The sequence below is a fragment of the Acomys minous genome (assembly GCF_964271855.1).
Source record: "Acomys minous genome assembly, chromosome: 8".
NCBI classification, from domain to species: Eukaryota; Metazoa; Chordata; class Mammalia; order Rodentia; family Muridae; genus Acomys; species Acomys minous.
In genome coordinates this window covers 102,361,101-102,617,587 of record NC_140489.1, presented here as the reverse complement: position 1 = coordinate 102,617,587, position 256,487 = coordinate 102,361,101, and the positions used below count along the sequence as shown (strand labels likewise).

Below are 256,487 nucleotides of genomic sequence, written 5' to 3'. Positions count from 1 at the left end.
TACACACACTCACAGTACACATGCACACACACACTCACATGCACGCACATGCACACACATGAGCACAGACGCACGCACGAGTGCAGGACTCTGACTCCTCTGCTTCTGACTTTGGAGCTAATCCTGGAGTTGAGTCACTTGCATGCTGGAAATTTACATTACATCTGCACAAACTAGGAGACTCACAGCCCCGTGTCTTCCAGCTACATAGAGGACTCGTGGGTGGGACGGTGATGGTACTGGTCTCTTTGATCCCCCTCTAGTTAGCGACACACGCACCCAGAGAGTCCGTATGGGCAGTGTATGGCCACAAGGACAACACTGTAAATTAAACAAGAATTCATACCCTGAAGAGAAAGATCAAGGTCTTGCCTTGTGACCAAGGTCACAGAAGTTGGTATCAGAGACACTGAGCACGGCCTGGAGAGTCTCCTTAGTGGCTGCTGTGCTGGGCCAGGACAGCAGGCAGGTCCTGAGAGATCTGAGACAGCCAGCACCCTGTTGGTTACAGCTTCTCAGTGGGCTGGACTGCTCCCATCCTTAGGGAGGATCCAGGCAGACACAGTCCCAGAAGTCATTGGCCAACAGGGACAGAGAGTAAGGGACTCTTCACCCACTTCACCCTGTGCTCTGGACTTTGGACCAAGGTCAGTGGAATGTCCAGCCAACGATCCCTGCCCTAAGCAGGAGGGGGGGAAAAAGATCATGCCTTTGATCCAGGCCACCTCTACACATCTTCACCAGGCACAGTTCTTGCTGCCAGGAATAGGGCACCTGTGGCAGGCCATCCACAGCCAAGGAACGCTGTCGTCTCCCTCCAGAGTCAGACTCAAGTCCTAGAAGGCCTGAGATTTGCGCTCTCCAACACCACGGCTGGAAAGATACTGTGCCCACAGACCGTGAGGGTCAACCGCTGAAAAACAGACCAGCCCGCAGGCCAGGGAGTCGGCCAGGCCCTCTGGCCTCTAGGCTTCACCCCTTCTTTAAGTGAAGAATCTTGTTCTGCCTTAATAAGAGGAACAACCGAGCTCTAGACATTTGCCTGCCACCCCCCTCTGTCCCCTGCTCCCCCCACCCCCCACCCCCGTATAAAGATGTCCTTCTGGCCCTTCCCAAAGACGGTCCCAGAGGTTGGAGGGTGTGTCCTCTAGGACCTGGTGAAAAGCTCACCCTTCCCATTGCATCACAGCCAGCTTTGCTGCTCAGCCCCTCCCCAAGCCTAAATCTGGTGACCAGCCCCGCCCACAGGACCCTGTGCTCTGAGTGGCCCCCTCCTCCACTACATGGCAACTCTGAGGACCACCCCATCTTCCTTCCACTGAGACAAAGAGCTCTGTTTTGAGGCTGTCGCTGGAGGGCAGATGATGTCATCCAAACAGGTCAAGATGGCCCGCCACATGAACAGGAACCTCCGGGCCTCCTTGGGTCCAACTCCCCCGCTGTCCTGTTTCCTTTCCTATAAATGCACATCTGGATGTGCCACCAGCCTGACCCCTTTCTCAAGGACAGCTTCCGCTTTTCTCTGGCCCAGAGGCTTGGTGTGCCACGTAGACCCAGCCAACACAGAGGTGGCACTCATCTCCTCCTCCTCACTGAATGCCATTTCCCTAGGAAGGCAAGCCAAACAAGCACGCAATTGACTTTCAGACAGCTGCCTCCACTGAGTTCACAGCCCACCAAGGCCTCACCGGAGTTTGTCATGAGAATCCTTGTGACGGACCCTGTGGCCTGCCAAAGCAAGAGCCGTTCCTGCAGTCTTCTGCCTGATGACAGTGCCAACATCACCTCCCCCAAACCCAAGCCCAGGGACTCAGCTGATCCCAGTGACCTGAACATTAGGTCCTGTCTCAGTGTGGGGCTCCTCAGGGGTGGCTTCAGGGGGTCGGCTTGGAAAGGCCTTCTTCCTATAAGAAGGCATAAGAGGAGTGGAAATGCCCCTATACTTCGACTAGATGGGCCTGTGTGCCCTTCAGAACTGTGTCAGCCATCTTGTAATCTTTAGAGAAACACTATAGGCCCAGCGAAGATAGTAGAGGGAGAAAGGCAGAGGCCTTTTTGCTGGGCTACTGAGAAAACCCAGGAGCCCCAAACTGGAGGAGCTCTTGTCATGGGAAATGGAAGGTGAGGGACCCCAGTGCATTTTCTGCTGCTGGCTGCTGAAAACCCCGTGGTCCTTCTGGACTAGGATACTGTACAGTCTAACCCTGGAGCACCTCAAAGATGAAGACACATGGGTTGTCCATCGTCCCTTCAGGGCCTAGCACTACCCTGGCTCTTTCCTCTTATTCTTATCTTTTAAAGGACATTGAGAGGCAGCCAGTCACCAAGATCTGTGGCCATTCTTGGGTGTAAAGAGGCCCCCAGTGCAACCTAGTTCAGTTGGAAACTTCCATCAAATCCACTGAACACTGGTATTTTTTCCCCTGCTCCCAGGACAGACCAAGCCTCGGGCTCGGGTAAGGAACTTAGACATGGAAGGGATGTGTTCTCCTCCGCCCCCTCCTTCTATTTCTGGCTGTTCCACAGCCAGCTGGGAAGAATGACAAAAGAGACAGTGGAACCCTCTCTGAGGCCAGGATGCAGGTGCCGGCACCCACTGGGGTCCAGAGTCCTTTCAGGAGCCTCTCCCAGCCCTTTCCATGGAAAAGCAAACTGATTTCTCCACCGTGCTGCTCCTGGAGAGCCCCATAGCCTCCTCGGGTCCCTGAACCAGCCCTCTGCCATCTTCCATCATCCAGTCAGCACATGGGACACTCATGCATTCTGACCGTGCCAGAGTGTCCATGAGACCCTATCGGCTCGCCCCTGCTCTGTCCCTCCATCAGGCCCTCATCAAGGACAACCTCCAGGGAAGGAATGCCCTCTCCTTCTTTCAGGGTCTTTGAGGGAGTCCCATTGCCCCGAATGACTGCGTTTCATCCCCAGGCTCCACCCCACAACCATGCCCCCTGTTCATCTTCCGCCCTCCTGCCAGTAGTCTGGACTAGGGAAAATGGAGGACGCCTCTTTGTCCTTGGCTGAGTGTTCTAGTGGAAGATTTGAGGGTAATAGAAAATGTTGGGATGTGTTACACATCCTTTGGGGCCAGACATCTCCTGTGCTGAGAATGAGCGTGGCCCCATTTCATGTCAGTACGACATGACTACTCTACTGGCATCCCAGGCTTTCTGTGGTGTTCCGGGGTCAAAGCCTGGTCCCATAACACATCGATTCCTCCCCTCTCCCAGCTGCACATCTCCCCCCTGATTTGATAATCTAGCCTTCTGGGCCATTATTCAAGCCTTTGATGAAAATATCAAAGAGGACAGGACCAGATAGGAGGCTCTTAACTCCCGATGACATTTATTCCGGCGTGTTCCTTGTGAACCGTTGCTGGCCCAGCCCTCACCTCTTCCTTTTATGTACACTCTGAAACAGTCTGTTTAATCAAAGCTGGCAGGTGGCTGGGTTCCAGTCACGTTCACCACTCCCTAGATTCTGGGATGTCACAACCTGGGTCAGGGACTTGAACTTTTTGAAAATAGCAGGCTGTGGCTGTAGCTCAGTTGGTGAAGTGTTCACCGAGCATAAACAAAACACCAAGTTTAATCCCAAGCAGGGCATTAACCAGGTGTGGTGGGCATGTACCTGTAACCCTGGCACTTGGAGGGTAGAGACAGGCTGGTGGGGAGTTTAAAGTCACAAAGGTATCAGGTACCTAACAAATTTGAGGCCAGCCTAGGCCACATAAGAGCCTGTCTCAAAAAAGAAGAGAGACAAAGAAAGAAGAGAAGGAGGGAGAGAAAGAGCTTCCTCGCCCAGCTCAGCCCTCTCAACCTCTGTGCCAGCCACCATTTTATCTGGGTGGCTTCATCAATAAGCTGGGCTCAGTCCCACCTCCCCCCGCCCCACCACCCATCCTCAGTCCTGAGCTGTCTATGCTCAACCTTTCCCAGCTCAGACTCAGCTCCTTGCCCAGGCTACTTATCTATCCTTGAGCAGAGGGCTCGGAGAACCCTTCTTGGAGCACTCAGGGTTGAAACTTCCCCAGGGAAACTTGATGTCAGTGGGTCTAGGAAGTGTGGAACGCTGTATTCAGGCAATGCTGGGCTAGGAGTGAGATGGACGCCTCCTCCCTCTCCTGCAGGAGGACATGTGATTGGCTGCATCCAAAGGTGATGATGGAACTCAACAAGGTCAACTCACTTGCCCAAAGTCACCTAACTGCATCAGGTCTCAAACCCAAGTCTGTAATGCTCTAAAGCAGGATGGAAAGGCAGGAGAAGCTGGGCACGGGAAGGGAAGGAGCCCTTCACCTCCCAGTCAGGTTGAAGACGCTCCTCTAGCTTTGAGTGGAGAGTTCCAGCACAGGGCTGGTGAGAAAGCTTAGCGGGGCACTGTCACACAGTCCTGATGACCTGAGTTTGATTCTGGCATCCCACAAGGTGACCGGAGAGAGATCCCACTCCCATGAGCCATCCCCTGACCTCTGTGTGTGTGTGTGTGTGTGTGTGTGTGTGTGTGTGTGTGTGTTGCGTAGCATTCACGCCCCTGCACTTACATACACATACAAAACAAATTAATCAGCGTTTAAAAAAGGACCCCAACTGAGAAGGTTGCCTACATGGAAACCATATTCTTTTTATAGGGGGCTGTTTCAAATGGGAATGATTTAAGAACGCGGCAAGGAGCCCTGCTTAATTCCTAAGTATATAGAACCTTTGAATATGGCCTCTCTCCCTTCCCAGCAGCAAGCCTGCAATTCTCTGGAAATTTCACCAAGACTCCTTATGTAGCTCTTGTGACCCCATAGTTTTACTTTATCAGATTGTAATATGATTCTAGGCACCTGAGGGACCACAGCTTGATCTCACTCACCAGAAAAGGGAGGAGGGCATTTAACAACCCTTTCAGGGGCAACTCCCAAAACCATGCATATGGCTACCGTTAAGACCTTTCGGCATGACTCGTTTGAAAAGCCCACGCCCATGTGAGTGTCAACCCTTCTTCTGAGTGATTCTGAGTGACTCTCCTAGTAACCGCTGTGCTTAAATCCCTCTTAAAAATCTTTTTTATTAATAAACTCTAGCTCCGCTGCACACTGGCTCATCCTGATGTTCTTTTCTGAGGCAAAGTCAAGAATCCTGTTTTCGCCGCACAGTAGTGGCACGCACCTTTAATCCCGGTACTTGGGAGACAGAGGCAGGCAGAACTCTTGAGTTTGAGGCCAGCCAACCTGGTTTCACCTAAGTAGTGGGTGAACTCCGCAGGGGCCCAGAGGTTCGGATGGCTCATAGGCTAGGAGCTTCTGCCACTAAGCCGGAAGACCTGAATTCCATTCCAGTACCCACACGGAGGAGGGAGAGAACCATCTATGAAGACTGCCTTTTGACACAGCGGTTGTAACACAAACACTCATGCGCGCGCATGCGCACACGCCATAAATAAGTTATATGATTTAAGAAATCCTGAGGCATCTTTGGGACGATATAGAGCTAGAGCTCCTGCCTAAGTTCCGATGACACTGGCATACCTTCCACATAAGCTGCCCCCTGGTTTTCTTGCTTGTTCCACCCAGGCACTAGTGGCCCTAAGCAAGACAACAACCTCAAAGAGAGGTTGACCCCAAGATGGAGTAACAGGCCGAAGTGCTGACATCAGGCCAAGAGGAAACCACACCAGTGTCCCCAAGACCTGTGTGACTTGGGACTGATCTCTGATCTGGCATCAGAGACAATGGGAACCTGCTGTCGACTGCCTCTGTCAAAGTGAGCAGATGGGCTGCCCCTCTCCAGGGTCTAAGTAGGGCATGCTGAGGTTGCTTAGTGGCTGAAGGAAGGCAAGCCAGCTGTAAAGTGAGGGCTCATGGGAGGGAGCAGGGATGGGCATACCCAGCTCCACACACGCTCCTGCCAAGAGGGTAAGGCTGCCGCCCGAGGCAGCGACACCTGCTCCCAGGAGTGTGCAAGCACAGCCTAGACAAGCTTTCTAATGCCAAACCCTCAGGGGTCCGAAACTCCTGAGCTACTGAAGTGTTGCCCTTTGGGCCTCAGAAGCTAGACCGGAAGAGCTTTGAACACCCAAGTCCTGATCTGGTCAGTGTGTAAGATCAGCCCAATGACATAGAGCCTGATGCACTGGGTTGGGGCTGGGGGTCAGGGTGCATGGGGTACAGTACCAAGAAAGAGTTATAATGGCCGTCAGAGGGACCCTTAGGACCAGGATGGGTGTCCATGGTTTCATGTTTCAGAAAGGAAAGAAAGTTCAGAGAAGAGAGGGGTAGGTACGTAGCTAGGATGAGAGTCAGGGCCTTGGGGCTCCCTGGATGCTGCTGCAGAGCATCATCTGAAACAACCCACAGTTCCGTCAGCAGGGAGATGGTTAAGCAAACCGTGTCAATGAATGCCACTCAGCCATGCACAGGATGGCGCTACCAAGACACAGATAGACTGCGCCAGTGTCAAAGCTGCCATCCTGAGTGAAAGACAAACAGCAAAGAGCACAGGGCCTGGGGGTGAAGCTCAGTGGTAAAACACGTGAGACCTGCTCAGTCGTCAGCAGCAGAAGCTTTAAGAGGACATAACACTGGCGCCAGAGAGGTGACGTACCAGGTAAAGGCGTCTGATACCAAATCTGATGACCCGAGTTTGACTCGAAGAAGCTACATGCTAGGAGATCTCTCTATGTTCACGCACCACCATCTCACCTACACACATACAGAATACGTTTCTCAAAAGATCATATACCATATGATTGTGTTTGTATAATGGTTTAGAAAGAAAAAAACCCTAAGGGGACAGAAAGTAGATCAGTGTCTGTCCATGGCCTCCAGAACAGGGAGAGCAAGTGGACTCCTGGAGCCTGGGGAGGGGTAGGTACTTAGTTATATTCTGGGCTCCTTCCTCCACCCCCTGCAAGCTCAGAAGACCCAAGTCTCTCTCCACACGAGGCCCTCTTCTCTGGTGTGAGCCCTGTGGTCGGAGTGGTAGCAGGCATGTGAAGATGGTCCCAGGACACCCATTGCCAGGCTGTTTCCACTGCACATATAAAAAAAAAAAAAGAAAAGAAAAGAAATAGCAGCGTCTGGGGTCTAGAGTGTAGCTTAATACTTCTCTGGCAATGGTAAGGCCCTGGATTTGATCCCTAGCAATAGACAGACAGACAGACCGATAATGGATATAGGTATGGATAGATAGGTAGATGATTATATAGATGAAAGACAGACAGACACATAAATATAAACTGTTTAGCAGAGGGGTTAAGGGCAATAGTTCAGTTAGTAAACTGGTTGCCATGAGACCCCAAGTTGCATCCACAGAACCCACCTAAAAAAAAAAAGCCCAGCATGCATCACAAGCTTGTAACCACAAAGTTGCAGGGGTAGAGACAGGAGCCAGAACAGTCACTCGGCAACAGTGAAGCCCATGAGAGATCCCATCTCAAGGTGGAGAGCTCCTGAGGAATGACACCCGAGGTCAGCCCCCTGGTTTGTTCTCTCTCTCCCTCTCTTTCTCTCTCTCTCTCTCTCTCTCTCTCTCCCTCTCTCTCTCTCTCTCTCTCTCTCTCCACTTTCCCAATCCATCCTGATCTGAGGAAAGACAGGCCATGTAATTTACCACACCCGTTACCTGGCTCAGCACTCTACGGGTCGATCCTTTCATTTCTCCCTAAACCCATAAAGCCCGCAGGGAAGCAAAATTGTGCCCACTGTGGGAGAGGAGGTTCCACACACAGGTGGGCGGGGCTGTCTAAAGCGCCACAGCTGAAATGCTTAGAATGAAGGAGCTTGACTTCCCAGCCAGCATCAAAGGGGTCTAAGAAGCAGTGAGGAAATCCCCAGAAGAATTTACAGAAGCCTTGCACAAGAGCTGTCAGTGCCTCCCTGGATCTGCCATTGCTGAAAAAGGAAGATAGGGACCATCTTGTCTTAACCTGTTATCACGAATGAGGGTCCATCTTCAGTATGGAAAGCTAAAGCAACGTGTCCCAAAGCCTTACAGAGAGAGAGGAGGGAGGGAGGGAGAGGGGAAAGAGAGAGAGAGAGAGAGAGAGAGAGAGAGAGAGAGAGAGAGAGAGAGAGAGCGCACCAGCCAGGCTGGAGCCAGAAAACCACATTGATTTCAATTATGGAGAAAAGGAGAGAACTTCTCTCTTTCTAGCCTATCAGTTTATGGTCAGAACCTGACCCCTGCATCCACAGGAAGCTGGGCATGCCCACAGCTGTCCAGAAGTCAGACAAGGCCCAGGTGACTTCACAGCAGGGTGTGAAGATAGGATAGCTCTCATCCTTCATGTCTTTGGCAACATCAACAAAAGGCCGGGCCTTGATGGAGCACACCTTTTATCCCAGCACTTGGGAGGCAGAGGCAGGCAGATCACTGTGAGTTTGAGGCTGGCCTGGTCTAGAAAGCGAGTCCAGGACAGCCAAGACTACACAGAGAAACCTTGTCTCAGGGGGAAAAAAATCACAATGTTTGGCCATAATGAGGAAGCCTCTCCACCTACCTGTCTCACTTCCCCTCAGAAAGTAGAGCCTGAAGAGGACCAAGGTCACAGGTTCATTTCCTGTGCTCTGAACATGGGCAAGAGAGGGACTCTTTAGCAGGAGAAGAGCCTGTGGGCACTGTCATGGGAGATTCAGGCTTAGCACCCTATCGTTCTGCTCTCAAAACACTGGAGACTTCCTGAAGCCTGTGCCCCAGGGTCTACGGAGCTCAAGTGCAGGTGACATAACACAGACAGGACAACTGCTTTGACTCATCCTGGTGCCCATCTTACAGGTGAGAGAGCTCAGGGTAGCTCAGTGACTCTGCTAGGTCACCCAGGGGATACAGAGCAACGCCTGGAATGCAGTAGGGGTTTGTTGTTGTTGTTGTTTGTTGTTTGTTTTGCTTTGTTTTGTTTTGTTTTGGTCCTGCCATCTGCTAGCCAGGGCTATCTGCTGCTGTTGACTTCAACATGGGATGGCCCAACCTCACCAACTCAGCCAGCAATGAACCCTGGGAAGCTCTATTTGCACAAGCGTGTTTTGGAAGCACTGGTTTGGGGAAATTAATACTTCATTCAGGTCCCCCCTCAAGAAAGGAAAGCTGATTTCCACTGATTTCCACACTTACCATGACCAAAGCCAGCTGACACAGCACCTTGCGGAAAGGAATCTGTTCTGGGAGGTTCGACCTCCATGGGAAGGAAAGGGGTGCTTGGCGTTGAAAAACGAGCACCCCTTCTCCAGGCACACAGTCTGTAAGGAAGCTGTGCTCAGCTGGGAGGAAGGAGAGAAACTGAGCAGAGGCTCCACCAACACGGTTGGTAGCAACCTCACTCAGGCAACAGCATCCTTCTGTGGCATTCTGCCCATTTGTCATCTTCCCTCCCCAACATCTGCTGTGAGGAAGAGGTCATTCCCCCCCCCCCCCGAGTCACTAAACATCAAAAACGTTACCAGCCCTAGTAGTTTCCAAGGATTTTAAAGGAGGCTTTGACCAAAGACTCCTTTAAAAGGCCATCCTCTTTCCTTGGGCCATAGTGTTTACATTTGATGGCCCTTAAACAGAACTGCTTTTAAGCAAAGACATTCACTACTTTCCTCACATGTCCCCATAAAAAGAAAAATCCGGAGAACGTCTATATCTGCCAGCCAGGAACTCGCTTGAGAACCCAGCAGCCAGACTACAGTGTGGGAAGACACTACCCCGGCCATGCTCCATTCTCCCAGAAGACCATCTGCCCCCCAGAGGTCTGCAGACATCAACCTGTCTGCAAGGGGGCCCGTCCTGTGATTTATAAGGATGAAAGCTACATATACTAGTTCCTTAATGTGTCCAGGGCACAAGCTACCTGAGGATCCACACACACCTTTTTGACAATAACCCCTTATGGGAGTTATGACTATCACACCCATTTTACAGATAGGAATCTAAGTCTCGGTGAGGCCGACAGACTGGCTCAATCCGGTTTTACACATTCAAGGCTCTCTGAGGGCACTGCCTCAGCCATGAAAGACATAGAAAGGAGCCTCCTATCAAATCCTAGCACTCTCAACCCATTGGCTGTGCCACCTTGCTATCCTAGTGAAGGAGGCTTGGCTGTCTTCTCTCCTCTCTGACCCTTGAAGAAACTGAACCCTTGGGACTTCTTTCTGTTTTTCTGAGCCTCTCTGAACTAGCTAATCGCCCCATCATGTCCAAGATAATGCCTCTGTTGGGGGTTTGCTTCTGGTGCCAAAATTGCCTTAGGTGACCCACAATGGGTCTTTAAAGGCTGGCTAGCCAGCAGCATCTAGCCTCCAGAGGCAGGGTCAGCCCGCCACCTAGTGGCTCCTAGCAGCCCTCGTCGTGGCCAGACTGTACAGTCTGTGATATGGGAGAAGCCCTTTCAGATCTGGTGGCCTGGCCACCAGGGTTCAGAGGGGAAGTGACCAGCCTTATGTTGGCCGGCAAATTGGAACCCAGACTCCTGAGGCATCGTGCAGCTCTTGGGCATCGAGCCACGCTTTCCTGATCTGCTCCAAGCTGTGTCTGGGAGCAGAGTGCAGCCTTCAGTTCTGGTAGAACTGAACTAAAGGAAAGATGTGAATTAAAGGAAGTGTCCCTTTCGCAGGATACCCACGCTTTCTGTTCCTGTAATTCATTTTTACTCTGTTACCTTTCTGAATAGGTAAGTTTATGCATGGTATAAAATTCAAAAGGCACAAAAATGTGTGCCACAAAGAGCGAGTCTCTCACCCCATTGTCAGTTTCCACATGTCCAGCCAGACTTTCCATACAGTTGCAAGAACATACAGATCCTTGCATTTTTTGCATGCGGCACCAAACATACACAGTGTCCTCAACACTGTTGTACACACAAGGAACATCTTGATCCTTACAAAGTGACACTGTGACCATCTCCTGTGGCAGTACGTGGAGTTGCATCACTTATTTAACCCTTTCCTAATAAATATTAGGTGATCCCTGAGGGGTGTGGGGTGGGGGGTGGGGGGTGGGTGGGTGTGTGTACATCACATGGCTCCCAACATCCATTTCAATAACAAATATTTTTTGTGGTGAAGGGAGAAGCAGATTCTTGGACATGGATCTGCTGAAGTTACCCATTAAGTTTCATTTTTGGCTCATAAACTAGAAAACTTAAGCATCGCAAAAGCACAAACATCTTCATTATCCTGTGCAACAACAACAGAGTGTCTAACAACATACATCCCAGGGGCACAAGCAGCTCCGTGCTAGGACAGAGGGTGTACACTTGTAATTTTTGTAGACATTATCAAATTGGCCTCTTGTGAAGTTATATGCTGTCTTAATATTATCAGTGTGTCGTTTCCTGCCATCTTCTTGTCCATTCAGGCCAGTGGAACATCTTAGTAGGTAAGGTGCTTGCTGCCCAGCTTGGTGACCTGAGTTCAACTCCCAGGGCACAATGGTAGGAGAGAACCAACTCCTGCAGGTTGTCCTCTGACCTACACAAGCAGGTCACACAACATAAAAAGAGTCTTATTAAAAATCACTGAAATTGCTCTGTCAGACAGGTGAAGATGGTGTCTGCTGTGTTTTTAGCAATCCTCTTAGGACAGGTGGTGACAGGTGCTTTCTCATGGCGCTTTTGCCTGATGGTACGATTGCACCCGCGGGCTCTTTTTCCTTTATGTTTTGACCCTATTTGTATTAGATTTTTGTTAACTTTACTAAGATAGAAGCTGCCCTCTGACCTCCACACACGCACTGAAGTGCATTGCCCACACATATTCAAAAAGTAAGATGTTTTAGGTGGGGGAAGGGAGTTTTGTGTGGAATACTGACTTCCAAGCATGCTAAAGTCATTGCACTCTTGAAGTCACAGCAGCTGTGGTTGGGCCTCCTGGCATCCTGTCATGGAGCAGGAAGGAGCTCGTGAGGCCACACCCTGTCTGAGAGTTTATGCACAGTCAGTGGTGGCTGGTGGGGAAAAAAGGCATTTTCTTTAGGAATAGCCTCCAGTAAGGTGCCTGAGTGCCTATGGACAACCCTAATGAAACTCACTGGGTGACGCATAGAGAGACATACAGACAGGAAAAGAGAAACGGCATCAGTAGGGATGGGAAGGAATAACAGACACCATATATATATATGAAAACGTCATAATAAAACCCATTATGTGTGATTTCTATGCACTAATAAAAAATAAAAGGCAAAACACAAAACCTGGCTTCTCTGCCTCCTTCCTGTGCCTGACTCCTTTGCTCCTGAAATCACCTTGGACTCCAGAAATGGCAGGTCTGCTACATAATCATCTTATGACAAGAATCACCCTTGCCAGGCATGCACCACCACACCTTTAATCCCAGCACACAGGAGGCAGAGGCAGGCGGATCACTGTGAGCTCATTCGAGGCCAGCCTGGTCTACAAAGCGAGTCTAGGACAGCCAAGGCTACACAGAGAAACCCTGTCTCCAAAAACCAAAAAGGAAAAAAATAAAAGTAAAAAGAATCACCCTCAGCCTGGCAGCAGCAACTTTCCTACAGAGGACAAGGCACTGCCTGACCAGTCCCAACATAATGACCAGCCAGACCAGTTTGCCTGAGACTGATTAACAAGGTGTGTTCCTTGCCTTTTTACAAAACACCAGTTTCCTCCATTTTGAGTTCAGATGCTGAAGTAATATGACCCTGGGTTTGTTTATGTAAGTGAACAACCACCGTCCACCCAGCACAGGCCATGGGGTGCAAGCTAATAAATGACTTAAGTATGCAAACAAAATACTTACACAAAACAATATCGCAGAAAACCCAGGCTAGTGAACTCATCAAACTTACCAAATCAAAGGGGAAAAAAGCAACCTCTTTCCTGACCACATAAAAAGAGCTATGGGATGCCCACCAGCCCATGGTCAAACTGTCTAATGTGCCTCACGAGTTCTCAGCACAGACTCTCAACTCTGCTCAGCCCATTTCAATGACAATTCCTCCACACCAGCTCTGCATCTCAAGCCAGCCCTAAGCAGTTCCGAACCTGGGCTGTTACACTAGGTACTTGCAGTGATCATCTGTGCGCGCTGTGTCAGCTCTGGGCCCTCACCTTCAGGGAGCCCTGTTTGAGCCCTCTGTCCTCTTTAACACTTTCATAACTATTCTGTCATATGCATATAAATCTATTATATGACTAGATATCACATGTATTTATACTTGAAGTGTAAAGTGTGATCAAAAGTTAATATTAGTAATCAACACTGGAATTTAAAAAAAAAAACAAAAAACTATGGATGCCAATGGCCATGCCTGTCAAGTAAGATTAGTAGTACTTGGGTATTAAAGTCAATGAAATTGGGGCTGGTGAGATGGCTCAGTAGTTAAGAGTTTATACAGTTCTTTCAGAGAACCCAAGTTTGGGCTCCAGCACACACACTGGGTGACTCACAACTGCCCACAACTGCAGATCCAGAGGGTTCAACGCCCTCTTCTGGACTCTGTGGGCACTGTATTCATGAGCATACACCCACACAGAGACACACATATACACATAATTAAAAATAAAAATAAAGTCAACAAAAATTGACACAGCTTGTTCATTTATCATTACCCAATATATCCAGATGGCCAAATGTGGTGTCACATACCTTTAATCCCAGCACTTGGTAGGAAGAGGCAGACAGATCTCTGTGAGTTCAAGGCCAGTATGGTCTACTTGGTGAGTTGTAGGTTAGCCAAGGCTATAGAGAGAGACCATGTCTCAAAATTAATGAACTAATTCTGATGTTGTACAAATGTGTCCATCTATGTTTCTGACATGGCTCTCTTATGAGCACCATTACGCTGTTTGGGTTTGTTGCGGTAAGTAGCATCACCTGGTAGGCTAGGGCCCCATATCTGAGTCTCTTGCTCAGGATTCTGATAACAGAGAGTGGATACTGTTCGCAGAGAATCACTGCAAGTGGCTGGATAAGACGCTAGTGTCACAGCTCAGCTACAGAGCTGATTCTAGGCTTAGAGCTGGTTGTGAGATGTAGAGCAGGTGTGGAAAACTGTGATTCAAATGGAGTGGGCAAAAGTCTGAGGACAGAATCCATTGGGCAGTTTGGTGACTGGCTGATGGGTGTGTTGGGCAGTTTGGTGTCGGCCTGGTAGTTGTGTTGGGTTGTTTGGTGATGGGCTGGTAGGTGTGTTGGACAGTTTGGTGACAGGCTGGTGGGTATGTTGGGTGGTTTGGTGATGGGCTGATGGGTGTGTTGGGTTGTTTGGTGACGGACTGGTGGGTGTGTTGGGTTGTTTGGTGACGGACTGGTGGGTGTGTTGGGTTGTTTGGTAATGGGCTGGTGGGTGTATTGGGTGGTTTGGTGAAGGGCTGGTGGCCGCATTGGGTGGTTTGGTGATGGTGCCTCTATAGACCAGCATTAGATGTTTCTTCCTTTATATGGCCAGGAAAGAGGACAGCTTCACTCCTTGGCATGGTGAGTTTGGGTTTCTTTGCTGTGGCGTCAGTTCCCAACTCTGATATGTGAGGGGGTAGAGCCAGATGAGAGGATTTCCAGAAAGACTTCACACCTGTGTTTTCTCAGATCTGAGAATGTTCTGTGTACTAAAGTGGGGAAAGCTCCTGCCTGTTTGGGTCACACCCCAGACTACTAATGTGGGTTCTCTCCTTTATCCCAATAAGAAAAGTGTTTAATGCTGAAGTCTCAGACTCTCAGGATGAAGTTGACCTCCAGTGTTGCTGGTGTCTGACACTGCTGGTGTCAGAGACAGGAAAGGAAAAAACCATCAGGAATTTTGTTAATAACATTTTAAAAATATTTTTAAAATCAAATTAAATTAAAAGGCCAGGCTTGTTTGTGAGCTCTAATGCCAGCACTGGGGAGGTAAAGAAAGACGCATCTCTCTGGCTCATTGACCAGCCAGGCTCGCTTTACCTGGTAATTTCCAGGTGAGTGGAAGAAAGAAGAAACTGAGAGTTAAGATGTGACCCTAGGCTGGGCGAGGTGGTGCAAGCCTTTAATCACAGCACTCAGGAGAGAGAGACTATGAATGAGGAAAAAAAGGTAAAAAGAGCCTGGGGCACATACTTGACATTGTCCCCTAGCCTCCACACATGCACAACTAGCACAGACACAAAAAAATAATAATTACAATTAATCCTGTTTAGTATTTACCCCAGGTAGCATTAGAGGCATGCTTATTACAGTCAGGGGCCAAAAATAACTTTTGTCAACGATGAACCCCAGATCACATTACCTAGTGACACTGTAACCATGTCTGCATTTGATAGCAGCCTGTGGTGTTCACTCATTCGCACCTAATGACACAGATCTCAGAATGTGTGACACATACCTCAGAATGCCTCCATGCCTGTAAGTGACAAGGACTGCAAGATCTATGAGTCACTCCTCTGAAATCAGATGTAACAGAGACTGCACTTCAGCTGAATCTGCCTTGATTCTGCTCCAAGAAGAGAATCAAACACTAAGTTCTGGAATCCAATGATTCACCCCGAAACAAGTGACCAGCGTTGGCTAGGAAGAGAGGGGGTGGTAAAGGAATAGAGGTAAGAAAGAAAAAGACACTTGAGGACGGCCGTATGTGGGCCTGAAGCTGGAAGAAGCAAGTGGCCTTTCCCCCCTCCCCCTGCCTAATCATCTCTGGTCACCATAGAAACCAGCTGTAAAGTCAGCCAAACTGGGACAGTGTCCGTACTCTTCTGCTAGTGTAGACAGTCCAAACTCATCTCCCTGCTGCTGTAGGCAAATCACACATTCTCCTTGTCAGACCTGACCTCAACTTCTCCCCCAAGACAGAGACGGGCCTTCTCTCTTAGTCTCTTGCTCTCCTGTTCAACCTCAGATGGCTGCCTTTCCATACTACCGTGAAGGGAGGGACCGGCTGCACACCCAGCCTGTCCAGAGGGGAAATCATGGTCCAGCCAGGGAACAGGATGCAGGAAGGGAAATGGCCCGACGATAGACGGCAAAAATGGTTTTTGAAAAATCAAGTCTGACTTGTCCTGTCTATACATCTATTATGTCCTTCCTAAGATAAAATAATTCTTTTCTAATTCAGAATGTGACTAAATTGGTCAGGAAAATATTCAGGCTTTCAGACAAGCCACAGGCAGACTGGCAGCCAGCTCTGAATACAAAAACAGGGTCTGTGGTGAGCCTTTACTTGGCTCTGGAAGTTAGAGGCCCTTTGAAGGTAATATGTAAATTTGTTGAAAGCATTTTGGGTTTTGTTGTTGTTGTTTGTTTGTTTGTTTGTTTTTGGTTTTTCCGAGACAGAGTCTCTCTGTGTTAGCCTTGGCTGTCCTGGACTCACTTTGTAGACCAGGCTGGCCTCGAACTCACAGCGATCTGCCCACCTCTGCCTCCCGAGTGCTGGGATTAAAGGCGTGTGCCACCACGCCCAGCTGAAAGTGGTTTTTTTTTTTAACTGAAGACTGGCTTAAGTTTATGCAAAGCATGAGAGGTTCTTTTTGAAAGCCCAGCCTGAAGTTTCTCACTGCCCTCTAGGTGGGTCCAGATCTTACAAACTGAACCTCTCAGGATGCTTTGTGCTCTGAGTGTGTCTTCCTCACTACACAAGCTGTGAGTACCATTTCCATTTCACGGAAAGGAAAGCAGTGTGGATTTTGTAAAGCTCACGTGGACGCACACCAGCCTACTTGCAATTTGCCTCCCCAGGCCCTGGTGCCTTTGCTAATCCCAGTTTTCAACTCCAAGGTCCCAGCTGATGGCAGAGACCCGGGAACCTCCCTGTAAGGCGCTCCCTGGAATGAGGGCTGGCCAGCCACTCCAGGATACGCACATGGTTTTTCTACAGTGAGTGACACCTCCTCTCCACCTGGAGCTATCCTTTTCTCCTTTCAAGTCCCTGGTTAAAACCTCCCAGAGTCCCAGTGTCCCAGGACTAAAGGCCCTTTCTCCATCTGTTAAGCGTTACTAATGACAAGAGCTGACCCCTAGGAGCTCAGAAGCCCCTCCCAAGGGCCAAGAACCATAAGAAGAATAAGATCAAAAATCCACTCTTGGTGGCACACACTTGTAATCCCAGCACTACGTAGCAAATTCAAGGCCAGCCTGGGCTACATGACACCCCCATGTCTTAAGGAAGGAGGAGGAAAAGGAAGGAGGGGGGTGGAGGAAGAAGAGGAGGAGGAAGTCATTCCCATTTCCGCATTTGGCATCTTTGCCAAGAAACTTTCTCTACTACAAAACTCATTGTTTTTTTGGTGTTTGGTATTTCAGATGAAATGGGCTAGCTCAGTTACAGGCTGCTGTGAAAACTGAGCAGGGGTCCAGCTCTGGATACAGGCCTAACCACTAGATGTAGCATAGTTCTGGTTGTCACTGGCGTCACCCGGCTCCTGCCGCCTTTCTTCAGCATCCGTTGCACCTTACAGGTTCTCACACAGAGTACAGCCAATGCCCATCCATCTCCCGACTGCATCTCTTGAAGGCAGTGACCTTGTCTGGCTACTCTGGGCCTTATTCTTAGTGGGCTGTATGTGCCTTTGCCAATGAATCCTCCTATGTACCAGACACCAGGGACAGCTGTTTGAAAAACACTTACAGCATGGCATAATAAGTTAAGATTCACTTTATAATGGGGCTCTAGAGTCAGAGACTGTTCTCCTAGTGACATCATGTCGGGCTAGTGACACCAATGTCATTAGTAATGTTTATGTCAGGACAGAATCCTTGGCCTAAACCGATGGGAAAATGGTACAGAATCCCACTACCTGTGACCAATGAGAATTGCCTCCCATTGGGAGGGGGCTGACAGATGGTGTCCCTTTAAGACAAAGTTGTGTTTTATTTATGACTCCAATGTCTCAGTAAACAGTTTGGAATAAATTATGACTTCTTTTGAAATGACACAAAGCTAAAAGTGTTGTGGGGGACATAAATCTCAGAAGGAGTCCCCTCTTGGATCTCTTATCCCTGACTTAACTGAAAAAAAAAGGCAAGCTCTAGTGAAGGAAAATTCTGGAATTTCCTGTAGGTCTAAGACATGTTCTACACTCACTCTTGTTTCTGGGCAACCCAACACACAACCCTTCTGGCACGAAAGATGTTTCTATCTCTTTCCAGTAACCTCCAAATTCTGTTCAAGACCCCACTTATAGTACATTCTTTATCTCAGCTTGCAAAACAGGGATGTTACAGTCCCTTGAAGATTTTTCGGAATCTACACAACCCATGTTCACAAGTTCAGGGCAGACTAAGGCAAACAGGAAGAAATGGTCAAGAGAAACTTATCTGTGTGCCTGCGGTAACAGGATCTTTGGGAGTGGAGGAAACATGTATGCTAGGTCAAAGTGATCATCAAGGGTGTTTTGATTTTTTTTTTTTTAACCTATGGCAGGGCATGGGCTGCAGATTACATTGACCAGGAACTGGAAGGTGGGCAGCCGGCAGCGGAGAACTCTCTCCCCTAAGTTGTCCTCTGACCAACTCAATGTTTTTTGGGTTTTTTGTTTTTTGGTTGTTTTGCTTGTTTGTTTGTTTTAATGAAAGCAGGTCCTGAACTGGAGCCCATTCTGGAGTGCATAGTGAGCTGGAGGCGAGTTTGGGTTACATAACAAGACCCTGTCTCAAAAATGAATTAATTAAATGCTAGAAATCCTCTACACACAACCCTAGAGCTGGTCTTCCAATATGGATGCGTCTGAACAGTATTTACAGGGGTCCTGAAGTACCCTGGGGAAGCTGAGTGCAGGTACTATTGAAGCCACAGTGTTTGGGAAGCCAAAAGAACCTGAGTACACACACACACACACACACACACACACACACACACACACGCCACTCATAAGCATGACCTTAAATCTTTGGGCTTCCCTGGGTTTAGGTTCTCATTTTGTTTTAATTATTTATTTACTTAGTAACCCAGGCTGGTCGCAGACTGGCCCTGAGCTCCTGATCATCCTGCCTTCGACTTTCAAGTGCTGGGATTGCACACCCAATTTGCTGTTTTGAGTTTCAGCTGTAAAACACCCTACTGGAAGCTGGAACTCTATTCTACTGCCCCTTAACTGAAGATGTGAGCAAATCAATCGGCTGGGATCCTTAGGGACATCTCCCGGGACTCCAGTTCTCTGGAGAGAGGAGATTCCCACGCTGTGACTTTTACCAGGTCGCTAGGCTCAAAAATGCTCTAAGAAGGCCTAAGCATCTCTGTATGATCCCAAGTGCCCACTTTACAAACCCAAAAGCCAAGGGCCTGGGCGTGTGCGCTCAGAAGTACAGAGCTCGTTTAGCACGCATGAGAAACTAGCAGTGCAAAAAGAAAAAGAAAAAGAGCAAGGAAAAAAAAGAAAATATGATGGCCCACGCCCGGGACCTGGCAGATACGTGGGCTTCTTCACCGGCTTGCCTGCTGCAGACCCGCCGCAGCTATGGGGCGGAGCTAGCGGGAGCGGGGCGGGGACCAGCGGGGTCACGTGACTCCCGGCCCGGAAGCTCTTGAGTCGAAGTTCCCACCTCCCGGTGACCCGGGTTGGAGCTTCTGCTTCAAGTGGTCTCTCCTGTCCACCACTATGGCCTGGACCAAGTACCAGCTGTGCCTGGCCGTGCTCATGCTGGTCACCGGCTCCATCAACACGCTTTCAGCAAAGTGAGTCTGGGTCGGGCGGGAGGGGCCTGCTGGGCCCGTGGGTGCGGACACCCTGCTCCATGCTCTGTCCCGCGCCTCTCCACTCCGCTGCTCTCCTCAGCCCCACCAGCGCCCCTGGTGTGGACGAAGGGATGAGAGGCCGGGAGAATGCGGGCATCTGAAGGCCGCTTTGATTCACGGTCACTTCTGTCTCCCAGCCTCAGTTTCTTCATCTTTGAGGTTGGATCAGTTCCTCCCGGCGGCGGCGGCGGCGGCGCTCTGATAGCTGTGGTCAGAGACTGAGCGCCTCCCTGCTGGGGCTGGCTGCCTGCAGAGAAAGCACCGGTGCTCCTGCAGTGGCCCAGCTGAAGGGATGATGAAGGTGGCCATGGGGTCGTTCGTTAGATTAATCTTGATGCTTACTTGGGACTCTTATGTGGCAGAGATTTGGAGGCAGGAAAGAGGAAGGCCAGCTCAAGAGTGGCTTGTTCACAGCATCAGAGGCCCAGCTGGACTTTTTCAAACCTTCATAGTAAGAGAGAGAGAGCACCCCGACCTGAGGAGTGACTTGTTGAACGTGGTACTCTGCTTGCACGTGAGAACACCTGGCAGGTGCTGGCGAGGCAGGAAACACAAAGGAAGGTGGTAGAAACCGGTCCCAGGGTGAAGCCACTAGGATCAAAGAAAGTGTCTGTCAGGGACAAGGGCCCTTAACCCAAACCGGAAAGGTAGCTAGGAACTTCAGCTCTGGTGTGTGGGAGTAACAGTCTTCAGAGGTTAGGAGCTGAGGACCGTGCATCACAAAGCTGAGAAGCCCAGCTTGGCCCTCTCAACATGGCCCTCTCCACGATAGGCAGAAAGGTCTGTCCTTTATCTTGGCAGTTCTTTGTCACTCCATCTCCGAGACTGGGCAAGGTCTTTCTTATCTACTCAACCATCTAAAAGCCTCAGTGAGCAAGCAGCACCCATCCTGGGTCCGGTGTGCCCAGGGACAACAGTGGACCCTGGCCCTCTCCAAGTCGGGCCTCGACTTCTTACTGGACCCTGCTAGGCAAGAAGAGTTGGTGTGTTGACTCCCAGTAAAAGGTTCCCTGACCTCCGGGGCTGGACTCTGGGTTTCCTTGAGCTTTCTGTTGGTCTCCCTGCCTTGAGAAGCTGGCTGTGAGCCTTGGGTGGCCATTTCTTACTTACTTCTCAGGTTTCTTTTATCTCACAAAGTCTGTCAGAGCTGAGAAGTGCCCAGGAGAGAAGTAGCCACTTCATCAGGTGACTGTAAGGTACCTACAGTGTGGGAGAGAGGAAGGAAGAGTTGACCGAGAGAAAGTCCCTGGCTCAGAGATGTTTAATATCTGAAGTGGAAGAGGTGTGTGATCGCATGCCAGTCACAGTGGGGCCTGTGCATTGCTTGAGTTTATCTCTGGGTGTCTTGTGATGGACCGCAGCAGCCAAGGACCGCCCTGAGTGGCTTTCAGCCTGTCAAGGCTGCTGTCTCCAGGACGAATCCAAATGGTCATTTGCTGGTTAGATAAACGAAGCTGACTCAGTCCTTCCTTTAAAAAAACCTCCAAACCGGTCAGGTAGGAAGCCAAGGTATCCTCAGGCCCAGGAAGCCCCACCCCTTGAGGCTGCTGGAGAGTCAGGAGGAAGGCTCCCAGGTGAGAGTCTTTAACCTTTGATCCTGTCCTTTGCCCCACCACCTTGTGTGGGGCCTCTTGGGAGTCCCCCCACCCCCCACCCACCCATCCTGAGATGGGGCCCAGGACTGAACTGCTAACATTGTTTCAAAGTAAACAGCGAGGCCGAAGGTGGGGGGAGCAGCAAGCTCTCCAGGTGTGAGCTGCGGGAGGGCCTGCGTCTGGCACAACACCCAGGTCTACCAAGTGACCTTAGCATCCTTCCTCATGATCTCAGGGAGCGAGGTCGATGGGCTCATCATCCCTCGATGGGAAACTGAGGCACAGAAAGACTCAGTTACATGAAACTTCGACTCGTTTCTCAAGTGAGGGTTTCAATCTGAGTCCCGCGGTCCGACTCCTGAATCCATGCACTTCGCCGCTGGGCCAGTCAGGATCCAGAGTTTATTATGGTCTGAAGCACGGTCTCACTGTACGTCCCCTAGCTGGCCTCGAACCCAGGGCCCTCCTGCCTTCACCTCCCAAGTACTGGGTTTAAAGCCACACACCACCGAGCCCATAGGCATCTCATGATTGTTCCTAGCAGAAATTAGCCAGTCCGATCCCCACAATTTACAAAAGAAGTTGCTTTTTGTGACTTGGCTTACTGATGTCAGGGAGGGGGTTGGTACCCAGGCCTCAGGACTTTAATCTCATCACCATCCTGGGCCTTAGAACTGGACTGCCCCAAAGTCCTGGCTCTGTGGGCGTTCCTCTCTCCTCTCCCACTGTGTCTAGAAGAGGCACGCCAATAAGTAGTAGCACCTCCTGCTTCCACCCCACCATCAGGGTACCCCTCTTATGGGACTAGATAGTGAGCTTCTACCCAGTTCCGGGAATCCTGTAGCCTTCCCACTTGCTCATCTTAAGAGCCTCTGGCAGACCATCCCTCAGATGAGCAAGCACCTGAGAGCCTGTGCCGCCTACCCTGCAGGCACCACGGGTCAGCTCGTTCCTGCCCTCCCAGCAGTTTTTAGAAGACCACAGAGAGCTATCATGTGCCTGTAGCCTTGACTAATCCTTACCCATGCCTGGGTGTTGGCTAAGGTCCCCTCCCTGGGAAGTTTTGCTTCTCCTTTCCATGGCTGTTTCCTCGTCTCCTCACCAGCTGCTTCTGTAACCGTACCCTTGAGCCATTATGTCTGCCTGCTTCAGGGCCCATGGCTGGTACCCATTTCAGAGCTTCGTTGCCTAGATACAGCTGAGTGAGGCTCTCCATGAGAAGAACCAAGGTCGAACAGACCCTCGAGGCTCCCTCCTAAGCTCCCGAGGCAGCCCTGTCCCCAGCTTCTGCGGGTTGAAGAGCCCACACAGCCAAGGAGGGCTTAAGAGCATGACTTGCCTCCACCTGTGGGCAGGAGACCCTGCGTGGCATCCCCAGGCTTCTGTTAGAGAGGACGTTCCCTCCCATTGTCCCTTCAACTTTTGACCTCAGGACTTGGCACCTGCCCTTTTGGTTCTATGAGTGGCTGGGCATCGTTGCTTCAGTGTGCCCACAGGATCAGCTCGAGAGAGCCTGCCAAGAGGCAAGTGCAGTGGAACGGAGAGATGGTGGGATTTGGAGGCCGGGTGCTGAGAAGAGGTGCTGGGCCTCTGTGAGCCTTAAGTCTCCTCAGCTGTAAAATGGGTATGATGGCTGCGCTGTTCCCCCACAGAGCTGTGGGAAGGTCTTCTCACCAGCAGCAATGGGAGGGCTCACCGCCACGTGTCCTCTCCTGTGGGCCACCTGCTCATGGGGAAGTCATGGCCCTTCTGAAGACCGCTGGAGGAAACAAAGAATCTCTCTCAGTGGCTTGACAACCTGTGGATTCAGGGGGAAATGGCAGCAATTCTATAGGATTCACCTGATGACATTTCAGACATTTCTTCAGTCTCTGCCTGTTATCCCTGAGTGCGTAACTCCCAGAATGCTGAGCTGTTGGGTGTGGGCAAGGAAGTCCTGCTGCAAGGGACACACCACCACCCAGCAGTTAACCCACCACACAGCCAGCCTGCTGACCTGCAGGGCAACCCTGAGGCAGGCTGGCCCTCTCCTCACCTCAGGAGGAACCGTCTGGAATAAGAAGGTTGGGAAGAGTTGAGAGGGTGAAGGCACCGAACTAGGTAGATGTTAGCATTCCTAGCATCAGCCCTGTTATCCATGGGCGAGTACGATGGCCCATCTTGGATTCTAGGTACCTCCCTGTGTCAAATAAGGGGTTTTGCAGGATGATGGTCAAGTTTCTTTTAGTTCCACATGTCATGGCTGTGGAACTTCGGAGACACCACTCAGAACCCCTCTGGCCTCCTCTGCCTCAAGCAGCAGAGGGTGTCCAGAGACTGAATGCTCCCCTAGGAACTTGTAAGCCAAAGCCCAGTGAGGGCACACGGACCCCACCAGGGAGGGGAAAGGAAATAAAAGGGGTGTCTGCTGAACACCTGCAGGAGGCCTGGTTTACAGGGCTTGTGTTACCTACTACTTTCAAGACCTGCCAGCGTTGGCCTAGGAGTCTCTGGAACCCAAGGAGAAAAGAAAAATATTTGTGGGGGCTGGAAAGATGTTGGGGAAGTACTGCCAGGCAGCAAAGTGCCATCTGACTTTAAGGGTCACAGCTGTTTTCCGCAGACCCTTCAAGACTGGATTTTGGCTCTTGTCTGTTAAATGTGCATTGTGACCCAGGACCCCCTCCACCTGTCTCCTCCCAGGCCTGAAGAGATGCGCTGGGCTGGTTGCTGACACCTAGCCCCTTGGTTGGATAGGTTCTTGGATACAAAGAGATTCCATTTCTCCAGTGGGAAGCCAGCCAAGCAGTGCCTGTCCAGACAAACCAGACCTACCTTGTGGAGAAAAGCTTAGACAAGTCTTAAGAAGAAAGGCTCAACTGGGCAGCCAGCCAGCTAACTCCCTACGAGACAGGCCCACACTGTTCATGTAGCATCATCGGAGGCCACCTCAGTCTTGTCCTGTGGGAAGTCAATCTCATGGACGCTGGGTCCAGGGCCAAAGCGCCTATCAAAATTCATGAATGAGGGTCTGGAAAGCTGGGTCGCTCAACAGAACCTCTTGGGCTGTGCAGTGGTGTGCAGGGAGCAGCAGGTGGGGAGCATGGAAGGACCCAGGCTCAACTCACTCAGACCTCAGTGAGTGGAGGACCAGAGTGAGTGTTAGATATGAGCAGCACAAGCAGTAGCCCAGGGTGTTGGAGGGTAACAGCCGCACGGATGGATCTAGATCTTCCTGAGGGTCAGTCTATGCTCTAAAGTATAGCACCTGGGTAAAAAGAATTGTCTTCTGTTTTAAGCTCAGATGGCAACAATTCAGAGTGGTGAGTGGCGCTTCCTGAAGTGTGCCAGAAAGCCCAGAGCTGGATGTTTCTTAGGGTTTCCTGGTCTGTGTCTGTGGTGGTGCTCACCGGTGTAGCATTCCATGGCAGATGCCACATGCTTTAGTAAGCGTTAAAAGGGCCTTCCTGCCTGTGAGGGACCCAGTGGTCATCTCCCGGGCCCCAGTGCCCCTCTAGACCAGAGGCTTGGTTAGTGACCTGCAGCCCAGAAGTAAAGACAGTGAAGCCTTTTAATATTTTGAAGCAAAGGCCACAGTTGGACAGACTCTCAACTAGCTCATTTAAGTCAGCCCAGCCACCTAGCCCCGGCTCAGCCACTTCTTACACCACGCCTCTTGGTGAAAAGACCCTCCTCTTTCTTCTCCCCAGAGCCCTTTACTCTGCCCAGAAGTCCGCCTTCAACTTCCCACCCTACCTATTCCTGCCTTGGATTATACAGTGAGATCTTGTCTTGGGAAAAAGAAAAAGGGAGAAAAATGACCTTTTTTTTTTTTTTTTTTTTTTTTTTTTTTTTTTTTTTTGCCATGTGTATGTTTAATACACTAAGTTTCAAACAGTGGCTTTAATTGTATTTTGAAGAGCAGTGGGTACAACATGCTTCATATAATGTAGTAATGCAGCACTAATGTAGTAATAATATCCGATTTCTACAAGTTGCAGGCGCACAGGTGCTGTGATTCTACATGCATAAGTTGATGAAATATATCTTAAAACCCCTCCCTGTGGAGACAGGCTCCTCTGAAAAGGACGGGCATCAGAGGCTGACCATGAGTCGGGCTGCCAGTCTGACCTTCTGTCTCTCTGCTGCAGGTGGGCAGACAACTTCGTAGCTGAGGGCTGTGGAGGAAGCAAGGAGCACAGCTTCAGGCATCCCTTCCTCCAGGTACCAACATTACATCCCCCCCCCCCCCCGCAAGACCCCAGGCTTCATCCAGGCACGGTGGAGCTGGTCTCTCTCCTGGCCTAGGAGAGAAGCTACCCTGGCTCCCCAAAAGCCATCTGCCTCTCTCCTTTCCCAGAATAGGGCCAGAGTCCATGGGAGGGGCACAGTCCTCTGTGGGAGGTCTGCGTGAGTCCTGGTGAGTGAACGCGTGTGCTCTCACACATGGAACACTCCAGCTCCAGTGACAAAGGTGTATCGTATATCTCCATGAGGCCCAGAACTTCACAAGGATGGGGACAATAAAAGACACCCTATTTCTGGGCTGAGAGTTGGAAGACTCAGGTTTATACCCCCCAGTGTGTTAGCTTACCCACACTATCGGGCCTCTGTGAGTCTTTGAACCTGTCTGACTATATCTGGATTGTAAAAGGTAGGCCTGATGGACTGATTTTACTCCATGCCACACCCCACAAGGTATCCAGTGAGATGTCCTGGGGCCCCTGTGACAGGCCTAGGGGCCTGGATGGCCATTCACAGCTGTTCTGCTTTTGTCTGTTTGACGTTTGGGGCTTCTAGGTAAGCTCTGACATGCAGTTATATTAAAACAAACAAAAAGCAATACAGCTAAAGGTGGCCCCAAAGACCATTCTGTGCTGAGTCCTCGAATCTTGTCTCTTCAGGCAGTGGGCATGTTCCTGGGGGAGTTCTCGTGCCTCGCTGCCTTCTACCTGCTCCAGTGCCGAGCCACAAGACAGCCAGACTCCAGTGTGGAGCCCCAGCAACCCTTCAGCGCCCTACTTTTCCTGCCCCCAGCCCTGTGTGACATGACTGGGACCAGCCTCATGTACGTGGGTAAGTAAATAACCTGGCCAGCGAGGCCAAGCTTGAGGGACCACCAGTGACTAAGCATCCCCACCCTCCCCACCCACCCTACAGTCCCCCCCCACCCCCCCTGCCACCCCCCACAGACTTCACTTGTGTACATCTATGGTTTAATGGGGGCAAGCTCATCTTGTCCCTTCCTCCCTGGGGACATCTTCATGGCAACATCCAGTAATCGTGCCTTTCCTTTGCCAGCCCTGAACATGACCAGCGCTTCAAGCTTCCAGATGCTGCGTGGCGCAGTGATCATCTTCACAGGCCTCTTCTCAGTGGCCTTCCTGAACCGGAGGCTGGCACCAAGCCAGTGGCTGGGCATCCTGACCACCATTGCAGGACTGGTGGTGGTTGGCCTGGCTGACCTCCTTAGCAAACATGACAGTCAGCACAAGCTCAGCGACGTAATCACAGGTGAGGCCGCTTCTCCCCGTCCCGTCCCCTCTGGAACCCTGGGTAAAGCCATCTCACAGATCCCTCCAGGCTCTGGTGTGTGTGTGTGTGTGTGTGTGTGTGTGTGTGTGTGTGTGTGTGTGTGTGTGTGTGTGTCTGTCTGTCTGTCTGTCCTTGGGTGAGTCATGGACCTACTCTTGGTGGGTAGAAGTGTGAGGGCTGAGGGAGGTCAGAAGAGTGTGACTGTACCGAGGAAGAGAGACAGACAAGCAGCACGAAGGGCCTGTCTGGTCCTGCAGCTCACGTTCAGAAATACAAACTGCGGGTTTGGAGAAGGACAGAAGGACCAGTTACTGACACATGCCCCGCCCCAAGCATTTCTCATTACAGTAACCCAGACCCTAGGCTGAGCCACAGCGGCAGCGCGCTTTACAATAAAGCGACACCTGAGCTCTGCTCCTGTATCCTCCTGTCGCCACCCCGCACCCTGGTTCCGGGGTGCCCTGCTTTGCTCACTGAGCCTCTTCTCCTCAGGTGACCTGTTGATCATCATGGCCCAGATCATCGTGGCCGTTCAGATGGTACTAGAAGAGAAGTTTGTGTACAAGCACAACATCCACCCGCTCAGGGCAGTGGGCATCGAGGGTGCGTGCGGGCACAGGCCTGGGAGCAAGTGGGAGGGGCATGCTGGGGAGACACGTGCTGTGGGACGCCTGAAAGTGGAGCCCAGGACAGGGGCTGGTGACCACTTGATAGAGTGAGCCTCCATTCCGGAGAGAGATGTGAGCCAGGTGAGAGGAGAGGGGGGGGATGAGCAAGATGTGCACCCCTCCTCTAGAGGAGGCGACAGCAAGGGAGGGGCCAGTTATACTCAGGTACCTCATTTGCCGAGCAGTTCTGAGCCTCTTGGCGCAGGAGAGGTGACCTTGGAGCCACAGCCGCCCAGAGGCAGGCGGAGGGAAGAGACCGCCTGACAGGGCAGTGGCTGGAGTTGCTACTTGGGAGTTTGGGAGCCAGTGAGTTGTCATTTGAGTCAACAGAGGCTTGACATCGAGGCAGAGGGGCATATCCCAGGCGTGGACCACAGGAACCTAACAAAAACCGGTGGTTCGGTGACAAGAGGCTGCCTCCCTGTGGGCCCTGGGAGGCCCCAGGTGGGGTGAGAATGTGACACACTGCTTCTGTGCTTCCCCCAGGCTTCTTCGGCTTTGTGATCCTCTCCCTGCTCCTTGTGCCCATGTACTACATCCCAGCTGGCTCCCTCAGTGGAAACCCTCGCGGGATGCTGGAAGACGCACTGGATGCCTTCTGCCAGGTGGGCCGGCAGCCCCTCATCGCCCTGGCCCTGCTGGGCAACATCAGCAGCATTGCCTTCTTCAACTTCTCGGGGATCAGTGTCACCAAGGAACTGAGCGCCACCACCCGTATGGTGCTAGACAGCTTGCGCACCGTGGTCATCTGGGCCTTCACCCTCGCACTGGGCTGGGAGGTCTTCCACCCACTGCAGATCCTTGGTTTCCTCATCCTGCTTATGGGCACTGCCCTCTACAATGGGCTGCACCGTCCGCTGCTAGCCTGCTTGTGCAGTGGCTGGCGCCTCCCTACCCAGGAGGGAGAGCAAGAGAGACTGCTGCCTGACAGCCGGACTCCCATCAATGAAGGCAGCTGAGCCCGCTGTGGGGGTCTCTGCTGCTACCTGATGCCTGAGGCCATGCAGACTGGTGGGCTGTGAGTGCCCTGTCCCCAAGGCCTTCTTGACCCACCCCTCCTTACTGGCCCCTCTGAGCAGCTGCTTCCAGAGAGGATGACAGGACGCCTGTAACGTTGGGACGCAGCCCCCCATAGGCCTGGATGTGGCAGTCACTCTCCGCCTCCAGTTCTGCACTAGAACAAAGTTGTGGACTTGAATGGCAGGAATTTACAACCCTACTATTTCTGTGTTACACACTAACTCGTCATGGCAGATTATCCAGCTTATGAGTTGTAAGCTACAAAGATGTCAGTGAACAGGTTCAAATCAGAACTAAGACGTGTTCTCAAACTTGAAAGTCATATTCTCCAAACTCCTTAAGCCTGTCTGAAGACCTAGGTTCCTGCTCAAGCTTGACTGCAGACTCAGTGTGTGCACCACGTCTGTCTGCTCTGCAGCACAGGTATACATGATGTGGCCTCAATATCCTGTGGTCCTCTGATTGTCACTAACCTGAGAAAAGAGGAGTGGTACAAAAATACCTTTACCCTCCCCATGGTGGCTCCCCACCCCCACCCCCCACCCACTATGCAGCCATGGCTGTCCTGGAACTTATGATGTAGACCAGGGTAGCCTCAAACTCACAGAGATTCAACTGTCTCTACGTCCTCAGTGCTGAAATTAAAGTGTACGTCATCATGCCCAACACTTCCTTGCTGTTTTGATGTTCTGTTTTTCATACCTCCAAGGCCCGTCTGTCTGGGAAAGACTACAAGGGGATTCCAGGCAGCCCTTGGAGATCACTTCACAAATCCATTTTGTAGTGTGTGTTATGTTGTGTCTGAAGCAAGGTCTTACTGTGTAGCACCAGCATTCAACTTCCTGTGTAACCCATCCTCCTGCCTCAGCCTCCCAAGTACTGAGAGGACGAGAATGTGCCACCATGCCCAGCAGAGCTTCCACTTTAAGGTAAGAGGACTGAAGGCCAGGGTTGTAACTTGTTTGGCAAGAGGGATCTGTGTCTAGCTGTCAGCTTGGACCAGAGACCCAGGAGAGCCCTGATCTAGGCAGCTGTGTGATTGCCAGTGCGACCTAGAGCAGCTGTGGCTCACAGCCCCGCTCCAGTAGTGCAGACCCATAGTGCCCACCAGGATGACAGACGTACAGGGATCTTCTCTATGGGGTGATGTGGCGTCCCCAGCCTTGGGTTAAACGCTTAATTCCTACTCCCTCTATGATATGTGCAGAGGTGGGTACAGAGGGTCAGTGATAGACACATAGAGCCAGTATCCCAGCCAGCCCAGGGTGTCTGATTCCAACCCTGTGGCCCACTACTGTGTGGATCTCTGCAGGTCTTTGGGGTGGATTTCTATGGCTGGGCTGAATACCTGGCAGACTGTTGTGACCCTGCAGGTACTCACTCCCTGAGGAGAAGAAATGCCACAGGAGCCATGAGGTCCTGGCAGCTCAATAGTAAACAGAACACTAACGGCTTTTCTTTAAAGAGGTTGTGAGGGGAAGGGGCCTTTGGTGAGCAAGTTCCTCAGTTTACATTTGATCGCAATAGATTCTAGCGATGTGTCCAGGAAGGAACTCTTCCATTCCATTAGCCCTGAGTCCCAGGGACCTAAAGCTGCTCTGGACTGTGTCACAGGGAGAATGTGGCAGAGTCTGGCAGCTGTCTTGTGCAAAAACAAAAACTGGGGCCCTACAATGTTATTTTGTACTTTATTTTTTAAAAAGAGATGGAAATTTGTCAATGTTGGATTTTTCTTTTTTTAATGAAAAAGGCTTAAGAGTAGCATCTAGAATGAACACTGAGTGTCAAATGCACAAATGTTGTTACTCCTTCCGATGAAGGTTCTAGAGCCCAGCAGCTAAAGGCAGTTGCCTCGCAGGCCTGATGGCCTGAGATCAGTCCCCAAAACCCTCAGTGGGAGGAGCAAACTGACCCCTGAGTTTGTCCTCTGACCTCCAATGTATGCTGAGCACACATATACCCATATCATACACACATAATGATAACAGTTCAAAAAAATCCTGAAAGGTACAGATGCCCAGAATGGAAAGGACTTTCCCACATCACAGCCTGCTGCAAGCAATGCTGGATGCCCTGGTCCCTTGCCCATTCCATTCTGCCACAGATGGAGAGCCCAGAGTTAGTAGACAGAATCTCACCTGCCGTGGGCTGCCATACTTGTGCTAAGTCGGCGTGTGTGGGAAGGATTGTAAGCATTGTCCCAGGTGAAAGCAATCTCGGTGGGCTTTGTCCCTTGGAAACACCACGGATAGACTGAATGGAGCCATCCTGGGTCTGAAATTCAGGAAGTGGACCAGGAGACTCCAGCTGGGCTATTGTGTGAGATCCTGACCCAGACCGGCCATTGCACACCCGAGGGAGATGCAGGCGGAAGAGAGAGGAGAAGGCTGCATCTTTTGGAGCAGGATCGCACATGGATTTGAGGAGAGACCAGCTTACAAGCCAGACCAGAGTGCAGGCCAGAGACACCTGGGGATCTGTCCCATGGAACAGATACCGGAAGGTTTAATCTTGTTTCCCTTTAACCCTTTTTCCTTGTATAGGATTGTTGGATTGTTTAATAAAATCTAATTGTTAAGAAACAGCCTACAGGCATTTGCCACCATGCCCACCTGCCAATATCCCCCCAAAACCCCAGACTAGCAGGAGACTGAAATCTTAGAAGTTTGAGTTACCTTTCTTTTTTTTTTTTAATTAATTTATTTATTATTATGTACACAGTGCTCTGCCTGCATATACACCCACAGGCCAGAAGAGGGCATCAGATCACATTATAGATGGCTGTGAGCCACCATGTGGTTGCTGGGAATGGAACTCAGGACCTTTGGAAGTGCTCTTAACCAATGAGCCATCTCTCCAGCCTCTGGGTTACCTTTCTTGAACTCTTTTGCTGGGAAGGAGTTGTGCCAGTGTTTCTCTGTTTAACAGTCTTGACTGTCCTGGAACCCACTCTATAGACCATGCTTGCCTCGAGCTCAGAGGTCCACCTGCCTCTGCCTCCTGAGTGCTAGGATTAAAGATGTGTGCCACCACCACCACCCGGCTTGAACATTGAACACTTTTTTAAATATGGGAAAATGTGGGGCCAGGGTACTGTGGAACCAGTAGGAGACAGTCCGGAGCAGGAGTGGGGTTAAAGCGTGGTCAGCCAGACCTCTCGAGTAATGTAGGATATACAGAAAGAGGAGGACGGGGAAGAGGGGGAGGAGGAGGAGGAGAAGAAAAAAGAAAGAAAAGAAGAAAGCCAAGTGTGGTGGGGACTCCATCATTGCTCCATCGTTGCAGACTAACGCTGCTCTCTTCTCCCTCCCTCTCCCCCCATAACTTCCCGCTGCACAGAGTGTATCTCTTCTGATCAGCATGAACAACCTGGTGGTCCCCAGCTCCCACACCACCATGTCGATACCAAATCAGCCAAGCACAGTATAAGTCAGAGCTCCTAGACCTAAGTGATCTTGTCTCAGACTCCAGACCAGCCAGGACTTCAGATACGTGCATTTGCACCCACTTCTCTCTGCAGTAAAGACAAAGTGAAAGCACCACCAGAAGCGATGGTGTGCTGACAGAAGGTGGACTCCATTGCTAGGTGCCTGGTTCAAATCCCAGCTCACCTGCTCATGCCTGTGTGAGGTCAGTGGAGGTGGCGGAGTCTGTCTCAGTCTTGATGGCACAGCCAACTAATGTCTTCCCCTTTCTTTCTTCCCTATTAGTTGAGTTCTGAGGGTTTCTACGAGCCACAGTTTACTACTCTTGTTCCATTCAGCTAGAGCTCGGAGACGTCTAGTGTTCACATGACTTCTTCAGCCCACTTTGTTTTCATTCGGTTTATTAAAAAAAAAAAAAAGCCGTAGTTCAACTTGTGCAAAAGCCAAAATCTGTAAGTTAATAAGCACCACTCTGTCTTCTCCCATAATCCACCCACCACCGCTGTGGCATAGGCAGTCCATCCTACCAGCTTCTTATGAATCCTAGATTCTGTCTCTGTCTCGCTTTCTACTTCTGGTTTAATAAAGGACTGCCTGTCTAATGCAGAGTTCATAATTGAAGATTGCCTCTGTCTAATTAAGTTGCTGAGGATCTAGCTTTCTTCAGTCCACGTTGACTTGGATAGCTGAGGTGTGGAGGGATGACATCATCTTTCTGTGGTTTGACTGTACATTAAAGGACTTGATGAAAACCTTCCTTTCTTTCCTCTCTCTTTTTTATATTAAATATAAGATTTTGATGGGTTAAGAACATACATAGAGCCGGGTGTGGTGGCTCACGCCTTTAATCCCAGCACTCAGAGAGGCAGAGGCAGGTGGATCTCTGTGAGTTTGAGGCCAGCCTGGTCTACGAAGTGAGTCCTAGGGCAGTCAGGACTACACAGAGAAACCCTGTCTCAAAAAACCAAATAAAACCATAGTATACAACCACCACCAGTCCCTAGAATTGCTTTCACTTCCCAATCAGAAACTGCCGTTAAACAACAGCTCCATTATCCATCCTCCCAGCTCCTAGCAACTATTATATGTCTATCTCAATGAATTCGGCCACTCTTGGTATCTTCCTCCTGTCAGTGGAATCATAGACTAGTGATCTTTTTGTGACTAGCTCATGTCAGTCAGCATAATAGTCTCAAGGTTCATCCATGTAACGTATGTCAGAGATTCTTTCCCCTTTGAAGGTGAATAATAACGCCGTTGTATATTCAGGTCCTTTATTCATCTGCTGATGGACAGTCAGGTGCTTTTCACTCTTTGGTTATTGTTAGTAAAACTGCTCTGCGCATGAACATACATATCTGTTGAAATTCCTGCTTCTTGTTCTCTTGGATGTATAACATGGACCCCAGGATCCTATGTTAATTCTATGTTTAAATTTTGTGTTTGTAATAGCATACCGGGGATTGAACACAGAAACTTGTGTATGAAGCAAGTGCTTTACCAATTGAGCTGTCATCCTTAGTTTGCTTGCTTGCTTGCTTGCTTGGTTTGAGACCAAAACAAAAGCAAACAAACAAAACCCTCACAACATAACCCTGACTGTCCTAGAACTCACTAGGCTGCCCTGAGCTTGTGACAAACCTGCTTCTGCCTCCCAAGTGCTGGGATTAAAGGAATCCTCAGAGCGCCAAAGTCCCTACGCCCCCAGTACTGCTGCCCTGGGAACACCAAGCTTTCGGAGGCCCGTTTCAGATTTGAACCATGACACATTTCCATAGCAGCTGCACCATTTTACACCACCCACCCCAATGTTGCACAAGGCTTCTTGAAACCACTGATTATATAAGTATTTTCCTGATGAGACTACACGTTCATGGTAGAAAATTCAAAAAAGCAAAATGACGAAATTGAAATTCTCTTTATTCTAATTACGGAGACATGACCTGAATTCATATTACTCCCAGGAGAAAAGGAAAAGCCGATTTTTTTTCCTCAGACAATTCCGTCATCATGTCCGATAGCACGGTCCAAAAATAGTGCTGGCGCCTGCCCTGCCTGGACCTTGTCCTCAGATCCCATCGTCCTGGCTGTCCCCACTATAATATCTTCTGAAAAGTTCATGCAGTTAACCCGGCTTTCAGAATCGTATTTGCTGGTTGCTCTCAGGAGGGTCACGGGTGCTATGTGGGGTTGTCACATACTTGGGCATGCTGTTTCCACATTTTTAAAGCTACCCCAACGTTGCTAGAGAAGCATAAAACGTTTGAGGACAAACCCACCACCCGCATCAATACTGAGCTGTCCTTTTCCCATCTGAGAAAGTGAGTCTCAGCCAAGATCAACAAGCAGAAGGGTAGGAAAGCCCCGCCTTCCCTCACTTCTCCAAGTACCCATTGGCTGACTGTGAGGCCAGACCTTTATTTTCATTGGCAGTTACGGGTGTCGATCCTCGCCGGCGTTCCAGAGCCAACCACTGAGAGTCACGGAGTTAGGGATTTTAAAGATGCAGTGGGCTGGGCGGAGAGGGGCGGGCGGTTTTTGAACTGGTGGCGGTGGAGTTCCGGCGTCCCTGAAGCTCAAGGTCGCTTCGCTCTCGCGTCCGTTGTTTTCCTACAGGACCCGCAAGGCTCAGCGGAGGCGGCGGAGCCCGGACCCTCGCGGCCAGCCATGGGCCCGCGCCGCAAGCCGAGGACCCCGACGAGGCGGCCCTCCAGCCCGGACCGCGCGCCCGCGCCGCCAGCCACGAGCCCGCGCCGCCAGCCTCGGACCCCGACGAGGCGGCCCTCGAGCCCGGCGCCCGGTCCCTCGCGACCCTCGCGGTCCACCTCCCGCGTAGGTAGGTAAGCGGGTCTGTCGTGAACCTCCGAGGCTATGGCCTTACGCCCGCCCTGCGGGGCAGCAGAAGGGACGCCTGGCTGCGGAGGACATGGCGTCCGAATCCCTGGAGCCGGAGTTACAGGCAGTGGTGACCTGAACTGTAAGGGTGCTGGGAACAGAACTCAGGTCCCCTGGAAGGGCAGCAAGCTCCATCAACAGCTGAGCCAGCTTTCCAGTCCCAACTTTTTAATATCTTATTTACAGCTCTAGAGACCAAACCCAGGACTCGGTGCTTGCTAGGCAAGGGCTCTACAATGTAACTACAGTCCCAACCCCCTGTGCCTCTCCACCATTTATTTGTTTGTTTGTTTGCTTGCTTGCTTGCTTATAGACAGGATCTCAGTTTGTATCACTGTATAGCGTTGGCTTGCTGGCCTGAAAGAGCAGCAAGACAGGGTTAGCCTCGAGCTCACAGAGATCTGCCTGCTTCTGCCTCCCCAGTGCTTGGAGTAAAGGCTAAAAGGGGTGCACCATTGCATCCTATTTCTTACTGAGGTATAGAGAGGCCCTAAGGGAATAATAGGTGGCCATGTTTGTCGTGCCGTATTCTGCGTGATGTCTGTTGGTTTCCATTGTGGCAGCAGCCTTCCATTACTCTTAGGGAAAAGTTTTGCCTCAGATGTGCTCACACACTGCTTGGCTAGCCTTGCCTAGGTGTCCCTTCCCAAGTCGGCCCTTCCTCTATGTGGGCTCTTGGACATATCCTCCTTTTACACTGAGAGGACTCTGTGTTGTCCTTGCTACCTGAACTTAGAACTGTGCTCTAGGAAAATTACAGATGTTTCTTGGACACCACCACCGCTTTCTCTGTATTCCTCACTTCTCGGTACTTCTACAGTCTGTCGAAAGGCTTGGGGTAGCCTAGCATGTCCTTGATCTCACACTCACCTGCTTCAGCCTCCCGGGATTACAGGCGGGTGCCACCACGCTTGGTAAGGCCCCACCCAGCGTGCCCGTTTCCTCACGTCTCAGCCACCCTGCTTTCAGCCCAGTCCCCTCCTAGTCCCCACAGTCACTGCTCCTTCTTCTGGTCTACGTGAGCAACCATCAGGGCCACCAGCACCTTTGATATCGTGGCCCCTATAACATGACAGTGTGCACTTTCCCATCTGTCTCATTTCCCGTGGTCCCATCTATGCCTGCGTCTTTTAAGCACTAGTAATAATACATTGGCAACTCAGATCTGTATATCTATTTGAGCGTGGTGGTGGTTGCCTGGAATCCCAGTGCTCGGGAGGCTAAGGCAAGAATAGAATAAGCTGAAAGACAGCCTGGACTATACAGAGGCTCTGTCCCCTCACACACACACAGACCCCCCAAAATATATATATGTGTGTGTGTGTATATGTGTGTGTGTGTGTGTATGTGTGTGTGTGTGTGTGTATATGTGTGTGTGTGTGTGTGTATATGTGTGTGTGTATGTGTGTGTGTGTGTATGTGTGTGTGTATGACTATTACTCCTTCCAGCCTCTTCATCTTATCTTCCCCCATTTTAATAAATAGTACAACTACCCAACTGTTCAACCTGTCAGGTGTTCTTTTCTCTTAACCCCACACACAACCAAATGCAAGTCCAAGCAATTCTGCCTTTGCATACCTGGTCTCCCTCAGCCTAGTTCAAGCCACTGGCTTTTCTTCTGCCTTCCTCCCCTCCCTGACACACATAGTAGGAACCTCCTCAGCAGCTACTCCTCAACTTTCAGTTCTTGTCTTACACAGCAACAACAGTATGTTACTTTTCAAATAAAAAACAATTTGAGGAAGATGGGACTGGAGAGCTGGCTCAGAGGCTGAGTGCACTGGTTGCTCTTCCAGAGGACCCGAATTCAACTCCCAGGACCCACGTAGCAGCTCACAGCCATCTGTAACTCCAGCTCCAGCGGATCTTTCTGCCCTCTGCTGCAGGCACTGCACAGACATACATGTAGGCAAAACACCTATACACATAGACTAAAATAAGACAATTTTCGGTGTGGCAGCGCCTTCCATGTATCCCAGGCTCACCTCGAGCTCAAGACACGCCTGTCTCTGCCTCCCAGGTGCTGGGTTTGTAGGTGAGTGAGGGCCTGGCTGGAAAGATCTTTAGTGTGTTAGTCCTGCCTGAAGTTCTCTGGCTCCCAACCTCCTATGCTGACGTTTGGAGACCCAGTTTCAGTGAGTTTGGTTCCAGCTCTTTACCGTGTTATCTGATGACTTCCGTTTCATAAACACTTGTTCTTGAATCATGAATCTTACAGCACTCTTCCTCCTCTTACTATATTTCCTCAAAATCTTTTTCTTTTTCTTTTTTTTTCTTTCTTTTTTTTTTTTGAGAGAGAGAGAGAGAGAATAAAGCCTCACTATGTAGCCCAGGCTAGCCTCCTACCTCTGCCTCTCAAGGGATAGATAGCAGGCATGCAGCAGCACACCCGCTCTCTCCTCTACAGACTGCTTCCGTATGGTTTATTTTGGTTCTTGAGTTTGGTTCCTTTCTTTCCTGGTGTTAGTCACGTTCTTTGGTGGTCTCTAGTTGCATTGTCTTTTTCTGTGACTGTTGTGCCTGTTTTAGGACAGACTCCAGAGCCCGGATCCGGCAGGCAGTGGGGAGAAAGCAGCTATTGGTAGCTTATCTCCTAGCTGTGGTCCATCATAGTTAGCTTCAGCTCTCAGCCCCGATATGCAGTCCAGTCACCCAAGAAGAGGGAACTGCAACTAAGGAATAACGTCTTCAGATTGGCTAGCCTGTGGCAGTTTCTGAGAAGCATTTTTTTTAATTTTATTAATTTATTCAGATTACAACTCAATTGCCGTTCCATCACTTGTATCCTCCCATTCCTCCCTCCCTCCCACTTTCACCTTATTCCCCTCCCCTAGGTCTATGACCGAGGGGGGCCGCCTCCCCCACTATATGGTCATAGGCTATCAGATCTCTTCTTGGTAACCTGCTTATTCTTTCTTTGAGAGCCACCAGGCCTCCCCACCAAAGGGAGGTGGTCAAATACCGGGCACCAGAGTTCATGTCAGAGTCAGTCCCCGCTCTCCACATAACTGTGCAGGATGTCCATACTGAGTGAGTTAACCCAGAAGCGGAAAGACTCACATGGTATATACTCACTTATAATTGGGCACTAGCCCAAAAGGCATGTCCCACGAAAGTCTTCACTTACCAGGAGATTGGGATAGATGTGAGGACATCCTACTGGGACTCTAGGTAAGAGAAATATAGGAGATGGGGAAATAGAAGGACTTAGAGAGACCTAGAAACCTACAAGAAGAACATCATGATGGATGGATGGATCAGGGCCCAGGGGGTCTGCTCAAACTATTGCACTAACCAAGAAGTGTTTTCTTAATTGCTCATCTGTGTAGGAGGGCCCAGTCCACTGTGGGCGGTGCCGCCGTCTCCCTCACCCTCGCACCCTTGGCAGGTGGAGAGCAGGTCAGTAAGCAGCGCTCCTCTATGGTTCCCGCCTCCGGACTCCTGCCTTGAGCTCCTGCCCTGAGCTCCTGCCCTGGCTTCTCTTGATGGTGCACTGTAATGTGTAAACCAAATAAGCCCATTCCTCCCCAAGTTGGTTTTGGCCATGATGTTTATCACAGCAACAGGACCAAAGCATAACAGGCTCCTCCCTCTTTGTCTTCAGCATCCTCAGTCCCCAGGACTACTCTGTGTCTTTGGTCCACTATTCTAACCTCACCTGTGATTAAGTTTCCACTGCCACCTGCCTGGCACAGGCTATCTCTGCGTTGCCTTCCCTCTCCCATTGCCCTTATAGCAATCCTCACTGCTTGGGATAGAATCTTTCTTGGCTGGACCTTGAATAACCTCCTCCAGCCACTGCCCATGTGTGTGCTTTTGTTTTGCTAATGGTCTTAGCCAAGCTGTTCAAGTAATCAGGCATATTCATTTTAATCAGTCACTGTTTACATTTACTGACAATTATACTATTATTTAATTTTATTTTTAAGATTTATTTTTATTTAGGGGCCTAGAGATTAGCTTAGTAGTTAAGAGCACTGGCTGCTCTTTCAGAGGACTAGGGTTTGATTCCCAACACCCACATAGTGGCTAACAACCACCTATAACTACAGTGCCAGAAGATCTGACTCCCTCTTCTGGCTTCTGCAGGTACCAGGCACATGGGGCACAGACATACATGCAGGCAAAACACCTACCACCCACAAAGATTGTTGTGGTTTTTATTACTTTTATGTTGAGTGTTTTGCCTGTGTGTGTGTGTGTGTGTGTGTGTGTGTGTGTGTGTGTGTGAACACATGTACATATGTATGCATACCCACAGAGGTCTGATACAGGTGTCAGAGTGTTGGATTCCCTGGAATTGGAGTTAGATGGTTGTAAGCCACCATATGGATGCTGGGTATCTCTGCAAGAACAAATGCTCTTAACCAACAAGCCATCTCTCCAGCCCCTGTCTTTATTCCTAATCATTGGTACATTAATATAGGTGCTCAAGGAGACCTTGAGTTCCCCCTGGACCTACAGTTACAGGCAGTGTGAGCCACCTGACAGGGGTGCTGGGGACCAAATTTGGATCCTGTGTAAGAATGGCACACAGTGACCACTGGGCCAACTCCACACTTTCATGTATTTTCACTTTAAGTAGCCTAATACCAGTCTCTTCTTCATCATTAGAGTTAGAAGTATTATTTTCTTTGTGTTGTGGGGGATTGAACCCATGGCTTCATGTGTGCTAACCAAGCACTTTATCACAGAGCCACAGCTCTGGAACAGAAGGGTTGTTTTTTGTTCTTGTTGTTGGGTTTTTTGTTTGTTTGTTTTGTTTTTTTGTTTTTGTATTTTTATTTTCTAATGAGAATTTGATTTTTACCAAAAGCTGTGGCTTCTTCACAGCCCACATTCCTGGCATTGAATGATGCCACTTCCAAGATCCCAATTTAGCTTCTAATGAGCACTGGTCAACTATCTTTACTTCCCAGGATTCCAGAATAATCAAGGCAAGGAATTTGTACTAGATAATATCTAAATTCTTTCATCTATTAAGAAGAAAGAAGAGTGCTGGGCGTGGTGGCACACACCTTTAATCCCAGCACTCAAGAAACAGAGGCAGACGGATCTCTGAGTTCAAGGCCAGCCTGGTCTACAAAGTGAGTCCAGGACAGCAAAGGCTACACAGAGAAACTCTGTCTCGAAAAACTTAAAAAAAAGAAGAAGAAGAAGAAGAAGGCCTGGAGAGATGGTTCAGAGCTTAAGGGCACTGGCTGCTCTTCCAAAGGTCCTGAGTTTAATTCCCAGCAACCACATGGTGGTTCACAGCCATTTATAATGAGATCTGGTGCCCTCTTCTGGCAGGCAGGTGTACATGCAGGCAAAACACTATATACATAATAAAAATTTTTAAAAAGGAGGGGATCTAAAAAATGAAATAATTAGCTTTCAATCCAGTGGGAAGGATATGAGAGAATGCATGAGCCCTGTGGGGCCGGACAGGAAGGATCTATTGGGAAGGGACTGCGGTTTGAGAAAGGCTTTATGGAAGTTAACACACAAGCCCAAGGCGCAAGCCAAATTCATTAGCAAGCATTTCTTTCTTTCTTTCTTTTTTTTCTTTCTTTTTTCTTTTTTGGTTTTTCAAGACAGGGTTTCTCTGTGTAGCCTTGGCTGTCCTGGACTAACTTTGTAGACCAGGCTGGCCTCAAACTCACAGCGATCCGCCTGCCTCTGCCTCCCAAGTGCTGGGATTAAAGGGGTGCCCCACCACCGCCCCTAGCAAGCATTTCTTAAGCACCCATCTGCAGATGCTGACCCAGCAGCTGGGAAGGAGAGAAGTCCGGCCTTCTCAGTGGAGCCGCTGTGTTGAAGTCTGTTGGTATGAAGGCTTGCCTCGGCTGTGCTGCCTCGGCTGTGCTGCAGCGTACCACTTACTCCCACTGCACTTTGCTTCATGACCTCTTTCCCTCAGGCTCTGCCGGTCTGCGCAGGAGGCGGAGATATCTGTGGCTTAAGGAGATACAGAAACTGCAGAAGAGCACAGACCTCTTGCTGAGGAAGAAGCCTTTCAGCCTCGTTGTGAGTTCTGAGCACCTTTACTTTGCCCTGGGCCACCTTTCCTTTAAGTCTCCCGAGTATGAGGGACCCTTCTGCTTCTCCAATGTGGTGGAAGGGCATCTCTAACCCTTTGGGGCACTGTACGTCCTGGTTTTATGTTACTGGTTTGTCTGGTTTTCTCCCTACCGTGAGACTGCCTTTTCTCCTCACCACCCATGAGCTACGCCAGGTCCTGAGCTCCCGGGAGTCGGCACTTACCCTGAGCCAGGCCCTAAGATCAAGGGCCAAAACATGGCGGCAGAAGTGAGGGCACATTAGCTGCTCAGAATCTTCCACCCTTTTCTGTTACTTTCTACTCATCCCCATGCCACCCCTCCACAGGTAAGAGAAATCTATGGGAAATTCAGTCGTGGTGTGGATTTATTTTGGCAAGCCCAGGCCTTGTTGGCTCTTCAAGAGGTAAGAAGGGGCAGGTGTGGGTGAAGGCAGAGAGGAGGAAGAGTGTCCCAGAATTCCACAGGACTGCTCACCGAGTACCACAGGCTGTTTCTGGCCTTCTAAAGAGAGCAGCAGCATGTAACACATGCAGGGCTGGAGAGGGTCTGAGGGGTGGCCACTGGGTTCACCCCATTCTTTATTTGGTCTTTTGAGTCAATATGTCTCCAAGAAAAGGCAGTCAGGCCCTTCACCCACGGCAGCCTTCTCTTTCTGCCCTAGGCAGCAGAAGCGTTTCTAGTTCACCTCTTTGAGGACGCCTATCTCCTCTCCTTACATGCTGGCCGAGTCACTCTTTTCCCCAAGGATATACAGCTGACCAGAAGGATCCGAGGCATCGAGGGAGGACTGGGCTGAGCCGGCGGTGTCCGTAAGTCTTTCCTTCTCCTCAGAGGGTGCTGCTTGTTGCTGGGAGGAAAGATAGCTCTGAAGTGGGGTGTCACCCATCCGTCGTTCCTTGCTATCTCACCTCTGTTCCCTAGAAAAGGTCTGGCCTTTGCCAGCTGCTTGGGGGGCATGTGCTCTGTCTTTCTGTACGTGTTAAATAAAAGCTGAACGTGGTGGCTCATGCTTGTGGCCCCAGCTCTCGGGAAGCCCAAGCAGGAGGATAAGGAGCGCAAGACCAGTATATGACAAAAGCGTCTCTCTTGAGTGCCAGCTGGGATGCCAGCCAGGGCTACATAGTGACATCCTTCTTTAAAAGTGGAGATATAAGCCGGGCGTGGTGGCGCACGCCTTTAATCCCAGCACTTGGGAGGCAGAGGCAGGTGGATCGCTGTGAGTTCGAGGCCAACCTGGACTACAAAATCGAGTCTAGGTCAGCCAAGGCTACACAGAGAAACTCTGTCTCGAAAAACCAAAAAAAAAAAAAAAGTGGAGATATGAGTTATGCTCTATATTTCTGACAGTAAGTCTTGCCATTTTACAAGGAACCGATTCCCCCCTCCTTTTTTTTCTTTTAATTTTGCCATTGTTTTGCTCTGTTTTGTTTTAAGAAAGGGTCTCACTATGTAATTTTTGCTGTCCTGGAACTATATAGAGCAGGCTGGCCTCAAGCTCACAGCCATCCACCTGTCTCTGCCTCCCAAGTGCTGGGATTAAAGGCATGCACCACTATGCCTAGCTTTAGATCTCCTAATTAAAAAAAAAGAAAAAGAAAAAGAAAAAAAAAGGTTTGGTTTTGTTTTGATTTTTGTTTTTAAATACCTTGTTAGTAAATGCAGTTCCTAAATTTCAGAGACGATACCTGGGACCTTCTGGAGGCTCAGCTAGTCCAGTGGTGTCTGAGGAGCTGCCTGGTTTTGGCTGGTTTTGAGCAGCATGTACACATTAACCTTTAAACTTTCTAGAAGACAAGGCTGTGTGGCTTTCCTCTCTGACAGGAAGAAGAGACCATTCGCACATTTGCAGACCAAAGGTCAACTTTGATTTGTGAACTGCTGTTTGAGGGTTTCAGACACATGAGCTCTGCCTTGTATGAGGGGATATTGTTATTTCAGTCTTTCTGTACTAGGTGCGGCTTTTACCATATTTTGTACTTGTACAAAATGTATTTGTACTTTTATTTAAAATATAAGGGAGAAAAATCTGGGTAAAACCCTTGAATCTGCTATATAGAAAGCCTTGGATGTCCTGTCATACAAATGTCTGCCTTCCAGATCCTTCTGTGTCATCATTGGTGCCTATTGGAAAGCACACAACTTTTCGAAACTTAAGTAGAGTTGGATACAGAGTCTGTTCTTCCTTCGCCTCTATGCTGGGGCTTGAATCCAAAGTTTTGCGCATGCCGAGTATGGACTGTAATGTTGAGCTACATCCACAGCCTGAAATACACAGTCTTTCTGGTTCCTATCGAAAGCATTCCAAAAGCTTCTCATAGAACTGAACATTTGTTCTTAGCTGTAAATAATATAAAGTGTGTCATGTCAGTCTGATATTTTAAAATATGTTTTTGGTATTTTTACAGGTTATTTTTAGCTTATTTGGGGATAAAGAATAAAAAATAATTCCTTAATGAAAAAACTGAAATAAGTTACTGTTGTAGCTATCGATGTTATAAGCTTTTTAAGTAAATATTAAGCTCATGATTTTACACCATTTGAAACAGTTACAGTGTAAAGAAGAGGAATGAGTAATGGAGCATCGCCACTGATGAAACGAACACCCCAAAACTTGCCCTTTTGTTGTCAATAAAATCGATGTTAAGAGGTTTCCAGAAAAATGGGGCACCCCACCTTCATACTTAAGATGCTGGGGTGGGGACAGCGGTGAGCACAGACTACTGATGAACACGCATCAGCTGGCTGAACTCAGACCACAGCAAAGTTCCAGGTCTTGCCAGTCAGTGACCTTTAACCTTTGCAAAAGTTTGCCAACTGATAAGATACATGCAGACGTTCAAATAAAGCTCCTCTGTGGTAGTTTGAATATTGTTTTCTCAAGTGCTGAGCAGGATGAGTGTTCTCAGCACTGCAGTGTTTAGTATGTCCTGGTAGCTAGCCGTATATAATGTTGTAGTTTATTAAGAGTTTATGTGAGCTTTCTTTTGTTTTGTGTTGGTTTTTGGTTTTTCAAGGCAGGCTTTCTCTGTATAACAGTCCTGGCTATCCTGGGCTTTTGTAGACCAGGCTGGCCTCAAACTTACAGCAATCCACCTGCCTCTGCCTCCCGAGTGCTGGGATTAAAGGCATGCGCCACCACACCTGGCTACATGTCTTATTTGCATGTGTGCATGTGGAAGCCAGAAATTCCCTGATATTCCTCTGGTGCCAGCTGCAAGCCCCAGGGGTCTACCTGTCTCCATCTTCCCAGTGTGCAGCTATAACTGTGTGCTGCCATCCCTGGCTTTTTATGTGGATCCCAGAGATGAAACTCAGGTCCTTATGGCTGCAAGGCGCACTGCTTACCAACTGAGGCATTCCCCCAGCCCAATGCCCTTGAGCTTTTGTATTTTACCTTTGTTATGATTTGGTCTGAGATGTGCCCCCACTGCACGTGTGTTGGGGTACGGATGTTTGTGTAGATGCCTGGGTGGCATGGTTGAGGAAGTAGCAGCAGGCCTTGTGGGCTGTAGTCTGGCCTTGCTTCCTGGTTGGTAACTGTACCACAGTCATGAGCCGCTCCTGTCCGTGTGCCTTCCTCTCGTGGGGGTGGTTGTCCCCTGAGAACCCACACGCGCCCCTCCGCCCTTGAGGTGCTTCTGTCAGGTAGCAGGTCAGTGTAAAGTTAGCTCTATTACCCCACTCCTCATTCCTTAGCTTGCTGTTTGAGTCAGGGTCCCGACGTGTAACCAGATTGTTCTTGAACTTGGGATATTTCTGCCTTCCAGGTCCCAGAATTACAGGAGTGCCACCCACCTGTCTGACTCCTGCCTTTCTCTGCCAGGTGATCTCATTCTTTCCTAAGCTTTCCATTGGATTTACTTCTGCTTTCACACTTTTAATATCCAAGATCTTTTTCTTTCTTTCTTTCTTTCTTTTTTTTTTTTTGATTGTTTCTTTTTTATATATATAAGGTCAGTCAGCACTCAGTCAATAAAACAGCATAAAAACCATAGCTATTTAAATCAAAGTGGTACTGATGGAGGAGACAAAGGGGAGATCAGGAAGCTGCTGGTGTCCCAAACCCACCCTCACTGTGACTCTGTAGGAATCATGGTCCCCACTGCCAGTGTGCTGAGCTGTGTGGCTGCTGCCAAAATTACCACCTCACACTGAGCAGGGCACACGCTTGGTGGCGGCTGTTGATGCTGCTGCCGCCGCTGCTGCTGTCTACTCCTCCAAAAGCACTACTAAAATAGGAAAGGAAAATGCCTACTTTGTTCCTACTTTCCAGGCCCCACAGGCATCTCCCATTGGCAGAACTATCCAGAAACATCTAGAAGGGAGTCTGGGAATGTACCTGGCCAGCTTCTAGCCTCCTTTGTTAGAACTTCAGAGTTAGGATAGGGACTAAAGCCAATAGACTCAGCAAATAGCCTTTGTTTCATGAGTGCAATGCCATTTTAACTTTGTTGTAGTTTTCTGTGACTGGTTTTTGTTGCACTGGGTGGTGACTGTCTGCTCCAAGGTCTCCTCTCCCTCTGGTTGCTCTGGCCTCTCTAAAGTTCTTCGGTAGCTAACAATATTTGCTTGAGGATGGAGACAAAAGCTAATTGAGAATTCTGAGCTGTGTCTGCGACTTGCTGAGTTTGAGCTTTCCAGCAGAATGCTCAGGTGGACATTTTAGGAAGCCCTCATGGAGGCCTGAGGCCTAGATAGTTTTAAGAACTGATGCTCGTATGCAAAATCTATGCACAAACCTTCAACATGTCCCTGGCTTTGGCCTCCTTGCACCCAGAGGCCCTCTACTAAACTGTCTGAGGGGACCCTGGGGAAAAGCAGCTGTGTAGTTAAGTGGTAGAAGACACACTTCTGGGGGTTGATTATTTGCTAGTCACCCTGCACCTTACCAACTCTCATGGCTTCGACTGCGGGAAGACTTGGTGGTATCAGGTTGGGGGCAGTGTAGGCTGCTGTGGAATGTGCTGCCTCAGCTTTGCCTCTGCCATCTTTGGAGCTCCTGAAATCAGTGTCTACTTGTCCATCTGCTTTTTAGCTTCCAAAACTGCTGCTTCTGCCTCTGGTCCCCCTAGCTCTGTGTTTGTGAGGGTTTTAACTCTGTACAGAATCCTGTTTTGGCAATTTTCTTTCTTGACATGGTAAAGCTGACTTCACAGTTTTCTGGGTTCTGTTTTTGTCGTTAAGATGTTACTCCAACCATTACTCTTTGAAGCTAATACTATTTCCTTGATTTATCTTTTCTTCAAAGAGTTGTGTCCCTTGTTTTTGGTGTTCTGCAGCGTCATTATGTTGTTTCTAAATGCAGATTTCTCTTTCTTATTTTGCTTAGCATTCATTGCACTTCGTGAATATGGACTGATGTCTTTTCATCACTTCTCCCCCATTCAAATATTGCCTCTCCCCGTCTCTCCCCTCTCCCTGTCTCTCCCCTCTCCCCGTCTCTCCCCTCTCCCCGTCTCTCCCCTCTCCCTCGGAATCTCCAGTCACCAGCCCTTCAGGCCATCCCCCTGCGTCCTCTATCGGTGCTCTCGGGCTCTCTCTAACACCCTACTTCCTAATCAGTTGAGTTTTTTCTTCAACTATTCCCAATCTTTTTAAACTTTTCCATTTTTCTTTCATTTGTTTTGTCCTATTTTGAGGCAGGGTCTCATATAGCCCTGGTTGGCCTGGAACCCACAGAGATTCTCCTGTCTCTGCCCCCAGGGCTGGGATTAAATGTGTGTCTTCTGGCCTTTATCCATTTTCTTTATTTTTATTTTTATTTGTTAAGATTTATTTACTTATTATGTGTACAATGTTCTGCCTGCGTGTACACCTGCCCACCAGAAGAGAGCACCAGATCTCACCGTAGATGCTTATGAGCCACCATGTGGTAGCTAGGAACTGAACTCAGGACCTTTGGAAGAGTAGCCAGTGCTCTTAACCTCTGAGTCATTTCTCCAGCCCCCATTTTCTTAGTTTTAATTGTTGTTAGGTTTGTTTGTTTTTTCTGAGACAGGGTTTCTCTGTGTAGCCTTGGCTGTCCTGGACTCACTTTATAGACCAGGCTGGCCTCGAACTCACAGTGATCCGCCTCCTGAAAGCTGGGATTACAGGTGTACATCACTGCACCCAGCTGTTTTTTTTGTTTTGTTTTGTTTTGTTTTTAGTTTATTCTACAATTATTATTTGGTTCTTTTGTTTATTATCGTATTTTTATTTTTGAGACAGGGTCTCCCATAGCTCAGGCTAGACTCAAATGTACTTTGTGGCCAAGCATACCTTGAACTTACCCTCCTGCCTCTTTTTCATGCTGAGGGTGTAGGTGCTCACTGCCATGCCTGACACCACCACACCTGATTTCCTTCTAATTTTTTAGGTTACTTTTTATAGTTTCTTGCTCTCTGCTGAAAACTCTTAAGTCTGGCCCTTTTTCTCCTTTAATAATGTAAACGTAGTTTTTTGGCTTTTTTCCAGGCTGTGGCTGATGATTCTAATGTTTTGGTCCCTATGGATCTGTTTCTATCTATGGTTTCAGTTGGTTCTTCCTCGCAGCCTCCTGTCTCTTCAATGCCTGTCACATCTCTATGACGAGAGAGAATGCAAGGTCGCAGGTGCTGTCTTCCAGAGAAGCTCCTGTCTCTCCCGTCAGCTACCTTGAGGCACTGAACCTCCAGAACTATTCCAGTGACTCATTCACTTTACAGGAGCAGCCGGCTTTTGCCAGGTGCCACCCTGTGCTCCAGCTCCACCTCCTTGTTGAATTTATGAATGTGTGAATGTGTGAGTGTATATGTTTGTATGTGTGTTGTATAGATTCTGTGTGTGTGTGTGTGTGTGTGTGTGTGTGTTGGCTCTGTTTCTTAACAATTAAACTTTATTATACAACCCAACTAGCTTACACAAGAAGGAAAAAAGGTTAAAGGGACAAAAGAGTGAACCTTCCGGTATCCGTTCCACGGGATGGGTCCTTAGGTGTCTCTCTGGCCCGAGTGCTGGTCTGGCCTGATCGATGTTCTCCACGCACTCTCCAGTGGGCTGAACTTGTTGTTCTCTCCTCCCCACCTGCCTGAGTCACGTGTGAAGGGCGGTCTCCTTCTCCTGTTGAGGGTCAATTAGGAAAACAATAGCCCAGGTGGGGTTCCCAGGTCTGCTTCCTGAATTCCAGGCCCAGGATGGCTCCACTCAGTCTGTCACAAGGTATTCATGGGGTGCCCCAAGGGTAAAGCCTGCCAAGACTGCTCCCACCTGTGACAAAGCTTAATCTTTCCCACACATCCCCCTTCTCTTTTAGAAAAATTAAGAATTATATACACACATATACATATATACATAATCATCAGGTATCAAGTACATAACAAAGTCCTTTTATACTTGTTAACCTGAGAGAAAGTATTTCACTATCCTACCAAAGAGAGTCCTTTTCTTTCATGAGAAATTACAATTATCAATCTATAAATGTGTTTTTAATTTTTAAACTAAAGCTTCTAGTAACACTGTGGCTATCTAGTCTTCAATCCCATCAGAGACTCAAGAAGGAAAATCTATCTAATAAAGGAAGTGCTGGCGGGCAACTTCCAAGTTGCATAGGACAGAGAGAGCAGACTGCCTGGGTAGTCACCGGATTCTCTCCTTCATTGGGGCAATCAGTCTTCAGCCTTATCGGCCCAAAACATCCAACAAACTGCTTTTTGAAGCAGGAATTCCAACAGTCTTGTCCATCCAGTCTCTTCAAAGCTGGACAGTCAACTTTCCAGCATCACTGTTGATCATTGCAGACAGTCAGCCTGTCATCAGCAGTAGAGATAAGAGCAGTTTTCTCAGTCCAGTGACCATTCTGTCACCTGCGTCTCTTGAAGCCCCCATCTTCAATGATGAAAATGGAGAAGCGGCCAGGAGCAGATGCCTCTCTTTGTCAGGAAAGCCATATTCTGTGGATCTCTGAAGAGTTTGAAGACCAACTCTATCTATTCTTACAGTTATCAATCTATTCCTTTGAAGACATATACAAGGAATTAAACAAACCTGCTCTATGACAAAGTATATTAGTATCTAGTAGGATTTCTATGTAACTAAATACCAACTTTTATCCCCGATCTTCCTGAACAGTTTTTCATAAGACATTAGTGGTACATGAATAATACATTAAATAAACATTGAACAAAATGAACTTAAGTTTCTAACATATAATATATATTTTGTCAACATATAACATACAATACATAAGGCAAAAATGAATGACAGTGTACAATTTAAGTTCATATCAATGTGAAGCAAAAGTTGAAGTCTTAAATTTCCATCAATCAAAAGTCTTAAATTTTCATCAATCTACAATACCAACGTAGGATTTTTGAAGTTAGTAGATTCAATAATCTACCTTTTATTCTACAAACCTGTATCCTCCCTTCCTTCCCCCCCTTTCCTTAATATTAAAAGGGATAGAAAGTAAGAGAGAAAGAAGGATAGAAGAAAGAAATCTCCAATTGAACTTTTATTTGTAACTAATCCCGTTAGGCAAAGATGAGCATTGGTAACCCACCAAAAACACACATCCCACCTACTGGGAATGGGGGCGTTGTGTTTTCAAAATTACTTTATGCTGTTTAGGAGAGAAATCTTTTTCAGGTACCCTAGAAAAATAATATATTGGCCAAGCGCTGGAAAAGCTAGTTGTTTTTGTCCAGTCCTTTTGGGATTGATCTTTTCGGCTAGCTGATTTATTGTTAATATGTATGCAATTTCTGGAAGAAGCAGTAGTGTCAGAGGCAGAAGTTCGATCTTTATAATTGTTTTGTTTTTTGCTCTGAAAGTAAGCAGACTTTTGAAATCATTAGTACAGGTATATTAGTACATATATAATTTTTCAAGGAAACATCAGTTGAGGCATCTTGTTCGAGGTGCCAGAGGCATGCTTTTGGGGTTAAATCACTCAGGTTGTCTGTTTCGTCTTTAGCATTATCCTGCTTTTTGTAAATAATACAGGGCTCTACCTGCATATACACCAATAGGACAGAAGAGCGCATTAGTTCTCCAAGCTGTAAGAAACAATGTCAAGTTGTTAAGAACCAGGTAGCTCTTAAGATTCACTTGCTATATGGTTAGATCTAATTTTTATAAGTTTAGTTGGTAGCCATATTTTTTTACTCCCTGTGGAAACATATGCATACCCACGACCCCATCTCAAAACTACTGTAGGTTTCCATTTTATATTTGACAAGTCCTTGTAGAATATTGGTTGTCCCAACTCTTTAGTTTTTTTTTATCACCTAATGTCTCTCCACAGCTGACGTCCCTTTATCATTCACATTAAGAAAATTTAGAGTCAACAAAGCATTATTTAATCGGTCCCTGGGTGTCTTTACCCTTCCCTTTTGTTTAATAAGCATTTCTTTTAAGGTACGATTAGGTGTGTGTGTGTGTGTGTGTGTGTGTGTGTGTGCGCGCGCACGCGCGCATGCGTGTGTGCAGAACGAGAGAATACTAGTTGCCCTTCTCTGCCACTTTTCACCTTATTCCCTCGAGGTAGGGCCTCTTACTGAACCTGGAAGCTGGCTCCCCCCCCAGCACCTGCAAGGCTATAGACAGCAACCCCAGCAATCCTCCTGTCCCTAGCGTCCACCCTAGCACTGGGGTTACAGGTGTACAAGGCCACACCCAGCTTTACTTGAATGTTAGGGACCTAAGCTTGGGTCCTCATGTCTGGCGGGCACTGAGCTCTCTGCCTAACACCTCATTGATTTTTTTTATTAAAATATTTTCATACCTTTGAAAAACTTATAATTTCACAGCCTGGAACACCAATATAGCAGTGCTCAGATGGAGAACTGACCTTCCTGGCCTCCCAGGAGCCTGCTCCAGGCTCCATTCTAATAGGTGTTTGCTTTGCCAAGAGTTGCAATCCAGCTTCTAGATTAGTGCAGGCTGCTATTAGAAATGATGGGGGACATGTTCTCCTGCATCTCCTAGTCTACATTTGTGAGATTTTCTTTTTTCATGCAGCTGTGTTAACTCCCATGGCTGTGTAGTCAACCCTCTACATTAATTTGGCTTCCTTGGTTTCAAATAATAAAAATAAAAATAAATAATACTAAATAAAAATACTACTACTATTACTACTATTTACTCATATTACATCCAGATTGTTATCCCCTAGCTCTTATCAGGGTAACCTGCCTCCCCTTCCTCTGTATGCCCACAAGGCTGCCCTGCCAAGGGACAGTAATCACATTGCAGGCACCAGAGTTCATGTCAGAGACAGTCCCCTCTGTCCCCCTCTCCACACACATGGAGAATGAGCTGTCCATCAGCTGCATCCGAACAGGGGTCTAGATCCTCTGCGTGCTTGTCCTTGTTGATGCATCAGTTTGCGTCTGCCCTTTGGGTCCTTCCATTCCCCCCACCTCCACCCCCACTCTTCCATACAATTCTCATCTCTCTGCCCAAGGTCCAGCTGTAAGTCCCAGTGTCTGTCCCGAACCCCCACTGAGTGGAGTTTCTCAGAGGACTTCCATGTTGAGCTTATAGCCACTGATAAGAGAGTGCATGCCATGCATGACTTTCTTGGCCTGGGTTACCTCACTTGGGATGATCTTTTCTAGTTCCATCCATTTGCCTCAAATTTTATGATTTCCTTGTTTTTAATAGCTGAGTAGTATTCCATTGTGTAGATGTACCACGGTTTCTTTATCCATTCTTCAGTTGAGGGACATCTAGGTTGTTTCCAGATTCTTGCTATTATGAATAAGGCTGCTATGAACATAATTGAGCAAATGTACTTGTGTGGTGGAGCATCTTTCAGGTATATGCCCAGGAGTGGTATAGTTAGGTTCAGAAGTAACACTATTCCCAATTTTCTGAGAAAGTGCCAGATTGATTTCTGGAGAGATGGCTCAGAGGTTAAGAGCACTGTCTGTTCTTTCAAAGGTCCTGAGTTCAATTCCCAGCAACCACATGGTGGTTCATAACCATCTATAATGAGCTCTGTATAAATAATAAATGAATCTTTTTGTAAATCAAAATGAGATTCTACCTTACACGTATCAGAATGGCAGAGGTCAAAAACTCAAGTGACAGCACATGCTGGTGAGGATGTGGAGAGAGTGGAACACTCCATTCCTGGTGGGAGTGCAAATTTGTGCAACCACTTTGGAAATCAAATAATACTGATGGAGAAAATTTGGGGAGAAATGACATCTGTGCTAAACATCTACAGATTTTATTCTTGTAACTTATTCTCCCAAACAAGTGTAGCAACCATTTACATTGTGTTGTGCATTAAAGTGACGGCGAGATGAGGTTGTGTACCTAAGGGTGTATGTGGGTTACTTGGAGATATTTTGCTTTAAAACAGCAATGCACACACAGGCACAAAACAGTTCGTTTTCCTGTTGATCAGGCTAGCCTCCTGCCTCAGCTTTCTGAGTGCTAGGATTACAGCAGGCATGCACCTCCATTTCATATAAGGGACTTGAGTATCCATCCACATTAGGTCTTGAAACCAATCCCTGTAGGCACCAAGAAACAAATACAAAATATCCCATTGTGTACATATAACCAAATGTATATATGTTCATTGTGTTGAATGCTTGGGTAAATTCATGCTTAAAGCTGTTATAAATATTGGACATTCATTATGCTCATAAGTATATGAGATGCAATTAATTATTTGTAAATGCTTTATAAATAATATAAAGAAACCAATTTCAACTCAAAAATAAAGTTTGAATTTCCACATAATTCTGTGAATACATACTTTATGTACTTTCCAGAGAAGAGGCATGGCTAAAATTACATCTTCAGCCCCCTGGCAATGAGCCTTTGACCTTGGTAGTGGTGGTATTCTTATATCAGTCAGGGGCAGAGCAGATGGCAGTGAGCCTGCACCAAGGGCACTTGTCTACCGTGGGGAGGCACGAGTGCCGAGGAGATACTGCAGCAGCACCACCACCGCTGCCCCTCCACCTCCAGCATTCTGAAAAGCTGCCACAAGGTATGTTGGGAGTGGCAGCACTCGGGAAGTGGGTCCCTACACCTCTCCTGAACAGAGCAGAGCTGACCCTGGTGGTAAGGGCACAAGTGAGCCAGCCCGAAGGATCTGCCACAAGGGTTGGGGCTGGGGGTGATGCTCCCCCCACCCCCTACACACATTTCTTCCAAACCACCATAGCATTTGGGAGGGCTGGCTCTGTCCCTCACCAGCTGCAGCACTAGGGAAAGTGAGCCCTGCACCTCACCTGGGCATCAAGGTAGAGTTGGCCCTGATGGCAAAGGCACGGGTTAGCCAGCCCCAAGGGTGTGAGAGCAGGAGAGCCCCTCACATACTGGAGCACTTGGGAGAGTGGACCCCAACATCTTGACTGGGCAGCACAGTGGAGCTGGCTCTGGAGGCATGGGTGCAGGTGAGCCATCCCTGAGAGCAGGAGAGCTGGCCCTGCCACCTGCCTATGGTGGCATTAGGTGGCCTAGCTGGAGCAGTGATGGAGAGCTTACCCTGGTAGTGTTGATAAGGGAGAGCCAGTGGACTAACCAGCTCAGGTCCAGATTCAGGGCTCTAAATTGGCCTACCCCAAAATCTATATCATCTAAAAACTGTTGGGACATGTGAAAGGGACAGTCCTGCTGATCCAAAGTCCTGCAGGATCTCCATGACACAGGGCAACAACAGGATAACCAGGAGTAGTCCTGATGAGGATTCAATATTGATGGTGTCACAGAAATTTTGAATCAGACCAGTGACTTGTTGCAATGAACATTTGCATTAAGATGCCTGGACAAGGGGATATACTGTGGGACACACTGTGATACACTACAGCTTCCACAATGTTAGTGTGCAGGCCATTCTGCTAGCCTTCCCTCAGGGACCTGGCAATGTCTTATGTCATCACTTGCTGCCACCAGGTGTCTGCCAGATAAAAGGACAGCACAACCCCAGCTCTCTGTTCCAGCTTTTCTCTGTTTGCTGTGTTCCATGCTCCCCTCTCTCCCTCTCTCCCTTCCTCCCTCCCTGTCCTCCCTCTCTCTCTGCCCTCATGGCTCATTCACTGCTTCCATCCGTTCTCCAGGCCCTCACTCCTCTCCTTTCCACTAATAAACTTCCTTATACCAGATCTGTCGTGTGGTGTAATTTCTCAGGGGCACACCTTGGCATGGGCCCACCATGGCACCCCCTCACCACAGGAGCATTATATATCAATGAGCTGTTTTCCATGCTTTGTTTTGGTCTTGTTGGTGTGTGTGTGTGTGTGTGTGTGTGTGTGTGTGTGTGTGTGTGTGATTTAGCCAGGGCGGGGGCAGATTCCAAGGGTAAAGAGCAGATATGAGGGGGATTGGGGAGATGAGCAGGACTGAGATGCATGATGGGAAACTCACAAAGAAGCAATAAAAAGTTTTTAAAAATTAGACCTTCAGGCCCACCATCTATGGACAGTTATAAACCCTCCACTTTAGGATTAGGTGACCTATTTTGTCTTCAACCTCATATTAGTATTCTGGATAAATGTTGCAATTCTTTTATATAGACATTTTGATGTTCAAAGCTCATATGTCATGTATTTGTGGAATATCTACCTCAATTCTCCATCCCATAGGACATCCCCCTGCTCAAGAGAGAGCAGCTATGGGTCCATCTCCCCAGTGACGACATGCCTGGGCCCCCACGTGTGCTCATGGTGGCAGACGGCATGTAATTTACAGGAGACAGCACTGGAGCCCAGCCAGGCTGCTCTGGAAAGCAGCCGCACTTTGGAGAGCAATTGAGTGTTTTTTGGGGGTCCCCCCCCCAACACTCGGTCAATATTGCCATCCCATATGATGCCAAAGGGAAGAAGTTGATTCCTACTTGTTTCCAGGATCAAGTTATTTCTGCAACCTCAGCTATTGCAAACCTTTAAATCCATGTCCCTGGGATCTGGCTCGAGACATGATCTTGACTACCATGGCATCTACCAGCTCCCCTCCTAAGTCCATTCTGCTTGGCTTAACTCGCCCAATCCAGTAGCCCCTCAGCCACTGTTTCCCAACTGCCTGTCTTCCCAGCCATCACCTTTCAAATACTCTTGGCCTTTTTAGCACATCTTTAATCTCAGCACTTGAAAGGCAAAGGCAGGCAACCTGGTCCACAAAGAGAGTTCTGGGATGGTTAGGGCTATTACACAGAGAAAAAACCCTGTCTCGAAAAAACAAAAATGAAATAAAACACTCCTAGTTTTTTCCATTTGCACTGTGGACTCCTTGCCTAGTTTTGAGCTCAGAGTGTCTGCAGCTCTGGGCTTTTGCACAGGCTGTGGGAGAAGGCTTTAGTTATACACAGGGAAAGGTTGCAGGCAGGCCACCACATTTACCAGGCATTTGTGTGGGTTCTAAAGATTCAAGCTCTGGTCCTCAGGCTTGCATGCCAAATGCTTAACCATTTAGCCACATCCTCAGCCCTGGGTTTTGTTTCTTTGTTTTGTTTACCCAACTGTCCATCAGGGACAGACATGTCTGACAACAGTGCTTGGTCAGGAACCTTACTGTGTTGAGTGGCTACCTGGGGTCGGCTCTGAGAACTCTCTAAGGTGACCAGAAGCCATGGGACAAGTAGTAGAGATGAACCTCAGGGGCCCAGAACTGTGTTCCCAACCCAGATCCTCACAGCTTCTCCTCTCTCTCCCTATTCAAGTCCTACCCAACCCCTCAAGCCTTCCTCCATCAGAGACCGTGTACCCTGGGTAAGGACATTCTGGCATGGGGAAGGCAGGACAGATGAGATGCTTCAAAGCACCTGTCCTCCATGGAACAGGATCGACTGCAGCAGTTGGAAGGTACTGCTCTGACCATGGCTGTTAACATATAAGTGGCTGCCTCCAGGTTGCTTGGCAACCTCTGACATCATCTCTTATGGTTGCTAGGTGTGTGCCAGACTATAAAAGAGCCAACTTGCCACCTTCTCTCTCTCTCTCTCTCTCTCTCTCTCTCTCTCTCTCTCTCTCTCTCTCTCTCTCTCTCTGTGTGTGTGTGTGTGTGTGTGTGTGTCTGTCTGTCTGTCTGTCTGTCTGTCTGTCTGTCTTTCTGTCCCCCCTGGGCCACCCTTCCCCTTCTTTCTCTCCTCACACACTTCTATAATAAATCTCTCCCTATCAGATGTTGCGTCTCTGTATTTCTTTTTAATGGTAACAATGGCAACACCTCTGGTGCCCGTGCGTCATGGATGAAGAACTAGGGAGCTAGGCCAGAGGCAAAGCCACTGGATAGGATACGGGATCACCAGAGAACTTCTCTTTTCTTTAGTTATGAGGATGTGTTCATGTACATTCTTGCTTGCTACTATGTTAGCTGAGGCTGATTTTAAATTTTGAAATTCCAAGTGTGACCATGCTACCATGCCATTTGATAAGCATCCTGGAGCAATGCAAGCAGCAGGGATTTTCCATGATGCATCTCTTGGTACAGGTTACAGAGACATGCCGTACTGATTCAGAGGAGTTGAGGAGCGCAGCTCCAGGAATCTGGAGACAGACACCCCATGCTTCCTTCTCATCCCATGACAAGGAGGCCAGGCAGGGGGAGCAGCAGGAGATGCCAGGAGACAGCAGAGAACATCCTGGGCCAAAGTCTTTGTCAAAGCCACGGCAACATATCTGGAGGTTCCATTTCTTCTCTCCTTGCCTGGGCAGGCCCTCACAGGAGATGTCCCAGGGCTGGGGGCTCTTTGTACCTTTACAAAGGTACCAGACATTGCTGGGAAATTAAGAAGCTTGGCTTGAAGTCTGACAATATTGCTGACAGGCCTACCTGGCATCTCCATTTCTAGAGGTAAACTCAAAAGGCAGGAATTTCTCAGGTGACACTGTTGTCCCTGAAGGCCTGAGCCCTTGGGTGACAGAGTTTCCTTCATGACAGCAGCCATGGCTGTAATCGGCACCTTTCTGTGGTGGACCAGGATGTTCAGTAGATGTCCCAGGAATAAACTGATGTGTTGAGCTTTTTTTTTTCCCTTTAGAATTGAGTTTTCAGGCCATCCTCTCTACTTTGCCTCAGTTTAGTCATTGAGGGCATTTCCTGACCTTTGGATTCTGCAGCATTCTGCAGCAGATTCACCACTAGGGAAGTCTCCACATAAGGCTGGTAACGCCCCACAGGCATAAAGCATACGGATCTTTTACCAACAGTGTCTGGTGTCACTGCTGCACATCTGGTACACCAGGTAACCATACTGAGCCCTGGGGTGCGGGTTTGCACAGTCCAAAGACACACATTGTGCCCTTTGACAGCTTCAGCCAAGTAGAGGAAGTCACACAGGGACAAGAGCCCCTTCCATCCAGCGGGATGAGGCAGAGGCAGAGGCATGTCTGTGATGCTCATGAGAGACAGATGGGTTCCTCTTCCCAAAGCTGGCTTAACTCCACAACCTACAAAGACCTCCCTGCCAGGGACTGCATGTTGGCTTCTTTTCCTGTTGCTATAGTAAAACACCTTAACAAAAGCAACTTAAGAGAAGGACCAGTTGTTTTAGTTCATGGTTCAAGTCAAGGCAGCAGGGCCTGGCAGCAGCTGGCCACGTTCTATCCACGGTCAGAAGGCAGCACTGAGTGGATACTGTTTCTCAGTTCCCTTCTTCATTTATACAGCCCAAGCTCCCAGCTAGGGAATGGTGCCACCCACAGTGGGCGGATCTTCGCGCCTCAAGCAATGCAGTCAAGACCGTTCCCTGCAGACATTCTCTGTCGGTGTGTGGCATTTAACCCCGAATCACCACAGCCTGTTCTAACCATCTCGGCTTCTGTGACAGGCTGCAGCCTCATGAATCCCCCCCATGACTAGGAAATAGAGCATAGCTGCATCCTACAGAATTGCCTCAGAAAGCTGGTTACCTCAGGGAGTTCAGGCCAGTAAGAATAGCCAGTTCGCCAGCCGCGGTGGCGCACGCCTTTAATCCTAGCACTCAGGAGGCAGAGGCAGGGGGATCGCTGTGAGTTCGAGGCCAGCCTGGTCTGCAAAGCGAGTCCAGGACACCCAACGCTGACACAGAGAGACCCTGTCTCAAAAAGCAAAAACAAAAACCAAAAAAAAAAAAGAATAGCAGGTTATGACAGGGCATTTGCCCCCCAAAGATGACCACAGGTGTTAGATTCTCTACCATGTAACAGTTTTTCTTGAGAAAAGTCAACCAGGAGCCAAACCCTATGGCGCATTAGGGCAGAAGGGGTGTGTTGGGGGAGGGGGAAGGCCTGCAAACTAAAAGCATGACTCCCGAGCCCGCAGCCAGCAGAGGGCGCCCATGCACCTCAAGATCGTGGGAGCGGTGTGTAGGGCTGAGGACCCAGGCAGCTGCAGCGGACATGGGATGTGCTTGTGGCTTCACAGTAGGCAGCTAACTCCTAAGTGAAGCCAGTCACGGTTACACGACACGGGAGCCACATGTGCCTTCTTCTCAGAAGAGCTAGGCAGCCCTGCGCTAGAGTCTAAATTCAGTAATGTAAGGTTTTAGAATTACAGTAGATGGACCTTCGCAGCTATCCTGCACAGACTTTTTATTAAGAATGAAGACATCCCCAAAGAAAGGAAAAGTCTTTTAACTACACGTGTTTGTCTTCCCAGTTCCTAGCCCAGGCCTCTTAGAATGAACACAGAATGGACAAATGAGCGAATGGATGGATTAATGGATGATTTGTAGCTGGAATGTGTGTTATCCTATAGACATTCAGTGACTAGAGGTTTTGAGTTTCATCCGCCGGTCATTTAGAACTCCTTAGTCCCAGAGGACTGATCCATGCAGGTTCACTTCACACTCAGATTATCTAGAACTCACGTAACCTGACTGCAGATGGAGTCGGCACCGAAAATACTGTACGCCTCTCTCTCTCTCTCTCTCTCTCTCTCTCTCTCTCTCTCTCTCTCTCTCTCTCTCTCGTGTGTGTGTGTGTGTGTGTGTGTGTGTGTGTGTGTGTGTGTGTGTTGTGCTTGCCAGCATAGGCCAGTGGAATCCAGTGGTTGACGCTGAGGTACTTTGCTCTACTGCTCTTTACCTGTTTTCCCCCAGCGGGCTGTATTTATTTGTCTATCTTATCCATCTATTACTCAGAGGCACTGAACCTGGAGCTCTCCGTTTCTGTTAGACTGGCTGGTCAGTGAGCCTGTCTCTGCTCGCCCCGCCCTCCCCCCACACCTCCTCGCCGCCCGTCTGCTCCCCCACCACCCCATGCTGGGGTTACACATGTGCACCACCATGCCTGCCTTTTAAGTGGGAGCTGGGGACCTGAACTTAGGTCCTCATGCTTTTATGGCAGGCATTCTGCGGACTGAGCTGGCTTCCCAGCCCCACAGCATTTAACTCCTCCTTTCCATGGCTAAAGGAGCCAGTCAATGATGATATGAGTCAGTTATGTTGTGGGAAGGGGGGGGCAGTGGGAGGGGTGTTTGTTTATTTTTTGTTTTTGGTTTTTCTCCTCCCAACCTCCGCCTCAGTTTCCCTCTTTACACCAGCACAGGGATGGCATCTGCTCTGACCCCAGCAATGTAGAATGTGACCAACACAGTGCCGGGAAAGGCAAAGCATTTGACCCTGGTTCCCCGGGAAGTCACAATTTAAGGGAAATGCTGTAGACGCTCCAGAAGGGTCTGTGGCAGCTGAGGCCATTTGGTTTTTCACCGACCAGCACGGCAACGAGCTCCAGGGGAAGGAATGCTAGCGAAGGCGTGGTTGCCAGCATACAGACAACTGTTGGTGACCCAAGATGTGCCATGCTACAAATGTGGATAGAAGAATTGAAAACTGTCATTGAAGAAGATGGCATTGACAGAGGGGCATAGACTTATTCTAGCACAGGAGTTGCGGGAGCAACTGAACCTGTTGAAGACCATACACTGAGGAGCAAGGACAGTATAAAACTCCAAGGCTACTCAGTACTACATAGAGAAGAAGATGAAAGAAGCCGGAGATGACAGAGACAACACCGACAGAGACAGGGAACAGACGGCCCTGTTACAAGAAAATAGTAGACACGTGGAAAGCCAAACTGATGCTGGAGGCCATGGGCAAGAGGCAATTTTGCACATGGGTATTTATGCTAGACGGCATGACCATGGTTGTCTGGCTACAATGAGCAACAGCAACCTTTGACCTCTAGCGGAGCAGATGCATGAGAGCTCAGTCAAGGTCATGAGAGCAAAATAATGACTATTGAAAATTAACCCCATGCCTCAGCTCCCTCTGTATGTTTCATTCACGGACACTCTGAGAGTTTCAAGAGGGAGAGAACGTGGAGTCTGTACGTATGTTCTACTTTTGCTTTAATTTTAATAAGCTATTATTCCAGCATAAAACACATAGGTGCAGAAATTATTCTTATTCTTCTTCTTATTATTATTATTATTAATTTCTGATCTTTTTGTGTTTGTTTGTTTGTTTGTTTGTTTGTTTGTTTTTGAGACAGGGTCTCTTTCTGTGTTAGTCTTGGCCATCCTGGACTCGCATTGTAGACTAGGCGGGCTTTGAACTCACAGTGATCCACCTGCCTCTGCCTCCCGAGTGCTGGGATTAAAGGCGTGTGCCACCACGCCTGGCTTCTGATCTTTTTTGGAGACAGAGTCTCACTCTAGCCCTAGATGACCTAGAACTTGCCACGTGCCTCAGACGTGATTCTGAATTTTAAAGAATTAACCTGTAGATGTGACCATTGACCATAGTCACCAATTTGTAAAATTTCTCTAATAAAGAGGCTTCCATGTTTATGAATTACTAAGTAGAAAAACAAGCCATCAGGTACAGAGAACCATCCACACAGGGTCCCAGATATCTCAGCACAGAAGGAAGAGTTGCTCCTTGTGGCAAGGAGTATCAGCAGGGAAAGGCAGAGAGAGTGGGTCAGGGGAGAGAGACAGAGACAGACACACACAGACACACAGAGGGGGGGAGGGAGAAGAGAGAGGGGGAGAAGAGAGAGAATGAGAGAGGGACAGAGACAGACACACACAGACACACAAAGATATATATATATATATATATATAGAGAGAGAGAGAGAGAGAGAGAGAGAGAGAGAGAGAGAGAGACAGACAGACAGACAGACAGACAGACAGACAGACAGAGACAGACACACACAGACACACAAAGATATATATATATATATATATATATATATATATATATATAGAGAGAGAGAGAGAGAGAGAGAGAGAGAGAGAGAGACAGACAGACAGACAGACAGACAGACAGAGACAGACACACACAGACACACAAAGATATATATATATATATATATATATATATATATATATAGAGAGAGAGAGAGAGAGAGAGAGAGAGAGAGAGAGAGACAGACAGACAGACAGACAGACAGACAGACAGACAGAGACAGACACAAAGAGAGAGACAGAGAGACAAAGAGAATGAGAGACAGAGACACACAGACACACATATATACACACACAGACACAGAGAGAGAGAGAGAGCAGACAGACAGACATACACACACATACACAGAGAGAGAGAGACAGACACACACAGAGAAAGAGAGAGAGGGGGGGACGAAGGGAGTGGGAGGGAGGGAGGGAGGGAGGGGGGAGGGAGAGAGAGAGAGAAGGAGGGAGAGAGAGCACTCAATCTCTGTTTTACTGGATATCACACTTTCATACCCCAGAGAATTTAAAACACAGCTCTGCTTTTGATGACATCCCAACGCTTATTTGCTACTTTTCCATGGAAACTACAGCCAGGAACAAGAAGCAGCTAACATCAAATTGGAGCCAGATTCTACCACAGAACGCAAGAGACATTATAGTCCGGTACTTTGAATTAAAATCTGTTCTCTTCAGGCATTTTCACGGGAACCAAAGACCCTTAGCCTGAGGGCAAGCAACATGGCTCCGAGGGCAAAGGCTCTTTCTTTGCAAGCCTGATGATCTCTATTCGTCTCCCCAAAATTGTCTTTTGACCTCAACATGCAGGACTCTGGCATGCGCACCTACCCTCCCTCACCTACCCTGTCTACATGATACTAATAAATAAAATTTAAAGTTGAAATAACTAAATACCCCAGCATGGGAACGCTGTCAGTGTCATCCAGTTGAGGTGCACGCTGATGCCCTAGCCTTCTCTCCAGTAGCTTGTCATGCCTCTGCCTGGATCTCTACAGCAGTGGCTCTCAACCTTCCTAAAGCTGTGACCCCCTTTAATACAGTTCCCAAACCATAAAATTATTTTGTTGCTCCTTCATAACTGCATTTTTGCTGCTGTTATGAATCATTTATGTAAATGTCTGATATGCAAGAGACCTGATATGTAATCCCAGTGAAAGGCCATTCAATCCCCAAAGGGTTGTGACCCACAGGTTGAGAATCGCTGCTCTACTGGGTAAGTGCTGCCTCATTGCTTCCCAGGACAGTCTATCCATCAACTGTTTCTAACCCTCTCCATCGAGATGCTACAGAGCAAACCCCATTCCTCTCCCGGCATGAGGCATCCCTAGAAAAACAAAACAACCCCTCACCCCCCGTGACAGCTTCAATGTCGCACTACTCAAAGTGGCTGGAAAGAGGAGGCACAGTGCCAAGTCCCTCCCCGCTTTAATTCCAGTTGCCGTTGCTAGGATGAAACACCATGCCCAAAAGCAAGTTGGAGAGGAAAAAGTTTGTTTGGTTTGTGCTCCCACATCCACAGTCTATCACCGAAAGACATCAGGACCAGAACTCAAGCAGAGCAGGAGCCTGGAGGCTGATGCGAAGGCCATGGAGGGGGCTGCTTCCTGCCTGGTTCCCCTGGCTTCCTCAGGCAGCTTTCTTTTCTTAGTCTTCTTCTCCTTGTTTTTAAATTTTTATTTATTTTTATTTTATGTGCATTGGTGTTTTGCCTGCATGTATGTCTGTATGAGAGTGTCAGATCTTGGAATTAGAGATAGTTGTGAGCTGCCATGTGGGTACTGGGAATTGAACCCGGGGCCTTTGGAAGAGCAGTCAGTGCTCTCAGCCACTGAGGCATCTCTCCAGCCCTTCTTCTTTAAAAAAAAAACAAAACTTCTTATTGATTCTTTGTGACTTTCGCATCATGTACCCTGATCCCGCTCACTTCCCTACCCCCCCCCCCCGTATCCACCGTCCACCCTTGCAGCCACCACCCCTCCTCCAAAGAAAACAAAAAAACAACAAACATAACTCTCACTGGAAGCTGTGGTGCGCCACAGTGTCTCACACAGCATACCCTTTTGCCCAAACAGTTTTCCTTGCAAATGTTCATTGCAATAAGTTCGCATGGGTCTTGTTCGAGGCCTCTGGCTTCGGCTGCACTATCAGTACTGGGACTCTTCTCAAATATCCTGCTGTTGCCCTGTGTCATGGAGACCCTGCAGCTTTGGTTCTGCAGGACGGGTCCTTTCACCCACTCCAGCAGTTCACAGATGGCGTAGATGTTGGGGTGGACCAACCCAAAGCCCTGGATCTGGGCTTGGGTGGTAGCTGAGTTGGTCAGCCCGCCACCCCTCCTGCACTGCACCACCAGGGCCCGCTCCCCCACAGCCTCCCACTTTCCCCACAGCCTGCTTTCTTACAGAACCCAGGACCACATGCCTAGGGCTGGGCCCTCCCACGTCAGTCACTAATTAAGAAAATGCCTTCCAGGCTTGCCTACAGCCCCATATTATTGGGGGCATTTTGTCAACTGAGCCCCTCTCCTCTCCAGTGACTCTAGCTGTGTCAAGCTAACGTAAAACTAGCCAGCACACTTCCTCTGACCCCTGCCATGAAGCCTCCTGCCATCAAGTCTTGGGCACTTAAGAATTTGGGCATTGGTGTACAATTCTGGATGATGGTGAGGAGAAGGGCCAACGCCCTCATGACCACTAGAGGTTAGTGCTGGAAGACAGAGGGTGCTGGGGACCTTTCCTGTGCCTCTCCTCTGCCACTGTCCTGACCTAGAGGACTGACTTTAAGAATACTCTAAAATAGCCTCTTGGCCCTTGTTATGGGTCAAATTGTCCCCTAAAAATCCATTATGTTGAAGACCTAATCCCCAGTACCTTCAGAATGTGTCTGTATTTGGTCATATTAAATTAGGTAAAATTAGGTCATTAGAGCAGATCCCAATCCCATGGGACTGATGTCAGTACAATGAGTGGACTAATTTATGCAGATTATTCATTAATGCATTATTACTTTATAAATACATATAACATTTTATTATGATATTTTCACAATGTGTATAATGTAATTTGATTGTATTTGTTCTATTACTGACTCTTGCCCCCCACTCTGCTCTTTTCAAATAGTCCCCTTGAACTTTTATGGGTTTTTGTTTTTGTTTTTGTCTGTTTGGTTGGTTGGTTTTGGTTTTTCGAGACAGAGTTTCTCTGTGTAGCCTTGGCTGTCCCGGACTCCCTTTGTAGACCAGGCTGGCCTCGAACTCACAGAGAGCTGCCTGCTTATGCCTCCCTGCATGCTGGGATTAAAGGCATGTGCCACCACATTGGCTAAAACATACATACATGCATGCATGCATACATACATACATACATATATACACACATATGTATTTGCCTAAAATATGCAATACTTGCCTTTCAGAGTCTGGCTTCTTTTGCTTAACATGATAATCTCCAGTTCTATGTATCTTCTTGAAAATTACATCATTTTATTTTCCTTTATGGTTGAGTAAAAATCCTTTTGTATGTTACTGCATTTTCTGTATCCATTCGTCTGCTGATAGGCTTACAGGCAGATTCTAGAATGTGGCTATGTGAATGGTGCAGCAACAAACACGGATGTGCAAGTGCTTCTGTGGCTGCTGACTTATGGTCTTTTGAGTATATACTCAGGAGAAGTATAGTTGGACCATATGGTAGTTCTATTTTTAGTGTATTTTTGGAGGACCCTCCAGACTGATTTCCATAGTGACTGCATTCATTTACATCTTGACTAAGAGAATATAAGGATTCATCTTTACCAGCCCCTGCTTCCTCACCAGCATTTGTGCGTGTCTATGTGTGACTGTCTGTCTGTCTGTCTATATGTATGTATGTATGTGTGTGTGTGTATCCATGTCTATTTGTCTCAGTGTGTGGGTTTCTGTTGTGTTTGTCTGTCTGTGTCTGTCTCTCCATGTATATGCCTGTTTGTCTGTCCATCTGCCTGTATGTACATGTCTTGATGTGTTTGTGTCTGTCTGTGCCTATTTGTCTCTTTGTATTTCTGTCTGTGGCTGTCTTTCCATGTGTGTCTGTGTGTCTGTCTGTCTATCTGTGTGTGCATTTGTCTGTGTGTGCATGTAGCTGTGTGTGATATGTATGTATGCATATGAATGTATGTATGTATGTATGTGTGTGTGTCTGTGTCTGTCTGTGTATATATGTATGTGTGCATGTGTGTATGTGTCTTCCTGTGTCCATGTATATATGTATGTATGTCTATCTGTGTGTATGTATGTATGTATGTATGTATGTATCTGTCTGTGTGTGTGTCTATCTGTGTGTATGTATGTATCTGTTTGTCTGCGTCTATCTGTGTATGTTTGTTTATCTGTCTGTGTGTTTCTATGAAAAAGCCATTCTAACTGAGATGAAAACTCCATATAGTTTTGCTTTGCAATCCCTCATGGCCACGGATAGTAACATGTTTTCAAAGAGAGGAAGGGTATCCAGAAACAGAGGGAAACCATGTGACAACATGGGGTGAAGATGGCCATCTGCAAACCAATGAAGCGCCTGCGGAGAAATCAACTCCGATTACACTCGATCTCAGGCTTGCAGCCTCCAGCCCTGGACTTCTGCACTATGTCAGCACTCCAGCAGCCTCAACAGGCGATGACACAGCTCTCTCCTGAGCCTGCATAGTGTAGAGGCAGCACAGAAACCGCCTGAAGTGTGCCCACAGAAACAGACCCCGGGCCATCCCAGAGACCCTGTATGGAGGAAGGAAGAGGAGGAGAAGTGCTGCCCTAGCAGCCATGAGGCAGCAGCCTGGTCCATGCAAGTGAAGACCCGGGAGGGCTGGACCCTGAGCCCTGATCAGGAGGGAGCCTGGACCCTGAGCCCTGATCAGGAGGGAGCCTGGACCCTGAGCCCTGATCAGGAGGGAGCCCAGACTTTCGGGATCTGCTGGAATCTGCAGAGAAAGCATTCTGTGTCCCATAAGGGAATTGCAGAAACGTGATGGGACAAGAGACATGAAATGCCACTGCCTGACCCTTATTCCAAGGTGACAAAAACAACAGTGGGGAGAAGAGGAACAGAAGACTGGGGAGGCAAATACGAGCAAAACACTGTGAAAACGTCACCTGGAAGAAACTCAATTTTCAAACTTTAATTTTTTTTATTCTGATCTAAAAAAAGGGGGGCGGGCAGCATTAGCCCTTCACACTGGCAGCAGGCATTGGATAACAAGGACTGTGAGAAGGCCCAGAGGCCGAGCACACTGACTGAGAACCTTCTGATTCCAGGATGTTCATGTGAGCTGACAGCCCTGCCTTCCCAAGGACTCCTGGGAGAGGATGTCAAGAGGCTCGCTTTCCCCAGGAAATAGTGAAGCATTTGGGGGGAAAGATGGAACCCTGACTTCCACCCTCTAGCTCCATGACCCAAGCAAGGCCACCCCTTTCCTTGATGATGACAGACCCTCCCCCACTGGAGCTGTGTCTTCGTGAGGATGAGAAAGTGCCCGGAGAGCTGAGTGCAGGGGACCCACTTTCATCATCACCGCTCTGTAGTTCTAGAAGGCCCAGAGTTGGCGTTAGTTACCGTAGGTCAACTCAAGAGGATCCAAGCTGCAGTGGTAATTACCAGGAAAAGCAGTGAGACGGCTCAGGAGGTAAGGCGCTTGCCCCTAAACCTGACAGCCTGAGTTCAATCCCCTGACTTTTCCACACACCATAGTGTTTATATCCCTGCACATGCATACATGTACATATGAATGAATAAATAATAAACAATGCCATAAAATATAGTAATTACCAGGAGAGGACAGCCTGGGACAGCACAAGTAGCATGGTGACATAAGCTGGGTGTCTGCCTCAAACTGCTTTCACAAGGAACACTGCTCCAGGGTCAAACATGAGAGGTCACACAGGGAAGCGGGGACAATAAGGAGGCCAGGCTCATGGCCGGGAGCTCAAGGGGTTTAAGCAATTCCGAAAGGTTGTCGCTAGCTACTGAACAGGATTGGTCACCCTCAACTGCAAGGCAGGGAGACTAATTAATGTGCTGTGACATCCCGGATTTACTTGGTGCCTTCCTGCTGAGCGCATCAAAACGGTTCAAAATAAGTCTCCCTAAACTTCTTGAGAAGAGGCCACCGAGGAAAACTCCATCTACAAACTAACTTCTTTCATCTACTAACATCTTCGATGGATGTCAGAGCCAGGTCCCCGAGGGCCAGAACAAGGTGGCCTCCCAGCATCACCCACGTGCCTGTGCCTGTTTCCTCCTTACCAAGATAGCCAGCATTTCTCCTGTGTTCCCAGCACCTTCCCCTTATCTGCTCCTTCAGGACTCTCCTACACACACACACACACACACACACACACACACACACACACACACACACGGCCCTGACCCTTCCTAGCCCAACACGCTTACCTGCATTTTCCTTCACCCGTCACCCTTTTACTCTACTCCCCAGCTACTACCTGCTCTACATGAAAATAACCCCACACGTGCAGCGGGTACAGCGCTCCTGCCCTGTAATGCCTGTGAGACTGGCTCTATTAGCCCAGCTCCCTTGGCAGCGCTTTTCCTGCTCAGGACACCAGGCATTTCCCAGGTTTCCTTTGTCCCTACACACTCACCCGTATGTTCTCCTGAGGTGTCTGTCACCTCAGACATGTAAATGTAAAGAAACGTCTGTTCACTGCAGGTGGAGAGGGCAATGGTAGACCAAGGTCCCGCTTGGGGAACCAACCTGGGCGTTGGAGTTACTTGCAGGAGGCTCCTGGGCAGCCACATGGCTGTAAAGGCAATTGTTTCCCTTTTGTGTTGTTGCTATCGGAATCTCCGGAAGTGAGTGGACTTGAGAAATGCAGTGAGAATTGTGTTTGTTTGTTTGTTTGTTTTAAAACACAGAGATATGAGCTCACAGAGACTGAACCACCAACCAAAGAGCACGCTTTGCCTGGACCTAGACCCCCTACACATATGTAGCCCATGTGCAGGCTGGTCAACATGTGGGTCCCCAAAAAACTGGAATAGGGGCTGGCTCTGGCTCTCTTTCCTGTCACTGGATCCATTTTCCCAACCAAGCTGCCTTGTCAGGCCCCAGTGGGAGGGGACACACTTAGTCCTGCTGTGGCATGAGGTGCCAGGGTGGGTTGATACCCCTTGGGGGCCTCCCCACAAGGAGGAGAGGGGGACTTGAGAGGAGGGGGCATGAAGGAGGGACTGGGAGGAAAGGAAGGAAGAGGGCTGCGATCAGGCTGTAAAGTAGTTAAATAAAAAATAAAAATCAACAACATCAAAACAAAAATCAGAAATATCATGAAAATATGTTTTTGTTTGGGTTTGGTTTGGTTTTGGTTTTGGTTTTTTAAGATAGGGTTTCTCTGTGTAGCCTTGGCTTCCTGGACTTCCTTTGTAGACCAGGCTGGCCTCGAACTCATAGAGATCCTCCTGCCTCTGCCTCCTGAGTGCTGGGATTAAAGGCGTGTGCCATCATGCCTGGCATGTTTTTGTTTTAATCCCAGGTGTGGAGCTATGACGTTGCTTTGAAGCAGCTGACTATGATTTTCCTTGTGCTCTGCGGGGGCGGGGGCGGGGGTGGGGGTGGGGGGGCGGCGGGGGTGGTTTTGCCAGCTTCAGATAGCTTCTACACGTGTGTGACGTTCAGAACTGTGGGAACTTTTCAGAAGCTATAGAAATGCTAGAGGCCCGATAGGTGGGCTGGTGGCTGGCTGGTGGGATGCTGTCGGTTGCTGTTTGTTAAGTAGTTATGTGCCAAGAAGAAACAGCAAGAAGAAATTAGGTATCCTGCCAGCAAAGATCGAACTTGCTCCAGGGAACTTGACACCCCTAACCAGCAGGGTAGCAGAACCCTCCCCCCCCCCCCCCCCGCCCACTTCCCCTCTATCCTTTTTTCTCTCCTGTTTAGGATTTGGGGAGGGGGGGTTGAAAGTGTGGAAGAAAAGGGGTGGAGAGGGTGGAAGAAAACCCCGGAAGTAGCAAACACCGGCTACAGAGAAGGTCCCATAAAGACCTCCAGAGCCTCCCTGAAGGGTCTCTGCACCGGCAAATGGCCCTGGGGGTCGCCTTCTGGGTCATAACATTGTTTCAAGATGGTGGTGACCATGTACAACCTGGAGGGGACAGCTGTGGTGCACGAGGGGCCTCAGCGGATGGGCCCCCAAACCACCCCTCTGGTTCTTGGACCCTCCCAGATTTGGATTTCGGGTTTTCTGTCGCATCATCTCACAGCCCCACGACTTCCTCAACCTCCCAGGTCCTTTTGATGCAGTGTTTCCACACTGGGACTCTGTCTTCTCCTCAGCCAGTTTCCGTCTTCTTTGCCTTCCTCCAAGAGTGCTGACATCCTCAGGCAGCTCGTCCTCACCTACAGGTGGGTCACTGAGCTTAATCCTTCCTTGCCCTTCAAGCCATTACCTTTTTCCCCCCTCACTTCACAGGACCGAGCCACTCCCTGTATACTTGAACACTCCAGCTCTGGGTCCCCAAGATTTTTTGCACACACTGCAGCATTGATCCCGTTTAAGGAGAACGAAGAGCCCAAGGGACAAGCGGTTAGGTAGATCCATAACTGACAGCAAGCTTCCTGCTTTCTCTCTCTTTTCTTGTACCCGCAGGGCCACTGGCTACTTTCTGGTTAACCAGTCCAGGCTAGTCAGACAAGCCAGGGCAGAAGTTGGATGTATTTTCCCTAAGATGTGGGGATGTGGGCCCTACCATCTACCCTTTGCCTAAACTGACCAGTCCTGAGTTAGGATGATAGGACCCATACCCAGCCATCAAAGGCCCTTAAGACCTGGTCTTCCAGGAGAGACGGGACCCTGGCTCTGCCTTGTGCTTTCTGTGTGCCCCGGAGGGTTCCTCTGCTTCTCCACCTTAAAGAACCGTTTCCACCTGTTCCTTGTCTGAGGCTTTCCCTGCTGCCTGCAGCGCTTTGGTTCTTCAATTAGTAGTGAAAGTGAACCTGACCCAGGCCCACTTCTCAATTCTGCCGTCCTGTTAAAACCCCATCTTCCCAACCTGAATACCACAGTCAGCCGCGTCCCAGTACAGGGAGTACCACGCGAGAAGCCACCTTTCCTGATGGGCTCCCTCTAGCCGGCTGAACTTGCTTGTGACACCAGGGTCCTCCCTCTCTGACTGACCAAGACTTTGGGGCTGCCAGCCTCATCAGGAAGAGCTGGGATTCACTGCTGGGCAGGAGCAACGGCAGTCATGGGGCTCTCTCTGGTACGCACGAGAGCAGGTCATCTCTGCCACACCCGAGAACCTTTGTCACGTCCAAGCGTGAAGACTGTTCACATTCGTGGTCTCCCCACTCACCCACTGACCACGCCCCAGTTCCTTCTCTCCAGGGAGCTGGGCTTCGAAACCCCAGGCGCACAGTCACCTCCTTTCTCTCTGCTTCTGGCAAGTGTCTGCCTTTTTTGCCGAGGAAATATTCACGCGGCGTCTTCTCAGGCACAGCTGCCCACGATTAAAGCTGATAAAAACCACTCCTTAATCTTGCCCTTCATTATGGTCATTTATGTTCTTCAGCAAACTGACGCTTGAGAATGCCTGTCATCCACAGGACCGCAAAGGAATCCTCAAGACCCTCCCAGGGGGGTGGGGGGGGGGGAGGGCCAAAACTATCTTCACAATTATACTAAAACATCGATTCTTCCCTCTTGTTTTCTCTTGAGCGTTGAACAAGATTATACGATGTTTGGGAAATGAGACCGCTTGCCAAGGCAGATACGCCGACCCAGCAGCCTTCTCCTCAGCTAGGGAGAACGTTTGAAATGATGACGCTTCTGATTTTTGTGGAAAAACATAGTATTTTTCATAAAATATGTGTGATTTCATCATTCCCAACAAGCAGTTTTTTAAAATTCTGAATTAATTTTCTGTGTTGATGATTAATAAATGTAGCCCACATGAGCAAAAGCTCTTTGGGATCCTCAGTAATTTTTAATGTATCCAAAGGTTCCTAAGACCAAAAATGCCTGGAAACTGTTGAATCATGAAAAACTACTCTTTTTTTTAAAGGCTGCACACACAGTCTTATTATTATTATTTTCACCATTGTCTGTAGAATGTTCTCAACTATAGGTATCAGTGACAGCTGATAGCCAACCTTCTATTTCACAGAGAAACTTAATGGTTGGATAAGAGATGCCTGCCACATGCATATTCTCTGAAGAACACATATAATGCTTTGCATAGCTGAACACACTCCTTTTATATCTCTTGACAGTGACCAAAAATACTATCTTCAGCCAAGTGTGGTGGAATCCCAGCACTCAGAAGATGGGAACAAGAGGACCAGACGGTCTCAGTTATCCTTAGCCACACAGTAAGTGCTAGACCAGCCTGGGATCCAGGGAGACCTTGTTGCAGAAAGAAAGAAAAAAAGAAAGAAAGAAAGAGAGAGAGAGAGAAACCCTCTGTTGCTGTGTTATTTTTCTCCTCATTATGACAAAATACCCGCAGGAAGCAACTTAAGGAAGGAAGGAAGGGGTCACTCTGGCTGTGTCTGAAGGGGAAGGCACAGCACTGGGACATTGCCTGTGTCATGGCGGCCACCATCTGGGAGCAGAGAAAGAGGGGGAACCCTGTTGCCTTTTCCCCTGTTAGTCAGCCCATAGGATGGCACCACACAGATTGAGGATGGGTCTTTCCCAAGTTAAATTTCTCTGGGAATTCCCTCACAGACACAGCCAGAGGTGTGTCTCCCACGTGACTCCAAATCTAGCTGACAACGGAGACTAGTCATCTCACATACCTCAAAGCTAGAGCTACTCTATAATGTACAAAGCACCAACCCCTATATAACACATAAGAACGAGCACAGTATCTGACTGTAAAATTGCCTTAATAATTTTGTGCCAGTATTCTACAGCATCTGGAATTAAGTAATTCATGGCTATTAACTAACTCTATTAGAGTTTGGCCTAAGGTTTTTAACTACCCAAATATCATAGTAAAACTATTTAAGATAACATCTACAGAATTCTATTGCAGTCAGTGTAAAAGCTTATGTCACACACAGACACACAGTATTTGCAATAGCTTTTGAGGTATGTGTACACTTAGGGGCTGACATGCAGCTCAGTGGTTAGAACACTTACTTCGAATGCACCAGTCTCTGGTACCACCTGATTGGTTGATTAACTGATGGATTGCATGTTGGACAAGAGATTGAATGCAGAACCTTGTATGTACTAGGCAGGTGCTCTACCACTGATTTCTAACTCTAGCTTAAGTCTCTGGGTTCTAGCCCTCACATTAAAAAAAAATGCTTGCACTTTAACAATGAGCAATCACAAAAATGACTAGTTCTGAGGTCAAAGAGATGCTTTTCTTACCAAAGGGCATGATGGTCTCAATGGACTTGTACCTAAAATAGCTGCATAAACAAAAGAAATTAAGTTCTCTCATCCATCTATGGGGATTCCTAAATGATCAGGCTAGAAACGCACATTTGTAGCTATTGTTGCCACCAAGGGACTAGCATTGGCCTGGTGGGCATGAGAAGCAAGGCACGACCTGTAAAGAGGGTGGTAAAGGGGAGGCCACTCAAACTCAGCTCAGGGTGTTGTTGAATATTTCTCAAATTCTACAGGACTATTCTGTGACCCCCAGTAATTGAAATAGAAACCTATTTGTTTATTTAAACAGCTTTAAGCACAACAACTGGGCAGGTATGATTTAAACTAATTTTCTAAGCTAGTCTGGCCACCTCCCAGCTGCTCTCCTAAAGTTACTTGTCAATATGCCATCCTGTCTGGGCTGGATCTGCTCCATCAGGCCATGTGTTCTCTCTCTCTCTCTCTCTCTCTCTCTCTCTCTCTCTCTCTCTCTCTCTCTCTCTCTCTCTCTCTCTCTCTCCCTGTCTTTCTCTGTCTTGCTTCTCCCGACTCCTGGTCCCTTACTTGACCTCTGCCAGGGGACTGAAGCTCTGCCTACCTCTACTCTGTCCAGTAACTGGCTGTCAGCAACTTTATTAACCAACCAGAGATAATTGGGAAGCAAAGTTTATACAACATCACTTGGTGTACATGGGAATGCACTTGTCTGGATTGCAACCAAATCTGTAGGGGCGGGGCTAGTATTTAACATTTGAATACACAGCAGCAGCAGCAGACCAACCTCAGACATTTGGGGGGGGGGGTGTTATGATTTCAATTAGACATGCTTGCACAGGCTCATGCATTGGACAAGATGTAAAACACCACTGCCTCTATGGAGAGAGCTGCCCTTGCCACAGTACCTTCCTTACCATGATGGCTGTGCTCTTTAAAACCATCGGCCCCAGTAAATCTCCCACAAGTTGCTTCTGTGAGATATTTTGTCAGCAATGAGGAAAGTAACTGAATATAGGGGATCACTCTGAAGGCCAAGGAGAGACAGGCAGCATCGGTAGGTAGCCTTCAGGTGAGCTTTGCAGGCTCTGTCAGGAGACTTTATCAGGCACCTTGGCAAGACTCCGACAACCATTAAACGACAATGGCTAAAATATACTTTCAAATGGCAAAATTATGACTCACGATTAGTTAAGAATATAACAGGAACACATATCAAATACTTATTTAACTCATTCATTGAGATGGGAACCCATAAGTTACACAAATTGGGTCAGAGAAAATCCAAAAGACAGAAAACTGGAAATACTGAAAAGGATTTGCTATCAGAGGCAAGACTGGCTTCCTCCATGAGGTCAGAGTCAGTTTCATCTTTCCAGGTAAAACCCATTTCCTGTCCTGTAGACAAGCATCTTTTGCATTACAGTGGGCACCCCACAAGTGGATTTCTTCTATTGCTGAGCCACAAAGTGTCCAAAGATAAAGAATAGTGCAGGTTCCTATGAACTACAGAGCCTAGGAAGGATCTTCTAAGAAATCTGAGTCAAGTTTTTAAAAGTCAAAAGCCACTAATCAATTTTAAGAGCATAGAGTAATGAACCCAATGGGTCCTCATAGAAACACCTCAACGCAGAATCTCTAATAATTTGCTTTGTATTAGGGGGCCCTTCTGAGCAGTCTTTGTAATTCTGTGTGTACAGACTCATCATATTTCAAGTGGCATTGTGGGTAGCGGCCTGACAACAAGGACCACGAGACAGTAGCATTGTGGGTAGCGGCCTGACGACAAGGACCATGAGACAGTGCCTCATTCCAATAAAAGAATGCCCACTCATTATTTTGCATATTTAAGGTCCATTCTGTTTTTTTTTTCTGACAAAAACAATAAGTTAAAACAGAAAGTTGGGGTTTGTTGTTGTTGTTGTTTTGTTTTGTTTTTCAAGACAGGGTCTCTCTGTGTAGCCTTGGCTGTCCTGGACTTGCTTTGTAGACCAGGCTGGCCTCAAACTCACAGCAATCTGCCTGCCTCTGCCTCCAGAGTGCTAGTATTAAAGGCGTGCACTACTGCTCCCAGATTGTTTTTGTTTTTTGAAGCAAAACAAATGTCATTTAAAATATCTTTTTTTTTAATGAGAAAAAAATTATGCTAAGAGAGTGGAGAAATAAATTAGACAACATGGCTCACAAGTGTAATGCCAGCACTTGGAAGGTGGACACAGATGGATCGAGGTCAACCTCCGTAGGGCATTTGAGGCCAGCCTGGGCTACATGGGATCCTGTTTATAAAAAATAAAAGAGCATAGGAGAAATATGATGGCAAAATGTTTGCTGTGATTTGCTCTGAAAAGAGGAAATGTAGGTGTGGATTTTTCCTTTCCTTTTTTTTTTTCTAAACTTACTCTCTATAACTTTCCCACAGCAAATAAACCTGCTTCTACAATAAAGAGAAATCAATAAAGTGCCATTTAGAAAAGATCACGTTTTATGCTGCCAAGTTGGGTTTTTTTTTTAGCATGAGCAAATTTTAATGCAATATCAGATCATATGCTCCCAGGCCATTTATGTTTCCGGGACATTCTTTGGAGTTATTCTTAAACCCATAGCCTTATGAGAAGAAAGGCTCCAAGAATGATGAAACAAGGCTCACTGCATGAAAACAAAATGTTTTCAGAAAGACCTACAGTGACATAGGCACATGTCACTTTCCTTCCTTTTCTTCCTGCCTTTGACCACAAACAGGTAAAGTAGCCTTTGAAGGTCAGTGTGCCGTCCTTGCTCTCCATTCTCCATGGGTAGCCACTCTGGTCTAGAGTCTGACCTCTAACCTCACCTCGATCATTTCAAGTGCTAAGCATCCACTCCGGAATTTAGTTTATGCCCCCCAGCATCCTTCCTGTGTGCTTAAGGTATAAGGGACACACCCCAAATCCCCCACAGAATCCTGGGCCCACAGCAATTCACAGAGAATCAGCCCTTGGGGTATAGATCAAGGACACTGTGCACTTTGGCGCAGCGAGCCCGTCACAGACGAGAACACTGTGGCGGGCCTCAGGCAGGAGGAGGACCACACATTCAAGACCGGCCCGGGCTAAGGAGTGAGATCACATCTGAAAACAAACAGCTTAGTGGCAAGTCCTAGTGTCAGTCCCTCCTCTCTCAGAAGAGGAGTGGATCCGGGGGAGAGTGGATCTGGGGGAGCTGGGAGAGGCGGAGGGAGAGGAAGTTATGGTCATGATGTATTGTATGAAAGGAGAATCTATTTTTCAATAAGAAAAAGAATGGCACCTGTGGTTGCGTCATATGATTTTGAATATTTCTTGACAAAGCAAGGTCAGTGACATCCTTGACAGCAGGGTCCCCTTTGGCATCAGCCCCTGCCGGAAGGGCAGCTTCTGAATCAGGGGAGATGTGTTCTTTCCCCCTCCCCCCACCCCCAGGATGCCAGATACAAAGTCCAATCTGAGCAAACTGACGTTGCACTGCATGCTTTTCGTAGCAGAAGACGGAGTATGCTAGATTTTTAGCGGGTTCTCAAATGTTCATGTGCCCATATCTTGACCCCTCCAATTGAGATAGTAATGGCACTAGCGGTATTGTGTGGTGAGGCCTTCTGGACTGGATGAGACCATGGGCGTGGGACCCTGGTGGCTCTATAGGAGAGACTTGGGTTAGCGCACTTGCTCTGTCTTGCCATGTGATGCTTTCCACCACATCATTAAGCCCCTTATCAGGAAACCAGTAGGTGTTAATGCCATATTCTGGAACTTTCCAGCCTCCATAACCATGAACCAAACTTTGTTAACAAATTTTGCCTTAAGTATCTTATTATGGTTATAGAAAATGTACTGTGTGAGGGTGTATGTCATAATCAGAAAACAACAAATGTTTGCATTTAGAGTAGCTCTGCATGGCCCACTGGGGGTCACCTCCACACACTTTAGATGTAGTCAGATCTGAGTTCCTGTTCTGTTTGGAGAGTGAATTGTACGGAGAGGGGAAAAAACGGGACATAAGTCATGGCTGCGGGCTGAGCGTACTGGCCTGCTGTTGGGATAAGTGTCTAGGAGGGAGTGCCTCAGTCATGAGCAGTCAGCACAGTGCCTGATATTCAGCCGGTTCAGGGTCCGTGTCACAGGCATTCCCCTGCTGTTGGAAAAGGAACACTCGTACACGGTTGCCACTTCAAAGAGTTAGGGCCAGAGAACGAAGGAGTGTGGCCAGCACCTGCGTTTTCTAAGATCCATCTTCCAGGCGGCATAGTTAGCGTGCGAGGCCCTGATGTGAACCGTGACTTCTGGTGCCTCTCTCCTGTTCCGCTTCCTATTTAGACCCCTTTCCTACACCTTATTGCTAACCAACTGCCAGACCCAGGCTAGAGGTCCCCTTTCCTGGGGTGGGTTCTACAGTGACAATGAAGTGCTTGCTAGAGATGCTCAGCAGGGTAAGCGACCCTGCCACCAAGCCTAAGAAACTGAATTTGATCCACGTGACCCACACTGCGGATGGAGAAAACCAACTCCTGCAACTATCGTCTGGCGCCCTCATTGCACTCACGGCACATCTCCTCACACACAAATAAATAGAGAGTATGTATGATTAAGACACATTGTATACACATGAAAAATTATAAAGAATGCATTTTTAAAAAATAACAAATGATCCTGTGTTAGTTAACCCTGTGTTGGCTAGTTAGTTTGTTTGTTTTTTAAATTAATTTTCCACAACCTTGAGTCATCTGAGAAGAAGGAACTTCAATTGAGAAAAATGCATCTAACATATTGGCCTGTAGGCAAGCCGGCGGGGCATTTTCTTGAAATATATATGTCAATGGAATAGAAATAGATCCCCAAAACAAAGTCATACAAGTTTAAGGAACTAGGCTCTAGCAAGAAACAAGGGCAACTCAATAGAAAATGGACAGTTTTTTCAACAAATGGCACTGGAGCAAATGGGCATACTCATGCAAGCAAAATATAAGATAGAGACACAGACATTATACCTTTAACAAACAATGATTCAAAAATGGACCAGAAACTGGGCGGTAATGGCATACACCTTTAATCCCAGCACTCAGGAGGCAAAGGCAGGCCGAGCTCTGTAAGTTCAAGGCCAGCCTGGTCTACATCATGAGTTCTAGGACAGCCAGGGCTATATAGAAAGACTCTGTCTAAAACAAACAAAAATAATAACAAAAATAAATTAAAACAGATAGACAAAACAAAAAGGACCAGAGATGTAACTGGACAGAGTAAAGATGCAGAACTACAGAGCCATGTAGAATATTTGGGTGAGTGAGTGAAGTTATGCTACAAAACACCCAACAGAAGCTAATGAAAGAAAGTTATTTTGCCTCTTAGCTTGAGAATTCAGTAAGTTGCACAAGAGAAGTAGTTAGTGACATTGCTGGGCTGGCATCATAAGAGTGCATCTTCATTTACTGATTTCACTGTTCTATCAAAATACCTGACGGCCACAATGGAAGGAAGGGACAGTTTATTTGGGCTCTCCATTTGAGGTGATGCAGTTCACCATGAGGGAAGGCATCACATAAAGAATAGAGTTTGGGACAAGTAGTCACACTGCATCCACACTACATCCACCCAGCATCTGCACTGCATCTACACTACATCCACAATGTCCACACTGCATCCACACTACATCCACCTAGCATCTGCACGGCATCCACACTACATCCACAATGTCCACACTGCATCCACACTATATCTACCCAGCATCTGCACTGCGTCCACACTACATCCACAATGTCCACACTGCATCCACCCGCCACACTGCATTCACACTGTATCCATCCTGCATCTACACTGCATTCATCCTGCATCTACACTGTGTCCACACTGCATCTACACTGCATATACCCTGCGTCCAATGTCCACATTGCATTCACCCTGCATCCACACTGCATCCACGGTGTCCACATTGCATTCACCCTGCATCCACACTGCATCCACCCTGCATCTACACTGTGTCCACACTGGGTCTACACTGTGTCTGCACTGTGTCCATGCTGCATCCACCCTGCATTTACACTGCATCCACCCTGTGTCCACACTGCATTCACACTGCATCCGTCCTGCATTTACCCTGTGTCTACACTGTATTCACACTGCATCCATCCTGAATTCACCCTATGTCTACACTGTATTCACACTGCATCCATCCTGCATTCACCCTGTGTCTACACTGTATTCACACAGCATCCGTCCTGCATTTACCCTGCGTCTACACTGCATTCACACTGCATCCATCCTGCATTCGCCCTGCGTCTACACTGCATTCACACTGCATCCATCCTGCATTCACCCTGTGTCTACACTGTATTCACACTGCATCCGTCCTGCATTCACCCTGTATCTACACTGCATTCACACTGCATCCGTCCTGCATTCACCCTATGTCTACACTGTATTCACACTGCATCCATCCTGCATTCACCTTGTGTCTACACTGCATTCACACTGCATCCATCCTGCATTTACCCTGTGTCCACACTATTATATCCTCAATCAGGAAAGAGAGAAACAATACTAAAAAGTTTTTGTCCTTTTTCCAGCCCATGGAATGGCACAATCCACATCACGACCAGTCTTCCTTCCTCAATTAAACCTTTCTTTTTTTTTTTTTAAAGATTTATTTATTATGTATACAGTATGCATCAGATCACACTATAGATGGTTGTGAGCCACCATGTGGTTGCTGGGAATTGAACTTAACCACTGAGCCATCTCTCCAGCCCCAGTTAAACCTTTCTTGAAACTCTCCCAAGGACATTCCAGATGTGTTTCCTGTGACTCTGAACTCATTCAAATTAACAGTGAAGATTAACCATTGCAGGGCATTAAACCAATCAAGTAGTAATAGATTCTTTACTGCTTAAAAAATACAATAAAAATTTTATAAATAACCTGACTAAGGAGAGGAGGGCCAGGCCTTTTTTCCAATGTCCTCAGCTCCTGGCGGGGGGGGGGGGGGTGTTTAGTGAGACAGTGTGCAGTGGGATGTGACAAGTGCAGGACAAAAAGATGATTAAAGATCTCTGATGCCCCTTGTTTTCTGAGGTGATCCTAAGAGTTGCTTTCTTGCCCTCATTATTATTCTTGCTAGTACACAAGTGAATTTTGTTGAAGGAGAAAAGACCGTAAAACAAAGCTTCATTATCCTCATCTGTATAGTGTGGCCATTGTAAGACTCAGCAATTTCTAGTCTCTTTCTAACGTGAAGAATCTCTGTGTGCGTGAAATAAATGCAAGTTTCAAGTTGTACATTCCACATCCAGGACTGGGGCAGCCAGACTCATCCCGTGGCTCTCCCACGACAGGAGCTGCAGACATTCTGATTGGAAAGGATGACACACTTTCATCTAAAATTTGAAATAAAAAAATAAATGCAATGAATAAGATCACGCCATAGGCTAGGAGGAATGGCTTTCATCTCTGAAGTGTCCCTTAGCATTTAGACAGTGATGTCAGGCTGGGTGGCCCAAGTCTGTTTCCCACCGCCCGGTTTTTTATCTGATCGTCTCTTTGTTTGCTGCGTGCTTGTTTATACTGTCGGCTGAACGCAGGACCTCACACATACTGGGCAAGAGCTCAGCCCTTGACACTCCTGCAATCCCATCTCTACAGATTTTTAGATTCCCTCTCGACATACCCATTTTTCTGTTTTCTTGTCCCTGTTTTGGCTCCTGCTCCATGACACTGACCTAGATGGCAGAGGTTTGGCTTTTAGCTCACAGTTATTTTAATGGCTAAACAGAGTTTAAAGTTCTCCGTATAGGGTTGTTGCTGAGAAGTGTGAGGGAGCAGACGGTGAAAAAGGGGGGCTGATGAACATTTTCCAGGGGTGAGGACTGAGTGTCTTTCTGTGTAGCCCTGGTTGTCCTGAAGCTACAAACCAGGCTGGCCTCAAACTCACAGAGATCCCCTTACTTCTGATCCCCAAGTGTTGGGATTAAAGGTGTGTGTCACCATGCTTGGCTCAGGTGAAGAAGACTCTTACCTCAGAGCCTCTAGTGTCCTGAGAACCCCTTTCGCAGAAGGAACCAGAAGAGAAACAGCTGAAAGGGGAGTGGGTAGATGGTCTGAGGCCAGTGGGATGTCAATAAGCAGGCCAGGAGTCGTTTCCTATTTACTCTGGAGAGTCAGTCAGACTCCTGGGATGGGAGGAGGAGCAAGGGGCAGCAGGAGAGGTTGGCTTCCCATCAGGAAGATGGCCTTTGGGATTCTGTTTCTGCGCCTCAGAACAGTGAGTGTGACTTTCTGGGCACCTCGAGGGGGGTGCGGGGGGAGTGCTTGCTAAGAAATGAATATTACTGCCTGTCGCGCCTCGCTTGACCGGCAAGAAAGATGCGACCACCGGTTCTTCTCCTAAGCAGCTTTATTCAGGCCTTTCTTCTTCGCTTCGGTGAAAATCCCCCCAAGCCACTCCCCTCACATTCATTTATAGCACTCAAACAGCCAATCACACCAAGACACGTCTCACACTCTGATAGGCTCGCGAGCAGCGGGCCTTTTTCAAATAAGGGGTTGTTTAAATCGAAACGGCTCCGGCTGCATGCCGGGCGCCCTGTGGAGGCGGGGGTCCACAAAGGGCTCCGTGGCTCTCCACAGTTCCTCCTTTTTGTTTTATTAGCGCTGACGCAACAGGTGAGAGTAGAGGTCTGATCTCCAGGAGGACACTGATGTATAACAGCCCACAATCTAAGCCCTCCACCAGATTGAGTGCTGAACCCGTCCTGTTGAATGGACACTGATGTACAACAGTACTCAGCCAAAGCCGTTCACTTGGCTCAGCACTGGACCCGTCCAGTACCTTTTTTTCTGGAGGTGGGGTCTGGGGTACCAACCCACATGCAATCAGACTTGCTCCCCAGGAGGCCATTAACTGCAAACAATGTACCTCCTGTGCAGTGCTCTGCCTCGCACCCTGAGCTTGACGAGGTGATCAATTCTTCAGGACCGCCAACCACACTTGTGGAGATTGCCCCGCCTCAACTGCTGCAAATGCCTGAGCCATCATAACTTGAGTACGCATCTGAGACACACACAAACGACAAATACACCAAAAGCATACCACACATACTGCAAACATCAAGAACTCCAAGGCTCCTATCCCCGCCCACTCTTCCAGGTGGTTCATCGCTGCCGCCATCCATGAAGAGAAGCTCGTGGCAAGGGACAGGTCCTCGCGCATGGAATTAACAGCTGCAATCACGACACGCAAGTGGTTGAGTGCCTGCTCGAGAATGGCTGACCAATTTCCCTGGAGTTGATCTGATAAAAACTTAGACAGATTAGCGGCTTGGGTATAATTTTCATGAACCATCATAACTACCATTATATAGGATGAACAAAAAGGGGGCGCCAATTTGCTCTTCCAAGGGTACAAAGGGCAATTCTAATCTAGCATTTGAGGTAAATAAACAGGGAAAAGCTTGCGCATCATGTCGAATCGGCATCAGCTTCGGGAAAACTGTCAGTATCCCCCATTGGGGTTCCCGACTATGAATGCGCGGGAGGAGGGATATCATCCACAGGATCCACAGGAAGATCATCTCGATGGCACCTACGGATGAGACGTTCTGGAACCCACACCGGGTCGGTTGCTGTCCGGGGGAAAAACACAAACAGATCCTCTCGCCCATGCCAGGACTGGATCGGGGCCGTGCCATACACCAGTCAAGACATCCTTCCATTTCACCAAACCTTGTCCACAAGGCACAGTGGAGGAATGGCGATCAGCAGAGGATCGTCCGTCTATATCCAGATTTAAAAAATTTAAAGTAAATAGGGCTAAAGCTATTCTTTCTTTCGGGGTGCGGCCATTGCCTATTTCTCCTTTTTGTTTTATTAAGCATTCCTTTAAGGTCCTGTGAGTGCGTTCAATTATTCCCTGTCCTTGAGGATTGTATGGCAATCCATGTTTTAATGTCACTTCCATATGTTCACAAAAGGAAGCAAAAGATGCTGCTGTGTAAGCAGGACCATTGTCTGTTTTTAGTTGTTGTGGTTTCCCCCATGCAGCCCATGCCTCAAGGCAGTGGGTCATCACATGGGAAGCCTTTTCTCCTGTCAAGGGAGAAGCAAAAATGATACCTGAGCAAGTATCCACTGATACATGCACATATTTTAATTTTCCAAATTCTGCAAAATGAGTTACATCCATTTGCCAAACTTGTAACAGCCGAAGCCCACGAGGATTCACCCCGTAGGACGGAGGATGGTGATGGATAACACATTGTGGGCACCGAAGCACCACTTCTCGAGCATCCGCTCAGGTTATGTGAAATTTAGCCTGTAAGGTCCGGGCATTAACATGAGACTTAGAATGAAATTCTTTTGCTAACTCCAAGCTAGAGGCCATGAAGGCAAATTGCATGCGGGTGCATTGATCAACTACATCATTACCAGTAGACAAAGGACCAGGAAGACCTGTATGAGCTCGAATGTGCTGTACAAAAAAGGGTTTATGTCTCTCCTTGATTATTGTCTGCAATTCTTTGACTATTTCAAAAATGGGACTCCTATCACTGATATTCCCCGCTACTTCCAGGGTCTTTACTAGATTCACAACATAATTAGAGTCAGAGATTAAATTAAAGGGTTCCGGATGTCTTTTGAAAACTTCTAAAACAATTTGCAACTCAATTCGTTGAGGTGATGTAGGATGGAATTGTATGAGGATTGGTGTTTGACCTTCAACTAAGAAAACCCCACAACCGGTCTTTGATCCATCTGTAAAGATATTAACAGCTCCACTAATGGGCTGGGATCGAGTAATTTTTGGAAACACTACTGGATGTACCTTAAAGAAGGTCATCAATGGATGTTTAGGATAATGATTGTCAAAATACCCATCATAACTAGTTTTTAAAATAGCCCATTCATCAACTGTTGCAAACAAAACTTGAAGTTGGTGACTATCATAAGGGACAATAATTCTTTCAGGGACCATACCAAAGAATTGTAAACTCTGTTTTAGGCCTTTCATGGCTAATTTTGCAATGGCTGTGGGATAATGATCTATAGTTTTTGCAGGAGAACATTTTGGGTGGATCCATAATAAAGGTCCATCTTGCCATAGAATTCCTGTAGGTTGGTCTGATGTTTGTAAAATGCAAATTTGAATGAGAATTCCTTCTTTTATTCTATTTAGGCAAGCTTTCTGCAATTCCTGATTAACTTTATTTAAAGCCTTTCATGCTTCTTCATTTAATTGTTGAGGGGAATTCAAATCACTGTCCCCCACTAAAATTGCAAATAATGGCTTTAAGATATAATTTGGAATCTTTAAATAAGGTCTAATCCAATTAATATCACCTAACAATTTCTGAAAATCATTTAAAGTGTGTAGGCAATCCAGGCGTAACTGCAATTTTTGGGGGCAAACTTGTCTTGGTAGAATCTTTGCTCCTAAATAACTCACTATGGTGTCTTGTTGTACCTTCTCAGGGGCTATAGACAATCCCCTTCGTCGCAGCAATTGGTCTAGTTCGGAGAAAGCTGTATGCAAAAGGGTTTCATCATTGTGTGCCAGAAGGATGTCATCCATATAATGGATACATCTTAATTTGGGGTATTTTTTCCTCAATGGCTCAATAGCTTGTCCTACATAAAGCTGACACATCGTAGGGCTATTAGCCATACCTTGTGGCAACACTACCCATTCATATCTCTGGTCTGGCTTTTCATGATTACAAGAAGGAACTGTGAAAGCAAAACGTTCCCAATCCCTTTCATTTAAAGGAATGGAAAAAAAGCAGTCTTCTATATCAATAACAATTATGGGCCAATTCTGAGGCAGGGTAGAAAGTAGCGGGAGTCCACGCTGAATTGGTCCCATCACTTGCATTTGCTCATTAATAATTCTTAAATCATGCAACAGCCTCCATTTTCCAGACTTCTTTTTAATAACGAAAATGGGGGTATTCCAGGGTGACACAGAAGGTTGAATATGTCCTAAGCTAAGCTGTTCCTGAACAAGGGTTGTGGCTGCCTATAATTTCTCTGAGGAAAGTGGCCACTGGGGAACCCATACAGGGTCCTCAGTCTTCCATGTAATGGGAGTCCCCTCCCCAGCGGCCCCTAAGAAAAACCCAAACCCTCTTTCCCTTGTTTTTGTTTTGGCTCTATAGGAGAATGCCGTCCCTGGAGATATTTTCCTAGGCCAAAACTGGGATGATAACCCATATGGTTCATTATTCCCTGTGATTCTTTCGAGTATTCATTAGTTAGTCTAAAGCCCAAGTCTTGTAATAAATCTCTTCCCCATAAGGTGACCGGCAGGTCAAGGACATAGGGTTGAATTTCTCCAACATGACCCTCCTGATCCTGCCATTTTAGCAATCTGGAACTCATGTCAGGGGCTTTGGCATATCCCAGTCCTTGCAAGATCTGTGAAGAAATTTGAACAGGCCAAGCAGTAGGCCAGTCCTTTTTGGCAATAATACTGCGGTCAGCTCCAGTATCTAGCAACCCTGAAATTCTTTTACCCTCCACTAACAGGTCCAAAATCGGTCTCTTATCCAATTGCAAAGAGAGGAAAGTTAAATCAACTCCACTGGACCCAAAACCTTTCTTTCCTCTCTCTTGTTTAGCTGATGGAAAATTAGTATGTAGACTAGGGAGAATCACCAATTGTGCTATGCGATCGCCTGGTGATATGGCCACAATACCGCGAGGCGAGGAAACCATAATCTTAACAGTACCATAATAATCGGGGTCAATGATGCCTGGATGTACTATTAACCCTCGGAGAGCAGTGGAGGATCTCCCAATCAAGAGCCCCACTGTTTGAGGCTTCAGGGGTCCTTTGAAGTCAGTCTCTATTAATTGGACACCCATTTGGGGAGTTAACACCAGTCTGGTGGTGGAACGGAGGTCCAACCCTGCGGAACCTGAAGTGGCTCTCCGTGGTTCTTGGGACGACGGAGAGATGGCCATCTCTCCTCCTCCCAGCTTTCCTGGTTCCCATTGTCCATGGCCCCATATATTTGCGGGCCCTGGGGACGTGGGCCCCGCTGTCCGTTTTTTGAACGAGCTCCACCATAGCCAGGTGTCAAATGCTGACCGTTAATATCTTTCACCGATCTACACTCATTTGCCCAGTGGTTCCCCTTTTTGCATTTGGGGCACAAACTTGGTTGTCTCGGTTGAATGTTTCCTCCCCCTCCCTGTCCACTTCCTCTCTCAGGACATTGTCTTTTTAAATGTCCATGTTTGCCACACTTGAAACAAGTGCCAGGGGGAGCAGACTTCCTTCCTCTTGAGAGCTGTACTACTGCAGCGGCCAGTCCAGTATTAGTCAAAGGCCCGCCCAGTTCTCGACAAACTTTCATCCAGACTTCTATCCCTTTGCCCTTATAAGGAGTGATGGCAGCACGGCATTCCTTCGTGCATTGCTCATACACTAGCTGCTTAACCAGGGGCATGGCGACATCTGGGTCCCCGAAGATTCTCCCTGCTGCCTCAACCATGCGGGCGACGAAATCAGAAAACGGTTCTGTGGTACCTTGCATGATCTTAGTCAGGTTCCCACTTACCTCCCTTTTATTGGGTAAGGCCTTCCATGCCCTAATGGCAATTTGGTTAATCTGCTCATACACTTGCATTGGATACCCTGTCTGTTGATTTGCAAATCGGCCCTGTCCTAGAAGCATGTCCCTGTCCCAGGCTGGATTTCCTGCCGCAGCGTTAGCAGCGGCCTGTTCAGCGGCAAATTCTATTACAAAGGCCTTAAAATCAAGGTATTGACCAGGAGTGAGGCAGGCCTTGGCAAGGCTACCCCAATCCGTGGGCATCATGCAGTGTCTGCTCAGTGCTTCAACCTGCACCACTGTGAAGGAAGCCGAAACGCCATAGGCACGTACCGACTCGGCAAGGGACTTCACAATTTTGAACTCTAGGGGCTCGTGGTAGCGCTGTCCCTGAGCATCCTGGAACACTGGAAAACCCAAGGCACCAGCTCTAACGTCCCTCCAAACTTGCGGGCAGAGAGACCGAGCGCTTGCGGTTGCCTCTGGCCCAGGATTAGGAATGTTCACTTCCTCCTTTGGCAACTTCCCCTTTTTAAATGGAGTCAGGTCTGGATACAAGGTGGACCTCTCCATTTTTTCTGCTAATTCCTCAATATCTTCTTCCAAGTCTGAACTGTCGCTTGATGTGTCCCCTTTCTCTGACCTCAAAGACCTTTCTTCTTTGAGCTGCTCTAAGGCCCGTTTCCCTACTTCCAGAGCCTGTGAGCATCTGGTATCCTCCAAGCAACTGCGTACCAGCCTCCATATAGGTCTTATACCTCTTTTCAGATTGCCTTGTTCCCAGGCGAAGTCTAGATCTCTACCTAACTTGTCCCAGCTCGAGGAGGCTAGTTTACCCGATACAGCAAACCACAGGGCTACGGTATCACATTCTGATAAAAAGGTTTCCAAAGTTTTACTCTTTAATTTGATTCCCTTTGATTTTAACAGCTCTTGAAGAGCGGCGAAAACTGGATGAGACTGTGACGCACCCATATTTTCACTTATTGGCTCCCTCCCGGAGACCTAAGAATTAGCTCCCTCCTGGAGACCCAAGAATTAGCTCCCTTCCGGAGACCTAAGGATAGCCTCCCTCCCGAGGACTTTCCCCTTCCCCAGGGGTTGTAAGCTCCACTTACCAGGAACTTACCTGCCGGCAATCCCTGACCACTTGGAGTTCTGAACTTGACGGTGGGGGAGTCGGTTCCCCGTACGGGCCACCACTTGTCGCGCCTCGCTTGACCAGCAAGAAAGACGTGACCACCGGTTCTTCTCCTAAGCAGCTTTATTCAGGCCTTTCTTCTTCGCTTCGGTGAAAATCCCCCCAAGCCACTCCCCTCACACTCATTTATAGCACTCAAACAGCCAATCACACCAAGACACGTCTCACACTCTGATAGGCTCGCGAGCAGCGGGCCTTTTTCAAATAAGGGGTTGTTTAAATCGAAACGGCTCCAGCTGCGTGCCGGGCGCCCTGTGGAGGCGGGGGTCCACAAAGGGCTCCGTGGCTCTCCACAACTGCCTGCTTGGTGGTGCCGTAAGGACTGAAAGGCATGCAGTAGACTGACTATCTAACCAACCACGTGGAGGGCTGGAGTTTAGGAGTCTCCTTCCTCCTCTTTTTATGACAGCCCCCTTGTGTTCCTTACTCTCGTTTGCTGTTAAGGGACTTGTTATGCCCAGTAACCTCAGGGTTTGTGGGGTCGGCACCAGCCTCTCCTACTCTCCTTCCTACCACCCTACTCAAAGCTTTGGGAGGGGCCTCCAGTTGTCTCCGCCCTTGTGTTCCCCCATTCACAGCCTGTACTCCTTCGTCCTGGACTCTCAGAGGCCTGTTCAGAAGCACCATCAAGTCAGCAGCTGCGTGAACCTCAAGTCTGGCTCCTTCATTCCATGGTGATGAGTTCAGAATCTGTTTCTCCCTTGTCTGGTTTCATCTACTGCCTCTGACCTTATGAAGGGGCTTTGTAGTAAGTCACACCTATTCTTATGCTAAGTGTCATATATTTTTTACATCCCTCACATTGTTCTACAATTTTGAATAAATTAATAAATTAATAGTTACACTTGTGAGTTTACACTATGCATGCCAGGCAGAGGACTCTGCCCTTTGTACGAATTTCTTCATGAAATGCATGGTGACGCTGGGACTTATCTGAAGCACTGGTGACATTGGGACCTATACATAGCACTGGTGACACTGGGACCTATACGTAGCACTGGTGACACTGAGGTGTATACGTAGCACTGGTGACACTGAGGTGTATACAGAGCACTGGTGACACTGGGAGCTAGGGATGAGAACTGGTTCCTTTGCCAAAGTCTGGTAGCAATAAAGTGATGGGAACAGAGACTCCAATCCAGATATAGGAGTCTCAAAGTTCTAAATCAAATAAAAAACAACGTGCTAAAAATCAAGGACTGAGGATACCTGAAACCTCAGGTTCAGGTAGGATTTTAAAAAACTTTTTATAATTTTTTTTTATGTACACTGGTGGTTTTGCCTTCATGTATGTCAGTATGAAGGTATCAGATCCCCTGGAACAGGACTTACAGGCAGTTGTGAGCTGCCACGTGGTTGCTGTGAATTGAACCCAGGTCCTCTGGAAGAGCAGCCTGTGCTTTTAACCACTCAGTCACCTCTCCAGCCCCATAGGTGGGATTTTTATCAGTGTTGTAGGCCAACTAGCAAGCAGTCCAAAGTAGACAGGCTGGATAAAGGAAAAAAAAAAACTTCAAATATGAGCATAACTAAATACTGCAGAGAGCTCTTGCTGCCACTAGGGGGCTCCCTCCACCTTAGGCAAAAGGTGATCAGAGGCCCTTGCTGCTCTGAGCTTCTCCATACCTTCCAAAGCACTTACCCCCCCCTCTCTCTCTCTCTCTCTCTCTCTCTCTCTCTCTCTCTCTCTCTCTCTCTCTCTCTCTCTCTCTCTCTCTCTCTCTCTCTCTCTCTCTCTCTCTCTCTCTCTCTCTCTCTCTCTCTCTCTCTCTCTCTCTCTCTCTCTCTCTCTCTCTCTCTCTCTCTCTCTCTCTCTCTCTCTCTCTCTCTCTCTAGGGTGAGGGGTGTTTTGAGGATGGCCATAAGCTTACGTTTGTCTGGAGGTTCCTTGCACAAGCTCACTACCAGGAGAAGACAAGCCTGAGAGAGAGCAGAAAAAACCCGATTTCCTCTCAAAATTAGAGACCAAATAGAATAACTCCTCATCCCTAGATGCAAGCCGGTGTGACCCTAAATCGATCCAGAATGGATCACAGAGTACAATGGCCCAGTGAGACCCTACACTTAAAAGGACTGAAGGTTTAAGCTCTGGTGTACATTTGGTTAAAACTCAGAGGATCCCGCTCCCTCTGCTCCAAGTTATAAATTACGATTTTCTTTTAAAATACCCTGTAAAGAAAAGCACCTCAGGAAGGCAGCCAAAGGATTCACGCCCCTACTCCCGACTCCCGCCCCCGGAACCGAGGGAAGCCCTGGTAAGAACCGGCTTCTTCAACAGTAGCAGGAGATCGCCAGGAATCCAGGGTAGCGGTGAGGGGCAGGAGTAAAGTTGCATTTCAGAACGGTTCTGCAACACCTTTGCGATAACCGCAAGGCAAAAGAGGTAAGTTCTGGAGCTGTATTTACGCTGTCATCACAGCCACAGACTAACACGGAGCCCAGGGAAAGGTTTGAGCCGTAAATTAGATAGGAAGAAGGACTATCCTCTGGCTCCTTTTGCGGCATTGTTTTTGGTTAAATCAAGTGTGTACTGAAAAGGTAAAACTGAGCCAGGTGCGGTGGTGTACATCTGTAATTCCACCACTCAGGAGGCAGAGGCACAAGTTCTAGGCTAGCGGGGTGTCTCCATGACAAGACCATCAAAACGGCAGCGGCAAATAAGGATAGATTATACTGATGTGAACTGAGGAGAGAGAGAGAGAGAGAGAGAGAGAGAGAGAGAGAGAGAGAGAGAGAGAGAGAGAGAGAGAGAGAGAGAGAGAGAGAGAGAGAGAGAGAGTTAGTTCACCATCTTTAAAGGAGATGTCAAAAGTAGCATAGGCATTTTGGATCAGGGCACTGTATACAGACACCCAAGCGCTGCACTGGGCAAAACGGTAGTCATCTAGAGAACGAGCTGTGGAGCCCAGACCTCAAGAGAGGGCACATACGAACTGTGGCGACCCAGAGTAGCGGATCCCTTGATCTATAACAACAGTTTTTCCTGTACCGACCACCCTCGCCCTCTCCAGCCTGCAATGCCGCCCGCGCCAGACTCGGTAGAACGTTAACCCAACGGAAGCCAGAGGGGACCAGCCGGCCTCGGAGTGCCGCTGCAGCCTCATTGTTTAAGACCCTCGGGTGGGGTCTTGCAGGGGGAGGGGAGGCGGTGTGTCCTCGGGAGCCGCCCCATACCCTCCCAGGAGACCCAAGCAGCCGCGCGCCCCTGCACTCGGGCTTTGTGAAGTGTCGCTAGTTGCCATGGGACCAGAAAGGAACGCGGAGAATGGCGATTAGAGGGCCAGGGGCAGTCGAGGTTCTGGGGCCGTACCCTCTGTCCCCTTTCGGACCCCGGCCCTGCAACAGGGACTGTCGGGATTTGTAGTCCCAAAGGCGGCGGCCGCGCGGAGGATGCGGGGCGCTGCTGGTCCCGCCTTCCCCTAACCTGCCAGTGCGAGGTGGCGAGCGCTGGGGCGGAGCCCTAGGATCCGTGATTGGCCCAGGCGGCTCGTCCCCACCCCCGCTCACCACTCGGGAGTCCAGCTCCAGGCGCGCAAGGCGGCCACCGAGCGAGCGCGCTTGCAGCCGCTCCCGCCCCGTGCATCCGCAGCTACCGCGCCGCGGCGACACTCAGAGACCCAGAGACCGACCGACGGACCCGCACAGTCGCAGCATCCTGGAGGAGTGGGTGATGGCGAGGGGAGGGTGGAGGGCTTAATCTTCCCAGGATGGAGCATCCATCCCTCTCTCTCTGTTTTTCCCCCGAGGCGCACAAAAGAGAGGAAATTGGGATGCGCCTAGGTTCTCCCTGGCCGCAGAGAGAGATGTTTAAGATTCAGGAAGCCATCCGGACTGAGGTGGGGCGCCAGTAAGGTTCTTTGTACGCCCACAGAGCTGGACTTGGTCCCTTGCGGTGTCTTAGGCGTTTAATGTTTGCTGGAGAGATTTACCAGTAGCTAGAGTAAGGGGGCTGCCGAATTGAAGGGTGCTCACGCTTATCACCCAGTAGTCGCGCTGCCGTAGCTTGTTGACGAGCTAGTAAATGGCTAGAAGGTGGGAGTGCCGGGGAGTGTTTGTCTAGAGGCCGACCTGCCCTCCTGTACGTCCCTGGTTTGCCGCTGTCCCTGGTTCCCACCTACCGCCTACATAAACGTCCTTGGTACCTTTTGCCTCAGGGTTGAGATCTGCCCAACCTGGACCAAACCCCGACTGTCTATATTCTCAGTCCCTAAGAAGAGCGGAGGCCCTCGAGGCACCTGCGGGAGCCACAAAGGCCTTTTTCTTCTGCCCAGCCCCTAGCGGCGCGGCGCTAGGTCCCTCCGCTGGAGCTCTGTCGCCTAGTCTGCCCTTGCAGCATCGATCTTGGTGGGCGAGGGACATCGACGCCCCGGGCCTGGGGAGCTGGCTGGAGAATAAATAACTACGAATGGGACAAACGGGGTTGGAGGCCTGGATTTGAGCAAAACTGGGAACTGGGTGGGGACAGGTGATCGAATCTGGGGGAGGAGGCCATGGCTTAGAAAGGACTGAGAAGTGTAGGGTGGGGGGCGGGTCTGAAGCTTCGCGCGCAGGTGGCGCGAGGCGAGGCTGGTCTGAAGAATAAGGGGAGGAGAGATGAGGGAGGGTGGAGACCTCCGGGGGTTGAGGAGAGTAGACGGGCTTGGGGAAGGATCTGGGGCTGTGCGGGGGAGGGGTCCTCCTCTTGAGTGGGAGAGTTCTCCATTGGGGGGAAGGGCAGGCCGCTGAGGAGGGGCAAATCTTCGTCTGAGGACCCTCAGCTCTAGGCCAGTCGTCGCCGTTCTGCCTAAGACTCTGGCTGGGCGTGGTCCTTGGACTCGGTTTGGGAGCTCGGGTGGCGGGTCCCCGACGGGGCAGGCCTGGCTCGGCTAGGAGCTTTGTTTCTAAGCTTGGAACAACCCATGGGGACTGGTTTAGGATTTGATGATAATCCGCAGCGCCCCCCGGCACGCCCTGTTAGCACGGAGCTGAAAGGCTTTGCCCAGTGGCAGATGCTGCCCGGGAGCCGGATGGGGGGGGGGGGGCGTCTCCCGCCCAGGAGACCCTGAGAACAATAGGCTGCATAGTGTCCGCCCGTCGTCGAAGCAGGGCCCCCTCGCCCCAGAATTCAAGTGTGAGGTGTACTGGTGCAGAAAACGCTCGCGGAGACACCTCGGAGCACGTGCTGTCTTTGGGATTTGCCTTAGGGGCACCTGGCACTGCTGGGAATTCCAAGTGGGAGTCTTGTGTTTTCCCCAGGCTGTGGAACCCGGGGACCGCCCCCACCCCACCCCCACCCCACCCCACCACCGGCTTCTACTGTCGCTGGCTGCAGCGCTTCTGTCCGCCGCTTTACGCTGTTGACTAGTTTAGGTAGTGGCGCGGAGCCGCCTGGCAGCAGTGCAAGTCCCAGAGGCCGAAGGTCGCCACGGTGCAAAGCAGGCTTTGTCTGCCCAGACCTCCCAAGCCCGAGTATAGGAGCTGCTATGCTTCCTAAATGAGCCCTCGGGGTGGTGAGGTTTGGGGTAAATTGGGGAGAAGCTTTAGTGGTGGTGGTGGGGGAATTACATGGCAAAGGGTGCGGCTCTTGGCTTTATAACTTGCAACAAGAGACTCAAAGCTTCCGATGACCACACCCAAGCGAGGGCATCCTTTGCAGATTTCACCCATGTTGTCTGCTGACCTAAGGTGGGATGACTAAGAAATAGGGTGGCGGCTGGGGAAATGCACAGAGGGCTTCAGTCTAAATGCCCTCTCTATTGCTGGCTGTCTAAGCACCTTGCGTTTCAGCTGCATCGCCCTCACAAGCAAACTAACAGCCAAAAGCGGTAATTCTGGTGTGTGTGTGTGTGTGTGTGTGTGTGTGTGTGTGTGTGTTTGCAAAAAATTTTTTGTAATTGTGTGACTGATAAGTTAAAGGTGACTCTTTGGCAGAAAATTCAATTATCGGTGGTTTGCAAAAGACAAAAAGCAAATCAGACATGTCTTTACAACAGGAATGAAAGACTAAATGTCAAAACACCATAGACCTGATGTTATTTAGGTTTGCCATCAAGCTAACTGATGACGTGACTGCTGGTTACTTCAGTGGAGGTGGATGGTCACCTACCCGAGGATCACTTCTCCAAGGACCTAACTGTGTAGCAAATCAGTAATTCAGAGATCATTGGTTTTAAAAGGTGATGATTTTAAAAGGTGCTTCTTAGGATTTACGAAACTTGTCTCCAAAGGCTAGCTGGACTGCCGTTCTTTGTATGTTTAAACTCCAGTTTTACTAAATCTTTAACAAACACACAAACATGCATATATCCACATCTGTTTATATCTGAATATGTTCATCCTGGTATGTGAAAACCAGAATTCCAATATTGCAAAAACCAGAAACCTGGCAATACAGAGCTTTTCTTGTGAAAGCAAATTTTTTCCTTTCATTTTACCAAAAGGAAAAAATTTTGAGGACTATTTTGTTGATTTGCTCTTTTTGTAATAAACCTATGAATTTTGGATTTGTTTATATTTGGGTTTTTGTTTGTTTGTTTTCATTTTTGAGACAGGGTTTCTCTGTGTATCTCTCTCTGTCCTGAACTCACTCACTCTGTAGACCAGGTTGGCCTGTCTCTGCCTCTTGAGTGCTGGGAATAAAGTCGTGTGTCACCACTACCCAGCTGGGGTGTTTGAGGTTGGTTGGTTGGTTGGTTGGTTGGTTTTTGTTTTTGTTTTTGTTTTTGTTTGGTTTGGTTTGGTTTTTTGGTTTTGTCTTTTTTTTTTTTTTTTGAGGCAGTTTAGCTCAAACTGTCCTCACACTTGCATCAGCTCTTCCTCAGACTCCCTAGTGTCGAATTATAAGCATGAGTTGCCATATTGGCCAATCCGATGGATTCTCAAGAAGGTTTGATCCTATGAAAGTACTCTGTGACCAGCAACACAATCCTCAGGCAGCAGAGGCTGTGGGTCAGGGTTGCTAGTGTGCACAGCTGGCTTCTACACAAAAGAGGGAAGGGAAGCAGCATGCCCAGCCCCTAGCCGCTCTCACAAAACCCCTAAAACAGAGAACCCAGCAAGAACAGACACAGCGGCCCCAGAAAAGGATGCCTAGGCTACCAATGTTGTACCTGGCCTAGGAACCCTACGCATTTTCAGCATGGCCTCGAGGCAGCCCTGGCATTGGTCTGTGTGCTTGCTTGCTCCCCACACAATGCATGCTTCTGCCTCTGGAAAGAGTGACGCAGATCTACACAGCTGACCAAAATTAGCTTTGGAAACCTGTCACAGCCTTTACTTGTGGTACCTTCGCTGCTCTCCACCCTCCTCCTGCCTCCTCCTCTGTCTTAGCTTCTCTGATCAGGATCCTGAGCCTCGAAGCCACAGACGAATCTCGGGGGCAAAGGCTCACAGGTGTCCTTCCTTTCACGTAGTACTTAGAACAGCAGCGTGAACGGTAAGACGAGGGTATTTGAGACCCAGTCTGTCTTTCTCATATTAAAATAGCTCCCAAGGTTCCCTCCCTGCTCTGTCTGTCAGCCACTGTTTCAGAAAAGAGTGAGTTTGTGCGGTTCTATAGAGCAGTCACGCAGAATGCCTTGTCAGTGTGAAATAGTGTAGAAAGAAAGGAATCCATGCCATGTGAGAGCAAATAAGAGTGAGTGTGTGTGTGTGAGAGTGTGTGTGTGTGAGTGTGTGTGTGTGTGAGTGTGTGTGTGTAAAGAAAATGGATATTTGATTCATTGCTGGTGAGTAAATAACTCATTTAAGATTGCTTCAGAATTTTTACAGGAAGACAAAAGGTTGAAATGCTAAGGTATGGATCTTATGAACTCTGATATGTATGTATGAAAGTTGCTGTCTACTTAGTGAAGTAAAATCAGGAAGATATGTTGGTTATGACTCGTTCCATTTCAGTCTTTGAAGCTTGTTTTATTTATAATAAACTGCCTAACCCTTAGTATAGTGAGAGCCTATAGAGAACTGCCAGTCACTTGTTCCTTTAATTTCTTCCATATAGGCCTGTTCTTAACACCCAGGCTCAGAGATAGTGTCACGGTGGGGAGAACAGACTCCTAGCTGCCACTGCTATTTCTTGTCTGCCTAACCTTAGGTGAGTTGTCTTTCAGGTACTGTAGGTATAGTTGATGGGACCAGTGTGTACCACAGAGTGAGAGGATTCACTGAGTGTGGAGACCTGAGAGCTGTGTCTGGCACCAAATAAATGGCCCATAAAAATGATGTCACTACCATCGCCCTCCCCCCTCATAATTCGTGCCCACGAAGCAACATTTTGAGTCCACATTTGGTCTTTGATTCCCCAAGGCTGCTGCCTTGTGATGGCACTACTGGGAACACGGTGGTTAAAGCTCCACCCTTGCAAATAGTAGGAATAGCATGTCTTTAGCACACAGCTGTTTTTGGCAGCTGAGCACTTGGAGAGTTTAGGAACGTTCCAGAAGTGCACTGATCACAGGTTTGGTGGATCGCCCCGTATGTATGGGGTTAGCCTGCCGCCTCACCCTCCCATGCTATCCAAAGGCGCAATCAAGTGCCTGAATTCTGTTTTTGGTGAGGGGTGTTGTCCATAGGCTCTTCTGTTCTGGAAGGCGGGATGATTGACAGTGCTTAATCAACGGTACAATGTTGGGAATAAAATAGCTCGAATTCTCCAGCTAAGAAATAGAGACCCTATGGCTAGGGAGACAGCTCCGTCAGTAAAGTGCATGCTGGGCAGGCATGACGGCCTTAATTTTGGATCCCTGTAGAAGCCAGATGTAGTTTGTGATCTGGGGAGCCAGAGACAGGTTGACTTCAGCCAGTCTGGCTGAATTGGTGAGTTCTAGGTTCAATGGGACTCTGTCTCAGAAAATAAGGTAGAAAACCATTGAGGAAGAGACTCAGCGTTGACCTCTGTCCCTCCCTACCATGTATATTCACCCAAAGTATATGTGCTCACATCCACACAAACATGTACACACACACACACACACACACACACACACACACACACACACACACACACAATAGATTTTTAAAGAAAACAAAAAATAAACTTAATAAATTGAGTGGTCGGCCCTGAAATGACACTTCACCATGTTTAAAATGAATTCCCCTCTCCCTCTTTTCTCATCTGTTTTCAACACAAAATACCACTCAAAGTTAAACACTTAATGGGCGGTACTGAAAGAGCAACTGGCTGCCGGTTTAGATAATATTTCATGGACTTTTTCCAGGCATTGAGACCTCTGGCTCCTCATTTAAATTTGCAATCATTTGAGCTAAATGGAGTCAGGGTTTTGTGAATGGCCAGTTTCTCTCGGGGAGGAAAAAAAGAGCATTTCTGCATTCTGAATTGAGCATTGTCACTTCCCGCCCCCTGACATCTGTCCGTTTTCATCCGTTTGGCACAGTGTTTTGGGTCTGTCACTGCCTCAACTGTGTGTGAATGTGTGTGTCCCACATGTTAGCCGTGCCCAGCACTCAATCACACCACCTTGTGTCACACCAGGGCCCATTTCCAGGCTGTCCCTTTGTTGATTTCAAATCCGCTGTTGCCTTGCAGGGATTTCTCAGGCCTGGGGTCCTTTTGTCTGGTCCTGTCTGTCCCTTTGTCCTTCTGCAGAGCAAGGCCCTCTGTTGATTCAGAGGCCACTTCCTTTCTCGTTTTTTACTAACGTAGATTTTCATCCTCTCAGATTGAGGAGCTCATTCTGCTGTCCAACCCAAACGCCACCTCGGATTTTAAAATCAAATTAACGTATCTGGAGCACATGCCGAATCTTGCTTATCTTAGTGAACTTACTTGGGCTGGCTTAAGTTTGCCAAGTTCCCAAGTGGCAAAGTATACATATATGTAAAATGATGACTTTGAGAGACGTATGTACAGTGGCTGAGGACGTATTTAAAATACGTATGTGGGGGCTGGGATTTCAGCTCAATGGCAGAGTGCTTATCAAGGATGCACAAGGCTCTGGTTCAAGTCCTCGTACTCCCTCCCCCACAAAGTTTTCAAATGGTTTGTGGTCCATTGAGATGGCCTGGCAGGTAAAGGCGCTTGCTGCCAAGCTGTACAATCTAATTTCAATCTCTGGAACCCATGCGATCATGCCCTGTCATGCATATGCCCCCCAGTAAATGAATGTCAAAGAATACACACACACACACACACACACACACACACACACACACACACACAACTTTTTAGTGAAACCTAATACTCAGAAAAGCACCTAAATGCATAGCTTGATTTTTTTGCAAGCTAAATATATCAACATATAATAATCATTTTCAAAGGCTCAGACGACCAAATATTCAAAACCTCCTGTGCTTCTATCCAGTCACATTTCTTCCAAGGTAACCAGACAGTGTGTGTGTGTGTGTGTGTGTGTGTGTGCCTCTGTGTGTGCCTCTGTGTGTGCCTCTGTGTGTGTGTGCCTGTGTGTGTGTGTGTGCCTCTGTGTGTATGTGTGCCTCTGTGTGTATGTGTGCTTGTGTGTGTGTGTGTGTGTGTGTGTGTGTGTATGTGTATGTGTGTGTATGTGTGTGTAGGCACATGTGCCGTGGCAGGTGTAGACAGCTTTGGTCTGTGTGTCTGTGTACACTGTACCACATGCACAGATCCACAGGAATTGGCCCTCTCCTTCCACTTTATGGGTCCCTGGGATGGAACTTGTGTGATCAGCCTTAGTGCCAGGGACCTTTACCTCATTAGTCACCCTGCTGGCCCCACACTCTATCTCTGAGCAAAAAGTAACACCTTAAGCCATGTGTCTGAGTCCGTAGTAGCCTGTCTTGGATAGGGGTACAATTTCAGCCACAGTAACCAATTGAGAGGGGTTTTCTTTCTGTTTTTGTTTAAAGATAGGGCATCACTGTGTAGTCCTGTCTAGTCTGGAACTCTCTGTGTACTCCAGGCTGTCCTTGAACTAGAGATCTGTCTGCCACTGCCTCCGAAGTGCTGGGATTAAAGGTGTGAGCCACTGAGTCTTGGCGATCAGTCTTAAACAAAGGGAAGCTATAAGCTCATGCTAGTTTCTTGACTTGATCAGCATCACAGTCTGTCTGATTAGAGATTCGTCTTTTCAGCGCTAGAGATGGAGCCCCAATGCCTTGTGTGTTCAGCCAGTGCTCTACCCTGAGCTAACACCGCAGAGAATGCGCCCTAGACAGCCTAGTCCGCAAGTTGGTCATCAAAGAATTTGTGAGAAAGTTGGCATAAAATTGTCTGAGGTGGAGCTGGAGAGATGGCTCAGCAGTTAAAAGCACTGGCTATTCTTCCAGAGGACCCAGGTTCAATTCCCAGCACCCACATGGCAGCTCACAACTGTCTGTAACTCCTGTGCTAGGAGATTCTATGTTCTCTCCTGGTCTCCACAGGCACTTTATGCATGTGGTACACAGACATACAACACTGAGGTAAAACAGCCATACACATAAAAATAAGTAATAAAACTCTTTTTTAAAAAGTGCAAGGTCATCAGCCAGGACCTACAGTAAGAAGTTGGAAGGCAAAAGGGACCCAGAGAAAAAGCTGATTTTCATCAATAAGTTCTATCTAATGATGCGATCTCTTACTGTCAGGCAGTGCCTCGAATTAGCCACTGTGAGAGAAATGAAGTGATCTCCCTGTTGTGAGGAGATGAGACAGTTCTGGGCTTTCGGTGCATTCACAGTGTCTGAGAACACGGTGCCCATAGTCAGGAGCAGGAAGGAGAGCTGATGCATGTTAAGCTTAGTGACCAGGCGGTTGGCTGAGAACTTGACTCTGCTCCGAGCTAATGTTTAAGATGGACTTGCACTTCCTCTCTCAGGACTGCCTGTATTTGCTGGGTGCCTACAACAGGCACTGATCCCCAGGAAGGAGCTAGCAAGTGGGGAAGAGAGATGCAGCCTGCTGTTTCATCCCCCTGTGCCTGTGTCTTTGTGACTAAGTGCTTGTTAGTATTGTCTTCACAGGTTCTTTGGTGGGGGTGGGGGTGGGGGGCTAATGGGAAGAGGTGTTCAGAGCCAGAGGGGGTCCTAAGTGGTCAGCAAATGGAGCTAATGGTACTGTCTAGGGGGTAAGGTGGGGCTCTGAGATGTGTAAAGATTCAGGCGCTTGATGACAGAGGGTTGGGGTAGAGATAGGGAAAGGAAGTTACTAGAAGCATGGCGGTGTGGCCAACACTCCACGAAATGGCCGTTTTCACTGTGCACAACCCTTCCCAGGAGTTGTTTCTGTCAGTCCCATCTTGCTCTTGCTGTTTCGAGTGACCTTAGGGCACCCTAAGGCATCCCTTTGGAAAGGCCCCTGTGGCATCTGTCCCACGGCCTTTGAGGTTTCTCTTCATCCAGGGAGGAGATGTCTTTTTCCCCCTATCCTCTGCCACCTTGGGTATCTTCCAGAGAACATATCTGGGAAGCCTAGCCCCTCCCACATGCTACACGGAGGAAGAAGGCCCTTTATGTTCACTCCAAGCCCGTCACCTGAGTCAGTCCATTGCATGCTTCGGTGTCAACTCCGCTTGGTCCCATCCATATGCCTCGTGCGTTTGCCACCACTGAGGTCTCTGGGTTAACCCCATGATGCAGCTGTAGGTTCTTGGCACTGTGCCCACTTCACACTGGTTCACACTTGTTCTGGTTCAGTGTCGACAGTCTTGATACTCATGGACCCCAGTCTTCTGTCTCGATGTCCTCCTGATCCGTCTGCCCCCCACCTCTTTTACTCTCAACCTTGCCACTGAGGTACAGCCCAGCCCGAGGATCCGTTTTCTGGACTTGCCTTGACCAGCCTGGAACTCTCATCCTTTGCTATTCCTGCTTAAACTTTTCCCTGAGCATCAAGAAAAAGCCACAAACCCTAGGAGGCAGGGCCTGGCCTGGAACAGCAGTTTATTGAAAGCTTTTTTAAAAATTGTCTTGATTGAGACACGCTATGACTACCGTAAGGTTGTCCTATGTGCAGTCCCGTGGCCTTTAGTATGTTCACAGAGCAGCACAAACACCACCGTATTCTAATATTAGAACACTTCAGTTGCGCGGGAAGAAACCCCAGGCCCAACAGTAGTCACTCCACATTTCCCTCATGCATCTCCTCCCTGCCTCTGCACCCCCCTCGCTACCCCCACCCCCACCCCACCCCACCCCCACCCCTGGCAACCATTCAGACACTTCTGTCTGCGATTTGCCCGTTCTTGGCACTTCATACAAATGGAGCCATAGAGTACTTGGCCTTTTGTGACCACTAAAACCCCAAGTTTTAGTCACTTAAATAGTAATTCAATGTCTGTACTCTTAATTCACAATTTACCTTTTTTACCCCTTTAATATAAAGATTAAAGGCGTTTGGAAAGTTGCTGTTAAATAGCTAAATAGTTGCCCGTCAAGCTTGCTAACGCTGGAATGTAGCTCAGCTGTAGAGGGCTTGTCTGCCACATGGGAGGCCCGAGGCTCAATCCAAAGAAAAGAGGGAGAGGAAGAAGCCGGGTGACCTGGTGCCACACTCTGAAAAGGACAGCTCACAAGGCATCTAGACCTCTGTCCATTCGGAGCAGGAGCAAATCCCACAGGAGAATTCTTACGTAGATAATGGGGACGATGAGTGACATCTAAGTAGCTCAGAATGGAAAGGGTGATGGTGACATTTCCGTCCCTGTGGCAAAAACCCGAGAAAACAGTTTTAAGGAGGAAGGGTTTGTCTCCAGCTCAGGGGTTCATTGGGTTCATGGTGGGCTGGCTCCATTTGCTTTAGGCCTGCGCTGAGACAGTATCATGGCAGCAGGAGCAAGGCAGGGCAAAGCGGCTCACCTCAGCAGAGCAATGGAGAATGTAGGGAGGGCAGGGACAAGAGCATCCATCCAAGGCATGCTCTCAGAGACCCCCCAACAAAGCCCACCTTCTAATCTCCACTCCCTCCCAGCAATGCCGTCGGATTATGAACCCATACATTGATGGAGCCATTGATGTACAATTCATTGCTGGGGGCCCAAGCCCGCAACAAGTAAGCCTCATAGGCAAACCACCAGACGGCGGGTGTGGAGGTGCCATCTGGAGGATGCTCAGCTGTCTTCTGTGTGGAGACTGCAGTTGGCAGTGTGTGGCAGCACGTAACTAACCCATAATATGGCCACCAAGAGAACCTTCTTGGCTGCAGGAATCCAACCTATGGCTTCACTGACCTTGTTGAGGGAAAAGGCTCCAGGCAGAGGGATGGTATGAGGTGGGCACAGACCTGAGAAGATGGTGGGATCAGCTTGGGCAGCAGAGAGAGGCAGACGGGCAACCAGAATGGTTAGAGGCATTTAAGGCCACGGCCATTACACCATTACCATTTCCGCCCCTGCCTCTTCCGTATTGGCATCTGTCCGTCCGCTTTCCAGAGTCCAAAGCTACTAGACATAAGGCGTGGGCCCGAGCGGTGGGCCCGGAGCGGCCCTGGCCTTCATCTCCTGTAGCTCACACAAGCCCAGCCGTTGCCCTGGGTCTCTAGACTACCCTCAGTGCCTTCCTTTTCCTGTGAGTTTAACTTAATGACAACGCATGCACAAGTTTGAAAATTATCTTTATTTTAGTGTGTGCGTGTTTAAGAAAAGCCTGTGCATACATGCAGTGTGTTTATTTCCCATGGAGTTGTATTAAGACAATGCTACACTTTCCTCTTCCCCTTGGGAACCTTTGTTAGGTCTTTTGTGCTCCAAATAGCTAACAAATGCATGAAACAGGTGGCCCCTCCCTGACTATAGAATCTTGTTCCAAGGTGAGATGTAGTGATTTTGTCTTGTTTTACATTTAAATGATTTTTTTTTTTGAGACAGGGTCTCTCTGTGTAGCCTTGGCTGTCCTGGACTTGTTTTGTAGACCAGGCTGGCCTCACAGTGATCCGCCTGCCTCTGTCTCCCAAGTGCTGGGATTAAAGGCATGCGCCACCATGTCCCGCTAGATGATCTTTTGTGGCATACAAATTATATCATAATCATATATATTATAATGGACCATAAGAATGACTCTGTGTGAAAGAGTCCAGTGCCTGGAAAATATAGTTCATGGTGTGTGTGTGTGTGTGTGTGTGTGTGTGTGTGTGTGTGTGTGAAGCTAAGTAGTAATGAATGGCTGAGTGTTTACAAAGACCCAGAGCCAGGTATTGCCACCCACGTTATCACTGAGATGCGTAAACAGTCCTCTGCCCCTCCAGTCACCATAGAGTCTCAAAGGCGGGACCCCGTGGTACCCATTGGAAGCCGTGAGAGCTAGAACTTAAGCATGGTTAGCTGTTCATGGCTGTAGGCGCTACATCCTGAGAGTCAGCCCAGTGCGGACTGGAAAATATCTGAGGGAAAAATTGTGTCTATATTCAATGTATACACACTTCACTATCTTTTCTACAACCTAACAACTACTTGGGTGGTGTAAAATTATGTTAGAGGAGTCGGGCGTGGTGACATATGTCTTTAATTCTAGCACCTTGGAAGGGGGTGAGACAGAGGCAGGCGGATCGCTAAGTTCAAGGCTTGCTTGGTCTACATAGTAAATTCCCGGACAACCAGAGAAACCCTGTCTCAAAACAAACAAACAAACAAACAAACAAAAAAGCCCAAGCAAACAAAGGATTATAAGTAATCTAGAGAATCTTTTTGTTTGTTTTTCGAGACAGGGTTTCTCTGTGTAGCCTTGTCTGTCCTAGACTCACTTTGTAGACCAGGCTGGCCTAGAACTCACAGTGATCCCCCTGCCTTTGCCTCCCGTTGCTGGGATTAAAGGTGTGCGCCACCTTACCTGGCAAGGACCTTATATTTATGTATTTATTTAGTGTGTGAGGGTAAGGGTGTTACAGGACCACTTGCAGCAGTTGGTTCTCTTCTTCCTCCATGCGGACCTGAGGGGCTGCACTCGGGTCACCAGCTTTGACAGCAAGCACCTTTCCCCCCTGAGTTATCTTGCCAGCCTGAGACTGTTTAAAGCGTACAAGAGAATGTGCAAGCATCTTATAGAAATCTTATGCCATACTTGAGCATCCTCAGATTTTAGCATCTCGGAAAGTGGGGATCCTGGAACCAGCCCTTTTCAGAGAGGACCAGATGACTGCATATAAAACACATGATCTGTGCTCAGCACATAATAGTGCTGAGAAAATCAAAAGACTTTAAAAGGCGAGGAGTTCACATATCCCTCATGTAACAATCAAACGTGCTGTAAGAAAATACCATGAGAAAGGAAGAAAAGAAACGTGAACTGTCACTGCCCAAGGATAGCGACCGTCAGCTCTGCTCACCATCTTCCATTCACTCATTATAAAAATGCACACATACAAGGTCCATTCTAGTTTTGGAGGGGTTTATTTTTCCAAGTTACTTTTATTTTTAAATGATGTGTATATACCTGTGTTTGTGCACATGACCGCAGGCACCGTTGGAGGTCAGAAGAGGGTGTTAAGTCCCCTGGAGCTGGAATTACAGGTAGTTGTGAGCCACCTAGCGTGGTTGCTGGGAACTAAACTCAGGTTCTCTGCGAGCTCAGCACATGCTCTTAACCACTGAGCCATCTCTCCAGCCCCAGGTTTATTGTTTTAATGGTTAATGTTCTTTTTTTTTTTTAATTGAGTCTTCTCATTATGACCCACTAAACATTACCACCCCACCCTGACATAACCAGTGGGGTGTCTCACGTTCCTATTTACTCCGTGCACGTGCCAACATACGTACATATTGGTATGGAGGCAAATAATTTTTGTCATTGTTCATTTGTGAAAGTGAGCAGTTTGCATCTGCATGCAGGTGCCTGCATTGGATTTCTGTTTTAGTGACGTTCATGTCTGCAACCTTTGTGGTCTGGTAGAGATCTGGTTTACATCTATAACATTCAAAGGGATGGAGACCACCGCAGTTTATCCAACCACAGCTTACTGATGGCGTCGTCACACCTGCTTCCAGCTGGTTGCACTGGACTGCCAGCAGCGCTGCTGCGGCCATCCCTGTAGCTGCCTCCTAGGGTTCCAGCGTCTTTATTTCTGTGCTTAAAGTCCTATCGGTAGAGCCATGGGTCTTTTAGAAAAAAACAATTTTTTTTTCAAGAAAGGGTTTCTATGTGTACTCGTGGCTGTCCTGGAACTACTCTTTGTAGACCAGGCTGGCTTTGAACTCACAGAGATCTGCCTGCCTCTGCCTCCCAAGTGCTGGGATTAAAGGTGTGCTCCACCATGCCCTGCCTTCCAAAAATCTTGTTTTTGTTTTTGTTTTGTTTTTTTTAAGATTTATTTAATTATTAAGTATACAATGTTTTGCCTGAATGTACGTCTGCACGCCAGAAGAGGGCGCTAGATCTCACTATAGATGGTTGTGAGATACCAAGAAGTTGCTGGGAAATTGAACTCAAGATCTTTGAAAGAGCAGCCAGTGCTCTTAACCTCTGAGCCATCTCTCCAGCGCCCAAAAATCTTAATAGAGATCTTTCCTGACTTCTCAAGAAAGGTGCAACACTTTGCCTCCATCTGTTGTCATCCCAAATCCACACTCTCAACTCCCGCCAGCATCAGCAGTCACTGCCTTATTACTTCCACTCGCATGCCCTTGACTGCTGCAGATGTCAGACATCTGGATTCGCTTTGCTGTGCTCTGCACGTTTTCTCTTGTTTGCATGTGCTATTCCAAGCCGATCAGTATTTTAAGAGCCCAGAGATGTCACATGGACAACACATGTCTTCCCAGGCCACTTAAGCTGTTTAGTGACTTTATTTCTATGGTACTGTCTCTTTTTTTTTTTCCTGTGGCTGTGATAAAGTAGGGACGGAGGATGCTTCATTTTAGCTCAAAGCTCAAGGTACGGAAGTCAAGGTGGCTAGAACTGGAAGCAGCTGGTCGCATCCCAGCTGCAGTCACAAGCGAGCAGTAAATGCACGTGTGCTGTTTAGTTTCTTTTCTCTATTTCTACTGCCCAGGGTCCCTACTCAGGAAAGTGGAGCCACCTGCAGAGAGTCAGTTCCTCCACCTCGATCAGTACAGTCAGGGGAATGCCCCGCAGCCCCATCTCCCAGGTGACTCTAGACCTGTGGTTCTTAATCTGTAAGTCACATATCAGATACCCTGCATATCAGATATTTACATTACAGTCCATAACAGTCACAAAATTATAATTATGAAGTAGCAACAAAATAATTTTATGGTGGAGGGTCACCACAACATGAGGGCTGTATTAAAGGGTCGCAGCATTAGGAAGGTAGGGAAGCATTGAGCCAGACTGTCAAGTTGACAGGAACATAAACAGCCACAGGCATCTTTTACTTTATCAAGTTAAAAAGAAAAATGTACAGTATGAGAAAACTGTCCTGTTCTTGATGGGTTAGGTTTCCAGACTCAGTTTTTTAAAAAGGCTCCTCAGCTCCTTGGTTGGGCGTGTTGTTTCATGGATCACCTAGTATTTTTATTGTTTTATATTTTACATTTAATAAATTCGAGGTGGATTACAGACTTAGTGTGTACTGTGGGGTGGGATGCAAATTTACTATCCTTCCTGAAGAATAACCAGTTATGCCGTTGTTGGTTGCATAGGTCATTTTCCTTACTGATGTGAGCTGCCATTCCCGTCAGAAAGCATAGGAATCCATTGCCAAGCAAGCTCGTGTTTTTGTCTAGTCAAAGCTGATGCCTGCAGTTCTGCCTACAGTGACTTGAGGCAGCATACTTTAATATTTACTATGATAGTAGTGTAATGGAAGCTTTGGTTTCTTTGTAAGCTCGGCTGTGTTATTTAAATATGTTTTTACTTTAATCCCAAGTGTGGGATTTTAGTTTGGGCTTTAGTTTGTCCACAGCCGATAATTGTTTTGTGTGGGATGTGGTCTTTGCCAGCTGGTAACTGCCTGCCTGTGCAGCATGGAGAGGGGCGTAGTCTAGTGCTCTAAGGGAGATAAATAGGAGAGCCTGGAGAGAGAAGTGATGGTGTGTGTCATGTAGCAGTTTGGAGAAACCAGAGATGGCTTGGAGGAGACTGCTTGCTGCCTTTGCTGTTGACAGAGATTGGTGTTGCCCCCAAAGAACCCAACTGACCCTAAACATCCAGGAGAAGTAAAGAGGTCTGTGCACCCTCTCCCCACTAACATTCTTTCTTATACCCAGGGTTAAGGGGTTGGTGGAAGGGAGGCAGAGGCTTCAATATTCCAAATAAAATAGAGTTTAAAAATGAGCATCAACATAATAGTCTTTAGCAATGGCCCATCTTAAATATGCATCCCCTTGATGATTGGAAGCACGTAGCCATCATGCAATCTGTGAGGACACCTATGATTGTAAGAATCCTTTATCCGTTTGCCGCCACTTGTTCCTATCCCAGCCCTAAGGAAACCAGCAGTCAAAGCAGAGAAGTAGAGAAGGTACTGTCGGTAGAGGCGTGTCCTTGCTGCACCAGACCTAGTGCTTTTCTAACACTTAAGTGTTTTTAATGTGCTTCCCTATTGCAAATAAAACATTTTCCCATTTTTCTTTTACCTATTTGCCAGGAAAAGAAATACCTATTTTACTAATGAAATATTAGGCCTTTCTGTTGTTGCTGTTGTTTAGATTCATTTATTTATTATGTGTATGAGTATTTGCCTGCATGTGTATGTGTATGTATGTATGTGTATGTATGTATATATGAACTGTTTGTATACCCAGTTCCTGAGGAGGCCAAAAGAGGGCATTGGATTCCCTGCCACTTGAGTTACAGAAGGTTCTGAGCCACCAAGTAGGTCCTGGGAATCAAACCTGGGTCCCCTAGAAGAACAGCCAGTGCTCTTAGCCACTGAGCCATCTTTCCAGACTCCTATTTACTGTTTTTGAAATATGTAATTGTAATTCTTTTGTTTGTTTGCTTCATGTTTATCCTGAGAATTTTTCTTGTTGCAATTCTAGTAGCTCTAAAGTATCAATAATAGTAGTCAGGGAAGTCCTACTCTGTCTCCTATTATAAAGACTGCAGCTTCTGTGTTTCATCCGTTAAAGTGTGTGTGTGTGTGTGTGTGTGTGTGTGTGTGTGTGTGTGTGTGTGTGTGTGTGTGTGTTGTGTGTGTGTGTTAGGGTCTCACATATCCTCAAACTTGCTACCTAGCCAAAGATAGCCTTGACCTCCTGCTGCCATCTCTAAGTGCTGGGACTGTAAGTGCACTGCTACAGAAGGCTCTATGTGCTGCTGCAATGGAACCCAGGTGTAGCAGTCTGAATAAGAGTGCTCCCCCCCCCCATAGACTTATATATTTGAATGTTTAGTCATCAGGGACTGGCACTATTTGAGAAGGATTAGGAGGTGTGGCCTTGTTGGAGGAAGTGTGTCACTGGAGATGGGCGTTAAGGTTTCAAAAGCCCAAGCCAGACCCAGTGTCTGTCTCTCTATGTGTGTCTCTCTCCTCTCTCTCTGTCTCTCTGTCTGTCTCTCTCATCTCTGTCACTTCTCTCTGTCTGTCTGTCTCTCTGCCTACAGATCATGACGTAGCTTGCAGCTACCGCTTCCACACCTGCCTGCATGCCACCATGCTGTGTGCCACAGTGACAATGGACTAAACCCCAAACTCTGGTTAAATGCTTTCTTTCCTAAGCGGTACCTTGGTCGTGGTGTCTCTTCACAGCAACAGAGCAGTGACTAAGCTAGACGTACTCTACCCACTGAGCTACATCCCGGCTCTAGAGTCTTTCCCTCGAATATTTCTTTCTCATGTTTTGTGTCCGGGGGGGTGGGGGGAAGTTATGCTTGTCCACCTTACACTTGAATAATTCTGTCCCACAGTCAGACTTTTTACTTGGGGCGGCTTTTTACAAACTCTTCAGAATTTATTATTTTAACACCTTGTCTTTTTTGGGTGGATTTGTTGATGTAAAGAATGGTCTGCCACGGTCGTGAACTGCCCTTGTTTTGTGGAACAGAGCCCAGGAGGCCAAAGGGCATAATTTTTGGACACACTGATGCACCCTGTTTCCTAGAGCCTTTGTTACCTCCGCATCTTTGGGAAAGCAATCAACACTCCATAGGTGGCGCTGTTCCTAGATTTTCTGCTGGAACCCATCATCTCGTCTGCTCTCCCACAGGCACCACGCTGCTGGCCCTGTAAGTCTTGAAACCAGCTTGCCTTCTTAATTTATCCTTTTTCAAAATGCCCTTGTTTTTTTCTAAGTCCTATGATTCCTACCGGAATCCATTTATCGCCGTCTGCACAGGCCTATCAGGACTCTGCGTGCACTAGAGTGGCTCTGTGACCCACCTGGGGAGAACTGACTCCTTAATGGGAATATTTGCAACCCACAAATGCACTGTGCTCCATTCCATTTTTCTTGAATCTCAAATTCAAACACTATGACTTTCCATTATCTAGATTTTGCATAGATCCTGTTAAATGTGTGTCTTCTTTAAATGTTATGTAAACGAGATGGACACGTTTTAATGTTGAAACTGATCTCGTCCTGTCAGCCTTCAGAATGGCAATAGATCAGTCGATTACCTCAACACAACAAGGCCAACTGGGACAAGCTGGGCAGGGAATAGCTGGCGTGGGGTAAAGGGATGACAGGTGACAAACACTGGGCCAGCTTCCCTCTCCTGGGAAGAGCACCTGTGATGGGGGTGGGGGTGGGGGGACAGCTGATAGATCACCCAGGCAGGCATGTGGTATGAGAACAGGTGACATGGCTCATGTCATGGTGATGAGAGCATAGATGTTGGGAGGGAGGGAGGGAGGCAGCTGATGTCAGGAAAGACAGCCAACAGGAGGAGTCCCCACACACAGACAGGATGGAGTGGCACCAACCACGCAGTGCATGCCACCTCACAGGAAACAAGACCCTTTACAGCCAGGGCCCAGGGGATCAGCACACGACTCGAGGTCTGAGGTCTGACTGTCATGACAAGAGTTGTGAGAGGCTGTTAGGGCACCAGGCATCCCAGGCTGGAGTCTCATGTGTTGGGTTCTAAACGTGTCCCCAGCCTCAGTCCAAGATGGCCTGGGGGGGGGGGGTCAGTAAGTAGCTGCCAGAGACCAGGCACAAGACTGAGAGGTCAAGGGGGATAACAAGCATTGAGGAAAGTGTCAGCTCTGCATCTCTCCGGCAGGAAGAGTGAACAGGGAGACGTACTGGGGTTCAGTGTGGATGCACTTGCAGACAGCCACACCTCTGTCCCCACTTTGTGCCCGCTTTCCAGGTCCAGCGCATCCATCTCTTTTGACATGGCACGTTGATGCTCAACACACGCTTCGTAACCCTGCCCTTGTCTAGAAGGGTAGGCTCTAGAACATTGTCAGGTGGCTCCCCCTTTTCATACTTAACCCCCCAAGGAAAAGCCTTGGAACCCCATTCTGTCACTTCTCTCTTCCCCCATTTTCTCAAGGAAGGCAGCACCCGGGTAGGCTGGCTCCCTGGGCAGCTTCGGTGCCTGCTTAGCAGCCATGCTGAAAGAGGCCACTCACCCATGATTTCAAAAGGCACGGCGGAGGAGGGGGTCATTCGCTACTGCTTGCTGAGACGACCTCGTCCTTTACTCCCTTCGTGGAAGATGATGTCTTGCTGTTAGCTGGGTCCCAGGGCCAGGCTGGGTGAGGGTGACTCTCCCTGAGCTGGGGACACTGGGACCAGAGCCAGGTGGAAACAGAGCATGAGGAATTTTGTGAGGACCAGCAAGATGCCAAAGTAGACATTCCAATAGGTGAGGGGCTCTCAACCTTCCTAATGCTGTGATCGGTTAGCACAGCTCCCCATGTTATGGTGACCACCCCTCCCCCAACCATAAAAGCAGTTTGGCTGCTACTTCATAACGGTAATTTTGCTACTGAGGGCTCTCTCAGTTCCTAAGACCATCAGAAATATGTTTTCTAATGTCACAACCCAGAGGTTGAGAACCAGTGCAATAGGCCATTTGCTATACAAGTTTATTGTTAAATAAGTATATAAGAGGAAATAGGTAGCTTTTGGGGAACTTGCTTGCCCTGGCACAAACTTCTTCCATCTGTGTTTTTGTGCTACCGACCCCTAGCCAGGGTTATTGCTGATTCTACAACCACATTACTGAAAGAGTGCCTTCAAAACCAAGTAGTGACACGAGGCTGTGTCCACTACAACCATATATATGTATATGTGTGTATATATATATGTATGTATATGTATAATTTTATAAAGTTTGCTATATAGTATATAATTTAAAATTTTTTTGAGGGTCTGGAGTGATGGCTCAGCAGTCAAGGGCACTGACTGCTCTTCCAGAGGACCCGTGTTCAAATCCCAGCATCCACATGGCAGCTCACAAGTGTAACCCTAAAGATCTGACACTCCCACAGAGATATACATGCAGGCAGAACACCAAGGAACATAAAATAAAGGTAGATAAAGAATCATTTTGACAGTGTCCCTTGCTACCTTCAAACTGCCCTCAAACTCAACGTGCAGCCTAGGATGACTTTGAGCTTTTGATCCTCTTGCCCCCCAGCGGACTACATCTCGGTTCTCAGTCATTTTTTAGATTAAGATGTTTTAGTTAGCATTCACAATAATGTTTTCATTATGACATTTCCATCCTTATGTACCATTTTACTTTGTTCATATTCGCCCATTATTCTCCTTTGTCCCCTTGCCCCTCCTTTTCATGTTATACGTGTTTGTATATTGTGTGTGTGTGTGTGTGTGTGTGTGTGTGTGTGTGTGTGTGTGTGTGTAACTCAGACAGTCTTGAACTTGCTGTGTAACCCTGACTGATCTCAAACTCCTGATCCACTTGTGTCTGCCACCGAAGTGCCAGGATCACGGACATGTGTCACCACGCCTGTTGTAGCCCCTGCTTTCTCACTCATTCTGGGCGTTGTTCCTTTTCCTCTGTGCCATTATGACAGGTGTAAAATGTAAGCTCATCCTGATTTGCATTTCTTTGAGTATTAATGGAGGTGAACATCTTTTCATTATTTGCCATATATGTTCTGGTCTCCCAGTAGCTTAGCCGTTTGCGTTCTTCTCCCGCTTTCCCTTTGGAGTATTTCTGTCTCTCTGAGGATTTACAAGCAGTCCTATAAATTGCAAATGTTAGTCCTTGGTTAGATGTTGGAGACATGTCAGGGCTGGTTTTGATTTATTTTTATGGAAAGTAATTTCTAGTTATCTTTTGCAGTCTTAGAGTTTCCCAGTATCACATAGGCTTACGTAAATCAATCTTAATTTTTCTGGTTTGGGTTACACAGTGAAAAATCTCAAGTTTATAAATACACTCTATGCTTGCTTCTGGTCCACTTTATTTTTTTGTTTTAATGTAAATATAATGATGCACTTCTTTGCTCAAGACATTGGCAAACCTTCCAGCTGTCTCAGAGTCTTGACCACACTCTCAGGCCTTGTCTCAAGCCTTGGAGGACATGGGCCGAGCCCTTTACATTCCTGTACAGGACATGCACCAGCTGGGGAATGCACAGAGCCAAATGGCCCCAGGGACTCCTGTCTGGAATCCCCATGTCCTGGGGAGATAAACAACCACCAAGTTTCAGCCCCGAAGCAATTTTGAGAAGGGGTCCTCCACTCCAGTCAGAGCTAAGTGTGCGCCCACCTTTCTCCCTTCTCACTGGAAATGTCTGGCTGTGCATTTCTTCCTCCTGTTAACTTCTGACTCTCTCATTGTTAGCGCTGCCACCCTGTACAGTGCCATCATATGGTATACAGTAACCTTGGGTGTTGCTTTTTTCTCCCTTACTATGATAAAAAAAAAAATATCCGAAAGAAACAACTTAAATACAAATTGTTTTGGCTTACAGTTTGAGAGGGTACAGTCCAGCAGGAGAGGAAGAGCATGGTGGAGTTCGTGGCCGTGGGGCACAAGGCGACAATGCTCTCTCATCTCACACATCAGGAAGCAGCGAGCTCAAGAGGGGTGCAGGTGGCTGTCACCTGCAACACCCACCTCACAGGGACTCAGTCCTCTAGCTAAGTCCCACCTCCGAAAGGTTCCACGGCCTCCCAAAACAGTGCCACCAGCCAGGGACCAAGTGTTCAAACACATGGGGCAGCAGATGATGGGGGAGGGGATGGAGGGGGGGCTGTTTCCTGTCAAACTGTGACACCCCGCCTCTGTAATCTGTATTGCAGTTTAGCAGGCTCACTATTAGAGTAGTGTAGACATCCATACGACAATTAATGTTTGTGTAACAGCAGTGTGCTAGTCAGGTACGCGTTAAGGGTCTGGCCTGAATACAATGAGACAGATGAAAACACTTGTTTGGTAGACAGAAATGAGTTAGAAGTGCTTGCGTGGCCCTAAACATTCCACACGAGAGAGGATTCATGTGTTAGCCCATTAGCACCATCCAGACCTTTGATTCTTATGTAACTGTTTAGAATTTCTCCTCTTCTTAGCCCTTCCCACAAAGCGTGTGGCCTTGCCTGGTCCTTACCACCCACATTATCTGTCAGGTGAAATTAACATACATCCAAGGCCTGTGAGGCAGGTTCCCTGAAGCACCATATACTAAGAGAGCACTCAGGGCCACCTCTTTACCATTATAGGCTACTTGCTGTCCCCTGACTGGTCTAAGGGATTAAAAAAAAAAAAAGCAGGTAAAATGCAGTCTTTTAAATTTGTATTTTATTTTAATTGTGTGTGTTTAATTTTTGAGACAGACCCTGTCTGTGTGGAGTTGAGATGTCCCTCCCTAAGAATATTTAATCCGTTCCTAGTTCTGTCCCTTCATTTTCTATTCTGTGGGACAGTTAATTAACTCAGATCTCCCTCAGGCCCAACTGCCATAAATGAGGCTTCTCAGCCCCCCGAGCAGCTGGAGCCATCTGAGGAGCCATACCAGCCCCCCCCCATGTTCATCCATGGCCTACACGGCTGTCATTCTAGCTGCTGCTGACATCCTGTGAGCTGTGTGTCGCTCCGAGCCTCTGCTGATGGCTCTGTGCTCCTACACTTCCTACACTTTACACAACTCCCCCACCCCAGCCCCACCTCTTAGCCCCGAGACATACCTGCCACCCCAGCCTGTACTTGCTTCAAAAGAAATGACAGGATGCCTGCTGCGGTCCTCTCCCAAGTCCTTGGCTCACCACTGGCCCACAGAACTCTCAGTGAGAAGCCTTCTTGCCCATTTCTGTCGGCTGTTCTTTTTTTTTTTAATTAATTTATTTATTTATTTTATTATATATCAGTGTTCTGCCTACATGCCGGAAGACGGCACCAGATCTCATTATAGATGGTTGTGAGCCACGATGTGGTTGCCGGGAATTGAACTCAGGACCTTTGGAAAAGGAGGCAGTGCTCTTAACCTCTGAGCCATGTTCTTATGGCCAACCCTTGACACATGTGAATCGCCATCACGCCAGCGTTTAGTGAGCCCCTTCGTTTCTCTCAGAATGATAAAGTGAACTCAGCAAGGCTCCACCGTCAGGGGACCGCAGCCCGATGCCTAGGAAGTCACTCACTTCTCCTCATATATTGAGAGTCAGGTTGGTAGGAAGTCACTCACTTCTCCTCACATAGCGAGAGTCAGGTTGGTCACCTCAGAGGGCTCCTGTAAGAGTGATAATTGAGGCTGATGGGCAAAGAAGCTCAAAAGTTAGGATGCGCTGACAGTGCTGATGGCACTTGACAGCCACAGCTGCACGCTCAGAGGGATGAAATCGAAGCCGATGCTCCTGGCTCTGCCTCGTGCTGGAACTCCATTTCCTCCTCGCACACCCTGGGAAGCCTTGGCATCTTCGCCTACCCCCTGTTTATGACTCTCTATGATGGGGCCTCATCCTGATTTTGTTTTTTAAATTTTAAGTGTCTAATGAGTTATATATGAGACTTCAGAAAATACACATGCGATTTAAAGACTAATTCGAAGCTGGTGTCTGTGTCATTCACACCCAGCTATGTTACAGGAGGTCTTGAGACTGTCACCCCAGTCCCCTCCCCCCACATGACAGAGAGGACTACTGTCCTGACCTCGCTGGTCATTGTGCCGTTATTTTTCTTCACATTTCACCACACCGTGCCTAACTCCTCATTCCCATCCGCTTGGTTCAATCGTTGTATTAATGAAAGCATACCGTATGCATGCACTTATGCCTACCTTGTCTCCTCTGGTATTGTTTGCAAGTATTGCATATAGCTGTGCTTAGTTCATATTAATTTTCAGTCTAAATGAGAAAAAAAATGCAATTCCTTTTCATGTTCTGTTTTTTTTTATAAAGTAGCCCAGGTTTATAGGAAAACTTGGGGGAATTAGGTTTGTTTGTTTGTTTGTTTTTATGTGCATTGGTGTTTTGCCTGCATGTATGTCTATTTGCGGGTGTTTGATCCCCTGGGACTGAAGTTACAGGCAATTGTGAGCTGCTATGTGGGTGCTGGGATTTGAACCTTGGTCCTCTGAAAGAATAGCCAATGCTCTTAACCGCTGAGCCATCTCTCCAGCCTTTTATTGTTGTTCATTTGCTTGCTTGCCTGCTTCCTTGGTTGGTTGGTTTGGTTTGGTTTGGTTTGCTGTTGGGGTTTTTCCCCCGTTTATGACTTCCTGCCGTCATTCAGAACTTTGGTGTCAACTTGATTTATTTGCCTGTTCCCTCCACGCTTGGGACATCTGTCCCTCCGCTTCCTCGCTGACATTGTGGGAAGCAGCAGCCACTCTGGAGGTCTTTGAGCAGCAGCTGCTCCCTTCAAAGGGCACTGCTGAAATTCTTTCTGGGGTCTGGAGACAGCTGCCTGGGGTCTTGGAGAGCTCAGCAGAGCTGAAGAATCTGCCGTGGAGTGGGAAGGCGACCATGGAACAATGGTGACTGCTGGTCCCCTGTTTTAGGTGAAAGTCTCAGGCAGGAGTCTAGTGTCCTTGTCCCCCATGTTTACACACCTCTGTCAGCCCTTCTCTGGGGCCTGGGGGGCCAAGCTTGTAAACATGGGGTTCATCATACTTAACATTTCTTCAGAATGCTTGACCGCTAGACACTTAGAACCACTGTCTGCCTGCATGTTCAAGGTGGTACCCAAGGATGTACAAGATGCCCATGGCATTGACACACAGTGAGGTTGACCAGTCCCAATCTATCCCATCCCAACCCCTCAATACACACACACACACACACACACACACACACACACACACACACACACACACACGCCTTGAACTCTGGCTTCTGACAGCTGCCAGTTTCTCTCTCGTGCCTTACAGCTAGCCTTGCTGAACAAGTGCTCTGGGATCCACTTCTCCCCACCCTCTCACAGCTAATCCCTGGGAAGGCAGCCCTGTCCTCAGCGACATCGCTGCAGCTGCCTCATTAGGCTGGCCACACTGAGCCAGGCCAATCCAGATGGGATTAAAACCTCTTACTTGATTTTAGCCTGTTAAGGACTCAGTGCCCTTGGTTTCACACTTGTCTTCCTGAAGTGACATGTTTCTTCATCTCCCTGGCCTGTGTGCAGGAGGCAGCTGCTATTGGGTGTGGTTTGTAGCTGACCCTTTGCCCTGACTTAGTTTCTAACTTTTTCAAAAACAAAACACCTGGTCCAGACATCACATGGGCATCCTTGGAGCAGGGTTCTCTTCCTACAGAGCCTCTTGGGGTGCTGGCTCTAATTCCAGTCACCTTGCGTCTCTCCCACCTTCTGACACCAGAGGGGCAGTACTGTCGATACAGATGATTTGGGGTCCCCACTTTCAAATGCCCTGCGCCAGTCTTTCCCCTAAGTGATTCATAGCATCTATAGGCCTGATGCTGCCCAGCCTCCAGGGTCATGAAAGAGGCCCAGGGGACATTAAGAGGGTTCTTTATTATTCAGGCTGGACTATAAATAAGTTTGTGCCTGTAAAGGATTCAAGATGACACATGTTAAATGTAACACTGGTCACATCTTCTTTCTAGTTGCTGTGTCCAGGCGCCCCTCGTCTGCCTATTTGGTCTTTCTTCATGAGCAGCTCTCCGGTGTCCAGGTCTCTAACCCGCTAGTCTTTGGAGGTCACAGAGTCCCAGACTGATCCTCTTCCCAGGGTGACGTTCTACTTGCAGAGTCCCTCAAAACATCTTGCATGAACCTCGATACCAACCCAAATCAGGCCTGTCACTCAAGCCAGCTCTCCTGGACAGTCACCCAGGCCTGGGGCTCCTGGAAAAGTCCAGCTATCTGAGAAAAGTGACAGGGAAAATAAGCATTTGTTTGGACAAGCTGTCCCTAGTGCCTGTGGGATATTCCAGAATGATCTTTAGTGGGTACCTGGATTAAGGAAAATGAGTTCTCGTTGACGTAGAATGGGTTTTGTAGATTCCTGCTTATTCAAAAATGAATGAATGAATGAATGAATGAATGAATGAATGAGTAAATGGCCAGGGTTGGTGAAGAGCTCGGTCCCAGGCCAGGTGGAGTTTGTTAGGAGAGCAGCAGGGAAAATGGGTCACAGGAGTCGAGACAGCTATGGCTGTTCTTGCTGCAGTGATCACCGGGTTGTCCTTGGTGGTGACACTAACATGCTTGCCCCTGAAGAGGAAATGCCAGGATTTGGTTGATGACAGGGTTGAGCCTACAGGTCCTCCTGTCATCGCCTGTATGCCTTGCTTGGGTGTCACAAGCAGAACTCTACGTCATTTTAGTTTAGTGCTGGAGATTGATCCCAGGGCCTCCCATGTGCTAAACACGTGTTTTCTCTGCCACTGAGCTACACCTTCAACCCCACAAATACCAATTTAAATCTACTCAATAGTAAAAGTACTAAGAGTTAATTATACAACTTTACTGTGGTTTGTATTAGTTAAGTACTATTTTGTACTTTCTAAATTTAGAAATCAATTTGCTTTTTTTTTTTTTTAAATGGGACTGGAGAGGTTAAGAGCACTTGCTGCTCTTCCTGAGGACCCAGGTTTGACGCCCAGCACCCACACGGCAGCTCCCAACTCCAGTTCCAGGCAGTGGCCATACACACGATACCCAGACATACAAGCAAGCAAAACACACCCATACATGTAAAATAACTCAACGTTAATTTATTAACTCAAACTTGGCATTTCGCAGATGCCTCACACTTCCCCTGAGGGCCTGTTGACGAGCTTTCATTTGTTGTTCCGGTTTAAACTCAAAAGAAAATCCTGTCCCTGAGTGGCTCCAGGTGGCTCTGTCAACTCTCCCAGCATTCCCTTCTTTGTGTGGTTTCCAGTGGCTCACATATTACCATGCTACTAAGCCCTACAGTGAGCCTCCCCTGCCATATCCTCACACGCCTCCCCCCTTCCCCCCCATATCCTCACACGCCTCCCCCCTTCCCCCCATATCCTCACACGCCTCCCCCTTCCCCCCATATCCTCACACGCCTCCCCCCTTCCCCCCATATCCTCACACGCCTCCCCCTTCCCCCCATATCCTCACACGCCTCCCCCCTTCCCCCCATATCCTCACACGCCTCCCCCCTTCCCCCCATATCCTCACACGCCTCCCCCCTTCCCCCCATATCCTCACACGCCTCCCCCCTTCCCCCCATATCCTCACACGCCTCCCCCCTTCCCCCCATATCCTCACACGCCTCCCCCCTTCCCCCTTCCCCCCCATATCCTCACACGCCTCCCCCCTTCCCCCTTCCCCCCCATATCCTCACACGCCTCCCCCCTTCCCCCTTCCCCCCCATATCCTCACACGCCTCCCCCCTTCCCCCCCATATCCTCACACGCCTCCCCCCTTCCCCCTTCCCCCCCATATCCTCACACGCCTCCCCCCTTCCCCCTTCCCCCCCATATCCTCACACGCCTCCCCCTTCCCCCCCATATCCTCACACGCCTCCCCCCTTCCCCCCCATATCCTCACACGCCTCCCCCCTTCCCCCTTCCCCCCCATATCCTCACACGCCTCCCCCCTTCCCCCTTCCCCCCCATATCCTCACACGCCTCCCCCCTTCCCCCCCATATCCTCACACGCCTCCCCCCTTCCCCCTTCCCCCCCATATCCTCACACGCCTCCCCCCTTCCCCCTTCCCCCCCATATCCTCACACGCCTCCCCCCTTCCCCCTTCCCCCCCATATCCTCACACGCCTCCCCCTTCCCCCCCATATCCTCACACACCTCCCCCCTTCCCCCTTCCCCCCCATATCCTCACACGCCTCCCCCTTCCCCCTTCCCCCCCATATCCTCACACGCCTCCCCCCTTCCCCCCCATATCCTCACACGCCTCCCCCCTTCCCCCTTCCCCCCCATATCCTCACACGCCTCCCCCTTCCCCCTTCCCCCCCATATCCTCACACGCCTCCCCCTTCCCCCTTCCCCCCCATATCCTCACACGCCTCCCCCTTCCCCCCCATATCCTCACACGCCTCCCCCCTTCCCCCTTCCCCCCCATATCCTCACACGCCTCCCCCCTTCCCCCCCATATCCTCACACGCCTCCCCCCTTCCCCCTTCCCCCCCATATCCTCACACGCCTCCCCCCTTCCCCCCCATATCCTCACACGCCTCCCCCCTTCCCCCTTCCCCCCCATATCCTCACACGCCTCCCCCTTCCCCCTTCCCCCCCATATCCTCACACGCCTCCCCCTTCCCCCTTCCCCCCCATATCCTCACACGCCTCCCCCTTCCCCCTTCCCCCCCATATCCTCACACGCCTCCCCCCTTCCCCCTTCCCCCCCATATCCTCACACGCCTCCCCCCTTCCCCCTTCCCCCCCATATCCTCACACGCCTCCCCCCTTCCCCCCCATATCCTCACACGCCTCCCCCTTCCCCCCCATATCCTCACACGCCTCCCCCTTCCCCCTTCCCCCCCATATCCTCACACGCCTCCCCCCTTCCCCCCCATATCCTCACACGCCTCCCCCCTTCCCCCTTCCCCCCCATATCCTCACACGCCTCCCCCTTCCCCCTTCCCCCCCATATCCTCACACGCCTCCCCCCTTCCCCCCCATATCCTCACACGCCTCCCCCCTTCCCCCTTCCCCCCCATATCCTCACACGCCTCCCCCCTTCCCCCCCATATCCTCACACGCCTCCCCCCTTCCCCCTTCCCCCCCATATCCTCACACGCCTCCCCCCTTCCCCCCCATATCCTCACACGCCTCCCCCCTTCCCCCTTCCCCCCCATATCCTCACACGCCTCCCCCCTTCCCCCTTCCCCCCCATATCCTCACACGCCTCCCCCCTTCCCCCCCATATCCTCACACGCCTCCCCCCTTCCCCCTTCCCCCCCATATCCTCACACGCCTCCCCCCTTCCCCCCCATATCCTCACACGCCTCCCCCCTTCCCCCTTCCCCCCCATATCCTCACACGCCTCCCCCTTCCCCCTTCCCCCCCATATCCTCACACGCCTCCCCCTTCCCCCTTCCCCCCCATATCCTCACACGCCTCCCCCCTTCCCCCCCATATCCTCACACGCCTCCCCCTTCCCCCTTCCCCCCATATCCTCACACGCCTCCCCCCTTCCCCCCCATATCCTCACACGCCTCCCCCTCCCCCCTTCCCCCCCATATCCTCACACGCCTCCCCCCTTCCCCCCCATATCCTCACACGCCTCCCCCCTTCCCCCCTCCCCCCCATCCTCACACGCCTCCCCCTCCGTTGAAGATGGCTTTCCCACTGGGAAAGCTGCTAAATGCCATCTCACTACTACTTTCTTTTGTGCCAGTCAGAAGAAAAAGAGCTGCAGGTTGTCATTCGTTTTATTCTGAAACAATTGCTGGCGTTGCCTTTTTACCCCGTGACAAGTGGTAACTACTTAGCACCACAGCAGCCAGCCTGTGTTGGCTTCGAATTGCACCAGCTTCACCCACTCTTTTAATTACCACCCAGCTAGCAGCTGGATTGGCTTAAACGCCATGGGAATTTCTTGCCTCTTTTTTTTTTTTCTTTTTTCTTTTTGTGATGTCCCAGGGGCAAGTTATATGACAAGCCACGTTATCTCTTCCTCCCTCTCCCTTCTTTTTGCAAAGCAGAAGCAGGCTTTATGAGGAGTTGTCACAGAAAAATGGAAAAATCGAGAAAAAGTGAGAAATCCAGGAAAAGTCAGAGAAACATCCCAGAGTGGGCGATGTTTACCGGGGAGGGAAAACGTCACTGGACGCTTCGGTGGGGAACCAGCCAGTGCCTGTTAGAAGTAGGAACCTGCACCTTAAAAACCAATGCCAAGTTCACGTGGAGGCCCTTGTGCAGGACGGAGCCCTGCCCCCCCCCCCCCATTGCACCCATGTGCCTGTGCAGCCTCCAGCTGAGCTGCTGCTGGGGAGGGAGGAGGGGAGGGGGAGGAGGCAGCTGTGTGGGACAGACTGTGCAGGCTCCCCTTGTCTGACGCCTCCCCACAGGCACGGGGAGCTGGGGAAGGTGATGACAGAAGCAGACAATTCCAAAATGCAGGCTTGGGGCTGGCATTTCCTTGGCAGAGCACCGACGCCTTCAAGGAGTCCAGGGGTGTGCATTTTGTGGATGCTGCCTGAATCTCGACTGTGTCTCTCTGTGTTCAGCAAGATGCTGGCTGGGCAGGTTCTGTGTTGGGAACCTCTGCCGGCAGTTTCCAGGAGGCGTGGTTTCTGTTATTCAGCAAGACTGCTTCTGGATAGCGGTGATTGCGGCTATTTCAAACCTGAAGAGGCTTCTCTCTGAAAGACCTAGCTTCCTGCTCACTGTGTTGCCTCCCACCCAGAAGGCCCTGATCCCAGAGTGGCATGTCTCCTTAGCACTCACCCACCCGGGACTGGCTGAGAAAAAAAAAAAAAGAAAAAGGACTCCAGGCCACAGAATCAGGAGATCTGGGGGAGCAAGCTGTGTGCTGTTAGATAAATCTTGGCACATCAAGATACGCACCATCTTGCTGTTGCAGGCCTCTCTGCTCTGAATGAATGTTAGACTTCGTCAGAGGCCCTCAGTTTGCAGGAGAACTACCCTGCCCATCCTGGAGAGTCCTTTGTTGATCACAGTCCAGGGGCTGGAGGGGAAGTCACGGCAAATGGGACACCTGCAGTTCCAGAGTGCCATGCTCTACTCTCCCTAACAGCTTTCACTATCCAGCATTTTTATCATTCCCGAGACAGACATTCTGAATTCTTTTGCCTGCATAGACAAATAGCTGTCTGATTAAAGTTTTTGTTGTTGTTAAATATGTAGGCCAGAAGCCTCTAAAGGAGGTGACCTTTATCTCAAGGCCCAGTTGTCCTTTAATAGTGATTTAATTATAATGCTCATGTCTGTCTAGTGTGATGCTAATGTCTTCAGCCTGACAGGAAAAAAAAAAAAAAAGCACGCATCTGGTGAAGCCTGGGACTGCTGAGATCAAGGTACCCACTGATGAGGGATCTATTCCCGGCTTTGGGGGGACCAGTGCCTGTGTTGTATCCTCATGTGGAGAAGAAGGGCGAGACCTCACTCTCCTGTCTCCTCAAGTACAGATACTAATCCCATTTGTAAGGGTTTCACCTTGTAGCCTAATTACCTCCCAGAGGGTCCACAGCTATGGACCATCCATCCCTTGGGAGGGAAGCACACAGCATGCACGTGACAGAGTACAATGGGCTCTTATCTTTACATTGCAAGTGACTGAGGAGAAAACTGGGCTGCCTGGCAAAATCAATGCTAACATCCTGTATAGTTTCTCCTTTCTTTCTTTTTTGTTTTTTGAGACAGCATTTCTCTATGTTACCTTGGCTGTCCTGGACTCGCTTTGTAGACCAGGCTGGCCACGAACTCACAGCGTCCCGCCTGCCTCTGCGTCCCGAGTGCCACCACCGCCCGGCTTTCTTTTGGTTGGAACCTTCTGACAAGAATGATGCCAGGATCAGCTGGCTCCACCAGAGCAGACCAGGGACAGACTAGCCAGGGCCATTGATGGTGCTAATGAGTATATAACAGTCACCTTCAAATCTTTCCCTTTCGGGGACTCTGCACAAAGGACCAGCGTACCCACATCTTCTCCATTCAGTCCCAAACCCTTGCACATGCAGAAGGCTGGCAAGGCTGCGGACAGTTGCCAGGAGCACACCTCTTTTGTTTAGTTTATCAGAGAGGAGCCCGGGTGAGCTGTAGGAACAGGTGCTAATGAGGTTACGAGGGAGGTGCGAAGCGTAATGAATGTCAACAGCCAACAGCAGGGGGAAAGAGAAGGCATCTTGGGTGACACAGACTTGGAAGTGTAGAAACCTGTAGGAGGACACCGATGTCACAAGACTTCCCTAGGGGCCCTGAGCAGCTGGTTTCACCCATGCCAGCTATGGTCTGGTACACAGGGAAAGGCACCCAGTTTAAACCAGTGTCTGTCGATGTTTCTTCACTTTACCTTTCAGTTCCTCTGTGATGTGGGTTACTTGTGTCTCCCCCACACAGTAGGCAGAGTTTCTTCAGAGCGGGGCCTGGGTCTTTCCCACAATTGTGTCCAGTAAAAAGGGGACGAAGTTGCAAGCTATTACAGTGTCGGGTTTTTTTGTTGTTGTTGTTGTTTTTAAAGAAATAGTCTCCAAATGTGGGAGCAGAGAGCAGGTTCAGCCACCTTGCCTTAATATTATCCCAGCAAGGCAAGGCAGGTTGAGGGTGTTCCAAAGCTTTGGTCCATCCCCAAAGGCTAAGCCCCATAGATGGTTCTGGTGACAAGTCCACTGTGCCTCCTGTAGCTAGAACCAGAAGGCAGGATGGTGCTCACCGCACTGGGTCCAACCCTGCCTGGAGGCTAGACTGTGGCTTAACCTAAAGAGGCTCTGCTGGGCAGCTGCAGATGGGGGCTAGGTCACCCACTTCCATATTGGCAGCACAGTTTAAGGCTAAGAGTGTGTGCATTCGCAGCTGTATGCCAAGGACGCTGTAACAAAATGGCACGCGCTGGGTGTAGTAAACACTGCGAACTTAATTTGCCTCTGGTTCGGAGGCTGGAAGACTGTAGTTCAGGGAGGGCCTGACCCAGCTGGTAGATGGCTACCATCTCATTGTCTTCTCATATGGTTTCCCATTTTTATTTTTTAACATTCTTAGGAAAAGCGAGGTTGGGGAGTTGGGGGGGGGGGAGGCCATCTGGTCTCTCCTTCTAACAAGGGCACCAGTCGCACCAGGTCAGGGTTCCACCCTATTTACAGGCTTACTTAACTAGATAGCGCCATCCGCTCCTGGGGGTGGGGGGGCGTTAAGGCTTCCGCATATACAGTTGAGGGTGAGGAGACCTGGGGAGATGAAATCCTGAGTTAAATGTGTCATTGGCACCAGGATGGTGAAGGACCCCAGAGACACAGGCTCAGGGAAACGGCAAGGCCTTGCTGTGCTCTGTGAGAAGACCTCAACAGTGTGTGCGTAGAAATGTCAACCACAGCTCCCTCCTTCCCTGGATAAGGTAGTTCCCTCTTGAAGGAATTCCCTCTTGAGTGGTTCTAAGTGCACAGCCCAGCCTGACTATCCAAGACAGGACTATCCAAGTCCTGTAGGAATGGGGTCTCCAGACCAGGGAAAGTGTAGGGCTGCCTGCTATTCTGCAGAGAAGCTGTCAGGGCGACATTTGCCCTCAGGGATATTCCCAACTGCGAAGTAGGAAAAAAACGAATGCTTTTAGGGGAGATTCTAGACAGGGCCTCTCTGCGTAGCCCTGCCTACTCTGGAATTCGCTCTGTAGAAAGGGGGAAAAGGCTTTCAAGCATCAACTGGGCACATTGGCACAAGCCTTTAGTCTTAGCTCCCTGGAGGCAGAGACAAATAGATCTCTGAGAGTTCAAGGCCAGCCTGATCCACATAGGAAGTTCCAGTTTAGCCAGAGCTACACAGAGAGACCCTGTCTCAAAACAACAACAAAAGCCCAACAATAAAACTCTAGCAAACATATGAATATTCCTATTGTAAAAGCAATCCAAGTTTACTGAATAACATTCGGAAAAGACTATTAAGAATATAGCTGAGTTCCCACTACTAACTTCCCTCAGCCCGCCCATCCTGAGTGTATGACCTTTAACCTCCACTGCCTGTGCTTTCGATTGAGACTAACACTTCCTGCCGTCTTCGCTCTTTGCAGGGTTGCACATAAAGTGCTGGACTCATGACGTTAATGCCTTGGCAGTCACTGCTACTGTTTGCACTAAAGACAGTTAGCCTTGGCTTTTGATTCTGGTGGCACAGCTCAGAGCAGAACCCCCTGTAAGTTAAAGCTGCCTCATCTTCCAGGTTTCCCACCCTGCACATGCGCACTCTGGGCACTGAGGCAAACCAGCTTTTTCCTTTAAAACATGAGTACGAGTATGTGGTGGTGTCACTGTGTGTGAGCCTTAAAGCCATCTGGAAAGCCACCTCCTCCCCTCTGCCCTGCCACCACTACCCTCATGTCACAAAAACTGGACCTGTCCCTTCCTCATCACACCAATTAAGAAAATGGCCCATAGACACGCCCACGTGCCAATCCAATGGAGGCAGTTTCCCTCTTCCCGAGTGACTAAAACTCATTAGGACAATACACAAAGCCAGCCAGTAAATGATGGAAGATGTCAGCTACTATCAGCACTCTGATAAGAGACGCTGCTTAAAGCATGCGTGGAAGAGCAGTTCCAGACAAAACTTGGGTGGTTTTGGTTTTGCATGTTTGTTTTTTCATGACAGGGTTTCTCTGTGTAGTCTTGGCTGTCCTGGATTTGCTCTGTAGACCAGGCTGGCCTCAAACTCACAGAGATCCTCCTGCTTCTGCCTCCCCTAGTGCTGGGATTACAGGTGTGTGCCACTCGGCCCACTTGGACTTGGGTTTGTAATGAGAAGGAAAGAAGGCAAAAGAAAGGATTTGGCCAGAATAGTTTTCCCATCACTGAGAACGAGACCCATTTTCAGATTATTACTTATTATAAGGTCAAGAGTCCAGTTTTCAGTGTGTGGGGCAAAAGATCCCATGAAATGTGTCTGGACGCAGACAACAGGCGTGTCCCCATCTTCCCTAGTCTCTCTATTTCAGCCTCCTCCCATGACCTGTTTGCCAATGCCCCCACCCTGGGGAGCAAGGCCCTTCTCCCCAGGGGTGAGGGTGATACCTTGCTGGGAGCAGATGTTCAAGGGCGCAGCTGCCACTCCCAGACACCTGTCTCATGTCCCCGCACTCCCTAGGGCAACATCTCTTGAACGCCAGTTTTCCCACAACAGTTCAGGAGCGCCTGCTGGGTAGGCTTAGAGGGCACTGGATGCTCTCTTGGGGCTGTCTCCACACATGACAAAAACATGAGACCCCTGCTCTAACTAGCTGTGCAGGAGAGCAAGCCAAACGCTGCAGCTTGCTGATGAGTCTTCTTGCAAGAGACCGCCTTCTTCCACAGACCCCCCAAGAAACTCTAGACCGTGGAGGTCTAGAGAGATATCGGTCACATAAACCACCCTGGGTGACCTGACTATCTGGTCATCACAAATTCCTTAGCCAGTTCAGCTTTCTCACCTGTCAACTGTGGATCTCAGTGGAATTTTGGAAATAACATTAGATAGTAGATATAAAAATCTTTTAAATACAAATAGCAAGCTGGCATAGGGTTACATACTTGTAATCCCAGTACTTAGGAGGGTGATTGGAAGGGACAAAAGTTCAAGGCCAGCCAGGACTACAGAGGGCTATATACTTTGAGCTAGCATTTTAGGAAGGTAAAAAGTAATGTCTCAGGAGCTGGGAAGATGGCTGGGTCAGAGCAAGCATGCTGCAGAAGCATGAAGACCTGAGCTCTGTCTCTGACACCCACGTGAGAGGCTGGCTGTGGTGGTACTCCCCGGTAAGCCCAGGGGCAGGAGGCAGAGCCAGGAGAATCCTGGGTCCTGCTGACCAGCCAGCCTAGCCTAGTTGGAAAGCCCTAGTGAAAGATCCTCTCTCAGCCGACGGTGGTGGCGCACGCCTTTAATCCCAGCACTCGGGAAGCAGAGGCAGGTGGATCTCTGTGAGTTCGAGGCCAGCCTGGTCTACAAAGTGAGTCCAGGACAGCCAAGGCTACAAGAGAAACCCTGTCTCAAAAATCAAAAAACCAAAAACCAAAACCTGGTCCTCTGGGACAGCACCCAGTGCTTCTAACCACTGAACCATCTCTCTGGCCCCATGTACCATTTCATGAGATCCTACAACCCTCTCTGATCTTGTTGGACACCAGGCACACACATGTACACATACATATATGTAGACAAAACATTCATACACGTAAAATAACATAAAATCCTAAAAAGTGTTGTTGGTTTTTTGTTTTGGTTTGGTTTGGTTTTGGTTTTTGGTTTTTTGAGACAGGGTTTCTCTGTGTAGCCTAGGCTGTCCTGGACTCCCTTTGTAGATTAGGCTGGCCTCGAACTCCGCCTGCCTCTGCCTCCCAAGTGCTGGGATTAAAGGTGTGCACTACCACCTGGCCTAAAAAGATTGGAAAAAAAAAAAAAAAAAAAAAGGAAAGACACACAGTGAACAATGCCTGAGGAGTAACAACACCCAAGGTTGACCTCTGACCTCCACATGTGTTTCCACACCTGCGTGTGTACTTGTACACATATAAAAGTGATGATTCTGTGGGTCCCAGTTCCCCCTGCCCAGCTTCGTGTCATGGTTCCGGATGAAACCCACTGTGGGGTCAGGGAAAGACTTCCTGTGGGACCAGGTTTCTCAGGCCACCCCCTTCCCTAGTCCCACTGGCTGTGGGGCTCGAACTCTGAGAGGAAGGGGCGGGCTTTGGTGACTAGGAAAATGGCGCCTTAACCCGGTTCCCACTTCCCCGCCACAGGAACATGCTTGCCAATTCAGCCAGTGTGCGGATCCTCATCAAGGGAGGCAAGGTGGTGAACGATGACTGCACCCACGAGGCGGACGTCTACATCGAGAACGGCATCATCCAGCAGGTGGGCCGCGAGCTCATGATCCCCGGCGGGGCCAAGGTGATTGATGCCACCGGGAAACTGGTGATCCCTGGAGGTATTGACACCAGCACCCACTTCCACCAGACCTTCATGAACGCCACCTGCGTGGACGACTTCTACCATGGGACCAAGGTAATGCTCCTTTGTCCTCAGAGTGCCTCCCTCTTTGCTGCTTTGGCCTGCTTCTGGGACTGCTCCAGACGAGGCTCACGCGAATCAAGGCTTCTCTGAACTGCCACAGGAAGGGTTTCTCTTTCTAGGGGTCGGTGTGACAATTAAACTAGGGGTTTCGGCTACACATCCTGGATCATTTCAAAGGAAGCACTTGGCTCTGTTCCACCCATGTACCAAGCGGTGGCTGACTTGACTTTTATTTTTATGTCACGTACCACATAGAGGAAGATGAGAGTCAGCTGGTGTTTATTGGTGTGTGTGTGTATGTGTGTGTGTGTGTGTGTGTGTGTGTGTGTAAATCTGGTAGACTTGTTTGTGCATGGCAAGCTAAATTAAGGCTTCCATGTCTGTGACAGGTTGTAAAGTCACCTCTCGATGGTTTCTAAATGCCACAAAGTATAAATGAGGCGCGGCTATCTTCTGTTATTCTCTCCTGGTTTGTTTGTGTTTTGAGACAGGGTCTTACTATGTAGACCTGGTCTAGGTGAAAGGGGTCCGTCGGTTTCCAGCCCTGTGCCTGCAAGTTGTATGTCCCACTTGGGCCTGCATGGTCTTGCACCCTAAGTTCCCCAAGCTCAGGAGGACTACCCCTGTGCGATTCAGTTTCCTGGGCTCAGGTGTTCCTGCTGCTCCCCAGCGACTAACGGGTCCCCTAAACCCACCCTGAGGATTCAGCAGGGCTTTCACACACAGGAGAGGCTGGGCTCTGGTAGACTGCCCTGTAGGCTTGTCTATCCAAGACAGATGGCCTAGAGGTCTCCCTGGGGTGAAGACCAACTCACTTCCGGACCCAGAGGCTGCAGAATAGATGTTTGGAGGGCCACGTTGTAACAGGTCCCAAGAGCCACACCCTGGCCTCTGAGCAGTGGTTCCCTGGTTGTGAGGACTGTCTCAGCCTGGGGAAGAGAAAGGAGTAGACGCTCTGCCTTCCACTCTGAAAATTTCCCTGCATTCCACAGGTGATGGTTCACTACTGAAATAGGGAGCCCCATCCTCATAAAGTGGGGTCCTTTTGCAGGATGCTGTGGTGGCACTTGGGACTTTTCTTAAAGTCAGTAAGAATACCCAGTCACCACCTTGAGCACTAAGGCCAGGCCTGTTTTGTTGTTGTTTTTTGGTTTTTTGAGACAGGGTTTCTCTGCTCTAGCCCGGCCGTCCTGGACTTGCTTTGTCGACAGGTTGACCTTGAACTCACAGAAATCCACCTGCCTCTGCCTCCCAAGTACTGGTACTAAAGGCGTGCACCACCATGCCTGGCATCAGGGTCTGTTTTGCTTGGGTTATTTTCTTTCCTTCTTTTCAGTGTTTCAAGGCAGGGTTTCTCTATGTAACCCTGACTGTCGTGGAGCTTACTCTGTAGCCCAGGCTGGCCTCGAACTCACAGAGATCCACCTGCCTCTGCCTCCCAACTGCTGAGATTAAAGGCAAGGGCCGCCACCACCTGGCCCAGCACTGCTTTTGAACTCTATTTTATTTGGAATCCCTTAATGCCTCTACCTCCCTTCCAACCCCCTGACCCTAGGTAGGAGAGAAAGAAGGTTAGAAGGGACAGGGGACGGAGACCTCTTTAGACTTAGTTCTAGCTGGTTAGGGTTATCAGATTATTTGGGAAAATCCTGAGTCATCAGGATATCTAGCTGTCCAGTGACAACAAATGGTGAGCGCAGCAGGACAAGCAAGCAGCCTTCTTCCTCCTCCATCCATTTCCTCAAAGCCTTGCTCTGGGCTCTGGTATTTATACCCTCTAAGAGTCCACAGATGTAAACATCTGCAGGTGGCAAAGACTGGGCCCCTCTCCGAGCTGCCCACGGCTGTTATCAGCTTTGGACAAACTAAAAGCAGCTCCGTATCCCACACTTGGGATTAAAACAAAAACCTGGTTATATAACATAGTTGAGTTCTTAAAGAAACCAAAACTTCTACTATCACCATGTCTCCAAGTGAATATAAATAAATAAAGCCAAAGCAGTTCAGTCAATGGTTTTTTAGTGTATTTGTTGTAGATTGGTTGTGAGTGTTTGCCTGCGTTAATTTAATGTAAATGAAATCTAGCAGTTCTTTCACTTGAAATTCATGACGTCAGCTGCTGAGTGTGTCCTGACTTTGCGGCATTCTGCATAGAGTGCATCCACCCTACTGTCCGTGAGCATCTGGTCCTTCAGGTGGGAGGCCACTACAAAGACTGTTTCTGTGGATGTGTCCGTGACTGTCTTGTAGTAAGCACGCAGGCTCACAGTGCTGTGCACATCTGCAGATGGAACTGCCAGGTCATGGTATGGCTCACAGATGTGTTCAGCGCAGTGTCACAGTGTCATAGTATTACCGTATCACAGACATGATGCTGCCCAACAGCGTCCAAACTGGTTCGGATGACTTAACCCCCGGGGAGGCAGTGTCAAGGTTTACAGTGGTTAAGCTTGACGTGACTGATCACCACTCTAGTCGGCCTCGGGGGGCCGTTCTGTAATATGCTCAGGCCTTGAAACAAAAAAAAAGTATCGCTTGCTGGTTGCTGCCTCTGCTTTCCTTTAGTCCTGAGCTGGATGCCACCTGTCACTGTGCTCTCTACCGGCTTCGCAGAAGTCAATCAGGCTGACCTTCTCTGCCCTCGTTTCCACACTGTCCTACGGCAGGGGCCTCATTAGCCAGGGACGACAGTTTATCTCCCTGAGAGCCTTCAGCTCTTTCTAGTTGACAAGAGTTCTGTGCAAGGCGGAAGGAAGGGAACCCTTGATCGTTTCCAAGCTGCGCAGCCATTAGGACAGAAAATACCAGAGAACATCCAAAGACCCCTGTGGGGATTAAAGGCTCCGGTTCTGCAGATTTGGGCTGCTGTGTAATACATTGTTGAGAATTTAAATCATAGGCACCTTTCCCCAAGCCATGTGACAGTGACACCTAAGTGTGTGTGTGTGTGTGTGTGTGTGTGTGTGTGTGTGTGTGTTCTGTGCATGTAGAGGTAAGAGGACAACTTGGTGTAATTGGTTCTTTCCTTCCACATGGACATGGGTTCCAGGCATCGAATTTAACATTACCAGGATTGCATGGCAAATACCTCCACGTGATGGCTCCTCTCACTGACCTCTAAATGAACTTTTTTATTTCCACCTGCTAAGCGAGCCTCTGTGCCCAGCCTTCCTGTTGTCTACCAGTCAGGTACCAAAGCCCCTGACCTCCTTAGAAGTTCTGCCTCAGGCCTCCCAAGAAGGAAGTGCTTCCAGCCTTCTTCCCTCTCGCCCCACCTCTCCCCTCCAGTTGCCATGCCTACAGCAAGCATTCTCACCCGTGGTGGAAGGAATGCTCATCGGTTGACACTGACTGATGTGGACCTGTGGGTCTGGTCATGCCCTTTGACCTTCATGCAGAGGCTGCACACTCTGGATATATCCCGGATCTGCTTAGCTCCCAGCAGGAAATGCTGATTGGCTCTGAGGTTCTGGGTTTATAACAGACTCACAGGTCGGGTTGGGGCGAGGGGGCGGGGAGCTCCTGAGTGATTGGCCAACAGACCCCACTTGGGTCGTGAATCCTGCACCCCCAGTGAATGCTTGGTGTTTGGAGGCCAGCCTAGGGGAAAAAAATAGTTGAAAGCCTGGCTTTGCCAGGAGCATCTGGGACTCCATTGTGCTGAGTCTGAAGCCAGCGGCAGGCTCTGCCTTGCGCCCCCACTCACAGCCCATCACTTGACCACTGTTATCCTGTCTGCCCCAGGCACCACTTCCCCCACCCCCCTCCACACCACAGGCTTCCCCTCCAGTCCCAACTACTTGCAAGAATACAGATCCCATTCCTGAGGGCTGGCTGTCTCCCACTGTGGGGAGGCAGGTGTAAGGAAAGTGACCCGATGGTGTTAGTGAAAGGTTAGGATTATTGCCGGGTGCAATGGTGCACACCTGTAATCCCAGCACTCTGAGAGGCAGAGGCAGGTGGATCGCTGTGAGTTCGAGGACCGCCTGGTCTACAAAGTGAGTCCAGAACAGCCAAGGCTACACAGAGAAACCCTGTCTCGAAAAAAACAAGACAAAACCAAAAAAAAAAAAAAAAAAGGTTAGGATTATCCTTTTGTCCTTTATATTGTGCCACGGAGAACACTCACATGGGTGTTTGATGGCTGTCAATCAGTGGTTTTATGGCCAAGTAATCAGTCTCAGTTGCTGTTTTCATATATTAAAAGTGTGTGTGTGTGTGTGTGTGTGTGTGTGTGTGTGTGTGTGTTGCCTACATCTGTGTCTGTGGGTTTTCTGGAACTGGAGTTAAAGGTGGTTGTGAGCTGCCATGTGTGTACTGGGAATTGAACCTGGGTCCCCTGGAAGAGCAGCCAGTGCTCTTAACCACTGAGGCATCTCTCCAGTCTAAAATGAGCTTTTTAAAAACTAGAGGCACCAGCATCGTTACTAACATGCTGGTCGATGGGCAGAGGTGCGCCGCCGTCTAACGCTTCCTGTGTGTCTCTCATGCCTCCTCCCCAAAGACATTATAAGAACCATGGCCTAGGCTGGTGGTTTCCAGTCCTTGGAAGCAACTTTCATTAGAACCACTTGGGGAATTTTTGACAGGCCCTTTCCCAGACAAGCAAATCCAGTCTGGCCGTTCCTCATCCATATTTTTTTTTCAAGGTACCCTGGTGATTCTAAGCACTGGCAGGAAGATTGTTTGGGATCATTCTTGGCTATATGGAATGGCAGCGTGCCTTGGCTGTGCTCTGACGCCCATCTGACAGGCCTTGTCTCAGGTGCCAAGGCTGACAGCTGAATCCCATCTGATAGCGTAACCTGCCTACCAGTCTTACTTGCATCTGTTTTTCCACTCGAGTTCCAGGCCCCTAAACGTGGGCTCCTAAATTCTAACCTAAGCCTGCCACCCCTATACTTGCTGAGCACCCCTGGCACTGTATTCAACCTTTCTGTATGTCCCCTGCGGAAATCATTATAGAGAAGTGGGCAGCTGGTTAGAGTAGTCATCAGACAGAGTACTGGCCGAGACAGACCCATTTCTTGGAGGTCCCAGAGGCAACTTCATTCCTGTGCTAAGGCCTGTGGGTCCCAGAGCTCACCTTCCGTGGAAAAGTCAGCATCAAGGGTTTTTTGTTTTTTTTTGTGTTTTTTTTTTTACCGTCAGCCTATGGAGGAAGAGCACTTGTCAGGTGTGGGACAGCTGTTAAGTGGCATAGACTAAAGCGACCGGTTCTATCGCCCTCCCTTCCCATCTTCCACTACAGAGGGTTCTATCTGGCTGGGTCCTGCAATATGCCAGACCCTGCTGCATAAACGAACTCCCTTAGGTGTTCATCTTCGCCAGCATACCTCCCAAGGAACTCATTTACCCATCGGGCAGGCTGGTTTTGCCTCTGAAGTTCGCTGTCTTGGAACGAAACCTTTTAAACGGCTGCTAGTGCCTTTCTTCTTTTGCCTTAACTCCAATTTCTGTCTAATTCTGGCTAAAATAATGCTTCTAGTCTTTCAGTGTTGCAGTAATGCTTCCTGCCTGTGGGAATCCAGGCTCACAAGGTTTCGTTTATTAATTGATGTTCCGAAGTTCACGTATTTCTTTATTCCTGTACAAAGCTGGGAGAGACCTTTGAAGTCATGTAATTCCATTCACCTAATGAATTAAAGGAGTGTACCGCCGTGCCTGGCAGAATTAGGTCTTTCCTTAAACCAGTGGTTCTCAACCTGTGGGTCAAGACTCTTTTGGGGGCATCCAATAATTTTTTCACAGGGATCACATATCCAATACCCTGAGTGTTCAATATTTACATCACAGTTCATAACAGTAGCAGAGTTACAGTTATGAAGTAGCAATGGAACAGTTTTACGGTTGGGGATCACCACAGCATGCATGAGGAAATGTATTAAAGGGTTGCAGGTTAGGGACGTTGAAAACCACTGCTTTCCCAGTCACCTCCGTAGACGACCTTATGGCCTCCTAACTGGCCACACACAAATCATTTCCTTGCACTCTAAATTGTCTGGACCACATAAAGATGTCACAGAGCTGACACACTTGAGACAAGCTGTTGGGACCTCCACCCATGAAGATGGCAGCTTGATCTATCCCTGTGCGGACAAATGTGGGTGTCAGCACTTCTGGGCGGACGGTGCTTAGGGCATGTTAATGAGGTGGGACACAGCAAAGCATCCAGCACTTGAGACAGGACACACGTCAGAGAAATGCTAGCCTCCAGGGAGGGCCTGCTTCTACCCTAGGCCATCTTCTAGGGTCTTTGGTTCCTTGAGGAATGGTCCATTTGCTTTGGCTTCACCACATAAGTGTTCTACAATCTTTTTTGAAGTTATTTTATTTTTATGATATTATTATTATTATTATTATTATTATTATTATTATTTATGTGTTACCCAATGACACCAAAGAGCACAGGATCCCCTGGAACTGGAGCTACAAGCCGTTGTAAGCTCCTGGATGTGGGTGCTGAAGACTAACTGCAATCCTCCGCAAGTGTAGCAAGCACCCTTAGCTACCGAGTGGTCTCTCTGGCCCCTTTCTGCCCCTTTGGCTACCCGCGCTGCCTGTGTCTCTCGCTCTGCCACCCTGGCACCTTCACCGGCCTTCTTTGGAATCATCCCTGGTCTCCCAGTTCATTGACCTGCCTCAGTGGCTACCACACCCTGCTGCCCTCCTGGCTGCCTGCCACCCCTCTGGCCCAGCCGTGCTGGGTGGGATCAGGGTAGCCCACCCCTCTTTCTATTTTGCTGTCCAGGCACCTGGAAGAAACCCTTTTTCCCTCCGTAGGGGTGGCTGGGCCGTTCATTTTCTTCTGTGTCGCTAATTACTGTTTTCGTCTCAGTTTACAATAGCCATTGATTAGCTGTAAAGCAGTTTGGAGGTTCGGGCGCAGGTCCTCTGCCACCCACAGTTTCACAGGCTGTCATCAAGGTGTCACCGCTAAGGTCTTACGCTAGTGGTAGAATCCCATGTCTTGCAGTTAGAGAAGGCTGAGGGCACAGTTCTTGTTGGCTCTTGGCTGAAGGCTGCTCTCTAGAGGCCAGCAGCCGTGCCCTGTCTCTCAGCCGATCCATCTTCAAAGCCATGTTCATCTCAAATCCCGCTCTATCAAACCCCTAGCCAGAATCTCTCCCATCAGGACAAGCCCCGACCCGGAATAGGCTCACCTAGTTGGTCGAGGCCGCTGAAAAGCTGGCTTCCTTTCTGGGAGCCTGGGTGCCATCTTCTTCCCTGGGTCCCTGCCTTCCTCCGTGGGAGGGTGTGTGTCACTGTGAATGCAGTCATAAATCTTCCTGCCACAAGGAATTACACGCACAGTCGCAGACGTTCTGTTAGCACTCTACTCAACAGTTCTGTTAATTACTTAAGCTTTTTAAAGATTTTATCCTCGGCCTGGGGAGATGGCACGGTGGATAAGATATCTGGACCTAAATTTGCTCCTCAACACTTAGGGAGAAGCAGCACCAATTTGTAACCCCAGTGCTGGGTGAGGCAAATGGATCCCGAGAGGTTGCCGGCCCTCACTGCTCCTCAGTGAGAGACCCTGTCTTAAACCCTGAGGTGCAGATCAATGAAGAAAGACACTCAGTATCAATGTCTGGCCTCCACACAGAAGAGGGCACACGAATACAGCGCAGAAAAGTAAATAGATAGGTAAATAACAGTGTAAAAATGCCATTTCAAAAATGTAAGATTAGATTTATTCATTCATCACTTCTTGGCCTTTTGGCTAAGATCAAGTGTAGATTTGTTGTTGTTGTTGTTGTTGTTGTTGTTAATGTGAGAGCTTTGCCTGTATGTTTGTTTGTGCACCGTGTGCTTGCCTGTGCCTGAGGAGGTCAGAAGAGAGCATCGGCTCCCCTGGAACTGGAGTTGCAGATGATTGTGAGCCACCACATGAGTGCTGGGATAGAACTCAGGCCCTCTGCCAAAGCAGTCGGTGCATTTAACCACAGAGCCATCTCTCCAGCCCCTAACATACACATTTTAAAAGTCAAAAGTCGCCCCGGCCCCTTCACCGGCAGCTTTGACCTTGACTGTATCCAGGCTTTCACTACTCCAGTGGCTCCCTGCTCATCTAAGCCCTGAGCTTACATTTCTAGAGCTTTACTTCGAATACCTCATGTCTGAACCACTTCCTAGCTGTCCGCCCCGCCTGGCCCAGCTACTCCCAGCCCATCTGTGGCACACTTCCTCAGTGCCCCAGTGTCATACTTTCTGTGGTGAATTTGGTCCCAGTCTCCCTCTTCTCACACCTGGAGTCATTTGTCATCCTGGTCTCTGAGATCACTTCCGGAGCTAAGTTCGTCTGTCTCCCAGGCAGGTGGAGGAGAATCCGAGGGCCAGAGACCACGGTTTACGTTTGGTCTGTGATTGCCCAAAGACTCACACAGCTCTCACCACACAACAGACACCCACACAACAGCTGACTGTCGCTCAGTGCAGTCGTTAGGAGTGGAGCCGAGGCACGCTGCCCAAGCTTAGCGGCAGCCCCTCCCTCACAGACGTGACCCACACCAGTTAATGTCTCCAGGCCGCTCGAGGTCCTTATCTGGAAAAAGGATGATTTATGGTTGCCCTTCATTTATGTTTATTGAATTACTATTTGTGAAGCACCTTAAGCAGTACTTGGTGCTTATTAAGCACTAAGTAAGCATTTGTTAGATACGTATATTGATCATGATTGAAGGCAGAGCTTTGAAAACCGGCTTGTGGCTGGGGAGTGGTGGCGCACGCCTTTCATCCCAGCACTCAGGAGGCAGAGGCAGGTGGATCTCTGTGAGTTCAAGGCCAGCCTGGTCTACAAGGCAAGTTCCAGAACAGCCAAGGCTACACACAGAAACCCTGTCTCGTAAAACAAAACAAACAAACCAACAAAATAAATAAATGATAATTAAAAGCAAGGAAAGAAAACCTGCCTGTGTCTCTCATGAGAATGGGTGTTAAAACTTTAGGCATCAGTTGGGAACGGAAAAATTGGAATCCACTTCTACTTTGAGGATGCCTTGCTTAGCAAAACCTTGCTGGCAGTTTTCAGTCAGCCTGCATGTTGGTTGGTAATCCAAAAATGTAGGAAAGCCACATTGGTCCTTCGTAGAATAAGTGTGAGGGCAATCGGTCATTTCTTATAAAATTCTTACATCTCTGATTGAAAATGACCTCCTCTCTGTCCCTGCTTCCCAGAATAAAGGCGTTTGCAAAGAATCTGTCAATTCAGAGAGGCCTTTGCATTGTGAAATCTGCAGCTCAGAGGGAAGCTTAACACATGTGCATCTTAGAAAGCTTTTGGACACAAGACAGGTTCTTCACCTGGCCTTAGAAATTTTAGAAAAAAGGGCCAATGAGAAGGCTCAGCCAATAAAAGTGCTTGCAGCCAGAGTTCAGTCCCTGAGACCCACGGGGCAGAAGGAGAGAACTGCCTCCCCAAAGTTTTCCTCTGACCTCCCTCCGTGCATGTGGAAAGTTGGCTCAGTGGTTAAGAGCGCCATCTGCTCTTCCAAAGGTTCCGGGTTCAATTCCCAGCACCCACATGGCAGCTCACAACTGTCTGTAACTCCAAGATCTGACACTCTCACACCAATCCACATAAATTAAAAAATTTAAAAAAAAAAAAAGAAAGAAAGAAAGAAACACATCTGTCGGCCCCTCCCATAGTTTCCCCACATCCTTGTAGCCTTTCGAGTTCCTTCTGGCCTCCCTAGCCCCGGGTATCCGCTGGCCACCTCCCTGTCCACATAGGCTAGTCTGTATTTCCAGCATTTCTGTATAGATAGCTGGAGTGATGAGATACGTGTCCTTTCTCCCCTCCTCTCTATCTGCTTTCTGGCGTAGCGTTATTATGTGAGGGGGCCCCTGCAGACAGAGCACCTATGAGCAGCCACGTCTCTGTGTTTGGACAGACGTGGAAAGTACTTAGAAGTGGCTGTCTCATTCACACCGTGGGTGTATGTTTGGCTCTTTAGGAAATCATCAAACTGGTTCCCACGCTGATTGCAACAGTTTATGTTCCTCCCAGCAGCTGCTCTGCCTCTCTGCAGTCACGATAGGCCCGTTTGTTGACTCCGAGCCATCCCGACGTGTGGTGCATCGCATTGTGCTGTCCGTTTACATTTCCCTGGTGATGGAGGCTGAGTACTTCTCCGTGCTCATCTGCCCACGGGTATCTTTGGTGAGGTGTCTTATGCCTTTTGCAAGTTTTAATTCAGTTATAGGAGGGTGGCTCTTATCAGCAAGAGTTGTTTATGTGGTCTAGTGATTAAGCCCTAGGTTGGATATCTGCTTTGTAAATATTTTCCTCCAGTTGCTTACTTAGTTTTAACAATGACTTTTATTTAATTTGCTGTGTACGTGGGGTGAGTGTGTGTATGTGTGTGTGTGTGTGTATGTGTGTGTGTGTGTGTGTGTGTGTGTGTGTGCATGTGTGTGTGTAGATGTAGGCACACAGTTGCCACAGCACCCATGTCGAGGCCAGAGGACAGCCCAGGTGGTGTCAACCCTAGCCTCCTAACTTGTTTGAGATGAGGGTCTCACTTGTAGCCCTGGATGGTCTCAAACTCACTACATACACTAGATTGGTTTGGAACTCACGGCGATCCACCTGCCTCAGCCTCCCGGATGCTCGGATTAAAGGCGTGCGCACCCATGGCTGCGTGAAACAGGTGTCTTTTGTTTCTGCTGCATCGACTGAGCTCGCTGGCCTTGGACTCCTGGGAGTTCTCCCATCACTGCCCCCCATTTTCCCTGTACAAGCATTAGAATTACAGATGTATCTGACTTCTGTGTGGGGGCTGGGGATTCAAACTCAGGTCCCCATGCTTGCACAGCCACCACCTTTTCCCACTGAGCCATCTTCCAGGCCCCTCAACAATGGCTTTTAAAGGGTAGATGATTTTTATTTTGAAGTTCTATATGTTGATCTCTTTTTCATCTTCCTTTCTTTTTTTTATTTTTTATTTTTTATTTTTTTGTGTGTTGTTTTGTTTTTGAGGACAGAGTTTCTCTGTGTGTAGCACTGGCTGTCCTAGACTCTCTTGTAGCCCAGGCTGGCCTCGAACTCACAGAGATCCACCTGCCTCTGCCCCACAAAGTGCCAAGCCTCATCTTCATTTTCTTTGTGGTAGAATCAAGACGTTTTTTACAAAATCCATAGTCAGTAAGGTTTTTCTCCCACCCCCACCCCCCTTTTTGAGGTGTTATTTTTATTTTATGTGTACAGGTGTTTTCCCTGCATGTAACATGTATGCGCACCATGGTCTTGCCTGGTGCTCAAGGAAGCCAGAAGAGGGCATCAGATCCCCCGAGACTAGAGCTACAGATGGTTGTGAGCCACCATGTGGATGCTGGAAGTTGAACCCAGGTTCACTAAAAGAACAGCCAGTGCTCTCAACAGTTGAGCCATCTCTGCAGCCCTCCTAGATTTTCCACTTTCTGCTGCTTGAATGAAATGCCACAGACTGTAAAGAATAGAGATGTATCAGCTCGCTGAGGAATTCTAAGAGCACGGCAGTGAATCTGGTGAGGACCTGCTTGCTACATCATAAGGTGGCGAAAGCCACCACAGGACAAGAGAGAGCCGTTGCCCTGGGTTGCCATCTGTGTTGTTTCCAGGAAGCCACTGTTGTTTACATTGGGAGCCTATTTTCATGGGTCGATTCAGTCCCACGTCCAAAACCATCAGCATAGGAACTTGGGGGTTACGCTTGTAACACGTGAACTTCCCTTGCTTGTCTTCTGAGACAGTCTTGGGTATATAGCATGGGCTGCCTCTGCCTTCTAAGTGCCAGGATGATAGGCATGCACCAGGCCATCTGACCAGCATGTGACTTTGGAGAGGCACATTTGCGCCATTACAGTTTTCTTCTATAATTTTAGCCTCACATAAGTAGGCCTGTGGCAGCTTTCAGTTAGTTTTCCTGCATAGCACATGGTACGTGTTGGTGCCCGGTTTTCTCTAATATGGCTGACAAGGTGCCCCAGCACCACCTGTGTGACACGTTATCTCCCCCTGTTAAAAGTCAGCTGGTCATAGGTATTTCTGGATTTTTTTTCCTCTTCTTTCTGGCCCTTCCAGATTTGTCTGTCTTCACACCAGAACCACGCACTTGGTTATAGCAGCTTTCAGTTCGTTCCTCAGAGCAGATAGAAGTAACCCTTCCAGCTTTGGCCTTGTCTTTGCACATCCGTGTACACAAAGCCACCATTTTTAGTGCTGGCTCTAAACCAAAACCCTTGAAGAACGTGGACTGTGGTACCAACCAAGCACCTGGCAAATGTTCATGGTCCCAGCACAGTTCCTTCCCGGGCAGATAAAATTTATATTTTTTATTTTCTTGGAGACCAGGACTCCTGTAGCTCAGGCTGGCCTTGAACTCACTGTGTACTAGAGGATGACTTTGATCTCCTGGTCCTTCTGCATGTACCACTCGGGTGCTGGGATTCAGGCATGTGTACCCATGCTTGGATTTTGTAGTGCTGGGCATCGACCCCAGGGCTTTGTTATATGCCAGGGAAGCTCTCTACCAACTACTACGTTCCTAAACCCTCTTAACTTCCTTATGCTACTCAAAGGGAAAAAATGTTTATGGCGTGATTATAGATATTCATGTAAATGTATGTATGGTCTTTGTGTAACCCTCCAATTCCAAGTGTGAAAATGTGACCCAACATGAGAGAGAGTTTGTTCTACATTCAGGGTCCCTGGCTTGACTAGAGGCTCCTAAGCCAACAAGACACGGGTAACTTGTCCTAGACTGAAACTCTAAACACTGTCACATTCCCAGCTTCTTTGTGATTGGTTTCCTATCAGGCCTGGGCTGGCTTCTCGGTTCATGCTTGCTGCTTGTCTCTCCCTTTGCCAGACATAGCACACTTAGACTTGGCGTCTTTAATCTCTAAGCCCCAGACTCAATGGCCCTGAGGTGGTCTGTTTTCCCCACTATGTAAAAACCAGAGTTCAAAATGAGGCATATTCAGACCCAGCAGGCTGGGGATCCCAGACCCCTGCTAGCACCTGAAAACATGTCACTCCCCCCCCCAGGACCTTTTCCTGGTATCCCCTTCAATAAGAGGGCCCCAACCCCCTGTCTGAGCCATCAGACATCTGACTTGCTGTTCAGAGTAACTTTCTATCCATTAGGCACCTGTCCTGGTTTTTCAGAAGCCCTCTCCGGCAGATCTTGCAATCTGTCTATCCTTCCTAGGCGGGAAGCTGTATCTCAGAGGTTATAGCATTTGTCAGATTAATAAATGGCAGGGCATGCAGGGGTGGGAGGGGGCGCACACCTTAATCTCAGCACTTGGGAGGCAGAGGCAGGCAGATCTCAGAGTCCAAGGCCAGCCTGGTCTACAGGGTGAGTTCCAGGATAGCCAGGGCTACACAGAGAAATCCTGCCTCAAAAAAACAAAACAAAAAATAAATAAGCCGGGCGTGGTGGCGCACGCCTTTAATCCCAGCACTTGGGAGGCAGAGGCAGGCGGGTCACTGTGAGTTTGAGGCCAGCCTGGTCTACAAAGTGAGTCTAGGGACAGCCAAGGCTACACAGAGAAACCTTGTCTCGAAAAACCAAAAATAAATAAATAAATACAGTAAATGCGGGACATGCCTGGCATCCTTTCTTAACAGTTTTATGGCGCTGTCACAACTTAGCTATGGGGCGTGAGTCACCACGCACAGAGAATCACCATGAAAGTAGAGTTTCATGCACTTCAGACTGGAGCGCTGGTCAACCCTCCTCTCAGGCATCTGTAGACAGCCTGGACTTTAACTGAGCATCTGTGGGGCCTGCTGGTCCATAAACTTTCCCACTTTGAGACTTAGAAGTGCCTTTGCTAGAAAGCAGGGTGACAAAGGGTCTCTCTGTGCAGCTCTGCCGTAGAGCCCTTTCCACAGGCCCCCTTGGCTTCTTGAGCGCTGGCAGCCACGTTCCTTCTACTACACAGCTCCCTTTGAGGATCATCTCCGGTCTCCATGGTAACCGCATGTCGGGAGACCGTCTGCGCAGCGCTGGGGCTTTGTATTAAACACAATGAATCTAAATTGGGTGCTCGGCAGTGAAGATAAGCATTCTGGATCAGAGAGAGGCCCCGGCTCCTCGTTTCATAATTTTAAATGTTGGTACAATTCTCTGGGTTAGCCCTGTAATTCAAGCTCCAGCCACACCTCTCCTCTATGTCAGCTGCAGCTAGGTCTAATTTCCCTTGCATCCTTTTCCATTCTTTGAATTTTGGAAGTGGGGAGCCCCTCGGTCATACAGGGCTAGCCCGAGCTGAGGGAGCACTAAAGTGGAGGTATCCTGGGGCTGTGCTCAGATGGGCTCTCACTCAGTTTGCCTTCTATGCCCCACTATAAAATGAGAGGAGTCACCCCATCCTACAATAGTTTTTTTTTTTATTATGGTGGTAAATAGATCTAATGTGAAATTTCCCACTTTAACCATGTAAGCATAGCTCTCTGTGGGGTTTAGGTATGTTCATTTGGACACATTGCCACCAGTGTGTCCAGAGTCTGCCATCTTAATCGCAGCTCCGCACCACTGAATGCTAAGCCTGCTTCCCTCTCTCCTCCTTGTAGCCACCGCTCTGCTGTCTGTCTCCTTGAGTGTGACAGGCACGACCTGCATTTGGGTGGAAACAGACAGTGCTTGTTCTTAGCGGCAACTTCCTTCCCTTAGCGTACTGCCTTCAAGGTTCATCTGTGATGTAGCCCGTCAGAAGAATGTTCTATTGTGTGCACAGACCACATGCTCTGACCCTCTCACTTGTGGCTATGGATGGAGTCTTGGGTTGCCTCCACTCTTTACAAATTGTGACTGCTGTGGACACGGGTGTGTGCATGTCTGCTCAAGTCCCCACCTGTAAATTACAGAACATTTTTTTTAGACAAGTTATGCAGCCCTGCATGGCCTGGAATGCACTATTGTGTGACAAAACTTTTCCTATGAACACACACACACACATACTCATCTCAGATAAGGATCCTACAATAGATACCACCAAAGTCCAGCTTGATACCAGTGAGTTGTATTGGGGTAACTTACCAAAGTGTGGGTGAGGGGTTACTTACAGAAGTGACTCAAAGACAGCTTTAACAGCAATGCCCACCCCAGCATGGGTGACAGCTCACAGAACTGGGAGCCTGGAGCACACTGCACAGCCTGCAGGCAGCTCAGCAGGTCGGAGTGTCCTTTCCAGGTGCCTCCAGTTGGCCTGTACCTCTTCTAGGCACCTCAGCCGGGGCCTGTTTCTTCCAGGCAGCTGGTCTGGTCTCAGCTTTGCTTGTCTGAGAGTCTGTCTAGCTTTTATACTATAATAGGGAGGGGCCTAGTGAGTCTGGTCAGTTTCAGGGACTTCCTGAAGCTATTTTGAGTTTTTTTGTTTGTTTGTTTTTTTCTTTAATCTTCCTGTTTAAAGAGCTTCCTGGTAGGATGGGATGTTTCAGTCTTACAAGACACTGTCACAGAGCAAGCACGTAGACCAGGCAGCCTCCAGCTCACAGGGACCCATTTCTGTGGATGCTTGCATGCCTGTCTCCCCACCCAATCTTGGGTCCTTACATTGACCAACAGAGCCTGTCTCTTAGGCCAATTACCCTTTGGCACCAGTTCTCCAGTTCTCCCGTGGAAGGAGATTGGCTGGTCTTTGTAGAGAAGTGTGACATTAGTTTTCCTTACATAAGCCTAAGACTGATATGTATCCATCCTTTAGATCAGTACGGACATATAATCCATTATTAAGAAAAAGGAACTTACATAGTAATTTTAAGGAACATTTTGTCATTTTGAATCCTAGACTGTCTTTATAAGTAGCTTATCAGCAGCAGGAGGTCACGCCCTGGCCGGCGTGGATGGAGACTTGGCCCAGATGAAGAACATTAGCAAATGTTTGAGATTATGCATGGCAGGTAGCTTGATAGAAATTATTAGAAGCAGATGGCATGGGATTGGGGCAGGTATGGGATGCCTGCCCCACTATGGGAGGTAGTTTAGGAGATTAATATCTGCCCTGCCCCCGGTTAAATAAGGCTATTTTAAGATATAAACGCTGTCTGTGTCTTGGTTGATTGCTAGTGGGTTAGAAAATACTGCCATAGCCAGGCATGGTGGCGTATGTCTTTTGGATCGATGTGAGTTCGAGGCCATCCTGGTCTACAAAGCGAGTCCAAGACAGTCAAAGCTACACAGAGAAACCCTGTCTCGGAAAACCAAAGGAAAAAAATAAAAAGAAAATACTGCCATAATACTAATTATAGGCCTGATAATAAACATTATTAGGCCATAGTGATAAACTAACCACAACAGGAAGGTGTACACCACTATTTCCAGTTTACAGAACCTTAAAAAAAATCTTTGTATTTACTCTTCGGCGTTTTCATACATGTACACAATGTGTCTTGATCATACTAACCCCCAGCTCCTTCCTCATCATCCTCCACGCCTCTCAAAATATCGCCCTCCCACCTTCATGACTTTTTTGAGCCCTGCTGAACTGTTACCTGGGCCTGTTGGCTTGAGCCTGCATAGATAAGCACAGCTTCAGGAAGCTCAGGCATGCACAGCCGCACCATGTTTAAAGACAGCACATTTCACAGCGCCCCTCTTTCTTCTTTCGTTCCATCCTCTCTTCCACAGTGTTCCCTGAACCTTGAGGGGGTCCATACAGATGTCCCAGTTAGGGCCGAGCACTCCACAGTCACTTATTTTCAATACTTTGGCCAGCTCTCACTATGGCGCCATTTTGAGGATCAAAAACTACAGTGAATCTTAAGAACACCGCACACAGTAGGCTATCAGTAGAGTTAATTTTTTTTTTCTGAAGTTAAACCTAGGAGTTACTGTCATGGTGGGCTGCTGACTTCAGCGAGGGCGATGATGTCATGCTATGCTAGTGACAGGTTTTGTCTGTCTCCCTAGTCCCTTGTGGAAATTGATTCATTCTAAGGGCTTAAAGCAAATGTCTTAGCCATGGGAACGTGTGTCATGTCTCACCGTAAAAACCATGCATGCTTTTATAGTCCTCCCAGCAACTGAGAGTCATGTAGTCCTAACTTCCGAAATTCGAAGGGAAAAACAAAAAGCCTTTAGGGCCACCGTATAGTCTTTCTTGTCAGCAGTCTATTTTAAGCACAGCCTCCAGGGACCCCTGAAGCTGGAGCTCGAGCCTGAAGGCTCTCAGAGGCTGATTCTGCGCCTCACACCTGCTCTCAGCAGCCCGGGGGAGTGTGGGCGTGGGGGCATAGCTGCCTAGATTGCAGCCTGCCGGGTCTCTGAAAACCTGGGATGATGGCGGTGTCTGCCGCCCGTGGTAGCGACTGAAGATTAAAGGTAGGACCCACCCCTGCACCCATCCGTGCTGCCTATGGCAATGACAGGGCCCAGGGATGGTCTGGGTCTGATTTCACCGCATCTTCTATAGGAAGCACTCTCTTGCTGCCCTGGAGCGCTCCAAGTGCGAGAACCTCGGGCCTTGGATCCATCTTTCCCTGTGGGGTCTGCAGTGCGCCTTACCCGGCTCCTGTCAACCGTCCTACTGCCGGCCAACCCCGCTGGATGCAGCAGCCCCAACAGCCCCAGCTGGAAACAACCAACTCCCTTTGTATATGGGAATGTGTGGCAGACAGCGAGGAGATTAGGAGCCTCCTTGTCCAGCCTCCTTCTGGCCAGTCCAGGGCCTGGATGCCCCATGGCACTCCTTCTTAAAACACGAATGGAGGAGGAAACTTGGATTTCATAGCCGAGCCTACGATTTCCTTTGACTTCTTGGCAGCAGTTTGCTGCAGGCTGTGGGTATGCACCCGCTGAGCAGGAGCTTACAGAAGGCACACACCCCACACCCCACACCCCACACCCCACACCCCACACCCTGCTGCTCCCCTGTGGGAAGGCCCTGCTTTTTAACCTCTAGACTCTCCTGGAAGCCAGCTGGTCTAGGAGTACCAGCACCTTGGCTTCCATGGCTTCTCTCTAGGGTCTAAAACCAGACTTTTTTTTTCCCCCTCTGAGTCATAGTCTTTTCCCAGAAAAATCTGTAACCAATGATTTCTCTGTTCAACCAAAAGTCTAATACCTGTGGGCACCAATTCAAAACCCTCAAAACCAAGCAAGGTCCTCATTTCTAGCAACAGCCTTTCCTCTGCATTCTTCAGAGACTGGTACCACATCCACCCGACCTGAGCTTCCTTCTTAGTTAGGGTTTCTGTTGCTGTGAAGAGACACCATGACCAGGGCAGCTCTTATTTTCTTTCTTTCTTTCTTTCTTTCTTTCTTTCTTTCTTTCTTTCTTTCTTTCTTTCTTTCTTTTTGGTTTTTCAAGACAGTGTTTCTTTGTGTAAAAGCCCTGGCTGTCCTAGACTCGTTTGTACACCAGGCTGACCTTGAACTCACAAAGCCCCATCTGCCTCTGCCTCCCGAGGGCTGGGATTACAGGTGTGGGCCACTGTGCCCAGCGACCATGGCAGCTTTTATAAAGGAAAGCATTTCACTGAGGCTGGCTCACAGTTCAGAGGTTTAGTCCATTGTCATCACAGTGGGAAGCATGGCAGCATGCAGGCACACATGGTGCTGGAGAGGTAGCTGAGAGTGCTACATCCTTATCGGCGGGCAGCTAGGCAAGAGAGTGAGCCGTCGGGCCTGGATTGAGCTTCTAAAACCTCAAAGCCCACACCCCTGTGACACGCTTCCTCTAAGCAGGCGTGCCCCAACTTTGCCACACCACTCCCTACTCTGAGTGCCACACCTACCTTCCTGTCCCAGCGTGACCTTCCCTTCCAGGAGTCCTCTCCACGTCCCTGAGGACTTTTTGTCTTGCCCTGGCTTGTGTCCCCACAGCATCCTGGAGTCGATTCTATTGGCAACGAGCATTTCCCCCTCGTCTTCTTTGCCGGTTGGACTCCACTCCGTAAGACATTTATTTTCTTGCTTCTGAGGCGCAGCTACACAGGTGCTGCTTCCAAGTCACTGCTGCCCATAGTCACAATTTACTGAGCTCCCCCTGTGCAGGCACAGAGCTGGGCACCTGACATGCATGGCATCACTTAATCCTTTTTTTTTTTTTTTTTAATTTTCTACGTTAGTGTGTTATGTGTGACCAGACTTGACAGCAAGCATTCAGAGGCATATATCCGGTCCCACCACCTAATTCTCATAGCCACCCCACGAGGGCTGTATTCCCACCTCCATGTGCAAAGTGATCAAATGGGGTTCAGAGTGATTAGATAACTGCTCAGGGCCTAACAATGACTGATTTACAGGACTGGGGTGCTTTACTGAAAAGTCAGGGTCAACAAAAGCCAAAAGAGATGAAAATTTATTTATTTATTATTTCTTGTTTGTTTACTTATTTTCAGAGTCAGGCTTTCTCTGTTGTAGCCCTGGCTGTCCCGGAAACTAACTCTGTAGACCAGACTGGTCTCGAACTCAGAGATCCACCTGCCCCTGCCTTCCAAGTGCTGGAGTTAAAGGTGTGCACCACCACCCAGCTGAGATAAAAAAATTTTAAAGTAGAAAAGAAAAAAGAAAGTTGGAGTTTTCCATAGTCCAGGCCATTCTGAAACGTACTGTGTAGCTGGGGCTATCCTTGGGGTTCATCCCATCCTCCTGTGTCCACCCCCACATGCTTAGGTTACAGTGTGCACCACTACAGTGTGCATCACTACACCTGCCTCCGGAACACACACACATGCACACATACACATTCACCAAGTTTGATGTCCAGGTAATTTTTCCCTTAGGTTTAGCATTTACATCCTTGAAGCATCGGGCACACATATAGGAAAGTGTTATCCCTACAACGTGGCATAACTGAATGCTGCCTGTTTCCTCTGAGGAAAGCTAAACAAATGAGGTGTGAGTCTTAAATAGAGGAATGTTCTGGATGAGCACATGAGGAGATCATGAGGTGGTCTACATCGTGAGTTCCTGGCCAAGACAGAAGTACATAGGGAGACTGTGCTCAAACGCAAATCAATGAAAGAGCCGATTTCCAAGAAGGCTACTGAGCAATAGATAACTGTGAAAGTGAAGGATGTTGCCCCAAGTAAGATAGAAACCACTGAGCCAGTGATTTTTTTCAGTACTTAGAATATGAATTTTTTTTTAAAAAAGGAAGATTTTAAAGTGAAAAGAAAACGTAGTTCAGCAATTCTTTGCAAAGCAGATCCACATAAACAAGTGATGGCTTTAGCAACTTCATGAAGGTACATCTGCAAAACTCAGCTGTATTGGTCTGTTTACTGTGGCTGTAATAAAACACTAGAGGCTGCATGGTTTATGATCAAAGGAGGCTTAGTTTGGCTTATAATTCTGAAGGGCCAAGGCCAAGGGGCTGCATCTGGCGGTGTGGCCTTCTTACCAGCAATGTCCTAAAAGAGTTCGGGGTCGGGGGGAAGGAATGCATAGCAAGAGACAGGACAAGTATGTGACAATCTATTCTCTGGTCTTTCTCCCTGCAAGACCATCCGTATTAAATCATGAGGCTACACTCTATGGCCTTGCCTTAATCACCTCCCAAAGCCCCCACCTCCAGAAACGGTAATGGGATTGTTTTTCACCCTTTCGACATCTCTCAGTGTGGATTAAATTTTAACACACAAACCACTAGGAAGTAATGCTCAAATTATATCCAAAGCATAGCAACATCAGATATTTGTCCTTTGAATCTCAGTATAAACTCCCTTTAAAGTGAGTTCGGCAGGCCATTCGTCAATATAGCAGAACCATAGCCGTTTCTTTGCATATTCCCCCTCTCGGCTTCTCCACCTCTCCCCTCGCACCCCTCCGTGATCCTGCTCACCAGAGCGTGTGCTCTAGGGAAAACCCACAGACTGGCCCTGGCCCACATGCCTTCTCAACAGCAGAGGACAATATTTGACCCGTTAATTCTTGGCCTTGGAGCAAGACAAACCACATAACAAGGGAAAGCACTGGGGGAGGGTCAGGGGACATCTCTGTAGGAAACCAAGGGAAACAGCAAGGTCTGTAGCATGCAGCGATGTGGGCGAGATTAAGAGAATGACCCTTCAAAGCCCTTTGCATAAAGCTAAGAATGGCCAACACATTCTTCCCTCCTGTGTCAGCAAATAAACGTATCTGAGTGACCACAGTACCTATGCAGTTTGCTGAGCCGCTGTCAGGTGAGCATGCAGACCCCGTGTCAGGCTGTGTGATGGAATGCACGTCTGAAGTAGAGAGATGTCGTGCATAAAAGACTGGATTTTAGTACAGGTTCCTGCTCTTAGCTAAATCTATGCCTGGAAACTGTGTCATCAAGTAGATTATTATATGATTAGTGTTTTTAGAGAGCAATTAAGGCTAGTATTCCTGCTCATCAAATAAATCCAGATCTACCCAGCAGCATGCCCTGCATGCCAAAACCAGAAGTCAGCAGCCTTTTTGAAATAGTAAAATTATGTTTCACTCCCTGCCAGATGTGCACAGTGGTGTTTAGTGACTCCTGGCTAGGAGTCACACATGTCCACATTAACTGAAAGATGTGTGAAATCCTAAAATAGAGTAAAAGCCATGCCCATCCATACACATAGGAGGGAAGGCATGATTGGACAGAAGTGAGTGCGTGAGTGCTTGCGTGCATGCGTAAAAGGCTTGGATTGCTAGACAGTGTGGTCAACCCCCAAATTCAAGGAGATCCTAATGGGTTCAGCTCTTCCTTGGTCAGACGGGGTTGTTGAAGGTCTGCAGGCTCCATAAAGTTGCATGTCCACTTCCTGCCAGTGTGCACCTGCATGTGGGGTCTGCTTATACACGCATGTGGGGTCTGCTCACACACGCATGTGGGGTCTGCTCACACACACATGTGGGGTCTGCTCACACACGCATGAGGATGCTGAGGCATGAGATGAAGCAGCTCATGTTGCCAAGGGACACGGACAACTTGATAGCTCCGTGCGCATTTGTAAAATTCACTAGATAAACAGGGAAGAGAAGCACGGCAGCCTCAGAGCAGTGATGGTGGGAACAGCACAGGGGAGGAGCATTGGCTATATCAGAATTATTACTTCATTAAAGAGTCCCTCAGGCTGGAGAGACCCTCAGCAAATAAGTCATAGCATGAGGACTGGCTTTCAGGTCCCCAGAACCACACAGAAAGCTAGGTGGGTGTGTCAGGGAACCCTGGGCCAAGCTCTCTGTGTAGGCTAGTCAAATCAGTGAGACGCTGCCTCAGTGAATACAGTGGAGAGCAATTAAGGAAGATGCCCTTGCTGACATGAACATTTGGCTTCCGTGTACAGCCACACATATGGCAAATGCAGATGAAAACATGAGAATGCACACATATGAATATGCACACACATACATACCCAAATATACAAAGGAAAAAACTCTCATCTGGGGATGTGTCTCAGTGGCAAAGCAAGGGTTTAACATATGAGACCTTGGGTCCATACTGCCGTTCCCCCCCCCCCCACACACACACACAGCAGTATTTATCTGGAGCAAAAGTGTTAAAATTATTAGTAGCTGATAAATTTGTGTGATGGATTCCACGGGCACTTTTTTCTTTTTCTTTTATTGTTTTTAAAGATTTATTTACTTTATTTATTGCATATGAGTGCTTTACAGAAGAGGGGAGCAGGTCTCATTATAGATGGTTGTGAACCACTGTGTGGTAGCTGAGAATTGAACTCAGGACCTCTGGAAGAGTAGGTGGCACTCTTTGCCACTGAGCCATCTCTCCAGCCCCACTTTTTTTCTTTTTAAATCTTCGGTGCATTTACTCCGCATCTGAAATATCACATAATTGTAACGCCTTTCATCCATGGACGCATGGCTGGCTAAATTTAGTTTTAGCATTATTTGTATAGTATATATCATAAAGATGACACTGCTTTTAATGTGTGTTGTAAAAATTAGTATATTTCATTTTTTTTTAATTAGAAAAGAAGAAAAAACAACTCAGGACCATTCACCCCAAAGTGGCCATTGTCAGAATCCTTGGCGCGCTTCCGCCTGTGTTTCCTGTAGTGATTCAACGCAGCTCTATGCGTCTTGCGAACACACTGAGTCTGCTGCTTTGCTCAAGGCACCTTTCATGTTAGGAGCAGGCTCGTGTTTTGTTTACTTGACAAACTAGAGTTATTTGGGAAGTGGGATCCAACCTGAGAAAATGTCCCCACCAGACTGGCCTGTGGGCAAGCCTACGGGCATTTCCTCTTGGGATGGATGTAGGAGGCCCCATCCTACTGTGGGTGGTGCCACCCCTGGGTGGGTGGTCTTGGGGTGCATTAGAAGCATGAGGAGCAAGTGGTGGCCTCTGCATCAGCTCCGCCTTCAGTTCCTACCCCGTTCCTACCCCGACTGCCTTGGATGGTGGGCTGTGAGGTGGAATTCTCCACAGGCTGCTTTTGTGCGTGCTGTTTTGCTACAGCAGCAGAAGCCCTGAGGCAGCCTCCATGAGCGCCCTGCTGGGTTACTGCCTTCAGCTCACCTAAGCAACAGTTTCTGTCTAAGCGGCCATGACTCGTGACAGGCCCACAGCCACATAGCCCTAAACATGCCCTTCTTAAAGCATCAGGGACAGGACAGTGCCTTGCTCCCCTGGTGATCTGTGCAAGGCCCTTCTGTGGGGTGACGATGACAAGACTTGTCACATCTGTGCTGCCATAGTGTTCCTGTGAACACTGAGCCCAAGGCATTCATCCTGGGCATCAGAACTGCCTGTTTAAAAGGCCAGCTCTGTGTGTGTGTGTGTGTGTGTGTGTGTGTGTGTGTGTGTGTCTGTCTGTCTGTCTGTCTGTCTGTCTGTCTGTCTGTCTGTCTGTCTATGTGTCTGTGAATCTGTGTCTCTGTGTGTGCTTGTGTGTCTATATATCTATGTGTATCTCTGTGTGTCTGTCTGTGTGTGTCTCTGTGTATGTCTGTGTGTATGTGTGTGTGTGTGTTGCCTATGAGGGAATGTACACACCTAAGTGTCTGTCAGGTAGGCTCTGAGCCTGCAGTTGGTGGGAGGAGGGTTTGCTGAGCCTCTGAACTCTGGTTTGGAGGCCCAGAGTAGCAGTGGAGTTAACAGTGGAGTAGCAGTAGAGTAGCAGTGGAGTAGCACTGGAGTAGCAGTAGAGTAGCACTGGAGTAGCACTGGAGTAGCAGTGGTAGTAATAGTAACATTGCCAGTGTGCCCTTCCAGCGCCCCACAGCTGCTGCCCTGCAGGTGTGCATGCACATGTGTGTGGCTGCATGTGGAGGTGCAGTAGGTGTGGAAGGCAAGAGCACTGCTCTGCATGCTTTCCAGAACTCCTCAGTTCTCCAGACTCCAGAGGATGCTGCTCAGGGCCTCCGACAGCCTGCACTCCCTTCCTCTCGGAGCTCAGAAGCTGTGTCTGCCTAGAGTCCTCTAACCCACACCCAGACCACCGCTGGCCCCTGGAATTCCCTGAGTAAAAGCCAAGAGCCCTTCCAGGACCCACACAAGTCTCTCTTCTTGGGGATCATAATGCCAATGTCCACGGGTGGCATTTTGCAGCAGTAGACAGCGTTGTGACCCGTGTGCTCAGCATGCATCCAGGGTGGAAGCTATGGGGTGTGGCAGGCTCTGTGGGAAGCCAATGTCTCTGCACTGTAGCACAGTTTCAGAGGCCCTTGTGGGGACATATTTGTCCTGGTAGGAAGATAACGGTTTATTAGCTCGTGTATTTGGAGATTGGGCAAATGAATTGCTCTTCTACCCTTGCCTTGGGGTCCTTGGGCGTTAAGAACGTCCTGACTCCTTTATCACCGTGCTCCCTATGGCCCCTTGTCCTTAGCTGCTGCTGTGTTGAAGGGGCACCAAGGACAGCAACTGAAAACCAAATAAGAATAAAACAATTTAGGGCATCCAATGCTAGTGTACCAGACCCCCCTGTGTGCACGTGGACAGGCATGGAGTACATGGCAGGGCAAAACAAAGCAGCGCATCGCCTGCCGTGAGCATGCGTCAGCCTGGCAGGATCCGGCAGAGCGGGGGAACAGAAGCCAGCTCGGAAACTACAATCTGTGTGCGCCCCGTCCCCTCCCCCACTCGCACCCCCCAGCCCACTCCTACATGTGTTACACAGAGCTACCACCCTCTGTGGGCTGCTTTGAGCAGTGCAAGAAAGTCAGATCACCGAGGAGCTGAGATTTTTCATTCTTTTGTTGTTGTTGTTGTTTTTGTTTTTGGTGGTATCGTTTTCTATTATTTCAAGACAGGGTTTCTCTGTGTAGCCTTGGCTGTACTAGATTCGCTATGTAGACCAGGTTGACCTCGAACTCACAGTGATTTGCCTGCCTCTGCCTCCCTGAGTGCTGGGATGAAAGGTGTGTGCCACTGCACCCAGCATGATTTAAACACACCAATCAGGACGGCACTTTACCATTCCAGAAATGATATTTTATTTTCTCTTCCAACTGTCCAACCAGGAAGCTAGCTAGCCCTGTGTGTGAAGAACCCTCTCTCGATTGTTTTAATCATAGCAGGGTTTTATTTGGGAACAGCACAGTTACCCGGAGCATCCTTTGGGTAATGTCAGTTTTGAAAGTTCACAAAAATCACCTGCTCAAATACGTTTTCTGTTTTGAGTTATGGAGGAATTTAGTGTGGGTTTAATCATCCCCCCCCCCCCGGGGCTTTGTTTTGTGATTGTGAGTGAAACTTCTTAAATTTTTCTTCTTATGGACTGGAGGATGGCTCAGTGGTCAGAGTGCTTCTCACAGGTGTGAGGACTAGAATTCAGATTCCCAGCATCCAGCCTGGGAAGGTGGAGTCAGGAGACCCCAGAGCAAACAGGCTAGGCCAACTGGTTCGACCAGCAAGCTCTGGGTTTGATGGAGACGCCTTGCTTAGTGGCTAAGATGAAAAAGCAGTCAAGGATTCCCAGCATCCACCTTGAGCCTCCACACACACACACGCACAACCATGTGCATGCGCACCTCACACACGTACTTGCCCACATACACGCAAACACACATCCACATGCACAAACACACAGGAGAAATGGGAGAACATCATTTTACAGTAGCACCTTGTGAAGCCCGTGAATTGTGGATCATTTTTCGTTTGTAAATTAAACATGCATCTAAAAGTGCTCTAACCCAGATAAGACAGAAATGAAACTAATATGCCAGGGGCGGGGATGGGCGGGAGGGGGGAGGGGGTGCGGGGATGGGGGATGAGGGGGGCAGGGAGGGGGCGGAGTAGGCAAGGGAATGAGGACAAAGGGGCTGGTGTCGAACACATATGTGAAATTTTTTTTTTGCAATCCCATGCTAAAACAGTACTTTATTTTGTAAATTTTGACCCATTCATTTTACTCCCAAGTTAAGCAAAACAGTTTCATAAGAAGTGACAGAACAAAAAAAAAAAAAAAAAAAAAAAAGAAGTGACAGACAGCTGGACCATGGTGGCGCACACCTTTAATCTCAGTGTGGGGGTGAGGGAGCGGGGGCGACAGAGGTAGGCAGCTCTCTGTGAGTTCAAGGCCAGCCTGGTCTACAGAGTAAGTTCTAGGACAGTCAGGGCTACACAGAGAAACCCTGTCTCAAAAAAACAAACAAGCAAAAACGTGACAAAACAGTATCTTCAAAATACATAAACTCCTGATTATGTTTCACACTGTATATACTTGGTCTTTGATTATGTTGTCTATATATTGGGTTTAGTCAAAAATCCCTTGGAGGGAGATCCTACTGGGAAGATAGAGGTTAGGCTTCGTCTCCGCAATATACCAAGTACTTTCCCCAAGAAACCAAGCTAGAGCACTGCGTGAGGAAGAAGCAGATTTGTTTGCTGGACCCACAGGTCTGGAGAAAATCACCCGTCACCCCTCTGAAGCTCTCCTGAGCAAGCCTCACTGCGTCTGATCCTCACATGGTTGTTCTGGGTGCACCCTGCGTACTGTGTCTCCCCAGGCTAGTGGCTTTGGTACAGGCAGAGCTGTGACTAGCTGTCTCTCCCCCTCTTCCTTCAGGCGGCACTTGTTGGAGGCACCACCATGATCATCGGCCATGTCCTGCCCGACAAAGAGACGTCCCTTGTGGAAGCCTACGAGAAGTGCAGGGGTCTGGCCGACCCCAAGGTCTGCTGTGACTATGCCCTCCACGTGGGGATCACCTGGTGGGCGCCCAAGGTAACAGTGCTGATGGAACCCCCAAAGGAGGCACCCAAAGGTGATCTGGTACACAAAAGGGTGTGTAACTGGCTGGGGCCTGGTGCTCTCCTGTGTGCATGGACACTCTCCCACCGCCCCCCTACCTTCCCTGTGGGCCAAACAAAACATTTAGGTGTCCGTAAAGATGGTGGGCGGGCCTGTCCTGCCTAACTTAAAGAACCCATTTCCCAACATTCACAGTGAGGAACAGAGCCCACAGCCATGAGCCAGACTCGGGAGCACTGGCTCCCTGCCCTGACTGCTGGTGCTCAGTACCACGAACACCTAGTGAGGAGCAACGCTGAGTGGCCAGCTCAGGCACAGAGAGCTGTGTCCTGTGTGTGCTGGGAGTTTGAAGCCTCTGAGACAGTTAGTCGTAGCCCTTCTCAACACTGCCGGGTCCGTCCCTTCACTGGGCCACAGCTGCTGGTGTCACTTGGCACTGACTTGGCCTTTTACTCCCCAGGTGAAAGCGGAAATGGAGACTCTGGTGAGAGAGAAGGGGGTCAACTCCTTCCAGGTGTTCATGACCTACAAGGACTTGTACATGCTTCGAGACAGTGAGCTATACCAAGTGTTTCACGCCTGCAGGGACATTGGGGCAATCCCCCGGGTCCACGCTGAAAATGGGGAGCTCGTGGCCGAGGCAAGTCTGCAGTTGCAATTGCTGTGTGGGGGTGGGGCCAATGGTGTATGGGGACACTTTGATCACTTATCACTGTCCTTCAAGGTTCTAATAAGTCACATGGTAAATTGGTGTGAGATATGAACATCTGGGCTGCCAAATCTTGATCTGAAATCCAAGCTTTACATATATTCATATGTATTATATTATATACTATACAATACATAACTATTATTTATTTATATATATACATATATTTCAAGAGGTTTCTAAGTCTTAGATGGTAATTTACTATGAATGTTATGATATTTAAATTCTATTATAGCAAACTAACTTAGAGTATCCCTTGGGAATATTTTTTGAGATACAGCATGCAAAATAAACAGCAGCACTCCCCTTTGCTATGTCTCTTTATCAGAACTGTTACATCGTAAACATCTCTGGTACAATGGGACGCCTTGGTTCTCCTAAGTCTTGGGGTGAAGCTAATCTTACAAGTCACTGATATCAGAGATATTTGTTGAGATTTCCAGCCAGGCATGGTGGTGGCACACGCCTTTAATTCCAGCACTTGGGAGGCAGAGGCAGGTGGATCATTGTGAGTTCGAGGCCAGTCTGGTCGACAAAGTGAGTCCAAGGCAGCCAAGGCTACAACACAGAGAAACCCTGTCTTCAAAAACAGAGAGAGACAGAAACAGCGCTTGATTTCCAGAGAAGCAGCTTTAACTTTTAAACAAAGTGGCAGTGTTTGTCTTTGGTGTCCCCAGGCCATTGCTTATTGGCTAGGTTGTATTTTTAAGAATAAGAGATATTGTCCAGTCCTTAAGAAGTGAAAAGAGAATTGGGAGATGTTTACATGAGGCCCCGTTTATCCTTTGGAAAATGTACATTACAGACGGAAACATACTAGCATCCTCTGCAATCACTTAGGTTTGGTAGTTTCTTATATCTCTGTAATTCTCTTCTCTTCCTCTCGCCGTTATCCAGGGTGCTAAGGAGGCTCTGGATCTGGGTATCACAGGCCCAGAAGGAATTGAGATCAGCCGTCCAGAGGAGGTGAGAGAAACTTCCGGTGTCTGCAGTCAGCTTCTTCCCTTTCACGTAGATCTCTTGTGTTCATTAGCTTTCTGTCACTGAAAATAAGGCTGAGAGAAAGATGATGGTGATTTATTTTATTTATTATTATTATTATTATTATTATTATTATTATTATTATTATTATTATTATTACTCATGGTTTCAAAGAATTCAGTGGCTGTTTCCACTCAGCAGAACATCATAGTGACAGGCACATGTGGCAGAGGAGGCCTGGTTGTGTGATGATCAACCAGGAAACAGAGAGTGAAACAGGAAGTGGCCAGGGAACTGGCAAGGAAGGACCCGCTCCTCCTCCCCCCCCCACCCCCAGTTATCTCTTTCTTCCAGATCAGCTTTGCCTCTTGTTTCCAAAAATACCACCACTATCAATAGACCAAGAAATTATGCCTTGAGACTATGGGAAATATTATGTATTCAAACCGTAACAATGTAAAAAAAAAAATATGGTACATAGCAACTTTGAAGCCAGCCTGGGCTACACGAGACCCTCTCTCAGAAAACAAAGAAAAGAAAAGAAAATTCCGTCATTTGCAGTGGGGAAATACATGTTGCATAATTCTCCCCCGTGGGTGAAATTCCCATCCAGTGATTCCCACGGAAAAGCTTTCTCTACACTGAGACCACCTTGGCTATCCTCAGAAAGGCAGGGTAAACCCTGGCACGCCCCATTTAATCCTAATTTTAAGGCACTGGAAAGACCGTTTCAGGCGTCACTTCACCCAGAACTGAATGTGGAGACAAAAGACACTGACAGAGCCTTCATGTGTTAGAAGACAATTAAGCTCGAAGCCAGGACTCTGCATTCTGGGGACTAGATTCTAACCGACGGGGAGTTTGAGTCCTTCCCACCAGACACAAAGCATGTGGCTGCCCATGCTCCCTCACTCACACTAGTGGGAAGGAAGGCACTGTGGTCCTCTGCCTAGACCCCTGTGTGCCCTTTCATGGGCATTGACTAGGACAGCCAGCGGTCTGCTCTGCTCGGGTAGGAAGCCACCTTGTGCTAGTTCCCTATTCAGACATTTTCCCCATTTGCAGCAGAAGCCACCCCTCCTTTCTTCAAAGCCTAAAACAGAGAGTAATGAGAGGATGATATGGAATCTGTATTCCCAGCTCTGTCGAGGCCAAGGCAGAAAGGACCCAGGTTCCTGGCCAGCCTGGGCTACATAGCAAGAGCCTATCTCAGTCCACCAATCAGGGTAGTAATTAGATCCAGAAGACCCGCTGTGTGGTCCTACCATCACCCTGGAGCCAACTAGGCCTGCCTTCTTCCCACCTTGGGCCTGTCTCTGTCAGTCACTGGCTTAAATATAGGTCCTGTTGGACACCTCAGAATCAGTAGAGAAATGAGCAGCAGGCCTGAGAACGAAGCGCCCTCGGTAGATGTCCACCTGGCTCGTGTGGTGTCCTGGTACCCCCAACACCACCTAAGATGGCAACTCTAGCACTTGAGAGGCAAGAAAATCAAGAAGTTCAAGGTTACCCTCAGCTATGTTGTGAGTGCAAGGCCCGCCTGGGTTCCTGGAGCCTCGGAGTCACAAGGTGGATCTGTGACAACAAGGACAACAAAGGGCCGACTCAGACTCCGCCCTTGGCTGTCTGTGCCAGGTAATAAGAGGAAAGAGCAAGGCTTTGCCTGGTGGGTGGAAAGACCAACGCCCGCTACTATCAGTATCTGCTGCTTAGAAGGAAGGAACCCGTGCCAGGGCAGCCTGACCCTCCAGAAAGCATTTGACAGTGTCTAGAGATGTTTTTAGCTGTCTCGGCAAGGATGGTGGATGGAATGATGCTGAGGTCTGAGGGCTAAAGGCGAGGGGCGCCGCAAACAGCCCCAACCACAGGACTGCCTGGGCTCCAGTGTCAGTGATGCTAGGGTACAGAAAGCCTGCTCCAGGCTAATCTTGATGTATTTCCTGCATTTCTGTGATAGCCACTGCAAGAATGCATTAGCAGGCCAGAGAGTGAGACTCTAAGTTGTTTGTTTACTATCCTTTCATTGGCTTAAAACATTTGTAAAGAGTTATTATTGCTTTGTGTGTGGGGGTATACACTTGTGTCAGAGGACAGATCTGTCAGTTTCAAGCAACAAGCTCACGTCACCAGGCTTGCCAGCAAACGCCTTTCTAAGCCCTGAGTACCATCCACCAAGGATGCACCTGGTATCCTCAATCCTGGGACTCTCCTTCCATGGAAGCCCTGGTGGGTGAGGCCTGGTGCCCCTGCGAGGATCTTGCCGCTATCCACAGCCAGTCCCTGTGGGTGAGGCCAGCCCCTCTGCTGGGCCAGCTGCTCCAGCCCTTGCTATACAGAGAGCACTAGGGCAGATGCAGCTGGCTTGAAGGAGATGATGAAGGGGGGAAGGGTGATTCCTTCTTGCCCTTGTTTTTAACAGCTGGAAGCTGAGGCCACTCACCGTGTCATCACCATTGCCAACAGGGTAAGTAGCTGCCATCCTCCACTTTGGGGCTACAGTGTGGAGGCCAGTGCCACAAGTGCCTCTCAGGACCCCAGCTGTTAGTCCCAGGGTTCTGGTGCACATCCTGCCCGCCCTGTCTCTCGCTCCTCAAGTGTAAATGGCATGTGCAGTTACAAGTTAACCCTTTGCTTGCCTACGGCGGGCCTTTGTTCTCAAACTTCTTCCCCTGGTTCCACTCTGGCAAAGCCTCTTTGCAAGGCACCCGTGGAGCGTGGCGGGAACCAGCAAAATGATGATGCCAGAAACTAGAGCCTTGCTCTTACCTAATAAATAAATGCTTTCAACATGCACGTCACACACACCCCTCTGATCCGCTACTTCATTATGTGAAATCAGAGTTGATAGCATCACTTACCCGGCCCTGGACAGCTGCTGGGCCTCAGAGGAACCAAAACCGAGGGAGAGTGCTGCGTGCCATGGGCAGGGCACCCTGCAGGTGCCACTGAAGGGTTTGATTTGCTCAGATAGTCTGAACTACAGGCTTTAGAAGGATTGATTTCCCACAGTGTGGTTCCCGGGTGGCGATATCAGCATTATGTGTCAGCATTACAGACTCAGGAACCCAAGCTGTCAGGCTGCAGAGGGGCCCACTAAGTCATAAACTGGGACAGGGCCCAGCAGCTGTATTGGGAGTATGTTTGCTTCCCCCCCCCCCACCCCCCTCCGATCCTATGATTCTAATGAGGGCTCCAGCTTGGGACCTTCCCCTCAGAAATGGCCTGGGCTGCTGCCCAAAAGGATATAAACTCCGACGTGTGGTCTTAGGAATGTGGAGGACAGGAGGCTGCATGTCACCCAACCCTAGGATTAGCCAACTCATACAGAATCTAGGAAGGTTTCCTGTTAGCCAGCCCAAGGTCTGGACCTTGTTCCATTGTCATGGCAACAGTTATCATACCAAATACTTTCTGATGGACACTCAGCCCGTAATAAGGAAGGGCCAACCTTCAGCTTGCGAGATCAGGTTGTCCAGCCTTAGACCCTGAGCCTGGCTTTTCTCCCGGGTCCCTTGTGTCTGTTGACAAGGTGACCTTCAGACCACAAGCATCAAAATGTGAGGTCCAGGATATAATAATGCCTGACTCTTTCCGGGTCATCATGTTCATGAGCAGAAAGCAGAAAGCAGCAAAAACCCACAAGATCCGAGAAAATCCAAGGTTTAGACTCACGAGCTGCAACCTGAGGTCACCTCCTGGGTGATTCCCAGCGCTGGCTTCCATCTGCCTCTGTCTTGCTCCACACACTTGTGCAGTCAGCTATGTGCTCAGCCCGCCAGCCCTGCCTCCGGAGCATAAACTGTCATCTTGTCATGGGTAACGAGTGACACACAGGCATGTATGTTGGTATGGGACTGATGGAGGGGCGGTTTGGGGTGTGTGGCTGCTTTATGGGGGTTACTGCTACTTCTTGCTGTCTCTTGCCTTTAGACTCACTGTCCCATCTACCTGGTCAATGTGTCCAGCATCTCCGCTGGTGATGTCATTGCAGCTGCTAAGATGCAAGGTGAGTCCTAGGCGTGCGCCTCATGCTGTGGGACGAGAGAAGGGTCCGGCAGCTTCCATTCTGCCAGACTTGGCTGCTGAGACCAGGGATAGCCTGCCCTTCCCATATCTTTGCAATTGTCCACCTCAGAGTGCCCTACGCTTGCTAGAAGCAGTCCCCTCCTCACATGTGTATGCATAGCAACTTTCCAGAAACATCTGCCAGGTAAAATGATCGGAGTCCTAAATTGATACACTAATTGGTGGTCTTTGGGGGGGGCCTGTTACATTGAACTAACAGGTACCTTGGCAAGTAACAAAATTCTAAACCAGTTCCAGTGGGCATGTCGGGGAGCAGGATGGAAGACACTGGTGCAATAACAGTGTGTGGGCTCAACTTGAACCCTATGTCTGACCTCTGAGGGGCATCTGCGTGTCTCCTAGGACTGGTCATACTGAAACTAGTAGCCTAGGAGTGCTGTAAGGGTCTGGTGACAGGAGAGACAAAGTCAGGACAGAGCCCTGGGGTGTAAGACAGGAGCATGGGTGCCATAGCCTTCATAACATTTGAAATCTGAGCCCCACCTTCTGCCTCTCCTCCAGCTGGAATTCCCTGTGGGATCCCAGCGAGGCTGTGGGCCACCCTGCTGACCCAGCATCTCCCAGCGCCATCAGATCGCCTGCCTCCCCAGAGAACAGGCTGGGCTGCCCACGAGGCCTGGCACTACACGCCTGACCTACCACCACCCTGCCTTACTCCCCACACTATCCACATACAGTGGCCCTGGCTACATCAGACTCCTCAGAATTCCCTTCTGTCTCTCCTGGCCTCAGAACCCATGTCCTTCTCTTCCCAGGGTCAATAGAATGAGAAAGGCTCTGGGCTCTTACATGGCTGAGGGAGCTGGGGTGAGCCCTTTCCTGTTTGCCTTCAGCTCCTTTACCTGTGTGGTGAGAAGCACAGCCCAACCCCCTCTTAGACCAGAGCTTCCTAATTATGTTTTTGACTCTTCTTCCAGGGAAGGTGGTGCTGGCTGAGACCACCAACGCACATGCCACGCTCACAGGCTTGCACTACTACCACCAGGACTGGTCCCATGCAGCCGCCTATGTCACGGTGCCTCCTCTGAGACTGGACACCAACACTTCCACCTACCTCATGAGCCTGCTGGCCAAGTAAGGTGTTTGAGCCGGACAGCACTCGGTTGTGGGTACTGCAGGTCTTTAAGATGGCGTCCTCCAGCTCTAGAAACCAAACCTGACCTGGGGTTGGTTCTGTTGGACCCACAGGGTGATGTGGCATGAACACCCTTCTCCAAAGCCCAACAGTCACTTGCTGTCACTCTTAGCTTCTCTGACAGCTTGATTTGGAGTGAGAGCATTGGTCGGCATTTCAGAGGCCGCTGGCATCTTACCCTGAAGTGCAGTGGGGAGCTGCAAGATGAGAGCCAACATCTTCCAATATGAGTGATCCTCTCTCTTCCTGACTGTAGTTTATTGTTACTGTAACAAATTGCCGGAGGGAGCCATTTTTAAGAGAAGAAGGGCTAGCCAGCACCACGGCAGTGGCAGTGGCGCAGGCCTGTAATCCTAGCATTCAGGCAAACAGGCAGGCGGATCTCTGTGTTCAAGGTCAGCCTGTTCTACAAAGCAAGTCCAGGGTACATAGAGAAACCCTGTCTCAAAAACAAAAAGAGACAGACAGACAGACAGACAGTCCTCCATGAAGGCATCAGAGCAGGCAGCTAAGACTTCACATCTCAGTGGATCGAGAGACAGAGAGCAGAGGAACGCTGGCTGTTACCTGGTTTTCTTTCCTTTTTGCTCAGCCCAGACCCTCAGCCCTTGGGATGGTACTGCCCATATTCTTCCTTCGATCCTTTCTAGAAAAGCCCTCACTGACACACCCAGAGAGCACCTCACTAATGTCCTGGCAGTTGACATGGACACTAGCCATGCTTACCTTCACATCCCCGTGGCTGCCTCAGTTTCTCTGCCTCAGTTTGTCCCTTCCTCCTCCTATGCATCCTTCCTCCTTTCTGTCCCCTCCCTGGTCTTTCTTCTTCCCTTACACCCTCTTCCGACCTCCATTCACAATCCCCATCCTGTCTTATGCTCAACTCCCAACGTGAAGAAAACGGTGGCAGGAGCATTCTGGACTTGGCAAGGCACAGTCGTGAAAGGTTGGTTTTGTTCCCATGGCAGCTTGTAGAGTCTTTATCCTCTGCTAGTGACATTCCGGGACGGGACATCACTTTCTCTTCTCTTTGGCTCTGAAAGTCCTGTCTACTTTAGCGTCAGCTCCTAGTCCAATTCCCCAGCTCTCTCCGCTCATCCTGAGGCAGATGGAGGGGAAAGAAAGGTGTGGCATCTTCTCCACGTCCAGGCATGTCTCTTGGTCCTATTCCAATGCTGGCAAGAGCCCTGGGGAGGCCGCTTACACCAGGCCACTCATTGCAGTGCCCCAGCCCGCAGGAAGCTCGTGGGACTTGACTGTCCCTTTGGTGGGAGAGCAGGCTGGACTACCCGTGTCTAACCCAGAACCTGGACATAAGGTGAACTAGTGGGGACAGGGTACAAAAGCACCTCTCACACCCTGGAAGAGAAGTCTATCTTCGGGTCCTGACATGAAGTTTAGGTTTCTGGAGAGGCAAGAGGCACAAATAAGTAAGCTATACTGGTCAAGGTGTAGTCTTGCCTAACAATGGTCCATCCTGGTCTAGGTCCAGTCTCCTTGAAAGATCATCTGGCAAGTCGTCAGATCTGTGTGAAATCTCTTTGTAGCGACAAGTTTTTCCTCCTTCTCGCCAAGCTGCCATCTACTCTCTCAGCATGGAGATTCCAGAGGAAACTTTAATTTAATGGAGGTGTTTAAGTGACCCAATAAATAAAGGGAGAAAATATTGAGGAAGACGTCTGATGGCAACTTTGGGCCTCCTCATGCATGTTTGCACACACATGCACCCACACACATGCAAACATGCACAATACACATACATACATACATACATACATACATACATACATACATACATATTTTGTAAAGCACTGTGATCTCTGGATTCAAATCCAGTGAATCTTTTTGAAAGACTCCACTTGCTACAAGCAGATTTACCAAAAACACACAAACACAGTAAGTGTCCAGTCCACCCATACTCAAATAGACAGGAAAATGAAGCATTGTTCATTGAATAATTTAAGTTTTTATATTTAGCCTGCTTTCCCACTTGCTTTAATTATTTAAGTACATTCTCATGTAAGAATTATGATTTCATACAGTAGAGAAATACTCTTCATTCCTTTTTAATCAGTGCACATTGTAAATGCGTGCTATTTTATAGGATTTGGGACACAATTTAACTATTTATAGGATTTTGTGATTACTATAATTTTCTCCTATAACATGTTATTGCTATAATTTATGTGATAGAAAATGCTGGCTGGAAAGCCGAGACAAAGTTACCTTTCCTACAAGAGAATCTGAGTTGCTCGCCCATCATTTACTTTATGGTATAATTTCTTAGGTTAAACATGAGTAAAAAGTACAATTCGCACTTGTCCTTTATGTTGAAATCCGGTTTCCTGGGCAGGTGAGGTGGCTCAGCAGGTAAAAGGGAAGGTGGCACCAACTCTGACCACCTGACTTTGATCCCCAGAACTCACATGTTAGAAGGAAGAACCGACTCCTGAAAATGGTCCTCCTGAAAGTGGTCCTCCTGAAAGTGGTCCTCTGAGTGCTACCTGCTTCTGAGGAAGCTGGATGCTCAGCTAAAGGGTGGGGATTGAGCCTGAGTTTCAGGGTTAGGTAGCCTGCAGCCCGTTATCCTGTGTTGGAATCTCCTCTATCCTAAGCTTTACCCTGGGCAGGGGGAAGCGGGAGGGGGGGATGCGGCACCGGGGGGGGGGGGGGGGGAGGGTCTCTAAGAAGAAAATGAACCCTGGGAGTCCATCATTTCTCATGACTTCTGCAGGGGGTGGGGAGCCTCAGGGATTATAGAACACGCCTGTTCTGTGGACGGCTCTTCCTGCCTCCACAGCCCAGGGCAAGGTCAGCCCTGCACGCCCCCACACCAAGAGCTGAGTCATCTTGCTGTGGATTTGCCAGGGACATTAGTCTTTGGCAAGAGCCTTACCGACGGGGCTGCCAGCTCTCTGGGTAGCCTGACTGAAAACTGTTCAGGAGTCTCAAACAAGAGCTGCTCTGCTCCCAGGGCCTCTCCTGAGTGGGCGGCCCGCTTAGCCCATGTGCTTTCTTGCTTGCTTTCTTTTTTAATTTATTTATGTATTCATTTTACATCCCAATAGTAGTCCTTCCCTCCTCTCCTCTCCGTCCCACCCTCCCTCCCCCATCCCTATCCCCCTATCACTCAGAAAAGGGGACCCCCCTACCCCCCACCCCAGATCCTCAAGTCACATCAGGACTGAGCACATCCTCTTTCTCTGTGACCTGGCAAGGCAGTCCCGCCAGGGGGGAAGGGATCAAAAAGCAGGCAACAGAGTCCATGTCAGACACAGTCCCTGCAGCTCGGGCTCCATGTGGGTCCACTAGCCCGTGTCCTGGGTAGTCCCAGCAGTGTCCCTGGTTCCACAGGATCCTGCTTCAGCCAGGTCCCTCCCCGGGGTGTTTTGCCCTAGTGGCATAAGCATTCTCATTGCTGCAGCTTCTGGTAAAGAAATCTCTGAACAACGAACATGGGTGCTCTGTCTCCCTCCCTCTTTGGCAGAGAGCAGGCCACAGTGTGCTTCTTTAACTGCCCTTCCCAGTTCTGATTCTGCCTGAGGTCCTGGTTGAGCCTTAGTCACCCGTAGCCCTAATCGGCTGAAGACTTTGTCGTGGATGCTGCTGTTGACATCCCATCATCTTCCAGACAGTAGCTTGTTTAAGTCTTGGCACTCTTTCTCTTGAGTGCTGTGGCTCCAAGTCACTTAAGTTTAGCACTGATGCTTGGAGAAGCTTTGTCAAACACCTGCTCCGTGTGTCCTGCTGGGACAGTGTGGGGCAGGCCGCAGTTGGCATGTGTGCCCTTGACATTACCACCACCTCTCCTGCCTCCCCCTAGCTAAACCCTAACTGGTGGGCAAGTTGTCCTCTGCCCAGTTTTAGTTGTTGTTGTTGTTGTTTTTCAAGACAGGGTTGTATATCTCTGTGTAGCCCTGGCTGTCTTGGAACTCACTCTGTAGACCAGGCTGGACTCAAACTAAGAGATCCACCTGCCTCTGCCTCCACCCTGCTGGGATTGCATGCGCCATCGCTGCCCAGCTCCACCCACTATTTAGCAATCACCAACCCAAGCATTTACTGGAGTCTCCGCTCTGCACAGATGCTAATTCTGAAGATAGATAAATTGCTCATTTAAACGAAAGAAACAAAACCATTAAGAGGTCATGCAGCAGATAAGCTTCAGAACCAGGTTGAAAGTGGATTCTCTAGGCCCCCAAGCCTCGGCTGTCCCCTTCAACTTGTCCTCACCCTTGGAGGCTTCGGCCTCCTGTCCCCTCACTGGTCATTTCTCTCTCCACAGTGACACTCTGAACATTGTGTCGTCAGATCACCGGCCATTCACCACAAAGCAGAAAGCCATGGGCAAGGAGGATTTCACCAAGATCCCACACGGTGTGAGCGGCGTGCAGGACCGCATGAGCGTCATCTGGGAGAGGGGAGTGGTAGGTGTCTGCAGCCTCGCCCGCGCTGAAGATGTCAGCAAGCCTCGCTCGTGCTAGGGTTCTCTAGAGGAACAGAGCTGGTGGAAGGAACATATAAAAAGTTCTAAGAGTGGCTTACAGGCTGGTCCCACAATCTCTGTCTCCAAACAGAGAGTCCCAAGTTCCGACAGTTGTCCAGCCCATGAGGCTGGATGTCTCTTTACGTTGGAATCCCAAAAAAAAAAAAAAACAGGCTCTAATATCAGCTAAGGGACGCCTCGGCAGCAGTATACCCCAACTTGCCAGCCAGAGTGAGGGCAAGCAGACAAGGAACACAAGCTCCTTTCGTGTCGTGTGTATGTCCCTCGCGTTCCAGTCAAGCTGACCACCGGGAGTAGCCACCGCAAGACAGCTGACCTAATCACGGCTCCCGTTGAGGCAAGAAGTTGGTAGTGTTGGCAGGTGACACGGTCATGCTTACCTAGCACAGCGGCACATACATGGGGTGGGGGTGGGGGGGGCGGGGAGGAGGCTCACCCCATGAGCTGCTATTGAAATGTGAGCCGTTCAGAAAAGCATAAGGAAAAATCCTTACGATTTGATGCCTAGAAATTTAGTTGAGTGCAGGTAGATGCATTTGGCCTTGAATGTTGAGGGGGTGTTCCTGCTTCATCCCCCCAAGAGATTTTACCCGTAAGCCACTGTGCCTGGCTACCATACATTGTTTTAGTAAATGGATTCGTCTTTTTTTTTTTTCCTTTCATATTTTAAATCATTTTTGAGTGTCTTCCTAGAGCACTACAAAGTTGTGGGCTTTTTACAACACCGGGGAGTTTTTTTTGGTACTTTCGATCTAGCCCAGGCTTTCATACATGCTAGGCTGGAGCTCCGCCTCTGCCACCATCCCTTAAAGTGTCTTTTTTTTTAATTGCTACATAATACTCTCTCCAATGGAAATGCTATATTTAATTCTTCCTTTGAAGCTTTTGGCTATTTCCGGTTTTCACACTTCAAAGGATGCTATAAGGAGGTCCTTGGTTGTGAGCGTCACCATTTCTAATTACTTCCTTAGGACAGATTCTAGAAGGAGATTTTTGGGTCAAGGGATATGAATATAAAGTTCTGGGTATATTTTGTTTAATTGAATTTCAAAAAAATAAAAAATAAAGGCTGAGATTTCATTTGAATACCACCTGCCCTGCCCATGATGAGTAAGTATTTTTTGGTTTTTGTCTATCGTGGAATGCACTCAACACTAAGTATGAGCTCAAAGAGATTTAAAGTCCTAAAAAGCTCAGGGAGAGGCCAGGAGTTAGCTCAGGACGTGTCCCTTGAGGAAAGGCACACCGCTGGTCTGGCGCAGTGCAGGCAGCTCTTTCAGAACACAGAATGTGCAGTAGCCTCTTCCCCACCCCACCCCACCCCCCCCACCCCCCATCTAGCCACAACCTCAGGTGTTCACAGTCCGTAAAATATTAAATGGAAAACTCTAAAAATCATTCCTAAGTTTGGGGGAGTTGTTTGTTGTCAGAGACAGGGTTTCACACTGTACCCCAGGCTGGCCTGGAGCTCTCTAACCCAGGCCTTAAATTCACAACAGCCCTAGGACTACAGGCATGAGCTACCATGCCCTATACTGTAATTATTAAATAAGTTTTGTTACAATATGTAGTTAAATTATTCTATTGTATTAGCAGACGTTAGTCTCTGGCTGTGCCTAACTTATGAGTTAACTTGGTTGTAGGTGTGCATGTTTAGGAAGCAAGCCTTGTATGTATAGGGGTCGGTTCTCTGCAGTCTCGGGCATCCTGTGGGGGCCTTGGGAGAATTCCAACAAACAAGAGGGGGTGTAAGCTCCTTCACATGAAGTGAGGCCCCTTAGTCGTCCCAAGTGGACACATAAGTGGAGCTGCGAGTCAGCAGGGTGGCCAGCTGGATAAGGGTTAAAGGGGCAAGCAGGTGCCAGTTGGCTCACATGAGACAGTGCACATAGCACTGTTCGCCTTAGGACCACAGATGTGACCCTTGGAGATAAAAGACCACAGGCTGGGTAGGTAGCAGATGCCTGGGGAGGAAGCCACACGTGCAGAGCCAGGCTGATCTGACACTTCTGCCACATTCCAGGTTGGAGGAAAGATGGACGAGAACCGTTTTGTAGCCGTCACCAGTTCCAACGCAGCCAAGATTCTCAACCTGTATCCCCGCAAGGGCCGCATCATCCCCGGAGCTGACGCCGATGTGGTGGTGTGGGACCCGGAAGCCACAAAGTAAAGCTTGCCACTAGCTTCCTGGCGTTAAAGGGGACTTGGGGTTTTTTGTGGAGTGGGGGAGGACTTGGGATTTTTGTTTGTTTGTTTGTTGTTTGGTTTTTTGTTTTTTTCTTTTTTTTTTATTAATTTATTCTTGTTACATCTCAATGGTTATCCCATCCCTTGTATCCTCCCATTCTTCCCTCCCTCCCATTTTCCCCTTATTCCCCTCCCCTATGATTGTTCCTGAGGGGGACCTCCTCCCCCTGTATATGCTCATAGGGTATCAAGTCTCTTCTTGGTAGCCTGCTGTCCTTCCTCTGAGTGCCACCAGGTCTCCCCCTCCAGGGGACATGGTCAAACGTGAGGAAGTCATATCCCACTCTCCACTCTACTGTGGAGACTGTTCTGTCCATTGGCTAGATCTGGGTAGGGGTTTAAAGTTTACCGCCTGTATTGTCCTTGGCTGGTGCCTTAGTTTGAGCGGGACCCCTGGGCCCAAATCTGCCTTTCATAATGTTCTTCTTGTAGGTTTCTAGGACCCTCTGGATCCTTCGGACTTGGGATTTTTAAGAACTTCTATTTACAGAACTGCAAAGGCAAACAATCTTTGCACCATTTCTTTCTTCCTTCTTTTCTTTCTTTCTTTCTTTCTTTCTTTCTTTCTTTCTTTCTTGTTTTGAATCATGGTTTCTCTGTGCAGCCTTGGCTGTCCTGGACTTTGTGGACCAGGCTGGCCTCCAACTCACAGAGATCCGCCTGCCTCTGCCTCCCTGCGCGGTGGGATCACAGGCGTGCGCCACCACACCCAGCTTCTTTTCTTTCTTTCTTTTTATTGATTGATTGATTGATTGATTGATTTTACATCCAGTCATATCCCCCCTCCTCTCCTCCCAGTCCCCCCCCTCTTTCCTCATCTCCCCTCCCCTGTTCCTCAGAAAAGGGGGGCCCTACTACCCACCCACTCCAGCTCATCACGTTGCATCGGGACTAAGCGCGTCCTCTATCTTTGCACCATTTCAAGTGTCGAGAAATGTGACGGTGGCATGGCAGTGACCATCTTCCTTTCATGCTCTATGTACACCCATTCCTTTGTATATCCGTGCGCAATGTCTCCGCCCCCTCTTCTGGGCACCAGCTAGATGGGGAAAGTACACGCCTATGTAACCTCCTTTTACATTCGTTCTCTAACGGCTCCATGTCCAATATGGTCCCATATTCAAGAGGCTGGGGGTGAGGGTTTCAGCACAAGCATTGTGAGGGGATGGAGGTGAGCCCGTATCAGACAGCTCTGGGTACCATTCCCTCCCGTTGGGCAGCCTGTCTTCCCATCAGGAGGTGCTATCTCTACATGTGCTCAGGATACCGTGTCCCACCTTCGCCTCCCACCAGGACCATCTCAGCCAGCACCCAGGTGCAGGGTGGAGACTTCAACCTGTACGAGAACATGCGCTGCCACGGCGTACCGCTGGTCACGATCAGCCGGGGACGTGTCGTGTACGAGAATGGCGTCTTCATGTGTGCAGAGGGCACTGGCAAATTCTGTCCCCTGAGGTCCTTCCCAGACATTGTCTATAAGAAGCTGGTGCAGAGAGAGAAGGTAAGGTGGGGCTGGAAGGAGGATGTGTGGGGCTGAGACCCTCGTTGGAAGGCATCTTCACTTTCCCCCCTTTAACTCTCAGACACTGTCATGTTATATGTTAGTTATTTTTGCATCGATGTGACCAGAATGCCTTCAGAGAGGAAAGGGTTAACTGAGCTCTTGGTCTCAGACACTTTAACGTAACCAGGTGCGGTGACCAGGTGCAGATTACAATAATGGGACTCTGTACAGTGACTCTCCACTTGCAGCAGATGGGGAAGAAAACAGAATTAGAGGCCAGCTAGTAACCTTCAAAGGCCAGCCATGCCCCATATCCTGAAGAGCCCAGGGCCCCCAGCCAGAGAATAAGCATTCAGAAGGTGACCCTATGGGAGACAGTTCGGTCTCAAGCCCTCACACACTGTTTCCCCTGGATGCTGTCTATCACCTTGCATCCAGAAGAGTATGTGGAGGGACAGGAGAGATAGTGGGGTTGGAAATTTCTGGTTTCCACCTCTCATTTTGCATGCATCTGTGATGATGGTGACGATGTGTGTTGTACGTATATGTGCGTAGAGTGCCTACAGAGACCAGAAGTTTCAGACATACCTGGAGCTAGAGTTGCCGGCTGTTGTAAACCACCTCGTGAGGTGCTGGGAACCGAATTCGGGGGCCTCTGCGAGAGCAGTACACACTTTTAACCTCTGAACCATCTCTACAGTCTCAATAGAAGAAATTTAAATGGGCAAGCAGAGAGGGAGCCTGGCGAGTGTGTCTGTGAGCAGTGAGGTCCTCCTGATACACAGGCTGGTTGCTCAGTCCCTTTCCTCTCTTGCTAATGCCACGGGGGCCTTCAGAGATCCTCTGTGATTGTTGTTTCTCTCAAAAAGACTGGGTAGGCAGAATGCAACATTGTAATTGAGGTTTCATCCCAAAGGATGCAGTGCTTACATCCCATCCCATGGATGCAGTGCTCGCATCCCATCCCAAGGATGCAGTGCTCACATCCTATCCCAAGGATGCAGTGCTCACATCATATCCCAGGGATGCAGTGCTTACATCACATTCCAAAGGATTTAGTGCTCACATCCCAAGGATGCAGTGCTCACATCCTATCCCAAAGGATGCAGTGCTCACATCCCATCCTAAAAGATGCAGTGCTCACATCCCAAGGATGCAATGCTCACATCCCAAAGGATGCAGTGCTCACATCACATCCCAAAGGATGCAGTGCTCACATCACATCCCAAAGGATGCAGTGCTCACATCACATCCCCAAGGATGCAGTGCTCACATCACATTCCAAAGGATGCAGTGCTCACATCACTGCTGCTGCTGCTGCTGCTCCCTCAGCTACCTGCAAGTACTACCAACACACTTTCTCCCCCTCGCAGTAGCACTTTTAATATAGTGAATCGCCATAAATGACCTAGGCCAAGCTAGCTCTATGTAACAGAGCTGAAATAGGAACCTTGGTGTTCTGGTTTGGGCAGTATAACTCCTGACTCGTTAGCATTGCTTCCAGCAGTGCCCTGTGTCCAAACCAAGTGTATCTAGCCTGAGTTTTCACAGGGTTGTCAGGACACAGGACACGGTCTGGCCTATTGGGAGCCTGGCACTGTCAGGACACCACTGCGTGTGTGTCACCATGCTTACCACGGAGGAGTTATTTAACTGTTTCCTTGCCAAACTCCCCTGGAAGGAGTCGGCCCCTGTGGAGGGCAGAGACGGAGGCACCTCCTGCACATGAGCACTTGTACGTGCATTTACACACTCATCTTAGGTAGCAGCAAGAAAGTCATTCTTCAGCACCTGGGTTATGGAAGCAACACACCTGTCACCTGTGCGTCCTGGGTACTGTGCGTAGCGGCAGCTGTTGGTGGAGAAGGCTGAAGCTGTGCACTTGGCTCTGACATTCCTGTTTTTTCTCTTCACTAGACCTTAAAAGTGAGGGGAGTGGACCGCACTCCCTACCTAGGGGACGTCGCTGTTGTTGTCCACCCTGGGAAAAAAGAAATGGGTACACCACTGGCAGACACTCCCACACGGCCCGTCACCCGGCACGGGGGCATGCGGGACCTTCATGAATCCAGTTTTAGCCTCTCGGGTAAGGAAGGGTGAGGTGTGGGGGAACTGGCAGACAGAATAGAGGCCCCGGAAGTGGCTGCAGCCTGCTGGTCCTTTGTAGCCATGAGACGTGCAGCACACACTGTTAGAGGCAGATAGGCTGAAGGACCTGGGAGAGACAGGAGAGCTCACCAGCTGCTAGACAGGCCACACAGGCCGTTAGACACGCTCCCTAGCCTATGTTTCTGTCATGCACCACACTGTCCCCTCCCTCCCAGCCTCACTGCAGCCCTATTACCCTGTTGCTCTTATTTCTTATTTCCGCCCTCTGACCTTCACACATCACCTCACCTTTTCTCTGCTTTCACTTTTTGTTTTTTTAACCAGGAATTCTATTATATAGATTTCAATAACTTTAAAACGTTTCTTTCTTTTGGCTCTAGCTCCCGGTTTCTCTCCTTACCTCCATGCCCTAGCTCTATGGAATCCCTAGGCCCCTCTGTCAATCCCCATTTTTATTACCATGCTCTCCCAGTGACACCAACAAGTGAGCCTGGGACGCTTTATACCTCAGATGTCCTGTGCTCCTTGAGTGGGGACCATTGCCTCATAAATGATAAGGCGTTCTCAATGGAGAGCAGACAGAGGCTGTAAGGTGTGGTAGTCCTTCGGGGAGCATCACCACCATTTGAAAGGGCAGTGGCCCAGCCTCCTTGACTCCAGGACTTGCCAGAGAGAATCCACTGCAGCAAGGGCTGCCTCTATCTGGGCAAGAAAAGCAAAAGGAACAAAAGCATAGAGTCCTAAGGTGTTGGGAATGAGGACCAAACACAAGCCATCTCAGGGTGAGAGGCCTAGGACCAGTTGAGGCCTGCCTACTGAGACCCCGCCTACTGAGGTCCCACCCACTGAGCCCCCGCCTCCTGAGGCCCCTCCTCCTGAGGTTCGCTCCTACTGAGGTCCCTCCTACTGAGACCCCACCTATTGAGTTCCCTCCTACTGAGGCCCCGCCTACTGAGGTCCCTAGGTGCCCAGCTTTGTGCTGAGAGCAGCTTGTGCCAGGGAAGTGTGGTTACCTCGGAAAGTGCTGATGGCCTGTGGAAAAGAGTTCTCCAAAAACACAGTCCCAAAAGGGCTAGTCGCATCGACAAGTGGTAGTGCATGAGTGCTGGGTGGTGTTTCCGGAGCACTGTCCAAACACATGGAAGCTTTGCCAGTCTGGGATGTGTGGATTCCCAGGACCTGAGCGAATCACAGGTGGCAATAGCTGACCCCACAGGAAGTGAAAGCATCCTGGGACTATGGGGCCTGACTGGATAGTGTCTCCTTCAAGCACAGCAGACCTCAAGTTGCCTGTCAGCTCTCTTCCAGCCCCAAGTCTTAATCTGTTGAAGATGAGAACACTAGACCCTCCCTTCTTAGTCTTAGAGTTCCAAGGAGTTGGGGTCGTTGGCGAATATGTCTTTCACTTTCCAGAATAGTTACTGGTTTCCTGCTCTGCTCTCTGGTCTACTCGCTGATCCCTGTGCATGAAGGTTGGCGTGGTAACTGGCTAACCCCTTCCTTGCTCTGGTAGCACAAGTGAGTGAGTGGGGAAGCTCATGCAGTAGGCTCTGCGTCAGGAAACCTGGGTTCAAATCCAGGCTCTTCAAACCTCGTACACTATAAGACGTGGAAATTATATGTCCCTGGTTTTCTCGCCCAGATAATGGAATAGAGGAGTGAGGATTAATTGACCGAGTACCTGGAACTGGGGGATGGCTTAGTTGGTAAAGTACTAGCTTTGTAAGCACAAGGACCTGAGTTCAATCCCACGAAGCTGTAGTACCGAGACCGCCCAGATCTCGAGACCTCCAAAATGGCCACCAGGATTCGATACCAGTGCAACATACACAGGGTCCTGTATTACTGGCTCGAGCTTCGGATCACAGTCCTTCCTGATGCAGCAGGATAGGAGAGTGACCCCGAGCTTCAAGGGCAATGGGCTTATAAAGGGAAGCGGGCGTTGTGAGCCCCGGGAATGTCAGCCTTTAGCCAGGTTTGGGGGAGGTTGGATCTTCAGGGAAGTTGTAGGTCACAGGAATGTTGATCTTTAGGCAGGTTGGGTGGAGGCTGAGTCTAGAGGGGAAGTTTTTTTTTAATCTCAGAGGAACATTGGGAGCTAATTGTATCTAATTGCTGCGGTAGAGTTTCTGGAGACTGTTGGCAGGTCTAGTTTATGGCAGTGCGCGGTCATTCCCCGAACGCAGGAAGACGTGAAGTCACCTGGAGGACAAGTTCTCACAGAACATTCACGGACCATGCCATTAGGTGCAGAATATACATTACATATAGAATATGGCATTAATTTTGCCCTTACAAAACCATTGGAAAAGCCAGGCATGGGGCTGGAGGCTTAGCAGTTAAGAGCATGTACTGCTCGCCTAGGGGACCTGTGTTCAGTTCCCAGGTTTCCAGCACTTATTTCCTGCTGTCCAGCAGCTCACAGCCTGTAATTCCAGCTCCAGGGAGATCCAAAACCTCCTTGGGCGCATATACATACCAAACACAGCCCCATGCCTGTCTTAAAGTGGATGGACAGCATTATCTGGCCTCCGTGTACCCAATGAGGTCCACACGCACGTTAAGGACGTGGTAGGAGAGGAGAAAGCGCGTACCCACACATGGTTTAACTCAGCCCCTTGATCCTCGCGCTGAAAGGGCAGCCTTTAACCCAGGCAGGCAGCATCAGCTTGGTTGACTCGCCCTGCTTCCTCCCTTGCAGGTTCTCAGATTGATGACCACGTTCCAAAGCGGGCCTCAGCGCGGATCCTTGCGCCCCCTGGAGGCAGGTCGAGCGGTATTTGGTAAAGGCTCTGACCAGCACTGCCGCCCCGCAAGTGAAGATGCTCCACCGCCACCCGCCTGCACACCTTCCCGCCACAGCTGCAGCGGGTGGGAGAGGTTGGGCTGGGCAGCGCACCACCAGTGGGGGGGGGGGGGGGCTCCAGGAACCAGGGAGCCCTCCCTTTGTCTGAACATGATTCGCGGGGCTTTGATCCACCCCTAACAAGGCACTTTGAGCTGTCCCTCATGCTCTTCCTACCTTGGCCCTGGGGTTTCTCTGGGCCCCAGAAGCCCACACTATGCACAGCACCCAATGCATAGCACCTAGCCCCGCCCCTCCTCTCACCTGGCCCCGCCCCTCCTCACCATGACCTCCTGTGCCAGCTCTGGGAAGGCCCAGACTTTAGTGCCCTGCCCTGCTGCCTACACAGACAGGTGTCCAGAGCACTTTAGCATACATGTTTTGTAAGCAAGGCCTTCCCCCTCTCACCCCATAGGCCCCATGGTGACATTTCCCACGTCAGACAGGTGTCAACTCCCCAGTCATGCCCAAGGTGTCGCATCTCTCCTAATTCACCCCAGCCATGATGGGTACCGTCGGGACACCCAGCTGTGGCTGTGCTTGGGACACCCTGTGCCCTTGACTGGCCTCTTTTCACTCCCTAACCCACACCCTCTGAGAGTCTCAGGCCTCAGAAGAGTAGCTGGGTGGGCACGGGGCTGGTGCCAGGCGCGTGTAAATGGTTTTGTTTTGCACGTTTGGTTTGCGCAGTGGTTTGGTTTGACTTGTTTGTACACCCTGTGGAAAATGACGGTGCTTCGTGTCACTAGCATAGCATAGACTCTGGAATAGATTTTGGTTTGTAGGAGATGCTGCAGTCACGGCCAACCAGACCGTTCGGGGCAGAGGTGGGGCCAGGCTGGCCCCCTCCTCCCAACCCAGGGTCCTTCTGCTTCCTGAAGCCCTGGACCATGACTCCCCTATCCTACACCCTTACCTCCTCCCACCTTGCTACGTTCAAAGGTCCTGGATGCTGACCCTGGAAACCTTCAGGCAGCAAGGCGGCCCCCTCTCCCATCTCCTCTCCTGGTCACTCCTAGCACTAACTCCACATCCACATCCTCACACCCCTGCATAGCTTCCTATAGCTTGCCCCTGCTGGGCAAGGCCTAGCTACTCCTCCTGTGTGACTAGCAGGAGGCTCATACCTGCTGAGAAAGGGAGAAATAGGAGAGGGTTGGCCAGCCAACCACCAGGGAAACGGGCTCCAAAACACAAGGCTGCACTGTGCCATCCACCCCACAGCACAGTGCCATCGGATCCTGCACTCAGCACTGTGTTCTTGTTGGCCACTGCCTGGGCCCTGCCCTGTCTCAGAAGCTCCTTGGAGGTTCTCATAGGTGGCTCCACAGCCTGGGAAATGGCTCAGCTTTCTGCCCCTGATAAGCCTCACCTCACGCGTGGGTGCGTGTGCGTGTGTGTAGTGCTAGGAGTCCACAGTAGGTCTCTTATCAAGCCAATGCCATGATGAGAGCATCTCTTATGTTGACCCAGTTGCCATCCTTTGGCAAGTGAGCTCACATTTGTTGGAGCTCCTCAAACTTACCAGAGGTCACAGAGATCTTGGCCCTCATCACGGCATTTTTGTGCTGCTTGGGGCACATCAAAGCACTTCCATGACCCGACTCTCGCCTGCTGCTCTTGGCAGTGAAAGGCTTACTACTCTTTCCTCCATCTCACAGATGAAAACCGAGGCCCCAAAAGTTTAAGCCTTCTGGCCCCAGAAGTGTTCATGGCTGCCCTCGGCTGTCTAACCTAGCTGTGGAAAACCGTTGCAGAGTTATGTCAGGCCCAAAGGGAGTTTAGCCGGCTGGAATGCTTTCTCCCTGGGGGGCACACTCCGCCTTGCTTTGCACAAGTCATGGGCCAACTAATGTGTGCACGTGGCTTGAGCCCGGACTAGAGAAATGTTGGGGCCTTGTGCGTGGTTTTAGTTGCATTCTCACCTTCACTCTATCCCCGTTATTCTCACTTGGGAGCTGAAAGGACTGATTGATAACCCAGGGGCACAGTAGCTCATGACCCTGGAAAAGCCTTCATGGGTAACAGAAAGTATCTGCCTCTCTGTCTCTCCCCTCCCCCTCTGCCCCCTCTCCCTCTCTCTCTCTCCTCTCTCTCTCTCTCTCTCTCTCTCTCTCTCTCTCTCTCTCTCTCCTTCCTCCTTCTCCTTTTCCTTCTTCTTGCGACAAAGTCTTGCCTATGTAGCCTGGCCTTGAACTCACAGCAATCCTGCCTTCGTTTCTCCAAGCACTGGAATTACACACAGAAGCCACCATAGCTAGATTATACATCACCTTTGTCTGTTTCTGCCCTTGCTGGATCATGGGCCTTGGGCAGATGCCAAAGATCCAAGGGGTGGTAGGGCCAGCGGGCAGGCCACCTGGCTCAGACCAGGAATGCTTTACCTACTCTGAGTGTCTCCACCCGAGAGGCGTGTGATGTGCGTGGTGGGAGAGTGTGTGTTCAAGGGGCCACTTAAGGCCTTCCACTTCACTTACCCCCACCCTTCTATAGACCCAAGCCCACCCCCTCATAGACTGTACTCACCCAGGAGCCCAACAAACCATCATCCCCCAGTGTCCACTCCCTGCCCCATGCAGAGCTCCAGCCGGCCCCATCACAGGTCCAGTGGCTGCTGGCTGGAACAAGAAGGGTCTCTGGTTGCTCCGAATGCAGCTCTCAAACTGGTCTTGTACTTGCTGAATAAATACTGTTGTTCTTGCCTTAGCTGCTCTCTAGGTTTGTGGGGTTAAATTACCAGAAAATTGTGCTACTCTGTGTGTGCGTGTGGGTGTGTGTGCGTGGGTGCGTGTGCGTGTGTGTAGTGCTAGGAGTCCACAGTAGGTCTCTTATCAAGCCAATGCCATGATGAGAGCATCTCTTATGTTGACCCAGTAACCACAGAACCACATGGAAGCCAAACCCCCTCCAGCTGCTGAGGTGGCAGGCACAGCCTGGGGTCAGAGTGGAGCTGTCAGCACCCCAGCACCCAAGTGACTTCCTCGATCCTCTGTAAATGTCATGGTGCTAAGGTTGTGTCAATACCAAGACGACACTTGGTCCTGTGCTTTGGCCACCGTTTGAGGCAAAAACAAAACAGCCCAATACGTTGTGCTCTGGTGCAGGTTTGTATTAAACTGTAGCTACTTCTCACTCAGCCTCTGTTGTGTTTATTCAAGAAGAGGTAACCTGGCAGAAAGCCTCCTTTAAAGCGGCTATGTGATGCTTCCGTTGCTAGGAGAACAGCTTTGATTCATCACTCTGATCTGGTGGCAGCTTGCTGGGCGGTCTAGGCCAGGTCTGGTGGAAATATAAAAGGAAAAAGGTTAAAAATAAACATTTGTTTTAAGGGTCATCCCTTACCGGAAAGCCCAGAATTTCTGATGGTGGAAAAGAAAACTTTTCTGCCAGATCCCTGGGAGAGTTGGCATGTTACCTGAAATAGGAAACATTAAAGGAGGCAATAGAAACAAAAAGAAAAGGATTTAGGCTTCACACACACACACACACACACACACACACACACACACACACCTACCCTTTGGCACTTGTTCCCCTAGCTACCATTTTGGAAGCCTACAACCCGGATTCCATTCAGCAGAAGTTGAGAGGCTCTGTCCTCATAAAGGCATGACAAGTGAGTCATCCCAATGCCTCGGTGTGTCTTTGAAGGGCTTTTGTCTGCTCACTTGCTTTCTAGAACTCCACCTTTGAATATGGCCACTAGACCTCAAAACCCCTTGCATGTGAAGAGGGGTTATCTGGCTAAACTCACACTAAAATGAGTGAAGTACAAGCTATAGTCACAGCATTTGGAAGGTTGAGGCAGGAGGATTGTGAGTGTGAGGCCAGCCTGGGTCACATATACATAGACCCCATCTCAAGTAGAGTGAGTGTATTGTTAATTTTGGTATTTACTGTGTGGTACTTTGTGGTGATTTTTCTTTCTTTCTTTCTTTCTTTCTTTCTTTCTTTCTTTCTTTTTTTGTTGTTGTTGTTTGTTTGTTTGTTTTTTGCTTTTTCAAGACAGGGTCTCTCTGTGTAGCCTTGGCTGTCCTGGACTTGCTTTTGAAGACCAGGTTGGCCTCAAACTCACAGCAATCCACCTGCCTCTTCCTCCTGAGTGCTGGGATTAAAGGTGTGCACCACCATACCCGGCCTTGTGGTGGTTTCTTAATCCTCAAAGACACAACCTACTGAGAAAATTCTAGATTATGGAGAAAAATCTGCACAGCACACTGGGGAGCACAGTAGAGTTCGACTAACTGCTCCAGATCTATAGTAAATATATGGACTGAGGCAAAGACAACCTTTAGTTCCAGTGCTTAGGAGACAAAGGCAGGCAAGGCTACAGAGTGAGACCCTGTCTCAAAAAGGAAAGAAAAGGCACTGTCACGTGGGATAGGCTGTTTGCATCGCCCAAGGCAGTGTATAGGTAAGCGCTTGTGAAGACTGCAATCCTTACTATATGTGCCATTGGAAAAGAACCACAGTTTTGGGCTTGAAAGTTAGGATCAGACAGGGAGTCCTCAGCCTTGATTTCTTTCTTTCTTTCTTTCTTTCTTTCTTTCTTTTTTTTTTTTTTTTGAAAGTATTTATTTATTTGTTATGTATACAGTGCTCTGCCTGCATGTACACCTGCAGGGCAGACAAGGCATCAGATCACATTGTAGATGGTTGTGAGCCACCATGTAGTTGCTGGGAATTGAACTCAGGACCTCTGGAGGGGCAGTCGGTGCCCTTAACCTCTGAGCCATCTCTCCAGCCCCAGCCTTGATTTTTTTAACTTGGAATTACAGGTTGACTCACAGGCGGGCACAAGTGACATTAGGAACTGTGGAAGGGGTTCACGGGAGCCCTAGGTTTGAGAAAGAAACAATGATACTGGGAAGGATGGGCGTTAGCGTCCTAATTGAAAAAAAGGCTTTTATTTCTTTCCTTTTATTGCTTTTGCTGTTTTTTGGCGGCGGGGGTGGGGGGTGCTCTTATAGTTGTTTTTGAGACAGGATCTCACTGTAAAGCACCAGCAGGCATGGAGCCATGTAGAGCAGGCTGGCCTTGAATTACTGTATCTGACTATGAGAAGCTTTCACACAACGTTGCCAACACACTGAGCTTTTAACCCACCCACTCTTCTCAATGTCCAGCGTTACAGTGATATCCACATCCTGTATGAGCACTGTCTTCTGGCTAGTCACACGGGTGCAGCAGAAGTTTTCCTTGATAGGCTAGTTTTGTTCACATAAGGAGGCCGTACTTTTGGGATGGGATTTCTGTGTGTCATTTCTCAGTGCACAGACTGACAACATGGTTATAGGAATTAATGCTCTCCAAGCCCCTCTGGGGGAAAACTCACTGTAAATCCAAGGCCACTGAGCTGGAAACGGTCGCACGCAGCTCTATGTACTCCAGTGGCATCATCTTCCCAGTACTTCTTGTGTTGCTGAAATTCTTCATCGTTAACTGGCCTGAGTTCGGCAGGATTGGCGACCTGGAAGACCCTCTCTTGATCAGCCCCCGGCCATGCCACATTTCAAGGCGTCTGAGGGGTTAACGTCACTAACAGACTTTTCAGGAAAGGCTTTTTGACCCCTTTATTCCTGAGGGGACAGAAACTCCTGGAAAAACACCTGGAGGGGACCAGGCACGTTTTGAGTCCCAAGGACAAGACACTTCAGTAGCAACACCTTAGAGGCCTGCTCTCATGACAGCGTGTCATCAGAATTTCTGGTGGCCGAGAAGAGGAACTTCAGGCCCATCTTAGGAAGAGTTGTTATGTGGGGGCTGCTGGCATTTATTTGGATGTTCAACAGCCAAGTCTCTGTGAGTAAACCATCTGTGACATGGCCCTAGTAGTGCCTTTATTCATAATGCTTTGTAATTCCTCCTTGATGTCTGCACTGTGGTTTTTAAACTCTTGGTACTAGAGGCAATGAAAGAAAGCTACCTTCCATTCATGACTCTGTTCCTCAGATGCCACACTTTCATCTGGTATCGTCGTCATGGGAACTGGAACCCAGATCCATTCACTAATCAGAGCCAATACTTTGGGAACCATAATGGTTTAACCCGATGTGAGCAGAGTGGGGCTCCCTTCTAGACCAGAGGACTGGAGTTGATCATCATGGGGCAGTTTTGTCCTCCAGGGGACAAGCATAGGGGTTATTTGGACATCCTTTTGGCTGTCACAACTTAGTTGACTACGGGCTGCTGGAATCTGGTGGATAGAGCTCCAGGACACTGCTGGGCAGTCTATTCAGGGTGTGCCACCCTGAATAAGCCACCACAATAAGGACTTGTTAAACCCAAAATGTCAACAGCAGCAAGATGAAGACAGTCTGCTCTAGTTTAAAGGTGACATGAGGTCATTACTTTAGAAATTGCATAAGGAAATTTTAAGAAGGAGAGAGGCAGAGCTAAGTTTATGATGCAGGTCTGTGTTGCAAGGTATTCTGGATGAAAAGACGTCACGAACAGAGCTGTGCCACAGCATCCCAGAAGTAGGACCCCAAGGAGCCTTACCATGTTCTTTCCCATGGCTTCACCTATCTATCCTCTGCCACCAAGATCAGGAACCATGTTGTGCAAGATTCTGCTTGACTACCATGCAATGCTACAGGAAATGGCTATGCATACAGATTCAATTGAGGCTCTAACTGGAGAGAGGAGAGAGGAGAGAGAGAGAGAGAGAGAGAGAGAGAGAGAGAGAGAGAGAGAGAGAGAGAGAGAGAGAGAACACAGCAAGTGGCAGCTTGATCACTGTCACATCTCAATACCCTAACCATCAAATGTATATATTTTCTTTTATACCTGGCTGTAAACTAAGCCCCTCTCCAGGAAATATCTTGTGGTGGGTAGAGGAAAAGACCCTTCTAAACTCAAGGAAGGGTGCTTGGGAGGGAAAGTGGACATAATGCTGCTTGGAAAAGGAAGTAGGTGTTATGGCCAAAAGCAAAATTCAAAAAGAGTACATGATAGGGTGACACATCTGGAGTGGCTTAAGTAGTCAATAAAGAAGCAGGGTCTTACCTGTTTCCTTGACATTTTTCGCAAGTGTTAAGGGAAATGTGTACAATCAACTTCTGAGATCTGTATGCGCAGCTTCATAACCCTGTATAAAATAACTGTGCAGATGGAGACAGAACACTGCTGCACCTGAGAAGTTGGTGAGCCCTTCCTGTCATCAGTGCCCATAGCGTATAACTGCTTCCCTGGCAAATGAGTGTTGTCTAGTTTTGAGCTCTGGTTGATGGAATCATACTCTTTGTCCTGGCTCTGTCCCTCAACACTAAGTTTTTAACATGTAGAAGATGCATCTTGTTGTCTATTACATGCAGCCTTGTCTAAGGTTAGAGGTGCCAACTTTGTCAGCAGTGTGTACACACACACAGAGGAGCTTACAGGGTAAGTGCGTATATACATGTGCCGGAAGTGTGCGAAGTACCTTCCTGCTGGTGTAGAACAAGACTTGTGCAATTCAAAAGTGAAATTTAAAAAGCAGGAATTCCAGTTCTGATAGCATCAAAAAGAATAGAGAGCGCTGAAGAGGTGGCCCGGTGCTGCTTGCTTCTCTTGGAGAGGATCCAGATTCAGTTCCCAGCACCCATATGGCAGCTTGAAATCACATGTAACTGCCATTTGAGGGAACTGACTGCTTCGGGCTCATGCATATACATGCAAATACATGCACATACATACGCTCGGCACACAGACATATGTGTAACCATTTTTAAAATAAAAAGATTAAGGTGTTTAGCAACAAATTTAGCAAGGCAAAGAGAACAATTGTGCTCTGGAACCCACTAAACTTCAAGGAATGTTTAAAATATCTAGACAAATGAAAGATGATTCATGGCCATGAATCCAGTGGTTTCATATCATTAAGGTGGTCATAGTTCCCAAATGGATCCATAAATCCTGTAAAAAATCCCCATCAGAATTCCAACTGGATAACTGGCTTTAAAATTGATTTGAAACCGCAAAGGACTCAGAGGAGTGAAATCTGGAAGGACCTGCTGAAACCATCATTAATCCTTTCAGGAAGATGGCGCCCCCAGTGACTTAATTACCTTTCAGAAGGCCTTCCTCTTAAGTCTCCTTCCACATCAGCCCCGCTGCACTGAGGACCAAGCTTCCAACACAGCAGCCTTTAGGGAGCACACTCAACCCTTATCCAAACCGTAGCAAGTGCACACGCAACATGGCAGCACTGAAGAGATTCGAAGGACACACATGGTCCCCTTCAGCTGGCAGACTATTGAGACAATGGATGCTAAGGAACTGGCATTACTCCCCTGCCCACCCCCGAGAAGTCTCATGCTAGGGAAGGAAAAGCCTGAGACCTTGACATCAGCCAGAGGGGACTTGTCTCCTGGAAGGAGACTGCACACTGAGCTGATGACACAGGACAGACTGCGAGCCAACAATAGAAGTCAGTGTTGGGTCAGAGAAGGGCAGGACCAGAACTGCCCAGCTAAGCACACCTCCTGCCCTACAGTTAAACCTCATGCCAGAACTCTGAAGATGGACTTGGGGCACCACTGACACTCTTTACTTGTTCTTCCAGGGTGGATATATTGAGTGAAATCTTTTTCTGTTTGCTACTATTACTTGTCTGTTGAGGATGGTGGCCCAGCCTGGCTTGTGAGAGCTGCCAGGGCCCAGACTCTGACCCTAACAACTCCAGTAGCAATTGCAAGATGATTCAGTGGAGAAAAACGGTTTTCTCAACAAGTTGTGCTTAGACACATGGATATCCACACGCGAAAGAATCGGAACCGGAAGCTTGCCTCGCAGTATGCAAAACTCAGCCAAAATGGACCAAAAAAATTAAATCTAAGAGCTAAAGCTACAAAACTTTTAGGGAAAAAAGCTTTGATTACACACACACACACACACACACACACACACACACACACAATGTATATGTATGTACATACATTTTATTTCAGTGAAATCTAAAAACTTATATGTCAAATGAAACCATCATACATACAGAGAAGGGGGGGGTGGTCTTCATGCCTTGGAAAATGTAGAGAAACAACTGGTAAAGCAGAGGATTCTGGGACAGGAAAGCCTTTGGTATTAGCCTCCCTTGGCATGCCTTCTGCCGTGGCCAGAGCAGCAGCGGCCAGAAAAGTGTATCTTTCCTTGCCTCATCCACATCCACTCCTAGCCTGGCCTCCTGGAAGTCCACCGGACTTTTCCAGGTTGAGTGGGCTGGACTCTTCCCAGAAAACACTTCCCAGAAAGATCTGCAGATGGCGCTCTAAACTCATGAGTGATTACTTTGGTTTAAGCCACAGGCCACTAGGAAGTGAACAGGTAAGGCTCAAGGAAAAACAGCCAGTTTTTATGCTTGGTCCTAGACCCCAGAGCCCCTTAATGCAGTACAGGCAGCGTGCCAGGGAGGGATCATAGCTGTTTTGCTCATATCTGGAACTCTCTGAAGAGAGTTGACTCACCCAAGTCTCCAAATAAATAAAACAGGACAGCCACTTAAATTTGAACTTTACATAAAAATAAGTATGTCATGAATAGCATTTGTGGCATGCTAAACTGAAAAGAAAATAAAAATCAGAATTTACTTTTAATTAAGATGTCACATACTCATCTGGTAATTTATGTTTGGCTCACCTGAATGTTCCACCTTTCATTTAGTAAGTTCCTATGTGTCATCTACCGGGCCTGCATTAGATAGCACAAAAGCGAACCAAGGACAGTCCTACAGAAGAGAGATGAGGACAAGACATATTGACAAATGATTGTAGTCTAAAGTAGAGCAAGCATGGCAAAGTGTCGATATTGGTGTCATAACTTCAGGGCCTACTTCTATTTGATTTTTGTTTGTTTGGTTGGTTGGTTTGGTTTTTTGAGACAGGGTTTCTCTGTGTAGCCCTGGCTATCCTGGACTCGCTTTGTAGACCAGGCTGGCTTCGAACTTACAGTGATCCGCCTGCCTCTGCCTCCTGAGTGCTGGAATTAAAGGCGTGTACCACCACACCAGGCTCTGGTTTGTTTTTTTGAGACAAGGTTTCTCTGTGTAGCCCTGGCTATCCTGGAACTCTCTTTATAGACCAGGCTGGCCTCAAACTCAGGGATCCGCAGGCCTCTGCCTCCCAAGTGCTGGGATTAAAGGCATGTGCCACCACACTTGGCTTATTTGTTTTATCTTGTTTGTGTTTTGTTTTGTTTTGTTTTTTCTCCTTTTGGTTTTTTGAGACAGGGTTTCTCTGTATAGCCCTGGCTGGCCTCGAACTCACAAAGATCTGCCTGCTTCTGCTTCCCGAGTGCTAAGACTAAAGCTAGCATGCGCCACCCCCGCCTGGCTAGAACTTAACTCCTGAGGTTTGCTCGCTCCGTAGTCTTAGGCACTGAACATCTCTGGGCCTTTGATGTGAAAATGGAAATGTTACCACTAGGAAGATGCCCAAGGAGCTCAGCCCACAACAATCCACAGAGGAGATAACACTAAAAGTCATCACGCAGTGCACAGATGCTCAACTAAAGAGGCCACCCCATAGCTTAAGTCTTAAGCCTGAAACAGTTGCTTGTTGGTGGAAAGTAGCTGCTTTTATATTTGTCGAGAACCGTTGACATGGGAAGGACACAATAAGAGTGGAGAATGAGTCAAAATGGTCAGGCAGTGTGTCTAGTATAAGCAGGAGCCTAGACTCCTGTCTTCAAGCAAGTGTTTCACAAACTTCAGCATTCAAGTAGCCCCACACGCATGGGCGGTATTGTGTGAAGACCCTCTTCACTGGAACACCAGCTTTCTTTAAAAGTCTTATTTTCAAAATCATGAGGTTTTGCATCTACTTCATATATTTAGTCATTTCGGTGTAAAAGATATTGTTAGCAGTGGTGGCGCATGACTGTAATCCCAGCACTCAAGAGGCCAGCCTGGTTGGTCTACAAAGTGAGTTCCAAGATTCTACACAAACCTGGATAAAGAAACTGTGGTACATTTACGCAATGGAATACTACTCAGCTATTAAAAACAAGAATTCTCACAATTTTGTGGACAAATGGATTGAACTAGAAATGATCATAATGAATGAGTTAACCCAGAAGCAGAAGAGTCACTTATAACTGGACACTAGGCCAAGGGGCATGTCCCATGAAAGTCTACACCTACCAGGAAAGAGGTGAGGACATCCTATTGGGACTCTAGGTGAGAGAAGTATGGAGAATGGGGAAATAGAAGGATCCAGAAGGTCCTAGAAACCTTCAGTCTTACAAGACGAAGGGGTTCTTCTGAGGAATGGTGGTGAGGTGAACCCTGGGGACCATCCAGTGTTCACGGTTACACTTATGGGACAAGGTAGAGTGGGAAATGTCAAAAAGTGTCATGGCAGAGCATCAAACTAACAGGCAGCAAAAGAAAATATGAACAAATTGCGTTTTGCAATCTTTTTTTTTTTTTTAACTTATACATCAAGGGGGCTGGAGAAATGGCTTGGCTCTCTTCCAGAGAACTGGCGTTCAATTCCCAGCACTCACATGGCTGCTCCCAACTGTCTGTAACTCCAGCTCCAGGGGATCTGACACCTTCACACAGACATGCATACAAGTGAAACATCAATGCATGTTAAAAAAAAAACAGTATCAGCAGAGTGAAAAGAAAACCCAGAGAATAAGAGAAAGTGATGGCAATTTATATATCTGATAAGAGGTCAATTGCCAGAAAACACTCAACACTAACAACAGGAAGAAAAAAAAACACATCTCAAAACGATGAAAAAAGGGATCCTAAGAGACATCCCCCCTCCAAAAAACGATGTATAGGTAGCCAATAGAATATGAAATAGTCTCAAAGCTAAAGGCAAAGTCAGATTATAATGAGAGTCCAGCTCACAGACATGATGACAATTATAAAAAACAGAAGTAATAAATGTTTCCAACAATTCCACTTCTAAATATATGCCCCAAATCATTTAAAACAAGGTCTCAGATGTTTGTGTGCCTATGTTTAAAGTAGCATAGAACACAGTAGCCAAAGGGTGGGTAAGTAAAGTGTGATATCAACATACAAAGGTGTATAATTTGGTCTTCAGAAGGGGTGAAGCCAGGTTACACACACCTGTAACCCAGCACTTGGGAGGCAGAAGCAGGAGGACCAAGAGTTCAAGGCCCGCTTCAGCTACATACTGAGTTTAATCAGGCTACCTAAAACCTTTTTAAAAATAAGTAAGCAGATAATAAAAAGACATTATTTGTCATATATTAAGCATGAAGATAAATTGTCTGGACTGAGGAAAGCTCAGTCAGTAAATCCCAGGCCTGATACAGTTGTGGTGGTCCACAAGCAGAACCCCAGGGCTGATACAGATGTGGTGGTCCACAAGTAGAACCTCAGGGCTGAAGAGGCCAAGAGAAGTCGATCCCTGCTACTCAATGTCCAGCCAGCATAGCCAACTTGTCAAGATCTAGGCCAGGGCAACACTCTGTCTTTGAAAAATTAAAAACATGAGCCACACCTAGAGAACGACATTCAAGCTCCAGTGGAGTCAGAGAGCCTGCCTCAAAAAATAAGGTAGAGGCTGGATGTACTGGTTCAAACCTTTAATCCTAGGACACACACACACACACACACACACACACACACACGGTCCATACTTTTGTCATATAACTTGACCTTTCTCCTATTGAAACATGGGATCTATGCTCCCTGCCTTGCCAGGGTGTGTGTGTGTGTGTGTGTGTGTGTGTGTGTGTGTGTGTGTGTGTGTGTTTCTAACAGGACATGAATCAACTATAGAATTTTGAAGCTAGGTTATAGAAGGGATTTTGCTTTTCTCTCCATTGGAACATCTACCCCTAAAGCCTTCAACTACTATGTTGCCCAACTACCCTGAAGCCTCCAGATGGTAGGAAAACCAAAACTAGCTCTGAGATTCCATGAAGACAGGAGGTTATCTAGAAAGGCCCTGATATATAAGGCATTATTTGACTGCAAGGACACTAGAACCAGCCAAATGAGGTCATCTTAAACTCCTAGCCCACAGAAATTAAGATAATGAAATGATTGCTTACACCATAGAAGTTATGGTGACTCGTTGTGTAAAATCAGATAAACGAACAAACCTTAAAATGTTAACACAGAGAGCATCTGGGAGACGGGATAAGTAGAGTGCTTTCTAGAATGACCCTCTTGCCTGTGACGAGAGATGATGATTCAATAATTACAGTCTTTCATCTCAGGATTACTCAGGGTTTGTCTACACCACTCAGGTCTACACCTGCAGCTTCACAAAGGGGAAGAAAATGGACTGAGTCTGTAATCCCACCCCTGTTTTCACAGCATCCAGACACCTTGTGGGTACAAGCCATCTCCGCTCTCCAGTTCTGTGGCCAGGGCCAAGTGTGAACTGGGATCTACCTTTCTAACACTTTCTCTTGGGAATTGTTTGTCAAACATAACTTTTTCCTGAAAATTGATTTAAATGGGAGGGGAAGGAACTGGTTCACTAGATGTCAGGTCTCATCTCTCTTTCTCTCTCTCTCTCTCTCTCTCTCTCTCTCATCTGTCTCCTCTTTTGTGTGAGAAAATTCCTAGCCCACTGAAGTTAAGATAATGAAATGACTGTTTACAACATAAAAGTTATGGTGACTCGTTATATAAAATCAGAAAAGTAACCTTAAAATGTTAATACAGAGAGAGTCTGGGAGACAGGATAAATAGAGTGCTTTCTAGAATGATTGTCTTGCCTCCTGTGTGAGGCACCAATTTGGGGAGACTACGTCAGTAGTCCCTAGTAATCCTAGGATAGAATTCATAGAAACCAGACAAGGAGACTTGGAAGAGAAAGGCTAACTCCTAAGTCACTCAAAGAAAGCATAACATCTCTGGCATGTCAATGTGTGCTGGCACTTTTTTTTTTTTTACATATTTTATTGGGTTCTTATATCTACCACCCTTGTCCAAGCCAATCCGTTCCCACACTCCAACGCCAGGTAAAAGAGACAGAAGGTTAGAGGGGAAAGGAGATGTAGGCCTCTTTAGACTACTTCCTGCTGACTAGGGTGGTTGGGTTCCTTGGCGCAAGTCCAATCTTCATCGTCAGGATAACCAGCAAATCATCAATAGCAAACTTGACAGTAAAAGCAGCAGCTGGATGAAGCAGCAGCAGCAAGAGGGGAGAGGCAGGCAGCAGAGAGATCAGCAGCTGCTTCTCCTCCTCCTCCTTCTCCTCCTCTTCCTCCTCCTCCTCTTCTTCCTCCTTCCCCTTCTCTTCCTCCTCCCCCTCTTTCTTCATGACCCAGTCCATCTCTGGGCTCTGGCATTTATACCCTCTCAGGAGTCCCCAGAATTCCAAACGTAATCTATCTGCAGCTGGCAAAACTCACACCCCCTGCTAGTGCCCAAGACAATCACATTTGGCTGCTGTGTACAATCTGAGGCAGCCCCATATCCCACACTTGGTACTAAAACATAAACATGCTCATATAACATAACTGGGTTTTTTGTTTTGTTTTGTTTTTTAAGAAACCAAAACTCTCACTACAAACGTGTCCGGAAGAATCCATTGATGTTCACCAAAGGAATGTAATCAGAATAAGCTTGTGTTCGCACAGAGTGTGACTAGAGTCAGGAAGGGGAGGAGGAGGGTATCTTCAATCAGTGTGAACGTACACCTCAGTGGAAATACTTATGGCTGTGTAGAAGGGAGGGCTGCAGAAAGTGAGGCTTCAAGAGCTAGGAAATGCCGGAGCCTCGGTTATTAGATGGTCAGAATCTTGGTAAGAGTATGCGCCAGCTAAAATAGCAGCTGCAGTAGTTAATGACAAAGTATGTGCATAGGCAAGGACGGTCTGGACTGACAGTCCGAGGCGGTTAAGTCAGAGCAAGGGAGGGAGAATGAAAACCTTTGTCTTCACTTGAGTCAATTACATAAACATTTAGTGGGACTCTTCTGTGTGTCACATTCTGCCCTAGATGCCAAGGCAGCTGATGAATAAGACAGAGTTCCTGCCCACCAGGACACAGAGTCTGACTGCAGAGACGGAAGTGCGGATGTAAACGAAGGACACTACGGTAAAATGTGTGTAACAAAAAAAGGTGTGCACACAGAGGAGACCGTAAGACCTAAGACGTCCATGGGACCCTGGGCTAGGCGAGGGAGAGACAGAAGACATCTGTACCAAGACACCAAGCCGATGAGATCTCTCAATGCTGCTGGCCAGGACGAAGTCCCAGAGACACTAGTGTGGGCCAAGCACTGCAGGCATTGAGAGAAAGAGGAGATATCAAAACCAGAAAAAGATCCGCCAAAACACACTTGGAACAAGGAATTTGGGGACATGAATGGGCATCGCAAAGAAGGACCTATGCGTGAAGGAAAGAGTCCACACCAGCTAGTGGGCCAGAGGAAGGAACAAGAGCTGCTGGCAAGTGCACCGGGAGAGCGACTGTACGGTGGGTAAATACGGAAGGGATAGCTGAGCAGAGATGGTGAGTTCAAGGCCACCGGGCTACCTGTCTTTTGTTTTGGTTTTGTTGTTGACAGAGTATGTCATTCCATAGCCCAGGATAGCCTTGAGCTTGTCGGCCATCCTCCTGCCTCCACCTCCCAAGTTCTGGAATTTTAAGCATGAGTCTATAATTCACTAGGCTGGGAGAACCTGTCTCAAACAAACCCCTCAAATATGTATTTTAAATGCCATTCTGTCAGCCCGACTTAGGGGTAAAGGTGCAAGCTTCCTGTGGGAGGCTAAAAGGGGTGTTTGACCGAGGTAGAGAAAACTACACGCCTGTGAAGATTGGAGTAACAGACCGCGATTGGAAGCCAAGAAGCCAGAAAGATCATCAAATCCGGCTTCGGTCCTCTTCAGTCAGCGAAAGAGAAGTAACAGTCTCCACTTTTGCCTTTGCCGAAGCGGTGAGAAAGATCCCACCATCCCGCTACTGCGGAATCAGAAGTAAAGGCTTGTTCCTTCTTCAACTAGACAGGGTGGAGGAATTGTTACCCTGTTGCTAAGGAAAAAGGAAGGGGCTGTTCCCAGTTGCCATGGTGACGAGGTAAAAGCGTTCCCTCGGTACAGCCGTACGTTTACCAGGCGGTTTCTTCTCCTTGTAACTATGGCGATCTAGAGGGATTGTTCTCATCTCCCGCACCTCTTGCCGCCGTTGCTAGGACGAGGTAGAGGTAGGGGTTGTCCGCCTCTCGCCGCCCGGTTGCCGTGGAGACGGCGGGTGCCTTGGCCCCGCCCGCTCCAGCTGACAGCGGTGGCCGCATCGCGCCTGCGCAGTGCTCTCGTCCCCCGCAGTCTCTGTGCGTTGAAGCCGGAGACCGCGGCGGCCTCTGCTAGGACCCTCCGCCCCGGAGCCGCCGGCCGGAGCCGCAGCCTCTGCCGCAGAGCCCCCGCCTCCCGTCCCCCTCCCCTGCCGCTTCCGCTGGAGCCGCCTCGCGCACTGTGAGTCGGGGCCGAGGCCACGGTCGCCGTGGGGCTGAGTCAGCGGGAGGCCCGGGCCGGGCTGGGGGAGGGGAACCGGGCTCCCCATCCCCGCCAGCCCCCACCCCCATCCTTGTCCCGTTCCTCAGGTCTTCCGTCCTCGGTGGCCCCCTCGGTGGCGCCAGGCCTCCCTAGCCACTCCTCCTACCCTGTCCTCCCTCTCTCCTTCCCTTCGGACTCACCTAGGGGTTCTTCGCCTCTAGACGTGGCGCTGTCGCACCTCTGCCCATGGCCTTGTATTTTCCCCCAAACTCCCTCCTGTCTGCCCTTGTCCCTTGTCCCTTCTCTTTCCTCCGGGGCCTGACATCTCCAGGCGTCTAGTTTCCCCAAGTGATATGCCCGAGAAAGAGTGACAAGGGAGACAGCCAGTGGCGACTTGGAGGAGGGGGACGTTGTATTGGTCCAAACCTTGGGACCCCAGGGTACCTACCCACCCGCGCTCCAGACCTGCTCGTGCCCGAATCGGCTTAGGAGAGCAGGCCTGGAGAGTTTAAGAGCTGCAGAGAGCCGGCGTGGCTTTCCGAATAGGTTTTGCTGAGAGGAGTCAAGCTATGTTGTGAACAGCTTACTGTCGGGCGGGAGCACAGGGCTCCTGCATGGTGGCCTCCCAGTGTGCTGAGCCACTGCCCTGGCCACACTGTGCTGGGAAGAGAAGGGAGTGGAGGGAGGGGGCCGCGGTTGGCTTGAGAGCTTAAGTTCTCGTGCTTCCAGTGCGTTTTTTTGTGAATAAGCATCCTTCAGGACTCTTTTAATGTCTTTTCTTTAAAAAGTCACATTACAACCTTGGTATACGTGAGGTTTGAAGTCAGACTGGTGATAACAACAGCAAGTGCTTACTGATTATATGAGGGGTTTCGGCAGGACTTGATTTCCAAGACTTGTGCATTAGGTGAAGAAACCAATCTGGCAATCGTGGGTTTTGACAGTCTGAGTAGCGTGGCACGGGGGAGCGGCTGAGAGTCCCTCAGGGAGTAGCTCTGAGGCCTGCATCCCTGCCTCCCGCAGCTCTGAGGCTTGGTGGGGGCTGTCGCCTGGCGGAAGCAATTCCCAGGGTTCTATTTGCCACCTACCAGCTTGCCCATTTTGCAGTACCTAGTGTTGAAATGGAGTCCCAAGCTATTTAGAAGCTCAGCTGAAGCCAGAAAGTTCTTCCTAGACATGCCCCAACTCGAGGGCTCATAACTACTGTGTGTACCTCATTGCCAGCTTCCTTTGAGTTCTTTTTGTTTTTCTCTCAGACTTCGATGTAGTGTTAGGAAATACATGTAAGGCAGTTCTAATGAACAAGGGGCGTTGGGTCTGTTTGATTATTTTTTGTTTGTTTGTTTGCTTGTTTGTTTAACTGCAGGCTACAAAAGAGGGGCATAGTTCACTCCTAAAACTCATGCTGAAAGACCCGCTCATTAGGAGTTTCTGAGATTGCAGAGATTTTGTTCCTAGGCTCTGCTCACTCATGGCCTATTGGCAGCCTCCTCGGGGCCACTCCCTGCCCCCATGCCCATCAGATTAGTTTACAGTAGCAAAGACGGCTGTCGCCCTAGTTTTAAACATAGAGATGAAGTTCAGGAAAATGACAGGCCCTCATCCAGCAGTGGAGTTTGTTCTGTTTCGAATGCCAGTCTGCGGTTTGGTGAGATGCACCTGCCTGTGGTGCAGTGGGGACTCTGGGGCCTGGGAGCTACATTCCTTCTCCTGGTCCTCTCCGTGGTCGCATAGCTCGCCCAAATACCCGAGGAGGGCAGGAGGAGACAGCTGTGCTGGAGAGCTGCTCTTCCTGGGCTGAGTGTATTTTGGGAATCAGTGTTATTACTGGGGTGGAGGGTGGTGAGTTAAGCAAGAAAATGTGTCAAGGCTAGAGAGACCAGGCAAGGGTGAGGTGCCATGTTCCGTTTGCAGTTTGCTGGGCGATAGTACCTTTTCAGAACATCAGAGCGGCTTTCATATGGCTTGATTCGCCTTTGAAATCCATACCAGTGTTTTATGAGCTAATGACTGAATGCTTATAAACTGATCGTCTTAAGAAACAAGACTGGGACCTCCCTTATAGGCCTGCCTGGCTGCTATTGTAGGTAATTGTTCAGATCAGGAAGAGGGGCATGGTTTGGACAACGTCAGACCAAAAGGTGTGTGCCAGATCTTGTGGTTTTATAGCACTGTATTTCCTTGATCTTGAGACAAACCTGACATTTACTGACAGCTTTTAGGTAAGGTGTGTGTGTGTGTGTGTGTGTGTGTGTGTGTGTGTGTGTCTGTGTGTGTTCCGAGCTATATCCTAGTTTCAGAAGCATGAAGTAGCAAGCCTTGAAGGAGATATTTGTGTGTCTTCAGTTAGAGTGGTGTTTTCACTTCTCTGAAGATGCAGGGCTGCCCCACCTAAGAGCCTGTACATTGTCAAGGTGGGCATCTCTGAGGCCCTCCTCTAATCCCGCACTCTCTGTGGGCTCAGGTGATTAACTAGACGCTGGCAGGCTAGTAGCCACTGAACAAAACGAACTTCCCATATGAGCGTCCAGCTCAAGGGCCATAATAGGGTACTCTCCAGAAATGTAGCAGACCTCTTATGAGTTATCCCTGAATTTAGGCAAGGAGCATTTTTCAGAAGGTGAGCAGAAGATGTCGTTTTGGGGACCAGAATGCATGGGCTGTGGATTATAGACATGTCTGTGAGGATCCTAGAGTCATTCAGAGTGATAAGAATTCACTAAATGAATGTTGAATTTCTCTCCCTTTAGAGTGTGAGAACTGGGCAGGACACAAGATGTCATAATGTTCTCATTTCCATGTTTTGATGAGACACTAAGAGTTAAGTGACTCGACTAATGTAGGAAGTATGTGAAAACACTGTCAACTGTCACCGTGCAAATGACTGCTGGTGGTTATTAGTGTCTGACTCAGGATTAGAACTCACATTTCCAGACTGGCGCTATTCTACATTGCCACAGCACTGCATTTGTCACTCTTAACAGTACAAAGGGCTTTAATAAAAATAATTTAGTAGTCTGTAATTAGCCCTGTAGACAAAGGCTTCTTTTATTGTCTGAGATGTTGCAAGGCCAGGCAGAATGTAATGTCAGAGTGTCTAATTAAATATTTATTCTTGCCACCTTAAAAAATAACAAATTTTCCTCACACATCCTAACTTTGGGAGGTCTTCTTTTTAAAAATATGCAGCCACTAACAGAAAGCAAATACAGAGCTGGGTGTTGAAGTCTTCTCAGCTTATCCTCGAGGCTGCTGGTTCCGGAAAGCGAGGAAGAGAGGGTTGAAGTGGGCAGAGAGTGGGAGCGAGAGACACAGCGTCAGGACTCCCTCCCAGGGCTCGAATGTAACATTGCATAGGTCCTGAGAGCCACGCGCATTTCGCCTCCCAGTCCTTTGGAAACTGAGTTGATCTGGCCTCACAGGTAGATCTGAGCACAAATCCCAGTCCTTCTACTTCCTGGTCATGTGACGCTGAGCAGGTTATATAACTGCTAAGTGTTAGTGTTCTGGACTAGGGCCGTCCCACAGTTCTCACCTGTAAGCCTGCATGGTGGCTGTCCACAGGGCTGTCAGAGGATGCAAGTAAGCAAAGCGTGTAGAGTAGCTGCCTGGCAGCCGGCAGCAATCATTGCTTTCATCTACTGGTGGCATGAATTTAAAAGTAACACCTCAAAGTTTGACATGAGAAGCCCATCTTTTCCTCAGAGCCTTGCTAATGTTTTCCACAGAAGCAGAGATTTGTCTCGGGAAGACTTGAGAGTTGCAGTGTCCTTTCAACTGCCAAATGAGAGAGTGTAAAATGAAATGGCCCTTTGTCTCGGTACGCTCAGCTGACTTGGTTGTCTGACAGCATGGCCAGGCCTGAGCTGTTGACTGGAGCAGAACACAGGCTGATGTGTTGTGAGGATGCTCAGTCCTCCTGCTGGGGAGGCTAATCTGAGGAATAATCCTAATCTGAAATAGAAAAGCTGCTGAAGGCTGGCCTGCATTCCCGTCCCTTGCCGTGAGCGGCGCACGTGAACCATGCCTTTGCTCAGATCAGTCTCTGACCCTATGGGATACAGAGGTCACTGGGAAAGAGCCCTTCCTCCTAAGACTGAGGAGAGGTAAGGGGAGGTCATTCTGGATGGAGCAATTACAGAAGGGCTCAAGGCCTTTACCAAGGCAAAACACAGAGGGATCTAAGTTCCTGGATCCAATCCATCTATATATAGGCCTCTCCAGACCAGCTCTGCAGCAGGCAGAGTGGCCGCTGCCATGTGCAGCCTCAGGTTCAATCCCCCGTACTGCAAATAAACTTGGGAAATACCTACCTCTGGGAGGCAGGATGTGGGTATAGGGAAGGGGAAAGGAGATTCAAAGGGAAATTTACGTCCTGTGCTTCAGTATTGGGCCTGTTGTTATAAATCACACAGTTTCATCACGTGGAGAAAGTCAATAGAGTTGATAGTGCACGTATCACATAGTGCACATATCAGTAAACACATTTTAATACAAAACCCCGGCTGGAGTGCTCAGCGACGGGGCAGTCAGCGCTAGGTCCCTTCCTTCCACAGACCAAGCCAGTGGCCGAGCCAGGCTCGTGGGTAAGGAAGGGCCCTCTGAAGTGGCTGCTTCCCGGCAGCCCAGAGTGCTTAATGGAATGCCTACTTCGCCAGTCTCCTTGTCCCTTCTGAGAATCCCCTTCTGAGAATAGTCCCCTCCTCTGACCAGCTGAAGTAACCATTACTTCCTAATAAGATAATTTAATTTCAACTGTTGACCAAAGTAGCATCTGCCCACGTGACTTTCCCAGGAAGTCTGTGAGCTGGACGTGGAATCCCAGCACTCAGGACAACCTGGGCTGCATACTGATTCCTCTTCTCAAATAATAACATCCTTTTAAATCCTGTGCCTCTAACATCACAGGAGCTTGAAGCTTCAGGGGACCTCGCTGGGGTATGGATACATTCTGAATCAGGCCTGGTGGACCTTTTACACAATATTAACAGTATCTGGCTGGAGAGATGGCTCAGCAGTTAAGAGCACTTGCTGACCTTATAGAGGCCCTGGGCTCACGACCCTCTGTAGGCATTCATGTGGTGCATATACATGCAGGCAAAACATTCAAGCACATCAAATAAGTAAATCTAAAAAGAAGGAAGGAAGAAATGGCTGATACGACGGTGTGATAAGAATTCACTAAGTAGTGCTGAATTTTTAATTTTGTCATCAGTTGACCAGTTGTCATTTTCAGCCAAGTGTCCTGTTGATCATAGAAAGATGACACACTTAGAGTATGCTTTTGGGTGCTTACCCAGAAGTTGCATGGATTGTGCTGACTAATTTACAGTCCATCACCCAGTCTTCCCTTTGGCTAAGAGTACAGATTTCCACAGTAGCTGGCTAAGGTTGGTGAGGCATCCAGTGGCAAGGGTGGATTTTCCCCAGTGTGATGTTGGCTGGCCAGTTCTTGCCACACACTGGATGGTGTTTTCCCTAGCTCCATGCTCTACCAGCTTTACTGAGCTGCCTAGATGTTGTTTTCAAGTTTATTATCATAGCATCAGTGTTCTAAGCTCTGGATGCTTCATTTCCCTCAAGAATATAAGGATTTAGCCATCTGAAATGTTTTGACTCCATACAAAATTATGTTTTTCTTTTTTTAAAGATTTGTTTATTTATTGTGTATACACTGCACATCAGATCATATTATAGATGGTTGTGAGCCACCATGTGGTTGCTGGGAATTGAACTCAGGACCTCTGGAAGAGCAATCGGTGCTCTTAACCACTGAGCCATCTCTCCAACCCCAAAATTATGTTTTTCATGAAACTATTTCTTAATATATAGAAAATGCATGCCACGTATATGGTATGATTAAAATAGCTGAGCAAGAAACATGACTCTAAATCTCCCTAGTAGTTCAGAATGTGTGTGTGTGTGTGTGTGTGTGTGTGTGTGTGTGTGTGTGTGTGTGACATGTAGAGGCTTAAAAGGGCACATATCCTTAGACCATAAGTTGCCATTTTCAGACTATTTAGGACCTTTAGTTAAAGGAGTATTTAAATTATGTAGATTTTTATGAATACATTAATAATATAAAATATTTAAAACAATGGACTTCTTCGCAGCCAGAAGTGCTGGGCATGGTAGCCTACACCTTTAATCCCAGCATTTGGGAAACGGAATTAAGCAGATCTCTGTGAGTTCAAGGCCAGCCTCTCCTATGTACTGGTCTATACATAATTCCATGCTAGCCAGGCATACAATGTGCGACCTTGTCTCAATCTAACCCCACCCCACCCCCCAAAAATTAAGTGAAACAACCAGAAGTATTAGACACTGAGGACTGGTCAGATTCACAGAAATAAAATACTACATAGGCATTAAAAACATTCATCTAGGGCTGGAGAGATGGCTCAGAGGTTAAGAGCACTGACTGCTCTTCCAAAGGTCCTGAGTTCAATTCCCAGCACCCACGTAGTGGCTCATAATCATCTATAATGAGATCTGATGCCCTCTTCTGGCCTGCAGGTGTACATGCAGGCAGAACACTATATACATAATAAATCTTTTTTTAAAAAGACATTCATCTAATAATATTATTGAACCCTTGTCTCAAGTGCACGCGTGTGCGCACACTCACACACATACTGACATCAGAACTTCTTATAAAACAACTTCTTATTCAAAGCAAGCTATGAAATTGTATGCCAAGGATGCCATTCTATTAAGATATGAAATATGAAAAGATACCAGGAGACTACCCACCAATTATAAATGATTGTCATTGAGTATGTATTGAGGTTTTTCTTAATATTTTTGTTTTTTAAAGCTTTTCCTTATTAAACATCAGTACATTTTACCTTTAAAACCAGTGACACAGATCTCACATAATAGAGAAGTCTCTCTCTCCCTCTCTCTCTCTCTCTCTCTCTCTCTCTCTCTCTCTCTCTCTCTCACAAGATGTTTAGGCTTTAAATTTTTACAATGTTTCTTTACTCCATGAGGGCAGGTCACAGATGGTTCTCTGTTCCCTCCTTCCACCGTGTGGGCCTTGGAGAGCTCACTAGGGTCCTCAGACTTGGCTGAAAGCACCTTTAGTCACTGAGCCACCCCATCCCCTCCTCGTTCAGGATACTCAGGGTTCATTTGTTATTTTGAAGCAGAGTCTTCTGTGGCCCAGGCTGAGTTCAAACTTGCTGTGCACCTGGAGGATAACCTTACCTGTACTGAGCTCATTGGAACGAGCCACCGCACCTGGCTTTATGGATTGCAGAGCTTCATACATGCCACTGAGCTGCATCCCTGGCCTGGCATTCAGGCTGAGTGGCTGTTCGCGCCACCGTCACCCTGATTCTGTACACTTCTCCGAAGTGGTTCTTTAGGTAGCGCTCTCTTCTTTTGAGAGAGGACAGCATGTGCCTTAAGCATGAATGTGTCTTAAAACCACAGCTGAACAGCTTGAGTCCATCTACAATCTCTCTTGAAGACGTAAGATGTCTTCTTCTTATGACAAGAAAGTGAAAATTGGGCTGGAAAATGGCTCAGCATTTTTGAGCACTGGCTGCTCTTGCAGAGGACCGGGCTCAGTTCTCAGGACCCACATGGACGCTCACCACCATCTGTAATCCCAGTTTCAGAACACCCAGTGCCCTCTTCTGGCCTTCTTGGGCACTGCACATATGTGGTATATATACATACATGCACACAAAGCACCCAAATAAAAATAGCAATAAAGATAAATCTTTTTAAAATAGGTCTTAAAATAGCCTTATTTGCCTTTTAGCTTTTGCTGTCTAAATTTATCAGCTGGAAATGACCGGGGCTCTGGTTTTGGTGGCCTGCCTTTCCAGGAGTCTCTGAATGGCCAGACCCCAGCGTTAGTGCTCTGAGGCCTTCCTGTAGGCTTTACTTTGTGCTGGATGTACATATTCCTGTTGGAACTGTTTTCAGTTTCTGCTCACACCTGCATAGCCTCCTTCCTTTCTCTGTCCTTGGTCCCATTTCATTCGTCCATCAGCTCAGAGCTCCCTTTTCCTTCCAGGATAGATGTGGCTGTCTGGTTAGGCTGTTGCCAGCAGTGGAGTCTGTTCAACTTTAAACTCTAGGGAAGAAATAATGCCTGCCTCCTCCAGGGCATCCAGGACGTGGAGTTGAGAGACATATGGCCTGCCCCACAGCTTGGCCTGTGTTGCAGTAAATGTTTGCTAAGCAGGGTCTGTCTCTTCTGACTACCCTAACACTCATCCCAGATGGGGCAGACACAAGGCCTGCCACCTGCAATTATTAGTGAACAAGTCTTTGGTCATGGCTGTCTGGAAAGGCTCCACTACAAAGTGATTGTTGAACAGTCACCTTATCTCGAGGCATTGTTGTCCTGGTCACCTTGTAATATGATATAAGCATAATATAATGTCCCAGTCACCTTGTAGTGGTGTTTCCTGATGGGCCAGAAGTGAAATCTTAGCTGTCTTTAAGTCAGCAAGATCATAGTTAGGATTACTGTGTGTGTTGCCATGTGGAAGAGGCAGGTCTTGGACCACTAGATGAAATTTAATATTCCTTCCACATGGGTAGTGTTGTGCTGAAGGCTTATCTCCAGGGGTGTAAAATGTACCTTGCAACCAGACTTCCCTGCAGCACCAGACTCTTGGCCGATAGCCAGCCCTCATCCCCTTCCTTGCAGGTTTTTGCCATTTGCCAAGGACTCTGATTTTGTCTCTGATTTGTTCTGATTTTATATCCATAGCATTCACAGCTGAAAGCTCGCACTTGGGGCATCCTATTAACACCCTTAAGTGACAGGACCACTGCTAAGGATGGAGATGTGTTGAGCTGGCTCCAAAACAGCAAGCTACAGTGTCGTGAGACAACTCGATACGACTTATTTTCCCCCAGAAAGTATAGCTTCCAGGTTCTAGGTTATTCTTACGAGTGTGCATGTTGTCGTCACGAGGCCTTGTAAGTCGGGCAACAGTGCCTCACTGGTATTTTTTCTGACTTGTATGCATTACGTATGGTTGCTATGCACTCATGGTGATCCAGCTAGCTTTTAGTTAGAGTCTAGTGTTACAGCTGTTTTGAAGAGGTCTTCACATATTTAGTGGCATTAAAGAATAGGAGCTAGAGTCCTCCCCCCCTCCGTGTCTGTGGATTCAACCAGCCAAAATGCAAACCTTGAATTCTCCATGTGCGAAGGGAGGTGTAGTCGTTGGGAATTACAGCCTGTGGTCATTGCTTTAAGTATTACAGGTAATCCTCTGTGTCCTCCTGCACCATCCACTTGACCCTGACTTAGCTTAGAGGGCGGGCGGGGGCGGGGAGGGGGGCTGTGCCTAGGCTGTTTTATAGGAGAACTGAGCACAAGACGACTTTAGCATCCACTGAAAGGTCCTGGAGCTAATCGCCTATGAGATTGTGTACCAAGGGACAGTTGTATTTGGAGACAACCGTTCAGTGCAAAGGAGAAAGGAGGCAGTAAAAAGATGTCTTTGAGACACCAGGGAAGGGAGCCTTCATGGACGAGGGCGCTTCTCCCTCTGAGACTGATGGAAAGAGAAAATGGCTCTTTCTACCCACTATGTAAAGTTCAGGGAAGATGGCTGGCATCCTGGTAAGAAATGACCTTCGCTTCCTCTAAACCAGCGAAGGTTGCTTGCTGAGGAGGAATGAGGGGATTGTGGTGGGAGATGACCGGTCTTCAAGGCCTGAATTAACCACAGTGAGGACTTAGCCTGGGCATTTAGAGATGAATAAACATCTTATTGTTCAGGGCAAGGGCCCGTTTGGGCGTATGAATTCATAATGGGCCAGGTCTCCGTGTTGGCCAGAGACACAGCAGGGGGCAGGGGCACCAGGATTGCCGTTGTGTGGCATTTTCCAGACAGGGTTTCCAAGGAGGCAGAATTTAGAATAGCTATGAAGCAGCCTGCCCTAAGGCCAGAGGTGAAAGAAAAAGATCTAGATTTAAGCGCAGCTGGCTGGCCACCAGAATGAGGGGGCAGGGTAATTAGAGGCCCCAGTGAGAAGAGAAGGCAGATTTTGAATGAGGAATGAGCCACAGGAGGTTAGAGACCGACGAAGATCTTCAGTGGAGTCTTAAGTTCTAGCTGTGGCCACTTTACCTGTGTTTACCTTTGTGTGGTGCCTGGAATCATTTTAAATGGACATGCCTAACTAGCCACATTTTAATAGCTAAACTCTCAAGAGAGGAGGCGGGGCTTCGTGGCGCAGCTGGCTTGCTGTGACACTGATGAGGGAGACATGGAAATGGAAGGAGATCTAGCTCTGTGAGTTGTTGGAACTGGGAGGAGCCTCTGCGAGTCAGCGGTTCCTTGGTGGTCCCAGCTTGTCACCACGACGGAGGTGCCTGGCCCTCGTCCTTATCTGCCTGCTCGCAGAGCTTAAACTTGAGGCACTGGCTTCCCAGGGCTCCACAGCTGTATCTTAGATGTGCAGCTCTGTGTGTGTCAACTTGCTTCTTGTCCTCTGCCCACATGTACTTCCCGGCCATTTTTGTTGTTGTTGTTTGGTTTTTCGAGACAGGGTTTCTCTGTGTAGCCTTGGTTGTCCTAAACTCACTTTGTAGACCAGGCTGGCCTCAAACTCTGCGAGCGGCCTGCCTCTGCCTCCCAAGTTCTGGGATTACAGGCATGCGCCACCACACCAGACCCAAGCCATTTCTTTGTGGCCCTTTGTCAGCAAAGGACAACCATCTCTGTCTCCACACGATCAATGGCACCCTGGCTAGATCTAAGTGCAGTTTGTGAGTGGATTTCTGCCTTTACTTATACCCAGAGCACAGTACTTGGTGCGGTGTGTAAACCGTACAAACTGTATGTAGCAGTCCTTTATTTCTCACTTATTTTCAAGGTTGGCCTGAGGCCCTTGCCGCCACTGACCTCTCTGTCCTGATGTCCTTCTAAATCACCTACTTTGCTGACCCTGACTGATGCCCTTGCTGTGGCCTTTCACATGCTAGACTCAGATTACTCTCACGCTGGACAACTGAAGGTATTCGCCCAGCTAGTGCTGCGGAGCGGTCACGGGGCTGATGACCAGACGCACAGGGTGGAAACCTGAGGGAGGTCAGGTGTGAGCCTGAGTGGGCAGCTGGAAAAGCCGGCCTGCCTCCTCCTTCCCTGGGTCTAAACTGAACCTAAGCTTTCCTTGCCTGGATGCTGTGTTGGTGCCCTTTCCTGAAAGCCCGGGCCTAAGCAGGAGCCTGGCTCCCAGCCAGTCCCCACAGGAAGGAACAAACAGCCGTGTGCAGGCCTCAGGCCAGGTGGGGTAGAGCAGAGGTGCATTGTTTTACAGCGAGAAGCAAACAGGCTCTTTGTAAACAGCCTCATTCATGGCGTCTTCTCCCCCTTTCGCCTACCCTGCCTGGGAGAGAATCTTTGGTGCTTGCCTGGTGGTTAGATAAAATCAAGGGAAAGACCACAGCTAATGGGCTGCAGTGCAGTAAAGAACCTCGAATCTGGACCTAGGAGATCTGGGCTTAGAGAAGGCCATAGCTCTTTGGTCTCGGTTTCTCTTCCTGTAACATGAGCATGCTCCGTGTGTGCTATGCCCTCTTCACAAGGCATCCTTCCCTGGCTGGTTTAAGCTGGTTCTCCTTAACTTCGTCCATTCTGGCCTAAGTGCTGCTCCCACACAAAGCATTCTGTGGCGTCCAGGCCTGTCCACTGTGGTAACTGCTGTGGTAGCTTCCTGTCCCTGTGAGCAGATACCTTCAGAAATCAGCGTAGGAGGAGGAAAGGTGTGTTTTGGCTCACGGCTTCAGGGGCTTCAGTCTGTCGTCAACTGTTGTTGTTGCTTTGGGCCTGTGGCAAGAGGAGTGTCATGGCGGGCGTGGAGAGGGGCATGTGGTAGAGCAGAACTGCTCACTGGTGACCAGAGCAAGGGAGAGGGGAGGAGGGGAGGAGAGGAGGGGAGAGGGAAGAGGGAGGGAGAAAGGGGAGAGGGAGAGAGGGAGAGAGGGAGGAGAAGAGGGAGAGAGAAAGAAGGAGGGAGGGAGGGAGGCAGAAAGGGAGAAGGGGGGAGGGAGGAGAGAGGGAATACACCCCAGTGACCTGACCCCATTTGGGTTCCACCACCTAAGGGGTCCATTCTTCCCAATAGGACCATATTAAACCAGGCCTTTAATAGGTGGGACGGTGGGGGACATTCCAGATCCAAACTATAGTAGGCCCCACGATAGGCTTTTCCAGATCACAGTCATTAACAGGCAAGAGCAGTTTATTAGGTTGTAGCCATTGTTTTTAAAATGAACAAACCCGAAACTGGCGATATAACCCCCAACTCATGGGATGCTGAGCACCACATACGCTGAGATGGTGGTGCACACGTGATCCTAGCACCGAGGAGGGGGTGAGGCAGGAGACCAGAAATGGAAGGTCAACCTTGACTACATAGTGAGTTTGAGACCAGCCTGGGCTAGGTGAGACTTTTTAGCTGCCCCAACCCAAGAAAGAACAGATCGGAAAGCGCTGGCAGCCAGTTAGTTACGTTAAGGATGCGAGTGCATTAATGAGTCGTTTGCTACTACATGCATATCTGTCTATACGTATGTTAGATTATAAAATGTACTTTTGTAAGTAGATTAAAGGCCTCTGCTTTAGACGTGCTCTCTCCCAGTATTTGTCCTTTGTAATATTTAATGTGCTACAGCAACAGTTTATAATTATCTACAGTTGTGGGTGTGATTATGCATAACTAACAGGCTCCTTGAAGCAAAGACCAAGACTGGCTGACTCATCCGCATAAGAATTGGTGATGATTTGGATGTGTCATCATGTGTGTGTGTGTGTGTGTGTGTGTGTGTGTGTGTGTGTGTGTGTGTACATGTGTGTGTGTGTGTGTGTACGTGTGTGTGTGTGTGTGTGTATGTGTGTGTGTGTGTGTGTGTGTGTACACGTGTACGTGTGTGTGTGTGTGTACGTGTGTGTGTGTGTGTGTGTGTGTGTGTGTGTGTGTGTGTGTTCGCATCTGAACACCTATGTGCAGAGGCCAAAGGAGCATGGCGGCTCCGTCCTCTACCCCTCTTCACCTTCTTCCCTTGAGGCGGAGTCTCTCACTGAACCTGGATCCAGACTGGCAGCCCACAGGCCCCAGCGACTCTTCTCTCTCTGCCTGCCACAGCCCTGAGGCTACAAACGCCATCTTCAGTCTGTGTGTGGCTCTGGGGGCTCGAACTCAGTCCTTAACACTTGCACAGCAAGGACTCCCCGGCCCAGGGGGATAGCTGAGGATCAGCTTAGCATTGCTTTCTGGCTTTCAGAGCTGTGCTGTTGCCAGTCCTTTGTCCTATAGAGTGTCCCTGGAGTGAGCAGACAGTGACGGCAACAGTGAACTGAAAGCCTCAGTCAGTAATAACACTGGCAAGTCCACCCAGCCCAGCTGTTGGAGGCAGGAGGCAGGCTAGGACACACCGGAGCACCACAGGGACAGGTGTCGCCCCCTCCCCCAGCAGCAGCTTCCATTCCCTTCGGGGCCCATCTGTTGGGGTCTTGAGGACTGAAGCGCTCATCAGGGGCTGCCGTACTTTTCCTTGAGAGAATTCTCTTGAGAACTTTCGTGCCATTGCTTCAGCCTTGTCCTGATAACGTCTGCATCCGTGGGTCTGCTTTTTCAGAATTTGAAGGAGAAAAAGGTTACTCTCAAAAGCACTGTGGCCTTGCCCATGTTTTCAGAGAAACTTCCAAGAGTGACAGATGTTTGAAGTGGAAGTTCTCTGTTACCTGTCCCCCCAAAAATCACTGCCACTCTTCAGTTGAGTGGTCCCTTTTCCTACACTAATATGTTTTATGTGTTTGGTTGGTTGGGTTGGTTTGTTTGTTTGTTTCAAGACAGGGTCTCATTAGGTAGCCCTGACTGTCCTGGAACTCATTCTGTAGACCAGGCTGGTCTTATAGAGATCCACCTGCCCCATCTCCCAAGTTCTGGGATAAAAGGTGTACGCCACCATACATGCCCAGTCCTAATATGTTTTTTTAAACAAACCAAAACTTGAGGGGCTGGAGAGATGGCTCAGGATGAGAATGCCTGCTGTTCTCACTGTGGGCCTAGGCTCAGTTCCTAGGACCCAGGTGGTGGCTCACAACTATCTGTAACTCCAGTTCCCAGGAATCAGATGCCTTTTCTGGGTTCCACAGGTACCAGACATGTGTGTGCTGTACACACGTACACACACACACACACACACACACACACACACACACACAGGCAAACACTGAAACACATAAAATAAAAATAAATATTTAAATTAAAAAGAAACACATTGAGATCTTACTAATTTTCATTTATAGGAAAATTGAAAGAGTTAGAAAAGAGTAAATGAGAGAAATTAAAACCACTTAGGCTAGGCATGATGGCACACATCTTTAATCTCAACACTTAAGCTGAGGCTGGAGAATTGTGAGTTTGAGGCCAGCCTGGGCTACACAAGATCATATGTCAAAAACTCAGAAAGAAAAAAAACTAAAATCATTTTTAATTATATACTCAGAAGCTGTCCTAAGGTAGGTTAGCTGGGCTTCAGCACTACCAAGTCTCTTCAAGCAACCCTAAGTAGACACACACCAGGTGTGTGTGTGTGTGTGTGTGTGTGTGTGTGTGTGTGTGTGTGTGTCCCTCTAGGTGACTCTGCACAAGTCCCTCCTACAGAGAAGATTTCTTGCCGCGGTGCTGTTTGCCTTGAGAGCACAGGCTGCGTCTCCTTGCATGTTCTCTAACTGAATTAAAGTCGTCTGCCCCCAGGGTTGTGAGCAGCCATGTTCCAGCCCCAGGTCGGAGTACTGTGGGAAGCACTGCCCAGTGCTCCCACAGCACTGGTGTTGATTCTGCCCCCAGATTATGTTGCATTATTTCCAAAGACTGAAATAAAATATCAGGAACTTTGTTCTGAAATCACTCTTTGTCCTAGTTACAGTTACTCTTGCTGTGATGAAACACCATGGCCAAAGCAACTTGAAGAGGAAAGGGTTTATTTGCCTTGTGTTTCCACATCACTGTTGATCACTGAGGGAAGTCAGGACAGGAACTCAAGCAGGGCAGGAACCTGGAGACAGGAGCTGACGCAGAGGCCATGGAGGAGTGCTGCTTACTGGCTTGCTCTCCACAGTTTGCTTGCTTGCTTGCTTCTCTTTTCTTTTTTCTTTTTTTGGTTTTTTTGAGACAGGTTTTCTCTATGTAGCCCTGGTTATCATGGAACTTGCTCTGTAGACCAGGCTGGCCTCAAACTCAGAAATTCATCTGCCTCTGCCGCCCAAGTGCTGGGATTAAACATGTGTGCCACCACTGCCCAGCTTTAGCCTGCTTTCTTGTAGAACCCAGGACTACCAGCCCAGGGAAGTGACCCCCAACAATGGCCTGGGCCCTCCCCCATCAATCACTAATTAAGAAAATGCCCTACAGGCCAATCTGGTGGAAGCATTTTCTCAATTCAAGTTCCTCCTCTCAGATGCTGACTTCTGCTTGTGTCAGGCTGACACAGAACTAGCCAGGGCTCTGCGAGGTGCTTCTGCTGCGCTCTGCCTTGGCTAGACTCAGCTGCAGGTGTCAGACTGCAGAGGAGCCACAGGGACACCCTGGGTCCCATTGCTGAGTGCTATGTGCCGCCTGCACGTGCTTCTGCTCTCAGAAAGGCTGTTGAGACAGAAAGGCTGAGCTGCTCAAAATGCTTTTCTCCCCTTTTGGGGAAGGTCGTTGTCAGAGTCTGCCAGGTCCGCCTGGCCATGGGCCAAGCCACTGAAGTACTGCATGATGTTCTTGCCCACCGTATGTCACACCGCATGTCACAAGAGTCTTTTGTGTGTATCATTTCTCCATGTGCACACACTTGTACAGGGGGACTCCTGAGAGTTAGTCTGAACAGGGAAAGCTATTTCTGTAGAGGTGGCATGACGGAAGTAGGCCCATGGGAGCCACCACAGCCAGGCCAGGGCCAGCCACAGCCAGTGGGGCAGCTGTCATAACCAGAGCAAACTCTACAGAGCCATATAGCAGAGAGACTTCTCAGCTTACTGGGTCTAAGTGACAGGAGATAATGTGTACAGTGATTTTCAATTGCACCTCTAAGAACTTACAAATGTAGTTGCTTAGAACAACACAGTATCATCTTAGGGCTCTGGAAGTGGGTTAGTGGGCTGAATGGTGCCTCCCAAAATGCCCTGAATCCCAGAACTTGAGACTATTACTTACTATGACGAAAGAAAGAACATCACTTTGTATGTCAAAGGAGGTAAATTAAAGTTCTGGTGGCACACACAGTTAAATCCAGCACATAAGAGGCAGAGACAGTCAGGTCTCTGTAGATTCAAGACCAACCTAGTCTACATAGTAAGTTCCAGGACAGCCAGGACTATGTAGAGACCCTGTCTCAAAACAAACAACAAACAAACAAGTAAAGATCTTGAGCCTGGGTATCTTGGTGGACCCTAAATGCACTCATGTCTCCTTACTGGGGATGAGATGTAGCTCAGTAGCTCAGTGGTAGACCACTTGCCCGACTTGTGCAAGATCCTGGGTTCAGTCTCCAAGCAGGCAGGCAGGCAGGTACGCATGCACTTGTGCACATGCACACTCTTTCTTTTACACACACACACACACACACATATGCACACGCACGTGCGCAGGTGCACACACCCTTATCTGTATGTGTAGGAGAGGTAGAAGGATTTTGTGAAGGAAGAGGAGACTGTGTGCCGCAGAGGCAGAGACGGAAGTGGGGTGGCTGTAGCCAAGGGATGCCTAAAGCCCTTGGAAACCAGAAGAGGAGCCAGGAGCGGATCTCCAGAGTCCTCAGAGGGAGAGGCGCAGCAGGCCAACACTTGGATCTGGGCATCTGGCCTCCAGGGTGGTAGGGAAATGAATGTGTGGTGTTTTCACCAGCCGCCTGGTGACAGTTTGGTGTTGTAGCCAGAGGACAAATTGGTGGGTCAGAGTCCAGGTGTTGGCAGGGCGTTCCTTCTAGAGGCCAAAGGTGAAAATGTGTCTCCTTGCCCTCCTTAACTCATTAGCCTGAGTCACTGTGCTTCTGTCACCACCCTCCCTCACCCTCCAGCTTTCCATGACCCTACTGGGTTCACCTAGAAAATCCAGAAAAGTCTTCCATCCCCAAGTGCTAAACTTCACCACACTGCAAAGTCCTCTTTGCCATCGAAAGGAACAGGGTCAAAGGTTCCTGGCATGAGGGCATGGGTTCCTGCCATGAGGGCATGGGTTCTTTGGGGAGCTTAACACAATGTAAAACCTTGAAGGGTGTGGGAGGAAAGGTTCAGCACACCTCAGGGTGTTCCTGGCAGATGCTGTTCCTTAAAGCTTGGGAGAGTCCGAATGAAGGAAAGTACTGGGATTGTGTGGACCACATTACCCTCCCGGGTTCCTTTAGGCAGAAAACATACACAGGTCTAAATGCGCAGTGACTTTTAAAGGGTCTGGGACCGGCTGTGAGGCTGTTTGGGGAGAGGCACTGGCACATTATCCAGACGACATGAGTTCAATTTCCAGGTTCTACAAGGTAGCAGGAGAGAACCAACTCCCAAGAGTGTTGTCTGACCATGCATGCCATGGTACACGTAACATCTGCACACGCGCACACACACGGAGAATTAAGTAATAGGCGATGGTGTGAATGTGACCTGGCTTAGATGAAGTCCTCCCTTGGGGGTTTTCAGGGACAGTGGAGCAGAGGGACGTCTCCCAAAGCACTCAAGGAGGACGTTTTGTGCAGCCACCAGTTACAAAGCTGTTGAGGAGATATTGTCCGACAGAGATACAGCACAAGAAGCGAGCACAGCGTGGGGGCCAGAGGTGATAAGAGGTGGTGGGCGAGTGTTCACACTGAGAGTTGCGGGCTCTATGGCAGTGGTGATAAGAGGTGGTGGGCGAGTGTTCACACTGAGAGTTGCAGGCTTTATGGCAGGTGCTGGGGTTCTCATTGCAAAAGATAGGGGTGTTGGCCAGAAGGGAGAAATGAAGGGCTGGGGAGCGCCATGGTTAGCACTTCCACTTAGAGGGAAGCAAGCACGGGGCCAAGGGACCATGTGCTATTGCTGCTGAAGGCAGGTGGTATTTGAGGCCGCTTGAAAATACAGGGACTGGAGAAACGGCTCAGCAGTTGAGACCACTAGCTGCTCTTTCAGAGAACCCGAGTTCAACTTCCAGCACCCACATGGCTGCTCACCAACTATCTGTAATCCAGCTTGCAGTGATTTGACACCCTCACACAGACAAACCTCCAGGCAAAACACCAATGCACATAAAATAAATAAATCATACACACACAAACACATATATATACATCAAGACTATTAAAAGTGGAGTCCCAGTTCTGTTCCCACCTGTCTCTCCAGCTCTGGAAAAGAATGATTTCTTCCTTAGAAGTAAATAAAACGTCCTGCTTGGAGAGGATGATAAGACATTTATTATTAATGTTTATTTTCACATTTACAGATGAAAGGCATGCTGACTTCAAAGCGGTAGATTGGGACTGGGAAAGAATTAACTCTTGACATAAAAAATTATCTGCTAGAAAACTCTCACACCAGTTCTGAAAAGTTTCTCATGGGTGAAATATAAAGTTGGAAATTTCAAAAAGAGTTGACAACCAATTAAAGGATGAGTAAACAATTTATTAGGACAGAAATGTTCGGGTTCCTAGGCACCCAAACTCATTTCTAGGACGAGGCCCTAGACAAAAGTGACAGCAGGCAACCACATCAGGCATGCCGGGAACAGGGAGAGGTTCTGGCCAGGACTCACAGGCTCTCTGCTGTGCCACCTCCCTGCTTATGCGAGGTCTCACTACGTAGCCCTGGCTGGCTTGGAACTCACAGAGATCACCTACCTCTGCCTTGTGAGTACTGAAACTAAAGGTGTGAGCCACATGGCTGGCCCACAGAAGCCTTACTTCTGCTTCAGCTCCCTTGTCATTATACAAAGATTTGAGATTCTAATTGGTGGGGTTCACTTTTATTTATATATATTATTAATTTATTCCTATTACATCTCAATTGTTATCCCATCCCTTGTATCTTCCCATTCCTCCCTCCCTCTCACTTTCCCTTTAATCCATCCCCTATGACTGTGACTGAGGGGGACCTTCTCCCCCTGTATGTGCTCATAGGGTATCAAGTCTCTTCTTGGTAGCCTGCTATCCTTCTTCTGAGTGCCACCAGGCCTCCCCATCAAGGGGTCGTGGTGAAATATGGGGCACCAGAGTTCGTGTGAAAGTCTGTCCCCACTCTCCACTCAACTGTGGAGAATGTCCTGTCCAGTGGCTAGATCTGGGTAGGGGTTCGATGTTTACTGCACGTATAGTCCTCGGCTGGTGCCATAGTTTGAGCAGGGCCCCTGGGCCCAGATCCACCCGTCATAATGTTCTTCTTGTAGGTTTCTAGGACCCTCTGGATCCTTCTATTTCCCCATTCTCCCATGCTTCTCTCACCTGGAGTCCCAATAGGATATCCCCTCTGTCCCACTTTCCTGTAAGTGAAGACTTTCATGGGTCATGCCCCTTGGGCTAGTGTCCAGATATAAGTGAGTATATACCATTTGAGTCTTTCTGCTTCTGGGTTAACTCACTCATTATGATCATTTCTAGTTCAATCCATTTGTCCACAAATTTTGGGAATTCCTTTCACTTCTAAAAAGAGCTTTTTGAATACTTGCTCTAGTTAGAACACAAAGTTAAGGCATTGGTTCTCAACCTTCCTAATGCTGTGACCCTCTCCTACAGTTCTGCATGTGGTGGTGACCCCAACCATAGAATTATTCTCATTGCTACCTCATAACTATAATTTTGGTACTGTTATGGATTGTAATGTATATATCTGACATGTGGAATATCTGATCTGCTACCCCCCAAAAGGGGTCATGACCCACAGGATGAGAACCACTGATTTAAGGTTAAAAGATACCAAAAGAACCCATCCTGCAGCCACCTTTACACAGACAACACTGTCAACACACACACCCACACACACACACACACACACCAGTCTAGATGGCCTAGAACTTACTGTGTAGCTGAGAATTACTGATCTTCCTGACCCCACCTCCCTAATGCTGGCATCACACGCACATGCCACCACACTGATCAAGCCCAGGGCTTCATGCACGCTAGCACTGTGCCAGTCAGCATTCCCAGCCCCCAGGGTGTACCTTCTAACCCACTGGCCTGTGCCACAGTAATATGGCACCAGTGTCGCTTGTGAACCAGCTTCCTGATGTGGTGGTAGAGGTTCTCTGATGGCTTTTAAATTCGAGGCCATTCCCTCCGGCTCATCATTCTGTGAATGTGTAAGATAATATCTGCCCCCCTAATTTTTAAATTTTACATATCTGGTCATCAGGAAAAGACAATGCATACGTTTATCTGTTTTAGAACTGTTGGCAGCAAAAATCAATCAGCTAAGCGTCGTGACCTGTGACCCACCCCATTGATGGGATTTTGTTTTTTACATCTATATAAGAAAGCAACAGTTTTTTCTAAATTTTTGTTCTTCACATTGCATTTATCCCATTCCAACATTCTGGACCCAAGAGGAAATACTGACGGTTGAAATGAGAGGAAACCACAGAGCAAGCCACCATATCTTGCAGTGACTTGGCTTCTTACTGGTCAGGAGCAGCTGGCAGCTGGACTTTGTATATGTTCTCTGGAGCTGAGCTCTCGGGCATCACCCTATCTCTGACTCACCTGAGAAGCTTGTGGAAACGCCCACACATCCCCTTCCCTGGGCTGACCTTGGAATCTACATTAATAACAGCCCACTCTGTCCATCCACACTGAGTTCTGAAGGCCTCTGCTCTAAGGGAGTTTCCTTCTTGAGGTTGGACTTGGCTTGAAGAGCTTCATCCAAAGCCAAAAGGGATCCTGCCAGTCCCCAATAGAAAAGGTCCTGTTCTGTGTGTCCCTTTGACCCAGAAGAGCGCTATGCATGACTCAGCATTACCTGCAGGGAAGTCCCAGCTGTACCATTCGCTGCCACCCAACTCGTTCATAAATAGCCTACAATTCTAGCATGGTGTGTTCCAAATTGTTTTGAGATGTCACTGGCTTACCTCTTTCATTGTGTGATGGTGACTTAGGGTCTTACTGCTGTGAAGAGACACAGTGACCATGGCGACTCTTAGTAAGGAAAACATTTAATTAGGGCTGGCTTACAGTTTTAGAGATTTAGCCCGTTATTGTCATGGCAGGAAGCATGGCAGCGTGCAGGCAGACATGGTGCTGTAGAAGTAGCTGAGAGCTCTGCGTCTGGATCCACAGGCAGCAGGATGAGAGTGACACTGGGCCTGGCTTGAGCTTCAGAAACCTCAAAGCCCATCCCCTGTGACACACTTTCTCCAACAAGGCCAATCCTCCCCTTCTTCTTCTTCTTCTTCTTCTTCTTCTTCTTCTTCTTCTTCTTCTTCTTTTTTTTTGGTTTTTCAAGACTGGGTTTCTCTGTGTAGCCTTGACTGTCCTGGACTCACATTGTAGACCAGGCTGGCCTCGAACTCACAGTGCTCCACCTGCCTCTGCCTCCCAAGTGCAGGGATTAAACGCGTGCGCCACCACCGCCCGGCATAGTGCCACTTCTTATAGGGCCTATAGGGGCCATCTTTGTTCAAACCACCACAGATGGCATTCCTGAGTTTCCTTTACCCCTTAAGAAGAAAAGGCTATGAAGAATTTATGCTTTGTTGGGCATCAGGAAACATCCAGTAGTCTCCAGAGCCTCAGGAAGGCCCTCCTTGGTTTGGGTACCTTGCTGAGCTGGGCACCTTACAGATGCTTCCATTAATTGAAAATGAAAGACACCTTTATCTGAGTAACCCAAGGGAAAGGACAGTAATATGAACAGAATGACGGGCAGGCGTGACTGTTCTCAGCTTCAATGTTGTTGCGGCCATGCTGGGAGAGTCACCTCTCCCTGCCTCTCACACTCTCTGAAAAACAGAAAAGGAGGTCACTGCCTGTTCCCGCTGCCTGATCATCAGGAGTGTTGAGAAGACTTTGAAATTTTCAGATGAAAGATGTTATAAAACTCCAAAGTGAAGCGCCAGCTACAGGACGAAGCACTGGGTGACTGCAGAGGAGGCTACGTGGACCGAACGTGCAGGATGTCAGGATGTCCTCTGCTGCCATGGGGGCTCTGGGACCTTTTTCCCATGCTTGTCTAGTAAAGAATCGGAATCACAGTGTCGCGCAGAGAGGCAGCCTAGTGGAGCGGCCACAGCAAAGCCTGGGGGCTGGGGGCAGAGCACAATCCTCAGATGATTCTGATGCACCCCAAAGTTTGCGGAGCACCTCTACCTTGCCAACATGTATTTACACACCCCCACCCCCAATGCACAGGCCCCCGGCAGCCTCCTCTCCCACCCAGCCCCCGCTGGGCAAGCATCTTGTCCATTACACGTGAAGTAGGTGGCTCCTGATGAGCGAACCCAGCCCTTCCTTCAAGGCCAGGTCACACATGGCCTTTTGTCCCAAGCTTTTCAGCCTGAAATTACTCCCAGAAACAAAAAGAACCAGTGGAGGGTGGGGCATTTCTCTATACCTACACAAAAATATTTTCTAAAATATGTCATATTTTTATTGAAAATGCTAGTCTACTTACCCTAGCAACCATTTTCTTTTTTATTGTCACCATGCCATGGAGCATGTGTAGAGATCAGAGCACAACTTGAGGGAGTCGGGTATCTCTTTTAACTTAGGTTCAGGGGATGAAACTCAGGTCATCAGGTTTGATGTCAGACATCCTTACCCTCGAACAGTCTCACCAGCACTGTAAAAAGTGATGATGCTAAAGTAATATTTTAATCATAACAGTTGATCTCACTAAGAAATGTTCTTAGGCAATTTTTAAAAGTATGGACTTATTCTAAGAGTTGGGATGGTATGTGAGGGGAAGAAAAAAAAGTCACTTAATAAACAGTACAAATCTACTTTGGCCATGTATTAAAATAAAGACAGCTGTTAAGCGACACTACCCCTGTTCCTGTCCTTGAATTCATGGTTTGGTTTTAATATACTCTGCCATGACCTTGAAAATGTTGCATAAGTCCGATAACCTGGAAGTGAACAATAATTGATTGTTACTTACCGGCAGCCTCGTTAAGACACTGTGTGGGCCAGAAGTTGGAAGATGACTAGCAGCCCTCTGCTCCCCTGGGTGGAGGTTGAGCCCGCATACAGCGTCATTTCCCCCAAAGAAAGCCAGGCTTTGTCTCCTGCACACAGTCTACCTGCACATCCATTTTACCCTGTTCCGTTCTGCTCACAGGCTAACCTCAAGGCAGCCCTGAGGCCTGTGCAGCTCCACTCTTGCTTTTCTCTGCAGTGGACGAGCTGGCCAAGTGCAGTGTTAGAAACTGAGTCACTGTAGTCCTTTCTTGGCCCTTTTGAAGCCACTTGTATGAGTCACTGTGGGTCTGGTGTCAAAGTGGCTGAGCTTCCTAGCAGATTACACCAGTTTCTATAGTCCCAGCCTAAGTCTTTCTCCAAGATACAAGTTGCTCCCAGGGACAAGAGTTCTTTGTCTAGTGGGAAAGAGCTAGGGTGATCAGAAGGAAGTGTGGGGCCTGTCTGAATTAGTGTAGCTTGCTGACTTATTGTAAGAGTTGGGCATGATGTGTGTGTGGGGGCGGGGAACAGGTTCATGAACAAACATTATGTATCTAGTTTGACTATTTGAGAGAACTGAAAAGACACTGGGATAGGAGACACTACCTTTGTGTGGAGCCACTCGGGTGCTAGCCAGGATCTTGGCATGTGGATGTGACTTGCTCATTGAGGGTCTGCCAGGTTGAAGCCAGCTAAGGAACCTTCTGCACCTGCCATTCTCAGCCTTATGGACACATGCTTGCTGGGTTCAGGAATTAGTTCTGCCCCTTGATCCTTCTACTAGAGAGAGATAGGCCCAGCTTGGTTGTGACCACTGGTTGAATCTAAACGAAGTTTTATTTGCCTGGAAAGCCAAGGCCACATAACAGAGATGCAGTGATCCATCCTCTTTGAGTAGGGACTGGAGTTCTTTCACAGACAGAGACTAACAGCACTGACTTAAGGAATACCCCAGGAATTGGCTCCAGGCTGGCGGGAGCTGTCCAACACTTCAGCCTACTCTTTAGCTGCCTGCTGGAAGGGAATGGAATGGGCTCTTAACACTGACTGTTTGGGAGCCATCGAGATGACTCAGTGAGTAAAGGCACTTGCAAGAGCCTTAGTTAGGATTTTTATTGCTGTGAGTAACACTATGACCTAAAACCAGGTTGGAGAGGAAAGGGTTTATTTCACTTACACTTCCACATCCTGTTCATCATTGAAAGAAGTCAGGACAAGAATTCAAACAAGGCAGGAACCTGAAACAGGAGCCGATGCAAAGGCTATAATGGGATGCTGCTTACTGGCTTGCTCCTCATGGCTTGCTTAGCCTGCTTTCTTATAGAAACCCGGACCACCAGCCCAGGGGTAGCGCCACCCACAATGGGCTTGGCCCTCCCCCATCAATCACTAATTAAGAAAATCCACAGAAGATCCACAGATCTTATGGAGGCATTTTTCAATTGAGGTTCCCTCCTTTCAGACACCTCTAGTTTGTGTCATTGACATAGACCAGCCCACAGAGGACCCACATGATGGAAGGAGAGAACCAACTCCATCAAGTTTATCCTCTGACCGCCACAAGCCTGCTATGGTACACATGTTCATACACACACACACACACACACACACACACACACACACACACACACGTCACGTGCTGTGTTCCAAGGAAACTGACTCTGATCGGGGTCCTAGACCCTCAGGTTTTTAGGTCTGACAACTTCATGGTCAATTCTGAAGGGCACAAGGCCCTGAAGACACTGTCTATAGTTATTCATTTAATATAGCAGGGATATGCTTCTGCCTATACTGTGGTGCCTTGAAGATCAGAACTGAAGTCAGAGCCTGCTCTGTGAGCATGAGATAAGAGTACGTAGGGTCAGGAGATGCTAAGAAGTGATGCCGTCCACATTGTGCTTAGTCCATGCCCCTCCGCCATCATGGTGGGGACCAGAACATCAACCGCAGCTGAAAAGAGTGCTCGACCTTCGCTGGTATAGTTTTATTCTGCAGTTGCCATTTCTAGATTCTGAAATAACTGCCATTCTGTTCAAAATTGTCACAACAGCCAGGCGGTGGTGGTGCACGCCTTTAATCCCAGCACTTGGGAGGCAGAGGCAGGCAGATCTCCATGAGTTCGAGGCCAGCCTGGACTACAGAGTGAGTTCCAAGACAGTCAGAGCTGTTACACAGAGAAAGCCTGTCTTGAAAAAAAATTGTCACAACAACCAGATTCCACATCATGCTGTTATTACAGTTTTCCAAATCTGTAGATTATTTTGCATTGGTGAGTTAAGTCAATGCTGCTTGGTAACGTATGAGGAACTACACCAGATATATATAGATATAGATATATATATATTATACATACATACATACATACATACATACATACATACATACATACATACATATTACACATTGCTCTGTTTCTCCTGACAGGCAACCCTGTGTATAACAAGTAAATACTTCTTAGTGGGGACTTACCAGGCACTGGCTGTAAGGGCCAATTACGGAAAACTGTACCTTGGCCAGTCTCAGTCAAAGCTGCAGCCCTCTGCTGTTTCCAGATGCTAACAGCCCCTTGCAGCCTCAGGTAAATGCAGGGTGTGTCTGTAGTCCAGTATAGCTGTGAAACCAGAAGGAGCAGGAGCTGCTTGTGAGAGCCCTGGTCACAGACAGGAATCCTCCCTGGCTTCGCCGCAGTCCTCTTAAATATTGGTGTGCATCTTACACCTTCACACTGGGTTCCAGCCACCTCTCAAAAGTCCAGGAATCTTAAGAGAAACGTCATCTCGAGACTGGAACTGGGAGACTCCCATCGGCCTAGAAAATCTTACTGTGTCAGAAATTACAGATGGGGGTACTGGGGAGATGACTTAGGGGTTAAGAGTACTGGCTGCTTTTCCAGAGGGCCCAGGTTCAATTCCCAGCACCACGCGGCTGCTCATGGCTCTCTGTAACTTTGCTTGTCCCACTTTACGTGAGGTACTTTCCGTTGTCTCATTTGACTCATTTGAGCAGGAAACAGAGAGACAAGAGGAAGCAACTAGCAGCAAGGCTCACAGCTAAGGATGGAGGAAGTCCTGAGGCCTGGTGGTGTGTGAGGGTCCTGAAGGCTGCTCCAGAAGGTGCCACATCCCAGCTGTATGCTGGGTCACCCTGCTGGTGGCAGCCAGCTACTAGCGGCAAGCCTCTGGTCCTGTTGAGAGGCCACTGAGGACCTTTTAAAACCAGAAAGTCAATAGGAGTCAGAAACACCTGAACAGAAACTGTAGAGTAGCCACCTTGCAGTTGTCACGAACTTTTCGCTGCCTGGTCCAGGCTTTCTCTGCCCTGTCTAAGTGGACCTGTTGCATGGTTGGTTGCTTGCTTGCTTGGCTGCACTACAAAACCTAGAGCCTTGTTCGCACTAAGCAAGCTCTCTCCCACTGAACTACATCCTAGCCAAAGATTTTTTTTTCTCATCCTAAAAGTCATATATATATATATGTATTGAAGAAAAATTAATTTTTTGCTTTTTTGAGACACAGTTTCTCTGTGTAGTCTTGGCTGTCTTAGAACTCACTCTGTAGACTCAGAGATCTGCCTCCTTCTGCCTCCTGAGTGTTGGGATTAAAAGTGTGCACCACCACAGCACAGTCATTATGGAAAAAAAGTTAAAATTCAGACAAATCTAAGGAATAAAGTAAACATCTATAATTTCACCATAGACAGAACAATTAAAACTGTATAATGCATACTTTTATGACTCGTCCAGGCCTGTTTGTTGTTTGGTTCAGGAATACAACCCCTTAAGTGTGATAGGACTGGTAAAAGACCTTAAGGACCGTCTAGCTCCCTTGAGCTGCTGTGCTACATCCTGGTGTCAAGGTAACTCAGCTCTGAGAGAGGCTAGGGAAGCAAGAGTCAACATTCCTGGCCTCTTTGTGGAGATAGGCAGGAAAGAAAAATGGAGGCTGTCAGCAGTTCCTAACGCTGAAGGTGCCGCACACACGTCTGCAGATCTTACATAGTTTAGATGAACTGTGATGCGTTTAACAGTTTGCCATTGAGCATTTCTGTTGCTAGTTTTTCATGATTATGACTGTGCTCATGCCCAAAGCTAGTGTGGTGGGGCATATGTGTAAACTGAGCACCCTGGAGATGGAGGGGAAGGGGAGGAACTCAAAGCCAGTCTCACTACACAGTGACAGCCAGAGGGAGCTACAGAACCCATGTTTGAGACAAGCAAATGAATAAATGCCTGAAGTTTGGGCATATCCACAATTATTGATTATAGAATTCTGAGACGTGGAGTTAAGGTCAAAGAGTGTATTTAAAATGTAAAGACTTTTGATTTCTTTTTTTTTTTTTCTTTTCTTTTTTCTTTTTTTAACCAAATTTCCCTCCAGAAAAGGCAAGAGTGGGCCAGTGAGCTGCAGCTGGTAAAGGCACTTCTGCCAAGCTTCCTGGCCTAAGCTCAGTCTCCGAGACACCCCACACACATGGGTGGGTCCAGAGATGACTCCTCACAGTTGTCCTTTGAATGTCACACATACACCATGACTCCTGCACCCATACACACACACGAACAAATAAATATAAAAGAGTTTAAGGGCAAGGCTGTACCACGCCTCTTACCGGTTGTGTTTAGGACCGATTTCCTCATACCCCCAGCAGTAGATTTTTAAATTTTTGTCATTAAGTCCTATGAGTGTCAATAATGGGCTCCCTTTAGCCATGACTACATTCAGAACTGCCCGCCAGCCTCTTAGGACCCAGAGCAGGGACTGTGAAGGCCCTGGGTCAGTCTTCCCTCTGGTCCATTGGCAGCTGAAAGGGGGACAGCAGGCACATTGTACAGCACCACAAGCCCCACCTCACCCACCTGTCCCTGTGTTGAAAGTCCCTTTGTTTTCCTTTTTTGAAGTGGGATTTTTCTGCATAGCCCTGGCTGGCCTGGAAGTCACGTATAGACCAGGCTGGCCTCAAGTACAGCAGTCCTCCTGTGCCTGCCTCCCAAGCGCTGGGATTACAGGCTGTGTGCTGGCCCACCCTACTCAAGTCTTTTCTGCCATCTCATCTTGGTTCTTATTCAAGGCCATCCTGACTTGTCTAGATATGTCTGTACTTGGGATCATTTGAAATGACTGTCCCCACATCCTGCCACACCACCTCAGGAAGGTGACCTGACAGGTCTGTGACAAGAGAGCTGATGTTTTGTAGGTAGTGAACAAGGAGCAGAGGAGTGAGTGGGGGTGGCAGGTGAGGGAACAGAAAACTTAGCCTTCTCCAGAGGGAAGGCCGAAAAGAGTCAGTAGATTCCAAGGCTATTTTAGTCATATTAGGCCATGGTGACACGTTGCAATTTCCTGGGACATAGTCAAAGCGGAAGATTACCTCAGGCATCACCACTGTTCAAAATACTGCTTAACTAGTGAGCACTCGGCCACTGTGTGTAGTCCTCAGGTGAGGGGTCAGCCATCTTGATGGTGTAATGCCTGAGGTGGAGTCTCTGTGCACACAGCAGGTGCTAAAATGTGCACACCTGTAGGCATAATCATCCCATGTAAGCAAAGGAGGAGTGGGGAGCCAAGCAAGGCAGTAGGTCAAACATCACTATCTTATATCACACCCCTAAAACAAGAGAAAGAACATTCCAGAATCTTGATACCAGGGGGAAATAAGGATTCCATTTTGGTCCTTACCCAGAAAAAGCTGACTCCAGAGTGTGAAGGGCACTGTCTTATGGGAACGGGGCTTGCTTTCCTGGGGTGCAATTTACTGCCTTATTCACTAGTACCACCACCAGAGAAGAGAATGGAAAGCTAAAACCCATGAAGCATCTGTTCTGAAGCCAGCTGAAGCCAGGACAGGAAGGCAGGACAGGGAGGCAGGACAGGGAGGCAGGACAGGGAGGCAGGACAGGGAGGCAGGACAGGGAGGCAGGACAGGGAGGCAGGACAGGAAGGCAGGACAGGGAGGCAGGACAGGGAGCCAGGACCCTACTCCCCTAACTCCTGCTTCACGGCTTCTTCCCAAATCTCTCCCTGACTCCACCACTGCATTGCTTCGTGTCACACACAGCTTTAACAGTCACGGCCTCCAGTCCCCGTCGGCCGACCCAAGACGTCCACTCCTGGACCTATGTTAAGCCTTCTAAATTCTCTTGCAGTCAGAATTGCATTAATCACCCCTGACCTGTAGCCACTACTAACCTGAACTGACCACAGCCAAGTTCCGTGTGGCTGCCACACTGCCTAACCTTTGACCTTCATGAAGTCGGCCCACAGGTCATTTCACGTTATATAAAGTTGAGTTTGTATCCTAACTTAGCCAGTTACATTCCCTCTTCCATGACTGACTGTGGCTGTGTCTTTGTTTCATGCTCCACAGTGATGGCTAAAAGACACTTGTGTTTTAAAGTAAGAACTTCCGCCCTAGAGCGCTCACCGTCTTCCATACCGTTGGCCGTGTATGCAGCTAAATGTACCAGGTTAATCGTTGACACGCACCGCCACCGCCTGGCATGAATAAACTGTTTTGAAAGACACCATCGAACAGTTAAGAGAACCGAGTGGCATCCGTCCAGTCCCCCTCGAGTTCTTAGGCCTGGGTCTGATGACCTTCGAAACCACCTGCCTTATTTTCTACACAAACTTGCACAACACCCTCTTAAACCAGAAGTACGGAGAACTAAAACAATCAAATGCATGATAGAGGAGGGCCTCATGTACTTTGAACAAGTTTTCAAAAGACCCTGACGCTCCCAGCAAAGGATGCCAATAGGTGAGATTATAGCTTTGCTCAGAGCCCTGCAGCCATAAGGAGTTGCTTCCTCATTAGAACCAAAAAGCAAACAAACAAACAAAAAAACCAGTTTTTTGTTTTCTTGTTTCTATTAGTTGCTGTTTGGAGGTGTGCTGTCTGTCTGTCTGTCTGTCTGTCTGTCTGTCTGTCTGTCGAGACCAGGTCTCACATGGCTCAGGCTAACCATAAACTCATTATGTATTGAGCTCCTAATCTTTCTGCCTGTGTCTGAAGTTGCGTGCCTACAAGAGTGTGACACATTCCCAACTTGTAGTTTAATTAATGATATATGTGATGGTTGGTTTTCATTGTCAACCTGACACAGTCTAGAATTACCTAGGAAGAGTGACCCACCGAGGGATTATCTTGTTGGAGCTGGCCTGTGGGCATGTCTGTGCAGGGTTATCCTGATCACCTACAGGTGACAAGACCCACCCACAATGAGTGGCACTATTCCCAAGGGCCTTGAACTGTATCAGCGGAAAAACCTCAGGCAGAGCACAGGCATGTCTTCGTGCACGCAGCCTGCTCTGGGCTGGGTTGTAATGAGCTGCCTCCAGGTCCCGGGCCTTGACTTCCCTGCAGTGCTGGGCTATGGCCTGTGGCTACGAGGCAAACTCTTCCTTCTTCAAGCTGCTTTTGCCAAGGGATTTTATCACAGCAGCAGGAAACAAAACTAAGGCAACACAACAAATGTCAATTTCCTGTTTTCAGTAATTGTCTGACAGCCTGTTCCTGGAGCAGGCTGGGGGGTCTGGATGGGGTGCATGAGAACTCTTTGCCTCTGCTTGAATTTTGCGTCTCAAATCACTTTAAAGTGCTGACTTATGAAGCATTTGGAATTCTCTTCAGTATTTCCTAGAAAGGATAACATAAAGTAAGACCTGTCAGACTTGTAATGCTGAATTAAATTATAAATGCTGTGACTCGCTTGTAACAGTTTCAGTTGTGGGGATGGTATATTATATTCACAAAACACACACTTACACAAGGACAAAAAAACCTTTGGAGAAGTCCCCCTTGACCGTGGCATCCAGAATTGCTGGTGCTGTGGCTTTGGCCTCTTTTTACTCATACCTTGTGCCCACACGTGCATTCCGGGTAGACCTTGGCAGTCCCCTCTCCTCCCCATCATTTCCCTTCCTCTAGCCCTCAGTCCAAACTCTGCTTTCCTCTGAAGCCTCTTAGTAGAGGAGAGTGGCTTAATGAGCGTAGTCTGTCTCTTCTGGTCATGGTTCCTCACCTTTACCCCGGCTGCCTCCAGCACCCAGGCTGAGGCTCATGGCTTCCTGAAGGCCGCACACCTTGGACAGTGGCTGGCAAAGGCTGGCATGCAGTGCTGTGTGTGTGGAGCACGTGCTTCGGCTGTCGGGGGTGGCGTGGGTAAGTGAGGAATGTAGTAGAGTCTCTGCACTGCTTGTTTCTTCCTTGTCTGATACGAATTTTCCTTAAAACTTAAAGTCAAAAGGGCTTCTAAGGAGCCACACAGCTAAACTACACACTGAATTAATACTCAAAGCGTTATTATTCTCTGGGCTGGAGAGAAGGTTCAGTGGTCCGGAATGCTTGCCATTCTTTCTCCTCCTCCTCCTCCTCCTCCTCCTCCTCCTCCTCCTCCTCCTCCTCCTCCTCCTTCTTCTTCTTCTTTTTCGTTCTTAGAGACAGGGTTTCTCTGTGTAGCCTTGGCTGTCCTGGACTCGCTTTGTAGACCAGGCTGGCCTCGAACTCACAGCAATCCACTGTGAGTTCGATGCTTGCCATTCTTAAGGTGGACCCATACCATGTGGTCCATAGCCTCCTAGAGCTGCAGCTGCAGGGAACCTGACGCCCTCTGCTGGCCTCCCCAGGCACCTGACGCCCTCTGCTGACCTCCCCAGGCACCTGACGCCCTCTGCTGACCTCCCCAGGCACCTGACGCCCTCTGCTGGCCTCCCCAGGCACCTGACGCCCTCTGCTGGCCTCCCCCAGGCACCTGACTGCTGTCTGTGCGCATAACACACACTCATAAAAAAATGAAGTAAATGATTTACAAAATCTTTCTTTTATAGTTAACTTCATGTAGATTTTATTAACATTCCCCCTCACTCTTTTGGGGTACTGTCAGTTAAACCCAGGGCCTTATACAACTCAATTTATAGCCTTATAGCTGAGCTATATCCTCAACCCTGTCCATCCTTCCTTCCTTCTTTCCTTTTGTTTGTTTGGTTGGTTTTGTTTTTCTTATTTTGAGATAGAGTCACTAACTTGCCCAAGCAGGCCTTGAATAGTGCCTCCTGCCTCTTTCTCTCGATCCATTGTTTGAAGCATGGGGGTATGCTCCCAACTCCTGAGCCTCCTTGCAGAAAGGAGATCTAGAACTGACTTAGAATGGGCAGATCATGAGTTCTGAAGGAACTCTCAAACCAAGGAGTACAGGTCTGTGTTTAATCTATATTGCACTTGAAATTTTAACTAAGGGAATCTGACCTCCCTGCTCTACAGGCTGCCACAGACCAAGTGGCCTTGACAGACTCTGGATTTCCTTCCTCAGCATCCTTCTGTCTGGGACTCCCTAGTTACTTGCAGGTCTCGTTTCTGTCCCCACGCTCCCACAGAAAGACTCAGGATCCCTTCATTCCTTCTTGTGCACTCTAATGACTCTAAGTTCTGATGATATTATTAACCTCAGCCCCCGCACTCCTGGAGACCAGCCCCTCCCTCTGCTCCTGAGACTCCTCCCCCTGGCCCAGCCTCTTCTGCATTAATGGCACACCCTAACATCCTCCAGGACTTAGTCACAGGTCTCCTGCTCACTTTGTCAGATAAAGTGCAGTAAACATGCTTTCATGCCCTGTTTCCCCTCCTCTCTGACATCTTGCCATCTTTACAGGCCCAAACGAGGGACTACCGTCGCCCAGGATTGTCCCCCTCATCTTTCGTATGCCATTGGTGTGCCTGGAATCCAGATGTGCTGTTCTAGGCATCGGGTCCCTTAAAATGATATATCAGCAAACGCTTGCTGGTTGAAGTAAGGCTGATTGAAACAGTAGATTAGTAGATTAGAGAGAGAAAAGAGACCTCTAGAATGCCTTCCTGCCTCCTCTTACTCAGGGTGAAATCAGAGTGCAGCACTGTGCAGTGCAGCTATGCAGACATCAGCCCTCACTTCCCGTCAGTGTGATGGTGTTGGAAGGAGCTGACCTGGGGTCGGGAGGTCTGGACTCAACCCTGACTTTGCCAGTGGTTTCTCGTGACCATGGGCAAATCACTTGCATCCAGGGCCGCCATTTCCTCAAACACAGAACTGACTTGGTAATTAAGGCCTCCACAAGCAATGCTGATGATAGGGCAGGAGAGAAGCTACAGGAAGTCAGGCCAGCCTTCTGAGAGCTCACCCGTGTGCGTTGTTAAGATACAGTCCATCTCCATTTGGGAGTGACCCTGTAAGGTGGGCAGCGAGGGTGGAGTGCTGGGTTCATGGATTCGGAATGACGATCGGCTGGACAGAGGACAGAGTCACACAGAACTGAATCTTAAGATTGTTCTGGACAGCTTTATGGCAGGCTGAGGATAAACGAACACTCTGTACCCTGTCAAAAGGTCAAGGGGATAAAACTGGGAGGATTCTCAGGCGACACTGAATGAAGGGAAGGAAGGAAGAAAATAGAAAGGGCTGAGCATGGGGCCAGAGGAAACATACTAATCAATTCATAAAATCCAACATCAGAGAAGGCCAAGAATTTAACACTGTCCCAGCTGACCGCAATAAGCCTCATAATCAGAAGAGATGTTCTGGTTGTTTGGGGTGTGTGTGTGTGAGAGAGAGGGGGGGGGAACAGAGATTTCATGCACATGTGTGCCATGGTGCATATGTAGAAGAGGATAATTTGGAGGAATGTTCTCTTCCCAGCAGCTCCTGCAGCTCCGTTTCCTGTCCTTGGCCACCTGGGATAGGGCAGCTATCTGTCTCCCTGAACCTGCTAGAGGGAAAGACACTCTTGGAACATGGCCAGGTTCTTCCCTAGAACCGTCCTGAACCCCTTCTCTGAGGAACCTGGAGAACTGCATTCTCTGCTGCTGGGAAGACTTGAGTTCGTGCTGAGAGTCCCAAGGCTGCATACTGTGTGTAGCCAGAGGCCAAGATGGCATTTCCCCTCCCTGTAGCCAGTAGCACGTCCTTGGTGTAGACACATAAGAACAAGAACAGAAAACCATCTTTCTGAACCCCTGCAGCCTGGTGGTGCCTCTCTTACTACTTAGCAGCTGTTGCGTCCAGGAGTCAGGATTCTAGGCCCACAGTAACTGAAGGAAGAGGAGGACACCAAGCTCCTAAGATGCCCTCTGTCTTCCTGCCGAGAGCCTTGGCAACCAGGCAGCAGAGAACAGAAAGCCAAGCCCGTCCCTGCCCTCTGCCTCCTCAGGACCCTGAGCAGAGGGTCAGAGTCAGGAAAGAGGGAGCTGAGTTCAGTATGCTGATGATTCTCAAAGCTGCTCACTCCCAAGGTGCAGCCTTTGGTCCTCACAGCAGGGTCTCCTCCTCCCCTCTGAGCAGCCCCACACTCAATAGTACCACTGTTCTGCTTCTTCAGTCGTGAGACCCGAGGCCTCTTACCGGGCTGTCCAAGCAGGAAGACCGGTTCTCACTGGACGACATTTCGACTGCAGCACAGCCTCCTCAAGCCTTGGTTTGATGATGGTTTCTTAGAGTTTTGTTGGCTTAAAAAGGGTTAGTGTGGCTGCAGAGATGGCTCAGTGGTTAGGAGCATTTGCTACACTTGCAAAGGAGCCCAGTTCGGTTCCCAGAACCCACGTGGCAGCTCCCAACAGACTGTAACTCTATTTCCAGGAACTCGGACACCCTCTTCCAGCCTCCCCGAACAACCAGGTGCGCACATGATGCGCAGACTTACATGCAAGCAAAAGATTCGTCCATATACAAATTTAGAAGACCTTGTCTCAAAAAAATAAATAAGTGGCTTGGTGTGGTGATTAACACGTCTAACACCTTTAATCCCAGCACTCGGGAGGCAGAGGCAGGCGAATCTCTGAGTTCAAGGCCAGCCTGGTCTACAGAGTGAGTTCCAGGACAGCCAGGGCAATACAGAGAAACAGAGAAATCCTGTCTCAGGGCATCCTGAGGTGGGGGCTGGGGGGGGCATATCCAGAGAAAAGCCTTTAGGAAGAAATGCCCGCTTTTCTCCCTGTCCACCAAGATGGGCCTTATTAGCGGGGTTACTTTTAGTAATGGGTATCTCTGTTTCTGCACACCTAGCTCTCCCTTTACCCTTTGACGTATGACCAGATAGAGCAACCAGCCTCACTGTGACTCCCCCAAAGACAGCGGCCATCCCATAGAAACCTCTGTAAGAATTCAATCCCGTTTGGCAAGACAGACCCATTATCCAGTGCTGAGACCTCAGCAGGGCTCACAGTCTGGGCCAAGAGCTCCGCGATCTCCAAGTGTGGAGAGGACAGACTCCTGAAGAAACTGGTCCCTGTGGGCCTCTGCCACAATCCGGATCCTGTGCTAGATTCTGCCAGGGCGGGTGCATGTGCATCCCTGGCAGACCCCTGAAGCGCTCGCCTTCCCACTACTGCTTTGACTAAGCCAGCATCTCACCACTGAGCCTCTCTGTGAGTCAGGTGCCCACTCAGCTATGAGAAGGCGATTGGCCAGGCATGCCAGGGCTTTGTGACCCCATGGCAGAACCCTCTGTCTCTGGCAGCCCCTCAGGGCCCTCCATCCCTACTGGCAATGCATTGCCTCCATTTATCCCCAGCAATAGCATGGGTGTGTGATCCACACAGGGAAGGGGTAGCAGTTTTGCAGTGTTTCCAGAAAGGTGACTTCAGGGCCTGGGCAGGGCCTGAGCAGGAAGCGGTAGCCCAGGGACAATGGGCAGAGCCCCATGTCAGGGGTGGAGATATTTTGGCAGGATCCACAGAGTTCTGTCTTCTCAGGTCTCACAGCCTCTGTTCCAGTTTTCCTTCAAGGTAGGATGCCATCTGAAAACAGTCACATGGGACTGGTACTACTGGTGCACACCTTTATTCCCAGCACTTGGGAGGCAGAGGCAGGTGGATCTCTGTGAGTCGAAAGCCAGCCTGATCTACATAGTGCGTACCAGGCCAGCCAGGACTATATCGTGAGTGAATGAAAGTGCTATCAAGGGAGCCCAGGGGACCAGAGAAGGAACTGAGGACTATAGAAACCTTTCTTTAAAATAATTTTTTATTTGCATGTGTGCGTGCATGCGTGCGTGCGTGCGTGCGGATGTGCGCACGCGCCTGCGCACATCTTTGGAACTCAGAGGACAACTTTAGAGTCAGTTCTCTCCTTCCACCATGTGGGACCCAGGGATCAAACTCAGGCATGGCAGCAAGAGCCTTCACCCACTGAGCATCTCACCAGCCCTCTAGGGTTTCCTTCTGACTGTGGGATATCAAGATTTGCTCTTGTGGCTATTTTTTTTTTCAGGGCCTCAGCCAGCAAAATAAGCAGCAGCTCCTCTCTTTTCAGAGCTGTAGGCGCCCTCCCTCCCCTTGCCAGTTTTAGCTGCCAGACCCTGACGACACTGGCAAAGTCACACGATTATACCTCCTAGTGATCTCCTTACAGACTCTAGACTCAGAAACAGGAATCGAGGCCCCGAAAAGCAGGTTTTTCCCAAGACAACATGTTGATCTGACCCTGGAGCTTAGCTAATCTGGAAGGAAGCAAGCTATAACCCAACTGGGGGATGTTTCTTCTGACAGTCACCTCATGACTAGAATGCTGTTAGAAAGATGAGTAGAAGAGCCTGCCCTTGTAGCCTCTGGGAGGTTACCTTCCATTCTCTCCTGGAAAGAAAAAAGCTCTTTGTGATGAATGTGTTGTCTCTGGGAGTTTTTGCAGTCTGTGACTCTGCCACCATGCAGGCAGCTGCTCCAACAGGGACCAAATGCTTGGGCCAGAACTTTATCCACCTTTGTCCCTGCAACTGGCTGCTGCGCCTAAGTCAATCCTCAGCTCAAAGGGCATCACTAGTTAAACCAGTTGATGAGTTTAACATGTGGCATTAGGGGAAGAGGAGGCTAGGTTCAGCCAGAAATCTGAGTGTAACCCATGCTTAGAGTCATGCTAGCCACCCCAGCTGGCCTGGCCCTGAGGGGACAGGCACCCTGCTCTAACCCTTTCAGATGTGGGTAGAAAGTGGCTTTCTTTGGGAGGAAAGGAGGCTCAGCCCCCCCCCCCCCACACACACACACACACTCCTCTCAGAGAGGCAGTTCAAGGACCTGAGTGCCACCTGCTGGCACTGGCATGTCTGTTTCCATGTGTAGGGCCAAATTCAGGACAGGAAAAGTAGAGAGCACTTGTCCCCACAGCCTAACAAGGGGTACAAGGGCTGGATTCTTTATCGTGCCATGGTGTATGTGTTGGGGAGGGGGGTTATTAGAAGGTCCTCACAGACCCATCAGATGAATCCTCCTGAACCAGGATGCACCCAACCAGAGCAAAGTGCATCCCACTGCAAGAACCACTCTGGTTCTGGTCTCAGCTGCTCTTCTGCAAAGGCACAGGGGGAGCTGGTATGAGTGGCTGCTCGGCCCTTAAAGGGCCTATTTTGTTTGTTTGTTTGTTTGTTCTGCTCTCTTCTTACAAGCACTGTTGCCTCTCAAGGATCCTGGATTCAGACTCCTGACAAGTGTGAGAGAAGCTCCCCCATCCCTGGACACTGCCACTGTGAGAGGTATCTGACCAGGCAGTCACGTCACTCTTGGTGACTCCTGAGAACAGCTGTATTCTAACCTCTAGGGAAACAAGAGGTTTTTCTTAGTACCAAGGAGGAGGGGGGCTAATGCAATTCCCTCAAGAGAGGTAGCAAAGATGAATGGTTTGAAAAATAAATAAATAATCCCACTATCCTGGCCTTTGCAATTGCTAAGATGAGGGCGGTGGCACAGCAGAATCACCTGGGGGTTTTAAAAACTGTGTGTGTGGTAGATGGATGGAGATAGTTTGTATGTGTTACACAAACACGCACACAGGCACATGCAGACACATGCTTGCTCCTCCAAATAAGGAGCCTCTGGAATGCATGGAGTGAGCCTAACCCTTCAGCAGGCTTGGTGCCATAGAAGCTCAGGAAGGCCCCTTGGGCTAGAAGACCCTTTAAGGTCATAGCCTGAGGAGTGGGGTATAGGACCACTGCCCCTGCTGTCTTCAGTGATCAGCCTTTGAGAGTCTCGTCTATTATACAGAATGAAATCCCTAATTTGGCTCAAGAATTCCCAGAGCAAAATTAAGAGCTAGAAGCACTGCACAAACCCAACCCCTTTCAGGCTGATCAAAGTATCAGTGGACCCAGAATCGTCCTCCCCCCGCCCCCAAGCCCAGAGACAAAATAGCCCCGGGGACCTCCTGGACAAAAGAGCCCCGGGGACCTCCTGGACAAAAGAGCCCCGGGGACCTCCTGGACAAAAGAGCCCCATATTGGAAAGGCCCATTGTTGACAGCCACCAGGAGAGCTGATGATGCCCGCTGCACCCAGCCCAACAGACCACACAGACCTGTCAGAGTCCGGCCACCCTCACACTTGGGTTTACTCAGACCATCTCTCTTTTAATTGCGTGCCTCTTTCTTGACTTTTGTTTTTGCCACATATTAGGGCATTTGGTTCTACTGTCCCTATAAGATTATAAACTCACTGAGTATGGGGCAGGTTTTTAATCCTCATAGTCCATAACATAAGGAAATTAAAATGCTGCCCTCGGCTTACCCATCCTGCCCCTTGAAAAGCTTAGGATCTACCCACCCAGCTGTTCATTACCCCTGCTGGTCTTCCAGAGAAGTCCCTGAAAGACTCAGAAGTTACTCTGCTGCTCCCTGTCTCTCCCCACCACCACCACCACCTATACGGTTAGGCCATTACTGCTCATCAAGAGCTATTGAGGAATCAAGGAATCAGAATCTAGAAGTAAGTAAACAGCCTGGCCACTGGAGAGCTCAGTCAAGTAGAGGAGGCTGGGCACTCTGATGATTTTTGTGAGTGCACGGATGCTATTGTAAGCTTTGCCCCTGATGCCATAGGGTCCCATAGTTAGCTTCTAACAAAGTTCCCTGTAGAGGATGCTGACTCCAGATGTAAGGAGTGGAGCTGGTGACCCACGCCAGAAAGTGATAGGAGATGCTGACAAAGGGCGTGAGGTGTCACAGGGCAGCAGGCTCAAACTCCATCAAAAGGATCCTGGGAAACCTCAGAAATTGCCAGATTCTGAGTCTTTAGAAAGTCCCAAGATAATAATTTTTGTTTTTCTTGGCTTCCCCACCCCACCCTGCCCTGCGTGGGCTCCCTTTCCCCAGACAGTGAAGGACAGGGCTTATTTTTAAAAGGAGGAAGAACTAGGAATAAATAACAGGAGGGTTTTTTTTTCTTTAGTGGTTTTTATGTCAAAAGAAAAGTTCATGCAAGGTGAAGGTGCATATCATGGGGCTCCATTAGGTCGCCATGCTTAGGGTCCAGGATGGAAGCCAGACCACACTGAGCTGGGCCCTGATCTACAGCAGGACTCGTCACATGTGCCTGGCCTAGAGAATCTTATCAAAGTCAGATCCGATGCAGCGGGTCTGGCTAGTGCGGAGTGTTTCTCCAGGTCTAATGAGCAGTGTCTCCGTGAAGGAAGACAACATCAGGCATGTGCTGTCACATTCGGGGGTTGTTGTTGGTTTTGGTTTTGGGGGGTTTGTGGTTGTTGTTTTGTTAGTTTTGGTTTGGTTTGGTTTTTGGCGGCAGGGGTGGGGAGGCCTTCAAAACAGGGTTTCTCTGTGTAGCCCTGGGTGTCCTGGACTCACTCTGTAGACCAGACTGGCCCCAAACTCACAGAGATTCACCTGCCTCTGCCTCCCTGCGTATTGGGATTAAAGGTGTGCGCCACCACACCCAGCTTTTATTTCTTTATGTGGTGCTGCAAACGCTCTGCCAACTGTGCAGCATCTGTACTCTGGGAAGTGGTTTTTAGTGGGACTCCCTTTCTACCACTTGTGCTACTTCTGAACAGACTCCATCACTCCACCTCGCCTCTCAGTTCTCCCAGGTGGGAGCCAGAGGCATCTCTGTGCTCGCACTGTCTCTGTTCCCAGTCCTGGTACGCGGCATGCCGTGCCTGGCCCCACAGCACTGGGACTTTGTAAACACTGTGTCATTAGAACCACTAGTCCTTGCGTATTACTAAGGATCAAGTTGTAGGGGTTGTGTCGGACAGGACAATGCTGCCCACAGGTACTAGGAATTGGGACGATATAGTCTTCCTTCACAAGACACTGCACAGTAAACCTAGAAAGACAGCAGGGCGGTGGCGGTGTATGCCTTTAGTCCAGCACTCTGGCCGGCAGAGGCAGGCAGGTCTCTGAGTTGGAGGCCAGTCTGGTCTCCGTAGAGAGTGAATTCCAGAACAGCCAGAGCTACACAGAGAAACCCTGTCTTGGGGGAAAAACAGCAAACAAAAAGCTAAAACAAATGTTCTTTAGTCCAGAAATAGGTTTGCTCATATCTCGGGACATGTGGAGCTTTTACTTGCTTGTTTCTCCACTTCTCATAGAGACCTAGTTACAAGAAATTGTTCTTTCTGAGCAACCACAAAGCCCCAGCTGATGCCTGACTTCTGGCCGGGTGGTGGGCGTCAGGATGCTCTTGCCTGCCCCCTGGAGGTGGATGAGTGTCTCTGCTCTGCACCCGCTGTGTGAGTGGAGGAACATTTTTGGCCCAGAGTGGCCTGTGCAAAACATCCTAGCCTTTAAACAGTGAGCACTGACTCCAACGTCTCCACCATCAGCACTGCCAAACAGTTCGTTTGCGAGGCAAATGCATTTGTGGGGGCCTTACTTACCACTACTGGCCTGAAGTGTGGGTATCCAGGCCTGCTGTTAGATCAATTCAGGGGTGTTGGAACGGATGTGGGAGGACTGGAGGCCGGAAGCCTTCGTGGGAGGTTCCTGGAGTTTAGCTGCCTTTGGGTCATCAGCCCACCACAGGCCCCGGGAGTAGGGAGTGTGCGAGCGGAGGAGAAGCAAAGGTCGTTTGCCTTTCGAACACAGATCTGGTCAGGTTACTGTCTAAAATCTCCCAGTGACTGCCCATTGACTAAATAGAGTTTCCCCGGGGTAAACAAAACTCTTCCAGATCTGCTCTTGCTAATCTCATTGCGTCATGCCTCAACACAGAAGCCCACGCCCCGGGGCCGGCTTCGCAGCTCAGAGCTCTGGAGATGAGCTGTGCCTTTGTTCTTGCCAGCTCTCGGGCTCCTGTGCCCCTTCACCCCATTCCTTGGTATGCCCAGGAAATCCCTACTCCTCTTAAGTGCCAATATCTCTGCTCTGCAGTCTTCACAGCCCTGCCAAGCCAGAGAGATTACACCATTTTTCCCCATCCTTGAACTTCATGTATTTCTCAACCGCCTACCTCACGGTGCTGGTTTGCCTGTCTCCCGAAGCAGAAACTCCCCGTAGTTAACAGCACCACTCCCCGCTCCTAGAGCCTGCCTAGGTATGCTGCGCTGCCGGCTTCCAGCACATGCCTGGGCATCATAGACGCTAGTTACTATGTCTACGACTGGCATAAGGGGAATGCTTCTCATGTCCCCAGGGGCTGGAGCTTGAAGCCCTCATGCTGACGTCACCTCTGTCCTTCCTTTGCAGCTGGGGTATGGCCGTCAATGTGTACTCCACATCTGTGACCAGTGAGAATCTGAGTCGCCATGATATGCTTGCATGGGTCAACGACTCCCTGCACCTCAACTACACCAAGATCGAACAGCTCTGTTCAGGTAGGAGGCCCAAGGGAGAGGAGGGAGAGGAGGGAGAGGAGGGAGAGGAGGAGAGGAGGAGAGGAAGAGCTTGTGGTATTTGCTGGGAACAGAGACTGGAAAAGTGAGAAATAGGTGGGACGTTCTGGGCAACCAGTGAAGGCATGAGTTAACAGCACGGGGTCCCATGAAGTCTCTCTGGGTCCCAGCTCTGGTCTTCTCTGTTGTTACCTTGTGGGTATCAATTTCCCCATCCAGAGAGAGAGATGCCACCACCTGCCTATGTCGGGTAGCTTAGGGCTGACCTACATACTGAAGTATCTGGAATGTTACCGACACATGGTTTGAGCCAATAAGTAGTCACTTGAGGGCTGGGCGTGTAGCTCAGTGGTAAAGTACCTGCTCCATATTCACAGGGCCCTGGGCTCCATTAATCCTTGACATTACCCAAAAGGTAAATGCATAACTAGTAATCATGGCGTGGTATGTAATTATTCTTGTGAAGCCAAGGGGAATCAAACCATATCGAATGTCACAGTTGGGTTGGCCCTAGCTCTAGGAGAAAGGGAGAGGGACCAGGCTTTGGGGAGCAGACCAGCATGGGGCCCCGTGGTAGCTGAGTGCTCTTCATCAGCCGTGCCTCCTCACAGGGGCAGCCTACTGCCAGTTCATGGACATGCTCTTCCCTGGCTGCGTGCACTTGAGGAAGGTCAAGTTCCAGGCCAAACTAGAACACGAATATATCCACAACTTCAAGGTGCTGCAAGCAGCTTTCAAGAAGATGGGTGTTGACAAAGTAGGTGTCGGTACCCCCGGGGTCCATGAGGAGCTGTTCCCCTGGGGAAGAAGACCCACCAGCCAGGGTGACAAGGGCTACTCGGTTCATTCTGTCACGTGTCTTTCTACCCCTGACACCCCAAAGGGAGTGCTGTCCACCCAACTCAAGACACAGGGGTGCACTTGACCCTAACATCCCACCCCGACAGCACTCCCTCCCTTCTCCTCTGGGGACCTGCCCCCTCCAGACGTTGAGGCTCTTTGTGTCACTCCTGCTACATCTCTTCAGAGGCCCCCAAAACACATCAGCTCACTATCCGGCCTGTGTAGATCCTGACCCTCCAGGTCACGTGCAGGCATCAGGGTCCCTGCCCACACAATTTCTCCTGTGCCTGTAGGAAAGGGCTGTCCCTGAGTCCCTGGTGGGGCCCGCCAGCCTGCTTGTCTACGCTGGTGCCATGGGAGGGGGTGCAGATGGAGGAGGTAGATGATGTTGAGGCCTAGGGGCTGGCTTTCCTGTGCTCACAGCGGAAGGCAGTCCTGCCCAGCAGGTGGTTAAAACGGTCTGCTTATGTGGTCTATTTCAGATCATTCCTGTAGAGAAATTAGTGAAAGGAAAATTCCAAGATAATTTTGAGTTTATTCAGTGGTTTAAGAAATTCTTTGACGCAAACTATGATGGAAAGGATTACAACCCTCTGCTGGCGCGGCAGGGCCAGGACGTAGCACCACCTCCTAACCCAGGTGATCAGATCTTCAACAAATCCAAGAAACTCATTGGCACAGCAGGTAACATGCCCAAGCTGGTGGAGGGAGTTTGGGGGGCTGGGCCGGTAGGGCTTTCCAGCCAGGAGTGCCCCCCTCCCCGGGTCACCGGCCCAGCCCTGCCAGCTGGAGGAGGCTGTTATCACGGAGTTCAGATGACATCGCTTGCTGCTTCCCTATAGATGGGGAGTCCCATTGTGGGCTGAGAGGGCTCCAAAAGTTGTTCTAAGAGGAGAGCCACCAGCTTTAATCCCGGTACTCAGGAAGCAGAGGCAGGTGGATCTCTGCGAGTTCGAGGCCAGCCTGGTCTACAACGAGAGTTCCAGGACAGCCAACACAGATAAACCCTGTGTCGAAAAACCAAACTTTGAGAGAGAGACGGAGGGAAGGAGTGCCACCTGGACCAGCCACGGTAGCAGCTCACTGAGACCCAGGATGCTCTGAGCGAGCTTGTTTGCCTCAAGCTGGATGGGGCATGGTTCCTCTTTCCAGATCCATCCAGCTGGTGCCTGGAGCCAGTGCCCAAGCCCCTTGTGTATCCCTGCCACTGGACACCCAAAAGCAGGAGTTTGCCAAGTTTGACTCTGCATTCCTCTATTCCAAAAGCCAGTAGCCCAGAGATCTGTTTCCAAAAATGACACTTTGCTGGGTTGCTGGGGGCATTAAGAGAAGCAGTAAAGGCTTGTAGTAACAACGAGGTTGTGGCAAGGAAGAAGGGAGCAGCCCCACTCGCATCTGACCCGTCATAGCAGAGCCACCTCCCCTGTTTGCGCTGCCGTCCTGCCTGGGCCTGTCCCCACTGAACTGCTTGCTTTGCATTAGTAGCAGCCGCTGTCTAGGGAGGGGCAGTCGCTCAGGAGCAAGAAGCCCTAGCATGCAGGCTGTGCTAGGGAGGAGCCTGAGTCCTCCACCAGTGCGCAGTACTAGTCCAGCCCAGCAGAGGGAGATAGAGGCCAAACTGAGAAGGAGCTGGAGGGGTGGGGCTGAGTTTCGCTGGGGGTGGGGCTGAGTTTCGCTGAGGGTGGCTTTGGCTTGTGCTAAGACGGACTACATTTATTGCTCTCCTGGGTCTCATCTATCAGTACAGAAGGCCCTGAACCCTCCGAGCTCCACTTCATCAAATTCACCATCCCAGTGTACCGCATCCCTCCTTCAGGCCAGCTTTCTTCAGGTCCCAGTAATGAGATCGCCTTTCCTTTAGGTTCCTGTGGCTCTTATGCTCCCAGGCTGGCCAGGGGCTGTCCATTTGCTCTAGTGTCACGTGGGGCTGAGGCTGGAGACCTAGCTGTAGATGCTCTTCCTGAGGGAGAGTGCCTGCCTGTTGCATGGTCCTCACACCCAGGCTCCCATATGCTGTGTCGCCTCATCTGACTCTTGTCCTCTGGACAGTTCCGCAGAGGACGTCCCCCACAGGCCCCAAAAACATGCAGACCTCCGGCCGGCTCAGCAACGTGGCCCCACCCTGCATCCTCCGGAAGAATCCCCCCTCAGCCCGAAATGGTGGCCATGAGGCTGATGCCCAGATCCTTGAGCTCAACCAGCAGGTGTGTGGCATGGCAGAGGGTAGCTGACACTGGGGACAAGAGGAAGGCAGGACCATCTGGCGTAAACATTTCTTTCTGCCTAAGCAGCTGCTGGACTTGAAGCTGACGGTGGACGGGCTGGAGAAGGAGCGAGACTTCTACTTCAGCAAACTGCGCGACATCGAGCTGATCTGCCAGGAGCACGAGAGCGAGAACAGCCCCGTAATCTCGGGCATCATCGGCATCCTCTACGCCACGGAGGTGAGCCCTCGCTTCTAGGCCGCGTGCGGAACCTGATCCCTCAGCTTGGCGAGCTGGCTCACCATTTCTCTCTCCTCCCCTCCAGGAGGGATTTGCACCCCCTGAGGACGATGAGATTGAAGAGCACCAACAGGAAGACCAAGACGAGTACTGAGGGCAGCACCAGCCCTGGCTGACTGTGGCTGCCCTGCCCACCCCCACCCCCACCCGGTGCCCACCCACATTATAGTCCTTTCCTTACAGCCAGTCAGCCAGCCCGGTGCTTTGTATCAGTGCCGCAGCATTGGGGAGCTGGGCAGGTAGGGCTTGGGAGGTTGGGGCAGGTGAAAGGATAAGGCCCTGTCTGGGTCCCTCAAGTGGCACTGGCTCAGGGGATGTCCAGGACCCCTGTCCACTCCCCACTCCTATTTATTTCCGTTGTCTCTATGCTGTGTTGGCCAACACTTTCCAGGGTGCTGCTGTCACCCACAAGCCAGCCACCTGCTCCCTGACAGCCAGCAGCTGTATATTTGACAAAGTCATTGGTATATTTTTACTTACTGGATTGTCCTTGCACTTTACCTGTTCTTTTCCAGGGCTGACGACAGGGCTTGGGGCAGTCTTCCTGGCTTGGCTCCCCTGCCCTATAGCCGAGACTGGGGCAGGACTCACCAATTCTTATTTATTTTGTCTTTTGACTTCTCTCTCTGTAGTTGAGGGGAAGGCTGACATGAGGAAGGGGGTAGGGGGACTGAGGAGGCAGTGCTGTGGGCCCCCGGGGTCAGGGAGACAGAGGGGAGCACTAAGGAGTAGAAATGACCTCCAGGCACCGGGCTCACCCACCCAAGGCCCCTGCCTCAGCACCGAAGCCCAGCACTGCCCCAAAGCTTCCTGCCCACTCCCTCCTGCAGCCTGGTTATACCACACAGACCCTGCTCCCCCCCCTTGTCTGTCTGTCCCCCACTCTCCCACTTCCCTACCTTTGCCCCTCGGGCACTAGCCTGCATATGTGTTCACTTTTATTTAAATAAATTTGTGTGGTAAAAAGTCCTTGCCTTGTTTCCTTTGACTGAACCACAGCCAGGGATCAGAAGGCATCACCTGTCCTCCTCTCTCTTGTAAGAGGACAGCCTCGCAGCACAGCCTCTCGTTATCAGAAGCCTCCACTGACACTAGGCTCTGACCTAGACCCAACTCCCAGTACTGATGGCTACTCTTGAGGCAGGTATTATGCGGCCTTTTCAGGGAGATGTAACCTTGTCTCCCAAAAGGAGATGGCACCTACAGCCCCCCCCCAACCCCACAAAAAATAAATGATTCCCTCAAGTTTATCTTGATGAGTATCGAGTTTATTGGGGATGACTTCCAGACCAGTAGATGACAAAAACATGTTTCCACACACGCCCCTGCCAAGCTGTTACACACCTCATGTCTAGAGCACAGTGGCTGCAAACACTGGGCACTACCTCGTGTTAAAGCACCCAACTCAGGCAGCACAAGGCATAGACCAAACGAGACGCTGAGAAAACTGTGCTTTTATGTACCCAGTCCCTGCCTTGTCAGGAGCAGGGCCAGTTCCAGCAAACACCATCCAGGTGAAGTAACGGATGAAGGGAAGGATGCCTTGTCTGATGCACCCATGGTGGCTTGCTGCAAGACAGTTCTAGGATTTGCAGTAGTCTCTCACCACAACAGGGGACCCTTAGGAGGGAGGAAGTCTGAGGCTGGAGCTGTAAGAGGGCAGCCCAGAGAGTGGCTGTGGGGTAATGGGGCGGGGGGTGGGGGAGGATATTTGGTCAAGGAATGTTTTGTTCCAGGCTCCTTTAGACTGGACTATATGATAACCCTCCACGTCTTGTGGGCTTCTCACACCTCACACCTCACAACAGCAGTGCAGCAAGCAAGCCTGAGGCCCAGAAGACAGCAGTGTCTACATGGTGGTTCTTTTTCTTTTTTGTTAGTGTGTGTGTGTGTGTGTGTGTGTGTGTGTGTGTGTGTGTGTATGTGTGTGTGTGTGTATGTGGGTACAGTGGGGGTTAAAAACCAGAGCAACAGGCTGAAGGGATCAGAAGCACTTGCATGTCATCCCCACAGCCCCACACTCCTGGAGTGTGTTTGTCAAAGACGCATGGTATCTAAGGCCCTGGAAGCCCAGCAAAGACTAAGGAATGCTGAAGTGAATGTGAGCCCCTGGCATCACCTAGGCCAGCAGTTCTCAACCTCCCACGGGGATCACATATCAGATGTTTACATTATCATTCACAAGAGCAAAATTAGTTATGAGGTAGCAACGAAAATAATTTTATGGCTTGGGGGTCACCACAGCATGAGGTGTTCTAGACAGTGCATAATGAAGCTTGCTCAAGACGGCAGCAATCTTGGATAGGATTCAGCCTCTTTTTTTTAAAAAAGCATTTATTAATTTATTTATTTGAGTATTCAATTTGCATGTATGACAGAAGAGGGCACCAGATCTCATTATAGATGGTTATGAGCCACTGTGTGGTTGCTAGGAATTGAACTCAAGACCTCTGGAAGAGCAGACAGTGCTCTTAGCTGCTGAGCCATCTCTCCAGCCCCAGGATTCAGACTCTTGTTTAAATGTTTTTTTTATTATTTTTACTTGTGTATCTGTATGTGCACATACATGTGGATGCCTCCAGATGCCAGAAGAGGGCAACAAGTTACCTGGAGCTGTAGTGGGAAAGCCAGTTCTGTTTCTCTTCTCAAAATAGGGTCTCTTCTGTGGTCATACATGTGACAGGGTTCGAACAAAGGGAGCATTGTTGGTGTGAGAGTAGAGGCAAACAGTGCTCTGGGAGTTTGACTGGCTGGTGATCAGCTCAGATACCTTCTGGGCAAAGGCACTCCATCTCAGAGCTCCCTGAGACAGTCGGCCATGGCCAGGCCCAAAGGGGATGGAGGGCACTAGGAGGAGGCTACAAGGCTTGGTCCTCCCTCACCTGCGTTCTCCCTCCAGGAGCCATCCTTCACACCGCGCCGTGTTCTGTTTCCTAGGGGTCATGTCACCTTTCCACTTGGTTTTCTAGGGGCTAGAGAATAAAATCTAGATCTGGCAGCCAAGGCCGGGCCTGGAGGCACACGCCTTTAATCCCAGCACTCAGAGAGGCAGAGGCAGGCGGATCACTGTGAGTTCGAGGCTAGCCTGGTCTACAAAGTGAGTCCAGAACAGCTAAGGCTACACAGAGAAACCCTGTCTCGAAAAACCAAAACAAAAGCCAAAAAACAAAAAAACAAAACAAAAAGACAGATCTGACAGTCAAAATCCTTTTCCAATCCTCTCAAGTCCTGTCAGGTAGAACGTCATCTAGTTTCACCACTCTAGACCTTTGCCTAAATTAATAGAGACATACAACTGAAGTATTCTCTCCACAGGCTATGACCCCAACCAAAGAAAATTCTCCCTTCCTAGGAGCCATCTCAACTGCCGCCTATTTCAGAAACCCTTCCTAGGACTTCCTGCGTCCCTCAGCTGACCTGCTCATTCTGTAAAAATGTGTACAGTCCCCGGTGCTGGAATGCTTACCGCCTTTAATCCCAGCACTCAGGAGGCAGGAGGCCGAGGCAGGCAGATCTCTGTGTTCAAGGCCAGCCAGGTCTACAGAGTGAGTCCAGGACAGCCAGGGCTACAAAGAGAAACCCTATCTTGAAAAGCAAGTACACAAAACATTTCCTTAACTGCGAAGATCTCATTGCTGTATTATTACCTTACGTCATGCTCCCTAGCCAGGATGATTCGAGGTTTGGAGGCCAACTAGGGTTTGGATCTTGCTGTGATGCCTTCAGTCTGGGGCTCCCCGCCACTTCGCGGAACATCTGGAACACCGCATGAGCCAGAGCCTTCCCACTGCCTGGAAAGGGAACAAGGCCTCGCTTCCCCACGCCTTTTCTCAGCTACGTTAGTAAGTTTTCTCAGCTTCCCTCTCTGACTCTCCCAGCGCTATACTGCCTCCCCAAAGTCCTCATCTTCCCACTCCTCAGCAACTAAGTTTATTGCCCGCCAAATATAAAGTTTAATCGCTAACAGACTATCACTTTCAAAGAAGGAAGTTAACATGTAATCCTCAAACTCTCCCGAGGTGAGAACTACTTTCATTTCATCCTTCAGGAGCATTGCAAAGATAAGAAAAAAGGGAACACCCTATTCCCACGCCGGCCAAGGGCCGAGCCTAGACTGCAGGTGCAGGGTAGGGATTTTTGCGCTGCAGAGGCGGGGCCTGGCAGCCGCCCCACCCCTACCCCGGCCTGCAGCTCTGTGAGGCGAACGGACTACGAGTCCCAGGCTGCATTGCGGCGGCGGCGGCGGTAGACGTGGCAGCGCGCGGAGGCTGTGCCGACTGGAAAGCCGGGAGGTAGCGGAGCCGGAGTCATGGCGGCCAGGGCGGCGGGCACCGGGGGCTGGGAAGTGGTGAAGAGGGGCCGGCGACCTGTAGCAAACAGCGATGGACGAGGAGGCAGCGGTGACCGCCGGGCCCTCGGGGAGGCAAACGGAGTGTGGAAATATGACCTGAGCTGTGAGTATCCGCCGCCGCCCACCTGGGCCTGTGGGGCAGGGGCGCGGCGGGGCAGCTGCGGGAGCCGGGAGCGGATGCGCGGGGCCCCGGCCACCCTAGCTGATAACGCTGGGAGAGGTGGCCATTCCTCACTGCACAGTCGGGAAGCCGAGCCCCAGCGAGGCAGACTCTCGAGTGGGGGGAAACTGGAATTCCGATCTCCATCTGTTCAGGCCTTTGCACACAACCCTCTCAGCTGTCCCGGCCCTCGCTGGCCAGATGTCTAAGCGACAGAGCAGAGGCATCTGGGATACTTACTCGGTGTCCCTTGTTAAGTAACCAGCAGTTCTGAGAAGGGTGGACGAGAAGCCAAACACTTGGAAGAATGACCCGACATACGCCCCAACCACGAATTAATCTCAGTGTCACCTGTCCCTACAGCCTCCAGAGGAGGAAAACTGCCACTTGTTGAGTGTAGGGTTGTCATCTCAGAACCAAGAACAGTTGCGTGGTGGAAACCGTACTGGAAAAAGTCAGCCCTCACCAACTAACAGGAGAACCACTGAAGCCTACCCCCTGTACTCGAGTCTGGCCTGGCCCCCCATGTACTTTGATTTGTCTAAGAAAACGCTGGAAGAGCCGGGGACCAGCCACCAGGAGGGCTCTTTGCTGCGCTTCTAAGCAGCTCCCAAGGAAGAAGGGGCTTGGGACAGCATTTCCCTGTAGATGACTCAGGTTCCCCCCGCAGAGAAGAGACCAGGGTACTGTGAGTCCTGGGAACCTAAGGGTGGCCTGCCGTTTTCTACCTGTCTTCATTCCAGCTCCAATCCAGACCACAAGCACGCTTTATGAGCGTGGCTTTGAGAAAATCATGAAGCGACAGAATAAAGAACAGGTTCCGCCCCCTGCTGTGGAGTCTAAGAAACCAGCAAACAAGAAGCAGCCCAAGAAGGCAACAGCTGACACTAGCCAAAACCAGAAGCAGGGCCCATTCCGCAGCCTGGAGGATGCGCTGAGAGCTGTAAGTGTGCCTAGGCTTGGGGTGCAGAGAAAATAGGGGACTGGGAGCAGCTGTGTGTGCCATTTGGGACACTCAGCCAAGAGGAGTTCCAGAGAAGACGGAAATGCCGAAGGAAGGAGTGTTTGCACTTAGGACAGACAGGAAGTGGGGCGTGCGTAAGGGACACAGGGGAGAAGGATGGCGGGAGTCCCTAGAGCCAGATGGCAGTGTTAGCAAAGCTGCTCTGGGTTCTCTGTCCCACACAAGCCGTGGTCTTTCACTTCCCAACCTGCCCTCTGCTCTCGCCCTTGAACACGTGAGGGGCCTTCAAGTGTGGGACATTGATGTCAGCATTCTCAACTGTGCTGCCCCATGTTTTCTTGGGCTCTGGATGTGAGACACAGTTGTTGGCTTCCACATACATAACCTCCATCAGGACTTTAGGCGAGAGTAGCATGGAAGAATGGGGAAGTAGAAGGATCCAGAGGGTTCTGGAAACCTACAAGAAGAACTTTATGACAGGTGGATCTGGGTCCTGGGGTCCTCCTCAAACTAAGGCACCAGCCAAGGAAAATATAGGCAGTGAACTTCGAACCCCTACCCAGACCTAGCCAATGAGCAGGATAGTCTCCACCATTGAGTGGAGAGTGAGATCTGACTCTCACACGAACTCTGGTGCCCCTTTTCTGACCATGTCCCCTGGATGGGGAGGCCTGGTGGCACTCAGAGGAAGGATAACAAGTTACCAAGAAGAGACTCGATACCCTAAGAGCATATATAGGGGGAGGAGGTCCCCTTCAGTCACAGATATAGGGGAGGGGAGAAAGGGGGAAGCGGGAGGGAGGGAGGAATAAGAGGATACAAGGGAAGGGCTAACAATTGAGATGTAATATGAATAAATTAATTAAAAAAATAAAAGCGGCTTTGGTGTGCAAAAATAAAGTATGCAGATAAACTGCGTAATTTTTATTACTAAAAAAAAAAAAAAACTTCCATCAGCCACTTCCCTACCCCTGTCTTGCTTCCCTTCCTCTTACAACTCACCATGGAAGTCTCTGTCCCTGACAGCTGGATGTGGCAGCTCTGCAGAAGGAGCTGGACAAGAGCCAGAGCGTGTTCACTGGGAACCCCTCCGTGTGGCTGAAGGACCTGGCGAGCTATCTCAACTACAAGCTCCAGACTCCACGGCTCGAGCCCACCCTGAGCCAGTATCCACACGGTTAGTCCCCTGACCCCTCAGCTCAGATAAGGCCAAGGGCATTCTGAAAGGGTTGGTGTTCCTAACAGCCCAGTGCCTTTACTGTCCTAATTCAGGCATGTGGCTGTGCGAGTGGCTAGGCCTCCTTGGGGAAGAGAAAGCCAGCCTCAATGCATTTGGTCCTAGCACTCACAGAGGCCAATGGCCCCAGATTATCCCTACAGCCTCGTGAGCCGAGAGCTACGTGGGATCATCCGAGGGCTCCTGACCAAAGCCTCGGCATCTGTGGAGCTCTTTTTCGACCACTGTCTGTTCACCATGCTGCAAGAACTGGATAAGACCCCAGGTAAGAGCACCGTCTGAAGGACGGCCATCTCGGGAGCCCAGTCCTTCTTTGTTGCGTCCAGCATGGTCATCAGTCCCCTTTGCAACAAGAAATGTGCTAATGGCCACATTGTTTTTGGGATGGGAGGAGGAAGAGATTAGGACTTGTCCTCACATCTGGGGGAAAAAAAGGTATAGGATGCCAAGTGATAAGAGTAGCTCTGAAAACATAATGCCTCTCTAGGAGAGTCGCTCCATGGCTACCGCATCTGTATTCAGGCCATTCTGCAGGACAAGCCCAAGATTGTCACCTCAGACCTGGGCAAGGTGAGACCTGGGAGGTGCTGGGGACACGGGAAGTAGGACTAGTGGAACTAGACAGCCTACGGCGTTGGGCTTGGTTGTGGAAAGGTCTAACATGCACCATTAGCAATCACCATGTGCCTCTATTGGATGAGGTGACCTATACAGTCATTGTACCAATGGAATGGCTGGGCCATAGAGAGGTCCCATAGCTTTCCTAGAATTGGTCAGCCGGTTTGAAAAAAGTGGGGGAAACTATCACCCAAATCACTGTTCTTGGCACCTTTCCCGTCTATAACCTTCTTCCCTTTAGGATCTGTAGTGATCCTGGTGTGCCGACCTAGAACCTGTCCTTTACCTGTCTCCCCGTCTCCTCAGTTCCTAGAGCTCCTGAGGTCCCACCAGAGCCGACCAGCAAAGTGTCTGACCATCATGTGGGCTCTGGGGCAGGCTGGTTTCACCAACCTCACTGAGGGACTGAAAGGTAACCACAGAGAAGGGTGGGTTGGTCTCTTCTCTGGTGGCCCCTGTGCGTGAGTGGGCCTAAGCCTTCCCGACTTCTGACTCTACAGTGTGGCTGGGGATCATGCTGCCTGTGCTGGGCATCAAGTCTCTGTCTCCCTTTGCCATCGCATACCTGGACCGGCTGCTCCTGTGAGTAATGGGGGGACAGCGAGGGGAAGGCCCAGGGTGTCCACAAGAGGCTGTTTCGGCAAAATGGGATGCCATGATCCTGGTCTCCATAGATGCAAGGAAAATCAGGACCAGCTCCTCCCACCTCCAAGTGTGATGGTGAGGAAGGAAAGGGAGGGAGCCATCAAGGGCTGGGGCTGGGGTAGAGTCCATGCCCTTCCCCTGTGCACTGGCTTAGCTGAGTTTATGGCTGGACCACTATAGTGGTTTCCAAGAAGCCTGCTTCTTCTCCCCCTAGGATGCATCCCAACCTCACCAAAGGCTTTGGCATGATTGGTCCCAAGGACTTCTTCCCACTTCTAGACTTTGCCTATATGCCCAACAACTCCCTGACATCCAGGTAAGACTGCCGTGGAGCATGCACACTGGGGAGAGATCCCAGCCCAAAGTCCAGCGGCAGCACTGCACTTCATCCTCTCTCCCCAAAAGCCAAACTCACAACTGGGAGGTTCAACAGTAGATTTCAAAGGGTCTGTGGAGCCCAGAAATTATGTCTGTCCTTGAGGGTGACAGTCTTTTTAGTGTAACATCGGGCAGTTTTTAGGGAGAGAAGCTTTGGCTTTTGACAAACTTCGCATGGTGCTTCTGCGTACAGGGACTCAGGGCCATCCCCAGGCACTTAGCGATTCTCTCTTCAGGCCAGGGATGGGCTCAAGTGTCACAGTTCTGTTTACTTCCTGAGCCTGGCCCTCCTCCCCTAGCCTGCAGGAACAGCTGTGCCGGCTCTTCCCCCGACTGAAGGTGCTGGCGTTTGGGGCAAAGCCAGAATCCACCCTGCACACCTACTTCCCTTCCTTCCTGTCCAGAGCCACCCCTAGCTGTCCTGCTGAAATGAAGAAAGAGGTGAGAAACCTTGCCTTGCTCTGAGTGCAGCTGCAGGCAGCCTCGCTGTTGGTTTCCCCCGTGCCCTGCAGCTCACTCCCACAACCACCTGTCGCACTCACTTGTGCTTTACCACAGGAGCATGGGCCTGAGAGGTGTGAGGCCAGGTCGGTGACGCCCTGTCACCTGTAGACAAGATGCTGAAGCTCAGGCCGTAGATCGGGAACCACGCCTACCCTGGGGCTGCTTCTGAGCTTCTCAGGGCTCTTAACACTATTTCTCACCCTTTGTGATAGCTGTGCTGTTACCAGAAACCCTGGCACCCTCCTTTTCACCATCCTAAGGCCCCAGCATTCTCTCTCCTGTGCAGCTCCTGAGCAGCCTGACCCAGTGCCTGACTGTGGACCCCCTCAGCACCAGTGTCTGGAGACAGCTATACCCGAAGCACCTGTCACAGTCAAGGCAGGTGGGGGTAGGGTCACCTGCTCTGTTCTACACAGAGCAGCCTCCTACTGTATGCTTCCCAGTCTAGGGCTGATGTGTCATACCAGAAACACTGGTCAATGTTCGCTAGGCTCGCACCTCCCAATTTGAGTGAGACCACAGCTGGGGTGGCCTTTACGGAACTACTGTGGATATGGGTTTTTCAGCCCTAAAAGTCAGGGAATTGGTAGGCAGAGAGGGCAAGCAGGCCGGGGCGCTGGGGGGTGGGCTGCTGGCTGAAAGGGGCATGCTTTTTCACAGCCTGCTGCTGGAGCACCTGGCCAAGTCCTGGGAGCGCATTCCCAAGAAGGTGAGGAGCTGAGAGATTGTAGGGGTGTGGGGTGAGGCTTGTCTGGGTTCTCGCTTTGTGCCCCCTGACCTCTTTCCTCCCTTGTCTGTGCCTTTGACACAAGTGTGAAGCAAGGTGGAGGCTCAGGATCCTCTTTCTGGCTGGGCTCGTGTTCTCAGCTTAGCTCTTGGTATTTTGTAGGCGCGGAAGTCTTTGCAAGAAACCATTCAGTCCTTCAAGCTTGCCAACCAGGAGCTTCTGAAGAAGAGCAGTGGCTGCAATGAGCATGTTGTCACCTGTGATGGAGCCTGCAAGGTGTGGCGCCCACCTTCTCCAGCCCACACAGGCTCACGTCTGCCTTGACACCCTCGGGTTGGGTGGGTCACATCCCTGCCCTACCTATCTGTGGAACCCTCACTACCTCAACTTATGTGTAGGCCTCACCTAGGGCTTGCACAGGGAAGCAAGAACCAGCCCTTTCCCCTCTGACCACTGTCTTTCTCCTGCCAGGCCTTACTGCAACAGGCACAGGGTCCTCGGCCACCCTGGGCCCGCCTATTCCTGTTGCTTCTGGTCTTTGCAGTAGGATTCCTGTGCCATGACTTTCGAACTCACAGCTCTTTCCAGGGTAAGTAGTGGTTGGTCATCTGGGAAGAGAACACGGTGGGGGACACGGAGCTGTGTATAATATCACCAGACCCCACCCTTGTCCTGATGAAATCTCAGCGCTACAGAGCAAATGTCCACCTCAGCTAGTCCATGCACAAACCAGACATTCTTCCCTTCGGACTGCAAGAGAGAAGTGTTATAAATTTGTGTCACCTTTTAACTCCTGAGGAAGAATAAAGATTTAGCCTCAGATTAAGATCATAACTAGTAGGACCAGAAAGATAAGTGGTTAAGCATGCTGCTGCCAAGCATGACAACCTGAGTTCCGTGCCCAGGGTATAGGTGGTAGAAGGAGAGAACCAACTCAGCAGAAGTCCTCTGACCTCCTCATGCGTGCTATACCATATAGACATGCATACGCACACACTCAATAAACTAGTAACTTTAACTTTTAAAAAAGAGTCACAGCTAGTAAAGGACAGACACTCAAACCTAAGGTTTTTCCTGACTTCTAAGTCCCGTTCTTCCTGTTCCTGACCCAGCAGAAGGTATTTGGGCCAAATCTCCTTCCAAACCTGTCTAGTGAGACCCAAGAGCACTCTCCCCCACCCCACCCCCAGCCTCACTGGGCCTGCCCAAGGGTCTGCAATGTCTGTCCTCCAAGCCCTGCTCTCCCATCTCATTAGAGTTCCCTTTGCAGCCTCCTTCACTGGCCGGTTGCTCGGATCATCTGGGGTTTTGCCTGTTGGCCAGGAAGTGTATGCCAAGCTCTACTCCTACAGCCTGCAAAGCTACAAGTGAGCTGCTGCCGAGGACGGCAGGGAGTTGCCGGTGGTCAGGGTGGGCATGGGCAGTGGGGAGTACTTAGAATACTCCTGTCCCCCATCCTCCCTTTTTTGGCTGTTCTTTGGTGAGCAAGTTGGCCAGGGGAAGCCCAGAGTACATACACCTCTGCCCTCTGCTTTCTTCATAGCTGGCTACAAGAGACACTGCCAGTCTGTGGCTCCCACCTGCTTGCCGTGGTACAGCCCAGTTTGCAGCTGGCTTGGACACACACCAATGCCACAATCAGCTTCCTTTCTGCCCACTGTGCCTCCTACCTTGCCTGCTGTGGTGACAGCCTTGCTGGCTTCTTGGAGAAGGTAATCTGGGGATTAGGAGCCAGAAAAGGATCCATCCTCCCAGGGACAGAGTCCTTGGAATACTTCTGCATGGCCAGAATCCTTAGGGCAGGGGACATTGCCCTGGGCATCTTATCCCAACCCCTCTGTGGCCCTGCTGCAGGTCCAGCTCCCTGGGGCCCTGCACCAGCTCTTCCACTCCTTGAAGGAGCTGCTGCTGCTCTTCTACCATAGTGTGCTGGTGCCCATGTGGCACCTGCTGCTCACGGCCCTGGCTCGAGTCCAGGAGCATTGCCACGAGGCCTGCAGGTAAGAGCTTCACTCTAGGCTGTATAGGTCTCCCAGGGATCCTATTTCTGGTGGGGGAGGGGCAAGCCCACACCATTCATGTTTTCAGAGCCACTCTGGCATGAGAGTTAAGGGTTTACACTGCAGCGTGACATGATCCCCATCCCTCATAAGTGTTCTGCTTTTCTCATAGAGGGGAAGTGACGTGGGACTGCATTAAGACACACTTCAGTGAAGCTGCCAGATGGACCTGGCTCTGCCTGCAGGATGTCACAGTGGCTTTCTTGGACTGGGCGCTCACCATGATATCCCAGCAATAGACCCTGCCTGCCTGGCCACTGGTTTCTGTGGTGGGCAAGCTACCAGAGCCTGCTGGAAGATGGAGGAGGTGGCTCTCTCTTCACTCTGTGCCTGAGTTCTGTCTCCTAGGCAGGAGGCCGGGTGCCTCTGCCTCGCTCTCCCATCTTCAGGGGACTGGGCTGGAGCTTCTCAGCTTCCTCCTCACAAGTCTGCTAGGTATCTCAGGCCCAGTTGCACAGCTCCCAGCCTCCTCTGGGATGATAGCCTTTCTCTACGTCTCACCCCTCTCTGTCCATCCATCTTATCACTTAAGCCACCACAGCCATCTCCAAAAGAAGGGAGGTAGCCTTTTGTCCCCATTCCTGGTCATAACTTAAGCCACAGCAACAACAAAAAAAAAAAGTTAAAGGACTTCAGGAGGGCCAGTAATACCACAGTAGTTGGCAGCAGCCTGGGTGGCCGTCAGTGGGCATGCAGGCCATGCGGACATGCCTGTTACCTCAGAACACCCAGAACAAGCAAGCCTTTCAAGGCCGTCAGCAAGCGCCCTGTCTTCACAACTCTGTCCTCCTCAGTGCTGGGACTTCTCCTTCACGTCAGTCAGGTTCTGTCCACAGCACCGACCACATGAGGAGCAGCAGCCTTCTGTCAGCCTGTGGAAGGGAGTCCACATGTGGCTCCTGGGTGGAATAAAGGACATAGACTGGGTTTCTAGCTTTCCTTTCTGCATCTTCATGTGGAGATCCCCAGAGTGGGGACAGACAGCCTTGGGCCTCTGCAGTGCTAATAGAGCTTCTGACAGGGAAAGCTACCTATGTATCCCTCAAAGCTCAGTTACCTGTACTAATTTTGTCTGGCTTGTCAGTAGTTCATACCCAAAATTTGCCTCACTATGATGAAGTCAGGAGCAGAGCTGGGTGGTCTCCTGACCCTTCCAATTATTAATTGGTTCATTTTATGAGACAGTTTAAAACTCCAAGAGACAACGCCGGGACTTATTTCTGTCTCTCTTGGTTTGAGACAGCTCGTTACAGGTGTGTTCTCCATCATCTCTTGGGCTCCTGGCAGCTTTGTCTCCCCAAGAAGCACCACAGTGACAGCTACTCCCTTTTATACCCTGTCCTGTGGCACCTGGAGATACCTTCTGTCCCTTCATTAAGCTAAAGTAACAAGTTTGGAAGCATCTTGACCCAATTCACACACCTTGACTTTACCTTTAGGCCACTTACTTTAGGAAGCAAACAGCCATGGCAGGCTGTTCCTGCTGCCTTACAGTCTTGACCACTGTTGCCAGTGAGAAAAAGCCCTGCCCATCCAAGGACCAAGCTCAGCACAGTAGGCCGATTGTCCAAGTGCCCTTCATGTTCTGTCTATTCTTGTCCGTTAGCCACAAACAGTTCAACCCTGCCTTGTGTTGGAGAGGACAGCCTGGAGCCACCACAGACAGGACAAGACACCATGCTGTCTGAAGAGGTCAAGAATGTTGGGTTTGGTTTTGTTTTTTAGTCCACCAACCTTGGGCATGTCATGGTGCCGTGCTGGCTTCTACTCTAGTGGTTTAACTTGGGTTCATAATACCTGGTATTAAAATTCTTTAATTGTAGCATTTTCTTCAACTTATATGAGTTGGCATCTCCACAGTGCCTCATGGGAACACTAGCGCCAGCCTTACTTGGCTTTATAAGACTTGGGGGAAGTGGCTCTTTTTCAAAATTCCTCGACCCCCCTCCCCCATGGCTAGTACAGCGCTTTTCCTGTCTGTGGATGAGTACCACCTGTTCTCCATTAAAGCAAAGCCAGACATCCAGACGGTTTGTTTTTACAGAGCTGTCAACAAATTGGGAGTCCAAGCTGAGCTAGTAAATTGAACCAGTGTGAAATCCAAACTATTCCAGTGGTGCTGACACTGTTACCAATGACAACAGTGACTGGGAGGGTGGGGAGCCACCCCTCAGCCACATCTCCTGCAACTGAAGTTCAACAGATAGCATGCAATGAAAGTGAGGCCCGGTCTGAGTGAGTCTGTCTCTCACTGTTACTACTTCCTACTCGGACCTATATAACGAGTCATTTCTAAATAGTTCAGTTTTATATTCTATCTCATTTCTACCTTCCTTTGGTATTGTCAAGTCCTCAGCGTCAGTTTTAGATGAGACCAGGTAATGTCACAGGGCTCACACCTGCAGCATTTGTCAGTCCACTCTAGTGTGGCTCACATTCCACAGTGATGGGATGCTGTCCATCCCAAAACATCCCAGTTGTCCTTCACATAGCTGTTATATGGTTGGGTGGCTTCTGAGCATTTTGATGTCATATAAGGAGATACTAGATGTGTGAATATTTAAAATGAGCCGTTCTTATTTTTTTAATTAATTTTTTTTGAGACAGGGTTTCTCTGTGTAGCCTTTGCTGGACTCACTTTGTGGACCAGGCTGGCCTCAAATTCACAACGATCTGCCTGCCTCTACCTCTCCGAGTGCTGGGATTAAAGGCGTGTGCCACCACACCCGGCTCAAATGATCCATTCTTTTACCTAATAGTTTCCCACCATCCACAATATGAGTGAACATTTATTTATTTAATATCATGTATTTTGCCCCTTAGTTTAAAAAAAAAAAAGTAAAGTACTCAGCAGGACAGTGGTGATGGTGGCACACACCTTTAATCCCAGCTCTTGGGAGGCAGGTGGATCTCTGAGTTTGAGGCCAGCCTGATCTACAAAGGAAGTCCAGGATAGCCAAGGCTACACAGAGAAAACCTGCCTCAAAAAAACCAAAATCAAAAAACAAAACAAAGTGAGTTTCAGGACAACCAGACCTACACAGAGTAACTTTGTCTCAACATCTCCCCCCACCCCACAAATAAAAACTAATATAGCTTTTTATGATATGTTAGTGAGGTTAGCATATTGGGGTTTTTGTTTTTGTTTGTTTTTTGAGATTCGCCTGCCTCTGCTTCTCTTGAGTGCTAGGACTATGGGTGCATGTCACCACACCTGGCTTAGTAAACTTTTTTTTTTCTTAATATGAACTGCTTCATGAATTTGCGTGTCATCCTTGCACGGGGCCATGCTAATCTCTGTATCATTCCAATCTTAGTATATGTGCTGCCAAAGCGAGCACTAAACTTGTTTTTTAAATAAGTGCTATATTAGAGCAGTTTCAGATTCATGTCCACAGAAAAAAATAATAGACTTGTCCTCAACACACACACACACGTTCCCCAACACTGATGTCTTTCACTAGTGCAGAACATACATACACATGTTATCATCTGACCCTACGCTGTCTCAGCTACCACCCAAGATCCATAGCTTAGTAAAGTACTTACTTCCATAGTTAGTAGGTTACATGAAATAGCTATTGCGGAGCCTGGGAGAGAGCTCAGTGACCAAGAGCACCCACATCTGTCACTCCAGCTCTGGTTCTGGATGCCTTTGGTGTGTATAGACAGCGTCACTCATACACACACACACACACACACACACACACACACACACAGATTTAAAATTACAGTAAAATTTAAATGTCTACTGATGTGTCCACCACTTTCCAGGCAGGTTTCACTGACCTAGAACTGCTTCGGCTCCCCACGATGCCTCTGCAGAGCCACTAGAGGTCATTGGTCTCCAGATTTTTGCCTTTCCCACCCCCTCACGGCATTGGTTACTGCCCATATTTTAAGTTATAATCTCTCCTACCTCAGAGAAAGGTCTTTGTTCTCAAAAGAGTCAAGGGAAGCTCAGAAAAGAGGTAAAAATCCTTAACTGGCCTTTAAGCACCACAGAACTAACCCCCTGCAAAGGGAGACAAAGATCCTTTTGATTGATGAGTGGTCTCGGTTACATTTACCACATACATAGTCCAGAGTGTCTGTGTCATAGCTACATCTCTTGGTGGTTTGGCTCTGCTGCACACTACTGGGGCAGGTCTGGCATCATAGAGTGTTACACAAGGGACAGAATGCCACTCTTAAAGGCCTCACGTTAAGAAGTTGAAAATAACCAAGAAATGTCCTGAGATCCCAGAAGGAAAGTCGCATTTGGTATTTTTGAGTGTGGCCGCATTACAGAAGAAAATGGTGTGTGGTCTTCACGTTCGGATGTTACGTCACTCTCCTCATCAAGGGTAGGTAGAGGAAGTGCCCTTGTCCGCAGAAGTTAGGGCCCTGTGATGGTGAAGTCAGTGGGAAGGGGTTGAAATGCTCTCCACAGCTCATGAACAGTGCGTTTATTTAAGTGATATCTTGTAGAGCCAAATCAGGGCCATTGGCTCCCTGACCCCATTAGCACAAGTTATGACATTGAATGGGCCCACAACAACTGTCATTCTTAAACATGAAGAGCCACTGAGTGGTGGTGGCACACATCTTTAAATCCCAGCACTCTGGAGGCAGAGGCAGGTGGATCCCTGAGTTCGAGGCCAGCCTGGCCTACAAAGTGAATCCAAGATAACCAGGGCTACACAGAGAAACCCTGTCATGAAAAACCAACAAAACAAAAAATGCCCCCTACCAAAAAAAGAAACAAAAACCAAAAACCAAATAGTAATGGAGTAGTAATGGAGAGCCAAATGCAAGGTATACCTCTAATTCCAGAACTTGAGGATGGAGGCAAGTGGCAAGACAGCCAGTGCTGTGTAGAGAGACTGTGTCTCAAAACAAAACATCCTAGTGTACCAGTACTGAGGGTAGGGTCAGTAATCCTATAGAACTTTATAGGGGTTCTAAAGAATTCAAGGTTGTTCTCATAATGACGCTAAGATATTGGTTGCCTTTGTGACTAGCATGAGTACAGCTGGGTTTAAACACAATTACAATCCCAGGGCATTGGCAGGAGTCCAAGTCATAGGCCTTGGACTTGAGCATCCTTGGTGGAGGGGGATGGACAGTGACCAGAATTCATGAACTCACCAGACAGAGGAACTCAGGGCTTTTGAGAGATTTAATCATTGTTAGGGAACCTGAAACAGTCTTTCTTCAAATAACGTTAACAAAAGCAATAAAGGGTCCCTTTTGGAGCTGGGTATGTGAGGTACCCAATTTTTAAAAAGATTTTTCTATGGTGTGTTTGTGTGTGTGTGCCCAGAGAGGCCGGAAGAGGCTATCAGCTCCTGAAGCGGGAGTTCAGGCAGTTTGGAGGGCACAAGACTTGAACGCTGGGGACTGGTCTCTGGCCCTCTGGAAGAGCAGCAAGTGCTCTCTCTTCACTGCTCACCAGTCTGCAGCCCTTACCCAGGTTATCTTGCTTTTTAAATATTTTTTTAAATAATTTGCTAGAACTCATATAGAAGTTCCCTGGTTTTAAGTTTCCTTCTACTAGGTGTTTTTATTACTTCTGTTATGTGTTATTTTTGGCTGTTCGAGATATGTTGGTTTCTCTGTATAGCCCTAGCTGTCCTGGAACTCACTTTGTAGCTCAGGTTGGCCTTGAACCCACAGAGATCTGCTTGCCTCTGTACTCCCCTGTGCTGGGATTAAAATGCATAGCACTACCACCCAGTTTCTTTTTCCCCCTCAAATCTTTTTGAATCAATCTAGGCAATTTGTGTGTTTCTAGGAATTTCCCAGATGTGTGTAGACTACCTAACTTTGTTATAGAATTGTTTATGGTTCCTGTTTTATTTATTTATAATATTTATTTATTTATTATGTATACAATGCTCTGCATGTACACCTGCAGACCAGAAAAGAACATTAGAGATCACATTATAGATGGTTATGAGCCACCATGTGGTTGCTGGGAATTGAACTCGGGACCTCTGGAAGAACAGTCAGTGCTCTTAACCTCTGAGCCATCTCTCCAGCCCCCGCCCCCACTCCTGTTTTATTTTTTAGTTCTTTTACCTTATATGCTTCCTGTGTATGTGTGTACATACATGTGATTCTGTGTGCTGCAGCATCGGTACACACGTGTCTGGTATACTTAGAGGGGAGAGGACAATCTGTAAATGTTGGTTCTTTCCCTCCACCATGTGGGTCCTGGGGGTTAAACTCAGTTGCCAGCCTGGTGACAAGTGTCTTACCAGGTAAGCCCTCCTGATAGTCCAAGCGCTTGTGTTTCAAAATGTGTATTCCATGCCTAAACATATTTCAAATAGATTAGAATAAAATAGGAAAAAGTTGCCAGGTGGTGATGGCGCACACCTTTAATCTCAGCACTCAGGAGGCAGGGGCAGGTGGATCTCTGTAAGTTTGAGGCCGGCCTGGTCTACAAAGAGAGTTCAGGACAGCCAAGGCTACACAGAGAAAACTTGTCTCGGGGGAAAAAAAAAAAAAAGGAAGAAGTTAGAAAGGTTTGTGAATATCTAATACTCATTTGCATAACAATGTGCTAAATATCAAAGCAATAGAGAAAAATCCTAGAGGAAATGGGTTATAAATGTGAGTCCGGGTTTCTCTGTGTTAACAGCTTTCACTGTCCTGGACTTGCATTGTAGACCAGGCTGGCCTCGAACTCCCAGAGATCTGCCTGCCTCTGCCTCCCAAGTGCTGGGATTAAAGGCATGCACAGTGTTCCTGTCTCGAAAAACCAAAAAAAAAAAAAAAAAAAAAAAAGGAAGAAAGAAAGAAAGGAAAAAGAAAAAGGAAGGAAGGAAGAAAGAAAGAAAGAAAGAAAAGCCAAAAATTCTCACTACAACCTGGGGATGAAACTTAGATCTATTGGGGCTTAGCAGCAAGTGCCTTTACTTCTGAGCCATTTCAATGGCTCTGGAGGATTCTTTAATACTTAAATCAATGAATGCTATGATAGAAGTTTGTATATTTCTGGGAAATAAATTGGCAACTTTTATCAAACAATAGAAAATTCCCATACTTTTCATCAAACAAGTACGTTCCTAACAGAATGTCTAGACGGGTAGGCAGAAATATGGGCAAAGATTTCTAGAAATGTGCAGCTGGGCTCGGAGGCTCATGCGTTCAACCCCAGCAGAGGTGGCAGATCGAAGGACATCGTCCAAGTTTAAAGAACAGACTGGTTTATATGAGTTTCACTCTGGCCAGGGCTAAATTGTGAGGTCCTGTCATACAGGTGCGCAGAGGCAAGGGTGGTGGTGTAGGTCTGTGATCTCTGAAACATGAGCCCTTGTCTCAAAACAGTAAAACCCACAAAAGCCTGAATAATAAGTGTAACAGAAGTTGTACTGAAAAATTAAAAACTGTCCAACAGGGCTGGAGAGATGTCTCAGAGATTAAGAGCACTGCTTGGCCTTCCAAAGGTCCTGAGTTCAATTCCCAGCAACTACATGGTGGCTCACAACCATCTATAGTGAAATCTGGTGCCCTGTTGTGCTGCATAAACAAACAAACAAACAAATCTTAAAAAAACAAAACAAAACAAAACAAAACAAAACCCTGTCCAATAATGGTCTAGAGAGATGGCTGAACGGTTAATGGCACCAACTGCTCTTCCAGAAGACCTGGGTTCAAATCCTAGTAGCCACGGAAATTTCCTGCCTTGCTTTCTTCTCAGAGTCTCTCCTCCCTCTCCCTCCTTCCCTCCTTCCCTCCCTCTCCTCCCCATCCCTTCACCCCCTCTCATCGCACCCTCCACTTCCTGCCCAAATACTCTCCGTCAGCTGGTGATGGGTCACAGAAATTAGAATACCAATATTCCGTTAGTACTCTGTGGGTTTAGCAACCAACAATTGAATATACAGAGAGAGTACACGCGTTCAGATAACGTACCCCAACACACACCCACTCCTCCAGACAGAACAAGCTGCACAGTGTTGAGTTTGTTTCTTTGTTTAAAAAATTCGATAGCGTCGGGCGTGGTGGCGCGCGCCTTTAATCCCAGCCCTCGGGAGGCAGAGGCAGGCGGATCGCTGTGAGTTCGAGGCCAGCCTGGTCTACAAAGTGAGTCCAGGATGGCCAAGGCTGTCTCGAAAAAACAAAAACAAAAACAAACAAACAAAAAATCGATAGCTTTCGGTGGACCAGTGAGGCTGGCCCTGTGAGGAAGAGCAACAACAACAAAAAATAACAAAAAATAACCAGGTGTGGGGCAGTGGCGGGGTTTGGCCACGAGGCCAACCCATCCCCCTAGAAAGGACACTTGGTTGCTAGTGGCTTCCCAGACCTCGACAGCAAGCGAGCTTGTTTCACCGGCACTGGGCAGTGCAGGACCGGGCTGGTCCGGGTACTGCACCCAGCCCGAGGACACCCTGGAGCAGGAATGTGTCCCCTGCCACATTGCAGCGTCCAGAGCACAAGGGTCGCTTGCTCCCTGCGGCACGCTGCCTTCTGGCGCGGACCTCGGTGAATGGACCCCGGCAGGTGAGCTGTATTTTCACCTCGCCAAAAACCAAAGGAAACCTGCAGAAGCAGAAGCAGCGAGCACTATTCGCAGTCTCCAAACATCGAAACTAGCGTCTGTCAGCATGGCAGGAGGTGCGCCGCCTCAGCTCAGCCCTAAGCAGGCTCACCGCGGACGTGCTTCGGCCGCAGGTTGTGAGCCGGCAAGCGCGAAGCCGCTTCCTTCAGCCTGGATTTCCTTAGCTTGCAAGAAAATGTGCTAGGAGAAAGAGGAGAGAGACAGAATGAAGGGGGGAAAAATGGTGGGGGGGGGGGGGGGAGGGAGTGGTAAGCTTTAGAGGGAAAGTGGCGAGCGACTGCGGAAGCGGAGCCTTCGATAGCTCAGTTGGTAGAGCGGAGGACTGTAGTTGGTGAATTATAGTAATCCTTAGGTCGCTGGTTCGATTCCGGCTCGAAGGACTTCCTGAAGTTTTTTTTTTTTAAGCCTTTACCCCTAGCTCAGTTGCTCTGCGGGGACAAAACGCTTACTTTCAGATGGACTGTCTCCTGGCTACTGCTGACCTTGTGTGAGATACGTAGGCAGAGTACAATGCGGCTTGTTCGCGCATTAAGTGTAAAGATACACTGACGCGTGCTTCAGAAAAAGTCCTTATTACTTATGTGATTATTACATGGCTCTGTTTCAAAAGCTTAAGTGTTCCACCACGCTTTAGAGATGTTCTGAATTACAGCGAAACCCGCCCGGTGGACTTCCCAGGAACCCTTGTAAAGACAACAGGAAGGTACAGACCTATAGTTGGGGGATTAGCTCAAATGGTAGAGCGCTCGCTTAGCATGCGAGAGGTAGCGGGATCGATGCCCGCATCCTCCACTTCCTTTTGCACTCCATGCT

At 49.0% G+C, this 256,487-nt stretch overlaps 5 protein-coding genes and 2 long non-coding RNA genes across 14 annotated transcripts; 5 read left to right on the top strand and 2 right to left on the bottom strand.

The window, feature by feature from the left end:
- The first annotated feature begins 19,388 nt into the window (after window positions 1-19,388).
- On the top strand, window positions 19,389-29,081 carry SLC35F6 (solute carrier family 35 member F6). The gene is made up of 6 exons (XM_084792390.1): window positions 19,389-19,556; window positions 25,342-25,414; window positions 26,095-26,266; window positions 26,492-26,704; window positions 27,218-27,328; window positions 27,880-29,081. Exons 1-6 carry the CDS (start codon window positions 19,480-19,482, stop codon window positions 28,350-28,352), a joined length of 1,119 nt encoding a protein of 372 aa, XP_084648516.1. The 5' UTR covers window positions 19,389-19,479; the 3' UTR covers window positions 28,353-29,081.
- Window positions 29,082-34,335: 5,254 nt separating this feature from the next.
- On the top strand, window positions 34,336-43,637 carry CENPA (centromere protein A). 5 transcript variants are annotated; one of them, XM_084793072.1, is made up of 5 exons: window positions 34,336-34,674; window positions 40,637-40,743; window positions 41,104-41,181; window positions 41,524-41,587; window positions 43,325-43,637. In XM_084793072.1, exons 1-4 carry the CDS (start codon window positions 34,506-34,508, stop codon window positions 41,572-41,574), a joined length of 405 nt encoding a protein of 134 aa, XP_084649198.1. In that variant the 5' UTR covers window positions 34,336-34,505; the 3' UTR covers window positions 41,575-41,587; window positions 43,325-43,637. The 5 variants fall into 5 exon arrangements, with proteins under 5 accessions (XP_084649198.1, XP_084649197.1, XP_084649196.1 ...); XM_084793071.1 differs by having other exon boundaries at window positions 34,338-34,674; window positions 42,455-43,637; XM_084793070.1 differs by having other exon boundaries at window positions 34,340-34,674; window positions 41,440-41,587.
- Window positions 43,638-88,286: 44,649 nt separating this feature from the next.
- Window positions 88,287-89,761, bottom strand: LOC311603847. Its single transcript, XR_014781287.1, has 3 exons — window positions 89,174-89,761; window positions 88,860-88,908; window positions 88,287-88,477 (listed from the first exon to the last, which is right to left on the bottom strand). It is a non-coding gene; the product is annotated as an uncharacterized lncRNA (long non-coding RNA).
- A 598-nt stretch (window positions 89,762-90,359) lies between these two features.
- DPYSL5 (dihydropyrimidinase like 5) lies at window positions 90,360-175,457 on the top strand. 2 transcript variants are annotated; one of them, XM_084793055.1, is made up of 14 exons: window positions 90,530-90,651; window positions 123,830-123,951; window positions 126,528-126,792; window positions 153,728-153,886; window positions 154,374-154,553; window positions 155,520-155,588; window positions 158,023-158,067; window positions 159,534-159,609; window positions 160,607-160,763; window positions 165,110-165,251; window positions 167,355-167,497; window positions 168,872-169,079; window positions 171,000-171,168; window positions 173,893-175,457. In XM_084793055.1, the coding sequence occupies exons 3-14, from the start codon at window positions 126,532-126,534 to the stop codon at window positions 173,976-173,978; spliced, it is 1,695 nt and encodes a 564-aa protein (XP_084649181.1). In that variant the 5' UTR covers window positions 90,530-90,651; window positions 123,830-123,951; window positions 126,528-126,531; the 3' UTR covers window positions 173,979-175,457. The 2 variants fall into 2 exon arrangements, with proteins under 2 accessions (XP_084649182.1, XP_084649181.1); XM_084793056.1 differs by lacking the exon at window positions 123,830-123,951 and having other exon boundaries at window positions 90,360-90,651.
- A 1,721-nt stretch (window positions 175,458-177,178) lies between these two features.
- LOC311603846 lies at window positions 177,179-197,146 on the bottom strand. Its single transcript, XR_014781286.1, has 3 exons — window positions 190,653-197,146; window positions 180,538-180,667; window positions 177,179-177,315 (listed from the first exon to the last, which is right to left on the bottom strand). It is a non-coding gene; the product is annotated as an uncharacterized lncRNA (long non-coding RNA).
- Window positions 190,247-236,445, top strand: MAPRE3 (microtubule associated protein RP/EB family member 3). Of its 3 annotated transcripts, XM_084793063.1 has the most exons (8): window positions 190,300-190,431; window positions 227,970-228,039; window positions 231,984-232,111; window positions 232,741-232,886; window positions 233,455-233,656; window positions 235,022-235,176; window positions 235,264-235,416; window positions 235,502-236,445. In XM_084793063.1, exons 3-8 carry the CDS (start codon window positions 231,991-231,993, stop codon window positions 235,568-235,570), a joined length of 846 nt encoding a protein of 281 aa, XP_084649189.1. In that variant the 5' UTR covers window positions 190,300-190,431; window positions 227,970-228,039; window positions 231,984-231,990; the 3' UTR covers window positions 235,571-236,445. The 3 variants fall into 3 exon arrangements, with proteins under 3 accessions (XP_084649191.1, XP_084649190.1, XP_084649189.1); XM_084793065.1 differs by lacking the exon at window positions 227,970-228,039 and having other exon boundaries at window positions 190,247-190,431; XM_084793064.1 differs by lacking the exon at window positions 227,970-228,039 and having other exon boundaries at window positions 190,297-190,431; window positions 233,455-233,611.
- Window positions 236,446-239,732: 3,287 nt separating this feature from the next.
- Window positions 239,733-248,942, top strand: TMEM214 (transmembrane protein 214). Its single transcript, XM_084792923.1, has 17 exons — window positions 239,733-239,930; window positions 240,731-240,930; window positions 241,978-242,128; window positions 242,319-242,453; window positions 242,676-242,758; window positions 243,113-243,218; window positions 243,307-243,388; window positions 243,666-243,767; window positions 244,129-244,270; window positions 244,620-244,711; window positions 244,994-245,042; window positions 245,223-245,336; window positions 245,532-245,649; window positions 246,331-246,427; window positions 246,604-246,772; window positions 246,915-247,060; window positions 247,233-248,942. Exons 1-17 carry the CDS (start codon window positions 239,786-239,788, stop codon window positions 247,357-247,359), a joined length of 2,058 nt encoding a protein of 685 aa, XP_084649049.1. The 5' UTR covers window positions 239,733-239,785; the 3' UTR covers window positions 247,360-248,942.
- The last annotated feature ends 7,545 nt before the right edge of the window (window positions 248,943-256,487 follow it).

Excerpts from the sequence above, each read along its gene's own strand:
- TMEM214 (XM_084792923.1), top strand. The coding sequence starts at position 239,786 with ATGGCGGCCAGGGCGGCGGGCACCGGGGGCTGGGAAGTGGTGAAGAGG. Across the intron at positions 243,389-243,665 it reads TACCTGGACCGGCTGCTCCT|GATGCATCCCAACCTCACCA; the intron begins GTGAGTAATGGG and ends TTCTCCCCCTAG. Across the intron at positions 244,271-244,619 it reads CTGCTGAAATGAAGAAAGAG|CTCCTGAGCAGCCTGACCCA; the intron begins GTGAGAAACCTT and ends TCTCCTGTGCAG.
- CENPA (XM_084793070.1), top strand. The coding sequence starts at position 34,506 with ATGGGCCCGCGCCGCAAGCCGAGGACCCCGACGAGGCGGCCCTCCAGC. Across the intron at positions 34,675-40,636 it reads GCGGTCCACCTCCCGCGTAG|GCTCTGCCGGTCTGCGCAGG; the intron begins GTAGGTAAGCGG and ends TCTTTCCCTCAG. Across the intron at positions 41,182-41,439 it reads CCTTGTTGGCTCTTCAAGAG|GCAGCAGAAGCGTTTCTAGT; the intron begins GTAAGAAGGGGC and ends TTTCTGCCCTAG.
- MAPRE3 (XM_084793065.1), top strand. The coding sequence starts at position 231,991 with ATGGCCGTCAATGTGTACTCCACATCTGTGACCAGTGAGAATCTGAGT. Across the intron at positions 233,657-235,021 it reads GAAACTCATTGGCACAGCAG|TTCCGCAGAGGACGTCCCCC; the intron begins GTAACATGCCCA and ends TCCTCTGGACAG. Across the intron at positions 235,417-235,501 it reads GCATCCTCTACGCCACGGAG|GAGGGATTTGCACCCCCTGA; the intron begins GTGAGCCCTCGC and ends CCTCCCCTCCAG.
- DPYSL5 (XM_084793056.1), top strand. The coding sequence starts at position 126,532 with ATGCTTGCCAATTCAGCCAGTGTGCGGATCCTCATCAAGGGAGGCAAG. Across the intron at positions 159,610-160,606 it reads TGCAGCTGCTAAGATGCAAG|GGAAGGTGGTGCTGGCTGAG; the intron begins GTGAGTCCTAGG and ends CTCTTCTTCCAG. Across the intron at positions 171,169-173,892 it reads ATCCAGTTTTAGCCTCTCGG|GTTCTCAGATTGATGACCAC; the intron begins GTAAGGAAGGGT and ends CCTCCCTTGCAG.
- SLC35F6 (XM_084792390.1), top strand. The coding sequence starts at position 19,480 with ATGGCCTGGACCAAGTACCAGCTGTGCCTGGCCGTGCTCATGCTGGTC. Across the intron at positions 25,415-26,094 it reads TCAGGCATCCCTTCCTCCAG|GCAGTGGGCATGTTCCTGGG; the intron begins GTACCAACATTA and ends TTGTCTCTTCAG. Across the intron at positions 27,329-27,879 it reads CAGGGCAGTGGGCATCGAGG|GCTTCTTCGGCTTTGTGATC; the intron begins GTGCGTGCGGGC and ends TGCTTCCCCCAG.